This window comes from Lissotriton helveticus, chromosome 8 (assembly GCF_964261635.1).
Source record: "Lissotriton helveticus chromosome 8, aLisHel1.1, whole genome shotgun sequence".
NCBI classification, from domain to species: domain Eukaryota; kingdom Metazoa; phylum Chordata; class Amphibia; order Caudata; family Salamandridae; genus Lissotriton; species Lissotriton helveticus.
In genome coordinates, this window is record NC_136069.1 from 880,920,798 (window position 1) to 881,209,155 (window position 288,358).

The following is a 288,358-nucleotide window of genomic DNA, read 5'->3' on the forward strand; positions in this document are numbered from 1 at the left end:
CCCCCTCGGCCACCAACCGTAGTCATGGGGGGCTAGCGGGCCCTGCCAGATGCCCCCAAGTCACTTCCTGCCAGTTTTTCCATGTCAGAAAGGCCCGAGTGGAAAGGCTGTTGGAAACCGTCATCATAATCCCAACAACAGAAACACTGTCCATAGGGGTTAACAATGCAGTTCTGACCGACAGGAATATTCCGTGAGTCGGATGGAACTGAGTCGGAATGACCAGCTGGTTTAATTCCGACCACGAACATCGGGCTGTAAACCAACCTAGTTGGTCAGAAGGGCTCCGAGGCGGTCGGAAAAGCTTCAGAATGTCAGGCGGAGGATTTCCACCTTACATCGTAATGAGCTTCAAAATTTACAGCATCACTCTTGACGAGAAAGGCTTTTCATGCCGAAACGCGTCTAAAGCTCTACATTTTGTATCTGCCATTCTAAAATAAAATAAATAAGATTCATGGTACTACAATGAGTGCCGTTCTGTTCCTAAATGTAACTGAAGAGTGTGTTCTTTAGGCAAACACGACCAGGAGCGGGTGTTCAACGAGCACCTAGGGCACTTTGGCTGAACAACTCTTTTCGCACACATTGAAGGAGCTATATATATATATATAAATATATATATATATATATATATATATATATATATATATATATATATATATATATAATATACATATACTTTATATTTATATATATATTATTTATATGCACACACAGACATATAGATGAGTGTGTGCATATATATATATCTATATATAAATGCATACACTCCCAAATATACATAGAAACACTGAAATTCACCAGTTAATCCTCATGTAACTATAATTTATGTCCTAAAGTAAGTATAAATGCTGCCCCTAACATGCACAGTGTCATTTTTAATGTTGCAGTGATGTTATCAATTATATCATAGAACATATCATGGGTGGGTGCATGGGATTGGGCGCAGTGCTAGGCCACACAGTCGACTGTCATTAAACAATGTAAACGGTGTCAATAACCAATAAACAAATACATACCAAATATAAAACATAAAAAGAAAGAAGTCACAATAAATCTGATTGGTTGGTCTTAGTAGCTGGGCCACAAACATAGCCCAATAATACTAAACATCATCTCCAACCATAGCCACCATGGTGACTGCTGGAAAGCAAAACAGCTCTATTTGTTCTGACAAATTATACAAAAACTACTACAGATTACACATCATTAACTACAAATTGCATCATACAGCAAGTAAATGTTATTATGTCATACTCTGAGGTCAAATATACTTCAAGTTTATGTAGCCAAACCAGGGAAATGTCATGCTGTATACACTTGTTTACTTGTGAAATTAATACGTGTTATGTGTTTCAACCACCATAATTGCTCCAAATTATAAACATGCCTACAAAATCTTATCACAAGAGGCAAAACATGAAGCTATGCAGCAGACAAAGGAGACAAAAAATGCACAGATAGTACAAAGACCTGTAAAGACAAACAACTGTACTGTAAGACTACTAACAATATGAAGATTTTTTCTACGCGCCCTGGATGGTTAGTAATAACCTTGCTGTGAAACAATCCCTAACAGAACAAAATTAGCAAGTACACATTACAAGTCCAAAAATAATGAATATTCTAAAAACGTGTTCATTATGATAAGATAAAAACATTTTAAGAACATGACAGCAAAGCAGTAAAAACTTGTGTACTCAAAAATCTACTCCAAAAACTTGCTTTCATGAGGAAGAAAACTGACACACTCGTACAGAAACAATATGTTCCTGGTATTGTTGAAAAAAGCATTTCATGCGAAAAGGAAAATATTTTTTCTAATATTAATCAGATAAAAAGCATTATCATTTGATTTCAACTGATTAAATACATAAGCTATGCAAGAAAGAACAAGAATACATTCTGCACAATTTTCCAGGGAAATTGAAGACATACCTCCAGTACTGAACCATACTTTCATGGAGAGACTTCCCATCAACACTGTATTTGTGTACTTTGCGTCACAGATGAAGGATATTGTTATGAAGTGTTACATAGAAGTGTATTATGGATAGGGCAAGCAAATTGTAAAAAAACAAATATTTCTGCAGATGATGTACAAGAGTGAAAACAACTGTTTATGAATAGAATTGCACTTCCATTTTCAAAATTCTATTTAGTTCCATTCTGAAGCTAAGACATTTTGTAGTTACATGTAAAAAATCAACTATTCTTAAAAAAGCTATATTACAACAAACCATGGAACTGTGCCCAGTTCGTATAATTTGTAACCTACAAGGACATTCTTTAAATTGACTTAAACATTACGTATGTGACTTCACCTTCATCACATCAAGATGCTTTCCACACATCATTCATCTATACGAAAATGTATCCACAAATTATATTTTGGAAAACTGCGATCCTTGCAATTACAACACCCAGTAATGCTCTACTGCAATCAAATCCAGCTCAAGTGAACAGTCCTACACAGCACATCCAATGCAAATACTCTGGTGCAGTATGTGACAACAACAACTCTACACATGTTGACTTCACTAAGAATCCACTGGGAATCCATTATTGAACTTGGTCAATTTCAAAATGGCCATTCTTCAGTTTCAAGAAACCATTTCTGAAATACTAAATCAAATTTGCATTTTCTGCAGCAGAACACATTATTAAAAACAATGAAACCTACAGACCTTATTGACAAAACTGAGGATAAGAACAAAATTGCCTGACTACTTGTTTTTCTATATCTAATTGAGGAAGAAATATATGTTTTTATGACTATCAGCTAATATGCAACAACTGCTTAGGAAAACTAGATCATAACTTAATTCCTTCCCAGGATATTCATAACAATTTTGAAATGTATCTAATACCATCTGAGCTACTTCAATTTAATGTATATGAAAGTATTTGATTCAAACTCTACAACCTTTTCAAACAATTATCAGGATGCTACCAAATCAGAAAAATTCCACCCATGTGAATTAGTTCATGCACTGAAAATAAAAGTAGTTTTCCTTCCCTTAGATTTAAATTTGTTTTTACCACTTGTTACACACGGAGTTTAGAGAACTGGTTATAGTCAATGGAGACCTACAAAAGGTAAAAAGAATTGACATGAAATAATAAGTATTGACAAGGTTCACAAGGCTATATCTTACCTTCAAAAAACATTTACTATAAAGAAGAAAAAAGAGGGTAGGAACACACTGCCTCGCCTCCCAGCACTCACCCTGCCCCACTGCATCACAGTAAAGGCAGTGTATGATAACACTTACTTCAGTGACAGTCTTTAGTTGTTCACACTTGCTGATGCAGCGAGTGCTGTGTTTCTCTAGACACGTGTTTCGGGATATTTGTCTTTCTTCAGTAGAGAGCAACACATTTTGTAGGTTCTAAAATTCTGCCCATAGTCTTCTCACATCTCTGTACCACTTAATGGGTGCAGGTGCATCAGCCAGAGCTTGTCAGCTCATTAGCTCTAGGGAGACTTTTGAAACAACAAGAGGGTGGGGTCACATCACCTCACATCCGAGCACTCAGTTTGTGCCAATGCATCATGGTAAATGCAGTGCATGATAACACTTTCTTTAGTCACAGTAACATTTTCTGTTCCAATAGATAAATAAGAGAGTGAGATAAAGTGTTAAATGTCCAAATTCTTAAATTACATCACAAAAGGAGGAGGGAGCACAATGCCTGGCATACCAGCACACAATTAGTCCAGATGCAGTGTGGTAAATGCAGTGAATAATAACATTAACTTCAGTTGAAAGTCTTTAGTATTCACCATTGTTGGTGCTGTCAGTGCTGTGTATCTCTCAACAGTGTTTCAGGATAATTTTTCTTCTTCAGTAAGGAGAAACACATCATCTGGAATGCACCTGTGATCTGGGAGTGATACTAAACCTGAGAAAACTGTGAGCAGTATTGCCTGTACCCCCACATTTCACTTGTTACTCTCTACTTCAGAAGGTCAACAATCATTCATTCATGATAAGTTCCAAAAGCTTTTACTATCTTTTTGGTCCAAGGCCCTCCTGATCTCCAACTATCTTTCTGTCTCCCTCTCAGTCTTCGCATCTACAATTATTTTCTTATAGGGCGCACTTGCCTCCTTGATCCGGGTGCAATCTGTGCCCTTTAGGGCGGCCAACAAACTTAATTTCGCTGCCTTACACTTTTTCGAATACCACGATTTCCTCATGCCACCTGGTTTATGATTAGGAGTACCGCTCTTAAAAAAAAACCAGCCAGAACCAGATCAACTCTTGGTGTAGAACACCTGTTTCTCTATGAAAGCTGGGGTGTGTTGTGTTTGCCGCAACAGCTCTGGATCTCTCCAGAACAGGTATGATACTAGCGTAGAGATTTGCCATCGATTCCTCTGAGTGATTTAGCTTAGCCCATCTGACCCTTCTCCCCCCTTCTACAATAACCAATTTGTTTTGGTGCTTCTCAATATTATCTCCTCTCGGGCCACGCCACTGATATTGTAGCTCAATAGCTAGGGGGTTATGGTCACTTTCACATTGTTCTACTACCATAAAGTCCACAACAAGGTGCCATAACTCTATACTAATCAAAATATAATCTATAACCGTGGCCTGACCAACCCTTTTAAAGGTGGGCCGGCCAGGATTATCACCATAAAACCGGCCATTACAGGCCCTTAGTGAAAAACGCAGTGTTAGGGAAGTTAGTTGCATAATTAAGGGGGTTGATCGTTTAATTGGATACATATTTGGGGCAGGTATTGCCCAGATGGAATCCTCCTCGCTGGTGACTGGGTGTATGATACCATTCAGTGGTTCAAAGTGGCAATTAAAATCTCCACAAATTATGAGATTTGAATTGCCTACTAAATTATTCAAAAGGGTAACCAAACTATCTATAGTTGGTGAAGTCCCACCATTCTGTACCGGTCGGGAATAAATATTAATAATGACCAGTTTGAATAGATTCTTGCGTGTAAGGAGAATACACGTTAGGTCTGGGGAATTTGTCTCAATTCTTTTAACCTTACATCCTATGTGTGTAGCCACCCATAAACATAGGCCACCAGATGGTCTACCCTTGGGACCCTTTACAGCCCCCTCAGAATATGTTACAAAGCCAGCCCTGTATTGTGGCTCTACCGCCCAAGTTTCCTGGAACAGGCATATCTCATGGGAGTCAATGTATTCCCCCCAATCTGCGTGTTCCAGTTTAGAGGTGAGACCAGCAATATTCCACGATAGAATTCTAAGACCACCCATTCCCTGTGACCGAGTTCTATCAGTGGGCCCATGGTTGGTGTAGTCAGGAGCGATCCCAGGGTCGCCAACCTCTGGAGTAGTCCCTCGATTACTATGTTCTACTTCTGGCTGCTCAGTTTCTAAATTGTGAAGAACTGCTTCTCCGCTATCATAGGTGCTCAGCCTCAGAAAAATATCATCCGCGTCAACGCCCCCATTTTCCTCCAACTTCAGTGTTTCCGAATTATTGGGATCCTCTGTCCCCAGTAATCCAGGGGATTGCCATAAATCACCACACAATGTTACCCCTCCAGTAGTCAATTCAACCAGATGTTCAGGTTGTTTAGCGTCGACCAGAGTCAGTCAATCCCCTGAATCAACCCGAGCAAATCTGTTGTACAGAGGTAATGCGAACTGTTGGCCGCCATTTTCTCCATTTGAGTACATACTCCTCTTAGGTGGGTGGCCCCTCCTACCCCTCACAAGCTCAAAATACCCTATATTGTACATGAAGTCTGGGGGGCTATAAAAGAAACTCAAATCCCTAACTTGTATAAGTGTTTGTACATGTGCAATTGGCTGATCACTCCAACAAACATGTTCAACAGCCCTTGGATCATTAAAATTAACCACAATACAATTCCCTCGGGTATTTTTCTGGTTTGGTCCTACCCAGCCCACCCTTCTTACAAATAACATTTTTGACTGTACATCACGGGGGAGTGGTCTGTTAACATTTAACCAATGGATTGTCTTGTTCTTTAATTGCTCATAGGTTTCAATTTGCCCTTGCTTAAGTACTGGGATGCAAGTCAAAGCAGAGACATAAGGTGAGCACTCAGGGCGGAGATCTAAATGGTAATTCAAGTTTTCTGCCTCCTTTTCACTCTGGTCTCTACTCTGGGTTAGATCCTTTGACTGGAGCTGTTTCTGTGCTACTCCATTGGCAGTGCTAGGGCCACCCTGGGGCTCTATACCCAAAGTTGTTGCTGTGATAGGTTTTTCCAGCCTGGTGTTGTTTTGGGCATTTGGACGGAGACCCACACCAACAGTTGTTGCTACTTTAGGACCCGCCAATACCACTGACTGACTCCCCCCATCCCTCTGGGTGTCTCCACCCAAACCGTAACCCACTGCATTGCTTTCCAAAGAGCTCACAACAGAAGTCAATGAGGACTCGAGTTCCACAAGCCTTGCCTCTATGGACGACAATCTCCTTATTAACGGTTCCAATGCCGTATTCAATACAGTACCCACTTTTAGCCAATATTCGTCATTGGGCTTTGGCAAGCCAGTGCAACTTTCAGCTAAAATCCCTCATTTACTACTTCGGGGATTTGGAGTGGCACTTCAGCAGGTAGGTGGACCATCTTTTGGGTTTCCTCCGGTTTGCTCAGCGTGGGAACTTTCGGGTTCTTTCCCTTCTGCTGCGTTCCTCCTCACTTCCTCTTCGGAATTGCCCCCTGCGCATAATCCTTCGACTTGCTAGGCTGATTGTGGACAGGGGCAGTACATGATACATTATTATCAGGAGATTTTTGCAGTTCGACACCTGCTAACACTGAACGGTGCGGTGGGTGATCCTCCCTAGAACTTACTGAACTATTGTTCTGCTGCAACCCTGTACTCAGCATGCATGGGATTTGAGGTAAAGAAGACGGAGAGTTTCCCTGAGGGGAACGAACATTCATTATCTCCCCCAAGAACGACCTTTTAGCAAAAAGGGGATCCATGGACAGTCTCCGTTCAGTAATAGCGATCTCATGGGCCAAAACTGATGAGGCTCTTGTGATAAATTGATCTAATGTTCCTGCCACATAGCCCACTCCAGTGGCTTTTCTGGCGCCCCTCACGTGTTGCCATTTCTTGGCTCAACTTAATGATGCTAGCAGTTTGTCCATACAACAAAAAAGAAAAATATCTTCACTTACTGAGGAGTCGGATTGACCAATTTGGGTGAAGAGCTAGGAGGAAGGGCTCAGCCCAGCCTCTCTCGGCCTCGAACGGGCCCGCCCTTGGCCCTGCGCGCGTCCCGCAGGACAGGAATGAGAGGCTGGTTCAATCCACCTGTGGTGTGGGGGTGTAGCGGTCGGGCGGCTCTCAGCCGCGCTGTCTTCTGGGGATCGTGGTTCTCCCTTGATCGTGTGCCCCTCTGTTGCTGACAAAATTCAAAGTGACTCTGCGACAATCCTGAAACATGTGTCTAGAGATACAGAGCACTGGCAGCACCAACAATGGTGAATACTGAAGACTTTCAACTGAAGTGCGTGTTATCATGCACTACATTTACCACACTGCATCTAGGCTAATTGTGTACAGGTATGCCAGGCAGTGTGCTCCCTCCTGCTTTTGTGATCTACTCTAGGGATTTGGACATAGAACAGTTTATCTCACCCTCTTATTTATCTCTTAGACCATAAAATGTTACTGGACAACTTAAAAAGATCATTCCTGAACATGCTAAATACATAATGCACATTATAGTATAGTCCCACTTCATTAAAAAGATATGATGAGTGATGGATTAGAACTCTATTAGATGAGGGAGGCCAAAGAATAGTCAATTACTGCATGGGAAAAACCTTTGGAAGCAAGACATCATCCACATTTATTCCCCACTGGGAAAGGTGGATGCCGTGATGATCGTCCTTCACAAATGTGTGCATCAGAGTATCGAGCAACAAGATTATGCTCAGAAGATCCACTTTTTAATCAAGACATTACTTATACTGTCATGTTCTTTCATGAAAGTGAATTTGCAATCTCTTATTAAGCTATTAAACACATGATGTAGACTGGAACTGGCTTCAATATTTTAACAGCTCAAGATTATGTCCAAAAACCGCAGGAGAAAGATGACAACCTAGAATATAACTTGGTCAATGTTATGGCATGACAACGAGGGACAAATAAATATTGGTTTCGAAGACAAGGAGAATTGAAATGTGTGCTCATATACCTAGGGTCACTATCTTGGTTTCCTACGGTTAGCTGTGCTGAGTACTTTTTGGACAACTCCTATCAATTTTTACTTGAAGAAAATGCTAACATTTAAACATTAAGACCAAAACCTAGAGCTGAATTATGTTCTATGGATCATTTTAATGTTTGAAGATATTTCACCATAAATTTTCAAACCAGACTTCAATACTTGATCAACAAAAAGAATACTTCTCTTAGAGTGGTACTTGATTTCTTTTGGAGAAAAGAGTATCAATCAGGAGGAGCACCACACATCCATATACATCAGTGATATAAAGATGCACCTAATATTTGGGTAGTTCTTTAAAGAACCACTTTAATCTGAATTTGTACCTTTATTTCTTAATTTTCCTTAATTTCATAACAGAAAAACGGGACCAAAAAAATCATGAACCAATAAATCGTATGGAAGAAAGGCAAAACAAAAACAAGGATGTTGGGGTGGCATTGGTGAGCAATAACAATCAGCCTAATGATAATGGTGTCTCTCTCCGCATACTCATCCACTATGCCCGTACCTTGCCTCAACATGTCCACAGGCACTACAATCCCAGCAGGAGCTATAGATACTACAGTCGATATTCTGGCTGGTAGTGATGTTGCACTGGAGAATGAAAAGGAGAAAGGTCCTGTAGAGTTGACCTGCCTTTCCACTGATGAACTTCCTGCAGCTATCTCCTCAAGCTCTGTCTCCCGCCTCCTTTGTGCATGTGACCATCTTGTCTAGTACATATACAGGAGATGTTTTTCATGCCAGTGGTCCCAATAGAGTATGCTGCCTTGTGCTTCGGCCAATCATTTTCTGGAACAAGTTGCATGCTACCAGAAGAGCATTTAATTGTTTCTCCCCTGGTGGCAGCGTAAAAAACTGCCACATTACGGACGCTCAGAGTCTCCTTCTCCTCTTGCTCCCCTTCTTCCTGGACTTCCTCTTCTTCCCCTCTGTCCTCTCGCTGCCCTTCATGGTCAGGATCTTTTTTCTCTGTCACTTTAACCAGCTGATCTAACTGGGTTTCACAAAATCTCAGACCAACACAAGACACCACCTTCCACTTTGAAGTTCTGAAGAGAAATTACGAATAAGGGGCAACAACTTCCTGTTGTCTGTCATAGGCTGTGTTTCTGGCCAATTCGTCTTTTTTTTACACTGGATAAGTACCACAATACTATCTTGGTAGTTACTAGGTAGTACTGCAGCACCAACAAAATGTAAATAAATATATAATGGCTTTATTTTTTTACAAACATACATTCTAGAAGCTTTAGTGCACATCAATACTTTGAATATAACAATGTTTAAAGAAAATCTATACACATATTTCAAAATAAAACTAAAATTGTATTTGGGCTGCATCCATTGCCCAAAAAACCAAGTGTATAGCACACTACACAATCATGTTACTCCCTATTTCTTATAACATGTATCACTTTAATGAGATGTAAACTTAACATTATAAGATTATATACAGCAGATTCCTTAGACTTTCTACAAATTGAACAAATAAATTGTCATTTACTACGTTTTTTACATAAATTATAAAAATAGCTTCACAAAACTTTCATATCCATATCTACATATGTTTCTATATTACAGTGCTGTTGTAGTATGCCATTCTTTCTGAATTGTTAATAAATCATTACATTGTTCTATGTTTTCCACATACAAAAAATAATGAAATTCAATAGAAAAAAGGCAAGTTACAGCTTGGTTATAGTTAGGCAAACATGTGTTCAAACATATAATAAAACCAAAAAAGTTTACTACACAATCATTTTACATGTCTCTATTATACTTCTATTACACAATAGCAAATTATAACACTCACTGCAATTATTATAAGTTCTACAAAACAACACTCACTGTCTTTTGCTCATTAATCACACAAACATAACTATAACTCGCCAGAGTCACATAAAGTGCCATAAAGTGTGATATTGGTTATACAAGTATCTGTTAAATTATAAGTGTTACTAGATTTCAAATACTATGACTGGTGTACCAGCAGATGGTGTAAATAGTGTCTAGAAGAAAAGCGAGTTATCGTTGTAGTTGTGTGGATTGGGAGCAAAAGGTAGTGAGAGTTTTGCAGAACTTGTAGTAAATGTTTATCAATTGCGGTTGTGTAATAGAATTATAGGGTACGGGGTAGACTGGAAGGAGGAAAATGGAAATGGAAAAGGGAAGTATAAAAGAGAGAATCGGGGACTGTTTGAGCCAAGAAAAAATAGGAGTTTAGTGAATTTCATTCCCTGTGAAAAGCATCCATGGATAATACATCTTGGTAATGCCATTGGATTGTTAAAAATTGAAGAAATTGACTTGTACTAAAATATTTACCAGCTCAGATGTTCTTCCCTGCATTTTCTCCAGAATTATACACAAACATTTAATTCACATGGGTCTAGGTTGGTTGCGATGTCGTTTTTACCCATTTCACAAACATTGCTCCCAAATATATACTTTATGACCTCAAATATTGGCCAGCAGCCATTTGGTTTTTGCCTTCCCTTATATGAACAGAATAAGCATTTGAATGAAGCGAGCAGATGTCTCCTTTCATTTTATTGAAAAACAGGTGAAATTGTTGATCCAACTATTATAATGAGCTAAGCAATATTGTGTTCCTGTAACTAAGTTACTATTTTGAAGGGGAAAAATCTGAGCGTGTAATGGAGAATTCTATGTAGCGCCTGATATCTCTATCTCTTACCACATCCTCACTTAGGTCACAAACATGACAGACAATGGCCTTTAGTTGCTCGTTTATCTTCGGCAACACCATATTGTCAGAAGCTTTGAAGAATAATATCTATTGTACCAATGTTGTCACAAAGCGAGGAAGTAGATAGTGTTTGCTGAAGTCGACCACAGTTGCTTGTCTGTGTGTGCTCTTAGTAGCCATAGCAATCGCACTAAGAAAACGGCACGCATCCGTAGCAGCAGCATTTCTAAAAAAAAAATAGTCTGTTCAAAATAAATTACAATGATGGCGCACATGCTAAATATATTTTCGTTTCCTTTATGCCCTTTGCTGTTTTTGCTTTTTGATGAATGCGTGCTTCATTTGTAGTTATAGTTTACAAAACGATGTGGATTCATTACAAAGGTGTATGGCTAAATGTGCATTACGTTGTTTTGTTTGTTGAATATTCAGCGATGGAGAGGTTATTATACCCAAGTAAAATTAAATTAAGAAGAAAATATTAAAATCCCAGCGGCAGCACTATTTTATGCTCTGATGGTCTTTTTTTATTCGGTGCACTGAAATGAACCACATTATTTTCATAAAACATTCAGGGCTTATATTCATCATTTCTGCTTTTAGCGTAAGGGTTGGCACGATTGCTTTTCTTCGTGATTTCTGTGCCTCCTTCCAAAGCTTTCATAATGCATAATCCGTTAGGAGTATAGAGGGGAGATGAGCAAGCGTTCTGTGCCCTCATAAACTGGCATTCTAGCAGTTGTCTGTGCTCATGGGCGAGCACGCATTCAGCATTAACAAGCACAAATTGCCTCTGGTGTTAAATACTGCATGTTACCTTAATAGTCTACATTCAACGTAGAGGCTGTGACCTAAACATTCCATTCCGCACAGCAGTGACCTTAAATGTACCTCATCATATGCTTCTGTGGCTATTATAAGAAGGCCATGACTAACAACTAGCAGGTCTATGAGATGATAAATCAAATGCACGAACAGGCAGTCCATGGTTTACTCAAAATGGCGCTTCTCGTTATTCCCGGGCCATAGGAAAAGTCGACAACAGCAAACAAGCAGTGGCAAAGCTAATATATCTGGCATTTTGGTTGGGGAAGTCTTTAGTAATAAGTGAAAGGCATTGTGTGTGTTTCTCCTGATGCCTTAAGAAAAATACATAATGAAGGAATAGGTTTGTCTCAACCAAATGGAAGATGGGAGTAAGTTCCTTTTCTAAACAGATTGGAATAGAAGAGTTCATCGGTAACCTCAAGAAGAGTGTTATAAAAATGAGGCAGAAGATGACGCTTGCATTGTAGTTAGTGTACTTAAAAGCATACCCAGCAAAACACTGCATATTAGATACTTTTTACAAAGGGCCAATATTTTTGTTGCATCTGTAAGAAAGGTATGTGAACAAAAAGATTTGTAAATCCAGCAATGTATTATCGTGCCAGGAAATTTCAGCAAATGGACATGAAAGCGCATCAGTGAATATGACTATATCTTTCAGAAAGACTTCCTAAACAAAACCCCATAAATCGGCAATTAAATGCTATGCCAGCAATAAAGGGTGCACAAAGAGGACAATGTAAGAATCCATGAAATACTACTTCCTGGAAGGACAACCCACCTACCCAATCAATGGTAAACTGTGCTGCACCAGCGAGGGCATCTGCTATGATGGGGGGCAGTTCTTTGGGCAGCGTTTTGGGGGCAATTCAACTTAGAAAAGCCCAGTGGGGCTGAAGAGTCACAGATGTGCCAGGGCCCCTTTATTTTGTTGATCCTCAGCTGCACCGCACCAGTGCAGGTAGCTGCAGAGTTTTGCACATTGATTCAGAGGGCATCTTGAGTGCCCAGGCCTTTTCTTCATTCACAGCTGCGCAGCACTTACTGCCAGCTGCAACGTTTAGGCCACAGTTTTTTGGGGGCATGTCTGCTGTCAGAAGTGCGATGCACTCCTTTGCCCTATACTTTCCCAGCTGCCCAGCAATTAGTGGGCAGCTGCTACGTTTAGGTTTGCGTGGTTGCACCCATGGATTCTGCTGCACGGGCAGCAACCCTGGCATTCTTAACACAGGGCATTTGAGCCCCTTAGAGAAGGCCAGTTGGCCAGGGGACTGTGAGGTTAAAAGGGCACCAGGCCCTAATGTAATTTATGTGGTGCTAGGAAATGTTATTCATGTAGTATGATTTATGCACCCTGTTTGATGCCTCTAACTATGGTTCATGTATGAGGTTATTTGCATAATATGGTTTATGCTTGGGAGGTTATCCTCCACTGTGATTTATGCCCCTAATGTGAGTTATGCTTAGGAGGTTAGAGTATAATGTGTTGAGACTTATGAGATGAGTGCATAATGTGTTTATACTGGTAAGGTTGGTGCAGAATGTAATTCACGCCTAATGTTAAACTGTGCATGATGTGGTTTATGTTACAGGCTGATACTGAGTACAGTGGTTACCAGTGAGTAATGGTTGTACGTTTATGATATGTTTAACTTTTACTAAGTTCACTTTATATTGGTTCTGACAGTAGTGCAGTGGGCCCTGTCAGGTGTAAATAATCCCTTGTAAATATGACATGGTGCCTGGTGGCACCATGTACATTATGTGAGTACTATTCTAATGTGTTATGAGAATACAAAGGCTATTTTTGATATATTCTTGTGTGGAGTTCCTTTTGTAGTGTGCCTGGGACGTTGTTGCTGTGTGCGTGCGCAAATGCTTTACACATTGCCTCCGGGATAAGCCTGACTTCTCGTGCCAAGCTACCAAGGGGGTGAGCAGGGGTTATCTTTGGGGTATAACTCCCTTGTCCTGACCAGAGTGGTGGTCTCTGCCTAGCTTTGGCATAAGCCTTAGCCAACCAGAGATCCCATTTCAAACAACTACTAATGAGTGATACTACTTTCAATATATATCATGTGAGTGGCTATGTGACTGTTTGCATCCTTGTGCCTATGGGTGTGTGAGTGGTTGTATGGGTGTATATGTGGTTGTGTGGGGAAGTGTAATGCTGTGTGAGTGGCTGTATTGGTGAGTGAGTGGGTGTGTCATTGGCTGTATCGGTGGGTGTGTGACAGTGTAAGTTGGTCTATCAGTGGGTAGGTGGGTGTGTAGTGAATGTATGGGTGAGTGAATGGGTGGCCGAATGGCTATATGAGTGAGTTACTGGGTGTGTTAGTGGCTGTATGGGTGAGTGTTTGTTTGAGTAGGTCAGGATTACGACTGTGTAGGACTGACAGGAGGTACCAGGAGGGCTTCTTGGCCCACAAGGCCAGTTCGGAGTAAAGTGGACTTCATTCCCCAACCAGTAGTGAACACCAAGCAGTGTCGGCAGAGTGGTGGAGAAAGGGGGAGTGGCCTGTGAAGAGTTCTTAGCAATCCTGCTGATATCCTTGGGGGCCAACTACCCCTCCTGTTACCTCTAGTAAGTCCCAAAAAGCGGGATTGGTGTGACCTGATACGAGGCCATGCCCCCTTTCTCCACCACTCTGCAAATGCACCTCCTGGTGCACTACTAGTAGGGAGATGAGGTCCCCATGGCTATTGAGGGTCCTTGGGGGGCAACTACCCCTCCTGTTACCTTGCAGAAAGTCCCACAGAGTGGGTTTGCAGAGAGGTTTTCGGAGGCCATGCCCCTTTCTCTATGACTCTGCAAACATGCCTAATGGCGGACTACTAGTTAGGGGATAAAGTCCCCTTGGCTCTTGAGGATCTGTGGGGGCCAACTAGTTCTGTTACCTCCAGTAAGACCCACATAGCTGGACTGCTAAGAGGTAATTGGAGGCCGTGCCCCCTTTCTTCACCACTCTGCAAACGCACCTCCTAGTGCACTGCTGCTTTGGGGAAGACGTCTACTTTAGTCCTCAGGCCCTCGGGAGCAAGGCCTATAGCGTGGAATGTTGGGGAGAGTGGGGGGAGTGCCTCCTGCGGGAGTCGGCATTGCTTTGAGTGCTGGGGAGATGCTGACACACAGCTCCCTGGATCCCAAAGCAATGTGTCTTCTTGACAGCGGGCAGGGAAACAGCCACTGCTCTGCTTTCAGCAAGCAAGAGCATGTTGTGCTCTCTCTTGCTGAAACCAGAGCACTTGTTTGCTATGGCTTGGCGGGAGCAGCAATAGCAAACTGTAATGTCCTGGGGGTGGGTACCCCGGGACATTGCTGGAGCCGGCCCTAAGGTGTGGCCGTCCCCAGGCCTTCCTAGTACTAGAGTGGTGCCCCCAAAATGTTCTAAAAAATGTGGAAATACACTGTGAGACCCTATATTTTAGAAATATAGTGTGCTAAAGTGTATTTCCTATTTTTAATATATAGTTAAATATGCCTAAGAATATGTATGGATTAGCGCAAAAATGCCTTCAAATTACAGATCTACGTAAAAAAACCTGCAGTTCAAACTGGACTGTTATGAAATTTATAAATGTTAACCAGAGGAAATGTATTTTTGGTATCACTGCTGTAGAAAAAAATACATACAAACTGAAATATTTTTCCTTACCTATTACCACTTTACTAAAGTGGTAGTAGGTAAGGGAAAATTAACAAACCTAATAGTTACCTACCTCAGACACCATAACGCAGAACCTAGGAAACCTGTACCTAAAAACAACGTAGCTGCCTTTAACATTTGTAAAGGCAGTCATTAGCCAACCACCTGATCACTTGTCATTGCTATGTACCACAGTGCTATTCAAAATAAAGCAACATTTTGCAAAAACACTGCAGCGACAAATATCACTTGCACTTCCCTCAAACTTATAAAATACTTACCTAATGTACCCAAAATAATTATTTGTGCACCATAAATTGCAATCCAGACAAATGTAATCCAAATCCAACCAACAGTTTTCTCGCTACACAGAATACAAAAGTCTTTGAAAAAATATTTAGATTTCAAGCCCGTTTTGGGTCTGCCCATTTTTCTTTGCACCCCCTAGGCCAAACGGCACAATTCACAATATATAACTACGTTTTATACAACTTATAACTTTACTATTACTTGCACTATTTACATATACTCCTAAAAATGCACATATACATTTTATAATATATATTTTGGCCACATAACATTGACATCCTTTCACACAATTTCATGGCACGTGTGCTTAAATTTATACACTCCACTTTATGCCAATCTACTCTATAACAATTCACTTTACGTCACTCTAATCTACACTCTTCAGTCTATGCATTCCAGTTAACGACACTCCAGTATGCACCAATACCCTGTATGCTTCTGTACTCTTATTCACCATACCTCACTCCACTGTACTCCACGCTAGTCCACTGTATGCCACTCCAGTCTACACCACTGTACTCTATTCTGCCACTTTACTGTACTTCTCTATACTGTAGAGTTCACAGCTGTATGTTGTTCTACTGAACACAACTCCACTCTACCCTATTCTACATGATGTTATTCCACTCTGGCCCAGTTCATGGTACACTCCTGGAGTGTAAGCTATTTAACTGTATGCATCTCCACTCTACGGCCTTCCATTGTACTGAACAGCAGTATACGCCACTCTACTCTACCCCAATCCACTATATGCTAATACACTTTGCAACACTAAATTCTATGCCACTCTACTAAAAACCAGTCCACTGTACGTCATTACACTGTAAGCTTCTACAGTGTACTCTACACTACTCCACTATACGCCACTCCACTGTATGTTACTAGACTTGACCCTACTAAACTCATTGTTATTCCACTCAACCCTATTGCAGTGAATGCTACTCCATTGTATGTCAGTCCAGTGTATGATGCTCCACTGTACGCCACTGCACTGTATGCTATTATACTTTGCCCCACTCTTGTGTATGCAGAAATCAAATATTGCTATTGTTCAAATCAAAAGAAAATAACGAGATTCCATTTTCACCAATATGAAGAAAACTATGAGGCTTAAAGTATCAATACTTCGTAGAATTGACAGCTTTGTGTGTCGATTTTCTGTTTCAGACCATAGGCTTAATTCCTATTGCATAGCCCCTTCTTCTGTTTTAAAATGAAAAGCAATTGTGCTTTTCTTTTTAAGATTAGATTTGCTTTGTTATATATAAATTGTATTTTTCTCCAACCAGTTGGCCACATCTCATCTTTGCTGTACTCTACTCCACGGTATGCCACTATACTAAACACTATTTTACTTTAACCTACTACACTGTACCTCAGTCCACTTTATGCAAGTCCACTGTAGACCATTCAACTGTAGACCACTCTACTGTATGCCACTTCAGTCTACGGAACTCCAGTATACTCTATTCCAGTCTACGCTACTCCAGTCTATCACACTCCATTGCACGCAACTAAACTGTACTCTATTCAAGTATCAGATATTCCAATGAATTCCTGCACACTGTACAACACCCCAATCTATGGTACTCCACTGTATGCCACTACACTGTACACTAATCCACTGTGCATTATTCTACTGCAGGTAACTCCAGTTTACGCTGTTCCACTGTACAACACTCCACTCTACAGCCCTTCATTGTACTAAACTGCTCATTATGCCACTGCACTGTACCACAATCCACTGTATGCTATTATACTTTACAACACTACATTGTGTGCCACTCTGTTAAATGCCACTCTACTGTACGTCACTGCACATAATGCTTCCACAGTTAACCCTAGTTCACTGTTCTACACTACTCCAGTATATGGCACTAAACTCAACATTATTACACTCATCACTACTCCTAATTATGCCACCCCACTGTATGGCACTCCACTTTATGTCACTCCACGATACGCAATTGCACTGTACCCTATTACAAGGTACCCCACTCTAGTGTACGCTATTCCACTGTGCTCCTCTCCACTATCCGGCACTCCACGGTACACAATTTGACTTTATGACAGTGGAGAAGTGTGGCTCAATGGTTAGAGCGGCAGATCCTGATGCAGAGGTCTAGCCCAGGACCAGGGTTCAATTCCCCGCCTCTGCGGGTCTTGGGCTCAAAAAATCCACGGACCTGATAATTCTCGCCTCGGTGCCTATTCCAATCATGGGGTCCCACTCTGCAACTCTGGGCAATAGCTTGCTTAATCTCCACAATGGCCCCCACAACCCTAAGGATGCCTGGCTTTCACCTTGGGGGTGCCCAGGAATGGACACCTCACAGGGAAAACCAGGATGGGTTCCACAGCGGTATTCGTACAAGCGCCTTGAGACCCTTGCGGGTGAATAGTGCACTATACAAGTATCAATTTACATTTTACTGTACCACACTCCAATCACGTAAGTCCAGTGTACACCACTGAACAGTACACCACTCCACTGTATGTTACTCCACTCTACCCCACTCCAGCCTATGCTATTCCACTTTACACTACTGCACTGTACCACACTCCACTGTACACCGCTCCACTGTACGCTATTTTAGTATGAGATATTCCAATATATACCCCATTCACTGTGCAACTCTCCAGTCTATATAACTCCACTGTACATCATTATAGTGTAAAACAATACACTTTACAATATGCAGAGGATGTATTGCATGTGTGCTGTAGTGTAGAGTACACAAGCAATGCTCCAAAAAGTTTTAAGCATAGGATTTGATGCTGGAGGATACCTTTCAAGTACAAAACCTATGCACTGGCGTAACGAAAATTGAGGGGGCTGCCCTGCACGGTACGAAGATGGGTCCCCTCCAGGCTCAATTAGGAGTTCTCTGGCCAGAGTGCAGTGCCAAGGGGGCCCCCTGGACCTTGGGGCCACCCCGTTCCGCGGGGGCTGTGGGGGCCTGTGTTACGCCCCTGAACCTATGCTAGACGTAATGCACAAACCCTTGCATTATGGTGCAACAGTGTGTGAATGGCGCAAAGCAGGCTCAAAAGTGCACCAGTGCTGGAGAGAGAGAAACAGCACCACACCCTTTTAGATAATGGCTCTATTCTGCTCTCTCCCTCTCACAAAACACAGCGTAGCAACTTGGGTTGCTGTGTTGTGCTGTGTGACATATTTGTAAATCTGCCTGTAAGTGCTCTTCTATTTTGCTCCATTTTCTGCAGAGGTTAGTCTGTTCTGTGGCAGCAGAAATCTTTTTCCATAGTTTTCCTTGCAGAAAAAATACAAACATTGCTATTTGCTGCAGTATTAGGGCGAAATGTCAAAAAAATCCGCGAGTTTGTGGATTTTCCCGCGAACTCTTGGATTTTTTTGCCATTTGCACAAATAATGTGACCTCGTGTGTCTGTAACTTTGCCACCACGCCAAAAGGCGCCAAGGTCTCTCGAGTGAGCTGTCCATCATAGTGAGGAAAGGGCGGGAAGACGTTGCATACCCTAGTGTGTGTGGCGGGGCCAAACGGGCGGGGCTTCTATGCGAGTTCACATGCCTCTTGTTTATAAAGGGTCAGAGACCGATCAGAGCACCAGATGAGGACAAAGCATCCTCCTTGTCACTGGAAGTGCACGGGGATTGCGCTCGAGAAACTCGTGGATGCAAAGACCTCCATCAAGGATTACATCTAATTATAGGCGGTAGATATGGGAAGGAAGCACACCTGCCTAGCCTCGACCGTGCTCACTAGTTGTTTGGGCGCCGAGGTCCCTCGAGTGAGCTGTCCATCATAGTGAGGAAAGGGTGGGAAAATGTTGCATACCCTAGTGTGTGTGGGGCAGGGCTTCTATGCGAGTTCACATGCCTCTTGTTTATAAAGGGTCAGAGACCGATCAGAGCACCAGATGGGGAGAAAGCAGCCTCCTGGTCACTAAAAGTACACAGGGATTGTGCTCGAGAAACTTGTGGATGCAAAGACCTCCATCAAGGATTACATCTAATTGTAGGCGGTAGATATGGGAAGGAAGCACACCTGCCTAGCCTTGACCGTGCTCTCTAGTTGTTTGGGTGCCGAGGTCCCTCGAGTGAGCTGTCCGTCATAGTGAGGAAAGGGCGGGAAAACATTGCATACCCTAGTGTGTGTGGGGCGGGGCTTCAATGCGAGTTCACATGACTCTTGTTTATAAAGGGTCAGAGACCGATCAGAGCACCAGATGAGGAGAAAGCAGCCTCCTGGTCACTGGAAGTACACGGGGATTGCGCTCGAGAAACTCGTGGATGCAAAGACCTCCATCAAGGATTACATGTAATTGTAGGCGGTAGATATGGGGAGGAAGCACACCTGCCTAGCCTAGACCGTGCTCACTAGTTGTTTGGGCTAATTATTTGAGCTTCAACTCGGGCATGTGCAAAAAAATCCGCCCGCGAGCGAATTTGCGAATTTCTCGGCAATTTTGTGAGATTCGCGGATCGCAAAATTGCCAAAAATTCGCAAATTTTGCAAGCGGAACGGATTTTGCGCCCATATTTATTAATGAACGCCTATGTAGTACGAACGGGACTAAGGCAGCACAAGGGACGCAGCCTACAAGGATAATTGTTTTTTTAGCATCCAAACATTCTCCCTATTCTTTGAATTTGAAATGGAAAAGAGAGCTGCTGTTGCATCTTATCATCAGGTTACAAATAAAAACTAATATTAAGCAAAGTGGTACCTTCTGATGCGCTTCCACTTCAGAAATGTCAAGCTTTCCAGCCAGCATCAATTTGCATTCTGGGACTATTTTATCAGGATACCTATGGGGCTATAAATCCCAGCATAATAAATTATGTTGGTTAAAAAAAATGCAGTGACTGTGTAAAGGCGTCAGAAAAGGGCAAGTTAAGTGGAAGCTGTATGCAGTTTTGTCAAAATAACATTTGGGAAAAGAATGAATGGCCTTAAAAGGCAAAGGACCAGGTGCAGTCATCGCATATTGCTATTCTTCAAATCAAAAGACAATAATGAGATTTCATTTTGACCAATATGAAGAAAGCTACGAGGCTTAAAGAATCAATACTTTGTAGAATTGACAGCTTTGTGTGTGGCTTTTCTGTCTCGGACCATATGCCTAATTCCTATTACATAGCCCTTACTTCTCTTTAAAAAAAACCATTGTGTTCTTCTTTATAAGATTAGATTTGCTTTGTTAAATATGAATGGTATTTTTCTCTAAGCAGTTGGCCACATATCCTATTATGAGAGATATGTCCAATTCACTTTCACATCCAAATGTTTTGTGATGTAAATACAATGCCTCTAAGCCTATCTCTGTAGGTTTTGAGCCATCTGTGGTCAATCTGCCTCTTTGCCAATTCCACTGTTCCTTTTAACTGTGGTCGTCAAAATGTGTCAAATGTTATTGTCCCAAAACCTACTTTACTCATTCACATGTCTTAATATAGTTCATTAAAACTGGCTGCTATTTATTCTTTTAGTATTTTCCATGGCTACCTCATATATACTGTTCGCATCTCTTGTACGTGTGCATGGGAATGTGTGCGTTTGTGTGAGATAATTGAAATACCCAAACTTGACCGCCCCTTACGTATAGTAGCATAAATGCTTAATTCAGACTGAATCTGTGAGATTAAATCTTTGCACCAAAAGTGGCCTGCGGGAAAGAATTATTTGAGACTGTTAATGGGTATGGACAACTGATTTAATCAATAAATTGTCCGTTTGATCCTCTGCATCTGCAACTGTTCCTGGGGTGTACCTAGGTTCACAAGACAGGGTGTGGGGTGCAAGGATACAGCCTTAGAATATGATTCTTGATTTACAGAGATTTTGTTTGGACTTACTTTTGGATTATTACCGGCTTACTCCTTCCATTCAGCAGTAAACCAAGAGTACTACAGTTGTGTCAGAAAAGACTCACAGCAAAATGTTGGTGAATCAGGTCCAACACGTTTATTTGTTAATAATGAGAAAAATGGAATTTGGTGGCAAAAGCGTTTTTTCAGCAAAAATGTAATACTGATATTTTGTGGGAAATTATTTCAGTGCTGAAAATTGAAGCTGGCACAAGAAAAATACAACTTTGCAAGCTGATATTTGCAGTCAGAAGTGTATGCTCACAAAATCTGTATGTTTTTTTAATTGATCAAGATATATCAGAGTAGATGACATGCTTTACGCATTTACTCCCTGAGTGTGCTGGTCCTGGCATTTAGTGTCGTAGGCTGGTAGGGAGAGTGTTCCAGGTCTTGGTGGCGAGGTAGGAGAAGGATCTACTGCCGGCGGTGGTTTTCCGGAAGCGTGGAACCGTGGCAAGGGCGAGGTTGGCAGAGCGGAGGCTGCGGGGGGGTGTAGAAGCTGAGTCGGTCGTTGAGATATGCTTGTCCGGTGTAGGGCTTTGTGTGCGTGGATTAGGAGTTTGAAGGTGATCCTGTTGTTGACGGGGAGCCAATGCAGGCCTCTCAGGTGGGGTGTGATGTGGCTGCGTCGGGGGACATCGAGGATCAGTCGTGCCGAGGCGTTCTGGATGCGTTGCAGCCATCTCAGGAACATAATTATTGTGTAAGAAATAAACATGAATGGAAATTCAGCTGTTATTGTATCGAATCACTTGATCCCAGGAGATTTCATTGTTCATTCCATGTTTACATGTAACGAGGGTATAGATCTAAACCTCTCTTCATTTCCATATTTCAGTACATTGGGTTCCAGAGTGAATGTATATTTTTTCCAGAATAAGCCATTGTATTTCCTGAGTTGTATATTTAGCTTCCATTTAATGTTTGACTAACAGGGTAGCAATTTTCATAGTTCTAATTGCTGACTGATGTTCAGTTAAACGAGTGGCCATGAAATGGGAAGTTTCCCCAACATATATAAGATGACATGGACATACGATATATAATGTTAGTCGTCTTACTATTGGTTAATGATCTCACTTAATATTTGTTCCATTTATCGTGTATGTCATGGTTTCAGTGGCAAACTGACATGCAACACAGGACATGCATTTAAAATTCCCTATGGGGAAATCATTTCCAAGTAGAGATGTATGAGTCAAATGTCTGTGTGAGGTTTTCATATGTGAGTGTACTATCAAATCTTTGATATTTAAATTTTTTCAGTGGGCAAAAAGTGGTTTAGCTACCAAATTTTCACGTTCTCTGGCGGCATTGAGAATGTGCCAGTTACTATTTATGATGTAACAAATCTTTTCGTTCATTGTAGAGTGGCGTGTTACAAACACCAGTCTCGGATTAGGTGTTTTATTGTGCGGTGTAAACAGATGTTTTCTGTCGTCAAAACGAACCCATTTATACAAATCACTCATTGGCTCTCTCTTGTCAGCGTCCTGTAAGTTGGTGCAATTCCTGCACAAGCGCAGGAACTGCTCAAAGGGAATACTAGTCTTATGAGACTGGTATTGTCTCATATCAATTATTATGTCTCTAATGGTTGGCCTTTGATGTTTATAATAGTAAACTGATGGCACCAAAAAGGATATCAACCAAAATTACCTATGTACAGTGTGTTCACTAGACCCTAAAATCTGCATACTTTTCATTCTCAATGTGTAAAATATGAATACATGTGTTAACAAATACTGCAAGGCTATACCAATAACAGTATAAACTGAACGCAGGTTTCCCTTGTTTGGGCTTTTCACTATGGTAACACTTACTTCAAGTCACTAAAGTATATGTCAATTGGAAAACATTATGAAAGAATTCTGCATGGAAGTAGCTTAGCAATGTATCACATACTATGTAGATACCTACGCTGTTGAAGACAGTCAAAGACAAATATTTTGGTGGATTGACAATAGCAGCAAAACATACACCTTCAAGAACTCTTCTTGTGCATTGGACATGAGTCACCCTTAATTGTGATGTTAATAATCCTGGCTGCAAAACCTAGGGCTACTCACAATAGTTCATCTAAAGCATAAACAAACTTACACAAACATATGAGGGCAAAAATGTAATTATGAAAGCTAATGCATACATTTATTCAAATCATTCATAAAATCAGGACAGTAAAAAATGTATTACATTCTAATTCACATCCACCCGCCAATCGTATCTACATTCACACTCAGTTCAAGCACATCATAAAAACAAGGTACAAAAACAAGAATATGGACAAATATATCAAGGAAAGCACTATAGATAGTGCATAATGCTTATAATACACTTATGTTCCATAAGAACTGATGATAAAACAAATATATTCAGTCAAAAGAAAGGTGGATTGACAATGAAATTTCTTTTGTCATCAAAGAATTTGTCTTCTAACACATGAAACTCTAAGGAAAAATTAGCCCCTTGTTGCTGCTGTTGGGCCCTCAACAGCCCAGCAAGCTTGGGATATGCCACCACATGAATTAGGGGGTCGGGGTGCGTTGCACATGCCTCTCAAATTGGGAGGACTGCCCAAGCTGGCTTTCAGCTGACTTGGGTCCAGCGTCGTAGGTCCTCCCACCTCTTGCAGTAATGGAAGCTGCATTGCTTATAGAACTCCAGGGTCCACACCTTCCTGGTGATGGCCACCCACATGTCTCCCTTCTGATAGGCATTGACCTGTATGCATACAAGAAATTAAACTAAAACAATGGCTTTGTGACTTTTTGATTGTCTGTATTGATGTAATAAAATGTTTCTACATCTATTACAAGCATAACTCATAAGGTAGCACACAACATGTGCACTGTCACATGCCGAGCAAAATCAATATCTCAATACACACTTTTGTAGTGACCTGTTGCCTACCTCCATCCCATGTCTTGGTGTAAACTCGCCAATTCAAGCCTGTGACATCATCTGAACCAGGAGGCTCCTACATATTCTGTGATATGACCTACTTCTGTTCAGTGCAAAAGATTGTGAACTACTCAAGGCTAAACATATATGAGTATGGCACAATGAATAGTGGTCACTGTGAGTAAGGGGCATGGAGCTGACATGACACACGTGAAAATGAAGTGTTAGCTCAAGATGTTAGATAACTTTCCTTTTCAACTGTCATCCATTTAAAAGCACTCAGAGGACACCTCAAAATTTGACATGGCTAGGATATATGTTTATGACAAATGTGCCTCAGTGCTTCAGTTGTTTGTCCCTGTGACTCAGCCCCAGCCTGGACTATTATTCTGACTGAGCACTGCTAACTGTCAGGCCTTGTTAGCTGCTGCCTGATGACCATGACCATGACGTCACATGAACACAGCCTTCCCATAACTTCTGCATGCAAACACTATCTCGTGCCCATCTAATAAATTACCTCAATGATGTGTGCTACTATGAAGGGGTATGGGAGCTGCTGGAAGCTCCCATACAACTGTTTGGAGAGACTTGATATTAGCAGAGTGATTTGTGAGGCCATACACATAGCTAACTTCATTTTCTCTTTGTTAATACAGAAAACATTTTTATGTACAGTTGTAAAGAGTATATAATGTGTTTTCTAATGTCCATGATGTGAGTTTTGAACGGAGCACATATATTTCAAACATATATCTAGATACATCACTCCATACACACCTGTCTATTATGTTGCATTTGATTGGTAATATTTTTGTTTTGATCTGTTTTAGGTTCCTTCACCATGTCATTTTCATTTGGACATTTCAGAGTTGTGACATTTGCAGGTATATGGTGCTGTTTCAAAGGACAAAGGGAGCATGGGTTAATTCTGGGAAGGAGAGACATAGGCTTTGGGTATACACATCTTGTATCAAGGCAACTTGCACTGTGATTGAATGGAAGATTTGAAGATTACATTGGACTTGTAATCTGTCATGTATTGGCACTAAGGCAATATATGTGCCATTATTAGCTCAAACCACATGTGAAAGTAGAGCCAAATCATGCTACTCTCCCTTCACATGTGTAGAATCATCATTGTGAGTAAAGTGTATGTAGCTATTGATGTGTCTCATCATTGTAGGCTGTACCTCTTGTGGCACATCGCTGAAACGTGGATGTGACATTCCTCTGGATAATGGAAGAGTGAATTGGAATAATCCTGTGTCTATAAAATGTACTACTCACATGTTTTTGTCTATTGTTGTCATTGATGTAGGATTCCTTACGTGAGCCAGAAGATCTGGTACCAGCTGATAATGAGTCAATGATCGTTTGCCTATTCAATCTGATTGGTGTGGATATATCCCCTTCCTTCATGTTGGCAAGGTCTGGACCTGGAAATGTGAAAACTGTCACTGAGTATCAGTAACATGCATGGATTGTTATGTTAGTGCAAATGTTGACATAAAATTATTGCTTTAATGGAATAAGCATAGTAGTAGATGATGTGATGGTATGATTAACCATGACTTTTGGGAGTCATAGTTGGAAACTTGAGATAACTATTACCTACTTGCAAATCATCTATGTTTACAGAATCTTTTGATTTTTGTCATTATAAAGTTTTGATGGAAGAAAACAAATGCAATGATAGAGTTGAGATATACCACACCAATCTATCGGTTATTAAGTTGTGAATTTAATAAACTAAACGTGTAGCAATTAAACAGGGTGAAAATAAAAAAGCAAACCAGAAAGCAAAGAAGTCAATCATGGTGAATGAAACCATACTTGGAGAGCCAAAATTGTTTGAAGTCTCATATCTAAAATACCACTGGCATCAGAAAGGTAAATGTGTCAAAAAATAATCCAGAGAGTGAATGGTAGGCACACACTGGAAGAAAATATGTTTTTTTGTTGTTGCTGGTGGTGGCAGAGATCTTGTCATCCTCCCCTCCTGTCAATATGCGTGGATGACCCCTCTTGCGCATGAGGAGGATCCAGAGTTGCAGGGCATAGGGTGGCTGCAAGTGGTTCTTCTAGTGGCAGGGCCTCCCTTCCTGTGGCAGATGTTGATTGGCCGAATGTTGTAGGACCACAGGAAGAGGTAGATGGTGCTGGGAAAGCCCTGCACTTATCGATGTAAATGTCCTGCTGCACCCAAGTCAGGGAGCCCATATTGGAGTTGTGATCCTCCATTTGAAAATTGAGCTCCCTCTGCTACTGCTTCATCTCCCGGAGCTCAGTGAGTATCTGGCCCATTATATTTTGGGACTGATGATAGGTTCCCGAAGACTTGGTTGATGGTAGGCTGGGTGAGAGTGGTCTCACTATGGTGCCCCACAGAATCCCACGGCCCCACTACCCCGCCATCTGAATGGGTCCTGGGTGAGCTAGAGCTGGGTGTGCTATAGCCTCAATGTTACAGCTGGGTTGGGAGATGTCAGTGTGCGTCTGCCAAGGCAGTGCTGATGGACTAGGATCCCTATTGTCAACCAGATTACCAGGAGTGTTGTCCTCCTGGGCTGGACCTGAGGTCTCTTCAGTGGCAGATTACTGGCCACATGCTCTGGCAGTTGGACCAATTGAGAAAAAATGTTATTAGCAAAAATGTGCATTTTACTTCCAAATATTTTGAGAGAAAAAATGTAGATACCTAGAAGGAAAAAAAGGTAGAGATTATTATAATGATAGCTTTCAGTGGTTTGGAACATATTTCCCTACATTTTTGCTATTTTTTAAAGAGTCTAACTTCAAATAAGCAGGTGATAAGATGTCCTGAAATGTTCATGACGTGATTAGGAAGTATAGTTCACATCTCCCAACCATTCAATACAGCATAGTGTAGAGGTGAAATGTGTAATTAACAATTCCAAGACCTAGATGACTTCAAAACGGACATTTACACAACTGGGATGGATGTGTGGCATTAGTCATCATGTGAGCAGTGCTGAGTCACTTTGTGCAAGTACCACTTATATTCAGCATAGTAATTTTCATACCTTACAAATTTAAGTGTCAACGCAGTTTGATTTGTGAAATGCATGACATCAATTCAATTGGTTGAGAAGAACAGGACAACAGTCAGACAATAACACAAACCATTTTCAGAAGAGAGCATTGAATAAGTATTGATCAGTACATGCCACTTTACCATACGTAGAAATATGTTAGACAAGAGATAATGAGCAATATGACATAGCAATATGGTTTTGACAAAACAGAAACAGTGTCTCATGGCAATTGTAGTAATTTCAAAGACAACTTTCCAAAACTTGCAAAACAGTCAGTGGAACATATCTGTTGAAAATAGGCAGTTGAAATGGAACAGCCACTTACAATATGACACACATATGGGTAATGGGTTATTTGGTGTTCTAACACTTACAGGCACCATGCCATCAATTCTTCTTTTTACCATACCATCATGTGTCATGTAATGTAAGTTGACACCTTTGATGATAGGTGAAACAGACTGTAAAGGATAAAAATCAGGCCCTTAGTCTTGGATGAATAGATGATTGCATTATTAATGCTCCACAGAGATAGCTGAAACCACACCATAAAAAACTAAAACATGTTCTATTTTGAAAGCATACATTCCCTAACAAGTAATATATGTGTGAAGAAAGTTGCATAAGATCACAATTAATAACTTTACATTACATATTGCTTATGCTTGTAAACAGAATTACCGCAAAAAGAAATAAAAAATTGTGTTTACATTTTGACCCCTGTGAATGTTTTAATGGGCAACAATATAATCTGTTCTTCCCTCAGACATGTTCCATGTTTCCTTAATGTTTTCATATGAGGACTGACTCCTCATGCGTGTGCCTCACTAAAGGACTAATTTTAATCTTGGTGAGACTTCAGTCGTCTCTCCGTGGCAGAGGTTACAAGTACTCCATCGAGCTGATGGAGTCCCGCCCAACATACATAGATGTGGGCTGGCTTAACAGCTGTCTGCATCAACAGACTGTCTTCCATCACCTGAGCGGCGAACTTCCATTGAAGCAATGGACACCTCTGTTGGTTAACAGGATTCCATCGCCGTCCGGCCGTCAGGTTTGCACCAAGCCTATTTCCCCGTTATGCTTGCATTGTCCTAGGAGCTGATTTCTGTTGGAGTGAGTCCCTGGTGGAGTGGAGACTGGTAAGTATGAATTATTAATGTGACACTACAAATCTATACACACATATATGTTGTGTTTTCTTCAAAAATATATATTATACACTTTATACATAGCATAGTACATAAACAAAATACATACAGTATTGATAGTACACTCACATGCACCACAAGCACAACACCCACAACCACAAAAAAAATAGTTTTTTAACTGTCAATCCACGTGTGTTCATTTTACCTTGAAAAGTTGTAAAATAAACACTCCTGGATTACACATAGGAAAAAATTGCATATACAAGCAATTTAAAAAAAGCCTAAGCCAAAGCAAATTTTAATACATGATTCATAGTTAGACAAGTGCAAAAGAAGCTTAACTTAGATCTTGGCACCAAACGAGTTGATTAGCGTTGTGGTCAAGTAGTAGCAACAAAGGAAGGACCTAGACAATGGGGTTCAAGATGGACATGGGAGTGGAAAACAGAAAAAAAGGTATGGTTTTACAACATTTCCTTGGATTTCACAAACTCAAGTTTGGAGTTGTCCCTGCCACAGTTTGCACAATGGAAAAGCACAGGGCCTGAGCAGTAATCTTGGCTGGACTACCTCCAACAAACACTTTTGCCTATGACGCTGTTGACGTGGGAGAAAAATTCTGGTGCAGACAGTGGCACCGGGACAGACTATCATCTATAGGCCCACCAACATCTAAAAAGAGGGGGCAGACCAGCAAGTAGGTGGGCGGTGAAGCTATTGGAAAAGTGATGATAGTGGCACCAGATCCGCCAAGATCCAAATCAGACCCGAGGTTTTTTCTCCCACAGTCCCATATGAGGTATATCTTTTTCTTCTAGAAAACCCTCCCAAATTTTCAACAGAAATTAGGTAAGAAAGCGGTATGTCTTCTCCTTTCTTCCTCTTTGCCCTCTTGCCAGAAGATGATTATTCCCAGGAGTGATAAGGAACCAAGGTGACTCAGCACATTTCAGGTCACTGCATCCAATTTCAGTGACCTGAAGGTCACAAGTTCATTCCTAGCAAGGCTGCAACCCCCTCTTGTGGATGCATGCTATTAAATTGGGTGAAAACAGTATTTGATTTTCGCAGGGCTCAGAGACAGTAGAAGTGCAATATTAAATGTGAATTTGCATGCCACTAGGTCTTGCCTATATGATATCTATTGTCTTGGTCATAAATCTTCTTAAGTGATGTTGTACAACAGCACAGCTGCTGTGCAGAATGGCTAAAATGTTTAAAAGAAACGATCTGACACGGTCAAAGCTAACCGCTTTATAGCGCTATTTTTTTTACTTTCAACCATGCTGCACAGCAGCCTCTCAGCTGTACCACATGGGAAAGAAATTATTGATGAAGCCAAATAGCTCTACTGTTTGGCTTTGCAATGTTTTTTAAGTGGTGCAGAATGGTTGAAATTTAAGAAAAGTGCTGTGCCATCGCACATTTTTCTTTAATGTTAGACATGCCGCACTACATCTGTGCTGGAACCCAGCACAGTTTAAAACAAGCATTTACAATGCAACGGTCTCGGCATTGCAAAAGTTAGAGATATTAGCATTGTAAATGAACGCGAGTTTAAGGTCTTGACATTGTAAATGACAAGGTCTTTTATTTATGTTTTAAAAACCAAAACATCAATAAAAGTCATTGTCATTTACAATGCCAATTGCTCAAAGTCGCGTAATGTGTATGCCAAACTACAGTAGCCTCCTGACGAGTGCCCTTTCACTTAATTTTTTACAAATGAAAGCCCTGGCATTTCTTTTTTTACAAATTAGGCACGGGTGGTGTCCGTGTCTGCATGGCAGTGGTGGTGTTCGTGTGTGCATGGGAGTGGTGGTGTCCGTGTGTGCATGGGAGTGGTGGTGTCCGTGTGTGCATGGGAGTGGTGGTGTGCGTGTGTGCACGGCAGTGGTGGTGTGCGTGTGTGCACGGCAGTGGTGGTGTCCGTGTGTGCATGGCAGTGGTGGTATCCGTGTGTGTATGCCAGTGGTGGTGTCCGTGTGTGCATGGCAGTGGTGGTGTGCGTGTGTGCACGGCAGTGGTGGTGTCCCTGTGTGCACGGCAGTGGTGGTATCCGTGTGGTATGCCAGTGGTGGTATCCGTGTGTGTATGGCAGTGGTGGTGTCCGTGTGTGCATAGCAGTGGTGGTGTCTGTGTGTGCATGGCAGTGGTGGTGTCTGTGTATGCATGGCAGTGGTGGTGTCCGTGTGTGTATGGCAGTGGTGGTGTCTGTGTGTGTATGGCAGTGGTGGTGTCCATGTGTGCATGGCAGTGGTGGTGTCCGTGTGTGCATGGAAGTGGTGGTGTCCGTGTGTGCATGGAAGTGGTGGTGTCCGTGTGTGCATGGAAGTGGTGGTGTCCTTGTGTGCATGGAAGTGGTGGTGTCCGTGTGTGCATGGCAGTGGTGGTGTCCGTGTGTGCATGGCAGTGGTGGTGTCCGTGTGTGCATGGCAGTGGTGGTGTCCGTGTGTGCACGGCAGTGGTGGTGTGCGTGTGTGCACGGCAGGGGTGGTGTGCGTGTGTGCACGGCAGTGGTGGTGTGCGTGTGTGCACAGCAGTGGTGGTGTCTGCAGATCAAGCCTATCATTCAGGTTCAGGGACTTTAATTACTGTTATGGCCCTCAGCAGCAGATTGGCATGCTATTAGATAGCCTGGAATTGTGAGCTTTCCAAAACAATAGGTATTGAAGGGAATACAGATGGGTTCACTTGTATGTCTTATTTTTCCAGTAAAGTCTTGAAATGTACTGCATATTAGCATATGTGTTAATGACCGACGCTGCAAACCGCACTAGAACATGGCTACTGCATACCCACAATCCATTGCCCGCGTCATAGTTTGCCCTAAAAAGCCTTCAAATGATCAAATGCCACTAGATAACTTATATCCTATCTCCTTACTTCCGACACTTGCCAAAATAGCAGAGAAAGTGGTACACTACCAACTCACTGATTATATCACTACTAATGATCTTTACCATCCCACCCAGTTAGACTTTAGGACATCCTACTCGGCGGAATCTGCTCTTTTGCTACCCACTGAAACTTTAAGGAAATGCGCCGATGCCGGTCAAATGGCTGCACTGATCCTTTTGGACTTTCGGGTGGCCTTTGACACAGTCTCCGATAGTCTGCTCTCCCAAAGACTCAGCCATTGCGGGGTTGTGGACACTGCGCTCTGCTGGCTATGTTCCCATCTCCATCACCGCAGCTTTGCGGTGTCTCAGAAGCCTTTCCTATCAGAAAATATGCCTGTAGCGCAAGGTATCCATCAGGGTTCTATTTTAAGCCCAACTTTGTTCAACCTGTATATTGGCCCATTTGCAGATACTATGAAACGGCACAAGGTGCCTATTGTGTCATATGCAGATGACACCCAACTTATAGTCACTCTATCTCAAAATCCTGAAGCTGCAGCCTCCTGCTTCTCCTTATGCTTAGAAGAGCTAGCCACTTGGATGGCTAATCACTGCCTTAAATTGAAAGGCAATAAGATAGAGATGCTGATTGTAGGGAAATCACCCTCTATATGGTCATCGGCATGGTGGCCCACACCCCTGGGTCAGATCCCCACTGCCAGAAAAAACACAAAAAATCTTGGAATTTGGTTTGACTCGGATCTTTCCTCTGACCACCAAATCAGAATAGTTGCAGGCAAGTGCTTTGCCATTCTTAAAATACTAAGGAAACTGATTGACCTTCTACCTCTATCAGCTAAAAAGACCATTGTGCATGCACTGGTCACATCGCAACTGGAATATGGTAATGTCCAATATCTCGGTGCCAACAAAGGGAGTCTGCGGAGACTCCAGCGCATTCAGAACCCAGCAGCTCTCCTGCTATTAGGTCCCCCTAGAAGAGCGTCAGCCACGAAAGCACTCAATACCTTACACTGGCTACCAGTCGAAAAAAGAGTCACTTTTAAAGCAATGTGTTACTGCTACAAAATCTGGTGGAACAGCAGACCCAGCTACCTGCGTTCTCTAATCACGCCTTACCACCCCTCTCACACCCTCGGGTCATGCGGAAATTTGCAGACAAAGGTTCCCAGAATCTGGAAAGCTAGAATGGGTGCTTGTTCTTTCAGCTATTTGGCTTCTAAAGTTTGGAACTCCCTACTGACCCGCTGAAAGCATGCTCGGCCAAACAAGCTTTTTGCAAACAACTAAAAAATTGCCTATTTAGGTCTCTGTTTGAGGTCTTATTGTTGCATCTTGCCCTTCTGCTCTATCCCAGATGGTCTGAATCTAGCGTGGGGACACACCGTTGGTGTAACCAGGCGCTCTTTAAATGGCATTTCATTCATTCATTTCATTGTGATCAATTCTCCATCAAAACATTCTAAATCTACACCTCAACCAAATACTTGCAATTCGTCCCCAGAAAAATTGTGTGCCTGTGCCACAACTTTGTTCCTAGATAGAGCATCAGCTATATCATTTTTTGATCCCGGAATAAATTGCATCATAAAATTAAATTCTTCCAGATTGGCCAACCATCCTGCACTTCAAGGAGCCCAAACCCTTTGTTGAAAAAACATTTATCACCGGCTGATGGTTCGTTTTGATCACAAAAGCTATGCCCCATAAATAAGTTCTAAAGTGTCTGGCAGCCCAAAAAACAGATAATGCTTCTCTTTCGATCACTAAGTAGCGTTGTTCAGTTTCACATAATGTGCAAAGAAGCATAAGATACTACAATCGCCAGTGTTCTGTATTCCACAATCCTTTATAGAACATTGGCCCCACTTACATTAATACATGATACATTAATACATGAACTACTCTTGTAATGATTAAAAACAAAACGGAGAGCATTGGAATAATACAGCCTTATTAATGTATTTGTTCTTTTTCCTTACCATTCGTTTTTATGTGTACATTCTGTGCCTGTTTGTTTTGTATTTTAAAATACGCTCATATGCATTGTGTTATGGTTTTATTGACTAATAACAAACTATACTTATACCGTTAATAGGGCGGAGCTTGAGCAAAATTTACACCGAATACCCACAACAGGAAAGAACATGAATGGGATCCAGAGTAAAAAGCAGGACTCAGAGTGGGTGACTGAAGGTATTAACCACTCCCCTCCATCTGCTGTTACCTGGTCTCGTGTAGACTTCTAAGTATCTCCATAGCGAACAGGTCAGTACCAAAGAAGAGCACACGCCAAGGAGGACACCGCCGCGGGGATCCCATGCCACTCATGTACCGAGGAAGGATCCTCCTTAGCCCGCACATGTGCTGGGAAGAGCCCGCAGACGTGGACATAAAGCCACGAAGAAGACCCTCCCACCATCCTCCTGTTGCGCTCGGTAGCACGGTCACAACCCACGGCACGCGCCACAGCCCCCCTCTTGTGGTACCCATTGTACGGGGTCATAGAGCAAAGCCTAAAAAGTCGCGCTTGGGCGCAGCCATCTTGGTTTTCCTCTACGTAATCGTCCAGTGTTTTATAATGCCTGCTAACCCAAACAAATTAAGTGTGTGTGCCTTGCTTCTTTGGTCTACTCGTTTTGTGCCCAAAGTGGCTGTGGCCCTCTCAGTACTCCCTCCTCACGGAGAGCTCGAAGCCCTGCTGAATCTCTCATCCCAGTGCCTTTGGCTCGGCAGTCCCTCAGCGTGAAAAGGCAGAAGCAGTTGCGAATCGAGCTGCTCCGAAGTAATACCGCTGCCCCGCGATCACCACCTCCTGTCAGCGTGAAACAAGGAAGTGATTCGTTAGCATAACGATGACTGTATGGTATGGAACAAAGTACGAGTGACCCAACGGCTTCTCCTCATGGTTGTATGTGAAGAAAAATTTCTTCGAAGATTAATTTTTTAATGTTTTCAAATTTGGGTCAGCGCCTCGATCGTCAGGGGTAGTAAGCCAACACATTTACAGGGAGAGGCGAACCAAGTGTCTGCCTTGAACCAAAGTTTCATCACAAGTTTAAACAAGCATTAACAAGAAACAACAGCGCAAACAGGGGGGCAGAGGCTTACCTCATGGCCTCGGTAGACGCTGCTCGGAAAGCACAGCGTCCTGTAGGGATTCGGGGGCGTGCTCTCCCCTTCCCATTGGCTGGAAGGTAAAATTCCAGCCAATGGGAAGAGGAGAGGGCGGGACTTAAAAAAAGACCCAGAAACGCCCCCGAATCGCGTCAAGGCGGGCCCTGAACTGAGTGACGCTCCTCTCCTCCAAAGGCTGGCCAGCATTTACGAGGCCAGCCAATGGAGAAGAGGGGCGTGTTCAGGCACCCATACTACTAACAAAAGATTTCGGCTCCGCCCACTGCTTACGCAGTGGGACGGTAGCCGATACCTAAACACATTGACCGAGACAATGGATGTCACATAGGAGTAAACTATTGGCTTGCCAAAGCATGTTTCTCATTTAGAGCTGTGTTTACTACCCCTGTCTCTCAACGCATGACTAGAATATTTTAATAATTTTTATTATTGACTGATACTCTTACTGTGATACAGATTAAAGGAGAAGGCCACCGGATTACTGAGGTTTTCTAACATGTGTGCAAAGGTGCTTGCTTTACAAGTAAAATACAAATATCTGAGAATATTTATCAACAAATTGAAAGGATAATGAAGACACTTAAATCAGGAGATGTCGATGGCCAGCACCCACATTATAAAAATGGCTCCAGTACCAATGCCAATAAGTGGCACGAGTCTGAGGAAATTTAATATGTGAAATAAAAGGCTATTTCAGGCTAAGAGGGAGCGTGTTAAATCCACTTGTTATGGGTAGGTTTCATCACTGGGTATGGGTGTGAGTGGGATAGGGCGTTCTGTCAACCAGATCAGGGAAAGGACATGGCTTGATGAGTCTGGGCTATAATGTAATCTGCTATCTGTACAATAACAACTTATTTCTAGTTACTGCTGTATACTTTTGAGTTGAAAATAACTCCACGTGTCAGCTATTTATGCTGATTTTCCAGCCCTGCAGGCAAATCCATCATCTGCTACGGTACATAGTCACAGATGAATGGGATCGGGGCGAGCTAGGCGAAGCCTAGTCATTGATTAATGGGATCTTGGCCCAGAGACATGCCTATAAAAAATGAATTTGAACTTGTGTAATGTAACTGGTGAAAATTTAAACAGCTCCAATACCCTTGAGTCGGGTTGAATTTGCGCTATATTCAAATGTGAAAAAAAAGAAGAAATAATAACTCATTCACAATGCGAGCAACGGGATGGGCACTTATTAAAATAAATCAATCGCTCCACACAAATAACAGGAAGTGATCCAGGAAGTGAAGTAGTATGCACTACCGAATTAGAAGGCAGCAAAGAAGAGTGATAATGATGTCAATGAATAGTAAGTGATAGGCGTGCTAAAAGTCAATTTTTTTTAAACACAATTGATCGTTGCCTCAGTGACAGTGCATGCATGTTCCTGCAGGGAAGTCCTAAAGAAGTCACTAATATAAAATGTCTTGTTTGTGGCAAGTGATGAATAATGATGGAAAAAAAATCTGGTCAATCTCACATAATGACTAATAATTTTGCTATATATTACTCTGTCTATCATGTGGCCTTCCAATTTTACACTAGCTTAACTGCTGGTCAGTTACCAGTTCGGGATGGAGTTATCTTTGATCTTAATGACTAGGTTCATAGTTTAGTTGCTTTCACCACTGTTTGTTTCTTTATTGGAAACTGGATAACAGGCTCAGTGATCCATGCATTGCAACTTTTATACTCAACGCAACAGGGAAAAATGAATACTGCTTCTTAGAATAGATTCTACTATGCCATCAAAGATATTTGTTCATATAAATGTGCTAAATGTGGGATAAAACACACTGACCAGCCATTGTCCCTAGGCAGCTCCACTCAAAAGGAATATAACATTTCTTTGGTTTGCAGAGACAAGAGAGGGAGTACCTCCTATCCTGGTCTCCCCTATTGCTAAATCACCCTAAGTATCAGGGAGTTCAACATTATTATAAATATTCAGTAAGATTTAAGTCCTCCATTCCTTGGCTTTTCCCCCTAATGGTCGACCACCAGGTCTTATTTAAAACCCTGAAGAGCAGGATCAGGTAAGTGTCCTCAATCTTTCTGCTGGGTTTGGTACAGAAGCATCCCTCAATAGCAAGAACAACACTGGCATAAAATTTGTATACATGTGCGGGCAGTTTTTCTGGTTTAGGACTTCACTTCATGTGATTTTTCTACCGGCAATAAATAATCAGTGCTGCATGGGTCAAGATCAAGGTTTCCATCAAGGAGTATATTTTCCAAGGCAGAGATAAACCTTAGAAGGGTCTAGTGATGCAGCATTTTGTTAAAAAAAATCAGTAAACAAATGGGGTGCCCGCCACTCATAAATGCCCACCCATTTCTTATTACCTCCAAGAGGGTCTGTTCAGGGACAGCTGACCATTTGGCCCACATCCTTCACATCAAAGCCCATTGACCCCACTAAATTCTAAGCAGTATTGATACTCAAAATAGGAGAATTTGCGAAAGAGTATTTCCCTTAGCTTAGAGTTGAATTCTAATTCTTTCCCGGCTCAACTACCCTATACTCAAACCTTCTTGCACCGCTATTAAAGATTTGGCTTTACTGCCCTTCCTTCTTTTTCTGAAATACCCTATTATGATCCAATACTGTGGTTGTGAAATTTTGGACTATTAATTTGGGAGGAGGGATGCCACGATCTTAATATTATAATACTTTGGTGAGTCAAAACACTGTTTCACAGAGAGAACTCCTATCTGATGTGGATTATTACAGTAGGCTTTTCCACAGAAAAATTTGCAATCTGTATTTAAGAAGTACCAAAACTGCACTAAAATCAATAAACAACTTCATTCAATTGCCAAACCGATATAGCCAAATGGGGAAAAATTAACAAGAGAAATTACACAAAAAGTTTAAACTCAGTTTAAAGGAAAGAAACCTGAGATAAGATTTTTTTAAAACTTTTGAATATAAAAAGCACAAAGAAACTAAATAGCAGCTATGGATGTGGTTGACCTGGACCTTAGCACTATATGAGCTCAGCTGTGACGGAGCAGGTCAGGTAAGTCTCATGGGTTGCCCTGGTCAATATTTTTATCTTCAGCTATTGACTGGAAGTCCACCTCATCAGTGTGCAACACAGATGACTGTAGTCAGGGAAGTCAACTTTAAGACAGATACAACATTTTTGGGTAGGACTGAAGCCCTTGATTTTGGTGTGGAAACCTCACAGTGCAACATTCTTTTAAAGGTGTAGCAACTAAGGTCCTCTTGTTGCTGGGCTTCATTTGCTGCTTGGTTTGGCCTAAAGTAATACATTCAGATGTAAGGGCTTATTTAGAATTTGAGGGACAGGGTGCAAATGAGGTGGAGGGTCTGCCTGCTCTATTTAGAATTTGAATTTGGAATACTGTAATTCGTCACTATTGCCTCTGTTGGTAGAAATCTTACACCAAGAGCCCAACAGATACCGGGCTGTAGGTCTAAGTACCTCAGACCATCTTTCCAATTTAGAGCAGATAGTCTGACATACTTTTTAGCCGGCTCAGGATGCTAGGAATAGCCTGGTGCTCCAGAACAGAAAAAATACAAAATGACCCTCACATGCTGGAAGAAATCTCCCAGGGTGTCAGGGTTTTGATTATTTGTTTCACAAAATTAAATTAACATATCCCTTGAGAGTTTGTTTTTGTAAAACTTAAAAGATTGCTGAGCGTCCGTATGAAACATGGAGACCGGTCAACTTACTTGCAATGCCCTGGTTGGCAGTAATCAGCCAGAGAAGTACAGGTTACTATCTTCACCCCACAGGTTGGCGGTCAGACACTCACCAAACTTTAAATGATACCCCAAGGTTATTTTGCCAGAGCTCAAAGTCTATCAGAAGGACTAGGTAGTATGCTGTGACCAACGGAGCCTTCTCATTGTTGGATACATGGTTTTTGGGGTGCTTTTAGATTTCCCCTCCCAAAGATCTGAGTGGAGTGAACTAGAAAACTGTAGCCACTGAAATCATCTTTTTGCTGTCCCACTTTGCCATCATCAGCCAGTCTTGGCTTTGAGCAAAAACATATTCATTTTCTGGATTTAAATCTATTTTGCAATGACAGTTCTTCACAGATGAAGTTGTAGATAGCACTTTTTCTCTAAGGAAAACAACTCCAATAGCGTGCAGGACACACAATAAAGAAATATTTTTCTCCTTCCAGCCTCATTCTGTTACATCATCACATTAAATCAGACAATAAAATAGAATGAGAATAACACAGCATAGCTCCATTCTTAACAACAAATTCTAAGAATAGTTTTCACTAAATAACAAACTTAGAGCTAGTTATTGTTATGCAAAAAAACACCTACTCATTACAATATATTCATTAATGGCGAATGAAGAGAGAAAGAAAAGAAAAAAAAGAAATCCTATAATTAACAAGTAGTAATAGAAAACACTATATTCCATTTACTGAAGTATAAGAACATTACCCTACCACATAGTCCTGCCATTTGTGGGGAGTGCATACCAGAATACCTCCCTTGCTGGTACGCACAGGTTTTACTTCCCTGCTCACAGAAGTGTGGTTCTCATGCCTAAGCCTGAACAGGAAGTACCAGCTTTTTCCTCCTCAGACCTTTCCACCTCATTCCAATTTCTATCCTAAACATTTACATCAATCATCCAACGCTTGCATATTCTTTCCTCTATATTTTTGTCCATTTCTTCATCAGTTTTTCATATTATACATATTTTACCATTACTCAACTGAGCTGACTTATTGAATAGCTCCAACAGAAAACAAATATCGATCACAAAAATATCAACTTCCTATACTTAACTAGTAAAAGCACAAACATCCATAACAAAAATATTGCTGTTACAAATATTGATATTTAACAATGTCCAAAACAATATATATATCAGATAAAAAAGATTGCTACGTTTAAATAAAAATATATGTAAAAAATATCAAAAACACAATATCAATAACACTTATATCACCGAAATAACTAAATGCACTAATAATTGTATAGAAGAACACTGTTAACATAAGACAATTACTTAAAATTATAAAACAAATGTTTGTAGATTGCACCAAATACAGAACTGTGTCATAGGCTTTGTGTGATTACCCACTGATAGTCATTTGATGATCCATTAAAGGGTAAAATGCTGAGCGGTGCAAGCAAAGTGTCTGAACTATTACTTGCAGGTTATGATGTAAATCACTGCAGCATGTGCTCAGCTACTTTACTGAATGGAAGTAGCACCGTAGAATGTTTATGTCTGTATGATTAAATGGAAGCTAGAGTACTCACTGCATTCTTTTCTCAATTATGTTGCCTTTACTTATTTTACTCTTCTTTATATTTTGATGTTGATGCCTATCATTCTGTTGCCTTCCTTTGTGTGGATATATAAAGAAGACAGACTAACTTAAAGAATGATGTAAGGTAGTCTCTCCCACAAGGCATCGAGCATGTCCCACTAGCAAAAAGTGTGTAAAGGTCTGACGTACAAGGCATTTTTGCGATCACAAACACTGCTAATCATAAAATGTAATGCCTGTGTGGAGTAAGGGAGTTGTGAATATTAAAGATAATACGGATCAGTTACATCACTGTTTGCTGGGAGTGCAGTGGAGGAGAGAGAGCACGGGGAGGAAGGATATGCTGACGATACTCAGCTAGCGGTGACTATCAGCGGGGATGCGGACCGGGATGCCCCCAGGTTTCAGAGTGGACTTAGGGCGGTGGCAAGCTGGATGAAGAACAACTGTCTCCAGCTCAACGCGAAGAAAACCGAGATCATGATCGTTGGCAGGAGGGCGGAACTGTGGGGGGACAAGTGGTGGCCCATTGAACTGGGGCCGGTCCCTCTCCCGGTCACTGAACTTAGGAATCTGGGAGTGTGGATGGATCCCGCTCTCAGTTACGAGGGTCACTCGAAGAAAATCGCGGCCGGCTGTTTTGGCATCTTGCGGTCGCTGAGGCCCATTCTTAAGTTCTTTGACCGTGGTACCAGGCAGCTGATAGTCCAGGCCACGGTATTATCTCGCCTGGACTATGCCAGTTCGCTTTTGGTAGGGACCAACGTGGCGGAGACTACCCGCCTCCAACGAGTGCAGAATGCCGCGGCTAGAGCCATTGTTGGCTTACCCCGAAGGAGCTCTGTTTCAGGAGTCTTGAGATCCTTGCATTGGCTCCCCATTAAATCTCGCATCCAGTTCAAGGTGTTGTGCTTGGCGTTTAAGATCTTGAGGGGAGTAGGTCCGCCAATTCTTGCTGACCTCCTGTCGTGGTATGTTCCTTCCCGCGCTTTGAGATCGGGAAGCCAAGCGCTCGCGGTGGTCCCCCGATACAGGTTGTGTCGGGCTGGTGGTCGCTCTTTCCGGGTGAGGGCGGCTGAACTCTGGAATTCCCTCCCAGTGGACCTGCGGCTACTGGTTGACCTCTTGGCCTTTCGCAAAGCTCTGAAAACGTTTCTTTTTAAATAAATCTTTTATTTGTGTTGTGTTTCTGCTATCTGTTGCACATTGCCTGCCATGCGCCAGGACGCCCCTTAGCTGGGGCAGCTGTGCGCAATACAAAAGTGCATAACATAACATAACATAACATTGCAGGACTAAAGCACTGGAGTCGAAGGATACCACAGGAGGCTAATGGTCCAGAGAGGGAGAGAATCAGTAGCCGAGAGAATACACAGCCAATGTGAAGGCATGAAAAGATATCTTAGGAGACTTGTAGCACACAAACAGTGTGCTGGAACCGGGGGAATACAGGCAGCACAAGGGGTTGACTGCCTGGGAACTAGGTGGAGATAAGGGAGCGCACAAAAACAGTAGCGGCTGGCAGCAGAGTTAGAGGCTGGGGCTCGAGATGAGCCAGGCCAGAGAGAAAAGGGCAGCCATGTCAGATAAACTAACTGCTATGTACTTATCCTGAATAAGCAGGTCCCCACATCATTATCATATGAAATATTTTTATTGAAGTAATAACTACACTTTCACAATTGCTTTATTAACTTTCTTGCTTTCTAAAACATGCTTAAAAAAGCACAATTTGCCCACTCTTTTTTCAAAATTTCCTCGGGGGGACAAACCCCCCCGAACCCCATTTATGATAGTCAGGCTCACTTGGCATGCTCACTCACCACTAGGCACTCATCACAAACCTTTTACGCATCTCCAATTTCAAATGTTACCAGCCGCCACTGGTCCCCAAAAACATAATCACCAACTACCACCTATCCCCACTTTAAAATGTTTAATTGAATGTACTGAAAGAGCCTTCAGTGATACCCCACCTTCCCTAGAAGATACCAAGGCATACACAAACACTTAATAATGGAACATAATGAGGAATCTTTCCTTTTACATGTCAAACTAAATGACAGAAAACAAATCCTAATATCTCTTCAGCAGATAACTTGCTAAAACTAAGATAATGTGACACGTGGATGATGGATGGGACATCCAAAATGTGTCCCAAACCATTCACTCAGATACACACCATGCATAGTGAATATCAAAAGACAAATATCACTTTTGTATAGGCTCACTACCAATTAAACAAAGTACGACTTACTACTAGCTCCTAAACCATATCAATCGCAAAACAAATAATTACTACTTTGAAAAAGTAATCATAGACTTTGAGCAAGCCATGATTCAAACAATTCTAAATGGGTACACCCAAACAGCCATTAAAGGATGTTACTATCATTTCTTTCAAAGTATATTGCGACACCTCCAGAAATATGCACTAACCATAGAATATTCTAAAGACAGCCAATGTGCCTTTAAAATTTAAAATATTAACGCACTAGCATATGCCCTATCACAGAGGTAGCCACCACCACAGTCTACTAACAGAAAGCCTGTTCTACTGACAAAAGAATGGCACACTTTGCCCCCTAATGGACTATTGTGAAGACACTTGGGTTCGCAGACTGTAATGCTCAGAACACAGATGCCAATCCAAATCTCAAATACCATGTTGGAATGCTTATGACAGTACCTTGGCATAGGAAGTCAAAACAAACTATGTAGTGGAAGGATGGCACAATGCTTTCCAATCCACATTAGACAGAACCCAACCTACACTTTGTTGCCCAAATTGGCCCTAAACTTAGCAAACAAACCAAAAGAATTTACGATAAAGTCAAACTCCACATAAACTTTGATGAATTTTAAACCAACAAACCAAAGGTCTTTTACAAAAATAATAACTATAATATTATATTACAGTCAAAAAAACCTTTAAAAACAACTAACAATCACTAAATATTAACACAAACTTTTTAAAATTACATTTCCCAACCAAAAATATATAAAACAAATACATACTGTTATGTAGCTGCAGATTTTCTGTATCCAAGTATGAAAAAAGAGAAATCCACTAGTTCAGTTCAGTTTTATTGACAGTTTGATACCATCCCTAAAAGGCAATACAAACAGTTCAAGTACACACATAATACAAAAAGCACAGATTGTATTAAAACATATACTTTTACATTAAAAACATTGCTACTCACATAATTTATCCACTCACATAATATCATTTAAAATGAACAAATATTAATTTTGCCCTCTACTCGATCAATAACTAAAAAAACATAAAGTTTCCCCTATTTCCTATGGATAATAAATCAAAGGACCTTGACCCCTTGCCACAGGAATATTTCTTTAATCTTATTTCCAAACAGGGTTAACATTATCGTTGTGCAAAGTACAATCCACTAAGGTGCTAACTAAATCAATAGTATTACAGATGCAATTTTATTGAGCTCTTTGAGAAAGTGGGCAAGATATACAGTGGATAAACAGTTCACCATGTACAAACACCTTTTTCTACATTCATGAATAAACAATGCAGGAAGAATTATAATTCAACAATCATCTTAAAACCTGGGCAGTTAATTAAAACAGACACTAAACTTGTCTATACTAAAACGATCAATTATTAATGCGCAAGAGGGGGCGTGGCCTGTAAAATTGCTGGGTAGCTGCATTTCACAGTAGCTATGCTGACTCCATCCAAATTTTGCACTTCTCCTGGCCTACTACTGCATCCAGGCTACACATGTGGCCCCGCTGACATGAGGAGCCTGAATACTGCACCCCCTGTGACCCTCTGATCCTCCAATCTCATTTCGATGTGGATAAACACAGACGACCCTGTTATCCCCAAGAAACCCAATGTTCTTCTACTAAAAAAATAGTAAATAATAATTTACTAGTAACATGAGCGTAAAATCCATTCCGCTCGCGGATTTTCGGCAAATTCGCAATCCGCGAACTCTCGCGAACTTGCCGAAAATTCGTAAAATCCGTGCGAAGCGGATTTTTTGCTTGGTCGCACTTGCCAACTAGAATACTATACAATTTCGCGGGAGTAAACACTTGCGAACACGTAGATGCGGCGGGCAGCGACAATCTCGCAATTGCGAGATTGCAAAATTTGCAATTTCGCACAAGAAATCCACCAGCAGGCAGCATAAACCTTGAAAATTATGATTTTTATCAGAATAACTCCTCAGGTTGACATTTGCCTGCACTTTTTCTTTGCAAGGAGTCCATTTTGGGGTGGGGGGGTGGGAGGAAGGAAGTGCCCCACAGTCTCCAACTTCCTGTTCCTGTCCAGCAGGCTCCTCCCAGTGCTTTCTTCATGTGCTGGTCACTTTGATTTGGATCTTGACCTGGAAGGATTACTTTTTGTGGATGCTGCTGGATATTTGGATTTTTGCAAAACTGAAAGCACTCAGCAGGTGCAAAAGTTCAATCTTATCATTAGTAACCATTCCCTGTAGTGCTTCCTGAGGGGCCCCTTCAGAGTTCATTTGCCTACTCGCAACTATTCTATGACCCTGCTCTGACCCTCACAGCAGGCTCAGAGAATAGCTACAAGTATACAACAAAGGTCCTGTTAAAAAAATTACACTGCAACAGAAAGCAATTACAGACAAAACTGAAAGCACTCAGCAGGTGCAAAAGTTCAATCTTATCATTAGTAACCATTCCCTGTAGTGCTTCCTGAGGGGCCCCTTCAGAGTTCAGTTGCCTACTTCCAACTATAGGCCACAAAGGTCCTGTGAAAAAAAATTGTACTGCAACAGAAAGCAAATTAGAGATAAGGAAGCAGGTGCCAGCCAGACTGGAAGTTTAAATTCAGTGACACATTAATCAACCCCAAATTAATTCATGTCAGTTGAAGCAGGGCAGGTGTGCTTGCTTTTTTTCACCCCCATAATCTACAGTGATAAACCAACCAGAGGGTGGCAGTGATGTACCAGAGGGTGGCATGGGTGTACCAGAGGGTGGCAGTGGTGAAACAGAGGGTGCTGTGAACCTGTAATGATGAACCAGAAGTAGAAACAACATAGTCGCGGCCGTTGCGAGCCGACAAGTAAGTTCGCAATTGCGAACTGGTACACAACCCTCGCGAACTGGCAGAAACCCTTGCGAACACAAAAAAAAATAAAAAATCCGCAAATTCGCGAGAGTTCGCGGATTTTGCGGATTGCGAATCCGTAAATACGCAAGTTCGCGGATTGCCAATTCGCAAAATCCGCCCATGCTAACTTGAGAGAAGTATTCCTCCCCATTAATTAATAATACTTCTGCAGAACTATTTGGATCAAGTGTGATGCCTAATTGTCTTCGATCCAACCATCCCAACACAGAGAGACCTCATTTTAGGTATTTATTCATCAGTACTACTTTAAGGTGGGTGTCTGTAGGAATTACATTCTCTCCCAATGTATTTACAAACTTCTCCACCTACAAATGTGCTATTATGGTAATTGTGGCATACCCTAGCCTAATAGAACATATCTGTTTGGATCTTTTGTGTGAATTTAACCCAAGAAGATCAGAGTCTAAGTTCAAAAACACTTTTTCTCAGATTCCACTTCAGTATGTGAAGATAAATGAGAACAATTGGTAGCAATGTTGACCATATAATTAGGTTTACACCCATGGTGCACTGTGGCAAAATGCCCTACAATGCTGCATAACAGTGCATTTTTGTTTCGATTCTGAACAATGCTTATCATCCCTTTTATCTCATCTGTTACATCCCTTTGTTGCTGGTCAGGACACTTTTACCTGTGCTGCTAATAGACAACTTGACTTTCTGTTCTTTCAGTTTTACCATCCCAGTATTCCTAGGTATTGATACTTAGCAGATATGCTTAATCCTTCCCTTGTTAGATAATATAGCTTTCACACAAGTTTCGAAAGCTTGGCCTTTTATGTGATTAAAATAGCATCTTTCAAGGTGACTTCACCATTTGTCCACAATATACATTACAATCTTTAGTTTGCATAAAGATTTGATCTCTAATGAGATCATCATAAAGGTATCCAAAATAACAACAGATAAACAATTTTCTATGTTCAGCAATATAATCTTCAATGGATTCTTGAGAACCTTGCTTGCACAGAAAAACATTTTAAGAGTCAAAGGAGAAGCACAGAAGGTGCAAAATAAGTATCAAGATTGTTCATGGCACTGGAAAACATATTGTTCTCATTTTCGGATCTTGTTTGCTTTTGCATCTGCTCATAGACTCTTAACCCTTCTGGTCTCAATGTATGAAAAAAAAGAACATCTTTTTTTTTCTTCTAGGAGGGAGTTCTTCGCCAATGTTTTCTTCAATAGTGGCAATAGAATCAGGAAAATTAGGCTTACATTGAAGCCACTTCCTGACTGCCTAACCTGAGGCCATTAAAAATACCTGGTGAGGCGGTAATGTCAAATGTTTTAGCACACATCTTTGCATAAGTTACAATCCCTCTTAATAACAATAAATTAACATAGGGTCTGTATGTTCACTGAAAGGGATACACCAAGACTTTCCCAAAAGGTGTCAATATCAATGTAATGTGTGCAATGTTCACTAGAAACTCTGCAGTAACTAGATACAAAATGTCTACCTTTTCCAATATGGTGAAACATCAGGGAATTGTTTGTACATTGCGTCATTTTCAGGATTATGGGGCGCAGCTGAACAGATAAACTTCAGAAATGATGTGTTCATCAACACGTTCTGAGGTGGTCAATGGATACAGCAGAGCAACAAGCACATTCCAGGTCTGTGCATGGATTCAACAGCTTTAATTCAAATTTACTGTGTTTTTGTTGCATTGCAGTAAAAGTAATCTGTGGGGTGGGGTCGATTCGCTTTACTCATCCTATCTTTTTAAGGGCTTCCAGAAAAGTTGTAGTAAAATCTAGTTTTCAAACAGCCGAAGGAGTGGTGAGAATTCAGCTGTATCTCATGTCCATTCTATAATAATGGTTCTTCACATGAGTTGTAAGTTTTAAATTGTAGATAGTACTTTATTTTCAAGTAAAATATCCTCAGCTGTGCACAGAATACACAATTAGATTAAGTATTCTCCTTTCAGCTCCAGTCCCACTCTGTCATGTAATCACATTGCCATCAGAGAATGTGATCACATAAAATACAATGATAACAACACAATATCTGCCAGCTGGATAGGAAAATTATGAGGTCTCGTTTTTCCTAACTCCAAACTTTTTGAGGTTCTATGTTCTTCATTCTGACCACACTTACAGCATCCAGACTTCTGGTGGAGGGTCCTTTGGACCAGGACTCACTGCAACAAGGACTCCAGCGGGGGGTAGTCCATTTGTCTTTCAACTAGTCAGCTGGTGCTTCTATAGCAAAGCCATTCTCATTTTATCGAGTTTCTGGGGCTATAGGTCTGTGGTAAATAAATAAATAATACCTCTATTTTTGAATGAATATATGAATAACAGATAGCTCAATAAATAAGAGTCAAGATTCGAGGTAGTAGGAGTTTGCAGGTTTAATACAGCATAAAGGACAGGAACAGGACAACCTGCACGGACAAGATCTGGGATGGCTAGCTAGCACAACTTTAATAACAGTGCACAAGTATATATACTAAAACAATTGCATTACAGTGAATTACAGTAGGCGGAGCAGTGGGTGTGGTCAATAGCAGTCGCGAAAGATAAGGGTGAAAGTGGGTGTAACAAGAGGCGTATACATAGACATGTGATGTAAACGTAACAGAATATGTCATAAATGGGGCGGAAACATGGAGGGGGCTACCTAAGGAGCCGGGACCTCTAACCTAATGGTGCGCGCAAACTGACAATGACGTGTTACTAGGAGAAGCTGGGGGCTATGAACTCTGCGCTAGGAGTAGAGACTGAAGTCTGGAGAGTCAGGGCGACATGTACCTAAACCCTATCTAGTATCTGATGTTTTAGAGAACATGTTGATATAAACTAAAAGTCAGGAGGGGAGAGGCTAACAGACTCTTAGACTGGAGCATGCATTATTCTACATGTAGTGCGTTGAAGAATATTAAATGACCATTAAATGCAGTATTTCTCTTACATGGAGACGTAAAGGCTAGACAATGACGGAAACTATTGATGCGATTCAGTAGCTTAGGAATGCAGAGAAGGAGGGCTGGACTGATAACTAGAATCATAAAATACTCTTGGCAGACTCGTAGGCAGAGCCAGGCCGAGCCGGGCACTGTGAGGCAGGAAGTAAGTGAAGGGTCGAGGATACAGGTGGGGGCTGTATCGCTCCTCAGCGAGGGTTCAGGAGACAGGAGCTGAATCTGGTGTCCGGGCCCTTTTGAGGCCTAGAAACGGGGACTTGTCAATGAAATAACGTGTACACTGAGAAACGTGGCAACGTAACTTTACATAGGCCTAATACTCGTAGCTTTCACGAGAACTGGAAACTAGCATACTAGAGATGGACACAACTGTAATTGCGTCTTTAATCAAACATGGGGAATACATATGCATATTAATCATGCACACATAACATAAGATGGAGGACACGTAGGGACACAGAACATGGCAAAATTAACTTTTCCACATTCCCTCCTTGTCACTACGTTTCCATCAGGAAACATCAATATTCATGATACCATCTATCATTTCATACAGTATCATTTGCTCGTCTCGAATATTCTTGGAACGGGATTTAGAACGGGACTTGGGGCTAGGAATACAAGAGGTAGCACAAATGCCGCAAGTCGCAGGGCCACATTGTAAACAGAGGCAGCAACTGAATATGATCGCTACTGCAATACCCAGAAATGACAATACTTTCCATCCCCAGGCGGAAATTATATTCCAGAACCAACCGGACCATGTCCAGGTGCCTGGATTTTGGTGTAACATATGGGCAATATTATGGAGTCTGGTAATAGCTGAATAAACAGACGGTGCGTTATTAGGAATGAAAATGCAGCAACTAGATCCGATGACTCTACATGCCCCGCCCCTATCGGCCAGTATGACGTCAAGGACGAGACGATTCTGGAGCACGACAATTCTCATAAAGGATTGTTCTTCGGTTAAGTTACCTAGAGCAGAAGTAGTCTCAATCACTACTGCTTCAAGTGTTCTCGTTAATCTACGTATCAGTTTACTATTTACAACAGTACCTAAGTAGGGGAAGACACCTTTATTGATATCTATGTATTGTTCTAGAGCAGTTTCAGTATAATCGACAATCGGGAGGTCTCTCTTGTGTCTAGTATGTACTAGGTGGGAATTCCTATGATAGTCAGGTGGGGCTAGAAAAACTGGTGGCAGTAGGAAGGCAATGTAACAGGTTCCCTCCCAATCGAGGGGCAGACGAACATATGCGGTCTGACCACAAACAAAATAAGAATGGCGTGAAGCTTTGAAAATAGATTTCCTACTGTCACTATACTTGATAATAGTAGTACAATCACTATGTCCTACATGTACGGAACCATTCTTTCGGACACATAATTCACCTTTAACTGGTAGTACTGATATAGCAGGTAAGTCTGGAGTAGAATCAGACTGAACATTCAGGACCATGAAATTCGAAGAATAATTACCCAAATTATAAACTTCATTTTCTAGATCTAACCCTGTTCTGTGGGGAAGACCTTGCTTGTCTGGAAAACATGTACTGTTCAGAAAAGACATATCTGTTGAGGATGACGTTAACGTGGACCATGCTCCACACGAACCATTATGTGAAAATGGATAAGGAAAGAGTGGCAGAACTCCCTTCGGGGTCTGGAAAGGGGGGAGTCGACCACACACCCAACAATTAGTGGCATTGCTGGTCTGGTGTGAATAATGTAACATGCGGATGAAGGAATTATTACGCATAGCAAGACGATATGAGAGTTCATGAGGAGGTAGATCACTAAACGTGTGCTCTACCGTAACATTAGCAGACTTATTTACATGAGACACTGGAAAACACAAATAAAATGCATAACCTATGCAGGTAATCATAAGGCTGAGATATAGCAGAAAACATAAAATAATAGTGCAACTTTTAGAGTTCTCACTAACTCTCTCTCTGTGGGGGTCTATTATATACATGTCAGAAACCGGTCTAACCGTTTCACCTAGGGGAGGACTTAGACAATCAAACTGGCTGACTTATTTTACTAGACCTTAATTTTAGCTTATACTCCTGTTGCGGAGTTTTCTCTAACAGGGAGGGATTCGTATCATAGTCTTTTGCGTGACAGTCCTTAAGAATAGTACTTTGGCAATCCTTAAAATCCTCGGAAATGTTCTTGGTAACAGGTTTTAGTCCAAAAAATCTTTTCACATGTGACAGGTGGACCCAGCCCTTCCTGCCTTCCAACTTGACGGCAGTACGGGTGGCCAGGAGGACCTGTTTGGGTTCTTTCCAGCGGGGCTCCAGCGGACTTGAACGATCAAAGTTCCTCACAAGAACCATGCATCCGGGAACGATTTCATGCGGTGCCACCTCGGTATTGTCTGGAAATGCGGCGGCAACCTGTGAACGACAAGAGTGTAGGGCAGACATCAAGGAAGCTAGGTAATCTGTCAGCATATTACTTGAAACATCGGTAATACTTCCGGGTCTAGGTGTACCCCACATATTAGGGGGGCGGCCGAATACGACCTCGTACGGGGACAGACCTGATCTGGAATGTGCGACCATGCGCATATAAAACAGAGCAACTGGCAGAGCTACTAGCCAGTCCACACCTTTCTCTTTACATACTTTGGCGATGCGGATTTTCAGGGTCTGATTATGTCTCTCTACGAGACCGGCTGCTTCAGGATGGCGTACACAATGAAACTTCCACTGGTACCCTAACAGAAGGGAAACATGTTTCATAAGCTCAGATGAGAATGGCTGGCCGTTGTCAGAATATACGACTCTTGGGAGTCCGTAGCGGGGGAAAAATTCACGAACCAACTGCTTGGCAGTGGTCGTGGCTGTGTAATCTGGGACTGGATATGCTTCTGTCCACCTGGACAAAGCGCATACAACCACAAGGACATACTTGAAACCTCGACATCGCTCCATCTGAATATAATCCATTTGGAGGACTTCAAAAGGGTGGTCAGGAGGCTGGAATCCACCTTGTTCCACCGGGACACTTTTACCTGGATTAAACTGGCAACATATCATACAGGTACGGACCTTCTGCTTGGCTGCAGCTCGTAAATGCTTGTTGGACCAAATGTTCTGGATACTGTCTAACATAGCTTTTTCTCCTAAATGTGCTGGACTATGTGCGGTATTGATAATGACTTGAACCATAGAGTCGGGGAGAAACCATGTGGCTTTTCCCTTCGTTACCCATCCCTGATCTGTCTGGACCCCTCCTTGTTCGGACCATTTCTTGATTTCATCAGGAGTAGCATGTAACTGGATATCTATGACATCTTGAGTGGGGTCCTTAACTGTCATACAAGTAGTCGGATCTGGAGTATGTGTCTGTGTCGGATTAACTGGAATGTCTGGAGTCTGTGCTGTAAACTTGGCTGTGCGATCTGCTAGATCGTTACCTTGAGAAATAGTGTCAGTAACTTTCGTATGTGCTTTGCACTTCATGATAGCAATAGATGTCGGTAAGTGTATGGCATCTAACAGAGCTTGAATAAGGAGACCATGCTGAATCTTGGTTCCATGAGAAGTCATGAAACCTCTCTCCTGCCAGAGTACTCCAAAGTCGTGTACGACTCCAAATGCGTAGCGTGAATCTGTGTAAACATTAACTTTCAGGTTCTTGGCGTGTATGCAGGCTTGTGTCAGAGCAACTAGCTCTGCTGCTTGAGCAGACAGGGTGTCAATACGGTGTGTTTCTATAACTTCAGTGTCAGTAGTCACTGCATACGCGGCTACTAGTTCTCCTGTACTTGTTCTCATACATGAACCATCCACATAAAGTGTCAGGTCGGGATCTGGTAATGGAATATCTGTCAGATCTTGTCTTGGCTTTGTCATAGTGTTAACTACTTCCACACAGTCGTGTGTGGCAGGATTCGAATTAACTGACGGTAACAGTGTAGCAGGATTTAGAACGTTGCAGCGTCTGATTTCTATGTGTGGCTGGAACAGTGTCAGTTCATAACCTGTTAAACGTGCAATTGTCAAGTGCTGAGTCTGTGTTCGGTTTAAAAGAACTTCCACGGAGTGTGGAACTTGTACTGTCAAGGAGTGTCCTAATACTATGGAATCACTTTGTCTGATAGCTAGTGCTGTGGCTGCAACTGACTTGAGGCACGCAGGCAGAGCCTGGGCTACAGGATCTAGTGTGCTCGAAAAATAAGCACAGGGCTTGTATTGTCCTGCTTGATTTTGTGTAAGAACAGATAATGCTGTACCTTCACGTTCTGTGACGAAAAGTGTAAAAGGCTTACTGTAGTTCGGTGTAGCTAGAACTGGAGCTTGGCATAGAGCTTTCTTTAACTCATTAAAACTAAGTGTATGTTCAGATGTCCAAGGGAGGACAGTCGATACGGCTGCCTCCTGTGTCGTTAACTGTATCAGTGGCTTGGCTAGAAATGCATACTGAGGAATCCATTGTCTGCAGTAAGAAGTGAGGCCGATAAAAGCACGTACCTCCTTCTGGGTCTTGGGCTGAGGAAGACTCGCTATTAACTGGATACGGTCGGGTGTCAACTGCCTACCCCTCTTGGACAGTAAGTGGCCTAAATAGATCACTTGCTGGACACAGAATTGAAGCTTCGAAGGGGACACCTTGTGCCCCATCTCGGCAAGGAAATACAAGACTGTAAGTGATGCTCGCTCGCAAGCACGTTCAGAACGGGCTGTGATCAGTAGATCATCGACATACTGGAGCAGGGCAGTGTCAGTTGGCATGTGAATATTGTCTAGTTGTCTCTTAAGTGCTTGACTGTAAATACTTGGACTTTCTGTGAAACCTTGAGGAGCGCGTGTGAACATATAGCTCCTTCCATTTAAACAAAATCCGAAAAGAAACTGGCTGTCTGGATGAATGGGGACACTGAAAAACGCGTTCTTGAGGTCTATGACTGTAAGAAATGTGGCTTCAGAATCAATGGCTGTCAATAGGGAAGAGATATCTGGGACAACTGGGTACTGGGGAATAATACATTTATTGAGTTCTCGAAGATCAATCACTAATCGATATACTGGGGGTGCATTTGGATCAGTACGTTTCATGACTGGAATGATCGGAGAATTACATACATTGGAGTCAGTTTCTACAACTACTCCTTGAGCAATGAGCTCGTCAATAATTTTGGATAAGGCTGCTACAGCCTCAGGTGGCAATCTGTACTGTCTGATTCGTGGTAACACTACACCTGGTTTGAGAGTCACACGATGGGGTGTGATTTGCATATAACCTACATCAGTTGGACCTTGTGCCCATAGATGCTGCGGAACATTGGACAATCTTGGATCAAAATCTCGTAATACATAGTGACCCTTGAAGTCACGTAGGAACAGGCGTATTCCTTCTGGGGAGCAGCAAATAACTGCACCTAATTCTTTCAGTGTTTTAATACCTAACAGATTTTCTGGACATGACTTTGTAAGTAATAGATCAGTAGTGCGGGACAATGGACCTACTTCTAGAGTAACTGGCTTAGATATCTCGTTTACAATAGGCTTTCCTGAAAATCCAAGGGAAACATTTCTAGAGCCTGAAAGCGGAGCCCCTGGAACTTCGGCGTGACTGATGGTCGTCCTACTTGCCCCTGTATCAATCAGAAACTTTCTGTCTTTCCCTAGTACTTGACTACGAACATAGGGACCTTCTTGATCTACAGGAATCTCGATGAGAGGCAAGCCTACCTCCCTCTCTAGGCTGTTTCATGAATATGGCTGATACTCTGGATACTCGGACTGTGCATACTGGTACATCTGCTGTGTAACATGCTGTGTTGCAGCAATAGGCTGCGGTGCTGGAACTATCTGTTGTGCATTCTGTGGCTGAGAAGTCTGTGAAACTTGTTCTGGTCTAGGCGGACGTGGTCTTTCTTTAGTTTTACCGGTAGCTATGTTGTGTTTCAGAACTGCACACTCGTTTATAAAATGACCTGGCTGTTTACAATAATTGCAGGTCCCTTTAACGGGAACTGCAGGATGACTGGCTTGATTCGTACCCCTCTTCTGACTGTCTTGAGGAACAGATTGTGCAACTAGTACTTTCATTTTCGTGTCTTTCATACGTTTTCTTTCATGATCTTGCTCTTCTCTGATTCTATTCTGGTGATACTGAAGCATCTGTAACATCTGGGACGGGGTATTAGCTTGCCAGGTACTTTCGACTTTCAAAACTCGATTCTTAACTTGTGGACTTGAATTCTCGACTAGTTTAGTAACAAAAAGATGAGGGTATGACTCGCTACTTGTCTTGAGGCCACTGTTAATAATAAAGCATTTCTCAAATCTAGAATAAAAATCACTAGTGTCTTCATCTTGTTTCTGTTTACAGGCTGAGATTGCATCCCAGTCTTCCTTTTTAGTGGCTAATAATCTGGGCAAAACTTGTATTAACAGTTCAGGTAATTCTTTACATTTCTCTCCAAGACCGGTACCTGGTACTCGTATCTTATCTTCAGCTTCTAGAACTGCCCAATCGATCTTTTTCTCTCCCACCTCCCATTCTTTTTCCTTGAGTTTTTCATATACCCCTGCGGGCAACAGGACTTTTAACATTTTAATAATATCTGGATACGTGTATTCTCCCATACGGAGCATGTCTTTTAATTCTCGGTGGAACCCTGCTGGATCTTTGTCATGACAGGGAATTAATTTCTTCATCTCTAAGAGTTCCATCTTGGTAACTGGAGTGTAAACAAACACTCTTTGCATTTCACCATCCGTTGTCCTAACTGGGTGTACTTCTCGTAACGGATTCTGTCTGTCTATGTAAAAGGGTTTACTTTCTGGAGGTGAGACATGAACAAAATGCGGGTTCAGGAACGTTCTATATTTGTGGCGCTGTTCTAGAATGACACTAATTAAATCGGTACCTAGACCTTTCCATCTATACTGGAGTAACTCGTTCAGGACATCGTGTAACGGACCTGGATCAGAGTGTTGACCCTCATACAGAGTAATGAGGTGCTGGATCATATACATACCCACCAGTCGTTGCTCGGCTGGGGGCAGTTTCAGAAACATTTGTGCCACTATTTCGTCTGGAAAAGTGGTAGAATCAGTAGTCCATCGGACTGCTGATCGGGCTAGTTCTTGTTCATGCATAGTACTTAATTCACTATAACCGATTCGTGATTTCAGAATGTGATCGGTAGCTTGAAATACTTGTTCTAGAGAACCTTGTTCTGGTGCTGGATGAGGAACAGTTTTCTTGTGCTCTAGGCGTAAATGGCGGTCTGGAAATCTAGATTTTCCTACATACGCTATTCTGGCGGTATTCTCGTCCTCTACCTCTTCAGTAGAAGAGTCATTTTCTTTCTCGCTTACTTGTGCTTCTTTGCGTTTCTCGTGTAACCTTATTATTTCCTTACGAATTCTCTTGTACATACTCTCTATACTACTGATAGTTCTGTGTTTACCCTCGGCTATATTATCACTCCACCTTGTCAGGATTCTCATTTCGGCCGGATCTTTAGTCGGGTAATCTTGTTCTCTTATTAAACAATTAATCAGAAACTTTAATAACATGAGCTGGATCTCAGCTTTCCTTTGAGACATGGCTTCACCAATACTTTCTGGATCATCCCCTGTACGGATGAAACGATATATTCTGTCTAGATCTTCTTTCATATTCAGTAGGGTGTCCAAATACCCGGTCACCCGTCTTACACGGATGGAATATATAACTGTACTATCATCACCTGCAACTGGATCATAGCGGCATTCAGTAAGAGCTCGTCGGATATCTGCAACGGACTTATATTTGGGCGTACGCTGTAACGCACATTCATGTAACTCGGCCAACGTTCTACGTTGGTGTGGTGGCGGGGTACCAGGAGGACCTCCTCCTGCGGCCCCTAAACTAGAATCGTCGACTGATACTCTTCGTGCTGGCAGAGTGGGAAATTGTAATGTTGGCTGGACCGGGGGTACCGTAGCAGGTACTGCAAGAGGTGCCCCGGTGTCTGGAGGAGCTGGGTTTACATTATTTACAGGAGCTGGCGGATTTGCATATTCTGGGACTGTGTCGTCCAAATAGGACGAAATAAAAATATCAGCTGCGGTCAGTTTGTGACGCAGCTTGGTCGGAACTAAGGGTGGCGGAAAATTACTGGATGCCTCCGGGGTTGCTTTTGGCAAGCCCTCGGCAAGAAGAGGATACATACCCTTAATGAGGGCATGCCTCTGTCTGTCTGACTGTTCGGTTTTTACTCGTTCACCTATCTCGATTAATTCCCTTTCTTGGGCTCGTTCTAAGGATTCTCTACTTAGTTCTGACTTTCTGATTTCTTTTTCGGTTCTTTTATGAGATTCTTTGCGCCATAACTCGATGGCATCTTTCTGTGACTGTCGGGCTTTCTTTTTCCACAATACTTCTTCTACTCGCATGATGCACTCGGCATCCCATGTACCTGATACGGGCCATCTATACTTTTCTTCTAACTCTTTGGTGTACTCTACCCATAAATCTAGATATAATATGGCACTTATGCCATGCTTCTGATACATAAAATGACCTGGACTGTCCCTAGGCGGGACAGGAACTGCTGCTTCTAACAGACCTTTTCTAGTTTTCAACTGACGTAATTTAGAAAATAAGGGCATGACTGAACTGTAATCTAGACACAATACAATACACAATGAACACGATAATTACTCCACTCTCATACCACGACATTAAAAATACATGAAGAACATTTAAAATAAAAGTTCGAACAGAATACTACCTGGAATACGGAAAACAGAATACATGAATTTCTCGAGAACAGAACTGACTAGAACAGAAACTAGATGTACTGCTAAAACAGTACGAAACTTACCGGTCTCATAAAGAGACACGTCAGGACCCGCATCCACCGAAGTGGACACTTCGTTTTGGGTCTGTGTACCACCAAAACCCACGGACCAGAGTCAATTAGATTGACCCTGTCTAGATACTACCCCAGCAACGGTACTCACCGGGCAGCAAGAACGGAAGGCCTCGGACTGGACTGGACTGCTTCGACGCCGGACGGACGAACTTCGGACTTCTGTTACGGGTGGGCCTCCGGATACCTCGGACCTTGGACTCTCGGCTTGGGCTCTGGTCGGGACTCGCCGCGTTCCTCCACCGCCTCGTCTGGATGCTGGACCGCCACCTCCGTCTCCTCCGTGGGCCTGAGGGATACTTGAAGCAGAAATATCTGCACGTGCACGGTATGGTTCCGTCACGGCTGCAGAGGGTCAGGGGGCCGGCGTGGCTTCACCGGCGCGTGGGGAAAGGGCAAGTCCCTATTCGGGCGCCATTGTGTGGTAAATAAATAAATAATACCTCTATTTTTGAATGAATAATGAATAACAGATAGCTCAATAAATAAGAGTCAAGATTCGAGGTAGTAGGAGTTTGCAGGTTTAATACAGCATAAAGGACAGGAACAGGACAACCTGCACGGACAAGATCTGGGATGGCTAGCTAGCACAACTTTAATAACAGTGCACAAGTATATATACTAAAACAATTGCATTACAGTGAATTACAGTAGGCGGAGCAGTGGGTGTGGTCAATAGCAGTCGCGAAAGATAAGGGTGAAAGTGGGTGTAACAAGAGGCGTATACATAGACATGTGATGTAAACGTAACAGAATATGTCATAAATGGGGCGGAAACATGGAGGGGGCTACCTAAGGAGCCGGGACCTCTAACCTAATGGTACGCGCAAACTGACAATGACGTGTTACTAGGAGAAGCTGGGGGCTATGAACTCTGCGCTAGGAGTAGAGACTGAAGTCTGGAGAGTCAGGGCGACATGTACCTAAACCCTATCTAGTATCTGATGTTTTAGAGAACATGTTGATATAAACTAAAAGTCAGGAGGGGAGAGGCTAACAGACTCTTAGACTGGAGCATGCATTATTCTACATGTAGTGCGTTGAAGAATATTAAATGACCATTAAATGCAGTATTTCTCTTACATGGAGACGTAAAGGCTAGACAATGACGGAAACTATTGATGCGATTCAGTAGCTTAGGAATGCAGAGAAGGAGGGCTGGACTGATAACTAGAATCATAACATACTCTTGGCAGACTCGTAGGCAGAGCCAGGCCGAGCCGGGCACTGTGAGGCAGGAAGTAAGTGAAGGGTCGAGGATACAGGTGGGGGCTGTATCGCTCCTCAGCGAGGGTTCAGGAGACAGGAGCTGAATCTGGTGTCCGGGCCCTTTTGAGGCCTAGAAACGGGGACTTGTCAATGAAATAACGTGTACACTGAGAAACGTGGCAACGTAACTTTACATAGGCCTAATACTCGTAGCTTTCACGAGAACTGGAAACTAGCATACTAGAGATGGACACAACTGTAATTGCGTCTTTAATCAAACATGGGGAATACATATGCATATTAATCATGCACACATAACATAAGATGGAGGACACGTAGGGACACAGAACATGGCAAAATTTACTTTTCCACAGGTCCCACCTCAAACATCCATTCAGACATATTATCTTTTTTCTGTTTCTTTACCAGATCCGGTTATTTTCTGAAGGGCTGGTGGTGGGAAGCTAGTTTTAAAATGCAAACTAGCTAATGACAACTTGTAATCCAATTCTTAAACATTTCCAACAGATTGGCATGTCCAATTTTTCAGCAATCCCTTCCTGAAAAGTATGCTGAAGTATCTAGACCGAAAGTCATCCAAGATGCCTCATTGTCCAGAGCTCCCAATTCCTTCAAGTCAAGTCAAGTTAAAATTTGTATAGCGCACTACTCACCCAGAGGGTCTCAAGGCGCTTGAGGGAGGGGGGGTACGTTACTTATCAAACATCCAAGTTTTGAGTTGTTTTCTGAAGGAGAGGTGGTTCTGTGTAAGGCGGAGGTGGGTGGGGAGAGAATTCCAGGTTTTGGCCGCTAAGTAGGAGAAGGATCTTCCTCCCATGGTGGATCTTTGGATGCGTGGAATCGCGGCGAGGGCTTGATTGGACGATCGTAGTTGGCGGGTGGGGGTGTAAAAGGTCAGGCACGTGTTGAGGTATTTGGGTCCTAGGTCGTAGAGGGATTTGTGTGCGTGGGTGAGGAGACGGAACGTTATTCTCTTGTTGACGGGGAACCAGTGGAGGTCTCTTAGGTGACCGGATATGTGAATGTGGCGGGGGATGTCCAGGATGAGTCTGGCGGAGGCGTTCTGAATTTGTTGGAGTTTTTTCTGTAATTTGGCTGTGGTTCCGGCGTAGAGGGTGTTTCCGTAGTCCAGTCGGCTTGTGACAAGTGCATGGGTGACCGCCTTTCTTGTTTCCGTGGGGATGCAACGGAAGATCTTTTTGAGCATACGTAGGATGTTAAAGCATGATGATGAGACGGCGTTGACTTGTCTGGTCATCGAGAGGGAGGAGTCCAGGATGAAGCCCAGGTTGCGTCCGTGGTCCGTTGGTTTGGGTGCGCTGCCCAGGGCCGGTGGCCACCATGAGTCGTCCCAGGAGGGGGATGATCCTAGGATGAGGACTTCCGTCTTGTCTGAATTTAGTTTTAAACGGCTGTTCTTCTTCCACTCGGCTACATTTTTCATCCCTTCGTGTAGGTTGGTTTTGGCGGTGTTTGGGTCTTTGGTGAGGGAGAGGATCAGCTGTGTGTCGTCAGCGTAGGAGATAATGTTGAGGTTGTGTTGGCGCGCGATGGATGCGAGGGGGCTCATGTAGACGTTGAGGCTGAGCGATGATCCTTGTGGTACGCCGCAGATGACTTCAGTGGCCTCTGATTTGAAAGGGGGGAGGCGGACTCTCTGGGTTCTTCCGGTGAGGAACGAGATGATCCAGTCCAATGCTTTTCCTTGTATCCCGACGTTGCTGAGGCGTTTTATGAGGGTGCTATGGCAAACCGTGTTGAACGCTGCGGAGAGGTCCAGTAGGATGAGGGCACCTGTTTCTCCGTTGTCAAGTAGTGTTCGAATGTCGTCTGTAGCTGCGATAAGGGCGGTCTCGGTGCTGTGTTTGGCTCGGAAGCCGGACTGTGATGGGTCGAGGGAGCCGTTAGACTCGAGGAAGGCGGCGAGCTGACTGTTGACGGTTTTCTCAATGACTTTGGCAGGGAATAGGAGGAGTGAAATGGGGCGGTAGTTCTTAAGTTCGGTGGGGTCTGCTGTGGGTTTCTTCAGGAGGGCACTGAGTTCGGCATGTTTCCAGCTTTCCGGGAAGGTGGCGCTATTGAGGGAGCAGTTGATGATATCTCGGAGATGGGGTGCGATGATGGAGTCGGCTTTGTTGAAGATGTGGTGGGGGCATGGGTCGGTTGGCGATCCGGAGTGGATGGAGTTAATCAATTAGATGGTGTCCTCAGTGCTGATTGGGTTCCAGGCGCAAAGGTTGGTGGTGGGGGTTTCGGTTCGGAGGTAGGGGGGGTGGATTAGTCGCCGAAGCTGTTATGTATGTCAGTGATTTTGCTGTGGAAGAACGAGGCTAGAGAGTCGCAGAGGTCTTGAGAGGGAGTGATGTCATTGGTGCCGGCACTGGGATTGGTAAACTCTTTGACGATGTTGAAGAGTTCCTTGCTGTTGTGGGCGTTGTTGTCGAGTCGCTCCTTGAATGCTGATTTCTTGGTGGATCGGATCAGCTGATGGTGTTTGCGGGTGGCGTTCTTGAGGGTGGACATGTTGTCTGTGGTTGGGTTTTTTCGCCAGGCTTTCTCGAGGTTGCAGCAGATCTTTTTGGATTTCTTAAGTTCATCATTGAACCAGGGGGCTTTTTTGAGGCCTGGCTTGTTTTGTTTGTTTTTCAAGGGTGCTAATTCGTCAGCGCTGTGGGTGATCCATTGTGTGAGGTTGATGGCTGCTTGATTTGGGTCCAATGATTTGGCGGGAGGGTTATGGTAAAGCGATGCGGTGAGCTGGTCGGTGGTAATTTTGTTCCAGTTTCTACGGGGGATTTGTTGTGGGTGGTGGTGGGTCATGGTCTTTCTGTAATTGAAGTGGACGCAGCAGTGGTCTGTCCAATGGAGTCCTGTGGTGTGATTGAAGGAGATATGCTTGCTGGAGGAGAAGATTGGGTCGAGCGTGTGACCGGCGTAGTGGGTGGGGGTGTTTACGAGTTGTTTGAGTCCGAGATTGGCAAGGTTGTCCAGAAGGGTGGTGGTGTTGCTGTCGTTGTTCTTTTCCAGGTGGAAGTTGAGGTCCCCTAGTAGGATGTAGTCCTCGGAGGGGAGGGCGTGTGGGCTGATGAAGTCGGTGATGTCTTCGCTGAATTGTGTACGGGGTCCTGGTGGTCTGTAGATGAGGGTGCCTCTGAGTGTGGTCTTAGGGTCGGTGTGAATCTGGCAGTGAAGGTGTTCGGCAGCTGCGAGGCTGTCGTCGGAGCTGGTTGTGATGTGGATGGTGTTCTTATGGACGATGGCTATGCCTCCTCCTGTTTGGTTGATGCGGTCCTTTTGAATGATCTTGTAACCGTCCGGGATGGCTATGGCGATGTCGGGTGCTGATGAGGCGTTCATCCAGGTTTCTGTAAGAAAGGCGACGTCCGGCGTAGTGGAGTCTAGTAGGTTCCATATTTCAGTGGCGTGTTTGTGGACAGAGCGGGTGTTGAGCAGGATGCACTTCAGGTGGTTAGTGTCGGAGCTCTGTTTGGCGTTTGTGGATTTGGTGTGGGTCCTGATGCCGACGAACTTGCAGGAGTGACAGGTGAAGGGTCCATGGGTGTGTCCAGGGACGGCTAGGTGGCAGTCTGGGAGACGGCCGGAGTTGAGTGCAGAGAGTGTTGCGGCGTCGTACGTTATGCGGGTGGAGTGGACTTTGAGGGGGCCAGGGGGCCTGGCACTTGGCGCGGTCCAGGCGCGTACGGGCGTAGACGGGCTTACCTTTGGCGCGCCTTTGGCACGCATAGGGCGCGTTCGCTGCGCGTGGACGCTGCGCGCAAATGCATCTGTCATAAGTGGAGAGTGGAGGGGGGCGGAGCGAGGGAGGAGCAGCTGGGAGGCGGGAGCGGGGTGGAGAGATGGGCTAGGAGGCACAACAACAAGATGGCAGCAAAAACAAAAGCGAAACAGGACGAGATTGGGGCACAATCTGTAATATCGCTATAATATGGGCAGTGGCACCGGAACAATCAGGCACAGATGATTAATATAAGCAATGCGAGAAATGTGATTAATTAATGGCAGCAGTGAACAGTATAGCGCTACGGTACAGTCAATGCGAGCAATGCACAATTAATAATAAGCGGCAGTGAGCAGTATAGCGCTACGATATAGTCAATGCGAGCAATGCACAATTAATAATAAGCGTCAGTGAGCAGTGTAGCGCTACGATACCCAGATGACCAGATATTTTCAGATACCAGATACTTCCAGATATTTACCCTATTGAAATGAGGATGCACCCCTGGAACATCTTCCCTGGCTGGTTTTGGAGGCCGGTCCCCCCTAAGTGTGAGCAGAGACATGACTACTGGGAAGGTACCCTGCTCAAACGCACGCCTAACACTAGATCCGATTTAGTATCATCATGTTGACAGCCCAGGGAGTTGTCCGGTTGTTTGTGATATCACCTCCGTTCCTCTTCACTTCCCTCTACCCCATTGCCAGACAAGTGGGCAGAAAAGTTTTAAGTGATTTTCGGAATTTAAGATAGGATGATTCATTCCGGATATCCCTGGGGAGAGCGTTGCAGTTTTTTGCCGCATTTATAGAAAAGCGGCGGCCTCCTGTATGGGCCTTCCTCACTCTTGAGACTATGGCAAGATTATCCCCGTCCGATCGGAGGACCCGGGCGAGCCTGTAGGGACGAATCAGGCTTCTCATAACCGGAGGACCTTTGCCTTGAAGTGTCTTATGGGCGATGCAAGATGATTTGAAGGCGATTCGTTCATGAACTGGAAGCCAGTGGAGAGCTCTCAGCAATGGTTTGGCCGACGCTCTTCTTGGAGCCCCCAAAAGCAACCTAGCTGCAGCGTTCTGCACCCGCTGCAAGATATTAATCGTGGCTTTCGGTGCTGCCAGGAAAAGAGCATTGCTATAATCCAGTCTGGATAGGATTAATCCCTGGATTAATAGCTTCCTGGACTGAAAAGGCAGGAGGGGGAGAACTTTCCGTACTGCCCGAAGCAAGCCGAAGCACCCCCCTGCGACTTTCTGGGCATGTGTCCTAAAAGTTAGTTCGGGCTCAAACCAGACCCCTAAGCTTTTAACTTTCTCCTTTGGCTGGGGCAACTCGCCCATACAGGGCGGCCAAAAAGCTTTGGGCAAAGATGTAAATTGATGGCCCAGGATCATGATCTCGGTTTTAGCTCCGTTCAATTTGAGCTTTGATCCGGTCATCCAGGAGTAGATTGCAGTTAGGCAAGCCGAGAGGTTATCTGAGCATCCCACTTGCTGCGTCAGCGAGACGACTAGTTGAGTGTCATCTGCGTAGGTGATGGATTTAATCCCAAAAGGGGCTACTACCTCCTCCAGCGGGGCCATGTAAGCATTAAACAGGGTAGGGCTCAAGGACGAGCCCTGGGGAACTCCACACTGGAGGGGAGTAGATTTAGACATGACGCCATTTTCCCAAATCCTGAAAGATCGTTTGATCAAAAAGGATTCCAGCCATCTAAGGGCTGACCCTGCAATGCCCAGTCTAGCAAGACGGTGGACTAATATTTCATGGTCCACCGTATAAAATGCAGCGCTCAGATCCAGGAGGATCAGAGCCGCTGATCCTCCTGAATCTAAGATACACCTTGCCTCCTCAGCCACCACTATGAGGGCTGTGTCAGTGCCCTGTCCTGGGCGAAAACCCGTTTGAGAGTCGCTCAGTAGGCCATTACTTTCCAAGAATCCTGAGAGCTGTTGATTAACTATCTTTTCAGCGATTTTGCCCAGGCCAGGTAACAAAGAGATCGGGCGAAAATTAGCTAAATCGGCAGTGTCAAGCCCCGGTTTCTTTAGGAGTGTTTTAATTCTGGCCTGCTTCCAGCTAGGGGGCACTACCCCGTTGGTGAATGAGGAGTTTAACAACTCTGTAGCAAGGGGGGCAATGGTACCTGCAATTTGTTTGAGGATGTACATAGGCGCCGGGTCAGATGGGGAACCACTATTCAGGGAGGATAGCGTCTTACAAAAATCCTCCTTAGTAATGCATCTAAGAGCATCCAACCGGGGGCCAGTTGTCGGGAGCGGGGAAGTATCATCACCTAAGATAGTGATAGTCTGTGGTAGACTATCAAGAATTCCTTGTATTTTACCGTCAAAGAACTCCACTAGCTGGTTACACCTTGCTTCAGTATATTCTTGAACGATCATCGAAGCAGGGACTTTAGGAAGTTGCTTGACGATCTTAAACGTTTCCTTTGAGGAATTGACCGATAAGTTATTTTTTTTCTCAAAGAAGGTTGCCTTCGTTTTCTGCCGTGCAGCTTTATAAAGTCTCAAGGCAGACTGATAGGAGGCTTTGCTGGTAACTGCCCAGTCTCTCCTCCAGATGCGTTCCGACTTTTTACAGGCTTTTCTAAGGTCTCTGAGTTCTGTGGTGTACCATGGGGATTTAAAAGTACTGCTTTTTTTAGTAACCATTTTGAGAGGCAGAACCGCATTCAGGGAGCCATTGAGCCAGTTCTGAAAGCTTGAGTCTGCCAAGAGGGGTTCTAATTATACTACAGGGGCTGTGTGTTCTAAGGTACGTATCAGTTCTTCCACCGATAGCTTTGGCCAGGCTCTCTGTAATATACGAGAGCGAGGGGCACTTCTCTCTTCTGAGCAAATTTCCCAAGAAAATGGAACCACAAAATGGTCGGACCATGGTTGGGGCAATGGGGGGCTAACTATGAGCTGGTTGCTATTTGAAAAAATCGGATCAAGCAGATGTCCTTTGATATGAGTAGCTTCTTTGTTTAAAAGTTTTATTTCGAAAGCCTTAAGATCTAAACTGAGGTCTGAGGCCACCTTATCATTAGGATCATCGCAGTGCAGGTTCAGGTCTCCCAAAACCAGAAAATTGGGTGACCGGGCTGCTGTTGCTAATGTAGCTTCCAGCAGGGATTCTGCAAAATGTTTTATACAGCTTGGCGGGCGGTAAATAAGGAATCCTGAAAGGGAATTGGTAGGAGTTATTTGGATACTAAAACAGGCACTTTCTGTATCTGAGATGCCACCCTCCTCAAATCTACAGATAAAAGTGTCTTTATAGATTATAGCGAGACCACCTCATTTCCCTCGGTCCCTGTGCTGACTCTGAATGAGAAATCCACTTGGAAGAGCAGAAATGATATCAAACTCCGCATTTGGGGATAACCATGTCTCCGTTAAGAAGAGCAGATCAAGGTTGCTTTCTTCAATCAGTAGGTTGATCTCTACCGCGTGCTTTGGTAGCGATCTGCAATTCAGTAATGCCATCCTCAGATTCCTACAGACCTCCTTACCGTTTTTCCTTCCGGAGATTGAGTCGGGACAGAATTGACACTGACAGAATTGTTTGTCAGACCAGTCCAGCTGGCGGCACCACTGACCACTCTTATCTTGTAACAGCAAGAGTTCTTCCCTGGAGTATCCTATCTGTCGCGTAGGGTCCATGGGCATAGTAACAGGCCCTAGGCCCGGTCTGGCCCGGACGGGCCCAGACGGGCTTGCCTCTGGCGACCTTACCAGTATGGTTATGGAAAATCTAAGTTCAACACTCAATAATACTTTTTGACATATATTAATGCCATCCTCAGATTCCTACAGACCTCCTTACCGTTTTTCCTTCCGGAGATAGAGTAGGGACAGAATTGACACTGACAGAATTGTTTGTCAGACCAGTCCAGCTGGCGGCACCACTGACCACTCTTATCTTGTAACAGCAAGAGTTCTTCCCTGGAGTATCCTATCTGTCGCATAGGGTCCACGGGCATAGTAACAGGCCCTAGGCCCGGTCTGGCCCGGACGGGCCCAGACGGGCTTGCCTCTGGTGACCTTACCAGTATGGTTAGGGAAAATCTAAGTTCAACACTCAATAATACTTTTTGACATATATTAAAACGTTGCATGGGCAATTTCTGTATCATTTGTCTATCCTTGTCAATAGAAAAATGGACTTTGAATCATACCCAGACTTAAATATGGGTAATCCCATTAGTCTGAAAATTACACTTAATAGCTAGTCACTACAAGGAAATATTATTCTTAATACTCAACATACCTCCATTTTATAAATTAAGCACCCAGCCTTGTATGTGACAAGGCAACCCTAGGGTTGAACAAGCTAATGTTTAAAAGCAGGTTTTTCAATATTTCAAAATGGCTTCTTTAGAAATATGTCTTTTGACGTGATGAAGCAGTAATTTAAGCTGTAGCCGGTTAGTCTACATGCTTGATGTCATTCTTTTACTGCCCCCCTGGTGAATGGTGTAAAAGTGCACCCTAGCTCAGATGTATCAATTAACATTTATGCGTCTGGTGCATTTCTTTACCATGTTTCTGTGAATTTGATGAAAAGTTAAATCAGCCAATTACATTTTGACAACTTCTCTACATTGTTTAAGGGTCGATGCATATGCACTGGAAATTGGTTCATAATGGCAACAAAACTTTGCCAAATGTGTGGAACGACTCAAAAACATAAATCCTAATACAGAATTTAACAATCTCTGAATCCACTGCCGCAACAACATTTGTGCTGAATTCCCCAGCAAATTACCATGGGTTTCTGGACCCAGGAAACATCTGCAGTTTACTTTCGTCATAATCAGTGTGACCACTGCCCCCTGAAATGAGGCTCCTGTGAGACTGACAATTGGTAACATCTGATTCTATTTTTTTCGAAGGCTCAGGCCTTTTTACATTGGCACACAGTGTTTATCAGGTCTACTGTTCTATCATGTTAAACCTATCCTGTCCCTCATTAGGTGTGTCTTTTCTTCCAATGCATTGTGTGTACACTGTAAGACATATTGTATATGTCTTATGCAGATGTAAGAGAAGGTGTTGTTTGAATAGTATTCTCTTGAGGACATAGGTCCAAAGGTTGGCTCTCCTTCAACTTGTCCATGCCCATTGTGTGGTTGTGACGATTTGCATGCCACTGTCCCTGGGACCTGCACTTAGGAACCCCTATAGATGTATTTGTGGGTTGTGGAACACACATGCACACCATGCCAGGCACAGGCCAACTGTCCAGCAACAGTAGAATACTTCCTTTTACCTATAAGTTTTTCCAAGGCCTTCTAGAAACAAAGATACCTACTTTTCAGTGTTTGACTCGATTCTCCAATCACTAAAAAAATGGACTATTTGGTGTCTTCCCTTTTCCCTGTCCTACAAATTTCCAGGAATAAATGTCCACAGAGTAGTCATATACAGGTTCAGTGCCTAAGAGCCAGAAAGAGACAACAGATTCAGCACTGTTGAGAGAATCACCAGGCTGCTGGACTGTTGCAATGGACATAGCAGGCAAGAGGAGCAATCGGAAAGTCCAAGAATCCACAGGAGTGAAATTCAAAGTCCAGTCATCCACGGGAGTGAAATTCAATGTCCAAACATTCAGGGGAGTTAAATTCAAAGTCCAAGCATCCAAGGGAGTGAAATTCAAAGTCCAAGCATCCAAGGGAGTGAAATTCAAAGTCCAAGCATCCGGTGGAGTGAAATTAAAATTACAAGCATCCACTGGAGTGAAATCAAAGTCCAAGCATCCACAGGAGTGAAATTCAAAGTCCAAGCAGCATCCAGGGGAGTTAAATTCAAAGTCCAATCATCCACAGGAGTGAAGTTCAAAGTCCAAGCATCCACTGGAGTGAAATTAAAAGTCCAAGCATCTACAGGAGTGAAATTCAAAGTCCATTCATCCACTGGAGTGAAATTCAAAGTCCAAGCATTAAGGGGAGTGAAATTCAAAGTCCAAGTATCCAGGGGAATGAAATTCAAAGTCCAAGCATCTACGGGAGTGAAATCCAAAGTCCAATCATCCACGGGAGTGAAATTCTGACGAGTAGCTAATTGTTTCTGAAAAATGAACCCCACCTGTCACACATTTAAATGAAGTTTACATGTCACAAATAAATAAGTCCATGTAAATAAAGTTCTGCTCTTTTCTTAGTCTCCTAGTAAATTATCTAGTGAAGCCAACTCGCTAAATTTAGAAAGGCAATTGAAAACACCTACTGTGCGCTACTGAATTCCTTCTTGCACGTCTTTTGTATTATCCCTTCTGGATGCTTAAAGAATATTCATCTATACATGTTCTTGAATTCCCTGCACAGCGAGGTAATCCGCTGGTACTAAGGCTATGAAACAGAATATTCAGTCACAGAGAAACAAGGAAGTTTGCACAAAAAAACAAATGGTCAAATAATAGTCTCCGCATTTTATGCTGCCTGGAACTATATACTCACAAGACTGCCTTTTTGGCTTTGACTCTCCTCACATTGCTTTACTTTCCAAAGTTAAAAGAAAATCCATTGGCTATACAGTTGGGTGAAAGCTACCAGATCCGTGCATATTATTCTTCTGCCCACAGTATTTGGAGGCCAACACTTTTGTTTGTGAAAGTTTCTTTACCAAACTACAGGGCTTTATAAATACAAATGTTGTTGTAGGAAAGGAAGCGGTCCTCAAATGATGTGCCCAGAAGTAGGATTCACAGATATCTATACACTTGCTCTTAAAAGACTATTGACCCAGTGCTTCTCCTGTATTTCAAGAGCATTGTAAGCACAGGTATTTCACCAGAGAAGATAATGTGGCAGTGACGAGGATACATAACTGACAGGGTAGTGTTCCTTTTCATCCTGTCTTCCCTCTTTGTTTATAACAACAAGAAGGGTTTTTGGAGTAAAGGGAAAAGGGCGCTCAGCTACTGTAGACGCAAGATAAGTAAGATTGTCAATAATAGCTGTTGGTGTATGTAGGCGAGGGGATAAGCCCTATAACGCCTCCAAAACGTCTGTTCCAATAGCATACGTTATAAACATAAAAACAGGATGCCTATCGCACACAACAAGAGAGTAATTCCTTCTCTATTTCACTAGTCCGTGTCTCAATGGACACATTTCTAAATTATTACACAGTTACAGCTTTAATATCTTTTGCAGCCAGCCGACACGTGTTTCGTCACATAGTAGTGCGACTCCTCAGGGCTGTAGCGTTCAAACGAAAGGAGAATAGGTCGCTTGGCCAGTGATACTTCCAACCCGGCTGGGCTCTAGACCGTGATGCCGAGTGGTATCCCGTATCCGGAACACGGGGTACCGCTCTGCATCAAGGCAGTCCACGCAAAACCGGAGGAATACAATCCGGGAATCCATCGGAGGAAGCACACCCGCTCCTACGTTGTAACTTGCGTCTGCCAGCTGATCACACACAGCGGACAAATCTTTCACAAGCTTTGTTTAGCTTCATTCTCCCCGCTGCCACTTACCGCAATTCGCTCAAGCCTGCATTGGACTAAACCAGGAAATACTCGCACTCGAGTTTTTCACCGGAACCCGGAGTAGCCCACCTTTGACTGACATGCAACACACGGTCTAGAGCCCAGCCGGGTTGGAAGTATCACCGGCCAAGCGACCTTTTCTCCTTTCGTTTGAACGCTACAGCCTTGAGGAGTCGCACTATTATGTGACGAAACACGTGTCAGCTGGCTGCAAAAGATATTAAAGAAGACTTTCTTTGAGATATTCTTCAAAATATTGTGTTTTCTCTGACAGCTGTAACTGTGTATTCATTTAGAAATGTGTCCATTGAGACACGGACTAGTGAAATAGAGAAGGAATGAATCTCTTGTTGTGTGCAATAGGCATCCTGTTTTCCCTCTTTGTTTAGCCTGAGCATATTTAGAATGTTGTATGTGGGGTGATTCATGTTAGTCAGTTGACTTCAAGCTGAGCAGAAGTAAGCTTCTCCTGGTGGGGCCTTCATGCCAACTTACCTACTTGCCTATCTACCATCTTGGCTACTTACCTTATCACCTCTGTAACTACAACTTGAATAAAGTTACTTCCTGGAACCACTACCTGGCCTCTTGTGGACTTCATACTACCACAGTTCCCCTCACAATTTACCTCATCGATTAGGAAAAGACTACATGATAGTGGAAGTCACATTTTAATAATTATCTCACTCTAGACTTCACAGAGGTAATCAGAAAAGATAATCCTCTGCACAATGTATGGTTAATGTGTGGCCAATCCAACCATTCTAGACCTGGAAGATCCAGCACCAATAGTAAATTAACTCCAGGGATGTCAGATGTTTAAATTCTGAATCCATCCAGTCTTATCATTTCTTTTTAACTGCTTAATTTAAATGTACTTGAAGCCGAGTGACATAGGCAGAGGTATTATACCTGAAGTTATTACATGTATACATAATGTTATGAGCCACCCGCTCAGCAACAGGTACACAGAAAATGAGTGTTTGATGATGGATTAGTGGCCAAATTAGACTTAAATGCCAGAGATTTGGGAGCATTTCCATTCTGCACTGTTAAAGTATCTTTTTATAGCAACAATTTAGGGCCTGGTTTGGATGTTAGTCAGAAAGCCTGTGGCCGCTGGTCGGAGGCTTTCCAACCGACATCGTAGGTTTGAACTCCGACCGCCATATTACAATGATGCAGTCAGAGTCCAAACTGGCTGGGGAATCCAACTCAGGTCCGACAGGCTCAATGAACCCGGCTGACTTTCGGAATGGCCTCATAATCCCTATCGAACTTTGTTTTCACCATCAGGATTAAGATGGCACTTTTCAACAGCAGTTCCATGTTGGCATTTCCGACATGGAGCTGCTGTCGGAAAGTGTCTATGAGGGTCCGCAGCAGGGTCCCCATCCCTCCATGGCCTCCAGCATATGTGTCCATCTGAAAATCCCTGCACTGTTTGGCAGGTACTGTGAGGTGCCTGCCACACGCTGCAGGGATTTAGACAAGCTCCCATTTCTCGATGGGAGCTTGTGCTACGGGCACTTTCCGCCTGCCACAGAAGCTCCCATAGAAAAATGGGAGTTTTTAACTGCAACATGGGCGGTCGCATCGTAATGAGGTGTGCCGATCCACTGACCTATGGTCGGTCGGAGGCAACTCCGACTACATTGAACTCAGCCCTTTAGGCTCTTACCATACTTGTTTAAAGCATATATATAAAGATATTGACAACAATCATAGAAGTGTATATTGCTTGTTTGCAATAAAATGCTAGAAATCTCTTAATCAATGACCAGTGTTGCTGCCTGACAATTTCCTTCAAAAGAGCCCCTCTCCAGCATGACCTGAGCAGAGTGAGCTCTGAAAGTTTTGGTGTCAACTGCAGCTTCATCTTGACACAATGGCAAAGAGTGGATGCTACAGCAGGATTTCTCCACATGGATTCCTAAAATGAATGCAAAGTCTGGAAAAAGAGGACATTTCTACTTTCAAATTCTAGGTCTATGTTAACTAATGGCGCTTAGTTTTAGATGATTATAAAGAGCATACTATGCTTGTAAAAATGTATATTTGAAAGGGAGAATTTTTATTCTTGGCAAATATTTGATTTGCCAAGACTACTACTCTCAATTTTTATCATCCGAAACACGTAAAATATATTGAATGCAATAGAGTTCTGACATTTGCTGACAGGAGTTAAAGAGCAATATGAAATAAACAACACGTTCTCCACCCAAAACAGATGCCCAGATGCCTCAAACAACAGAGGGACAGCAGCATTGTCTGCTCAATCAAAAACAGTTTATGTGTTAGGGTAAGATGCAACATTAACATGTTTTTTGAAAAAAGGAGACTGTAATGTCTGGGATCCCTTTGATACACTGTTGTAAAGAGTACCCGCCTATCAGCAACTCACTATTAGGTATGTTATTCTCTGGATAGATTGCTAATCCTAACTGTTGTATGTTCAATACTGTCTGCTGACAGGTGGATTTGTATACTTTGATGATACTGTGGATCCCAAAGGTTTTTAAGGTAGCTGACAATAAAAGATGAAAGTCTGGAAGTCTGACTTCTTGTAATTTTCCATGTTACAAATCTTTGGCATCCAAGTTTCAGATGGGGTAGTTGGCCTTAAAGCTTTGGTGGAAAATAAGCTGAGGTATAATAATCAGTCAATCATCGGAACATCACTGAAATATTTGTAGGCATGATAATAGGGTTATAAGCACCAACTGTGCTTGGCAGACCTGGGACACACCTGTGAATTTCATGACAAAAAGAGAAGAATTATAATGTAGCCCAACACCATTTTGTCTGGAAAACGTTTGTGGAAGACACTGCCATATCTTAGCAAGTTGCATATTTCGATGTAAGTAGAATACAGCTATGGAAAAGTATGATCACAATTTTTCAAATAATGGAAAGCAGAGATAAGTAGTTTCCTGAAGTAGCAATCATAAAATCGTCCTGTATGCTAGTACACCATGATGTTGTTAATTTCCACAAGGTATTGTGTGAGTATCAATATTCTGTTTTTGAAATAAAATTTCCAAGATATGTTGGCTTCTTCTGCAAGGTGTTTTAGTGCCACTGAGGTGGCTAATGTAGTGAACCATTATTCGCCTATCCTTAGTAAATGAGCCTGTAAGCAGCTCAAAACAGTTGATATGATTTTTTAACTCTATGTCCTACCATGTATTGTCAGTCAAGAAGCGGACTCAGTTAATGTTCCAAACCTACTTTGACTGAATTGGATTCTAGGACAGATCTTGATATGAACCAAAGTGAATTGTGCCATTCCATGCATTTTTAAGATCCAGCCTCCAGCTTAAATCTGCTTGAGCCTCAACATAAAATGGAATTATGTATTTATAAGACATTTCTCTCGGGAGTTGGATAATTATTAGCTTTAGGAAACTCCAGATATGAAAAAGATCAGGATGGTAGCTTGGATGGTGACTACCAAGAGACCTATAATTATGACTAGACACCTAAAGTCCATATAAGACACATCTTTGTTGACCATTATCATCACTTATCATCACTAAAATTGTGGTATCCAGGAGCTGGAACATTATATTCCCCAAATCTTGTAGGACATTCAAAAACCTATGGCTGAAATTACAACTTTCACTCATTCATCACAAAGCTAAGAATATGGTGGAAGTCTATTGGAAACTTAATTTAATGTAGTGAGATCCTGAGCTATGATTAACTTCTTTATTTATATGAGCATGTGAACACATTTAGCAAAGATAACTGAAGTGAAATGTTTGAGTTGTTTGGAAAAGCAAATTATAGAGGAAATGGGCATATCTGCCCTTCCACTTAGAAATTGAACAATACTGTGTGAACCCTAAATATAGGAACAAAAAGCTGGGCTTCTTTGAAATCTAATTTGCCAAACCATTCCCTGGGAATTAAAGATTCCATGAGTTGCAGAATAATTTTCATCTTGAAGATTCAGTAGAGAATGATCAATCTGGTTTATAATTTCTTTGGGGTGTTGCCATGTATTTTTGAAGATTGTTATCAATTGTTGGTCAATTACTAGAGTGGCAAATGTGATGAGAAACACATGGATAGAGGTATTCCACATTTAGAGTGTTATTGACCATTTTATCTATAGGATTCATTAAATGGCTTTTGACATATTTAGTTACAGGCCCTGTAGAGGCCTGCTCACTAGAGGTTAGGGTCTGACTGACTGACTGACTGTTGGTATTTCTAAAGCGCACTAATGCAGAGGTGTCTTGGCGATAAGTAAAGTGACCAACCAGGTACTGACCGATGCATCATTGAGTAAAGAGCCATGCCTTAATTTCCTTCCTGAACAATCTACGGTGAGTGATCTGTCTGGGGTGAAGTGGAGCTGAGGTCCATAACCTTGAGGCCAGATGGGAGAAGCCCTTGCCTCCCCGACGTGATCTTTTGATCTTAGGAACCTTAACCACACACTGGTCTGAGTAAATTGCCATGATGAATGGGCTCCTCATTGTTATTTAATAAAGCTACACCAATATCTTTGTCCCATACGTTCTCCGTATTAAATCTTGAAACTCATTTGACTCAAATGGAGGGGTTGTTAGTCTTAATGGGTTGTATCAGCAATAAATATAGGTGACCCATTCTAAGAATCAGTGTCTCTATTTACATCAGCAAAAACATTGCTTGGTCTTTTAATAGGTTTTTTCAAGCTAACGATGATATGTGCATCAGAATACGCAGAAGCAACGCAATTCACGAAGCTAATGGAACAAGATGTCAAAATAGCAGAATGTCCTTCTGGTAAAAATTGTATATATGTCCTATATTTCCTTTCATAGGCCATTTGGGCAAACTGATTATGTGGTAGCTCATATAGATCTAGGCATCATAGGCTGCTGAAGGCTTTATCTTGGGAAGATTGTAACAGCCAGCCATCCCTACAGAAAAGGGCATCTGGGGTCGTATTACACAAAAGGTGCATGTTCCTTGTTTGCGCCAGGTGCACTTTTTAAAAGGTGAGCTCAGCGCAATACTGTCAAAATGCTTCATATTATGATGAACGCGTTGTAGCCACAAACTCGGTCTGCCCTGGAGGCAGGCTATTCAATTAAAAAACAAAGCAGCTGCTTTAAAGCCGCTCCATGTTTCTACTTGCAGGTGCAGTCAATGAGAGACTGCCCCCTGCCTTCAACGGGATGTCTGGGTGGCCCATTGGATCCACTTTACTCCTTGCCAGTGATTGCCTTCAGGGGGCGCACTGACCGAGCGCTTCCTGTGAGCTTCTTTGACGGTGCATCTGCGTCCGTAATACGGTGCGGGCGCAGAGGCAAAGGGATTACCTCATTTGCATGCAGCAAATTCCCATGTAAATGAGAGAACGGCCTCTGAAAATAACGCTGGCGCCATCTGTGCGCCAGCGCTATTGGTATTACAGAAGGGGCCACACAATCGTCTGCAGCCCCTTCTGTAATACCACAGTGCTCTGAGGTAGCGCAAAGTGGCGCAAATGCCGTTTCGTCCCCGGACCCCTTCTATTATACAGCCCCTGATGCACCGGGTACAGGCAATACAACTGTCTATCACTAACTTTTGTTACTACTTTCATAGGGTGAGATACACCTATTTAAAGCGACGAATCACATAACTACCTATAAATTAATGGAGGCTCACTCTGAAGAGTTTCCTATTATTATGCATGTTAACAGATTCAAGTGAATCCTGTGCTTGTAAATTATCCTGACCAGTGTCGGGCATATAGCAAAATTCTCCTTAAAGCCATGTTGTGGGATGCAAAATGTGGGCTCCTGTCACGGATTGGCTACAGTAATCTGCCTGTATGGGTTAAGCCAGTTAGCTCGCAATGATTTCCTTCTTTTTCTTTTTGTTCCTTTATTTGTTTCTTTTTATCTTGTGTATTTTTCTTTTTCATGAAGGAGGATGAGGCTCTATTGATAATGTATCGGGGGATTTGTAAAAACAAAGTCAAGCACTATTACAATATGCAGCTGGTTATGTCGGATAGTCAGCCCAAAGTTGGAACCGTATTTCCTTAATTTGTTTTTTTCTTTCTTTACTATCTTCTTTTTTGTGCTATCTTGATTGTGCCAACGCCATGCTTATTTGGTTAGTATTGTGTTAATTTAAAAAAGTGAAAACTTAAAAAAATATATATATATTTTTAAAAGGTATTTATTTCAAGCTTTTTAGCAGAGGAACTCTGAAAAGGCTCTGAGAAGGTCAATGCTGCAGTTCTGTGCCTTTGTGAGTTTCATGTCGCCATTGTGTGGTGCAGATTAAAACTACCATATCACAAAGGATGCTAAGAGTAGTCAGAAATGCTTGGGTCTTGAGAACACCATCAACAGAGTTGTTGCTTCCATGCTCAGAAAGGGCAAGTGGGCTGAACACTGATTGTGTGGCATATGTAAAAGAAGTAAGCAACTATTTTATATAAAAGAAAAAAGCATATATATTCAAAATACATAAATGTACGCTAAATTAACTGTACCATATTAACTAGAATAATATTCCACTATGGATACCATGAAAGTGAGAAAGAATATGTAATTAAGTGAATGTAAGCGCCAAGAAAATAGAACATTCTATCTTCGACCAGGGGGCGCCAAAGAGCAGACCGCTCTTATCAGTGGATCAAATGCTTTATTCAATGGTTATTTCTGTCTCCAAAAGCTGCTGTGAACGGTAGCTCTTATATATTAGAGATCTGAAATATATACATATCTAATCGCACCACACATTTAAAGAAGACTCCCTTCATTCTGTATAATGTAATGTCGTCCGGGTGGGCCGACCCACATGACCCGGAGAGTAAAGGGGTGTTCCCCAAATAGACCCAGTTACGTCAAGTAATGGGCTGGCCCAGCGTACGCTCGGCCAGCACGCGCAATTGTTAATAAATAGCCCGGACCTGCCGGGCGTGGTCAGGGAGTTACGGCCACCACCTAAAGTACGCTGTACGGCTCTTTGTGTGTCGTGTGCTAGGCCCCATACTGAGACACCACATATACTACTGGGCAACTGCGCACAGATTGTAAATCATTCAAGAGTTTCATATTGTATTTGAGTTGCTAGTTGTAATTGTAAGAGTGCCATAATCCTGAACGATTAAGTAAAACACATGGTAATAAACAGATTTGTACATGTCGATTGTGTTTGTATGCAATACATTGGGAACCAAACAATAATTTTGGATAATTCAGTACATTTTGAAGGCAGATCAATTTGTATTCAAATGTAGAGCTTCATCAATCTACATGTAGAAAATAACAAATAAAATATATTCAATGTGCATTATTGTCTGAATATCATTCTAACTTTAGTTTCATGATCGTACTACATTCTTCATATATTTATCTGGGTTAAAAATTATGAGAAAATAACACCATAAATGAAACATTACTCTCGATAACAATAAAGATCATTGAGACCAATTTGGTTGTAGTTAATAAATCCAATAGCTAATCTCTTTAAGTTGGATGAGCATCTATTTTAGAAGATCCCACCTCCTTCCCATTCAAATGATGAATTGCTAGCAGGGCCAGCTTTACGGCTGGTGGTGCCAGTGCAACAATATTTTTGGGTGGCCCCTCATGACCTCCTTCTACACAGATTCCCTCACTACCACCCTACAACAGTGCCCTTCATCTCACCATACTTCCCCTCTCACATGCATTTAATTTGTTTTACAGTGCTACTCTTACCAGTGAAGGGTGTCGGAGCACTTTACAGAACACACACATTATACAAAAACAATCCTTTCCAAAGTGCCCAAGAGCCGTGTGGGGGGAGAGCTGCATTTACCTACCCGAGGACTCAGCCACCAGACACCTGCTTGTTTCCCCGTCGCCTGCCTCCCGCCGCCTCGCTCCTTCTCCATCTCGGAGCGCGGCCGCCGAGCGGAGAGCGGGCCAGGGGACTCCAACCCCCAGAAGCCTTAGCGTTCCCACACCGCAAACACCCGCGCCAGGAGGCGCATAAGAACAGCGTCAGTGCGGCTGAGCGGGGAAATCCTTTCCAAAGTGCCCAAGAGCCGTGTGGGGGAGAGCTGCATTTACCTACCCGAGGACTCAGCCACCAGACACCTGCTTGTTTCCCCGTCGCCTGCCTCCCGCCGTCTCGCTCCTTCTCCATCTCGGAGCGCGGCCGCCGAGCGGAGAGCGGGCCAGGGGACTCCAACCCCCAGAAGCCTTAGCGTTCCCACACCGCAAACGCCCGCGCCAGGAGGCGCATAAGAACAGCGTCAGTGCGGCTGAGCGGGGGGAATCCTTTTCAAAGTGCCCAAGAGCCGTGTGGGGGGAGAGCTGCATTTACCTACCCGAGGACTCAGCCACCAGACACCTGCTTGTTTCCCCGTCGCCTGCCTCCCGCCGCCTCGCTCCTTCTCCATCTCGGAGCGCGGCCGCCGAGCGGAGAGCGGGCCAGGGGACTCCAACCCCCAGAAGCCTTAGCGTTCCCACACCGCAAACGCCCGCGCCAGGAGGCGCATAAGAACAGCGTCAGTGCGGCTGAGCGGGGGGAATCCTTTCCAAAGTGCCCAAGAGCCGTGTGGGGGGAGAGCTGCATTTACCTACCCGAGGACTCAGCCACCAGACACCTGCTTGTTTCCCCGTAGCCTGCCTCCCGCCGCCTCGCTCCTTCTCCATCTCGGAGCGCGGCCGCCGAGCGGAGAGCGGGCCAGGGGACTCCAATCCCCAGAAGCCTTAGCGTTCCCACACCGCAAACGCCCGCGCCAGGAGGCGCATAAGAACAGCGTCAGTCCAGCCTCGCGGGACGCGAGCGGGACGCCGGGCTAAGCCCGGGCACAGGGCGGACCCTCTACGGCCCTCAGAGGCCCAAGGAGGACGGGACGGGTGCCGCCCTCTAACATTTCCACTCCAAGGTATCTGGCAATGCTGACTTTGTGTTTGGGTAGCCGTACTGAGGACTAAGGACCCTATTGTTTATTTTCTGGATTGGGAAAATGAACATATTGACTATTAGCTATCTGTGGTGATTTGTTCTACAGATCGTGTGGCTACTTATATTCTGCCCTAGGTATTTGGGTATTAGTATATTTGTATACTGAAGTTCCTAATAGGTTACTATTTTTGATCCCACTTCGTGATAGGTTTTAGCTTATTACCATCTATTGTCAACATGTCTCCAAGGGGGAGTCGCAGTAAAACAGCAGCTGCTGGGGGTGGTTTAAAAACTGGCCTTATTGACAATTTTATAATCAAGGCCAATGATGCTATAAACCAGGGCATTTCACTTTTAGAACGTAGGGTTTCACAAGACCTTGCCCATGCCAAACGTTCATCCCTGGGACTTATTGCCTCCGCCACCACACCTATCCAGGTTTTGCCTACTAATATTAGACCCTTATTAAATGCATGTGCCGATATTCATACCATCCCAAACTAAGTAAATCTATCTGCCTCTATTCCCCTGATAGACTCCGATACAGATATTAGTATGGATTTAGAGAAGACCCCAGACTTGCATATGACTCCTACCCCTGAAATTATATTAGCAGAAAACACGAGGGAATTTAGGGGCAGACGCGAGGGTGCTATTCAAAAACTAAAACAAAAACAATATGCACCTAAGCCTCAACCTTCAAAGGTTAGAAAACATACTTTGCCCCAAGGTCAAACTGGGAAAGATGCAAATCCTAATTCCAATCTAAATATAAGCAGGTCTAAGGAGACTACTGAGGACGATGAGGATGATGAAAGAGAGGAGGAGCAGCAGGGTGGGATAGTAGCAAAGGATGGTAAAACAAATGACCACACTGAAACAGCAAATGACTCCATGCTGGTAAAATTGGGTGAACTTCTTAGCATTTATCTATCTCCTATCGAAAGTAGGCTCACCCGGATAGAAAAGCAAATAGCCGAACTAAGTATTCCTATCAAGAGTTTATCCAAAACAAATGTTTTAAATGTTGTAACTAAACCTACTTCCATCAAAACAGTAGGCTCTGAACCCAATACCTCTCAAGTACTAACTACAAACATAGTCACTGCACCTAAACCTCTCTTAGTTCCACCCAAGGGGATAAGTGTTAGCCAACCAACAGCTAATTGTAATAATGTAGCCTCTGTTATAAGGAAGGATCAGAATACCAAACAGACAAATGTGCCTATGGTGGGCCAACCCCCGAATCCCGCAAGTGGTTTCACCTTGGTCCAACCGCCACAAAAAACAACTAGACAGGCTCCCTCCCGTATTAATCTTTCACCAGAATGCGGGGCTTATGTACTTTTTCTAGTCAAAGTTTCAAAATTAAGGAAGGACCAAGAGGAAACTCCTACATCCCTTAAAAATAAAACCTTACATTGGTTGATTGCAAACTGCAATTTTCCTATAGAAGGTGCAAGGGAGATCATTAATACTCAGAGAGTGGGTTGGATAGGCCCACTTAGAAAAAAGTTTGAGGGTGACTGTGTTACAATTAATTTTAAGAACCCACAATGGGCAGAGAAAACACTAGCAAGTGCCCCATTACCCTCAACATGGGAATTCAACACCACACTCCTCCCACTAGGCTATTTTTATAGACACTTGATACCCTCAAAGCAAGTTGTGGTGAATCACCCCACCACTTCTTATCAAGATTCGAATTTTGGTGCAAGGATCAAATCACCACTTTTTTCACATAACCAGGATTTTGGTCATTTGAATGGCCGCGATTGGCGGAACCAGATCCCAATGTCAGTACCCCCTTCTTATTTCCCGCATTATCATCAATTCTCAAACACGCACCAATATAACTACAGAGATAGATCTTATCCTGCCCCCGACCTCCATCAATTTCAACCGAGAATTGAAGCAAGGTCAACATTTAACATTCCCACGCATAATCGATTTGAATATTTTTCTAACTTAGATGAGCAGGTTTGACTGGATACAATGTCTAACACAGACACTCATAGCCAAGCTACAGTCAGTATACAAGAGGGACATCCAGCATTAGCTGCAGACTGTCAGGTTCTGAATGGCTCATTGGAAATTATGGAATCGATGCCCGCTAACAATAATCTCCCTGATGTTGCTAATACGATTCTTAAGGAAGCAGGGAGTACTGGGGTAAGACCAGGTAAATGTTGTAATACTCATGGTCTATCAATTTTAAGCTGGAATGTTGCAGGACTGGAATCTAAGTTATTGGACCCTGCATGGATTGAGGTAATTAATGATGCGGATATTCTTATGTTCCAAGAAACATGGGCTGTTGGAAATTTATATATAGAGGGCTACCACTGTTTCAGCCTAACTTCACCCAAACCGAGTTTTGGCCGCGCAGTGGGTGGCCTCTTTGTTGGGATTAAGATTCTTGCAGGCGGTACAATTAGAAACCTGCAGAACGAGAGTCCTGTCAATTCCAATATCCAGATTCTCGAATACAAGTTGAAGTCAAAGACCACTGTTTATTTAATTAACTTTTACAATAATGATTTTTATCACGTACCGAATAAGAACTTCTTGGCACTATCCAAGGTTTTAAGTAAATTGAAATGTTCCCTTTCAGTAGACAATAAGTCAGATATTTTAATAGGGGGCGATTTTAATGCAAAATTATTAGAGAGTGTTGGATCTGACAATCAGACCTATTCTGATCCAGCGGAGCGCAAGGGTTCGGAATTGTCCGATTTACTAACCGAATTTGACCTAGCTGACGCTTTGAGAATAGGGCATAACCCTGATTCTCCTTATGCTCCAACGTTCATTGGCAGGGACAGTAGCTCTACTATTGATTATGTATTTACGTCACCACTGTTAAAAGATTGTATAGTAAAAACTGCTGTGGTACAAACACCCCTTAGTGATCATAACCCATTGGTTGTAATTTTGGATCTTGCTCCAAGTCCGATTTTTACGAATCTAAATGGTGCAAGGGACATTACTCCGTCAATTGATGGCCTTCGGCTAAAATGGAGTGGTGTGGATTGTGGGGCTATTTTAGACAGTGTACAAATGTCACATTCACATCTGATTGACTCTTGTTTGTCTCCAAGTGACAATTATGACAAACTAATTGCTGGTTTTGAAGTTTTGTGCTCAACCATTAAAACTCTTTTGTTAGTCCCATTACCCAAGGAAGGTAAAGAGCCAAGGTGGTTTGATTCACCATGCTCCTTGGCAAATAGAGAATTAAGAAAGGCTCTCCTCGCAAAACCAAGGTGTAAAGCTACCGTTCAATCAGCCAGGAAAAATTATAAAGCCAAAATATCTGAACGGAAGGCCAATTTACTTTCCGAACAGTGGGACTCTCTGGTAACCAGTGCAAATTTGGGCGGCAGTGGCCCATTTTGGTCCGCTGTCAGAAAAACAAGGGAAATGGGAAAGAAGCTTACCCAAATCAGTTGTAATATAACAAGCGCAGCATGGGAGACCCATTTTTCTAGAATTTATGCAGCCCCCTTAGAGGAGTATCCTCTCACTATTGGACAATCAGGTGGCTTATTAATTCTAGATCATGAAGTTAAAACAGCTATAAAAGAGAGTCTGGGAAATAAGGCGCCCGGACCCGATGGTCTTCCCATTGATATTATTAAACATGACGCTGACTTGTGGACACCCATACTTCTTAACATTCTTAATAGTCTCCCAAAAACAGCCATGCCGACCACATAGGCAACCAGCATTATTGTTCCGATCTATAAAAAGGGAGACAGGTCTGACCCTGCGAATTATCGCCCTATCTCCCTTTTGGACAATACTTTAAAAGTGTTGGGTCATATAATTTATCATAGAGTACTGGAATGGGCAACTGACACTGACTTTTTAGACCCTTGTCAGATGGGGTTCCGGAGTGGGGTAGGAACAGTGGAGCAATGCTTAAATTTAAAATTGATAATTGACAAATATAGTGTTGCCCGCTCCTCCCCCACCTATCTTGCGTTTATGGATCTTTCATCTGCCTTTGATCTTGTGAACAGATCGAAGCTTTGGTCCATTCTCTCAACCAACGGTCTTGATGATACTCTTGTAAATTTTTTAGCCTATCTCCATACTGACCTGAAAGCACGGGTACGTATTGGGATGGGTGGAGAGGTATCAGGAGCCATCGACATAGGGAGGGGGTGAGACAGGGGTGCGTTTTAGCACCCCTGTTGTTCATCATTTATATTAATGGCATATCCACCTGTCTGAAAAAAATCACTACAGATGTCCCAGTAATTTTAGGGAAACCACTCCCAGTGCTCCTATATGCAGACGATGCGGTGCTTATGGCCCGCACTCCTAATGCTCTTCGCCTGCTTGTACATAGTTTTGTTAATTTTATGGAGGACCTGGATTTGAGGGTATATTTAAAAAAATCTTTTATTATGTCCTGTGGCCCAGGCAAAAGGAAACTCAATACCATACAGTTAGGTACAGATAAATTGGAATCTGTTCCTAAATTTCCTTATCTAGGGTTGGTTTTCGCTGCGAACGGCTCGTGGAGTGGGCATTTGGCCCACGCCACGTGCAAGTTCTCGAAAGCCAACAATTCCGTTTTGAGTCTCCCCCGCCCAAAGAAAATAGGTGCCACTAGGGCTATTTTAAAGATTTTTAAATTACAGTGCTCACCTGTTGCCACGTATGGAGCAGAGGTATGGGGATCGGGAAACAGCCTTTGTATCCAAAGGGAGGAAAATCGCTTTTGCAGAAAAGTGTTGGGTGTACCGATCTCCTCACCTAATTTTATTTGTCATAGCGAATTAAATCTCCCACACATAAGTGATTTCATTAGAGCAAGACCAGCACTTTTCTGGATTAGAATCTGGAGGAATGAGGCTGCTGCTCTTACACAAAATATTATAAAGGATTGTTTGAGTTGTGACCACGGAATGAAGATCCCATGGTTCTCTGAAGTTTTTAAATCACTTAATGAAGTTGACAGCGGCACCTTGTTCACTGATCCCACGATAATAGAATCAAAGGATAAAGTTGAGGTGAAAAATGCACTATATGCACTTTACAATAGTGAAAGGCTAAGAAGTGAATCACAAAAATCGAGCATTATGAAATATATAGGAAATGGATTGTGTAGTCAAACTCTGCCGCCCTACCTCTCCCTGCCCATGACTAGCTGGGAGCGATCATTATTGTTTCGCCTAAGGGCAGGCACTGTAAAATATCTGTTGTCTTTTCCATTGGGGTATTGTCACAGTGCTGATTTCACTTTATGTCCTTGTGATGGTGTGAGTATACAGGATGATTTGCACTTTTTGTTTTTTTGTAAATTTTATCTCAAATTTATTAAATGGTTTTTAACTCCGTACTTTAAAAAAACCAGACCATTGACACTTAAAGAATCATATAGTATGTTGGTTGCTCTGGACAGTGATGAATTAACATTTCGCACCAGCACTTTCTTAAGATCGGCCATACGAGCACGTAAAACGATGGAAAATCCCTGAACATAGTAATCAGTTTTAACTGAGTCATAATGTAAATGTAGTATAATGATATGAAATGTATTGTATTGTCACTGTATGGAATTTAATGTCATATGTCATATTTCTTTATTATTATGTACATATATCAAAATGGTTTGTTGTTGTTATGATCGGTACTTTTATGAATTTTAAGAAATTCGAATAAAGGTCTTTTGAACTTTTTGAACTACAAAAACAATGAATCATATGTGTGAAAATCAGTTTATTGGGCATTTTACATATGACAACGAGGATTACAAAGTGCAGGATTCACGTCAGGAATACTACAAGGCAGTGTATTGTAAGAATGTTTGGTCTAGAGAAGAACGCGCTCAGGATTTGAAACGTACCACAGTGGCTGGGGTTGACTTTACTAATCAGAATGCATTTTTACGTAAACAAACCCTTTTTAACAACATTAGGCTAATGAAAGACTTTGCATAGAACATAACATTCTAACCTATACCATGCAACTATTCAAGGACTGTTCATAGAACACCATATATGCATTGTAATTTATGAACTGAAAGTAACAAAAGGAGCTTTGTGGCACAAATAGTAAGCCACTGAGCTATCCACATGCAGTACAGTTCTATGATCTGCATGGTACACGTTCTTTGCAACAGGTGTATTAACTCTCTGCACTACTTTATAATGAGTCGAAAATGCCACTAGACAATACTCCAATCTCTCCCAAGCAGCAACATTAATAACTAGAACTATCTTGACAATTTTATTGTTGCCTGAAAACAGGTGGACACATAAGGAACTCTGCAGCAGGTGTTGATAAAGTCATATGTTATTTATAGATTCAGCGCCTCCCCCTGAGCTCAGCGCCAGGTGCTTCTACACTGGTAGCACCACTCTAGAGCTGGACCTTGTTTTAAGCCACCAAGTGACAATGTGGTTTACAAAAAAGGCAACATGAATACACACTTTCATTGTTCAATATTGCTTTACCAATCACTAGATAATCTTTTTCTCAAGCTAAATGGAGTTTAAGCAGAGTGCATCTTTCTGTTTATATTTTCACTTGTAAACTTTATGGACTAAGGGCCTGACTTGGAGTTCGGCTGAGAGTGCACTCCATTGCAAAATAGGCAGCAGAGTACCCACTATGCAGAATTGAAGTCTGCTCGCCTGATTCACAGACGGACAGACCTTCAGTATTTAGACAGTAGAGATTCCTCCGCCTTTCCCACCTAAATACCTCTCCGATGACCCAACAGAGCATGGGCCGTCGGAGGTTGGGTCATGTGTCCGCCCGCTCAATTTAGAGTGGGCGGACACATGACCAGTTTTTACTTTTACAAAGAGCCACCCACAACATGGTGGTATGTAAAAGTGAAAACATGTTAATGCCTCCCCGCTCCAAGTGAGAAAACTCCCATGGCAAGGTGGTTATTGCTTGGGCTAATGGACATCTCTAAATTTGGCAGATGGAGTCCTGGTGCAATTGAGTTCTGCCCGTTCAGTATGCGTGGGTTTTCTTCCTTTTTGGATCACTGAATTTTGGAGTTTTTTCTGTGGGTGATATTACTAACTGTGTCTCACCCATGGTAATTGCACGGCAATTGGACTGCACGTGTTTACTGCTGGTGCCCGCCTTTTAAGATAAGTCTGCTGCGACGCAACTAGGGTAAGGGGCACTTGGATGGTTACATGTGAACATGTGTCCACATGTATGTGCGCACATGGGTGGGTTGGGCATGTGAGACTACCGCCATGCACAGCTTGGTAACATCGCACATTTAGCCAGGCTCAGAGGGGATCCTGTAGGATTACATATTGACCTAGGGTAAGCCTTATAATGTTAGTGCACACTAAAAGGGCAAAATCAGTGTCATTTAACATTTTGTATTCGGTGGCACTTTATTATTCACATATGGAGAAATCTGCCTTAGAGTGCTGTTTTGCTTCCCATTGGCCTAAAGAGACCAGCGAAGAATCGAAATGAGGTGTAGCCTGTGCAGGAAAATCAAATCTGCAAGTTCTAAAAAGAAATCTGTATAACTTATGTGTCATCCAGAACTCTCATATTTCTCTGACTCAGCTTAGGATCATACAGGCACATGCATCCTTGTTGGCTTTTGCGATTTCTTAATTTCGATTTTTAAGGAATCGCAATTATGAAATCGCAAAAGCCTATGCATGAAGAAATCGCTGAAAAATTAGCGATTTCTAAACATTCCTTATTTGCGACTCGCAAATTGCGACTAGCAATTAAGGAATACCTCCCCATTCATTGAATGAATGGGAAGACATTCTCAATTTGCGATTAGCAATTGGCGAATCGCACATTGAGAATGCGATTTCAAGGGTGCAGGGGTGTCCAAAGGACACCCTGTTGCACCCCTGAAATTAATATGTGCACATATGTTGTGCACACACATGCCCTAAGGGCATGTGTGTGCACAACATGAAACTTTTAAAAATGCACAAAAGTGCATTTTTAAAAGTTTTTGCAAATTACCATGAAGTTCAACCTCATGGTAATTTGCTCCCCCTAATTGCGAAATCGCTATTTTTAAAACTTTCATGCATTGCATTTAAGGAATCGCAAAATTCGATTCCTTAAATGCAATCGCAATTTGAGAACTCGCAAATATTTGCGAATTCTCAAATTGCGAGGGCCTTCACCCTTTCATGTATCCCAAAAGCTGATTTTGCGATTGCAAACGGCCAATTTTTGCGATTCACGCCGTTTGCGATCGCAAAAAGCTTTGATGCATGTGCCTGCAAGTCCAGGCCTTTTGTCATGCAGGTGTGCCTAGTTAATTACATTTCTCTCCAGCAGCAGGAACAAAGGCACCCTCCGGGAGCAATTAGCAATACTGCACTAAGCTCCTAAGGAGGAAAGGGATAGGGCTGAATCAGCTGTCACACTGTACCAGAGATGGGCCTGCCCAAGTCCACTGAGCAAAGGAGAGAACCCCGACCTCTGGAGCCAATACAGAGCTAGGCTCCCCGTCGAAAACCTACTGAGAAAGGCCCTGGCAATAATTTCAGGGAGTAGTAGAACTTAGTTCTCTAGAGGAGATGTGACTAGTGACTCCTGGATGACACAATTTCTGAGGTTCCGTGGCACCCAAGGATTGGTCAGGGCGCCCAGCTTCAGGAACCTTCCACTCCCCTTTAAAAACTCTTGTTCAATGAGGAAACTCTCTCTTGCTTGGTGATTTCCCACAAGGACCAGTTGAGGGACAAGGACCAGTTGAGGGAAAGACCTGGCCTTCTGCACCAACAGACAGAGACCAGGCAGAAGGGTTGCACAGGGAGCCATAAGAACTAGCTCTCCGTGGATTACACTACTTTGGAGGTGAGGAGGTCTTCTGCAACTGCCCCTGGAGCCTAGAGCTCACCGCCAGGAGCAAAATCAGCACAGGATCATACAATTCAGCCCACTGTGGCCCGAGTTATGGCATTTATGGCCAGGTCCTGGGGTTTGATTTTATGTATTTACACCGAGGAAGGGTGTGCTGTTGGGGCTCTCTCCCCAGTCTCATTCTCACCCTCAGGGCCCTCAACTGCCCAGGTGGCGAGGCTTAAAACATTTCTGGGGTGAGGGCATGCATGGGGCCCGATCCTCAGGCTCTTTCTAGGCCCGGGGACCCCATCACCAGGCCATAATTGTGAAAAAAGGGGTTGTGATGCCTTCCTGACCCTGCGCACCAGAGGACAGGGATAACACGGTCTTGCCCCCTCCCCAGCGATGGTGGGGATTTCCCACTTCTCGTGTCTGTGTCTGGGGGAGTGGCAGCAACCACAAACAGAGCAGATACTGCCCAGGGACAGAGAAGCTGTCGGCTCCTGAAGTTTCACACAGAGAAATGGACCATACAGAAGCCGGGGGCAGCAAGAGGTGGGCTCCCTCTGCTGCTCCAACGAATGGTTGGAGGCATGGGAGTGCACAGGTGGGACCAGGCACCCCAAAATAAATAAAAACTAGAAGGAGTGAGCACTTGGCAAAAGCGAGGGAGTGGTCCGCCCCGACGCAGTGAGAGAGCGGCTCATTGAGTGTTCACTTCTCCAGTCGGAGAGACTCATAATGCCTTGCAGGACTTTCTCATTTGCCCATATTTCTTCAGCTGTGGTGGCCCCAGGATGGAAGGCGCACCACCACCAAAATAAAGGAAGTGTTGGGGGGGGGGTTACAGGATCACAGCAGTTCCTCTCTAAATAACTTCTACAAAGTACTGATCCGATATTTACAGGGTCAAGGAATGCATGACCCTCTGGAATTTTCCTTAAAGTTTCAAAGCACTCACAAAGCTGGATCTTCTGCTCTACAGTTGGGAGTGCAGTGCCCTCTGAGAGCTTGTTTTATGGTCCTATTTATTGGAGCCAGAATGTGTTTATAGAAAGTACATGTGTACAGCGCCCTCTAGGGGCAAAGTATGTAATCAAAATGTGAAGTTGTCTAGGCGCTGTTCTATTGATTCAATTATCATGGTTGTAAAGTTTTTAAAAAGCACACAGATACATGTTTTGCTCATCTTTAATTGTTTGATTATTAGAATAATGTTGGCGGTGGCTATGGGTCGCGGTGAATTTGCTTTAACAGTAATAAGTGCATTTACACATGAATAATATTAATGACACTTGTATTTTCGTACAAAATGATGACTTTAACATGCAGTTTGCTCCTCCTGAACCTTTGACCAAGCCAATAATCTTCCATTTTATCTGTGTGACCCCTTTAAGGGGTCAAAGCTGATTTTTTTCTGTCATACATGGAATTTTCTGTCTGCCTATGTATATATTTGGAAGTTATTACATAGTATTTTTATTAGTGTGGGTGTAATAAATGCACTTTTTGTTTTTCTAAAGAGAAAGTACAGACGGGAAAATCATTCATTGATTGTTATCATTGCGTGCCAGTGAATGGTGAGTACTAGCCCCACCACCTCCTCTCACTAGACCTTGAACTGTTCTGCTACACTACCCTAAGAGAGTCAAGTGCTACCATGGGGAGCTTGGTTCCTATTATTGGAAAATTGTGAAGCCATTACTTGAGCAAGCTTCACAGCTAATACCAGTATCTTACAAGCATCCAAGCCATGTCAGGAGTAAAATACACTGTCTGCCAAAGTCAAAATCAGGTCCTCTGTTAGGTTCCCCTAGGCATGTCTAGTAAGCATATGATAAGACTTGCTTTTAAGTTATTCCAGTGGGACATAAACATAGTACTACTAATCTAAAAGTTGGATGGCATTTCACTAATCTAATGCTTAAATTGTTCAAAGAATTCAGTCATCACAGTAAAATATTGCTGGTGGATTCATGTGTTTCAGTAAAATCTTTGCCATATATGCTTCTTTCCCTGTGTTCATCTTTCCTTTTTGCCTAACATATGCACTACTTTAAGAAGTTGAGCTGTTTGGCTTCAGTTGCCAAGGGCTTCAGCACCACTTCTTCACAGTCTTGGTGGCATATTTACGAGCCCCCTGTATTGCTGGAGCATCACAAAAGCACTTTTAGTGATGCTCCGGCGGCACAAGTTACAAATTCATATCTATGAGGGAACACAAAGGCACTATACATTGCTTTGGATGGCTTCATTGATCTAAGGCAAGGCAGTGCAAATTGCTATGTCGCCTTACTCTGCGCTCTGGAGGCATTCCATGGGCATTGCAGTTGGTGTTCCCATGCTAAACCCATTGTTTTTGATGCTGCCTCAGATTTACAAGATCATGTCAAACTTGGAAAGCCTTAAATCCTTACCCATCCTGAGGTGAGATGTAATGAGGAGAAATATGGTTATTTCTCCTCATTATTTCCTCTTTCTAGGTGTGTTGCATTTTGCAGCACACATAGAAAGAGAACAATACCTCTTTGGATGGTTTCTCTGTATGAAAGTGCCCGTTCCTGCACAAAACCAATCCTGCTGACAACACAGGTACCCTTGCACCATGGAACATGGGTGTATGCATTGGCAATAAGCTACTGAAATGGCGCCAGTGCAGCGGGAAAGGACAGGAATGCACTATATTGTATAACTGCGGTGCATTCCCGCCCTTTTAATTTGGGATAGAGCAGCACAGCAAAAAGACATGCTGTCCTGCCCTATGCAAAATCCATGTAAATAAAGCACTGGCCTACACACCTAGTCCCTTAACATCTAACAAATACTAGATATTCCTCCTATATTCCAAAGTCATAGGAAATAGCGGAGCACATATCATTGCTCTAAACACACATGACCATTGGGTTAAACACCCTTCACTTATACTTGCATAAACCCTGAGCATACCCTGGCTCTATACACATATTGGCAGTGGGAAACACAGTACTGCTAGGAATGGCTATGAAAACTGTGACAGACACACCTTTGACACAAACATCTAAGAGCAGTGAACACTCACCTTTTGTAAAGTATATAAGAGCTTTGATGTGAGATAGGAGGTTTAATATATGGTGTGGTTGTGTGAACTAATCATGTAATAAACACACACAGACCCATCTTGGGTCCATCCAGGATTGTTTGCAAAACCATAGGTCTACCCTGGGTAGCTGTGGCTTCAAGCAGACAGGCTTTAACAAGGGAACATGTGGAAAGCATTTAGAAGTAAGAAAAAGAGCGGAATAAGCAAGAAACATAACACAAAGAAAATCTGGCATCAATTTATAAAAGTAGCTCTTATTTTTATGAATTTTTAGACATGAAAACAAACCAAATCCACTGGAGGTTTCCAAAAATATATATTGTTAAGCAAATATTAAATCACTGCATTTCAAATTAACAAGCTTTGCAACTACCTCAGTTAGCAGGCACTTGTAAAGTCTTTAAAAATGTGTTTGTACATATTAAAAAGCATAGGGCTTAAAGATGAGCCCTGCTGCACCCCATACACCAGTGTCTGATAAATAGATAGTGGCTCACTGCAAACCTCTAGGATCTATCCATGAGGGAAGTGGACAGGTGTTTAGTGCTCTCCCTGAGACACTAAATTGCTGAAGGTGAACAATCAGCAGATATGAGGAAATTGTGTCAAAGGCCGCAGAGAGATCCCTCAGTATCAGTGCCGCTCCTTATCATGCATTCATAAGCAGCCTAATACTGTCGTTCTCCACAACCAAAGCATTTTTGGTTCTGTTTTCTTTACCAAATCCAGACTGTGACACATCCAACCAGTTCTGCTCTTCCCCATGAGCCATCAAATGACTGTTGAAATGTTTTTATAAGATCTTAGCAGGAACTTGAAAAGAGAGATAGGTTGGACATTTTTAAGGTCGGTGGGATCCAGGTTAGGTTTCTTGAGAAGAGGCTTCACTACTGCCTCCTTCCACATCCAAGGGTATCATCTGGAAGCAATGGCTTTGTTCATTATGGATGAGAGGGGCTGCGATATCACCCTTGCCACTATATAAAAGAATTTTAGAAGCATGGAGCACAAGGGACAAGCCTGCCTTAGCAATATGTAGGTGCTTCTCCACTAGTTCGTTGTGAGGGTTGGAAAACTGTAAGCCTATTAGTGGTTATTTCTAAAGATTCGGAAAAAATTGAGGCTTTGGCTGTCCCTCTCTTCTTAAGTGCACAGGGTTGTCTACAGCTGTTATTTGAGATTCAAGCTCCATATAGATAATAACAATTCTTGGAAGAAATACACAAGCTGACTACATAGCTTTTGTCACCCTGTTGTTACTGCAGGGATCAAAGGTGTAGATCACTGCATGACAATTTTAGGAAGATCCTTAGAAGAATTTGTGGTCTAAATTACTTTGGTACAGTATTTTTCTCCATTAGGAGCTCTCTTATAATTATTTATCATAGACCTATAAGCAGTCCTTTTTGCTCCTCATAATTAATTCTTTAGACATGTTTCTGGCAACGGCAGGCCTGCCTAGGCAGCCTCAGTCTGTCTGCAAACCAGGGAGCAGAGGGAGTTTTTCTCTTCAGCTGGACTTCCCGGGCCGGGGCTACCTTATCTGCAGCATCACCCAGCCAGGCAGAGATAGCCTCTGCCCCTTTGTCCACATCCTTCTGAACAGCCAAGGGCAGGCTACCCAAAACATTCATGAGGGGTTCAGCTGATACCCCCGTCCAGTTCCTCCCCTTAATCTTGAAGTACACCAGAGTGTTGCTCATATGGGGGGTAGGCCGTTCAAAGGAAAAGGAGACTACTGAATGGTCAGACAAGCACAGGGGGAGCACAGATTGAAAAGCCAGCTGGGGATTATTAGTGAAGATACCATCAAGGGTGTGTCCAGGCACATGAGTGGGGTCCAAGGCTAGCTGTGGCAGTCCTAGACATGCCAGGGTCTCTTTAAAATCGATTGTATCTCTATTTGAACTATCCTCTAGATGGAAGCTACATTCTCCTAAAATGGAAAAGTTTCCCTTTGTCAAGTGGGGGCTCTATAAAATGTGCTATTTCAGATGGAAAATATGTCCTGGAACAGGGTGGTCTATATAATAATATACCAGATAAGTAACAAGAGAGAGAGCTTTTGATCTTAAAAGCTACATCTACTCACCTCAAGGTGGCATTGTGCTTTATAAATCATAGTCAAGCCTCCTACTGCCTTGCCTACTCTATTCAATCTGAGAATTAGGATGTTTGGGGGTAGCATCCACTATGCCGGGTTGGAGGCTTCGTTGGCCCAAGATTCCGTGATGGAGACACAGTCAGGGTTGTGTGCCGACAAGCAGACTCCTAGTTTTACTTTATGTTTTATCATGGACCTTGCAATAATTAGGAGCCCTTGATAAGTGGATTCCACCCTCCCTGTGTCTTAAGTTACCAAGGCAGTTTTTGTAGCCCTATGGAAGTTTTCCAGTGAGCCAATGGGAAGGAAGTAATGTCCTAAAACCACAGGTAATACACAGGCTGTGTCTCTGGTTGTACATTTCATCAAAGCATAATGCTCTACAATGGTTATGCTCACCCTCCAATTGTAGATTCAAGAGCTGTTCTCTGGAGTGCACAATAGATGGAGGCTTAATTAGACTGGCTGGACCAGTGGTTAATCACTGGGCGTGTTCCGGATGCGGACAGGCACAGACAAGCTTGCCTTAGGCGCACCAGTAGCACGCCTGCTGCACGTATCTTCTGCACGTCTGCGCTCTCATAGCCTTTAAGTAGCATCTCTTAGTCGAATGACTAGAGTTCTAACTCTTCAAAATGACCCCTTCCCATTCAACCAGGAAATGGGCAACAGCAAGCCCTTCCCCAATGGGCTCAGGATAACCACAGTGGACCGGGGAAAGGTGCTACTATTTGGTACAAAAATGAATGTACTTTTCAATGTTTATATGAAGACTAATGCTATTAATCCTTTTAAGTTGTTTAATTTTCAGAATATTACCCTCTAGGGCTTGAAATGGTTTCTTTCACATTTCACCTCTCTACTGTGTTGTGTTGAATGTTTTTCATATTTTATGAATACGTTCTAATTCTTTTTTCATTTCAGGACACCATTTTACCTGCTTTTTTTAGGTTGTTTTGTGTGTAATTTAAACTTGTTGTAATTTAATATAATACTACTGAGAGGTATACAATTATATTAATTTTCTTTTTCCTTTCAGTTTGCTTTATTTGTTGCTTCAAACTCACTTGATATATATTGAAGACTTTTAAAATTCTATTTTTTGTAATTTTTTATAGGTCCAACACCCAGAGTATGCAGACAACCACTGCTACTGATGCTGATGCTACCGCCACTCCAGATCAGGAACAAGCTTTCAGTGAGGAATCCACTACTGCAAGTCCGGATGATGAGGAGCAGGCTGGTGCATCTGGTTTGCCTGGGTAGACAGACCAGTGAGTGTTAATTGTCTCACACCTACACCTCCCACCCCAGTTGTTACTACACCTCAGCCTCTTGATACCTCCACTTCCTGTGTCCAAAGGAACACCACACCAATCTTATCTCCCCTAGTCCTGGCTGCTGTAGATCCAACACCACCACCACCACCTCCAGTTTAGCCAGGACCCTGTGGGATGGGGCACACTGGGTGAGACACAGGGACTTTGGAGGCAGGGATCATGGGAAGGGATCTATGGGCTATCAAAGTGAGGCCACTGGACTAATTGACACCCAGGCCACCATTGACTAAGTTTTGGGATCCCTTAATCAGTCCCAAGACATTTTGGGCCAGGTCCTTACAAAGCTGCGGGAGATGATGCAGTTGCAGAGGGAGCACATTTTTCAGATGGAAAATCTCAACTCGAATTTGGGGTCCCTAACTGGGGTGCTGCAGAATTGTTTCCAGCATTATATATTCCCATTTCTGTGGTACAACAACATCCGGGCCTACTACATCTACCTCAGCCATAGAAGGGAAGGCCCTGCCACAAGAGGAAACACCTGTCCCCACCTCAGTCCCCCTGCAACTGTGGATCCACCAGTCACCCTAAGGAGGGTACATTCACCTGGAGGGGATGGCAAGGCCTTCACCACCAAGTGACATAGAACCTCATTTCCTCCAGTGTGTGACTAGCATTTGCTCTGTGGACTATTTTCTGAACACATTTAACGTATTGATGTCAGTTTATTTTGTAAATTGGATTTAAAACAATTTTGGCTCTTCAATAATAGTTTCATTTACCAAGGATGACTTTTTTTTTTTTTTTTTTTTTTTTAAGTTTGTTGAATTCTATTCAAGTCAGTTGATTCTCTTGTGTTCTACTGCAAGCTCCCAGGGTGTTCTAAAGAACAACTAGAGTGCTACCAGTATGGCAAACCTGAAGACATCTTGTTGAATCGAACTGGTAAAACTTAAAACATTTAATTTAGAAAAGAACCAAATGAGTGGGATCATTTTGTCATAGAAATTCTGGTTAGTGCTGTAAAAATAAAAATTAGGTGACGTTCTAAGTGAGTTCTAAAATACCTTCCTCTTCTATTTCATTAAAACATTCTGACATACACACTTAAACATGCACTTTCAGCAGCAGACTGCCAGTTAACTCCCTGGTGATCAGCAACTCTACTACAGTGTTCTAATGAGCAACTAGCAGCAGCGGTCGGTAGTGGGATGACCTGCAGGGCGGTGACGTGGGGAGGGGGAGGGACAGGGTGGGGGGTGGTAATGTATGGATTACGGAGTTTTACAGGTAAGTAAACATATAAATAAATAAAACAAATTTCATTGCGTGCACTGCATCCCCAAACGCGATGCAGTGCGCGCAACGAAATACATTTTATTTATTTATATGTTTACTTACTTGTAAAACTCCATAATACATACATTACTACCCCCACCCTGCCCCTCCCCCTCCCCACGTCACTACCCTGCAGGTCATCCCACTAACGACCGCGGCTGGCAACTAGCGTCCTAACATTCACTATTTGTGCCAAAAGTGTGGCACATTTGAATTCCATCTTGATTGACTCAAAGTGGAAAACAGAAAGCATTTTCTGCTGAAAATACTGCACTAAATGAGAAAATGAGGGAGCTTCATAACAAATTAGTCTCCCAAGATGGCCACCAGAGAAAACAGAGCTGAAACTTAGAACAAATATCACCCAAATGTAGCCTAATGTAGCCTAATGACAGAAGTTGTCAAAACACTTAATTTCTTTTTTTTGCAGTTTTACATTACACAAGGACAAATCCATTTTGGTTTTAGGCATGTGGAGATTAAGTGATTTACCCAGAATCACAGGATGTCAAGCTGATGCTAAAACTTGAATCTGGTTCCCTAGTTGCAAAGTCTTCAGCTCTGGCCGTAAGGCCACATCCTCTGTGCAACATATAATCAAGTGATCAAATGGATAAAAAAACATAAAAATGGCAAATAATTTAAAAGTACTTTGTTTTTATTTGAGAACTTGGAAAATGTTCCCTTGTTATAGAGTTTGTAGAGCACTAACCATAAATTCTATGGAAATAAAACCCTCTAATGTTGTTAATACTTTAAGTATACTTTAATAATAATAAATAAAGAATGTTAGCATCTAGTTGTTTACACGAATACTGTGGGGAGAGAGAGGTCAGGGGCACAAACTCAGATAATTGAGGGCAGGGAGCTGGGTGCAGAGGCAACATGTTAACCACGCCGGGCAGATGGGACGGGCAGTGGCAGCACAATGGATCATGGAGGGAAGAGGAAGAGGGAACAGGGGCAACAAACTAACCATACAAGAGAAGGTGTGGCAAAATAACAGACCATTGAGGGCAGAAGGATGAGGCAGTTGCAGCTAAATCAAACATGCCAAAGGACCTGATCCAGGCAGGAGACGTCTGATCTTGTTAAGCTCAAAGGGGATTTATTGTAGCTGCCTCCTCCCTAGAATTTCCTCTTTCTTCAATTTAAGTCAATGAGGAAAATCTATTCCTCAGGTTTTTTCCCCTAAAATCTCCCTCTTACCAGTTTAAAACTGTTGTCACATATGGTACATTGGATCATGGAGGGGAGGAGGAATGGAGTGGGGATATGGACTTGAATAACAGAGGGAAGGAGCGTGATGGGCAGGGGTACCAAATTCACTCACAGGACAGGCATCAGGGGTTGCAGCAGCATGATGAACCACACAGGGCAAGCATGACAGAAGTGCTGCACAATGGACCATTGAAAGCAATAGGGAGGTGACAGGAACATGCATATGGACACCAGAGAGCAGATGGGAAAGAGGCAAGGGCAGCAATCTGACCATATCAGACAGACAGGAGAGACAGTTACAGCATACATGACCATGTAGGGCAAGAAAGAGGGGCCAGGGGCATGTCAAAGGACAAGACAAGACAGGAGGGAGTGGATAGGGGTCTGCACATGGAATACAAAGGCAAGAGGCAAGGGGACAAGGCAGGAGCAGCACACTGACCATGGAGGGCAGGTGGGGTGGGCACTGGAAGCACAGCACACAATGGAGGTCAACAGTGGAACTATAATGGCATGCACACAGGCAACAGAGGGAATGTGGGAGTGGGTCGGGGGCAACAAGCCGACCACACAGGGCAGGTCGGAGGGCTGTTGCAGCACAAAAGACCATACATGGCAAGCAGGAGGATTAGTGCCAGCACAATGGCCAGGGTGGGCAAACAGGAGTGGGCAGCGGCATGCTCAAAGGACCATGGAGGACTGAAGAGAATGGTATAGGCTGGACACAGACAAGAGAGGGCAGGGGAAGGGGCTTCACAATAAACCATGCATGGCAACAGAGCATGGAGAGCAGAGGCTAAGCAGGAAGTCAATGATGAAGTATAGAAATGGGAAATAGAGGGCAGAAAGAGTTGGCAGAGATATCAAGCTGAATGGAGGGCAGTGGCAGCACATCAGACCATGCAGGGCAAGAGGACTCAGACAACAGAGGGTAGGGAGTCACTAGATGGGGCAGCAAGCTAACTGTTCAAGGCAGGTAGGAAGGGCAGTGGCAGAACAGTGGCCACACAGGGGTGTAATGAGGGAGCAGAGGCATGGACTTGGACAATGGATGGCAAGGAGGAGGGGGGTAGGAGCAGCAAGATTGGGTTTGAAGCTGCACAATGCCAAGCCAGGCCCTGCATTCCCAAAAATTAACAAAGGTTATAGGGGCGTTATAGTTAGGGAATAGGATTTTTCAAAAACATACAGACTCACTAAAAAAAACAAAGGGAACAGAGACATTATAGTTAGGTTCAGATTTTAATCGCACACAATTATTGAAATTCGGCTGTTATAGTTAGAGTTATTTCAAGTAACTATAACTCGTGTCCTGAGATAACTATAACTTATTCCCCTGCCTTGCACAGCCAGTTGCCCAGATATTACATCAGTCGTGACATCTTCTATGACTTCATTTATAAAATCACTGTATTATTTGTAGTAAAAGTATTGATGAGAAAACTGTGCATGGCGAGGGCGGGAGTTATAGTTACCTTAGTACACAAGTTATAGCTACTTGAAATAACTCTAACTATAACAGGTGAATGTTTATGTACATATAAAATCTGAACCTAACTATAACATTCCTGTGATCTTTGGTTTATTAGTAAATGTATATTTATATTTTTACATACCAAAGACATTACATTTAATTTTTTTTTATAATCTGACAAATAACTCAGCCTAGATGAGTTCGCCGGCATGGATTAGTAAAATAAGCACATAACAAGGAATAAGGTTACATAACAGCTTACAAGAACATTGTTAATCTTTGGTTTTGTAAAAACAAAAAAAACGCTAAGCTGTTTGTTTTTTAAACATGCTTGTGATTGATTTGCCTTCAGACCCGCAAGAGATGGGAGGATCTATGACGCTGGACCACAAAGTCAGCAGAAGTGCAGCTCGTCTAGTCCTCCCAACATTCTAAGTGTGTCTGACACACCGTGTCACCCCTAATGGCCAGCATACTTGTGGAGGCCTATCTCCTGCTTGATGGGTAGCTGAAAGCAAGACAGCAGCATCAAGCGAGTTAGGTTTTTTGTGTTTTTCAGTGTAAATAACCATTTTTTCTCACAGCCACAAAATATGGTATCATCATAAAGTTTGACACATGACCAATGAACTAAAAGAGTTCTTGAAGGTGTAAGTTTTGTGCAAGGTGTATCATGATGTATTTTGTTCTAAAAAATTGGTAAAAATTATACCAGTATATTTTTGATCACTTACAAAGGGTTGTTTGAGCAGACATATGCCTGCCTAAAATAAATTAAACATGTATTTGCTAGATTTTATAAGGGACGGTTGAACCAAAACAGGCCAAAAGTTTTATTTGTTTCAGGTGTGATGCTCCATCACAATTGTGAAGGACGTTATGTTTCCCCTATTACAACTCACACAGCATAAAGTGTACTTATGATACAATTGATGGTCCTAAATTCACATATGTGAGTTAGTATTATAGACAAACAATACTAAACATGTGATCCAAAATGACTATTAAAATAAGAATAAATGGGTAAAAATTGTAATAATACAATATTACAATTATATTTTTAATAACAAAAACAATTTAATGTATCCTAAAAAATTTAATCTTGGCATGATGGCTTACTCATTCATAAATGTGCACGTAAGACAGCCTGTTTATTGAAAAAATGACTTCCAAAGGCATACATTTTTTTTTAAACAGACACGAATGTGAACACATACCAAAAAACATAATTGTTATGTTCTTTGTTATGTCCAGACAATAAATCAATAGTGATCAAAAATAGAATACTTAAAGGGCCTTTTGCAGATGGAATGTTCAGTCAAAAATGAAACAGATATTTTTGCCAATCTATTCCAAGAGCAATATTTTATAATGCACTTGGAATTTGACAGATGCAAATTCTGTCACTCATATGTTGGAGTATCCCATCTGCAAAACTCAAAATATGGCCCATAAATTACTCATTTGAAATGAATTAACCTTAAAAAAATCATAATATTTATAAATTGAATTTTGATTTTTAATTTTTAAAATATATATGAATCGATGTCTTCTGTTTACTGTAATGTTGTACCAATATGTGGCTAAACTGAAAGCCGTTTTGTATTTTTATTTTCACAATGGTAAAATAAACAGAAAATAGATTGAGATATTGTAGAGATTAGTTTTATATCTGTACTAAAGAGGATTACACATTTATCAAGCCCTTTGCATTTACTTATGCTGTAGAAATAATTGAAAACAAAAAAATATATTTTTGGATTTCTTCATTAGCATGAGTAAATACAAAGATAATGATACATTAATAAGCAACTTAAGTACTGAATCAAAAAAATGTAATTTTAACATTTAAGAAATATTTCAGTTAATTAAAGTAAGTTTACCATTGTGAAATGCTCAAACAAAAATAAAAAGTATTAGTGCAACATTACAGTAAACATTTGCATATATTAATTCATATTTTTATTTATAAAAACAAAAAATCAGCTTTTTTGCGTTGTGCACACAATGTACATATACATTTTTGTTTTATATTAAATGTTTGTAACATAATTTCACTATTGAAAACAACAAATCAGAACCATTCATAAGTGTAAAACAATTACTGGAGAGAATTTAAAATAGTTAAGAAATATGATCAAAAACTAATTAGTAGCAATAATAGAACATTACAAAACCGTGACCAAATGGCGTCTGAAGATGTTTCCTACATGCAGGAGATGAAAGATAAAAATAAACCGAAGATTAAAAGCTTTGAAACTGGTGAAATATAAACATTTTGAAAATGTTTTGAGAAAAAACTTCAGGAGCAGTTATATTTATAAAGACTCAATAAAACTATTTTATGTCTTTCAAGCATCTTCAAGAGCAGGCAAAGGAAATATTGGCCAAGAAGTGAGGGAAGCAGCTGGCCACTGTGTTCCAGATGGTGAACCATCAGACACAGATGGACATAGTGTCATGGAGGGATAGGAGACTGAAACAGAGGCTACCACATCGTCATCTTCATTGGAGGCCTCTACAAGTGACAAGCTGTGTTTTATGTTAGTTCTATGCTTGGGCAAGTTCATGTAAAGGTAGCTTAGCACCATGAGACTAGTGGAATATAGAATGTAGAACTATGTGAGTGGTTGAAGACTGTGCTGGCAGTTGCTGACTGGCATCTGCTAGGGTTGGTCGCACACTTGTACTTGATGTCATTAAAGCAGAAAAGAAGACGTTTGATGCAGTGTGTCTTTTCAAAAGGCAACAAGAATGGGATGCATCCCTTGGGGACCAACCCTAGGTGAAATTGGATGGGCAGGGGGCTGATCTTTGTTCATGGCAATGGGCCAGCACATCAGAGAAATTTTGAGGACTAGAAAGTTGACGTTGGCATTGTAAGAGTTGCGCTGTGAGTGTGAAGTCTGAGGGCAGTCCCTTTTAAGTAAGTATAAGGGGTGCGGAGCAACATTTAAAGACAGTGCTGAAGGAAAGGAGTTTTTTTTTAAAACGCTACTAGCAAGAAGTGTGAGAAGCACATGGAGCACGTATGCATAAGAGCTGCATGAGGTCGGTGCTGCATAAAAGCGGAGGGTGAGTGCAGAATGTGAAAGATCCTTTGATAACTGCAAGCATGGAGCGGTGACGTGTCATCTGTGATGTGCAAGAGGCATTATCTCGGCGTGTCTGCAGTGCAGGCCCCAATGAGTGTTCATTGTAAGCTTCAGCGGGTGTTTTGTGCAGAGCGTGCAAGACCAGGTGACAATCATGTGCTATTAAGGGAAGCTGTAATAAGGCGGTTCTGTGCGGAGCATGTCAGACCATGCAGTCTAAGACTACACTAAGGCACTAATGGCCAGATGTACGACCATGTCATTTAGCGACTTGCAAATAGCGCTCAAATGCCATGGGCATTCCTAATGGGGTCGCAAATTGCATGCCTCATGCATATTCATGAGGCTGTCGCAATTTGTTCCCCAATTAGATATGGCTGGCCCTACCAGGTATGGTTGCCTGCTAGGCTCAGCAGACCTCCATGACTGGGACTGCTTTTAAATAAAGCAGGTGTTTTTTTTAAATGCAGCCCATTTTCCTTAAAGGAAAACGGGATGCATTTAAAAATGAAAAATTAAACGTTTTTGTTTCATTTTATAAGGGCAGGTAGTGGTCCTTGGGTCCCCTGCCTGCTCCCCAAAAATATTTTCTCCTGCATTCACAAAGTGACAGGGGTCCCCTGGAATCCCTTCCCATTTGCAAGTGCTTTACCACACTCTTGAAAAGGGTGATAAATTGCGAGTGTTTTGCGACCGCAATTGCATTTGCAATACATTCTTACAGAAGCCTCTGGCTCTCTATTAGGAAGGGACGCCCTTGGAACACCCCTTCCCGATAGCGACTCGCAATTCCTATTTAGCGAGTTGCAAAAAAATTGTAACTCGCTAATTAGGGATTGTATATGGCCCTATTAGATTTTGGATTCGCAAAAGGTTTGCAAACCTATTTGGGCATGCAAAATAGGGTCGTACTTCTGGCCTCTAAGACTAGAACTAAGACTAGTGAGCACTGACTGCCAACCCATGACAAAGATTCTGATTTGGCATCCCTTTCGGGACAGACAATGGTGGCTACACTTGCTATGTTAATTTGTTATATTTCCCTGAGACTGCAGTGGCTATGTTTCTTGGTCTAGTTTGTGGTGTAATTTAAGCATACTTATAGTACTATTGTACTGGAGTGTTGAGTTAGGTAATGCAGTTTATTACATCTCTGCCTGTATTCCTAGCTGCCCCAGGAGATCCAGTTTTACTGTCGGAAGATTGGCAAGAAGCTTTTGAGATCTATTTGGAGGCGCTAGTTGGAGCCATCTGTGTGGCAAAGAGGAAATTGTCTCGATTGGAACATAGTTTGGGGCAGAGGGAAGGAAGGTGTCGAAGACTCTACCATGTGTGAATGTCAATACAGAGGAAAATGGAAAGTCTGATGAGGAAAGTGAAGAGGATGATGTATACACTGTGGCCATGACTGCATTATAAGTGAATTGTGGTGAGAAAGTTAGCAGTAATAAGCAATTTCCAAGACCTGCATGAGAAAATAATAAGCTACCAGTTAATCAATTGCACAAGACATATGAGGGTAAAGGAGAAATTGTTTAGTTTGAGAGATCCCTCTCTGGATGATGCTATCACAGTTTCTAAACGCATAGAAGATATGTGTCTCGCTATGTTAAAGAATTGGAAAGAAAGGGGCTGGGTGAGGCAATTGTACAGGTGATGAATAAAGAGGATAAGTACAGAAAATTGGGAAATATGTTGGGCAAGTGTGATGAAGGAGGAAAAGGGCCCGTTAAAGGTGTAGAAGCATAAAACATGTGACATCATCTGGAAACTGCCTGGCAATGAAATGTTTTAAGTGTATTAGACTTTAACATTTTGCAAGGGTGTGTATCCAAATGAAATTTTAAGGTAAAGATAGTGTGAATTTGTACATAGAAATATCAGTGATGTTAAAGAAAGTTCATCCGATGATGATATTGAACTCCTTATGCTGTATGATATTACAAAAGGAATCACAAGATCAGAAATGCTAAGTGGAGGAAACGTGTGGTAACAAAGTGAATATGTTAGACCATGAAATATATAGTCCTCCCAAGTGTATGGTGGGAATGAATGGAATTCAAGTACAAATGTGGGCAAATTCATGTTTTTTATATGCTCATTGATCAAGAAACTTGGGGTGGTTTGGGGGAGAAAGAACTATCTACCACCAAGGTAGAGTTGTTTGGGTACAGAGGTAGTAAGTCGCCTCTTGCAGCGTGTTTCCAAACCTATTTGCCTTTTAGGCAAACCAAAGAAAAACCACATAATGGGTCTACATGATAGAAAAGTAGCAATGTTTACAACACCATGGAACAAGTGTTTTCGGCAGCCCATGGGAATGCTGAAGAATGGAAATGTGAATGTCCAAAGTTGTTTGGTGATGGACTGGGATGTTTAACGAAATTTCCACATAAAATAGTTTTGTAAGAGAGTACAATTGCAAAGGTATATGCTTTTTGTATTGAAGGATGTGTTGAAAGGAGAATTGAAAAGGTTATTGGAGTTAGGTGTGATTAAACACGTTGAAGTGTCAGAATGGGTAAGTACGGTGATGATTGCATGAAAACTGAATGGAAATATTAGGATGTGTGTGGATTTAAGGGATTTAAATGGGAAAAGGTATATTCAATGCTCAACTTATCAAGTACATACCACCAGATTTTGCTGCACCCAAAGTCAAGACATTTTTCTGCATTCATAATACGGGAAGGGACATTCCAATTTGTATGTATGCCTCTTGGTCTTGCGTCTGCTTTGGCAGTGTTTCGAAGAATTATGCATAATTTATTGGGTGAGTTGGAGAATATGTTTTTTCCAACATGACCTCTTTGTGTGGGCGGAGAACAAAACAAGGCATGACAAGTTGTGGAGAAAGGTGTCTGGAAAATTGGTAATAGCAGGACTTACTGTTGAATTGAACAAGTGTAAACTTGCGTGTCATTGTGTGGAGTACCTCGGGCACACCATATCTTATGAGGGAATCAAAGCCAAGCATACATTGATTGAAGCTATAGAGAAAGTGCCATGTCCTACAATAAAGGTTATTTTTTAGGACTGCCAGAATATTATGCCAAATATGCAGATATGGCACAACTTTTGTGAATGTTAATGAGAAAGGGACAAAGATTTGAATGGACAAATGAATGTCAGCTGGCATTTGATGAGATTAGGAAAAGAATTATAAATTTTCTTGAGTTTCCATAAACGCTAGAGAAAGGTAAGAGAAGATATTTGGTGGACAGGGGTAGACCGTGATGCAGAGAGATATGTGATGAACTACATGAGTTGTGTTTGTAGGGATAAAACACGTGGTAAAGGAGACACCATGTGTGCCAGTTGCGTTGCCATGCAAGCCATTGCAGAAGGTAGCTATGTACATATGTGGACCATGTGAGTTTGAAGGATGTGGAACATAAATTGCTATAGTAATGGTAGATTATTATTTTAAGTGGTCCGAAGTGAGTGTAGTGGGTGAATTAAAGTCTCAAGTGGTAAGAGAGTTTTGAGAGGAAGTATGTTAAAGAGAAGGATATTCTGAGGAAGTGGTGACAGACAATAGGCCTCAGTTTGCATCAGATGAATGTGAAATGTACTTGGCATAGTGTGGTGTAAAGCATGTGAGAACAGCGGTTGGACACCCACATGAAAACGGACTGGTGGAAAGGTTCAACCGGGTTGTAAGTGAAAACATAAGTTAGTAGGTAAAAAACAGGTTGGTATGGAGAGAAGAGATAAAACATATTTTATGGAGCTACAGTACCACTCCACATTCTACGATGATGGAAGCACCATTTGTACTGCTTAAGGGAAGGAAACCATGTACCAAAGCTGTACCAGGATGGATGTGAAAGATGGAAAGAAAAGCAATAAATAAGAAAGAGTTATTAAACAGTGTTGGACCTGACATCATTGGCGTGAGTCTCCCTTCCATTTATGACAGATTGCCTCCTCTGTTTTGATATGTTTTTGCTGGTTATATGTTTTGGGGACTGTGCCACTGCTAATCAATGCCACAGTGCAAGTACTCTCTATGTTAAAGTGATATACTAATTGGTTATTCCATGATTGGATTATTTGATTTATCTGTCAGCCCCTAGTACAGTGCACCATGTGTGCCCAGGGCTTGTAAATTAAATGCTGCTGGTGGGCTTGCAGCACTGGTTGTGCCACCCACTGAAGCAGCTTGTAAAATATGTCTCCGGCCTACCATTGCAAGGCCTATGTACAGTCTAGCACTGCCCTTCGACTTGGCCAAGTGCACCCACTTGCCAGTCCCTAAACCTTCCCTTTGCTTCATGTTAGACACCCCTATGGTAGGCCCAAGGGCAGGGTGCATCTTAAGTATAAGGTAGGACATGCTCTGATGTGTGTAGCATGTTCTAATAGTGAATTACAGCCATTTTCGTTTTTCACTATTGAAGGCTACCTGTTCTCTATAGGCCAGAATGGGCAGTGAGATTATTACATTCTTATAATCATAACTGACTTAGGGAACATGGTAGAAATTCAAATTTAGTATGCCTGAACTCAGAATAATAAAATACATCTGTTAGTAAAGTTGGGTTTAATATTCTGTGTTTGAAAATACCACTTTTAGAAAGTAGGTATTTTCTTGCCTAACTATCCAGGCCTGCCTCTGCAGGGTTGTGTATTCCTTGTCTGGGTTTGTGAGTGACAAGGCTGGGGGATTCCAGGAGACAGGCTGGGGCAGCCCAGTGGTGAATAGGGAGATCTGCATCTAGATGGGAGGGAGGAGTTGCACCGGGGACCTGAATAGGCCTGGTCCTTCCCTCTACAATGCCGGCACCACCCTCTGTGGCTTGTCTGATGTATCTGCCCTGCACTGTGAAAGGAGAGGAGGAATCATGTCAAGAGAGTGCTCCAGAGCTGTATCTTCCCTCCCCTGTGCTGGCTCCACCTCCTGTGGGGCGGCTGATGTCTGTGCCCTGCAAAGTGAAAGGAAGGAGAGAGTCATGTAAACAAAGTGCTCAGGAACTGGTTTGGACTAAGCAGAGGCCTCTCTGCCTTCAGAGAACAAAGGATTTTGGGGTATAAATATTGGGACCCTGATCCCTAGAAATTAGATCACTTCTGGAACAAGAAACCTTTCTGCCAAGGAGAAGAACCAAGGAAGCTGCAGGAGTTTGGACTGCCCCTCTGCCAGTGTGCTGTTTGCTGGGTTGGCCTGCAGTGGTTGCTTCATTGCCAAGGGAAAGGAGAAGGAACTTTTTAAGAATGTTCATCATCTACAGAATATTCTCCAAGGGCTTGAACTGTGATTGCCTCATGCTGAAGCACCGGGGACCTGAATAGGCCTGGCCCTTCCCTCTACAATGCCGGCTCCACCCCCTGTGGCTTGTCTGATGTATCTGCCCTGCACTGTGAAAGGAGAGGAGGAATCATGTCAAGAGAGTGCTCCAGAGCTGTATCTTCCCTCCCCTGTGCTGGCTCCACCTCCTGTGGGGCGGCTGATGTCTGTGCCCTGCAAAGTGAAAGGAAGAAGAGAGTCATGTAAACAAAGTGCTCAGGAACTGGTTTGGACTAAGCAGAGGCCTCTCTGCCTTCAGAGAACAAAGGATTTTGGGATATAAATATTGGGACCCTGATCCCAAGAAATTAGATCACTTCTGGAACAAGAAACCTTTCTGCCAAGGAGAAGAACTAAGGAAGCTGTAGGAGTTTGGACTGCCCCTCTGCCAGTGTGCTGTTTGCTGGGTTGGCCTGCAGTGGTTGCTTCATTGCCAAGGGAAAGGAGAAGGAACTTTTTAAGAACGTTCATCATCTACAGAATATTCTCCAAGGGCTTGAACTGTGATTGCCTCCTGCTGAAATCTCAGGGACAAAAGACTTCACCTCCCTCTGAATTTCCTTGCTGGCAATTCTGACTCCAGACACTTGCGTGCCGCTGGGAGCTGGAAGCGCGATGCATCAAGAAGAAGTGTGTTGCTGCCGCAGTTGAAATCGTCGCAGCGCCGGAGAAGCGAGCCTTCGCTGCATCTCCCTGGAAATTGCAAAAAACACAGTTGATGGACAGAATGTAGAACAATGTCATACATTCACCCCAGTACAAGGATCTGGGCCTAAATCCATCGTTTTTTTGCACTCCACACCACCCTGGGTTAGACACTGGCTATATGCAAATCAGCTCTGACCCTGTGCCTCATGGGAACAGTCCAGTCCGAACTACCAAGCCATGTCTTTCCCAGACCGGAATCAAGCATCCAAGGACCGGTTTCTGGCTATCAGCCTTCATCAGCCTGGATAGCTTGACTCCAGTGGTGTGGAGAGCCTGGGACTCACGTCTGAGCATACCCAGCCCACTCGGGGTGAAAATTGCAAAAAACACAGTTGATGGACAGAATGTAGAACAATGTCATACATTCACCCCAGTACAAGGATCTGGGCCTAAATCCATCGTTTTTTTGCACTCCACACCACCCTGGGTTAGACACTGGCTATATGCAAATCAGCTCTGACCCTGTGCCTCATGGGAACAGTCCAGTCCGAACTACCAAGCCATGTCTTTCCCAGACCGGAATCAAGCATCCAAGGACCGGTTTCTGGCTATCAGCCTTCATCAGCCTGGATAGCTTGACTCCAGTGGTGTGGAGAGCCTGGGACTCACGTCTGAGCATACCCAGCCCACTCGGGGGGAAAATTGCAAAAAACACAGTTGATGGACAGACTGTAGAACAATGTCATACATTCACCCCAGTACAAGGATCTGGCCCTAAATCCATCGTTTTTTTGCACTCCACACCACCCTGGGTTAGACACTGGCTATATGCAAATCAGCTCTGACCCTGTGCCTCATGGGAACAGTCCAGTCCGAACTACCAAGCCATGTCTTTCCCAGACCGGAATCAAGCATCCAAGGACCGGTTTCTGGCTATCAGCCTTCATCAGCCTGGATAGCTTGACTCCAGTGGTGTGGAGAGCCTGGGACTCACGTCTGAGCATACCCAGCCCACTCGGGGTGAAAATTGCAAAAAACACAGTTGATGGACAGAATGTAGAACAATGTCATACATTCACCCCAGTACAAGGATCTCGGCCTAAATCCATCGTTATTTTGCACTCCACACCACCCTGGGTTAGACACTGGCTATATGCAAATCAGCTCTGACCCTGTGCCTCATGGGAACAGTCCAGTCCGAACTACCAAGCCATGTCTTTCCTAGACCGGAATCAAGCATCCAAGGACCGGTTTCTGGCTATCAGCCTTCATCCGCCTGGATAGCTTGACTCCAGTGGTGTGGAGAGCCTGGGACTCACGTCTGAGCATACCCAGCCCACTCGGGGTGAAAATTGCAAAAAACACAGTTGATGGACAGAATGTAGAACAATGTCATACATTCACCCCAGTACAAGGATCTGGGCCTAAATCCATCGTTTTTTTGCACTCCACACCACCCTGGGTTAGACACTGGCTATATGCAAATCAGCTCTGACCCTGTGCCTCATGGGAACAGTCCAGTCCGAACTACCAAGCCATGTCTTTCCCAGACCGGAATCAAGCATCCAAGGACCGGTTTCTGGCTATCAGCCTTCATCAGCCTGGATAGCTTGACTCCAGTGGTGTGGAGAGCCTGGGACTCACGTCTGAGCATACCCAGCCCACTCGGGGTGAAAATTGCAAAAAACACAGTTGATGGACAGAATGTAGAACAATGTCATACATTCACCCCAGTACAAGGATCTGGGCCTAAATCCATCGTTTTTTTGCACTCCACACCACCCTGGGTTAGACACTGGCTATATGCAAATCAGCTCTGACCCTGTGCCTCATGGGAACAGTCCAGTCCGAACTACCAAGCCATGTCTTTCCCAGACCGGAATCAAGCATCCAAGGACCGGTTTCTGGCTATCAGCCTTCATCAGCCTGGATAGCTTGACTCCAGTGGTGTGGAGAGCCTGGGACTCACGTCTGAGCATACCCAGCCCACTCGGGGTGAAAATTGCAAAAAACACAGTTGATGGACAGACTGTAGAACAATGTCATACATTCACCCCAGTACAAGGATCTGGGCCTAAATCCATCGTTTTTTTGCACTCCACACCACCCTGGGTTAGACACTGGCTATATGCAAATCAGCTCTGACCCTGTGCCTCATGGGAACAGTCCAGTCCGAACTACCAAGCCATGTCTTTCCCAGACCGGAATCAAGCATCCAAGGACCGGTTTCTGGCTATCAGCCTTCATCAGCCTGGATAGCTTGACTCCAGTGGTGTGGAGAGCCTGGGACTCACGTCTGAGCATACCCAGCCCACTCGGGGTGAAAATTGCAAAAAACACAGTTGATGGACAGAATGTAGAACAATGTCATACATTCACCCCAGTACAAGGATCTCGGCCTAAATCCATCGTTATTTTGCACTCCACACCACCCTGGGTTAGACACTGGCTATATGCAAATCAGCTCTGACCCTGTGCCTCATGGGAACAGTCCAGTCCGAACTACCAAGCCATGTCTTTCCTAGACCGGAATCAAGCATCCAAGGACCGGTTTCTGGCTATCAGCCTTCATCCGCCTGGATAGCTCGACTCCAGTGGTGTGGAGAGCCTGGGACTCACGTCTGAGCATACCCAGCCCACTCGGGGTGAAAATTGCAAAAAACACAGTTGATGGACAGAATGTAGAACAATGTCATACATTCACCCCAGTACAAGGATCTGGGCCTAAATCCATCGTTTTTTTGCACTCCACACCACCCTGGGTTAGACACTGGCTATATGCAAATCAGCTCTGACCCTGTGCCTCATGGGAACAGTCCAGTCCGAACTACCAAGCCATGTCTTTCCCAGACCGGAATCAAGCATCCAAGGACCGGTTTCTGGCTATCAGCCTTCATCAGCCTGGATAGCTTGACTCCAGTGGTGTGGAGAGCCTGGGACTCACGTCTGAGCATACCCAGCCCACTCGGGGTGAAAATTGCAAAAAACACAGTTGATGGACAGAATGTAGAACAATGTCATACATTCACCCCAGTACAAGGATCTGGGCCTAAATCCATCGTTTTTTTGCACTCCACACCACCCTGGGTTAGACACTGGCTATATGCAAATCAGCTCTGACCCTGTGCCTCATGGGAACAGTCCAGTCCGAACTACCAAGCCATGTCTTTCCCAGACCGGAATCAAGCATCCAAGGACCGGTTTCTGGCTATCAGCCTTCATCAGCCTGGATAGCTTGACTCCAGTGGTGTGGAGAGCCTGGGACTCACGTCTGAGCATACCCAGCCCACTCGGGGTGAAAATTGCAAAAAACACAGTTGATGGACAGACTGTAGAACAATGTCATACATTCACCCCAGTACAAGGATCTGGGCCTAAATCCATCGTTTTTTTGCACTCCACACCACCCTGGGTTAGACACTGGCTATATGCAAATCAGCTCTGACCCTGTGCCTCATGGGAACAGTCCAGTCCGAACTACCAAGCCATGTCTTTCCCAGACCGGAATCAAGCATCCAAGGACCGGTTTCTGGCTATCAGCCTTCATCAGCCTGGATAGCTTGACTCCAGTGGTGTGGAGAGCCTGGGACTCACGTCTGAGCATACCCAGCCCACTCGGGGTAAAAATTGCAAAAAACACAGTTGATGGACAGAATGTAGAACAATGTCATATATTCACCCCAGTACAAGGATCTCGGCCTAAATCCATCGTTATTTTGCACTCCACACCACCCTGGGTTAGACACTGGCTATATGCAAATCAGCTCTGACCCTGTGCCTCATGGGAACAGTCCAGTCCGAACTACCAAGCCATGTCTTTCCTAGACCGGAATCAAGCATCCAAGGACCGGTTTCTGGCTATCAGCCTTCATCAGCCTGGATAGCTTGACTCCAGTGGTGTGGAGAGCCTGGGACTCACGTCTGAGCATACCCAGCCCACTCGGGGTGAAAATTGCAAAAAACACAGTTGATGGACAGAATGTAGAACAATGTCATACATTCACCCCAGTACAAGGATCTGGGCCTAAATCCATCGTTTTTTTGCACTCCACACCACCCTGGGTTAGACACTGGCTATATGCAAATCAGCTCTGACCCTGTGCCTCATGGGAACAGTCCAGTCCGAACTACCAAGCCATGTTTTTCCCAGACCGGAATCAAGCATCCAAGGACCGGTTTCTGGCTATCAGCCTTCATCAGCCTGGATAGCTTGACTCCAGTGGTGTGGAGAGCCTGGGACTCACGTCTGAGCATACCCAGCCCACTCGAGGTGAAAATTGCAAAAAACACAGTTGATGGACAGAATGTAGAACAATTTCATACATTCACCCCAGTACAAGGATCTGGGCCTAAATCCATCGTTTTTTTGCACTCCACACCACCCTGGGTTAGACACTGGCTATATGCAAATCAGCTCTGACCCTGTGCCTCATGGGAACAGTCCAGTCCGAACTACCAAGCCATGTCTTTCCCAGACTGGAATCAAGCATCCAAGGACCGGTTTCTGGCTATCAGCCTTCATCAGCCTGGATAGCTTGACTCCAGTGGTGTGGAGAGCCTGGGACTCACGTCTGAGCATACCCAGCCCACTCTGGGTGAAAATTGCAAAAAACAGAGTTGATGGACAGAATGTAGAACAATGTCATACATTCACCCCAGTACAAGGATCTGTGCCTAAATCCATCGTTTTTTTGCACTCCACACCACCCTGGGTTAGACACTGGCTATATGCAAATCAGCTCTGACCCTGTGCCTCATGGGAACAGTCCAGTCCGAGCTACCAAGCCATGTCTTTCCCAGACCGGAATCAAGCATCCAAGGACCGGTTTCTGGCTATCAGCCTTCATCAGCCTGGATAGCTTGACTCCAGTGGTGTGGAGAGCCTGGGACTCACGTCTGAGCATACCCAGCCCACTCGGGGTGAAAATTGCAAAAAACACAGTTGATGGACAGAATGTAGAACAATGTCATACATTCACCCCAGTACAAGGATCTGGGCCTAAATCCATCGTTTTTTTGCACTCCACACCACCCTGGGTTAGACACTGGCTATATGCAAATCAGCTCTGACCCTGTGCCTCATGGGAACAGTCCAGTCCGAACTACCAAGCCATGTCTTTCCCAGACCGGAATCAAGCATCCAAGGACCGGTTTCTGGCTATCAGCCTTCATCAGCCTGGATAGCTTGACTCCAGTGGTGTGGAGAGCCAGGGACTCACGTCTGAGCATACCCAGCCCACTCGGGGTGAAAATTGCAAAAAACACAGTTGATGATACCCAGCCCCAAGTGGGCTGGGTATGCTCAGATGTGAGTCCCAGGCTCTCCACACCACTGGAGTCAAGCTATCCAGGCTGAATGAAGGCTGATAGCCAGAAACCGGTCCTTGGATGCTTGATTCCGGTCTGGGAAAGACATGGCTTGGTAGTTCGGACTGGACTGTTCCCATGAGGCACAGGGTCAGAGCTGATTTGCCTATAGCCAGTGTCTAACCCAGGGTGGTGTGGAGTGCAAAAAAACGATGGATTTAGGCCCAGATCCTTGTACTGGGGTGAATGTATGACAGAGTTCTACATTCTGTCCATCAACTGTTTTTTTTGCAATTTTCACCCCAAGTGGGCTGGGTATGCTCAGACGTGAGTCCCAGGCTCTCCACACCACTGGAGTCAAGCTATCCAGGCTGAATGAAGGCTGATAGCCAGAAACCGGTCCTTGGATGCTTGATTCCGGTCTGGGAAAGACATGGCTTGGTAGTTCGGACTGGACTGTTCCCATGAGGCACAGGGTCAGAGCTGATTTGCCTATAGCCAATGTCTAACCCAGGGTGGTGTGGAGTGCAAAAAAACGATGGATTTAGGCCCAGATCCTAGTACTGGGGTGAATGTATGACATTGTTCTACATTCTGTCCATCAACTGTGTTTTTTGCAATTTTCACCCCAAGTGGGCTGGGTATGCTCACACGTGAGTCCCAGGCTCTCCACAACACTGGAGTCAAGCTATCCAGGCTGAATGAAGGCTGATAGCCAGAAACCGGTCCTTGGATGCTTGATTCCGGTCTGGGAAAGACATGGCTTGGTAGTTCGGACTGGACTGTTCCTATGAGGCACAGGGTCAGAGCTGATTTGCCTGTAGCCAGTGTCTAACCCACGGTGGTGTGGAGTGCAAAAAAACGATGGATTTAGGCCCAGATCCTTGTACTGGGGTGAAAGTATGACATTGTTCTACATTCTGTCCATCAACTGTGTTTTTTGCATCTCCCTGGAAGCGTGTGTTCATCGAAGCTGCCTGCTGTCGCATCACCAGAGAAGCATGACGCCATAGAGAGAGTCGCCATCGCGTCACCGGATAAGCCTGTCGCAGGGCCTGTCGCAGGTCCAAAGTACAGAGTCGTCGCAAGGCTGCCAGAGCGTCATCGTCATCACATTGCCGCATCAAGGCCTCCATCTTCTCTCATCGCAACCAGATCATCGCATCGCATCAAGGCGCCATCTTACCCACCGCAACGGGCCCGCAGGCCGAGAATCTATGCATCTCCTCCACCGGTAAGGCTCACAACGAGTCCCCTACTCTGCGCAAGCATTGAGGCAGGACGCAACTGTTCCCCAGGATCACAGAACCGACACCCCTCCCCTTTTGCGAGCCTTCTGTTTACTTTGCATTATGCATCCAGGTACTTTGTTGAGAACTTTGTCACATTAACAGCAACTTGAACCAAGCAACTTTAATCATCTTTTAAGCAATCTTAAGTGTAGCATTGTGGATTTATGTCGTTTGTGGTCTTGTGTTAAGTCTATATAAAGAATACTTATTTTTATAAAACCTGTGTTGTGTCCATCTGTAGTGTTTTCACTGTATTACTGTGTATAGTCACAAATGCTTAATGTTGGACCTGGTCCTTTTCTGGCAGGTTCACCCCGAAACTGTTTGTTTTTTCCTAGCCTGTTTCTTGAACCTGGTGTTGGTGATTTTAGGCCTCTGCGCACTTTTTCACTGTGGTAAAGTGTACAGTGCGTGAGCTCTCTGTGTATGTGTGGTGAGTGACCTGCCCTCCCATAGGAATGAATGGGGAATATGTAGTGGTAGTTCCTGATGTGTGGGGAGTGCAGGGTCGAGTTTGGTATGTGCGAACTCGTGAGATTTAATGCTGCGCAATGATATATGCAGCATGATTCTGTCTAGTGTAGAAGTGCCACTTCTAGAAGTTGGCATATTTGTGTAATTTGTGCCTGGCGTGTGATTGGCTGGAGCCTGGCTCCAGGAGTGCCTGGGCCTGCTTGTGGATTGACTGTCTGGTTTGAGGGTGACAGGGGCTGAGGAGCCCCCAGGAGGTTGTCTGAGTCATCCCTTGGTTGAATGACTGCATCTGCAACTAGGGAAGTGGGAGGAGGTAGCACCTGGGAGTGAATAGGGCTGTGCCTGCCTGCCACAATGCTGGCTCCACCTCCAGCTGGGCGGCTGTCGCCTCTGCCCCTCACACTGAAAGAAGTTCCCTATAACCAGTTGTAGCTGGTTCTCACACTGCCTGCACCCTGCTAGAGAAAGGATTTTATAGTATAAAAAGGGGCTGTGTCCCCTTACAAAATGTTCTTGTTTCTGACATGAATCCTGCCAGGGGCGTGCTGCTGCTTGGGCCCAGGGTAAGGCTTGCTTCCCTGGGCCCTGCCCAGCCCCTGGATGCCTGGAGGATTTTCCTTGCTGGGAGCTCTGTTGCTCCATCCTTTGATCTCCAGGACTGCTGGTACCTTTTTGGATTGCCTTGATTTTGCCAAGGCTTAGTTGCAGCCTCCCTGCGCTCTATTTGTAGGCTGAGCGCTTTATTCTATTGAAATTTGCCTGGAAGCGCTTGTATTTTGATTCTAGCGCCTGGGAACGCTGTACTTTCCTTCCAAGCGCCTGTGAGCGCTTCATTTATGTCCTAGCGCTGGGAGCGCTTTATTTTCTCTTATTAGCGCCTGGAGGCGCTTCAATTGTGCTCATAGCGCCTAGGGGCACTTGATGGTCCATAGCGCTTGGGAGCGCTTTATTGATCTTTTCCGCCGGTGCCCACCCGGCATTGCCCCGTTAATTCCTGCCTCGAGGGTGCCCACACCTCAATTTATCGTAGCGCAGCCTGGGAGTGCTGGGGAGAGGGCCGCCGCGCTGCCCGCGGAGACCCGGAAGTAATGGGGAAAACAGGAAGTCCCGCCCTCGCAGGGCAGGACCAGAGAAGCAGAGGCGGTGGAAAGTGCAGGCGGGGCTCCGTTGTGGGAAGGAGAGCCCCGCGCTGCCCACACAAAGAAGAGGCGCCCCAGAGAAGAAGCGCCGGCGAGAGCAGTCCCCGCCGAGGAGTTCAGGACGTCCCGTCCCCACCGCTGCCCGGAGCCGAGAGAGAAAGCGCTGGCGAAGGAGAGCCCCGCAGAGGAAGCCTGCGAGCCGGTGAGTGGGGCCGGTACTGTTTGGGGCAGCAGGGGGCATCGGGGCACATTGCCGGTGCCCGCTCCCTCCTGCGAATTGCTCCTCTGGCATGGGGCCATGGTTCTGAGTCCCCCGAGCGGGACTCCACCGATATTAAAAGGCGGCATTTCATGATTTAGAGCCCGAGGCTCCTGGGGGCATATTTGTTGAGCCCTACGAGGCTCCCGCCCACAGTTGTAGCGCCATTTGTTCTCGAGTCCCCAGAAAGGGGGGACTCCACTAAAGGCGGCATTTCTTGAGAGCCCACGAGGGGCTCAGGCGCCACATTTGCTCTTTGTTGTCGAGCCCAGAGAGGCTCCCGGCGCCCCATGTGCTCTTCGAGCCCCGAGAGGCTCCAGGCGCCACAGTTATTTTGAAGAGCCCAAGAGGCTCAGGGGCACAGGTGTTTTGGTTGTGAGAGCCTGCGAGGCTCCCACCTTGCCCCACCAATTGCGTTTAGAACCCAGAGAGGCTCCCTGCCCACATTGTTGGGCTCTTAGGGGGCAAAGTTATTTACAGAGCCTGTGTGGCTCCAGCTTGGGGCAGCTTTTGTTCTAGGGCCAGTGAGGGCCCTGGCGCAGTTTTGTTGATTCACAGCTGCCCAGCAATTAGTGGGCAGCTGCCACGTTTAGGCCCCTGATATTGGGACACAGGGCGTCCTAGCCCCAATAAGGCCAGTTGGCCTAGGGACTGCCACAGGTGGTGGCTTATGTGTTTTTGCGCTATTGAGTTGTGTTCTGGCACCTCTGAATGTTTTGATGCATCATGTGTCTTCCTTGTCCTTACACCTCTGAATGTTTTATGCATCATGTGTTTTCTTTCCTTACACCTCTGAATGTGTTGTTTATACATCATGTGTTTTGTTCATGCTTATACCCCTACAGGTATTGTCATACTTAGGTGGTTGTTTTTCTCCTATGTAGGTTTATGCTAGTGAGAGTTTATTTCACTATGTGAGTTACGCCCCTAAATGTGAATTATGCTTAGGGGGAGAGTCTAATGTGTTTAGACTAGTGAGAGATTGCCTACTGTAGTTTTTACTGGTCAGGCCCAAATGTGAGTAATGCGTAATGTGCTATGCCATTATGCCTGTGACACCTCTGAATGTATTTTATGCATTGTGTCTTTCCTACACCTCTGAATGTTTTAGGCATCATGTGTTTTTCTTTCCTGCACCTCTGAATGTGTTTTTGATGCATCATGTGCCTTGTTCTCACACCGCTGAATGTTTGTTTATGCATCATGTGTTTTCCTTCCTTACACCTCTGAATGTGGTGATGCATCATGTGTAATGTGTTTTTACCTATAATTGTTCTTTTGTGCTACACTTATTCTAAATTCTACAAAGTGCTGATTCTGACAGTGGCCCATGTGGCCCTGTCTTGTACATAATCCCTTGTGAATATTGCCCGTGCCAGTTGGCACAATGTACATGTGTGATTTCTATCTGATGTGTTCTGACAATACAGAAGTTATTTTTATATAACCTTGTGTGGAGTTCCTTTTGTGGTGTGCCTAGGATGTTGTTGCTGTTGTGTGCTTGCGGAAATGCTTTACACATTGCCTCCGGGATAAGCCTGTCTGCTCATGCCAAGCTACCAAGGGGGTGAGCAGGGGTTATCTTGGCATGTGACTCCCTTGCCCTGACTAGAATGGTGGTTTCTGCCTGGCTTTGGCTTCCGCCTTAGCCTACGAGAACTCCCATTTCTAACACTTAACACACTGCCTCTGAGATAAGCCTGTCTGCTCGTGCAAAGCTACCAAGGGGTTGAGCAGGGGTTATTAAGGAGTGTAATCCCCACATCCTGACTTAGAAGTAAGGGTCCCTATTTGGAAAAAGGTGAATACCATTGCCAACTAGAGACCCCCAGATCTAACAAAGAGAGTACAGGGTAAACAGTTTCAGTATGCCAGGGATTACAATTGTGATAAAGGATATGATGAATTTAAATGTGGAGATTCGGTGCATACCAAGTTGTTGGGAAATGTAAGAAATGGTACTTCTAAATGGTCTCATCCAAAATGAATTGTGGATGTGAAAAGAATACACACAATGCCTGGCATACAGAGATTACTTGCCGACATACCAGCCTCCTCACTCACCCCAACTTCCCAACCAGCCCATCCTTCTGGTTGAACTCAGGTCCCCTCCTCAACCCAAATCCAAACTCCCATCCCAATCCTAATCCCAATCACTTCTTTGCAGGCACCCACTCCAACAGACACAAGCAGCACAATCACACACACACACACACACATAAAGACAAATATACGGGGAAACATGGAGGCCAGTTAACGAGCTGGCTGTGAGCGTCTCACCTCTCCAGAGCGCACGCCTTACCTGGACAAAGCTGTCTCAGAGGATTTCTTAGGATTGGGGGTTTGGTTTCATTATGACCGAGGGGTGTTCGGAGGTTAAACTGCATGGCTCGACCCCACAGGGAGCGCTGCCAGTTACTCATGATACTGCGTACTCTCTGGCCACTCTGCAGTTTCGCCAGGATTGGCAGGCAGCAGCGCCAATTCATTTCCAGGGCATATGCGGCTGTGTCAGCACAAGCGAACAGCTGCAGTCCGTGAAGCAGCAAAGGCAGACTGATTCATGTTCTATTTTCAAATATATGAGCCCTAAAAATACACCCGGGTTGGGAGCAAAATCCAAAATGCAGGGGAGAAGCCCCCTTACTACAAAAAATCAGAGAAAGAAAACAGATAGCACGGAAGCAGCATCAAACACAGAAGCAAGACCCCAAGGTAATAATAGATACATCCTAAGAAACACCAGAGTGGATCTAGGCTCTTTGCAGTTGAAGGGTGAGGAACTGGGAAGGGTCAGTGGGTCCCCTCCAATTATCATCTCCACAATACTCCCAATGCCCGCAACAAGCATGCTTACTAACGATCAAATTTCCGCTTGTTCCAGTAAAAAAAAGAGGGGGTAACCCAAGGAATGCAACAGACCCATTGGGTGGAAAAATTAAGATGACACCCTCACTAAGATCATCCTATAAAGTGTGGAAGATTGAAAAAACACCTAACGGTACAACTTCTGGTTCAGCCCCTCTAGAAAGTACCCATAGTATGGATCACCCTGAGTTTGGGACAATACAGGACCGCTAGCAAATAGGTTTCAGGCTTTGTCAGAAGAGGTAGTAAGCCCCAAAACTACATCTATAACAAAATCAGGGGTGGCTCCACTTAAGTGGAGGAGGGTACTTGCCACATCCCATACATCAGAAAGATACAGGGGGTCTCTTGCTCACACTCTCAGAAGAGATTAACAATACATTTGCAATTTCAGATGCAAACCAAGCAAAACTTTGTGAAGCTTGTGAGAGCTTTGAACTTAAATTAACGGATGTGACTGAAAGAATCAGTAACATGGAAACAGCTATAGAGGTTATAAAAGAGGAAGTAGTCAGCAATAGCAAAGAGATCCAAAACCTTAAGGTGAGAGAGAAAGCACTTAAAGAGAAGATAGAAGCCTTAGAGAACAATTGTAGAAGGAACAATCTAAGGGTTCTCAACATTCCAGATGAAAAAGAAAGAGGGAACCTGAAGGAGTTCAATGTAAATTTGATAAAAGAATACATACTGGCAGTTTTCACATTAGATCTCCAACAGGACATACAGCAAGTACATAGGGATCCCTTCAAAAGAAACCCCCACAGAGACAAGCCCAAAAAGATCCTCATAAATTTTAACACATATTCGATTAAATAATTGATAATTTCTGAAGCACTGAAAGTAGGCTTACACACAAAAGGTGTATGATCATTCCGCATTCTCTCAGACCTTATGAAAGAAACACAAAATCTACAATGGGAGTTAGGTAAATATATGCAAGAACTCAAGTCTTTAGGAACCACTGCCCAATTGCTATTTCCAGCCTCATTAAGATAAACGTGGACTAACAAAATGTACAACATAAAAGAGCCAGTGGAAGTTGAGGGTTTAAAAAAGCAAATAAAAACGCATCACTAGGTCAAATGTCCATAGATAAATTACGGACAAACATTTATTACGGAGGGACGAAAGCTGATGGATATGCCAAACTGCCCCATTTGGTTAAAGGGGGGGGTTCCACTGGGTGGGGAGGGTAATTTCAGGGGGGTAAGATGTATCACATTAGATGTAAATAGTAGGAAGGTGTGCACCGGGTGGGGAGCTAGTGGGAGAAAAAAGAATATACAGTCCTCATATGTGATGAACGAATGTAAAATGAAGGTGTTGGGAGTTGGATGGACCAGGAATAATAACAGTAGTAAATAAGACGCACAGCCTGAGGTTTTTAACCTGGAACAAAAATGGTCTAAGATACCAGGTAGAACAATGAGAGTTCTTCAATTTTTAAAACATTCAAATAATGACATCATAATGTTACAGGAAGAGTGGAAAGAAATAATAAAGGGTCATGGATGGATTAATTAATTTGCACAGACAAATCAAAACTGTAAGATGAAAGGAGTAGCAATTCTGCTAAAAAAATTCAGCCCAGGCTAAAATAGTAAAAGTGAGCATAAATCTTAAAGGGAGATGGTTAGTTGTTAGGGTTAGAATCAATAGCATAGAATATTCACTTACAAGTTAGTATGTTCCAAACATAGATGATCCAACCCAACTTCAAGAACTCCTCCAACACTTATTAGAGAACGAGAATTGTATCATACTGGGTGGAGATTTCAAAGCCCAAAGGTTAATACACCCAAAATGAGGGAATCTATCCATAATTTAATGAAGAATCTGGGTTTGATAGATCCCTGGCAATTTAAGGTGGGCAAGAATAAAGAGTATACATATCAAAATTAGAAATATTGTCACGGTTCACGTATAGACTATTTTTTGATAGACACTAGATTGAGAAACAGGATTAAGGAAGTTACCCACCAACCAAAGCATCTCTCGGACGACTCTGTGGTAAAACTGGGTCTATCTTTAGATAGCGGTGTAACACTGTCTAGATGGACGATGGATAGGTACCTACTAGAGTAGCAGGAGATCAAAATTAAGCTGAAATAGGATACCTTAGAAGTATTCGTGTTAAACAGGGACTCTGCTCCCTTAGGAATAATATTGAATGCTTACAAAGCCTTCATCCAAGGGAGGTTGATCAATTATGCAGCGCATAGGAGGAGAGAAAACAACAATAAAGTAATAAAGGTAGAAAGGAAAATGACCGTACTACATAAAGATCTGCATAAGGCAGATGATGTCTGGAGCCGCCCCCCTAGCCACGCTCACCTCCACCAGGCCACGCCCACTCGTTCATATAGGGAGGAGCTGACTACTAGCTCGGTTCACCTGACTCTCCCCTGCCTTCCGCGGGAGCCTAGCTTAACGAAGCCCTGTGTTTTTAAATTTTTTGTGCTTACTTTGCCCTCATTTTTTAAAACTTACCTTTATCCTCTTCAGGGACCTCTCTCTTGCCTCGTGGCCCCCCGCGCAGCCGAGGTCAACGCTGCAGCGGTTCAGGCTTCCCACGCTCGCCGCCACCAGCGAGCCGCCCCCTAGCCACGCCCACCTCCACCAGGCCACGCCCACTCGTTCATATAGGGAGGAGCTGACTACTAGCTCGGTTCACCTGACTCTCCCCTGCCTTCCGCGGGAGCCTAGCTTAACGAAGCCCTGTGTTTTTAAATTTTTTGTGCTTACTTTGCCCTCATTTTTTAAAACTTACCTTTATCCTCTTCAGGGACCTCTCTCTTGCCTCGTGGCCCCCCGTGCAGCCGAGGTCAACGCTGCAGCGGGTCAGGGCTTCCCTCGCTCGCCGCCACCAGCGAGCCGCCCCCCTAGCCACGCCCACCTCCACCAGGCCACGCCCTGAATGCCACTACAAATCATGTGTCTCCCCCGTACACGCAGCGGACCGGCGCAGCGTGCGCGCCGTTTGCGCGCCGAAGGCGTGCCTAAGGCAAGCCCGTCTGCGCCCGTCCGCGACCGGCCGGGACCAGGGGCCACAGACCCTGTCTGTCCCTCGGCCTATTCACCCGCTCAACTCTCTGCACTTATGGTCCCTAGTTCGCTTTCCCCTCCACTGGTGCAACGCCTCGACACTCTAGGTATTTTTGCGCCCCACCTTCCCTGGCCACCTTCCGCCTCTCACAGTCTCACTTCTTCCCCTCCCGCCCCTCCAGTAGTACCCTCACCCCCTGCAGCTTCAGCCTGCCTGCTCAACACTCGTTCGGCAGTCAAGCACCAAATTGAGCTTTTTAACCTCTTAAGCTCGGATTCTCCTGATTATCTATTCCTCACCGAAACCTGGTTCACCACCGATTCGCTTCCGGACCTCCTGGCTATTCTTCCCGACACCTATTATGCTCTTCGAACGGACCGCCCGGCCGGAAATACCGGTGGTGTTGTGGCGATGATTCTTCGTTCCACTCTAAAATTCCAGCTTCTCGACCACCCACCCATACTCAATGTGGATTACCTTGTGGCTCGGTCCCTCAACCTTCCAGATCCTCTTACCCTTGTCCTTATGTATCGCCCCCCCCTACCCATGCCCCAATTTGTAGCCTCCTTGCAGGATCTTCTGGCCACCCTTGCCGTCAATAATTTGTCAGTCATCCTACTCGGAGATTTTAATTATTGGCCTGACGACCCAAGGGAAAATTCCTCATCGAAAGATTTTTCTGCCACCCTCCAGTCCTTAAATTTCATGTCTCATATCGCAGCCCCCACCCACGTCAAGGGTCACATTTTAGACCAAATTTGGTCATTGCGCCGCGAGGTATCCCCTCCATCTATTTCGCCGTGTATTTGGTCTGATCATTTCACTATATCCTTTAGTATTTTTTCTGCCTCCTCCGCTAAACCCCCCCTATCTAAGAACGTGTTAGCCCGTAGTTGGAATCAGACGGACCTCACTCTTCTTTCGTCTTCTCTGTCCTCCTCAGCGCCTGACTTGACGGACCTCTCCCTCGAATCTCAAACTAATGCCATCAGCATCTGGCTCTCCTCTTCTTGTGATCAGGTCGCCCCTCTCAAGAAAGTCAAATCTGTCCGCCCACACGACGCACATAGATGGTTTACGAGTGAGCTCAAAGACCTCAAACTTAATCTCAGGCGCTCGGAACGACACTGGAGACAAAACTACTGCCCCATGCTTCGTGTTAAATACAAACTTCTGCTTAATAGCTATGAAAAGGCAATCCTGTTGGCCAAAACAAATTACTTCACGGAGAGAGTTGCTCTCTCAGCAAATAAATCTCGCGAAATTTTCTCTCTCGTTCAGCAACTTGCCACTTCCGACCGCACTAGCACTAGCCCTGCCCCCACTCAATCCCTCTGTGTTACACTTAGCGATTACTTCATCGACAAAATTTACAATATTAAAGCCAACATCCCCGCAGTCTGTCAACCTCGCCTCATTCTTCCCCCTCCTTTGCCCTCCTCTTCTCTGGACCACTTTCCTCCCATCTCCACCGACAGATTCCTTCACCTGCTTTCTAAAGTCAAGTCCGGTTCTCCGGCTGACTGTGCTCCGGCCCGGATTCTTAAAGCTCTCTTTACTAGCTGCCCTGTCCCCCCTCTTACTTTGCTCAACACTTCTTTGGCTCTCGGTTCTGTCCCCGTCTCTTTTAAAACCGCTATAGTTCTCCCTATTATTAAAAAACCTGGTTTGGACCCTTCCCTCCCTACTAATTTCAGGCCCATCTCTCTCCTCCCTTACTTGGGGAAGATATTGGAAAGCTACGTAACATCTTGCCTGTCCTCGTATATCGAGGAAAACTGCCTTTTGGCCCCCCATCAGGCAGGCTTCCGCCCGGGCCACTCTACGGAGACTGTGATTACTGCTGTTCTGGACGAACTTAAGGGGAAAGCGGACATCAATCTTCCCCAAGCCCTGGTGCTTCTCGACCTGTCAGCTGCGTTTGACACGGTCGACCATGCCATTCTTCTCGACCGTGTCAGCGCAGCGGGCATCAGGGGAACAGCACTCTCCTGGCTAGCGTCCTTCCTTCAAGGCAGGTCACAAGCCGTCCATCTTTCAGGCTTCTTCGCTTCCCCCCGCCCAGTCGTGTGCGGGGTCCCCCAAGGTTCTTCCCTTTCCCCCCTTCTTTTCAATCTCTACATCTATCCTCTTATTCTTTCTCTCCGCGAGCAGGGGGTCTCCGTGTACAACTACGCAGACGACCTCCAGCTTGTCTTTGATCTCTCTACCTCTTCGGATTCCCCTCATTTTCTTAGCTCCACTTTAGTCTTTATCTCTGAATGGATGAGCACCAACCACCTCAAGCTCAACCCGGATAAGACGGAGCTTGTCCTCACGGGTGGCCCCTCCAATCCTTGGTCCCCAATTCACTGGCCCCTTTCTTTCGGTCCCCCCCTTACCGGTTTCCTCTGTTCACACTTTGGGCATCATGGTCAGCAATGACCTTACCATGCATGCCCATGTCAGTTCCGTTGTATCCTCCTGTTTCCTATCCCTCCGTCTTATCTGGAAAGTATCCCGGTATTTCTCCACGGATGCCCTTAAATCCATAGTCATGGCACTTATCACCTCCCGCCTTGACTAAGGGAATGGCCTCTACGTGGGCATACCCACCTTTGAAATGCGACGGTTACAGGCCATTCAAAACCAGGCAGCCCGTCTCATTTTCCACCTTCCCAAATTCTCCCACATCACGCCTGTACTCAAGTCCCTTCATTGGCTCCCTGTGCACTTTAGATCTTTCTTTAAGTTGGCCTGCTTAGCTTTTCGGGCTTATACTCACTCCGCCCCCCTTTTTATTGTTTCCTTGATCACTCCCTACACTCCTGCTCGCACTCTCCGCTCCTCATCTCTCTCTCTTCTCCAAATCCCCCGTTTCCGCAAATCCAGAACAGGGGGCACCCGTTTTTCGGTTCTTGCCCCCCAGTTCTGGAACAGCCTTCCTCTCTTTATTCGTTCCATTCCCACCTACCCCTCTTTTCGTAAAGCCCTGAAAACGTTTCTATTCGCCCAGGCCTTCCCTTGTTAGCCCTTTCGGATGCTCTGTAGAGTCAGGCACTAGTTCTCAGCGCCAGGAAGCCGCTTGGCCACAGTGCGCTTTAGCAAGCTCCTTTTTTCATTTCATTTTCATGTCTCCACAATAACTAATATACAAACGCAGATTGATGAAGTTAAAAATGAGCTAACTGAACATTTGGAGGATATAGTACAAAAAAAATGGAATGCCAGAAAACTAGCACATTATGAATATGGCAAGGGTTGGGGAAATTGTTGGACTGGAAGACTAGGGGTGATATGGTTAGGAGCTAGAATTAAAGAAGTTATTTTGGAAGGAAATGGTGGATGATGCCAAGACGATCAATACATTGGGAAAGCGTATCCCCGTTTCTTTTAAGATTCATACAAGGAAGATTCTTTAGCAAAAGTTGAACAGATTAATGATTGGCTGCAAAAAGATCCTTTACCAAAGCTAGTGCTAGATAAAGAGGAATATCTTAATAAATAAATTAGCTCTGGGGAGATGTTTAATGAAATTAAAGGATTAATAAAGGGGAAAGATCCCGGGCCAGATGAAATACTGAACGAATTATACAAAGTTGGCTTATCTAACTTCTGCCCAACTCGTAGTGGTCCACTTTAAAAAATACACTTGGGCAGGGAACAAGGAGTCGACCCTAACAAAGTGGCTCAATAAACTAGACATCCAAAACATAATGGCAGAAACAGACACACTTAAGGATAGGGGTATCCGAATAGATAGTTGTCCAACTGAAAAGTACCCAAAAGTGCTACTTCAATGGTCAAAAAACCAAGAAGTGCCTCCCACACAGTGTAGTACATTAAGGGGCACCAAGACAAATTCAAGTCTATCATTCAACAATGACATCAAAATTGAGCTACATAAAGGTACCATCACCAGACATTGCAAGGAGGTGAGCATCTCCCAGGTCAACAAACAGGAAGATTGGGCATGGCTTTCTTCTGCATTGCATTCCAAGGACTGGGGAAATTCCTAGTACAAGGAAAACACCAAATTTGCATGGTTTACAACAACGTGGCCCGGTAGGGAGGTCTAAAATATACAATAACAGAGGCTCTAATACGGAGATACTAAACTATAAATTCAGACTAATCAGCTGGAACGTGGCAGGGTTTAAGTCAATCATGACCAATAATGAAGCCATGAAAACATTGATGACTAGAGACATATTATGCTTGCAGGAAACTTGGTTGGAAACAGCGAATTACATCAAAGGCTACCAGGCGATCCATAAAATGGCAAGTAAAAGAAACATCTTCGGAAGACCAAGTGGCGGGATCTCGATATTTGCAAAATTAAACCTGCAACTACAAAAATCGAGGACTGGCCCACGCATGCACCAGATGTCCAGATTATAACAATAAATGGGTTCAGAGTAGAGAGTACTCTGTTCAAACTTGGACTAATTAACCTATATGTTAACCCAAACAAAAAGGTCAAAAATATAAACATCAGAAGGATCATTAGGTTAATTAGAGCATACCTCCACGAGAACCCTGGACATGAATGCATCATTACTGGGGACTTTAACATAAGAGATCTATGTGGCCCGGAACAAAATCACGAGCACCGCAGGCGTATTCTTATGGAAGCCTGTATTAACAAATTCAACCTGGGGTCCGCAAATAACGCATGCCAGCTGACAACGACTCCACAACCTACGTTTAAAAACAGCTCCACGCTTGACTATATTTTCATGAGGTAGAACCTGTTAAGGAGATGTTCAGAGTATAAGGTACTGCCCACTCCTGGATCATCAACCAATCTCTGTCCTGGTCAACACTAGCAGCATGATGCATGAGGAACATCTAACTGCAGGCAACATTCTCAGTCTAGATAATGAAACTGCTTTAATTAAATGCATCAAATGGGGCCCTATAAGCTGGGCAAAGTATATCAAATGGAAGCAGAAAACATGCATAAATGGCCCACAGAGCAGTTGGGCTGCAATTATGACCTCGCTATTCAATGCTTTGACTCCAGGAAAGCAACCTACTTTTAACAATAAACACAGGCAAATGGGGCAACTTAATTACACGGACAACCAAATCTTCATTCAGAGTAAAAAGAGATGCTGCTTGGCAGAATCAAAGCATAGGAAGGAAAAGTCCATTCGGACAGAAAGACAATTGAAGGCAGCAAGGAAAACGCACAAAAAATTGCTTGACAACTGAAACAAACCAACATAGAGGAAAAATGGAGATACATCTACACATTACTAGCTCCCAATAAAACCAAGGAATTTTGGAGCTATGTCAATGGCCTAAATGGTGCCCATCACATCCATAATGCTGTCCCTGCTAATAAATGTGCTGCTCATGCCACCAACCTAAACGTCGATCAGAAAAAATTCATGGAAAGCACTGTCGAGGTCGAAGACCACCAACATGAAGAGAGCAACGTGGATGATCTCTACCAAACAGAAAAGGAAACACTAACCATCCTCCAGGGCATCAAGAAGTATGGGGCGCCAGGGCCCAATGGGCTGCCTGGGTATATCTTCAAGGAAGACTGTGAATTCTGGGCACCCCACATTCAAACTTTATTTAATCATTCCTATAATATTTCTGTGGTTCCGGATTCATGGAAAGGCTCCATCCTACATCCCATTCATAAAAAGGGGGATGTCTCTGACCCAGGGAATTATAGATTGATTGCACTATTGGACGTGGAAGGAAAGGCATTCGCAAAAATGCTCCTGAAAGAGCTAGAGTCATGGATCACAAAAAATCAATTAATCCCACATTATCAGACACGCTTTCGGACAAATTCGTCAACCATGGACAACGCCATCGCACTTTCATATCTGGCAACGAAGGCAACTGGGCCCACTGGAGAAGTGTGGCTCACCGGTTAGAGGCGGCAGACCCAGAAGCAAAGGTCGGCCCGGGACCAGGGTTTAATTCCCGACGCGGCAGGGTACGGAACCAATGTCAGCGGGCTCGATAAATCTCGCCTCGGTGCCTCTCTAACCATGGGTCCCACGCTGCAACTCTGGGCAATAGCTTGCTTAATCTCCACAACGGCCCCCTCGCTGCTGGGGATGCCTGGCTTCACCTTGGGGATGCCCAACAGGGACCATCTCACAGGGAAAGCCAGGACGGGTTCCCCAGCAGCACACAGCGCCAAGAAACCATGCGGTGAACGTGCGCTCTACAAATTCAGACTAACATAACACTTCCGCTCTATTAAATGCTTGTTTTGTGGACTACAGCGCCGCCTTGGATGGAGTTGATCGAAACATCCTGTGGGCAAAATTGGCTAAGTGGGGTATACCATGGAAACTGCTTGCGGCCATTTTATCACTCTACACCGGCACGTGGGTGCGAGTAAAGCTTACTAGTACATGCGCAACTGCCAAGATTTTCCCTAACGGGGAGCTAAAACAGGGATGTGTGATCACCCCCACCCTGTTGAACCTATACACTGATGACCTGGGAGAAGCACTGTTAAAAACTAACATCTTTCCTCCAAAATTGGACCACCTTAGACTGCCAATTACACAGTATGTGGACTGACTCGTTTTGTTGGATCACACAAGAATTGGCATTAAAAGGGAATTAGAGATGCTGCATAATCACAACACTGAAAAGCTGCATAATCACAACACTGAAAATAAGCTCGCAGCTAATGCATCTTAGACTAAAGTGCTGATCTTTGGCCACAAGCCAAAAAAACAAATACTGGCATGGCAGCTGGGCCCTCTAAGGATAAGCACGACCAACAAGTACACCTACATAGGAGTACAATTTATAGTTACCTGCAGACCAGCACTGCAGGTCAAAGCACTAGAGGCAAAAGCAGCTAAGCTAACACATGGCTTGTGCAAATCACACTACAAGCTTGTAAGCCACTCGACAGAGGGGATCCGATGAGTTATGCAAGCCAAGCTAATGCCTACACTCAGCTATGGCCACCTTGTCTTCCCTGGTCTGTTGACCAAAAAATTGGAGGGCCTATACACAATGGCGTACAGATAAGTCTTCAAGCTCCCTTACACCACCAGGTGTTCACTGATACGATTAGAGTTCAGCATCACAGCAATGGACATTGAATGTAAAAAAGACATAGTCAAGCTCCAACACAATGTGATCAATGCATGCACGGGCACAATCAGGGCAGTGCTACAGGTGGTCTTTACAGATAACAATAGTCGCTGGGCAAGGTATCTCTTGATTGCCAAACAAACATTGGGACTAACAATCGAACCTTCTACAGATATACCACTAACAAAGTGTAGCTTAAAGATTCTGCTAGAAAAAGTGTGGCAAGAACATTAGGAGGCAACAAGACCTTGAACGGATCAGATCAGTCCTGGGTGCAGAAGGCCTTGTTAACTCACATGAAAGCACTACATGTCAGCCCTACTTAAAAGCAGGTCTTGGAAGGCAAGCCCTACAAAATGTCATGAGATTGAGGCTCTTAACTTTGCCTATACAAGACTACAGAGCCCACTGGAAAAACTGGTAATCTGTTGTCTGTGTCAACATCACACAGAATCTGCGGAGCATGTTATTTGCTGCAGCCCAGCTTTGCTGCCCCCAAGGCACTTGTACCTAAGAACTATGCTCATACATCACGGCGTTAGATCATGTAAGGAGGCTTTAAGGCATATCTACACCACCACAGTCCCAAAGGAGCTTGCACTAATTGGAACGTTTTATGCTGCTGCTTGAATGCTCATACGATCAGCCAGAGAAGTGACAGTTGTATAAATTATGCTCCAAGCACCACTGGCACTCGTTATTATTTATAACCACATTTTCAATAAGATACATGCCTATACTCATTTTTGGTAGGAACAGGACGCCCAGCCCAGTTTTGCACATTCCCTGCTTGACAATCTCTGCATGCGTTGTTTTCTAAATGGACCGCTTTTTTCCCCTTTTCTCTGTTTGGTACTAAGTCATTTCCGTTCTGCAACCTTATAGTATCTCTGTATTTTGAACATGTTGTTTTATTTAGATTTTATTATTACTTTTTTTTTAAACTTGTACTTTCTGCCGTTTTTGTAAAGGATTTTAATTAATCATACAATAAAGATTTCATTTATGAATTATACAAAGTCCTGGCAGAGGAAATCACCCCGGTACTGACCACTCTATTTAACACAACATTCACAGATGAAGTTCCCATTCCAGAAACATAGAATGAAAGCATAATATCACTCATTTCAAAACCAAATAAAAATCCTAAACAGTTTGAATCATATAGGCCTATATCTTTACTTACAATGGCTACAAATTATATGCAAACATTTTGGCCAAAAGACTGGACAAAGTAATGGGAGAACTGATTAATATATCCAAAAAAGGGTTCATGAAAAACAGACGGTTACACAACCTAGTTCATGATCTGGTGTGTGCTATAGATTTAGCCATAGATAAAGATCCCCCCATAGCAATTATGACAGTTGACGCCACAAAGGCATTTGATAGGGTCAACTGGCCTTTTCTACATGCGGTCCCTTCAGTGAGAATTTTAGTTAATGGCTCCCTTACTTCTCAACTGAAAATGGGCAGAAGGACCTGTCAAGGTTGCGCTCTATCTTCCTTGTTGTTTAATTTATATATTTAGCACCTGGCAAGAAGAATTAAGGGTGAACAGAGAAAATTGCAATTCCAATATCATGATTGGCTTAAGAACGAGGCCCTCTATGCAGACGACTTGCTGATCTACACAAAAGATGTTAAAGGTGGCTTTCATTATGATCTTAAACATTCTGAGATACTTTGGGAATGGAGCTGGGTACCTGGTCTCTTTTAGGAAGAACAAAGTTAATCAAAAGGACGATCTTACCTAAGTTCACTGTCCTATTTAATGCATTACCTCTACACTTCGAGACTGAGTGGTTCAATAAAATACAAAGGGATTTCAGTAGTTTTATATAGGCTAATAAAGGCGTAAGATTAGCCTGGAAAAAGCTACATAAGAAAATAATGGATGGTGGGGTAGACTCTCCAGACTTTCAGCTGCACTGTTGGACCTTTTAATTGAAAAATATGAGAGTATTGCTAAGGAAGCATTACCAACAGGTCCATCACTGTTACGGTGCATTAACAAAAGACCTGGCAGAACAAGGAAACTACTTCCTCTTTAAATTTGGGCCCCCCAAATATTTCAAAAGGGTACATCTAAGAGTGCTAAGAGCAGCATGTAAGCTATGGATTCAGGTTTGGAAAATGCCAGGAGTACCATAATATAGCCAAATGGCCCAAATTGGGAAATCCCCCGGAACCCCACCGTGCCTCCTATACTCTCTAGCCATCCCACTAATGGATGAGAGAGCAGAGAAATGGGTTCGGCTTACGGAGAAGGATACCTGAATATCCTGGGACAACTAACAAGAAAATGAAATAATAGGCTCTCCAGGCTTAAATACCTGCAATTAGTGAGCAGGGTGCGAGACCAATCGAATATGGGACTAACAACGGACTGGGAGGAAGAAATCTGCAGCAGTAACCCACAAAAAAAAGAGGTGGCCAAGTGGTATTGGATTTGGTGCAAGAAGCAAATGGTCCAAACACACTGCCAGAAGAAAGGTGGAAAGACGTCATATCTGAAGCAGATTTATTATCCCTCTGGCAAGTATCAATGGCTACACTTTGGTCTTTCATTAGATATGCACCCCTAATGAGAAATCATCTGTTCACTTTACACAGGCCTTACTGGTCCCCCAAGTAATTATCTTAAATGGGAGACAAGAAAATTAAGTGTTGCCCGAAATACGATTTGGAGACAGCAGATGATGTACCCATGTTTTGGCAATGTCCAGGAATCCAAGCTTATTGGCAAGAAGGTTATGAAAAAGAGAATAGAGGTAAGCCTGTCTTTGATCATATTTGGGGTTTCATAGGATTTAAGGGGAATGGAAGGAAATTGCAAGAGCAATTACTACTTATTTTAATAATAATAGCACTTAGGTAAATCTGCATTACCTGAGTTTCTATGACTCTACCATCTTGTTTGGGCTGGCTAAAGTCAGTGAAGCATATGGGTAGATTGGACTGTGTAAATGGGTCCAAAATGAGGGTTAGCACCTGGGAGCCTTTTTTATCTGACTTTCCAAACCATGCTTGGGGACAGGGACTCTAATGGTTGAAGGATTAAGACATCTTCATCCAAGGAGAGGTAGGGTGGAGTGACCCCACAACCTCTAAAACTGGTTGACGGAAGGTGTATCAGGAGGAGTTAATTCCCACCAGGCTGTGGGTGTACGACTCCAGTACCTGATCATACAGCTCTTACTTATTTGTCACATATGAGGACCAAACAAAAAAGTAAACATTTTAAAAATACAAATACCTAAACAAACACACAAACAACATACACACACTGTTGAAACTACATCAACAAGCACAACACCCATAACCATCACCATAGCCACAACCAAAACTATCACCACACCCACAACCAGCACTACCACCACCACATCTACAAGCTTCACAACCAACCAAACCATCCACCACAACAACACACTCATCAAAACCAATACACTCACATAAAAGCACACCTCCAAACAAAACACCAACCAAAAGCAAATGCATACACTCACCAGAATATCAAACACAAGTCAAAGAACACACATCCAAACATACAAAACAAACACAGAACCCACATCCAAGTGCCAAATATACAGACACAAGCACCACAACCAAACCAACAACCACAAAAACGCATTCATCAAAAAAAACACACACACAAGCACACCTACACATAAAACACCAACCAAAAGCAAACACACACACTCACCAGAGTATCAAGGACCAGCCACAAAACACATTGAAACATACACAACAAACACCAGACCCACATACAACTGGCAAAAATACAGACACAAGCACATCACCAACTCCAGCTCCCTCTACCTCCAAAAGCCAATCCTCAACCACCATTCCTACCCTTAGTCCTACCCACCCCTCTCAAAACAAATCCTTGAGGTGCCTGCCCTGTGCCCAATAGATGCCCCTTCATGAGGAGGTTACCATTTAAACTATGTTTAGGAGGAAAGTTAGGGGCAACTATGCCACAAAGTGTTATTGTGGAAAACCCTTTTTTTTTTCTTTTTTTTAATGGAAAAAAAAATTCATGGGAGAATTACCACAAAGTTTGTCCTAACACCATCATTCATTTACAATTCATTGATTATTAAAAACATTAATGATGAAAATGTGACATACATATCATACTTATATTTATAACAGGATTGGCAACAGATTTTTTAATGACATATTTAAAAAGTCCAAAAATTAGAAAAACATTTTTTATGGTGCAAGCATTCATCATAATAATGGACACTTACACTAAAATAAGGAAATTTTTATTTTTAAGTGTTAATACAGGTGTGTTATTTTAACTTAATGAGTAAAAACATTAAACATATATGCATTACACCTTAAAAAAAGAAATACAATTGAAAAAAATACTGAAAATGCCCAAACTATAGCGAAGGCTTCCCTCTCAATGGCACTCCAATGCTGCTCTCTGGTGAGAAGTCGCCTACCAATAAAGGCAACTAGTTGATCCTGGTCCTCCTCATTTTCCTGTGCCAACACTGTCCTAATAAAATGTTCAGAAGCATCTGTCTGGACAATAACCTCTTCCATGAAATCAGGTCTTTAGGACAGCTGCTGAGCACTTTAGGGTCTCAAAAGCCATTTAACACTGCTCCTTTCGGGTACATTTGTGAACAATGGTTCCGCTATATTGACGACGTCTGGCTCCTGTGGCAGGGGAGCCAGGCGGAGTTATTAGTATTGCATGATTAGTTGAACGCTAGACATCAGAACATAAAATTTTCCATTGAATATAGCCAAACAAAGATGACATTTCTGGACCTAGAAGTTACATGCGTACAAGGAGAACTCAAAGCATCCCTGTATAGGAAAAAAACAGATAAAAACACTATTTTACATCATAAAAATGCACACCCTAGGAGTCTCAAAGCAAATTTGCCTTACGGGCAACTGCTACGTATAAGGAGAAATTGTACTGAAATAACTGAGTATGAACAACATGCACAGAAGTTTTGCGGGGAAATGGTCCAGAGAGGGTACCCTAAAAAACTTTTAAAACATTCATTTAAAAGAGTTCGATTCACTCCCCGGGAATGTCTTCTCCAGGTTAAAGAAAAGCGAGAACTGGACAGACTGGTCTGTGTTACCACGTTTGGGCCAGACACCCATAAAATGAGACAGTTGGTTCTCAAACATTGGCACTTACTAGAGGGACTTGAATGTCCGTTTCCACCCCCTATCTTTGCATATAAGAAGAACGAGAGCATAGGACAACAACTTGTGTGAGCTGATATTTCGTTACCAAAACCGAAAAATACCCTACTATCACAATGGAATATTAATCCAGTGGAAGGACACCACAAATGTGGTAATTGTATTGCTTGTCCCAATGCAATTGAAGGAAGTGAGTTTCTCCACGCTGGAATGAAATGGACACATCCAATCTTTACAAACTGCAAAACGAGAAATGTTGTTTACGTAATTAAATGTCCATGTAATAAAATCTACATTGGCAAAATAAATCAGCAAGTCAATACGAGAATTACCCAACATAGATCTAGGCTAAAGAAGAAAGTCATGACGGCCCCCATGGTGGAACACTTTGAGGAAAAGGGTCATGGCGAGAATGAGTTCAAATGGTCAATCCTTTTTTGTATGAATCAAACTAAGCGTCCGGCAGATGTCGATAAGGTATTACTGCAAAAAGAGGCGTACTTGATTCTAAAATTCAACAGTACCCAAACTGGCCTTAATAATTTATCAGAAATTTCTAGGATATAAAAATGGTGTGAGTATTCTCGTTAACTATGAACTTGTATTTTTTAATCAAAAAATTGTTTCTGTTAGGCATGATGAGCATAATAAGGAACTGACTTGGACTGAACATATTAACGATGCATACACATAGAGGGCTACCACTGACTCTTATGAGTATTGAGAGATGGAGGCGAGCACCCAATGGCAATCAGGCTTAGCAGAGGAACCACAAGTACCAGGATTCCTTTGGCCACATTGAAATATATAATGGAATATTCCAAGATGGCCGCCACTGTGGATACAACCGGGATAGGTACGGCTGTTGGTGGAAGAAAGCAGGTAATGTTTCTCCTTCCCCCGGTAATTATTTTATAAATTGTGCTCGCCGAAATCCCTAATGCGAGTATGTTTATGCCTCAGGATTCGCTTAAAAACGTGACCGGAGGTCTGAGTGGGTCCCGGAGATAATCGGTCTCAGCGCGACCAGCGAACTCGCAGAGATTTACAGGTACTTGCCGTTGACACAGGGTGCACGAAATAGGCATGTCCTCCTATGTAGACTAAATTCCTCCCTTTTTCTTTAACCGCCAGCCCAAGACATGAGATGCGGGGAAAAATGTAAAGGAATTAAGATAGAGCACACGAGGAAAGATACAATCTGCCTTGAACACATTGATATGCTCACCGTAGAAATAAGGTACGATCATTCCTGCCAGTCCGAGAGGACACCTTGTTCAGTTTAACAAAGTTAAAAATAATGCTCAGCCTGCTTAGAATAATAACCTCCTTGTCTATAGGAACAATTGATACAGCCAAGCAGCCAGTGGACAGATTCGATTGTAAATATTACCCAGTTATTCCGAATCACGCAGGTAAATATGCGGAATTTCTCAGTGTGGGAAGTTTGTCTGGGGATAAGAGAGGGTGAAATCTATCAATAAACAAAACGTTATTGTTGTTTACACCTATTGCAGATAAATGACAGAGCCCTGATGAGAACCCAAATACTTGTTTACATGGATTCGAAACGCGTCGGCAAAATCTAAGGAGCGAAAATTTTCATTTATTGAGTAAACCAGCGTTGGCTGGGTGCAAATTCGGTCACCTTTTGGTGAATTAGTCTCCTTTTTTGACTTTGTCTGAAAGCTATTCTTTTGAATATTGATTGTCGTATACTAATTTACTTAAGTACATACACTTTGAGATGTATTATTTGTTGTGTATGTAGGATGTTTATGTTATATTTATTTTCCCATTAATAGTTATGTCATGTATTATGTATATGTGTTGTAAATAGTATTGAATGTGTATATGTGTCTTTTGTATTCACAAAATTTGATAACAAACTTTTGTAAAAAGAATTGAAAAATCATACGGGTATAAATAAAGGTACCCGGACAAACTAAAATTAATTCTTTTGGTCCTGTTCTGAAAACAAACATTGGAAAACAAGTGGGATGTGGGCAGTTTGTGTATTTTTTCTGGTACCACAATGGCATCATACTCCTTCTCAAACCTCCTATAGTACAAAGTCAGGCCATGAAAGACTCTGACCTGGGTCTGTGTCTTAGGAGCTACCCAGGCCAAAAAGGTATTTGGTTGGTGAGATTGTAAAGAGCCTCCACCTACTTGGGGAACCAAGTACACAACTAGGCCTTGCCTTATAGGGCACTTACTTGCTTTGAAGTCAGGCCTGCCTGCTGCTGCAGGGCCTGAAGTACTTCCTTCAGGTGGACCAGGTACTCCTCCCAGGTGGAACTAAATACAGCAATATTATCTAGATATGCTGCACTGAAAATCTCTAATCTTGAAAGAACTCTGTTCACCAATATTTAAATGGTGGTAGGCGCATTTCTCAAACCAAAGGGCACCACAAATGACCTTCAGGAATTGAAACAACAGACTTCCCCTTAGCTGTTTGGGTGAGGGCTATCTGCTCTGTAGTTCACAGAGAGTCTCATCCCAGGTTTACCCTTTTTGGATTTGACTCAGGCACTAGCACCACTGGGCTGGCACATGGACTATTATATGACTCATTCACCCCAATCTCTAGCATCTTGGCAAAGTCAGCTTTGATGCTAGGCTTTACCTGATCTGAGTATAATTTTTACTCTTGACAGACAAGCTTTCACCAGTGTCCACAACATGGGTACACCAAGTTGTCAAACCTACAGTCATGGAAAACAGACCAGCAAGCTGTTTTAGCAAGTTGTAACAGTCCTTTTGCTGTTAGTCTGTCAAGTTGGAGGACGGGAACTACTCCATCCACTGAGACATTTTTTACACTGCTTGACAGTAGGTCAGAGAGAGGTTCAATTTATTTTTCTTTCCCTTCATTTGTCACCATGAGCAGAGGAAGGGGAGCGGTGTGTTGCAGTGGCCAGAGTGACTGACTCAGGAGCGCAGGCTCATGGTTCGTACCTCAGCGGCAGCTTAGCTCAGCACAATGTGGCTCTTGGTAATTACTCACTTAATCTCCCCAATGGCCTTCAACACCTTGATACCTTAAGGGGGTGATATGTTCACCCTTTACAAATATGGATTGTGGATTATTACCCAGTCTACTTGTCCTGGAGGGGTCTAGGAGCTAAAGACAATAAAACCCACACCAATTGTCCTGGTGGGTAATATACCAGTAAAGACTTCCGGTCATTCCAGGGCTTGACAAGCTCTTGGCTAGTCTTCACATTTTTGCTTTCATTCTTCATGTACTCTACCATCCTGGAATGACGGGTTAGCACATGATCTACTAAGTCTTGCTTAGGCTCTTTGATGGACCTCTTTCAATTTTCTCCCATAAACTCAGTGAACCTCTCACAGGGTGCCCAAGGAGGAGCTCAAGGGGGCAGAAGCCCACTCCTCTTTGGGGTACCTCCCTGTAGGCAAACAGGGGGCATGGTAGGAGAGCATTCCATCTCCTTCTTAATTTTTTCTGGCAAATCCACTATCATGCCTTTCATGGTCATGTTAAATCTCTCAACCAAACGATTACCTTGCGGAAGGTAGGGAGTGGTGAACTTATAAGACACATCACACTAATCCCACATTGTTTTCAGATAGGCAGACATAAAGTTAGTGGCTCTATCTGAAATTACTTCCTTAGGGAAACCTGCTCGGATGAATGTGACAAACAGGAGCAGTCAATGTCCTGAATGGAGCTGCTTCTGGATACCTGGTGGTATGGTTCATTACTATCAAGATGAACCTATTTCGAGATGCAGTTTGTGGATCTAGAGTACCAACAATGTTAAATACCACCCTTTTAAAGAGAGTCTCTACCACATGAAGTAGTATTAGTGAATCCTTTGGCTTGCCCCTTGTCTTGCCACTGGCTTGACAGGTGACATAGGAACAACATAACTTCTTCACTTGCTCTGTCATCTAGACCAATAAAAGTGATTGAGCAACCTCTCCTAGGTTTTTGTCTGTACTGCTGGGGTGTCACCTCTTCCGTGGCTGCCCCTGGTTTGGATCTCTTGTCTCACTGTACAGGTCTCCCTCCTCCCAGTATATCTTACATCACTGAACCACCCTTGTTGTTGTCTTTCAGCTCATGCCTCGGGCCTTCAGAGAGTGGACAAGTCTTCTGCCCATGGCTCAAGTCCTATGTCTGGAGGAACCACCTGCTCCCTGAATCTCTGCCAGGTCTGGTATGTTTGTCAAGGGCTCATCCTCTTTATCAGGTGTCAGACCCTTCCTCTCAGATTTAGGATGAATGTGGAAGTAAGGACTCTGGGAAGCTGGCTGACCAGATACCAACCTGCTTGCCCTTGTTCATGTTACTAGGGACCTGGGCCATTCTTACATACTCTAGCATCCTTTGACTTACCACCTGTAAGGCTGCTTGTACTCTAGTTGGTATACTCACACTCTGGGAGGCCGAGCACTGCTGCATGGGCCATCTTTTCAATCCCTGCCCAAGCAGAGGTTTCCAGGTCATATTTTCCCTGCAGGCACTCCACTTGGATGACAGGGGACATAGCTACCTTTTTTTAGGTAAGAACCCCATACCCACTCAAAGTCTACCATATCCATGGGATGTGACTTTGTATTATTGTCAGAGATTATACATTTGTCTGGAGCCAAAATGAATGACAACATTTGGAATTATTTAAATCTCCAATCTTTACTTATATAGTCATAAAATGTTTTATTCGCATACAAAAAGTAGCAAAAGTGTACATAATGTCAGTGATACACATTACAAGGTAGGTATTGATGTGTCAGTATGATATGGACACAGCAGATGTGGCATGAAAACAGCCTACACATGGTTCGATTTAGGCAAGACTTTTAGGGCTTCTAGAGTATAAATAGAACTCTATCAGTCAATAGTTTCCGGAAAGCACAATTAAAGTATAAAGTAGGGGTTCCTAACAACAGAATACCAAGTAGCTTAAAACTATCTTCATCAATATGATGAAAGGTAGCTATTGTCTAACTTTGTGAAAATGTATGTTTTTGTATGCACCACAAACCAGCACCAGTCAAAAGTTAGACAATAGCTGCTCCCTGATTAGAGAGTTCACATGAAGCATAGCTCTGCTACCAACGATTGACTGCAATTATTCAACCTTATCTGGTAACATCTTTGGTAGCACCAAGACGGACCGCCTGAAGACACTTACCCACAGGTAATAGGGAGTTTGATCACCCTCATAGACAGATTAACTCACCCTAGACACACTAGGTTAGGTAGCACTAGGGAGGAGTACCATATATTGTTATATGCAAGCATATCTTCTAAGCAACAGCAAAATAGTTGAACTGTTTATCTTTTTAACCATTCTAGTAATGCTAACCCTACTATTCTGTTTCCCCCTACCAGTTATTGCAGCGCACGTATTTTATTCACAAATAACAATACTTCAGTTTTTAAGCTAGGATCTGCCAAGCAATGCTTGTTCAACAGGAAATATTCAGCATTTTGCAAATACTTATTTTATTCTGTATGAAATTACATTTAAGTTGTGGAATCTAATGTGTTACACACTGTCAGGACACCTTCTGCGTGTACTACAATTATCTCAGTCAAGACATATTCGAAGGCGCCCATCAATAGTTGAAAACCCTTTTATGCCATCAAAAGCCTTGACTGTTTTACATTTAGTTGAGATGTCAAGAACGTTCCACCCCTGTGAAAAGTTACATTTCAGGTGCATTTGGAAGATAATCTACTAATTGAAAGCTGCAATATCGGATTCTATACTATTAGTTGATGTAATTTCATGAGTAGCCATGGAAGTTGTTTCAAGAGTCCAGTCCTAGAATTTACCAACATAAAATATTTTGAGCAGACTGGAAAAGAGTGTTTCTGGGTAACTGACGGGTTTTGCATGGAATGGTCACCAGACTTCCACTATATGCTTTGCAAAAATACTGAAACAAAGGAATAGCATTCATGAAAAGCACAGGAAGGGATGAAGTGTCACTGCATAAACTGAGCAGGTAGTTGCCTGTGAGGCCCATGTCATTGATTTTTGGACACCAGCAGTTATTTTCTTCAGCAGGTTTTTAAGCGAAGCAAGAGAGAGAAAACACCAAGTGGTATATTTACAAGGCCCCTGGGCCTCCCGAAGCGTCACTTTTATTGATGCTCTTTTGGCGCACAATGCTGAGCCATATATACAACGCCACGCAAAGTCACCCTGCTGTACTTTTCATGGCCTTCTGAATATGGTCTCCTTTCAAGCATTACTCTGCATGAACGGGGCATTCCATGGCATTTGTTGTGGGTGTTTGCACACAACGCTCATGGATTCTGAAGTAAATGCCTCAGATTCCAATGCCTCCCTAGGGGAGGCGTTAAAGAGGCGCAACGAGGAGAAATCCCTCTATTTCTCCTTGTTTTTTGTGCTTTCTATGTTTGCTGTATTCTGCAGCAAACATAGAAGGAAGAGAATGCCATCAGTGCAGATGTCTTGCAGCACTGCGGTGCATCATTTTCTAGTAAATATGCCTCAAAAGAGGAAAATAAGGACGAAGAGAAAGATAAGAGGACAGTGACAAAAAGAGATAATACAGATTTAAAAGAACTTGCAAGAGTGAGGAAAAGTAAAGTGTCTCTAGTGGTGGATTGAAGAGGCTTGACCTAGAATCAAGACTATGCAGCCTTGGTATTCGGCAGACCAATCTTTGATGATTCCGGCTGCAGGCTTACGAGCAGATCCTTGGGCTCTGGAACTCATTATTTTACAAAACAAGCACTTGTGTGAATATCAACTGCTTTGCTATGCCAGATTCATAAATGAGCAAGTTACATCAGTCTAGTCTCATTTTGCAGCCACGGGTTTTGTATGTGTGTGAACAGTGTCTAGCATATAGGGTGTTGAGTAAATCACCAGGTATGGATTAATAAAATTGCATGGATCTGTAGCCACCTTTACTATCCTAATGTATGTATGTATATATATAGGTGTGTATGTATGTATTGTTATTTTCACTGTGCCATCATTGCTGGGGAATAAGCAGGACTCATGTTTTACAATCTCCTTAGGTATTTTAGCATTGCATTTTTCTACCACTTTCATTGCTATTACTCTACTCCAAATAAAAGGGCGAATCACAAACATTCTTTTTTGTCATTTACTGAAAGATATTTATATTACGCTCAAAAAAATGTAAAAAATAGTTGAGCCCAAAGTAATTCATTACTTTAATCCCAGTGGTTAATAAAACCTTGCAATAGAATTTTGTCAGTAATTTTCAAAATGTCGACTAGTCTGATGTTACTGAACACAGTTTCAGAATTGTTTGAAATACATATCGCGGATCTATAATTATGTAATGAATAGATTTGATGGTTATATCTGATATGCAGTTTTTTCATTGCAACACCACTCCTCAAGAAAACATAGGGGCATATTTACAAGCACCTAACGCCATTGGAGTGTCACTTTTTCGGACACTACGGTGGCGTTGCTCTCTACCCCATATTCACAAGGTGGCATCAGGCCACTTAACGTGGCTTAATGCCAACTCGTAAATATGCCCCTTACCACAGCAGTCCACTGTGACAAAGGGCTGGGCAATGGATGTTGCTGTAGGGCATCGGCTGGGCAATGGATGTTGCTGTAGGGCATCCACCCCAACGCCCATTGCTTTTTTGCAGTGCCCCATATTTACAAGGATGGGGCAGTGCCAAATACGAAGACCATGTAAAACCTGATCTTAGGATGGCGATATGAGGAGAAATTATTAATTTCTGCTCGTATTTGGCTCTTTATATGTGTGCTAAAGAATGCAAGTAGGTTACTCTAATGTAAGATCTGAAGTACTTCCTTACAGAGATAGTAGGCTGATGTGCTTTTCCGAGCTTTCCTGAAGGCAAACAGGTATTAGCGAGTCAGTGCTAGAGCAACTGCTCAGCTGGATTTCCGACCCATCTACGCCTTTACCCTCTCCAATGGAGTAGTTGTACAAAGGGCCAAGAATTTTCATGTGGTTAGATTCAACCATATGATCATTTGGGGACTTGCATTAGGTACAAATAAGTCCTTTCTGGTTTAGATGAAAGATTCAACACAAGTAGATAATGGACAGAGCACTGACCAGAAATAAGCAACCTGGGAATGGTTTTGGGGTGACCCAGGATGCTTGTTTCTGGTCCAGGGAAGACCTGACTTGGCAGTTAGAACTGGCCTGTTCCCATGATGAACAAGGTCAAGACTGATTTGCATATGGCTGGGTCTGAACTGGGGTGGCAATGAGAGCTAAAGAACAATGATGGATTCAACCCAGATCTGTGACTAGGGCGAGTGCCTGAAAAGTTTCAGTGTTCTGTCCATCATCTCTTTGTGTTTGCTTTGTTCATTCTAAGTTGGCAAGATATGCCCAGAGGTAGGTCACTTGCTTACTTTGCCACTGAATTCAAGCTAGCCTGGCTGATAAGGGGTGTTACCCCAAAACCAGTCCCAGGATGCTTGTTTCAGGTCCAGGAAAAAACTGGCTTGGCAGATCTGTGAGTGGGGGTGAGTGGCTGAAAAGTTTCAGAGCTCTGTCTTTGTGTTTGCTTAGTTGACAGAGTCTGCATATCAAGACAAACAGTAAAGAACATAGAGATCTCGCTATGGATACGAAATCAAGCCATAGAGTAATCTTAAGATAAGGAAGAACCTAAAATCACAAAAGCAAGCATTACGGTAACATTGAAGATAAAATAAACATTGTTTATTTTCACTGGAAAATATCAAGAAAATACAGGAAGAAGTAGACATGGTCACACTCCTTTCAATAAACATGTTTGTGTTACATCAACACCTTTGCATTAGGAACATCTTCAAAATATTGCATGAGCATAAGAAAAAAAAAGTCTAGGTTAGTGTCTGTGCGACTCAGTGGTTAGCCATAATAATTCAGCAGAAGCAAGCCTTCCGAGTGCTGTACCCCAACTATGAGAGAAAGCAAGGGAGTAGATGGATGGCCAATTGCCCAGTAAGATTCATGTAATATTCAAACATTAAAAAAAGTATGAGATGCAGCAATGAATAAGTGATTGTGAGAAAACCATTAAGTAGTTTACATTGATGAAGAAAGCATCTTAACTGATATCAGGGGTTGTGTCATGAAGGGTGCCCTGGCTCTGTCTGTGGCTGTGTGCAGGTGTGCATGCAGCAGACAACCATATCGATTTCAACAATCACATCCTGCTTTCCGAAGCTCCTGTAATAATTTACCAGCGCCACAAGCTGGAACAGGTTCTATAGACAGAACATCATTGATACTCTAACCCTAGGCCAAACAAACCCCAAAGTTGGCCTCAGTTCTACCCCAACCATAACACTTAACCATAATCACAGACTTGGCCAAAATGTAAACATAACACTTACTCTAATTGTAAACATATCTCTGCGGGCCTAACCTCATTCCTACAGAAAATTCAAATTCTAACCCCATCCATAATACACTATAATCCGTTCCTAAAATTAACATTATAATTGATAACAACACACACATTTGCAATACCTACTGGAGTTTCTTGATTATTTCTCAAAACAGAACAAAGCTACAAACTGTATTTTTTATTATTGCAGTTGTGCTATTCATTTTCACATGGTCCTCTAAGATCAGCCTCCTTTGGCAGCACTGTGAAGTAGCACATAAATAGTAAATACATAAATCAGGTTTAAAGTCAAAAGTTAAGGCCAACCGTGATTGAATGTGGTTTGGATACGAGAAGTGGCTTGGGCATAGTCAATGCATGCCTTCGGGCTTAGAAAGAGTTCTGAAGAAACATGCCTGAGAAGGTAAAGTTCCGAGAGGCAACGTTGCAGGAAGTGTCCAAGGAGAGAGTGTCTTTGTCAGATGGCATTAGGTCAAAGCCACAGTGAAGATTTCTACTTTCTGACTTAGTTGCCGTAATGGAAGTCTGAAAACTCCAGCAGAACAAGGCATAAGTTTGTAGTGGAATTCAGTCCAATGAGGTCGGATACCCCTTTGGCTCAGGACTGCTGAAACAGATTTGCTGTGGAGGAGGAGAATGAAGCAAGAGAAGCTGTGAAGTCAATTTGACCGATGATGCACCTCAGGCTGACAGGCAAGCAAGTTGGCCCCGGTCTTCTTCTGGTTCTCAGAGCACTTTTGGTCAAATTTTGTTTAAGTCTTCTGTTTTGGAAAATGGCCGTCTGGGCACATTTAGCAATAAAACAAAGGGTCCAGGACTTGTGGGACACCTCTTGGAGGTTCAGGACTCATTAAGTCTGAGTCCAGGTCTAGGTGCAAGATATTAAATACCAAAATGGTGTATTAAACTAGAGGTTGAAGTACACCAGGTTTGGTACATCTGAAAGGGTCTACTTCCACTAAACAAACAACGTTTTCATGCATTTTCTCAAAGTAATAGTGCAAGCCATATGTCATTTTATTCAATCATATTTGTGTCTTCTTCTAGCTGGTTGAATGCTAAGGCAACAGACACCTTTTCAAGCACTTTCAGGCAAACAAGTAGCAACTGGCAATATTGAGAGAAGCTGGAGGTGAAAGGTGTTTGCAAAGGCGTTAGATGCATCAGTATATAGAAACAAAATACTTAACTAACTTAGCTGCTGCTTCCATTTTCCCCATTGTCTAAACCCATCAGTGTAGCTGTAAAGGAGGTGAGCCGCTCCCTTCTGCTCTGATTCTTTGACACTGGGATCCCTTATCTTGCTGGATTGCACATACCAAGAGGAAGCTTTATTTCACTATTCGGGTTGTTTTCAGGGTTTTTGCATGTAGATGCTGTTCTCAAACTATGAAAATTAAATTATTGCAATGCAACATTGTTTCTGTTTTATCTGTAGTTTTTGAAATTATGCTTTAGCACATAGTTGTGCAGTGCACCCTAATGCATCCCACTTCAATCTGCCCCACTCCTGTCCACGCCTCTCCACCCCACCTCACCCCAAACCAATCTGCCCCACTCAATCAAATCCACCCTGTCCAATCCAATCCAATCAACCAAACTTCAATCCAAACCACTCATCCCAATCTAATACACTCAACTCCATCACCCTCCAACACTCTCAACACACCCCACTCCAATCTGGGCAACTCAAATGTGCCCCACTCTAATACAGAAACATCTGCCCCAACTCCAATCCACAACAGCCTGCCCCATTTCATTCTTCTGCACCTCAATATGTCCCACTCCAATCTAAAACAATCTGCCCCATTGCAATCCAAAACAATCTGTCCCACTCCAATCCAAAACAAACTGCCCCACTCCAATCTAAAACAATCTGCCCCACTCCAAATCAAAACAGTCAGCCCAACTCCAATCTTCACCACTCCAATTCAAAACAATCTGACCCACTCCAGTCTGCCCCACGCAATGCAAACCAATCTGCCCCACTACAAACTACCCCATTCCAATCCAAAACGATCTGCCCTACTCCAGTCTAAAACAATCTGCTCCACTTCAATCTGCCCCACTGCAGTTCACTACAGTCCAATCCAAACTAATGTGCCCCACTCCAATCTGCCACTCTAATTCAGTCCACTCCAATCTGCCCCACACCAATCCAAAACAATGTTCCCACTCCCATCCACTCCACTCCAATCTGCCTCACTCCTATCCAAAACAATGTGCCCCATTCCAATCCATCCCACTCCAATCTGCCCCACTCCAATCCAGCCAACTCCAATAGAAAATAGTCTGCCTCACTCTAAATCACCCCACTCCAAACCAAAACAAACGGCCCCAATTCAGGATCCAATTCATCCCACTCCATTAAAAAAAATATGCACCCATCCAATTCGCCCCACTGAAGTCTGCCCCACTCCTATCCGTCACATTCCAATCCACCCCACTCCAATTCGCCTCATTCCAATCGAATCCACCTCACCCCAATACACATCACTCCAATCCATTGCAATTCACACCACCCACTTCAATCCAATCCACCCCATCCCACACCAATCCAATCAACCCCAATCCAGCTCAATCCAATCTAATCCACTCCAATCCACCTCACCCCAGTCCAATCCATCCCACTACCTCCCCATTCCGCCCCACTACAATCCAATCCAGTACATTCCCCCCCATTCCAGTACAAAATAGGCTGGTCCATTCCAATCTGCCTAACACCAACGTGACCCACTCCAATCCAAACCAATCTGCCCCACTCCAATCCAAAACAATCTTCCTCACTCCAATCAAAAACAATATGCCCTACTCCAATGGAAAACAATCCGCCCCATTGCAATCAGCATGGGGCGGATTGTTCACTTCACTCGTCAGTTATACAACAATGGGGTACCCGGAAAGGCCACTGGACCCGGGTAGTTTGCGGTACAGAAAGATAACGTCACAGTGGCAAGCAATTATATACAGAGCAAGAGAAAATCATTATTATTTCACTCAAAATTAGACACCACCATTAAGCCATTCCATAAATGATTATGGGTTTAATACATCACAATGTTCAATTGTATTAAATCTTATAAACAAAAATGTATTTCTCAACTAAACTTTTTGACAAACAGGTGCTCAAGGGAAGGGTAGTGAGTGCATGAAGGGGCTAGTGAAAATGATGTGAGAAAAGATAGTAGTGTGCATATATACATCAACATTCAATATTTACAATCTATCCAGCCAGATGCCTGGCAAATACACAAATAATAAATCATAACATAATATATTAGATGCAGATTATAAATATCTGTCATCTGATTTCTGAACATAAAAGGAAAAGTCAATGTTTCGACCCCTAAGCAGAACAGCAAACTTTACGCCTTGGGAGTGGGGTCTTCATCAGGACTGTGGTGGAGGAAGTGAGGCGTTACAGCAAACAAATAATGGACGGAATGCTGACAATGCAAACATTCCCCCCCAGTAAAAAGACTTGGGTTAAATCCATCGTTCTTTTGCCCAGTATGCCACCCCAGTTTGTATCAAGCCATATGCAAATCAGTCTTGACCCTGTGCCCCATGGGAACAGTCCAGACGGAACTGCCAGGCCAGGTCCTCCCTGGACCCGAAACAAGCATTCTGGGACCGGTTTCACGGTATGTCACTCTTCTTCAAACAGGCTAGCTTCAATCCAGTGGCACAGTGAGCAAGGGACCCATGCCTGGGCATACCCATCCCACTTAGGGCAAAAAGTGTTACAGCAAACAAATGATGGACAGAATGCTGACAATGCACACATTCTCCCCCAGTCAAAAGATCTGGGTTAATCCATTGTTCTTTTGCCCACTATGCCACCCCAGTTTGTATCAAGCCATATGCAAATCAGTCTTGACCATGTGCCCCATGGGAACAGTCCAGACCGAACTGCCAGGTCAGGTCCTCCCTGGACCCGAAACAAGCATCCTGGGACAGGTTCCAGGGTATGTCACCCTTCTTCAGCCAGGCTAACTTGAATCCAGTGGCACAGTGAGCAAGGGACCCACGTCTGGGCATACCCATCCCACTTAGGGCAAAAAGTGTTACAGCAAACAAATGATGGACGGAATGCTGACAATGCAAACATTCTCCAGTGAAGGCACCAGGAAAGACAGCAAGAGAACTTCAGGCTGAGGATTCGATAAGCTGGGTCTCGTTGGCTCTCAGAGTATTCACAGTTGTTTGTGAAAACAAAAGGATGCCAAGGTTGATCAGTAACCTCTGGCTGTTGGCTGCTGAAGAATTCCGCAACTCCACTCTACGACACTCTAAACCAAGAAATCCAGTCTACAACACTCTAATCCCCCCACTCCTCTCTAGGATACTCCACGCTGCTCACTTTTAGCCATGCTGAACAGCAGTCACACTGCTGTACAATATGGCAAAAACACATTGCAAAAGCCAATAGCTCTTGTATGGGCTAGACTTATTGGGTTTGTCAATGCTTGTTTTAATGAGCAGTTGGGGAAGCCTTTCTCTTGATTTGTACTGTTGGAGAAATCCTGAGGGCTGAGATAAAGGAATCTGAGTGAGCACACATGCTCACGCTTTACAGGGAACATAGCTTTGAACCTATTTTCTCTATGGCTTTCTTCCTTCTTTGCATTGTTTTTTTCTCTCTTTTCATTCTTTCATCCGATTTACCACTTAGACTTTAAGGTGATTTTAATTATTCCTCTTTCTTTCTTAATAATGTTTGGTTCTTTTCCCACCCTTTGGCCCCCATCCCACAACTGTGTCATGTTATCTATCCTGTTATTTATTAGTGTCTGCTTCTGCTTCTGTCGTGTAACTAGGGAGCCGCAGTTCAATGTAAAGAGCCATAAACAGATTTTAATCTGTCCATTTACACCCCCGCTCAAGCAGGCATGGCCAGTGCTTAACTGTGCCTACACTACACCTCCAAAATGTATGATTTTATTACTGGCGAAATGCTACTGTTACCTGTAAATCTTTAAATGAGATTAAACTTGAGGGCACTATAAAAACAGGATCTTTGTCTACTACTCGTTGAGTAGTAGTCTATTAAAGGAAACTCATATACATTAAACAAAAAGCTGCGTGACATTTGAAAGAACATTATGCATACAAACACGATATTAACATGAAAAAAGTGCTACATAATTTTCAATGCATACTGTTTTCTGTGAAAACTCAACAACCCACAGCTGCATTTGTTGAACTGCAGGAACTTAATTATGCATGGTTAAGTATGCAGTGTTCCTTAATTTAGCCAAATTATCTTCTTTATATACCTAACACATGCAGTATTAATTGAAGAACAGAATGCTTGCCAATTGCAAATCTTTTATCTACTGTTGCAAAAGAAACAGTGACTCAGACTAACTACTCCCGAATGTGTTATAATTGAGCACGAATAATAACAAAAAATAAATACATTTCAAAGTAATCTATGTGACGTTTCAGAACAAGATTTTTTTTAATGATATTGAGATCCAGATATGATGAAACATAAGCAGGAAACCAAAATATTTCAATCTAAAATGATCTAGCTGTCCCAGGGCAGCAAAGGAGGAAGGCACATCAGACTCATCAGAGAAACCATACACATTGGGACTATTCCAACACACACAAATATATCATGCTAAGACACCTGAAAATTACCTATAGCACATGCTATGCCAAAAAGTGCATGTGCTTGGTAGAAAGTTACAGTACCCTCTCCCCCCGTCAGGCTGCTTTTCAGTGTGACTACCCAAAGCAAATAAACTCTTAAAACGAACATCAGCAAGATGGATATTAGCAAGATGAAATAACATCATCTCCTCATCCATCTTCCCGTCCCATTCCTCATGCACGAGCAGCTCGTCTACTCCACAGAAGCCTATTACCTAGCTGAGGTCAAATACTTCCCCCAACGTGGCGCTGCCTTCTCAGCATGCATAAAGGAAGACGTACGTCACTAGGACTGCCTGTTCTTTCCTTTCTGAGGCTGCAGTTTTGTTGCCTAGCGGTCAGGTAAGTTTGATTTACTTTTATTTATTGTTTCTTTTGCGACTAATCTGTATTCCTCTGCATTCTGATGGGTCTTCCATGGCAGGGAGGAATAGGAGCGGCTGACACTTACACTTGAATAACTGCGTCTTGTCCACACCCAAAGCAAGCACTGCTTTACCCCCCACAGATAGCCTGGCAGACAGAACTGTGGTGCCAGGGATCATTGTGCACTTCAGAGAGCTGCTTTGAAGTCCCCCCCTACATCAAGGCACTTTTAGGTAGACATACTGGGTCTCTGATGCCTAAAAATCAGACACTTCTTGATCTTGAACCAAACCTCTGTCAGAAGGACTGCTGTGCTGCTTAAATGACTCAACTGGACTGCATTCTGGATGGATTGCGTTTCTGCTTGTTGCCTGCTGCCTGTTGCTCTCTGACTCTGCTGAAATAGAGCAGGACTCTTCCTTCCCCCCAAGTTATCTCCAAGGGCTTGCTGGCTTGTCTCCTCTTTTCTGAAGTCTCAGGGACACTGAAACCCTCCTACAATTCTGCTGGTGATGTTGGACTCTACCTTCTGTGAGTCCTACCTTTGCCTGAGCTGCCCTCTCCAAGTCATGGGCCTTAGAAGTGGGTTCTGAAACTGTTTGGCTACAAAACTGACACATCATCACTTTTGCGCCTATCTTTTTTTTTTTTTACCAAAGCACAACTTTTTATTAACTTCAAAGTAATTATCACACCAGAATACTGTAGTAGGATCTTAAGTTTCTAAACAGTATTCATCCAATTTCCCTGAAACGGTGAAGGCTATTAACTTGGAGCAGCATGCGACTTGTTCAACTCCAATAAACTTGAACTGGTTTCTATAAGTGACAGTACTAAAATCCAGAAAATTGGAAAATGTACCATAGTTATGCAGATTAAATTTTACCCACATCAGACCTAAGTGAAAGACTAACAGGTTGGCACTCCTCAATCAGTACTCAAAGGAACATCGAAATAACTTATAAAACATGACATCCCAAACATGTATTCAATCACAGACACATTTAGATCTGTTAAAAATGTGTGAAACGGATTTAACATTAAAAAGACATAAACATGTTTTATCCACCTCTCAAAACCTGAAAACACATTTTATTGGTCTTTTATGTTTTCTAATATATGTTGTATGTGGCTTAATGATGATGTATTGCCTTCACCCCTGTGAAGCTCGATGATGACGCAGCGACCTAAGTGCTTGGAATAGATTGGCGCATTGTGCCCTCAGAGTCAACGCTTTGCTCCATCCAAGGTTCTTTCTCAGCAGGCCCTTCGTGGGTCCTGTAGAAGGCCTGCCCTCCATTGCAGTTGGCCTCAACTTTGGATTTGTACCGGTCTCTTGTGACCCCAAGTAACCTTTCGACAGCTAGTGACTTTTAAGCACTGTTTTAATCTTTACAAATTAATTTCTTGACTTCTGATTGGATGTTTGTCATTTTGCTCTTATTTTGCTCCAATTAATATTCTCTATGTTTTTCTATAATATAATATTTTTCTAAACCTGTGTGGAGTCTTTTTGTGGTGTTTTCACCTTTTACCTTTAAGGCGCTCTGCATTGCTTACAAAGCACTTCATGATCTAGCCCCAGATTTCTTACAACACAGTTTCAAATGGTACACCCTAGGTAACACCTTACTCTCGGCCTCTGAGAAATTCACAGTTGTCCCCAGGTTAAAGTGGGCTGCCTTGGGGAGGTAGAACCTTTGTGCTGGGAACCACTGAGACTTGGAATGCGTTGTAGCTGCACATCCAGGAGCAACCCAACTTACTTGCATTCAGGAAAGCTCAGAAAATCTGGTTATTTAACACTGTGTAGCCTCCTTTGCTTTAGTGCCTGTCCTTCTGCTGTGCCGTTAAAGGTAGTGCCAAGACACCCCCAGGTAATCGAGTGCTCTAGAAAACTAATTAACATAACATTAACGTATTATGAAACAGCTTCCCCAGTGCTAGGATGATGTCAGAAAGCTGAGTAGGACCATGGGAGAGGACATCTGTTCAAACAGTGAATTGTGTGTTCATTTTAAGAAAAGCCTGTGTTTTGAGGTCTGCCTTGAGGTGCCGCTGAGCGTGCCTGATTGTAATTTTCACTTGGGACTGAGCCAGACTTTGAAGGCTGAATTGCACAATGTGAGATTGATTCAGCTACTACATGGGATGGCGTGAGGGTGCTCTTATTCATTTTGGAGGTGATGACAGACATCCCAAATAAGGATGGTGCGGTGGCTACTCAAGAGGGCTGGAGTGCACTTAAGCCAACTTTATCTTATATTTTGGTAATTGTGCATTTGAGGAATTGTACAGTTCTGCATGAACAAGGCAAAATCCATCTCTCAAGGAGTGAAGGTGTCGGCACTCCAATACCCCCAGCCACGTTTTGTGCTACAACTCTCCTGCTATCACCCTGCTTAGTAGCAGTACGTTTATGAATTAGCTGTGCAGATTGTAGAATCACAGTTAAGTGAAATTCTACAAAGTCTTGTAGACATTTCTTGTGAAGTGGTTACTAGTGAGGTTTCTTTTTCCTGATCCTGCAGGACCATATGAATGTTTTTATTTGGTTCCTGCCTTGCCAAGACCTTGTTGCTCCACCCTGTCATTTTAATGTTTCTTTCCCCATTCTGAAGCCTAGCATGACAACAGGTTGGGTGTTTTTAATATGGTTCCTTTTTAGGGGTCAATAAAGGTTTAAGCAAAAAAAGTACATGTATAGTTTAGAGGTGAGAAATGTCATATTTTAAAAATCAAATCAAAGTTATTCCTAGCTCTTTGAAAAAGAAACTAAAATATGTAGTCTTGGGAATCGTATGTGATAACATATTGGCTTCTTTTTGGAATTGAGGCAAAGAGACAGTGCTTAAGCCTCTGATGGCAAAGTGAGGCAGGTGTTGCTCCTTGTCAAATCTTGGTTTTCTGCTTCCCTTGAGAATGGAGGTTCCCAGAACTTCCCTGGAATCACTGTCCTAGCCTGGAGTGAGAGTTCATATATCTGTGTATTAGAGGTTCCAAGTAAAACAAGTAGAAAGTATGGGAACACAAGTAGTTAGTTTCAAATGATCAGTAAATAGCAGTTTATAAAGGGAACTCCAGTGAAAATGATCAATCAATAAAACAATCGTCCCTCTTTGTAGTGTCAAAACAATGTAATATATTTTCAATGCTGATCTTAGATATGGTGTGCGACCTGACATCCTTAGGTTGGTCTTCCAACAAACATTTTGCCTGCTTACCTCCTATTTTAGCTGGTTCTTTTTGTTGATCTTAGGACTCTGAGCACTTTAAACTGCCAACCAGTGCTAAAGTGCATGTGCTTCTCCCCTAAAACATGGTTTGATTGATGTATCCACAATTGTCCCAAATAATTTACTTGTAGGTCCCTAATACAGTATACTACAAGCCTGTAAATTAAATGCTACTAGTAGACCTGCAGCACTGATTGTGCCACTCACATTTGTAGCACTATAAACATGTCTCTGACCTGCCTCTGCAGAGCTTAGGTGTGCAGTGTACGCTGCCATTTTAAACCCCTTGCCAAGCCTTAAACTCCCCTTTTATTACATATAATTCACCCCTAAGGTGGGCCCTAGGTAGCCTATAGAGCAGGGTGTTGTGTAATCAAAAGGTAGGACATGTACTTTTAAATTTTGCACATCCTGGTAGTGAAAAACTCCCAAACTAGTTTTTCAGATACAGAGAGGCCTGAAATGCCTAATTGAGTGAAGGGAGCGTTGTCATGTTTAGTACCTCTGGACCTCTGGAATTGTATTGAGAAATCCTCTATAAGGGTAAAGTTTGATTTGAAGTTACCATTCTGAAAAAGCTACTTTTAGAAGTAGGACATTTCCCTGCTCTTGGTCGTTTGGTGTCTGCTGCCTCTCTCTGATCACTGGCTGGGCTGTGTGATAGTTTACTTTGTGTATTCCCTCTAGACAGTCCCACAGAAAGGAAGCCTGGATGTGACTTTATGCATCTTTCTGGGAGGAAGGGAGAGAGGGGGCGGGTGCATCCTCACACTTACACCTAAACAGGCTGGGCCCTGCCCACATACAACCGGCTGCATACCCTCTTATAGTGAGTCTGGAACCAGGGCAGGAAGAAATGACCACTGTCCACTTCAAAGCTCCTTCTTTGAAGTCACCCCCACATCAAAGAAACTGACCCTACTAACTAAGTACACTTCTGGACCTGAAACCAACTTGTCAAGAAGGACTTCTGTGTGGAGGACTGCTACACTGCTGGACAGGTGCTCTAGAAAACTGCTGCCTTGCAGTGTTCACTGCTGCCTGCTGCTCCCTCTGACTGAACCCACATCACCTTAACCAGAGAGAATCTAAAGGCTAGCTGAATAGCCTCCTGTTCTTCAAAGTGTCAGGATCCTCAAAGTCTTTATTCCGCTCCTATCCCTGGTTCATTGGAAGGGAACCCAGGTTTTGGCTCCAGTGAAAATGACAAGCAGAACTGATGCTTCATGGCTGTTGGGGAAACAGAGCCAGCGCATCACCATCGGAACCAGTGCATCTCTCCATCGGAACACCAGCATCGGAACCGCTGCATCATCACCACTGCTGAAGGGCGATTAACGCATTTCTTCATTTGCGTGGAGAAACACAACACATTGTCTTTGGAACCAAGGCATCTTGGAACTGGTGCTTTGTCTTCACAACCAAACATTGCCATCCTTGCATGAGTAAAATCAATGCATTTCCTGTTGTGACCAGGATTTAGGTACTTTGCTCAGCGGGCCTTGCATGGGTCTTGTAGCCGGCTCATGTTCCATCGCAGTCAGTATGAACTTGTACTTTGTCCTTGTCCAGGGTGACCAATCAACTCTTTGAGCACAATTTGCTTCCAATAGCAATGTTTGCATTTAATCTTTAATAACTAATTTCTCAACTTCTACTTACTGGATTTTTGTCGTTTTGGTCTTGCTTTTCTTTTTATAAAATCATAATCTATTGTTGCAATCTGGTCTGGAGTCTTTTTTCAGTTGTCTCACAGTCTTACTATTTGTTATATTGCACAAATACTTAACATATTGCCTCTTAAATGAATCCTGCCTGCTCTGTGCCAAGCTGCCACAGGGTGAGCACAGGTTAATTGATGGTGTGTATCTGACTTACCATTATTAGAATTGTGGTTCCTGCTTGGACAGGGTGCATACCTCTGACAACCAGAAACCCACTTTCTAACATATATGCTCAGTGCTCAAGTGATCACATGGAGAATATAAATTGGAACTGTACATGGTGTTTATAAAGGGAAGAAAAATTATAAAGGAAGATCACAATATTTCTTGTAGTAAGTACAATTGTTAAACACCCATTAGTCTTGGTACATGTAAACTAATATTCTTTTCTAATTGTTAGAAACGTCGAAATGTTTCTACCCAGGTAAACAAATGGGTCATTAGTAAGACAAAAGAGAGTTTCAGTAAGCAAGAGCATCAATCAGTGCATAGAATTGATAATGAAATTCAGAAAAGAAACGGGAGGTCTAAATGAATTGGGCCTTGTTGAACATGCGTAAGTTATTATCACCTGAGAGCTGTCAGAAACGAACTTCTAGTAGACATCAGCATTATCCGTATCAGTTGGAAGGTACCAGTACTGAGAAAATCAGGAACCTGACCTGAGTTTTATATGCCTGCGAAATCAAAACCACAAGACCATGTGATCGGACCCAACATACACCAAAAAGCACAAGACACATGCACAACGAACGTGCCATGGAAAGAAGGAAGTGCCCGCCCTGGATAGTAGCAGTAAGAAAGAGACGCCATTGAATAATGAATGGAAGCAAGACTGAATATAGTAATGAAGACGCCATCCGTGAATGACTGAAAATTGTACTGAGATACACTGCAATGGGACAACAGAAACCTGAAAACCAGGAGCAGGTACAAGTAAGGCTATGACATATGTACAGTCACAGGGATCTGATGTGTACCTTTGAAACATACACATCAGATAAAACTGACTCCAATTATTCTCTATTTTTAGCTCTCACAGCTGACTTAAGCAATATTCAGCAGGTGAGGCCACACTTGTGGAGCACAAGCAGTCATAGATGAAGCGCTAGCTTTTATATTAGGGAAGCTGACACAAATCACAATTCTATTTCTACTTTTTAATTCCACCGCCCCTTAGCAATATCTATTAAACAATAAAATCACTGGTAGGTAGGTATGCATATGTAAAGGCACGGACAGTCCACAAAGAATAAGTGTCTACAACAGGTAACTTTCTGACTTTTTGGTTCATTCCAGACTCCACAGGCTTTCAAGAAAGACTATGCAAGCCCCAAAGAAGATCTCGTAAACTTATGGTCCCCTTGAGATATAAAGATTTTAGCATTACTGTGGAGAGCTTTGATGCCTCATATTAAATTGACAGACATCATACATCAGACCCAAGAATACCAGAAAGCACACAAGCAGGGGGAAACACCAAAATGGACAATCTCTTTTAGAGCGACCCCTTGGAAAAAGAAGGTTTGGAATAAGACTCATTGGATTTGTACCCTTTTATAAAACACAGGAAGCACTCTCCTTAAATGTATATATAGTTCCATTGTCGTATGTTTTGTATGTATTAATGTTGTAAGGGAAGAACACCAATGTGATAGTCAACCACTAGCCTACATATCTTACATTAAAAAAGATTTTTGTTTATTGAAGAAATGAAGTGTGACATGATGGAAGTATGAATTTTACTAACCTACACATATGAAGCAACAATCAATCAGGTGTCTTGTAAAGAATGATTATTCACCTGTAAGGCTCTCAAGGTGCTGTGGAGGGACTGCTGATCCATCGAAGGCACTGTGTCCCATCGAAGAGTAAAGTTTTGAGGTCCTTTCTGAAATGAGGCAGTGACGATGATTGCCTGAGGTGGAGAGGCAGGGTGTTCCAGGTCTTTGCTGTGAGGTTGGAGAAGGATCTTCCTCGGCTCATTGTCTTGCGAATGCGTGGGACGGTATACTGGGCCAGTTGGGCGGAGTGGAGTTCTCTGGTGGGTGTGTGGAATGCGAGGCGTGGTTGAGGTACATAGGATCTGCGTCGTGTAGGACTTTGTAAGCGTGTGTGAGGAGTTTGAAGGTAATTCTTTTGTTCACTGGGAGCTGGTGGAGGTCTCTCAGGTGGCCGATCATGTGGCTGCGGCAGGGGATGTTGTGGATAACTCTGGCAGAGCAGTTCTCAATGTTCTGCAGTTTCTTGAGTAGTTTCTGGGTGATGCTGGCATAGAGTGCATTTCTGTAGTCGAGTCTACTGCTGATGAGTTTGTGGGTGAACTTCTTTCTGGACTCAGTGGGTGCCAATCCATGGTGAATGATGGTCTTCCTTTCTTCTTGTTTAGAAAAAGTACTCCACCCTCATTTTACCGAATACGGTCAAACCCCACACTTTTTGTAACAGTGACACTTTTGAAAAAATCACAATGATACTGCCAGTGGTGTTGATGCAGTTTTATTTACATGTAGATCTACACCAGAATTTTAACAATAATTTGTCCCATGATTGTCATTTGCATTTTAATGTGTCGGATAGCACTAAAAAGAACATCAACCAGAAGTGAGGTGGAACAATATAAACTCAGACCTGCCAAACTTGTGAATACTTTCAACTTTTGAGCCTAAGAGAGGACCAGGGAATGTATAGGGGGCTAGGCTCTGGAATGGGAGTAGAGTTGTGAGCCTGTCACTTCCTGAGCAGCCAAGTAGAGGTCCTGGACAGGCTACAGGGTGGGTCAGTGGCGTGGACGTATGGCTTTAAGCCCACCACTGCCTGAGCAGTTACTTGTACCTCCCAAAAATAAAACACAAAGGTACCCTATGTAATAGAGATGTTACGAAACCTGTAATGGGCTATAGCCCTGCAACGCCCCTACACAACAAAGGTTACTTTATGGTGACAATGGCGTGACAGTCACAGTGACACGCACATTGGCACTGTGTGAGTCAACAGGTCTGTAGAGGAAAAAGAAAAAAGGAGACAGAAAAGTTGAACAGGCGTAATCCTATGAAAAATAAATTTACCATAAATGACAATATAAATTATTAATGCTACATCAGACTATTATCCGTTATTTATATTCATACTCCATCGTATTGTAAAATGAAAGGAGATTGATTTTCATTTATATCTGTGTTTAAGTTTTATCCTAGTTGCTTATTGCTGCAAATTGCTCTGCTGTGGGTTCTGGTGCATTACTGTTCCCACTTTACGTTCATGAGGACACTCTTGTGCACCAAAGGCTGACCTAAGATTGCACGTTTAGTAAAAACGGAAAAGGGACTTTTTTGAGTGCGAATTTTTATTTTAAAAAATGCCCCCATCTTGTAAACGTCAACATTCTTATCTGAAATAAAATGGAAATTACTTTCGTATTAAATTAAAACTAACCAGAAGTTAAACGGTGAGCAGTGTAGGAGGAGAAACGGGAAGTGGACATGAACACCTCTTCTGATATTTTTCATGCTTTTTGAAAAATAATATGTACATTTTCTAAATTCTTATTGCGTGATCCAGACCATGTTCTCATCTTGCACATGCTTTACTGATCCCTTGATGTAACCTGTAAGGAGACTGGTACACTTATCAGTTTACAGCATGCCTTCAAGTCGGACTTGCTGTCTTCCCGTTTGACGCAATGGCGCCAGTTTATAGCGGTCTCCATGACATTACGGCCTAGATGTATCAAGCCGTTTGCGAATCGCAAAGGCCGAAATTCGCAGAATTTCGGCCTTTGTGAATCGTAAACGGTCTTTTTGCATGTTTTGGCATGCATCAAAAATGCGCAAATTAAGGAATCGCAAAAATTTGCGATTCCTTATTTTGCCATAGCATTTATGTATGTAGCATTTTTCATTTGCGAATTTTGGTTAAGAAATCGCAAATTACCACCAACTTGTAGTTGATGGTAATTTGCGAATTCTTTTAAAAATGCACAATTTGCATTTTTGAAGGTGGCATGTGACACACACACATGCACATAGGGCATGTATGTGCACCATATGCACACACATATACATTCCAGGGGTGCAGCAGGGTGTCCTTGAGACACCCCTGCACCCTTGAAATAATTCTCAATTTGCGATTAGCAAATTGCGAATCACAAATTAAGATTTATTTCACAATCATTCCTATGGGCCTCCTGGCCCATAGGAATGAATGGGAAATTATACCTTATTTGCGAATTCGCAAATTGCGAATTCGCAAATAAGGAAGATTAAGAAATCGCAAAAAAATAGCGATTTTCTACATACATGCCATTTTGCGATTTCTAAATAGCGATTCCTTAAAAATCGCTATTTAGAAATCGCAAAATGGAATCTTGATACATCCACCCCTACGTCTCCCTGCACATAACCCTTCTGACCTCACAGTGCTTGGCCATCGCTCTTCACAGCATCTTTTCGAATGATTTTGTCCCCTTGAAAACCTACATGCTATCATCGTGCCTGCCAACTCTTACTTCAACACAATTGGTATCAAGAGCCCCTGCTGTTTGGCACAGCTGAGTTCGTTTCCTCAGCGGACTAAATAAAAAAAAAAAAAACCTTTGTAGAGAGACTTATAGTTTTCTGATTTCCTGTCCATTTAACGCTAAGAAAACAACTACAATAATAGTGGTATAATTTAAATAGTGGTTTTAATTAAGGCCTACTTTATTAGCTGTGTTTTCTTAAGCAACGCAGTAGCAAATACAGGCCACTGAAAGCTGGCATTTTCTCTGAATTTGCGTTATCGGTGCTTTCTTGCTGTAAGACTTTTTTTTAAAAAAATATGTAGATACAGTTTACACTTTCAGTTATGAGAGCAATGGTGTAATACGAGACCGAAAGACAAACTAAGTAATGGCGTATGGAAGCATTATGTGATGTATAAGCTAACCCATCCTCCACCCACTACTATTTCATGATATTATATAACAATCCTCACATAACACTGATACTCTCTTATTTTTATCACAGGCAAGAATTGCTAACAGGCAAATATATTTTATAGGTGCACCCTATATACCTAAGACATTAATGGGCTTCTGAATTGCACTCTACTAATAAACAAGAATGTTATTTTAAAAGTTTAACATTCTACAATATCAGTGGTAACATAAACTCTTTACTACACTGTACAGGGGCTTGAATAAATGCTTTATCTGTTTTGTTACTAAAAGTACTACTTTCCTTCAAGTACTCCCTGGAAAGTCTCCGCTATCTTTAACATTTTAAACAGCCGCAGTCCGTGCAAGGAAGAGCAGTAGGGTAGTAGGGCAAGGTGGGGGGGGATTTCGACAGATGACAAGGGGAAATTATTTATTTAATTTTCCCTCGTGGTCGTCTGTCAAAACCCCCCGCCCACCCGTCCCTACCACGCCACCGCTCTTACCTACACGGGCCACTGCTGGGGCCTCATTTATGAGGCCTTGCGTCAGTTTTGTGCTGCTGATGCGTCACTTTTTGTGACGCATCGGCGGCGTAAAACATGCGCCTTGTTGCGCCATATTTAAAAAGTGACGCATCTAGGAAGATGCGTCACTTTTTAAACCCCTGCGCCACATTATACCTGCGTCAGGTATAATATGCAGAGGGGGCGTTCCCCCGCAAAAAGCCTCGTAATAGTGACGCAGTGAAATCTATGAGATTTCACTGCGTCACTTTTAGAACGCCGTTGCGTCAAAATCTTGCGCCTGCCTCACAGCAGGCGTAAGACTGACGCAAGCCCTTTCACATGGGGCTTATCCCATGTGAAAGGACACATTGCTGGAGTTGCGTCACTTTTGTGACACACTCCAGCAATGCGTCACTTTTGCGCTTACAGATACGTCAGAAATACTGATGTATCTGTAACTCCTTGCGACATGATGCGTCATACATTAAATATGACGCATCATTGGTGTCGCAAGGAGTGCGCAGTGAAAAGTGACGCATCGCTGTTTTCACGCAGCGATGCGTCACTTTTCATAAATAAGGCCCCTGGTTTTAAAACAAATCTCCTCGGCCCTCATTTTGAATAGCCTGGTAAGTTTCACGTAGTTCCGGCCACTGGTTGTACTGTTATCAAGTGGAACAGTATCTCCGAGTCCGATACGCAGGCCTTGCAAATCCATGCAGGAATGAGGATAACCAGGGGCCATCAGGTTAAATAGAACAGCTTCTCTTAGTTATATTGTTGCCTGGATTTTCACCTGAAGATTTTACCTGCTTTGAGCAGCCGGAATTGACATTACTCATAATCCCGATGGGCAGTAGATGGGAAACATGCTGGTGCACAGGACTAAATGTGTGTTTTGTGGCATAGCTAGAGGGGGGCGGTGGGTTGGTCCGGCCCAGACGGCACTGTTTTTGGGGGCAGTGGAGGTGAGAAAGTTGTGTCTGTCGACTACCACCATCTCCCCACCCCGAGAACAAGTCAACTATCCGCAACCAGACCCCCGCTTCCTGGAACAAGTCATCTGTCGGCCGCCACCCCCTCTTACCTGCACCGAGCGGCAAACTTAGAGTCCTCCCTGGGGGCCAGTGATCTTCTAGCGAATCTGGGCTTGTGCAAGGTTTGCAAAAATATGATGAATCGGAGGCAAGTTTAGAGTAATTTGGGCTCAAATGATTACTCCAATCTCTTTATTTTATGTGTGCATAAGGATGCTTCATTGGGAACAGTTGGACAACCCTAACTTCGGCTGAGCCACACATGCTAAATTGCCCTACACAACTTAATAAAATCTCATTACTAACTCATCACTTGCCCCTAGAAGTCCCTTCCCAACTCCTCGATTTCCACGAAACTATGGCAATCCTCAACGCTATGTCCTAAAATTTTCGTTCGTCCTTTTGTTCGTCTTTTGAAAATTCATTATCTAGTGTCTGCCGCCTGCATACCCTTGGACCAGCGTACCTCCCTGACTCCTTTTTCCTCCTCATAGGCAGATTTAAACTGCCATTTTCGCCCGGAATAATATATCTTTTGCCAGGCCCAAAGCTTAATTTTTAATACATATAAGTCCGCCCCAAGCTAGGCCCTACACAGCCCAAAGGGAAGGGTGCAGTGTATCTAAAAGTTGGACATATACTCACGTTTTACATATCTTGATATTGAAAAACTAAATCTGTTATTCACTACTGCAAGGCCTGTCCCATAGGATAACATTGAGTTACCTTATTACATATTAGTGGTCATTTTAAATTGGGAGTAGGTGGACAGATCAAATTTGGTGTTTATGGAATTTGGAAGTAACCCTCTCTTTTATGGTAAATTTGGATTTTAAGTCACAATTGTTTTAGAAAGTTGGATTTTCTTGTCCCAACCATTTGGTGACTGTAGCCTAAATCCTTGGTCACATGAATTGGTGTCGGTGGCAGTTGGTCTTTTTGTATTGCTCCCAGACAGTGAGACAAATGAAAGCTAGTTGTTGGAAGGATGGGCCAATTTACTTATTGAAGGGGAGAAGCTGTCACCTACCACACTTGCACATCTCAAAGGCCCTGCCTGAGCACTCTCACAAAGTGTTTTGACACTGGTCTTTTGTGACCTCAGACAAGCTGGGGTCAGGACAGGGAGACAGGAAATTTCAAGCAACCCTGGGGGATGGGGCACCTGTAGAAGCTTCTACCACTTTAAAGTGGTCACGAAGTATAAATATTGGACCCTTAGCCCCAACTCTTCAGTACATGTCTTGACTCAGAATGACTGCTCTGCTGTTTTGCTGCAAGAAGGACTGCCACTCTGCTGCCCTTCTGTTTTGCCCTGTGGCCTGGCTGCCCTCCTGCCTGAGTGAGAACGACTGGACCTGGATCTTGAATCTGGGACCACCATAGTGACTTCAAGGGCTATTTAGCTGGCCTCCTGATAAGTAGCCTCAGTGACAGAACACAGGTCTCCTCCATCTTCATCCTAGCACCTGGACTCTGTCAGCTCTTGCCATTCCAACTGGTGCCACCCCAGTCTTGGACCATTGGAAGTTGGCCTGAAGGTGCTCTGCTAGCCCAGCTGGGGTAGTCATCTGAACCAGCATGAAGTGACATGAAGCCCCACAAGGCCTCGCCCCACAGCTGCCAGCTCCATCTAAACCAATGCAAAGGCTTGCCAAGCTACACCGCACAGCTCACTGGAACTGATGCAGAGTTACGCAACGCCCCCCACAACGTCTTGCCACACAGTTTCATTAGAACTGACGCCAGATGACGATATTCCTTGCAAAGAAATGCTGCATAGACTGCACACCAGAATTTAAGGTAGTTTGTTCAGTAGCCCTAACTGGTTCCCTGTAGCCGGCCCATGCTAAATCACGGTCAGCCTGATTTGTGACTTTGTCCCAATTCAGCGTGACCAGATAACCACAGTTGCCGCTTTGTACTTCTATGTGCTACTTTCACTTAAATCTTTATTGCATATCTCCTATTTTACTAATTGAATTTTTGTTGTTTTGGTCTTAATGTATTAATTCTTACTCTAGTTATCTAAATTAATGTGGGATTTTTCTTGTGTGGTATTTCACTTATATCAAGTGGTGAAAAAGTAATTTACACATTGCAGTATACTCTCAGTATTGTGGCTCTCACCAAGTACTCTCTCAAGAACCACCCATTTGAGATCCTTGGGGTCGTGTCCCTTTTCACTAAAATGTTGTACCAAGCGTGTTGTCAATTTCTTGGCTCTTATGATACTGAGGTGCTCCTGTATGCGAACCTTCACTTTTCTCGATGTACGGCCTATGTAGTGTAGTCCACAGATACAGGTCAGTCTATAGATCACATTGACTGTGTTACAATTGCTAAATTTAGTGAAGTTCCAAATCCTCCCACCTCTTAAGGACACCACCTTCGTTGTTTGAGTCAGACAGCACACCGACAAGTGGTGCACGGGTGGTGACCCACAGGCAGGGTACTCACATATACTTTCTCACTGGGGTTTTCTTGGTGTAGGTTCCTACTCAATAGTAAGTGTTGTTTGTTTTGGCTTACTATTTCATGAGTAACCATATGTCTGTGGTATTCATGGAAGAAAAAGGGATGTATGACATTACAACGCATGCTTTTACCACGCATGCCTTTACAACGCGATTTTTACAACGCAAACCTTTACAACGCATAGCGCTTTGGGGTGCTGGATAGTGAATAGTTTAATTTACTATTCCAACTCCAGTCCCTGTGGACACTAGGGAAGGTGTTGGATAGTAAATTAAACGTATTCCCTATCCTAGAGTGCCCCCCAGCGCAATGCGTTGTAATGGTTTGCGTTGTAAAAGTTGCGTCGTAAAGGCACTGCGTGGTAAAAGTTGCGTTGTAAAGGATGTTTCCCAAGAAAAAGCACTGTTACTTGTTGTCCAGTCTTTTTCTTTTTCTCTTCTTCCTTTTCTTTTCCACTTCATGAGAGAGAGTTGCCTATGATGATAATTGAGTAAACTGGCAATTGTTAGCCAGCAACCCGACCGGTGGTTCTACCGTGAGGTACTCTCTCTCTTTTCCCACATATTTCTTTATTATATGTTTAGTGGGATTTTTGGATGGTAGTTGACATATTCCCTTTCTATTTTAGCAAATAAAGACACCATGACCTAAGCACATAGTTGTACTACACATGAGTCTGGGTACTGTTTAAAATTGTTCAGTCCCACATCTTAGGCCCAGTATAAATACATGTATGATTGTCTTGAGGGTGAGGCCATATTTTGTGTATTGCATGCTAATGCACTGTCAACGCTTTGTCCTCGAAACCCAGCTGGTTGCCAGAGAATTGTTTTCTGGCCTGTTACCCAGCGTCCTTCACAACAGAATGACCACAAATCCATTGTTCAGTTACTTTACCTGACTTCCCCACCACAACTGTGGGATGACAGCAGAACTATTAGGCTGTCACTCCCTTGCCGTATGTAAACCTACATGCAGTCACTTCTCCATCTCCCTAACTATTTCAGCCTGCTGCAGCTCATCCCCAACCCGGAGCCCTCCATTGCTGCTGCAATCCAAAACGAGTGCATGCCAAAGTCCAACTCTTTGTATCTCTTCTGACTCTTCTTTTCTCATGATCCCAAAAACTGACTGGCCAATGCTTGTGCCACATCCTAACACCAAAACACCGGCCCTACCTCCTAGTCTTGAATTCCCAAAAATGTGCTCAGCCTGTTACCCAGGCAAGCCCCTTCTTACTACCTGACATCCCCAGCCATAAATACACTCTTTACCTTTCTGACCCGTCTTAGCCCGCCGCAGCCAAAGGCCCAGCCCTTGGGCATTCCACATAAACTACTCTATCCCCCAAACACCCAACCCATCTCAATATCACCAGATCTACCTCCCAAAATGACCCCCAAAACATCGATGAGAATTTTGCCCCAAAACATCGCTGTTTCCCCAGTGGATGGGAACGTACTCTCAGCCAGGCCATGAGTCTCCTCAATACCTATACTATCACAAGTTGCATCCTCCTCCACATCTGACATATTTCCTTGGCCCATCTGTACTGTATTCTCTTAGCCAACCCACCCCCGCAAGGATGTACCCCCACTGTATCTTCCATGAATGTGATCGCAGCCAACCTTACCCCAATCGTAACCGCTTTCTGGTCTTTCTCTATTTGGCCCAGCAAAAAGTTAATCATAATGTTCTGCTTCTTTCCCTATTCCCTCTAACCATCTCTCCTTCTTATTATACCCCACTCCAAAAACTCTTTCCAGCTCTTCTTGTCAATTCAATCAAGAGTGTTGCACAAGGTGCCTTGCTCTCACAGCCAATCTCCTGTCTGGGACTCTCAGGCCTTTTACTGCAGCTCCTGGGACTAAGCCACAGAATCTCGCCCACGGCCTTAAGAGAATATAGCAATCCAGACACAACAAGACCAGCAATCTCAATAGTCTCAGAACATGCTCATGCTATGCTGTGTGTCTTTCCATACTAACGGTCCACCATTGACCTTCTCAATACACTCCAAATTCATCAGCACCAGATGCATCAAAAATATGTCATTTTTCCATGTCATTGGGTGGTCTTGGAGCCACAATATAACCTCATTGTAGGGCTCAAGAAGTTTTTTGACACTCTTCAAGTGAGGCATATCCAGTGGTGGGGTTTCGTTGCAAAAGCCACCTGGCTTCAAAATACCCCCCAAGGGTCACTACCTTACCGACAAAGTTTAAGTGCCCTAATACTTTTTGTATTTTTCTCAGTTTACATTTTTATTCCTGTAACCTCTCTTTGCAGGTGTCTCCGTTCAGTCAATTTATCTTCCTGTGTCTGTGACACCATTTCAATGGAGTCGATCTCTTTGCCCAGAAATGTCAATCGGGTGGCCTGCCACTTTGACTTTTCAGCTGCCAAAGAAGTGCCAAATGACCTTGCTATGGTCTCAAGTGTCTTGATCAGCCTGGCACATTCAACTTCTACTTCCTCTCTACCTACCATAAAAATGTCAGCAAGGTAATACATGACCCGAACAGAGCTTGCCACACACTTCACTACCCACTCAATGAAAGTCACGAATTTCTCAAATACAAACATCTCACAGGCATGCACTTGTCCACACTGTATCCCCCATAGTTGGAAATCAGAAGGGTGGATTTGCAGAAGAAGGAAATCAGATTTAATGTCTGCCTGTTTTTTCTCTCCTCTCACATTTCCTCATCTACTCTATTGCTATGTCAACTCTGGCATATGACAGAGAGCAGTCTGTTTGGTCAATAAAATCCTTCACTGAGTCCCCTTTAGGCCAAGTGAGGTGATGAATTAAACACAATTCCCACAATTTATTCTATGGTACAACTCTCAGTGGTGACACTATGAGGTTATGTATAGGAGGAAGCATATGGTCTTGCTGTCCTTGAATTATTACCTGCTTGTCCTATTTGTCCACCACCAGTTCAGAGTCTTCCCAGAAGGAATATAAATTATCTGCCAATCTGCCCTTGGGTGCCCCTTTTTATGGTATCCTGAACCCATGTCTAAACCTAGCCCACAATAACCTGGCATGCACCCCATATGGCTATTTTAACAGCCATGGGCGTATGCCCTCTGACTTAACCTGCTCTAGCTGTTCTTCTTCACCATCCCTCTTGTCTTTCCCCTCCGTCACCCCGCAGGGTGCCTGTGGATTGCAGCATTGCAAGTCGGCAAATGCATAGCATTTATGCCTTTACCTGCCTGGGTACCTAGAGTAGGCCCCTTTGTTAAAATTCCAGCATGCTCCAGTTGGGCCTTTTCTGGCTGTACCACCAACTCACTCCCGACTCCTTGGTGGAATGTCCATGAAAAGGTGTATAAGGTAGGGTCAGGCATCTTGATGTGTGGGTTTATGGCAATGGCTTGGTAGGAGTAATATATTGAAACCACTAATGATTATCCATCTCCCCCAAAGATTTTGTGAGCGACACACTCTTCCCGGCTTGAAAGTGCTTATCATAACAAGGCACAGCTGAATCTCCCAAACTAATGCTGGCCATTCTAATGATGTTGTATATTTTCAAAATGCCACATTGCATTCTGGGGTTTATTCACACCCAGTGTTCTCATACATTGTGAATGCCACAGTCCACCTATAAGTATTGTTCGGTACCTTGGGACACTTGAAGTAATGGCTGCTACTGATTCTCATAGATTGCAAATACCACCATCCACCTATAAATATTGATCGGTACCCTGGGGTACTTGCAGTAAGGGCTGCTAAAGATCGGAAGTGCTAGGACCAGTTTGGGGGGGAAGTCAAATTAAAAAAAAAAATACTTACCTGGGCCGACCAGCCAACACCTCTCTTTCTTCCTCTTCTTCTCGTCTCCGCCGGCAGCAGGAAGTAGCAGGAGGCTACTGTAGGAGAGTAGGGTCTGCTTCCTATGGTTACCCACACTTTTTGCTGTTGGTGGTTGTTTGAACAGGGTGGTCACTCCTTGACCACAAGGGAGATGTCTTCCGTGTTCCAGTTGAAATGGAATGTTGAAGGTCCAGGATTTATGTTTCAGAGTTTCGTCCAGGGTAATCTAAAGTCCTACGGACTGGGATCCTATACTTATACTAAGTTTAGGGGCTAGCCTACCTTTAAGGTCCCTCCTATGGGTGGACCTGGGAAGGGGGTGGTTACACCCTTTTCCCTTTGTCCAGTTTCGCGCCAGTTCTGGGGCAGAGTGCCCCAGCAACCAGTTTGAACTGGGAAATGCATGGAGCACCTAGTGTGCCCCAGGCAGTGTCTGGAAAGCATTCACTGAATGCAGCCCTCCCTGCCCCAATACACAAAAGCCTGTCTGGGGAGGTGCCAGCACCTCCCTGGACTGGAAACCTATTGTCCAGGCCTCCCCTGCCGGAGTTTCGTCCGGCAGCAGGAGGGCAGACTCGTGTCTGTGGCAGCAGCATCCATTTTGTGATGCTGAGGCTCTGTTTAACTTTAAACGGGTTTACCGGTCACTACATGTCTTCTCCCTCTAGAAGGGTGGAATGCTACCCCCGCCGCCAGGACTGACGGGGGGTAGTATTCCAAAGTGTTTGACACCTTACACGACATGTTTTGATAAAGCCAAACCAAAGTTAGCATTAACCGCGAGGATTATAATGCACTTAAGAGTATATGGTATGGCTATATCATGGAACAGCTGTAAGGTGATGGTTCCAAAAGCTGCAGAGGGGCTCAGCTCATACTAGGGAACCCTCTCACATAAAACTAAGCACTCTGCCTCCAGGATTGTCAAGGCCTGCCATAGAAGTGATTTATAGGTGTATATGTGTCTATATAGGTATATATATATATATAGGTATACTATATCTAAGTAAGGGGTGATTACATCACCTTACCCATGCTGTAAGAACAGACCTGTGGTGTCAGTTTGGAAGGCAAACCAGGGTGGCACAATACATGCTGCAGCCCCTGGTAGGCCTAGGGTGCACCTATGCCCTGGGTACTTAGGGTACACTATACAGGGGCTCACAAGGGGGACCCAGTAACCAATCTGGCATGTACCCAATGTACATGGTATCAATTTAGAGAGAGAAGAGCTAGGCTGTGGGCCTGATTAGCAGGGCCACAGCCAGACTAAAGTCGAAAAACCAGAGAATCACAGCAAAAAGTGGAGGTAACCATAGGAAGAAGACCATGCTCTCCTACACAATCCCCCCCCCCCCCAAACGCAGGGACATTAAACTAACCATGACCAGTTGAGTCTTCATGTTCTAATTGGAAATATCTGGAGAGTCCATCTGCATTGGCATGGTTACTCCCAGGTCTATGTTCCACTGTAAAGTCCATCCCCTGTGGGGAAATGGACCATCTGAGCAGTTTGAGATTTTCACCCTTCATCTGTTTTAGCCACAAGAGGGGCTTATGGTCTGTCTGAACTTTGAAGTGAGTACCAAACAAGTATGGCCTCAGCTTCTTCAGGGCTCAAACTACAGCAAAGGCCTCCCTCTCAATAGCTGACCAACGTTTCTCTCTAGGGGTCAGCCTTCTGCTAATAAAAGCTACTGGCTGGTCTTGAACGTCTTTATTCAATTGTGATAGCACAGCCCCTACCCCTAACTCAGAAGCATCTGTTTGAACAATGAATTCTTTGGAGTAGTCTGGACTTTGCAGAATTGGTGCAGTGCACATGGCCTGCTTCAGGTCATCAAATGCCTTTTGACAGCTGACTGTCCACTGAACTTTCTTAGGCATTTTCTTGGAAGTTAAGTCATTAAGGGGTGTCACAATGGAACCATACCCCTTGACAAATTTCCTGTAATACCCACTCAGGCCCAAGAAAGCTCTGACCTGAGTCTGGGTGGTTGGAGCAGTCCAGTCCATTATGGTCTGGATTTTGCTCTGCAATGGTTGAACCTGGCCTCCACCTACAAGGTGGCCCAGGTATACAACCTGACTCTGCCCTATCTGGCACTTGGTAGCCTTGATAGTTTTGGGATGCTTGAAGCCCCAGCCCGGAGCACCATTTGCACCGAAGCTCAGAGGCCCACACTCCACAAGTGTCCCATGGGCCCCGCTTTTGCATTTCAGTTAGAAGCGTCTTCCCGGTTCCTAGCCCGTTGGCTAGTGAGCCCCCCAAAGACTTACTTTTTAATCTAACTCGCTTTCCTGATTGCTCCAGGCTTGCTCCAGCTTCCCTACAAAGGAGAAGCGCCCCAGACCTTGCTGGTCTGCAACAAAGCCAATCTCGACATCCTGCGTGGATTGCGTTTGCCAAGGCTTGTTGGGTCCAATCTGGATACCGACACCGAAGTCAACTAGATCCTTTGTGGGACAGCTTGAATCCAGCTCCTGGTCATCGTCGATGCCTCCTGGACCTCGGAGCTGAAGAGACAAACTTCACCTTTTCACCTGAAATCACCTGACATTGGCTGGCAGCTTTCCATCGCCATCCTGGTCACTGGCAAGTGACCCAGACTCTGTCCCTTCTGCTTTCAGGTTTTCCAGATCTTCGATCCACCCTTGGATCCACCTGGACACTTTTCCTCTGGTCGCCTGCAGCACTTCTTTGCAGATCTCCATTGAAATCGACCACGTAGCCCGACACCAAAAGACACCTATGCGCCCGGTTTCCGTGGGTGAGGTAACACGAGTACTCTGGTAGTCTCAAGGGTATTGGCCCTCCTAGTGTCTAAGTCTAAAAGGGTACCATTGTAGTCCATCCGGAAGTATCCTTAAATTGTAAATTTGTAACTTGTTTGTTTCCCATAGAAAGTCAATAGTAACCCGCGGCTGTGTTTAGACACTGCACGCGTCTCCCGTGGGCCTCCTACTTCCTAACCCTTGGTTGTTCCTAAAAGCCCCAGTGATTCCACAGGCCCTAGGCCTGCTTTCTATCTCAAACGTGGTTCTTATACCACTATTTTAGTATATGGTTTGTGAGGCCCCTAGGGCAAAACGAATACTGTGCAATTTATCGTATGCTAATTAAGTTCCTTGTATTGTACTTTTACCTCTGACCTCATAAAGAGTGCAGAGGGGTTGTGTTTAGCATAAATACATATATATATTTGATATATACCTTGTGTGGTGTGCTTTCATTTGGTACTCAGGGGATTATAATTGGAAAAACATCTAGCCTAATTCGCTCTCTGAAGTCTTAGCCTGAAGACTGCTCGTCACAGCTACCCCTAGGATAGCTTTCTATAAGGTTGACCTTACCACCACCATCAATAAGGGTCGATTAGACTGGTGCAAGGTGCACACTAGAACTAGTGGACATCATATGCCAGGCTAACTTCTCACATTGGTGGCAGCTGTGGGATAAGAGCGTGCATTGTTTTACCAAATAATCTTGAGAATATCATTTGAAAAATCACATCAAGGTACCTGTAGGCACATATGAATCAAGTCTTATAATACATAAATTCTACTGAACTTAGCAGTTGTAGGTGGTAAGGGCTTAGCACACCCTGACTACAACTTCTAGAGAGGTTCTAGTAGGAAAACAAGTAGTGTAGGTAGGTGCACACACCACACCACAATAGTCATGTCTTTAAGGGCAGGAGGTAGTGCCTCTCTGCCAGATGTCAGTCATGTGCAGACAACTAAGTATGACACCTTCACTTTTCAAGATTTGAGAAGCTTGTGTGTTGTCAGAAAATTAAGACAAGGACAGAGTCCAACCACCCAGCACCTAGTACATCTTTTAGTGGCAGATGACTTCGAAAAAGCATCAGACCCAGAGGCACATGGTAGCAGGGAGGGGGGCCATCCTTCATCAGAGAAGGATCCTAGCGGGGCACCCAACCAGGATGAAGATGATGATGATGAGGATGCAGGCCAGGATGAGGTTAATGAACCTGACCTGGAAAACACAGGACTACCTGAGGGTGGAGAGGGCCTAAGAAGTCCCCCCTCTATCCCTCCATGTAGGTCTAATGGTGAGCACAGAAGACACAGATCTCTTTCAGATGAATCTGAACATTCTGACTCATCAGTAGGGTCCTCTGCCTCAGCTCAAAGGAGAATGACTTCCCTTCATAGAAGAGAGCACAAAGCTAGAATGAAAGAAGTCAAACTTAGGATCAAGACCTGGCCAAGGAGACCCTAGCTCTTGAAAGAGAGAAGAAATTGTGTGGGCTAAATCCCACTGGTGGCAGCAACAACCCTAGTGGTAGGGAAAGGTCTCAAGACTAGGGCTGGGCGTAGTTTGCAAAGTAGCGCTTCGCGAAGCTACGCAAAGTGCACTTCGCACTACACGAGCTACGCGTAGCACTACGCGAACTGCGTAGTAGCATGTTCGCACTGTGCAAGATGCCGTTTTCAATGATTGCACATTGCGGACAAGCATCCGGCACTGTGCAATCATTGAAAATGACATCTTGGACAGTGCGAGCTGTAGTTTTCTGCCTGTTGGACCTGGCCCTTTTTGGCAGGTTCACCCCGAAACTTTTTGCTTTTTCCTAGCCTGTTTCTGGAACCTGGTGTTGGTGATTTTAGGCCTTTGCGCACTTTTTCACTGTGGTACAATGTAAAGTGCGTGAGCTCTCTGTGTATGTGTGGTGAGTGACCTGCCCTCCCATAGGAATGCATGGGGAATATGTGTGACCATGGTAGTTCCTGATGTGTGGGGAGTGCAGGGTCGAGTTTGGTATGTGCGAACTCGTGAGATTGAATGCTGCGTAATGATGTATGTGGCATGAATGTGTCTAGTGTGGAAGTGCCACTTCTAGACAGGGGTGTGCATGTGTAGTGAGTCTGCTGGCATGTGATTGGCTGGAGCCTGGCTCCAGGAGTGTGCCTGGGCCTGCTTGTGGATTGACTGTCTGGTTTGAGGGTGACAGGGGTTGGGGAGCCCCCAGGAGGTTGTCTGAGTCAGCCCTTGGTTGAATGACTGCATCTGCAACTAGAGTGGTGGGAGGAGATGGCACCTGGGAGTGAATAGGGCTGGGCCTGCCTGCCACAATGCTGGCTCCACCCCCTGCGGTGCATCTGATGTCCCTAGCCTGGCCAGTGAAAGGAGTTCCCTATAACCAGTTGTAGCTCGTTCTCACATTGCCTGCACCCTGCGAGACAAAGGAATTCACTGTATAAAAAGGGGCTGTGTCCCCTTCCAAAATGTTCTTGTTTCTACTTGAATCCTGCCAGGGGCGTGCTGCTGCTTGGGCCCAGAGGAAGGCTTGCCTCCCTGGGCCCTGCCCAGCCCCTGGATGCCTGATGGATGTCCTGAAACCTTTGGGGCCTTATGTCCTTATTTAAGGACCTTGGAGACCTTTGTGTGCTATTCCTGGCCCCAGGACTTTGCTGCATTCCTGGAAGGACTTTTTGCTGGACTGGTGTTTCCCTAGCGCAGGGAGCGCTTTATTTTTCCCCTATAGCGATTGGGAGCGCTTTACCTGTCCTTATAGCTTGGAAGCGCTTTTCTTTGCCTCTAGCCCTGGGAGCGCGGTTTCATTGCCACAAGCGCCTGGAGGTGCTTTATTTTGTCTTTGGCGCTTTATTTGTTTTGGCCGGTGCCCACCCGGCATTTGTTACCCCGTGCCGCTCGAGGCGATCGCAGCGCTGCCCTCCACAGTGAGGTACTGGGTTTTTAAGAACCGGCACAGAACCGGTAACCCAGCGGTGCCAGGGAATCAACACCCAGAGACCTCGGGTTCTTCCTGATCCAGACCTACAGAAACTCGGAGTCTTCTAGGTGAAGTCAAAGATTAGTTTATTGGCTGCAACCAAGGTAACAAGTGTCCTAGAAGTACAACATGGGTATATTCTCAGGAGACTGCACACTTTTACAAAGTCGGGCTTCTCTTCTTATACACTGTTTTAGGCCTCGGGCAAAACATTCTTGGTTGTAAAGTAAATCGTTGACATATTTCCAATACAAAGAAAAAGCAGAGTCATGATGACATGTCCATATTTCACTTCGTGTTGCCTACAACAAATCATTTGGCAAGGCCCAACATTTCATCAGATATCGCTGGACCCCCAATAAAAACGGGCACCTCCCCATCATAAAGTAGGTGAAGCAAAGGAGCAGGGAAAGATGTGAGCGAGATATGGCAGGTGTGCGCGCTGAAATGGTTTTATGGTTTGTTGAGCCTAGATGCTATCTTGCTTGGCCACTGGGAGGGAACTGACCTTACGAGTTCGGCCTGGGGCAATGGTTCCAACTTGTACTGAGGTCATGGAAAAGTCGATTAAGGAGTATGTGTCCTTGTGGAATTGAAATCAACTGGATTAAGGCCTATGTAAAGGGCAACATATAAATGAAGCCAAGGGTTCAGAACGCAAATGACGATTTCGAGGTGAAACCGTCACCCAAATGTGCTGAAAATACATGTACATGTTGTGCTCGTCATTCTCGGTCTTTTGATACCAAATTCATGAAACTTCGATGAAGTTTTAATTCTCGAGTTTCAGAACGATTTATATGAATTCTGAATTTTAAGAACCACAGACCCTCCTTGTGCCCTTACATAGGCAATTAATCTATCCTCATGTTAGTCTGAGTCCAGATCTATATTCCTAAAGTCATTGAGATGTTGCTGTAACATCATTCTAGTACTTAGTTCATCTCTTGACACAGGCTTCCTTACACATGATGTAGCACAGAGGCCACATATTGCAGGAGCACACTGTATGCACAGAAAGAACAGGAAAAGAATGGCTAAGACCATCCCAATGACCATTAAAATTTTCCATCCCCAGGCAGATATCAGTTCCCAGAACCATCCCATTAACGACCAATCTCCTTTATCCACATGAATAGATTCGGAAATCTGATGTAGTTTGGAGATGGCCTGGTACACCGTTGGAGCGTTATCTGGGATGAAAATGCAACAGCTAGATTGGATCAATCTGCATACCCCACCTCGGTCTGCGAGTATAACATCTAAAGCGACCCGGTTCTGAAGGGTCATAAGTCGATCCGACTGGAGCTCAGCAGTCAGGTTACTAAGGGCACCAGCAGTTTCAGTCACGGTGGACTCAACTACCCTTGTTAATTGCCTTATGTTTCTACTGTTAGCCATGGATCCCCAGAACGGCAGAAAACCCTTTGCAAAGTCCCCAAATTCTTGACCTGCAGTGTCTTCTTCACTCAAAACACCTCTAACTATCCTTGTCCGGTGGTAGTCTGCCGCTGCTGTGTAGGTGGGAGGCAACAGGAATGAAACAAAACATGAGCCCGAGAAGTCAGGGGGCAACCATGTATAGGCTCTATCATGGCAGATGAAATAGGTACCCTTAGCTGCTAAAAATGCAGGGGAAGTCTGAGACCCAAAAACATACGTTTTTGTACAGACACTTTTCCCTAACTGTGCTCCGGGATTCTTGCCAATACCTTGCAGACACAGGTTACCCTGATGGGGTACAATCCAGATCGGGGAAGACCTCTTTGCTTGCTGTTTCTCACTTAAGGTAGCTCCATATCCGGTCACGTTCCAACCTACATATGCCCGTAACTCATCATCCGAAGTATCTTCATAAGAAATTACTTCCTTGATCATGTCGACTATACCTTTTACTAGGGCGCTAGTCTTGAGGTTGTCTTTTACAGAACGTAGGGGTTGGATTTCTCGTGCATATATGAACATTGTCCTATATGCCCATACTGAACCATTGTGACTAAATGGCAGGACCAAATAGGGGATACCTTTATCCGTTGTGTGAGGCATGAGACCGCACACCCAACAGTTCGTTGTGTTCATTACAAGCTGGTGTTGGTGTAATAATTGAACAAAGGAGTTATTAATGAATTCTAATCTCCTATTTGATTCGTGGTCAGGCAGAGGGTGGAAAGAATGAGAGGAAACAGTAGGAGGAGAGATGGGTGATGCAGTTGGGACATGTGTTACATGAAAAAAGAATAAAACATAACTTATCAAAAAGATCATTATGCTGAATAGCATGAAAATACACAATATTATAAAACTTTTCTTTGTCATCGTGTTACACAGTGTCTGCTTAAAGTTCATTGGTTTGGCAGGTCTCTCCACATCAGGAAACTCCATCCTCTCTAAAGTGCTGCCCGCGGTGGGAGGTTGCCTCTGCTAAAGGATGCTTCCGTCAGTCTAGGGCAACTCCCTTGGACTGACCAGAACTACCGACCTAACGTCGTCAGCTGCACCCAAAAGACTTTAATCAACCGCGGCCCTAGCAGCGGAACCCGGATGGCGGTTCGAAAAACAAAAATAAGCAAGTTACCTAGATGGGAGATCTGCACTTTCAAAAATAGGGCTTGGGAGGAAAAGAGATATTTTTACTTGTCTATGGGTCTTGGTCTTAAATCATAAAAAGGAATCACTTTATTAGTCTGTTTTTTTTCTCGGCCTCAGATTGTAGCGTCTTTTTCCTGGTATTGTCTGGTCCTGAAACAGCAGTTCAGGTTCAAAAGAGTTCAATTGTTCTGGTGGTGGCACAGTCTCTTGCAAAATGTTCTCTCTTTCACATCCAGGGTTAGTTCCTTTTACACGGTCATCGCTGACAGGTATGATACGTGGCACAGTTGTAAGCTCTGAATCAGTGACACCTTTCTGGACCCACTGGTCATGTGGCGGAGGTGAAGGGATTCTTTTGCAGTGGACCCCGTGGATCCAGTTGGCCTTCCCCTCCACTCGAACAGCTGACCTCGTGGAAAGAAGGACGAGGTGCGGCCCGGTCCACCTGGGCTGGTCGTTCTTTGTTCTTTGAAAGTTGCGGACGAGAACCCAGGAACCGGGGTCAATGGCGTGACCCGGAGTCTCAGAGACCGGAGGCAGGGTGTTGTGGACCTGTTGATGCAAAACACGCAATTTAGCCGTCAATTCATACAAGTAATCAAGCAAAATAGGGTGTTGCAGCTCGCTGAACTTCGTGGGCCTAGGCACTCCCCATATGTTGGCTGGCCGGCCAAAGACAATTTCGTAAGGGCTGAGTTTCACTCGCGAATGCACAGTCATTCTGGTGGACAGGAGTGCTAAGGGTAGAGCGTCAGGCCATTTAAGACCTGTGCTCGCTTCAATTTTGGCCAATTTAAGTTTTAAAGTGCCATTGTAACATTCTACTAATCCAGCTGATTGGGGGTGATTTGCAGCGTGGAACTTCGGCCTAATGCCTAGCCCTTCACACACTCTTTTCATCACATGACCCACAAATTCACTTCCATTATCATACCAGACCATTCTAGGCATTCCAAACCTGGGGAAGAACTATTTTACAAGGGTTTTTGCTGTGGACAAGGCAGTATTGTCTTTTAGGGGATAGGCTTCTACCCATCTTAAGAAAACACAAACAACCACGAGCACGTATTTCAAGTTGTTGCACCTCTCCATATGTATGAAATCTAGCTGCAAAACCTCGAACGGATACGTAGGAGGTGCAAAATGACCAGCTGGAGTTGGGGTTCCCCTACCAGGATTGTGCTTCAGACATACCATGCAATTCTTGACAACATTCTCTGCACACTTGGGAATCCCTGAATTCTTCCACACTGGGGCCAACAACTCGCAAATCCCTTTCACGCTGATATGAGCCATTCCATGAGCCATTGTAACCACTGCAAGCACATATGCATCGGGTAACAACCATCTCTGACGATCTGCCAATTCAATCCAACAACCATTTGCATCCATTCTTCCTGTACTCTCTCTCCACGTGTTCAACTCTTTCTCTGTGGCCTCAGCTTGGATGGACTTCACACTTTCTATCGTGTCCTCACATATTCCAACATCACCAGTCCATCTATCTGGGCCTGCAACATACATTCGGCTCATCACATTCTTTGCTGTTTCTTTAGCGATTTCATCAGCAAATGCATTTCCACGACCAACATCATCAGTCACCTTCTTGTGTGCACTACATTTCACAATCGCCATTTGCAGGGGCAAGGTCAGTGATTCAAGAAGCTCATTCACCAACTGACCATGCTGAATCTTAGCTCCATGCGAAGTCAGGAATCCACGTTCTCTCCACAATCGTCCAAAACTATGAGCCACTCCAAATGCATACTGGCTGTCGGTATAGACAGTCACTTTCATTCCTTTAGACAACGCACATGCTCTCGTGAGCGCAATTAGTTCTGCAGCTTGAGCTGAACCATGTGGTATTCGTGCAGTTTCAACAACTGTGTGCAAAGTCGTGACAGCATATGCTGCAGTCACGTTCCCATTTGGGAGCTTAAAACATGAACCATCCACCCATAATGTACCATCACATTCAGTAAGAGGAGTGTCAAGTAAATCTATTCTCCCTTTTCTTTCTTCCTCTGTTGTGAGAAAACAATCGTGCTGTTCTAAAGCATCTGATTCATCTGTAATTGGCAGCAATGTAGCTAAGTTTAAGGTACTGCACCTTTTTATGTGCACATGACTTGCTAATAGTGTCAATTCGTAGCTTGACAAACGAGCACTAGTTAAGTGCTGTGTCTTGGTTCTATTTAACAACGTGTCTACTGCATGTGGGACCATCACGACTAGTGTATTATTCATCACTAAACCAGCAGACTGTCGAATAGAAACAGCTGCTGCTGCTGTGGCCCTCAAACAACTTGGCAATGCCTTAGCTACCGGATCCAAAGTCGACGAAAAATAGGCGCATGGCCGCTGTCTACCTCCAAATAATTGAGTCAGCACAGACAATGCACAGCCCTCCTTCTCGTGGACATATAATGTGAAAGGTTTACTGTAGTTGGGGGTACCTAACACCGGAGCTGAACATAATGCTGTGCGTAATTCGAGAAAACTTTTCTGACATTCTTCAGACCAAGGAATGGGATTGGGTGTATTTTTACACGTTAATGCCACCAAGGGTTTGGCCAATAACGAAAAATTTGGAATCCACTGTCTACAGTACGATGTAATGCCCAAGAAAGCACGCACTTCTCTCTGTGTTCTTGGCACATTCAATTTCGCTATTGCCTGGATTCTTTCTGGGGTCAGTTTCCTTCCCTCCTTCGATAAGAGGTGACCTAAGTAGGTCACTTCTTGTCGGCAATATTGGAGCTTGGAAAGTGACACCTTGTGATGCAGATCACACAGATGACGCAGTAATGTCAATGTGGCCTCTTTACATATTTTCTCAGTATCTGCAGCAATGAGCAAATCGTCCACGTACTGTACAAGAGTGGCACCTTTTGGCAAAACAATCGTGTCAAGTTGTGTTTTCAGAGCTTGACTGTATATTGAGGGGCTTTCACAGTAGCCTTGAGGAGCGCGTTTAAAGCGGAAGCTTCGACCTCCTAAACTGAAGGAAAAAATGTCCCTGCTCTCCTCAGCAATTGGAATGCTGAAGAAAGCATTCTTTAGGTCGATTACCGAAAACCACGAAGCAGAAGCTGGAATCATGGTTAATAATGTGGTAATGTCGGGGACAACTGGGAATTGTGGCACAACTATCTTATTTACTTCTCGAAGATCAATCACGAATCTGTACACAGGTGGCTGAGAAGGGTCAGTTCGTTTTAAAATAGGCAGAACAGGACTATTGCAAACATTGCCTCGTGTTTCTTCAATCACATCCTTTTCAATCAATTCGTAAACAATCGCTAGTAAAGCTTTTTCGCCCTCATTAGATATTCTGTATTGGGGAATTCGTGGCATTTTGACATTCGACTTCAATGTTACAACATAGGGTGGAATTTCTAAAAGACCTACATCATTAGGTCCAGTGGCCCAAAGAATATCTGGGAGGAGTGACAATTCAGCTGGAAGTGCATCTCTCGACAAATACATTGGAGAAACCACTTTCCTACCTAAAGTGAGTTGTACTCCTGAAGGAGAACAGTACAAAGTCGCATACAATCTTTTTAACAAATCCAATCCTAGCAAATTTTCACCACAACCTGTTGTCAGAATAAGGGGTGCTTCGAATTTACAAGGACCAACAGAAAGAGATAAAGGGTCAGAAATTGGATTCCTAACTGGGGCGCCAGAAAACCCTACAGAAACGTTCATTTCGCCAGACAAAGGTGCGCCAGGGAGTTTGGAATGCCTAATAGAACTCTTTGTAGCACCAGTATCCAACAGAAAAGGTTCTGACACACCTGATGTAATCCCCTCAACGTAAGGTCCACTCTGATCTACTGGAACTGAAACAACTCCCTCTCTTTGTCTATGGCTGTCCTAGCAATCATTATTCTCCCACTGTTCATTTTCTGTGTAATACTCATCAACGTAGTATTGAGCTGTCCTGTCGGATACATTATTCTGCTGATCAAACCTGTTCATAGAGTTTTGTGGTGGAAGGGGACGTGTGTCCTGAGGGGCGTTTCCACGCCCCCTACCTCTAGGTGCGTGCTGACTACCACGACCTCTAACACCAGAAACTCCATTTGCACGTTGTGATAAGACAGGACAATTATACTTGTAATGACCCTCTTGTTTGCAATATAAACACTGGTTGGGGCCTACACGGGGTTGAGTATACTCGAATCTTTGCGGGTTTCTCTGATACTGTTGAGGCTGCTGAAAAGTATTTTGGTAGTGATTCTGACCATTATTATTTTGATTAGGCTTGTTGTAGCAAAACCTTCGTTTTTAGTTCTCTAGTTTTCTTTACTACTCTATCTTTCTCATCTTTGTCTCTATTTTCGTAATATTGTGCAGTATCCAATATCTGCGCTGAAGATGAGACTGCCCAGGAACTTTCTGAATCTTTTAATTTTTTACACAATTCTGGAAGCAGATTGTGCACGAATTTATCAACAAACAATCTCTGACCACCTTCTGTGGTCATATCTTGACCGCTGTGGTCAACGAATGTTTCTTCAAATCTGGTGAAGAAATCTGAGACTGTTTCTTCTTTCTTCTGCTTGCATGCAGACAACTTATCCCAATTTACACGTACTGCGGGCATTATCGTTTTCATGTAATCTACTATTTTACCAGGGAGTTCTGCTATCAAAGGCTCAGGCTTGGCACCACCAACTTGTCGGGCATCTGCGGTAGCAATATTAGCCCATGAGTCACCTAATTCTTGTTCGTGATCTGTATGGCGAATTTTACTCCATAAAGGCTGTGGAACAACATTCCCAAATAACATATCGATATCGGCTAGATTCATTATACATGAACCAGCAGTTTGTGACAACTCCTTATAATACCCTGCAGGATTTTTACGTGGGTCAGGTAATGTTTGTTTAAGTGCTAAAACTTCAGCTCGCTTCCATGGGACATGTACCCATACACGCTGGAAGTGTGGCAGAATAGGTGGGACAGCAGTCGTGTCACCCTCTCTCCATTGTGGGGGAACTTCTCTCATAGGGTATTGTCGCGCCTTTTTCCTACTGGATGTATTACATTCAGATGGTGACCCAGAACTGCTTCCCTTACTTCGATATGATAACAACATTTCAACTGCTTTCTCCACATCTGGACCTACAATCATACCCTCTCCGAACCTAAACCGTACACAACACATTTCTCGTGGGATGCATTCCTGATCATTGTCTTCTAAATCCTCGCAAAGGAAAACACACATCTGTTCGAAAACATATCTCTGTGTCGCTGCTTCCCATTGATGGAAGACTTCCATGACAGACTGTACATCATATTTTACGGTATCCATGACCCATTTCCGTGCTAAACTATTCAGTGAATCTCTCTCTTGATAATCAGGTACTTGACTTCGCAACTGTCTTCTTCCCATGTTAGGGGTCGTAGTAGGCGACCCGAAAAGAGGTAAAAGAAGGTTAGTAACAGTGCTGGCCATTTTCTGCCGAATGGAAGGTGAAACTGAAGGACAAACAGATGGAAAAACGGGGTGAGATAAGGCAGGGGCAGAGATAGCAGAAGAGGTATCCGGGGAAATAGAGGGGGCACTAGGCAAAATCGTAGAGGGAGCATTAGGAGACGTAAAAAGTACAGTAGGCAAAATCGTAGAAAACACAGGTGAAACAGAGGAGGTCGGTGGGCCTGGAGAAGGCTGCACCGAAGAAGTAGGAGTCAGCTGAAGAACAGCTGATGGGTGCTGTGGAGGAACAGGATGCGTATTTTGCGCAACTAAAGGTTGCGGGGGTGCTGTGGCATTCTGCGCATAGGGGGGTGGTGAATTTAGTAAATGCGACATTAATGGGTCTTTTTCACTCTCTTTTGCTGCCTCTTGCTGAAGAGACGGCAAAACTGGATAACACTTATCTATTGCCATTTTACGTTGCCTGTGCAACTGCTCATTCATCTGCTCTTCTTCATTATCTTTAAACTGCACTGCAGCTTGCATTACTGAAAGTCCCCCTTCTCTCTTATTTTTCTTAGCTAATTTAATTTCTTTTTGTTTGGCTTCTTTACGCCATAAGCGAAAAGAGTCAAACATCGCCGGCCGGGCTTTCTTTTTAAAGAGTTTTACTTCAAGGTTGTCTAAGATTTCTGAATCAAAGCTACCATATTGGGGCCATTTTAGAACACCATCTTTCCTGGTGTATTTAATCCATACTTCGTTGTAAGTGATGGGGCCTACCCCATGTTTCACATATAGCTCGTAAGTCGGAGTTCCAACTGGAGGAACCGGACATGAGTCCTCCAATCGGGAGTCCCTATTATTACCACCAAGACAAAACAAATTCCCAAGTCTAAGACTAGGCATCCTCGCTCTCTAGTCTAGTTCCAAACTTCAAAGGATTATCGATTACGATATTTCTCGTGAATACACGAGTCCTTCGGTTTTGGTGCTTGCAAGTACCAACACAAACCTTTGTATCCCAAGGATACCCAAAACTAAGTCCAACTAAGGACTGGGAGACGCTCCACTTATACTTAACTGAAATATCGATGACGTCACCAGAAGACTCGTCTCAGTGTTTCGCTCTACCAAAAACTTCAAGGGTCCAAATCAGGGCGATAGCCAGGGCAGCAGTCCTTGTAGCCGTCGGGAAGCGGGGAACCTCGCAGCAAAGACCTTCGGACCACGTCGACATGCAGGGGTCGATGAGGTGGTTGGCCGTCCTCCGGAATTTCCACACGAAGCTCCTCACGATCTTCTGGCTGACTGGTACCACTGGAATCACCCTACGTTGGGCGCCAACTGAGGTACTGGGTTTTTAAGAACCGGCACAGAACCGGTAACCCAGCGGTGCCAGAGAATCAACACCCAGAGACCTCGGGTTCTTCCTGATCCAGACCTACAGAAACTCGGAGTCTTCTAGGTGAAGTCAAAGATTAGTTTATTGGCTGCAACCAAGGTAACAAGTGTCCTAGAAGTATAACACGGGTATATTCTCAGGAGACTGCACACTTTTACAAAGTCGGGCTTCTCTTCTTATACACTGTTTTAGGCCTCGGGCAAAACATTCTTGGTTGTAAAGTAAATCGTTGACATATTTCCAATACAAAGAAAAAGCAGAGTCATGATGACATGTCCATATTTCACTTTGTGTTGCCTACAACAAATCATTTGGCAAGGCCCAACATTTCATCAGATATCGCTGGACCCCCAATAAAAACGGGCACCTCCCCATCATAAAGTAGGTGAAGCAACGGAGCAGGGAAAGATGTGAGCGAGATATGGCAGGTGTGCGCGCTGAAATGGTTTTATGGTTTGTTGAGCCTAGATGCTATCTTGCTTGGCCACTGGGAGGGAACTGACCTAACGAGTTCGGCCTGGGGCAATGGTTCCAACTTGTACTGAGGTCATGGAAAAGTCGATTAAGGAGTATGTGTCCTTGTGGAATTGAAATCAACTGGATTAAGGCCTATGTAAAGGGCAACATATAAATGAAGCCAAGGGTTCAGAACGCAAATGACGATTTCGAGGTGAAACCGTCACCCAAATGTGCTGAAAATACATGTACATGTTGTGCTCGTCATTCTCGGTCTTTTGATACCAAATTCGTGAAACTTCGATGAAGTTTTAATTCTCGAGTTTCAGAACGATATATATGAATTCTGAATTTTAAGAACCACAACAGGGCGACCGGAGCCTGGAGGCTCGTCCAGGGGCCGCATTGCCATTGGCTGCCCGCAGCCCAACGACCCGGAAGTCAGGCACTCCCGGCCGTGACGGGGGCGGGGCCTGAGGCCAGGTCGGAAGGGCGCCCGAGGACTGTGTGGTGCGCGGGGCTCCCGTGTGGGGAAAGGAAGCCCCGCGCCTTGCGAAGCGCCGCTAGCTGAAGAGGCAGATCTGCGGGGCTCCCGAGGTGGAGGGAGAGCCCCGCTGGTGCCGCACTGCTGCCTTGCCGCACAGACAGAGGGAGACCGCGTCCAGCTACTCCGGTGAGTGGGGCCCGGTATTGGTTGTGGGAGAGGGGGCGTCGGGGCACATTGCCGGTGCCCGCCCCCTCCTGCGGCTGTCCACTTCGTCTCGGGGGCAGCCTAGTCCTTTAAAGGCCCCGTGGAGGTCCCGGCAGATTCTTTGAGCGGCCCCACTTGATAGCGGGCCGCTCCGACGAAAGGTGGCATTTGGTGTTTGAGCCTAAAGGGCTCCGGTGGCATTTACCGGATCTCGAGCCCCCAGAGGGGGGGCTCGAACGACGGGCCATATTTGTTTTAAGAGCCTGAGAGGCTCAAGGCGCCCCAAGTGTTTGCGGCTCCCCCGTGAGGGACCCCACCGCTCCCCTGCCACAGTTGTTCCTAGAGCCACGAGGGCTCCATGCCGCATTTCTCTGTTTTACGAGCCCTGAGAGGCTCGGGAGGGCCATTCTGTTTGTTTCGAACCATGAGGCTCTTGGGGGACACAAGTGCTTTGTGCAGAGCCTGGAAGGCTCCAACGTTGGCATCATCAGTGTTTTTCAACTGCCCAGCACTTCGTGGGATTGTGTTCTTGGCTGCCTGCGCAGCATGCCTGACATTTGGACTACGGGCATTTGAGCCCTTGCGAGGCCAGTTGGCCTAGGGACTGCCGCAAGTGGTGGCTTATGTAGTTTTGCTCAATTGTGTGGTTTTTCCTGCACCTCTGAATGTTTTTAGGCATCATGTGTTTTTGCGCTATTGAGTTGTGTTCTGGCACCTCTGAATGTTTTATGCATCATGTGTCTTCCTGGTTCTTACACCTCTGAATGTGTTGGTTATACATCATGTGTTTTTGGCTGTGTGCTTACCTATGTGTGTTTAGATTAGTGAGGAGATTTCCTACTGTAGTTTTACTGGTTAGGCCTAGATATGATTTCTGCGCTAATATGCTTTATGTGCTGTTATGATTTATGCTACTATGCATCATGTGTTTTCCTTCCCTACACCTCTGAATGTTGTGATGCATCATGTGTAATATGTTCATGCTTATACCCCTACAGGTATTGTGTTACTTAGGTGGTTGTTTTCTCCTAGTACAGGTGGTGCTAGTGAAGCTCAGGTTCCCTGCACAATATTCTCCTAAGGTGGTTAGGGTTGCGTAGGTGGTACTTACCTGTTACTAGTAGTTACTGGTTGTGTGCTAAAGTGATTATTATTCTATGATCTACAAAGTGCTATTTCTAACAGTATTTCTAGTTCTAAAAGCGTTGATTCTGACGGTGGCCCAAGTGGCCCTGTCCTGTAAATAATCCCTTGTGAATATTGCCCGTGCCAGTTGGCACAATGTTTATTGTGTGATTACTATCTGATGTGTTTTGACAATACAAAAGTTATTTTTATATAACCTTGTGTGGAGTTCCTTTTGTGGTGTGCCTAGGATGTTGTTGCTGTTGTGTGCGTGCGCAGATGCTTTACACATTGCCTCCGGGATAAGCCTGTCTGCTCGTTCCAAGCTACCAAGGGGGTGAGCAGGGGTTATCTTGGCGTGTGACTCCCTTGCCCTGACTAGAATGGTGGTTTCTGCCTGGCTTTGGCGTCAGCCTTAGCTAACCAGAAATCCCAGTTCTAACACTGCCGCTCAAGGAGATTTTTCCTAGGGCTGCAGCTTTCTCAACACGGACTGGTAGTTTCTCATCGCGAGCGGTCGCAAGCATAAGCGACCACTCGCAATGAGAAAACAGTCCTCCCCGCGTTGAGAATCTCGCAGGGAGGTTTATTTTCCACGCTCGCGATCGGCAACTTGATGTTGCTGATTGCGAACGAGGAAAAAGTCTCACCAGGATGTCATTTTGCTTGCTCGCGTCGCCAACTTGATGTTGAGGACCGCGAGCAAGCAAAAAATGACCGCTGCACTGTTTGGCACTGTGCTACGTGCAGCTCGCTTAGTGCAAAGTTGCACAAACTACGCGAGCGTAGTGCTTCGCCCAGGCCTACTCATGACCATAGAAACCTGAACAAAATTGGCCCTCCCTATCAGATTGGGGATGACATCCACAAGTGGATAACTGCTTTGGAGAGGGCCTGCAAAGTACAGCAGGTACCCCAAAGTCAGTGGGCATCAATTTTGTGGCTTTCCTTTGCAGACAAAGGCAGAGACAAGCTCCAAACTGTTAGAGAAGAGGATGCTGACAACTACAATGTCCTGAAGAGTACTCTGATAGATGGGTTTGGCCTAACCACTGAGCTGTACAGGTTGCTGTTCAGAGACACGCAAAAGACACAGACTCAGGACTGGGCAGATTTTGTAGATTGTGCTACTAAGGCTCTGGAAGGCTGGTTACTGGGCAGTAAAGTAAGTGACTATACAGGATTGTATAACCTTATAATGAGAGAACAGATTCTTAATAATTGTCAGAACCAGTTATTGCATCAACACCTGATTGACTCTGATTTGACCTCTCCCCAAGAATTTGGTAAGAAGGCAGACAAATGGGTCTGAACCAGGGTGAAGCAGAAGGTACAAAACCAAGGTGGTGACCAGAATAAGCAAGACCAAAAGGGTGGGGAGAAAGCAAAAGACCAGAAGTCTTCTCAAGGTCCCCAAAAACTTCTAATTGTGGGGGTTCCCAACAATCCAAAAAGAACGAAGGTCCAAAGAAACCTCGGTGCAAAGTGTTAAAAGTAAATACTCACTGGATCAGTGATTGTGCCAAGAAGGAGACAGCTCCAGCCACCATTGCCCCTAAGGCAACTGTTCCCCCTAGTTCAGCTCCAAGTGGTGGTTCTCAACAGAAGGGTGTAGTAGGGTAACCCTGGGAACTGAGATGGATTCTGGCCTAGTCAGAATACCAACTCAAGCTGTTTTGATCTGTGATGGGGATATAGCCATGTCCTCTACTGTGAGTCCCAATAACTTGGGCAAGTACAGACAAACTCCTTTAGTCAATGATAAAGTGGCTCAAGCCTATAGGGACACATGTGCTAGTGTCACAATGGTGACACCCAGCTTTGTGAATCATGGACAGATCACACTAGGTGAAAATCACCTAGTGACCAATGCTAGCAATGTCACTACCACACACAGTATGGCAGTTGTTAATTTCTCTTGGGGAGGGGTAAACTGGCTTTAAGAAGGTTGTTGTTAGCTCAGACCTCCCTGTAGAATGTTTGCTTGGCAATGACCTAGATACTTCAGCCTAGTCTAAAGTGGAGTATAGGACACATGCAGAAATGTTAGGCATCTCAGCACATGTGCTTGCTGTGACTAGGTCACAGGTCAAAAATTGCAACCATGAACAGGCACTGGATTCTGGAATAATGGACCAGTTGCCTACCAGGAAAAGGAGCAGTAGGGTTAAGGCCTTGCCTTCCCCCTGCCTCAGGATGAGGATCAGCCTTCTGAGGAAGCTGATTGTGAGCCTGAAGAAGGAACTGTCCTAGATGAGCTTGAGTCTGATCAGGTTGAGTTTCTTGGGACAGGGGGACCTTCCAGGGCAGATCTGAGGCAGGCGCAGTTGGACTGCCCTTCTCTTGAACTCCTCAGACAGCAAGCTGCTTCTGAGGCTGCAGGGAATGCTAGTGGAACCCATAGAGTCTATTGGGATGAAGGGCTCCTGTATTCAGAGGCTAGAGACCCCAAGCCTGAAGCTTCCAGGAGGTTGGTCATACCTTTAGCACTCTTCCTTTCGACACTAGCCCATGATATTCCCCTTGCAGGACATCTTGGCCAGAACAAGACTTGAGACAGGCTTGTCCCTCACTTTCACTGGCCTCACATGTCACAAGACACCAAGGAATTCTGTCGCTCCTGTGTCACCTGCCAAGCCAGTGGCAAATCAGGGGGCACTGCAAAGGCCCCCCTTATACCACTGCCTGTGGTGGTGGTTCACTTTGAACGTGTAGGGATTGACATTGTTGGACCAATGAATCCCCAAACAGCCTCTGGGCACAGGTTTATTCTGGTGGTAGTGGAACATGCCACCAGATACCCAGAAGCAATTCCACTTAGGACCACTACAGCACCTGTTGTGGCAAGAGCCCTCTTGGGAGTTTTCTCAAGAGTGGGTTTCCCTAAAGAGGTTGTATCAGACAGCGGTGCAAACTTCATGTCTAGTTACCTGACTGCAATGTGGAAGGAGTGTGGAGTGAACTATAAGTTCACCACACCCTATCCCCCACAATGCAATGGTCTAGTTGAAAGATTCAACAAGACCTTAAAGGGCATGATTAAGGGTCTCCCTGAAAAGCTCAGGCGGAGATGGGACATCCTACTGCCCTGCCTTTTATTTGCTTACAGAGAGGTCCCACAAAAGGGGGTTGGCTATAGCCCTTTTGAACTTTTGTTTGGGCATCCTATAAGAGGATCCCTTTGTCTGGTGAAGGAAGGATGGGAGTAACCTCTCAAACTTCCCAAACAAGACATTGTGGACTGTGTACTTGGTCTCCGCTCCTAGATGGCAGAGTACATGAAAAAGGCATCCAACAACCTTGAGGCTAGTCAGGAATTGCAAAAGGCCTGGCATGACCAAAAGGCTGTGCTGACTGTTTACCAGCCAGGACAGAAAGTGTGGGTGTTGGAGCCTGTGGCCCCAGCAGCTCTCCAAGACAAGTGGAGTGGACCCCACACTATTTTTGAACAGAAGGGAGAAGTCACCTATCTGGTTTACCTTGGAACTCACACAGGGTGCATCATGTCAACAGACTGAAACCATATGTTGGCGGGGCAGACATGGGCTTGCTCATGGCTACTGATGAAGGACGGGAGGAAGAGAGTGACCCTCTCCCAGACCTGCTCTCTCAGAACCCTGACAATTGGTCAGTTGATGGTATAGCTTTAGCAGGCAGCCTCACTGAACAGTAGCAGAGTGACTGTAGACAAGTTCTGCAGGCCTACAGACATATGTTTTCACTGACTCCAAGTCAGACTACCTGGTGCACTCATGAAGTGGACACTGGGGACAGTGTGCCTGTTAAAAGTAAGATTTACAGGCAACCTGATCATGTCAGGGACTGTATCAGGACAGAAGTCCAGAAGATGTTGTATTTAGGAGTCATTGAACCCTCAGAGAGCCCTTGGGCCAGTCCAGTAGTCCTTGTGCCTAAACCTCACACCCAAGATGGTAAGAGAGAGGAGGTTTTGTGTGGACTACAGAGGTCTCAATGCTGTCACTAGGACAGATGCCCACCCAATACCCGGGGCAGATGAGCTCATAGACAGGTTGGAATCTGCCAAATTTCTGAGCACATTTGACCTGGCAGCTGGCTACTGGCAGATCAGACTAGCTGATGATGCAAAGCCAAAGACAGCATTTTCAACTCTTGGTGGACATTATCAATTTGTGGTAATGTCCTTTGGTCTGAAAAATGCACCTGCCACATTTCAAAGGTTGGTGAACCAAGTCCTCTCAGGCCTGGATGACTACTGTGCAGCTTATCTAGATGATATTGCTGTCTTTAGCTCCACCTGGGAAGATCACCTGATCCACCTGAAAAATGTTTTGGTGGCCCTGCAAAAGGTATACTGTGCAACTTATCGTATGCTAATTAAGTTCCTTGTATTGTACTTTTACCTCTGACCTCATAAAGAGTGCAGAGGGGTTGTGTTTAGAATAAATACATATATATTTGATATATACCTTGTGTGGTGTGCTTTCATTTGGTACTCAAGGGATTATAATTGGTAAAACAACTAGTTTAATTTGCTCTCTGAAGTCTTAGCCTGAAGACTGCTCATCACAGCTACCCCTAGGATAGCTTTCTATAAGGTTGACGTTACAACCACCATCAATAAGGGTCGATTAGACTGGTGCAAGGTGCCCACTAGAACTAGTGGACATCATATGCCAGGCTAACTTCTCACAGGTACCAGGCTCCCCACAGCCAATCACAAAGCTGCAATGCAGTGTTGTGATTGGTCTGATCATCATGTTTCAGGTCTCAGACAGGGACTCGGAGGCTTTGCATGTTCCTCACCAGACTGTGTAAAGCAAGCCTGGTGGGGAAGATGCAAAGTGCGCAGGATAGTTTGGCCGGCCCGAGAGGACCGGGCAAGCAGTCAGGCACACTTAAGGAGAACAAGCCACTCCTCTTCCTGCTCTGTGCAGCTCACCCCCGCCCGAGAGCCACTGACTTCAATAGGAAAAATAAAATGATAATAACAATACATTATTATAATTTTATTTTTCCTTTTAAGCAGTGGGGCGTTCGCTCCTCTGCCTTATTGGAGGAGCCGACACTGGCCAACACTCTCTCTCCACTGCGTTGAACCCCTCCTTGCACTTTGTCTCAAAATGCAAGACTTTGAAAACAGACACGTATTCAGGCACCCAAATTCTTTCTTGGTACTCCGCAACAGGTGTCCTCCCAGTGAATCTATTACGCCAATGTATGGGATTTTCCTCTGTTGTTCTACGCTGTTTGTATGCTGTTTTGTAGACCTCTCACTCCCTCCCTGTGTCTCCATGCCTGCAGTGTTCTTGTACCCTGTCGGTTTGCTCTCCTCTGTCATATTTTCCCCTCCTCCAACCTCTTCTGTACTTAGAACTACCCCATTTGTGTCAACCCCTCCCCAGTGGCTGGCACTCTGTGATCTCCAACCCCTGTGTTGGTACTGCCGCCACCCTCCTGCAGTGCAGCTGTGCTAGAACTTTGTCACCATTCTCTTTTTATGCTCTAAAACTTACTTGCACCCCTTCCCCACCTGCATTCATATCATCTCCCATATCTCATCCTCTTACCATCTCACCATTTTTTTCTCCCTACACATTGACCCAGTCCTTCTCATGCTTATGTCCAAACTCCTCATCTCCACATCACAAACTCTCCTCTCTCTTTGTGAGCTTTTCACAGTCACTCCTCCCATCAGAAGACCTGTGCGACTTCGTTGTCTGCATAGCTCTCCCTCTCAGACCTAGGCTGCCACTGTCAATGGAATCCTTGTTCTGACATTTCTTCACTGTGGCCTGATCTTAGGCCGGCAGAAACTGTTCCTCCGCCACCTCACTTCCCTTCGAGGCAACCAGCCCTCCATGCTCCCCCCTCACATTCTTAACCACTTGAACTCTGTTTCTAGATGTCCATGCCACTTTACTATGCCACACATCCTTTACTTGTCCCCGCTCCTACGCTTTTACCAGTGCCAATCACCCTCCCCACCACTGATCTGGGAGCAGCCTAATGCTTTACCGCCACATTGGTACACCCCCGCTAACCCTCCTACCTTTAGCTGCTCCCCATATCCTGGCCCATTTCATCAGTCTCCTCAACAAAGTCTAATGTCATGCTAGTGGTCCAAATCAGACCTTGGTCCTCTGATCATTGCCATCCTGCCACTGAGCTTGTGTCTGGTTGGTCGCCCAAGGCCGCCAACCCCTTAAGGATCCTGCACCATGCATCTTGTAGTAGGTGCCTCCCTTCACTGCCTCTGGAACCAGACTCCTCATATTCTGGTATGGGCTGCTACCATTCCATTGCAATGCATCCTGTCCTGCAGCTTCTGGCTGCCCCTGGTTGCTCCATCCAATTGCCCAGACGCCTTCTGCACCCCATGTCCCAGAATATTCCTTTTAGAGGGCCAGAAAGGGAGGTCTGCCTCCACCACCACCTTCTTGGAATTTGCCTGCTTCACTGCCCCAGTGCTCCACTGACCATCAGACTGGCCAGCACCATCTACTTTCCTGGTATTTGCTGTGTCCACCATCTAGTCAGCCCCAGCTTTCCTCGGAAGCCCCCCACTCCAATTAGGAGTGCCCGTCGATGTAGTCTTACCTTCTCCTCTCCTTGTTGCATCTCCTGAATTGCTTTCTGCGACCTCCATGCTGGCAGGTCTAGCAGTTGATATGTGATAGAGGGGGCTGCTGCTGCTCCTTACTTTCATGGCTTTGGCTCCATGCAGGCCTGGTTTTCAGCAGCCTCTCTTTTTTTTTCCCAGGTGGAGTCTGCCCATTCTGCCCAGTCCCACGTTCGGTGGTAGGCCACTTTCCCTCTGCCCTACTTTGCTCCTCCCCCACCTTCGGATGCAGCCACATACCAAAACCAAAGCTGTAACTCGAAATGATGCAGCCCTGCACTTTTTTCCCACCTAGAGGGGAGAGCAGCGGTGGTAAGTGGCCTGCAGCTTACAGGTCTGCCATTTCCTGCTCTATCACTTTTTCTGAAGGTGTCCTACTCACCTGCATCCTGTCATCATGGGGACGTGAGGAAAGTGATTTCCCTGTGATCCCAATTCAGTGGCACCATTCTGCAGATCTCCCTGCTCCTTCCAAATCGCCAAGACAGGGAGCGAGATGCACGCTCCCCCATCTAGAGCTCTCCTTTGACCATGTGTTTGATATTCTGAAATGTACATTAGCAGTAGGTGCTTCATAGGCAGGTGGTTTTCCTTGAAACCATTCTATGATCTAAATTTACATCTATGGGTCATATGGAAAAGTGAGGATACTCAAATTTCTCATGACTGTCTGCATTTTGTGTGGACATGTGTCTGTGTGTGGTATTGGACTGGCTGGGTGGTGAGCTCTCTTGTTCTTTTCTGTATATACGGTTACTCATATATTTTGCACATTGCTTTCATGAGGAGGCTGATGTGGTGCCGCTGTTGTGTGGCCATGAGGCATGTTGTGAGATCTAAAACTGTGTAATGTAAAGTGAGCACTGGAAGCACTCAGGAAAGACCTATGGGTAGATTTACTAAGATTTTGCGCTGTGTTTGTGTGACAAAAGTGGCGCAAATTGGCGCAAAATCTTTTTTTCCCTATTTACTTTCCAGCGCTATACTTGTTTAGTGCTGGAAATAATTACTTAGCGCCATGGGGGCATGCCAAGTTGAAGCATGAACGTTCCCATGAACCACCCAAGGGTTCTCACGCCAAACTCAATTTACTAATACAGTAGATTATGTTTAGGGTGAGAAAACTGCACCCTTTTCATGAAGGCACACAGAAGGAGAAATGCTTTAATTTATCCTTCCTTTTCCTACTTTGCATGCGTGCTGCACTGTGTAGCATGCATACAAAATGGTACAAACGTTGCATTGTGTCTGGGCATCATATTTTGTACAGGAAGGGTACCCGTCCTGTACAAACACGTATGCTAGACTCCTGCACACACCCTAGAGCTATGGCGCTAAGGTGTGGGCTTGGCGCATGGCTTCTGTAATCACCACCGGCACAAGTGAAATGGGAGGAGATAACCATATCGCTGAAGATGTGGAGCTCCCCTGCTCCCTACCAGTCGTGCAACACAGCGCAGGCTGGCCGGGGTGGCGCAGCATGATTTTTTTGTAAATCTCTCCCTTTGTCTCTGCCACAATTGTGAGTTGAGTGGTGTTCTTAAATAAGTTGAAGGGCTGTAGCAGTGCAATTTCACCACCTTTACTGAGGTAAAATGTTGCTTGTCAAAGAAGCTTTCAAGGCATATGCCAATTTTAGCTGGAAATATAGCAGCATAGATTGGCATATCTAAGTAAGAATCAGAATATAACAATAAAATGCTCACAGTAACATAACACAATTAAACATAACATAGCGTATCATAATCAAAACAGAAAGCTACACAACAACTGCAGTATAATACAACAAACTAACAATGCATTAATGCAGACAAAAGGACAACAGACCAAAAAAACCTGAACGCATCACCACTACAACAAAATTCCACACATTAATTGTACATAGATATTCTTACCTGCAGTTTCCTGTTTTTATAATACATTGGTTTATGAGTTTGGAATAAGCATGCCTTAACTTACCACCACTAGTAACCAACACAAAATGCCCAAACCACAGTTACTCAATACAATTTTTTGATATAGGGTAAGAAACACTTTATTATCGCTTCCCTGGACACCATTATTTTGTGTCAATCATTTTGTATTTTCTATAATTTGAAAAAATTGCTGACAGAAAAAAGACATTGATTGCAAATATTTACAAATATTTACAAAGCTGGACTAATGTTAGCAAACATTAAGGGCAAAGACTATTTACACATTTAGAAATCATTAGAACACACAATAGAAAATATTCTCACATCAGACATTATTGAAAAAATAATAATACAATGAATTAGAGAAACTAGGGGTTGGGAAGATAAATGGTTAAATATCTTGTATATTTTAGTGCTGGACCAGCCGGTCCTAGCTTTAGTGCAACAGTAATACTTTATATCTCCCAACCAATACTGCCGACGCGTTTCTAGACCAGACTGGAGTCACTGGTCTGTCATCAGGGCTGTATGTATCTTGTATCTGTGGGATACAAAATCAATGTTTTGCTTAATCTAGTGTGTGGGCTCCTTTTTATCATACAGTAGCTGCGATGTCGGTGTGCGCTACATACCAAGGCTGCTCAGTGTTGAATTTCAGATCGGGTCTTTTAGGGGTCCATTTAAATGAAATAACGTGGCCAAGCAGAGAAGCCTAAAAGAATTTAAGGGATGTTTTTAATTTTTATCATTACGAGATTGGTACAATATATTCACTAGCTAAAACAAGTTGGGGAGTGGAAGCATACCTTTTACTTTCAGTAGTGCCGAGTGCTGGCAGGGTCCATTAAAAGCGGCGTGACCATCAGTTTGGGTTCTGAGATATGGGAAAGATTAATATTCAGACGCTTAGCGGTGTGCACGTTATGTTAAACACTCGCTTGGAGAATTTGAGAAGGGATTGCCTACCTTGATTTAATCTCTCATTTGCGCATAAATGGAATTGTTGATTTCAGCATTCTACAAAGAAAAACAAAGCGCACCCTTAGTAGAATATTTTAACTGATTCAGCGCTCAGCAAGCGCGTATTAGTGCAAGTGGGACAAATACCTGTGGCTGGAGCTGCTTCTCTGTACTGTGGGATTCGAATTTCTCTCAGTAAAGATGGCCGCCGCTATTTCCTGTTTGTTATATGCAAAAGCTATACTGATGCATTGTGGGGCATGTAGTCCCATGAGTCACATTTGCTTGAAAATAAAGGCTAGACGTGCTGTCTACAGCACCTTATCTTAGTCTAAAGGTAATGGGTACGTCCTTCCAATTGTTTATTGTATCATGTATTTTAAAACAAAAAATGAGTACGCTAGATTGTACTAGAATTTTGGGTGGCTTCTCTAGGTCAGTGACCAGTTCTCATGCAATAGAGGACCAAGACCAGCGGGCAAGCCAGGGATGTCTAACCGATGCAAATCAGGACAGATGTGGTCAAATATGCGCTATCTCAGACAGGTTATTTAAACCAGTCTGTGCACTATTGAATTTTAAAATTAGATACGCTTCTTTTTGTAACAGAACGCGTTCGACGTCATGGCATTTTGACCTGGAGTTTACAGTGTATAGGACAGACCATTTGAATTCTTGCTCATTGTGAGACTTCTCGCAGAAATGCTCCACCATTGGAGCAGACATGACCTTACCACCACGACATGAAATAGTGTCAGTCAAAAATGTTTTGTGATCTGGCCCGCTGTGTTGAGCTGCAGGGTTTTATGTAGTGGAGGTTTTTGTTGTAAGTGGAGGAGTATGGATTTATTTGGAGAAGGCATTGTGCATGCAGGCCCGAGTGGGGTTTGATGAAGTGCATAAAGTTATTTGGGAAGAGTGTGGTGTGCTGTGGTATGTGGTAGAGGAGTGGAATCTGAGACTCATCATGATTAGGTGCAGTATGTCTGGTATGATAAGGAACATGATGATGCATGGAGTGCTGTGGAATGATGTGTTAGGTGTAGTGGGTCAGTGGTGTTGTGCTCCGGCCGGTAGGCCGGATATTAAGTGCACGTCTTCTGCAGGCCAGGCATGGCCTGTGGGGTTAAATAAAAGGGGAGGAACCGCATGTGGTTCATCTCCCGATCCATACCATCAGTGTGTGCCTGCCTCAGTTATTACCCCCAATAAGGTATATAGATTTATAATTTAGGCCTACCTCATCTGACCCCATAGTACTAATCATGGATCACAACACTGGTGACAAAGGGAGCCGAGATCCACGATCCGCGACACTGGCTCTGCGTCTATTCGGCTGCCGGCACTGCTCCAGTTGCTGCAAGTGACGTCGGAAGGCCCGCCGCTGCAACCGCAGTGCCACAGGAGTGGTGTGCGCATCGGCTGCCCGGGTGAGTGCTGCCTCAGTCTAGGCACTCCTGCCACCACACGACGCCACCCTGCACACCCCTGCACCCTCTCCTTCCCCAGGCAAGAAAAGGCCCTTCACACGCACATAGGTGCCCCACCATCCAGACATCTCTGTCACTGCGTAAGAGGGGCAGCCCAGCAGTGGGCACCTCCCAAGAAGGGATGTATGACGTTACAACGCATACTTTTACCACGCATGCCTTTACAACGCGGTATTTACAACGAATACCTTTACAACGCATAGTGCTTTGGGGCGCTGGATAGTGAATAGTTTAATTTACTATTCCAACTCCAGTCCCCGTGGATAGTAGGGAAGGTGTTGGATAGTAAATGAAATCTATTCCCTATCCTAGAGCGCCCCCAGCGCAATGCGTTGTAATGGTTTGCGTAGTAAAAGTTGCATCGTAAAGGCACTGCGAGGTAAAAGTTGCGTTGTAAAGGATGTTTCCCCCCAAGAAGAGTGAAGGGAGTCACACGCTTGTGCCCTGCTCCAGCGCGAGTGAGCAGAGGTGTGTGTGTGTGTGCGCTGGATAACGGGGAAAAGAGGGTCAGTGCAAGCGGCAAAGCGCATCTTGGGCAGGTGTTCTGGACGCCCCCCAGAGAGAACTAGACAGCTAACGCAAGGAAAAAAAAACATAGTGACACAGACAAGAAGAAGGAAAGGTGCAAGTGGAGAGGGAAGAGACACCACAACAAAGGAATAACAAAGAGGACACCCGAGAAAAGAGGGAAAAGATAGACGAAAGAGAAAAAAAACAACAAAATAAAAGGGCAGTGACACCTTACAGAAAACAAACGCAGCAGAAGAAATAAAAGGGCAAGGACAACAAGCAGAGACTACCACAATCAAAGATGCTGGTGGTGCAGCTGCCTCACGTAATGTTTACACACATCAGGAACATGGCTGATGAAGATCAGGCCCAACTACAGCACAGAGGCCCAGTGCAGCACGCTCTCACCGGGGTACTACCACCCTTCTGTGAGCATTAAGACGAGGCAACAGCATCCCGAGGTGGAAGATCTGGATAGAACGCCTAAAGAGGAAGACCAACGGAGCTGTGAAAAGTTTGCTACTCCTCTACTATGCAGGAGATGAGATATTCAAGCCGTTCAAACACCTGCCGAACACAGGTATCGCCACGGATTACGACGCCGCAGTAGCAGCCTTAAAGGCTCATTTTGACCCCCAACTCAACCCCAGTTTCGAACGATTCAAGTTGCGGCAAGCACACCCACGAGAAGGGGAGTGGATCACTGCATTCTACACCTGACTGCGGGAGCTGGCCAGTACGTGCACGGCAGATGACCAGCAGAAGGAAATAAGGGCCCAGATTATTCAAGGGTGCAAGAACAACACCCTGGGAGGCCTCATCTTGCGCCAGCCACGGATCACCTTGGAAGACATACTCAAATTGGCGCAGACCCACGACCTGTCTGCTGTGAGGGCAACTAAGAAGGACCAGGCCCTTACGAAGACACAGGAAAAATCATACTACGGAGCAACTAGGATTAGTATTATTCGCAGGGAGTGTCCAAGCACGTCAAGTGGACGAGATACTGGACCAGTTTCCGGAGCTCTTCTAAGGGCTAGGGCACATCAAGTGTACCCCCATCAAACTGTACATCGACAAGACCACCAACCAAGTGCCACCACGACATCGGCAAGTCCCCTTCTACCTGAGGCTCGTGGTAGAAATGGAACTTGAAAAAAACACACGACAGGGGGTAATCGAGATGGTCTCGGGACCAACGCTCTGGGTGTCCCTGATGGTGATCGTGGAAAAGCCCAAGCCACCGGGGGCCATTCGCCTTTGCATTGACATGCGGCTACCCAATCGGGCTATTAAGAGAGAACGCCACATCACACCCACCAAGGATGACATATTTGCAGATGTCAATGGGTGGAGGTGGTTTTCCAAATTAGACCTCAATGCCGGGTACCACCAACTGCCCTTGGTGGAAGAGAGCTGATACATTACAACTTTCAGCACCCACCTGGGGTTGCGATGTTACAAACACCTACATTTTGGAATCTCCTCAGCTGCAGAGGTGTTCCAAAGCACCATCCGCTAACTTCTGTCTGGATTGCCTGGAGTTCTCAATGTCAGAGATGACATTTTGATCCACTCTGCCACTGCCGCTGACCATCACAGACACCAGAAGAACACCCTAAGGTGCCTCAGCGAACATGGCGCAATGCCCCACCGGGAAAAGTGTTTGTTCTTCTAATGCTCTCTGGAGTTCTTCGGATACGTCTTCAACCAAAAATGCGTCCAAGTGGATCCGTGGAAGTCCAGGCCATCCGAAATGCCCCAGCTACTACCACACCGACCGAAGTAAGGAGTTTTCTTGGCATGGCCACTTACTGCGGGAGATTCATTCTAGACCTTGCAACCTGAGCTGAGCTGCTGAGGATTCTAACGAAAGCAGAAGGCGAAGAGAAGGTGTTTCAGAGCATCAAGGATGCATTGTTGGGAGAAGACACGCTCGCCTATTTTGATCCGGTGAAGCACACAGAACTACTGGTAGATGCTAGTGCGGGAGGGCTAGGAGCGGTGCTCGCTCAAAAATAGGAGCCAGGGCAGTGGGCGGCTCTCTCATTTGCCAGCAAATCTCTGACCCCCACCAAAGCAAGGTATGCCCAGATTGAGCAGGAGGCGCTTGCGCATAAATGGGCCTGCAACCATTTCCACCTGTACCTGACGGGCCAGCGGTTCACCGTGGTGACTGATCATCAACCACTGGTTCCTCTCTTCAAAGGGTTGGCTCCTCACCCACCTCCCTGAATCAAACGATGGGCCATACAACTGCAACCCTACCAAATGGAGGTAGTCTACCGACCCAGGGCAAAGAATCCAGCTGATTTCCTGTCCTGACACCCGTTCGCGGGAGAAGAGGCTGGCTATACAGAGGGATCAGAACAGTACATCAAGATAATCTCTGTTGTTGCATGCCCTCATGCGATGACACTCGAAGACATCAAGAAAGCTGCTAGCAAGACTCAATATACACCCAGGCTCTCCAAGTGGTCCAAAAAGGGTCCTGGAAGGTGTCCCTTCAGCAGGCCAATGCGTGGGCGCCAGAAGACCGGGATGAGCTGACAAAGATATGGAGGATGAGGAGCGAGCTGAGTGCCACATCAGACGGAGTACTCCTGCGAGGCCAGAGGTTGGTAATACCTCAAACATTGAGACAACAAGCAACCCAACTAGCCCATGAGGGTCACCAAGGCGTTACCAAAATGAAGGTGAGAATGAGGGAAAAGGTCTTGTTCCCAGAACTCGAGGCGATGGTGGAAGACCTAGTGCAGCGTTGCCATGTCTGTCAGATGACATGCACACCCGAGCAACCGGCCCTGGTAATCACAGAAGAGGCCTGCAGTGTTCCTTGGTCAAAAGTAAGCATACACTTTGGGAGTTTCCCTGGAGGGAAGAACACGCTTGTCCTGGTAGACGCACATTCCAAGTACCCCATAGTGGAACCGGTCCCCTCGATGGCATTCGCTCACGGAGCACCCGTCCTGGAGAAAATGTTTGCAACATTTGGGTTTCCTACTGAGATTCAGAGCGACAATGGCCTACTGTTCCAGGGGGCTGAATTTGTTGCATTCCTCAATCAGTGTGGGATCCATCACTGGTGGATCACCCCCCCAACAGGAATCTGGAACAGTTCATGAGGACATTGAATAAAGTGCTACGCATTGCAAGTATGGAGCAGGCGGACCCCGAACAACACCTCCATGAATTCCTCAGGGAATGCAGGAGTACACCACACTGCACAACACTCCAAACTCCCTGGGCCCTCTTGCTCAGAGGGCAGCGAAGAGACCTGATCCCTATGCCCGGGGTGGTATGCCTCCACCTCACAACATCAAAGAAACCCAGGCCAGGCAGCAACGGCAGAACCACCGAGCGAGCATCTGATGCCGTGCCCCGCCCCAGTCCCTTTGCCCAGGAGCGACAGTCATACTAAAAGTAAGTGTGAGCGGTAAATCCGTTACGTCCGCGGATTTTTCGGATTTTTAGTGAATACGCAATCCGCGTATTTTACGTATTTTTCACAAAATCCGATGTAACGGGTTCAAAAGTTGAACCCCCACTCATGTAACTATTTTACAATGGCGCCAGCAAGCTGCCAGCGCCGTTGTAAAATAGTTACAAAGTTAGCTTGCACAGGAACCACTAGATAAAACAAAGCAGGTGCTGCTTTATTTTATCTAAGTGCTTCCTGTGCAAGCTAACTTTGTAACTATTTTACAACGGCGCTGGCAGCTTGCTGGCGCCATTGTAAAATACACTCAAGAGACCCCTGCGCCCTTCGGCGCGATTGCAAAGTAACACACACATGGTCGCTGGAACTAGTTGAAGCTCAAATGCAGTGACTCATTCATCAGCCCAGAAACAATCGAGAGCGTCGTCGAGGCTGGGCAATGTGCCTTCTTTACCAAATCTACCGTCGAAAGTCAGCTGTGATGCTGGATAGAGGCCTTTGCATCCTTGACTTTCATGAGCACATTTCCTGTGCTGTTCCTGTGACCAGGAGTCTCTGTATCTTCATCTGCTGCTCTGATCGGCCTCTGACCTTTTATACACACAAGAGGCATGTGCACTCGCATGGAAGCCCCGTCCGTTTGGCCATGAGTAGGCACATTGTGTTCGCACGGGTTTCTGCACGTTCGCGAGCGTTTTGTACAATAAAACCCTCGCGAACTTGCAGAAACCCGTGCGAACACACAAAAAAAAATACGCTAGGATCCGCGGATTTTGCGTATTTTCGAAATACGCAAATACGCGGATTGCCATTACGCAAAATCCGCTCATGCTTAACTAAAAGATTGTCGACCCGGGGGGAAGTTCCGAGCTGCCCATGAGTCAGGTACCTGGACGGTAGTAACCAGCAACTGCACCATGGTAACTGCCTGGGAAGGGGGTGAGGAAATATCCTGAAACATCTCATGGTTCAAAGAGGTTCCCCCAGCATCCTCCCAATTAGACTCTCAGAACTCACCAAAGCCCGCCAGGGATACCCCGTGCCAAGGGGAGGAAGATGCCAGTACCTCGGACCTCGCTCCATCAAGGATGGCACCTCTAGATCCTCCACCAACTCCACCTCAGCAAGGGTCACCATCCATCAGAGGTCAGCAACATCGCTACAGTCTCTGACCCAAACCCTGACCCAACCAGCACCTTCAAGACTTCGCCTGTTGAACTCTTAAGGACTGATATCTGGGCATCACTGGTGTTTGTCGAACTTTATGAACTGAGTTCAAAGATCCAAGTTGGGGTGGGATGTAGTGGGTCAGTGGACCTGTGCTCCGGCTGGTAGGCCGGGTATTCAGTGCACGTTAATCACAGGCCAGGCATGGCCTGCAGGGTTAAATAAAAGGGGAGGAACTGCACGTGGTTCATCTCCCGAACCATACCACCAGTGTGTGCCTGCGTCAGTTATTACCCCCAATAAGGTATATAGATTTATCATTTAAACCTACCTCATCTGACCCCACAGTACTAACCGTGGGTCACGACATTAGGGACAGGTGACTGACAGATTGATGGATGAGGTTGTGCAAAATGGAAAAGCCTTTTTGGTAGAGTAAAATCAGTGTGTATTTAGAATTCATATATTTGTGGAGGAGAGATGGCAAGGAGTGTTCATTGTTAGTGTTGTATGAAGATGCAGTGAACATGCAATTTAGTGCAGGGAGTGTGGAGTGGTGGGCAATATTGTGGTGCATTGTGGTGATCGCCTAGAGCATTATTTTAGATAAAGTCATGTTGAGGTGTGTGCTACATATGTAGTTTGCACAAATACAGTGAGACAAAAGTTTGAACGCTTGGAAAAGTGTAAAGAGAGAGGATGGAAAGGAGCAGAAGAAAAATAATACAGAGAAAAAGTTGATGATTGTGAGGACAGAGGAGAGGAAAATGAAAAGAGCTGAAGAGCAAAAGAGATTTTTAGAACAGAGAGAAGAGAAGAGAAGAGAAGAGAAGAGAAGAGAAGCGAAGAGAAGAGAAGAGAAGACACAAGAGCGGGGATGAAGAGACAGGAAACAACATGTGGCTATGGTGGTGGTGTTGGTGGGGAACAGTGGATTTCTGTGGTGTGATCGAGTAGGTAGCATTGTTAATAGAAAATGTGCCAGTCAATGGGTTTGTCATTTATACAGTTCATTAGCATGCAGGACCAGCAGAGAGGAAAAACAATCTCTTTTCCCAGCAATCTCTTTTTCATAACCTAATCCGTGGCATATGTTTACTTTAATACACTGGCGCTGTGAGCCAGCTCATGTGGTTAGGATGGATTTAGCAATGTTTGCAAAGAGATACCCAGATATATAGGAAGTAAGGCTTATTATGAATACAGGTCACTGACGATTGTTTAGGTTTGACTGTTCAATAATGCAATTAATAGTGCACTGTGTAATAAAAAAAATGCATAAAATATAAATAAACTGCTCTTTGCCTCGTTATGCATGCATGAGAATATAGTATATTAGACAGCCTATTATATTTTCTATTAAAATAATCTAGGCCATGTTTAATCAAATTAAAACCTCTCCACACATACACCTACACACAAATTAACATTTCACTTGTAAAGAACGAGGCAGGTATTTAGAGACATTAGAATCATATGGCCTAATTCAGAAAACATTGGCTTTGAAAATTCGAAATACAATCAGCAATAGTTCTACATTTGGAATAAATGTATGAATTTGATTGGATTTACAGAAGATCCCTTTACTATCCAAGCAATTTAGCTACAATTATGGATTTCGCTCATGATTCAAAAGACTGAAATTTGCACATGTAAACGTTCTGCCAAGAGGACAGTTGGGAGTGCACAAATCAAATGAAAATGTGCATGTACACGATTTCGGCCTGAATTACATTTTGGCTGATGGGTTACTGTTAGGAATTGGGGTCACCGGGGTGTAAGACATGTTCAAGTAGCTATCACACTCTGAGGGTAAGGTACAAACAACCCCCAAATGAACTTGTGTTCACCTTCTGGTAGTGTGGCACAGGGCAGTCAGGCTTAACTTCAGAGGCAGTGTGTAAAGTATTTGTGCAACACTTTAAACAGTAAAACAGTGGAAACACCACAAAAAAAGATTGCACACCAGGCTTGAAAATATAACTTAATTTAATGAATAAAACAAGATCAAAACGACACAAAAACCAGTTAGTAGAAACTGAGATATCGAATTTTAAAGTTTACTCTGAAAAATATTGTCAAAAAGCGATATTGGGGATATTTGATTGCGCCAGAGCAGGACAAAGTCATATATTCAGGCTGACCACGATGGAGCACAGAAAGGATACAGGGACGCAGCTAGGCCCACTGAATAGAGAACCTTAAATCCTGGTTGTGGAGCGTTATGTGGATCTGTGTCAAAGATGAGTAAGTTCTGAGATGTGGCGAAGCTACGGTGCGAGGTCCTGTTGTGTCGACGTCCGAGGATCCCATCAACAGGGCTTGTGATATGAAGTCTGGTGTCAGCGGGCACCAATGCAATGAGCAGTTGAGGTAATGTGTCAGTTCCAATGAGCGGTGAAGCTGCGATACAGAGTTTTGCTGTCATCGTCAAGGCTGCTGTCGACAAGAGCATGGGGCCAGGGCATGCGTCACGCAGTGGAAGTTTTGTAGGCAATGTGTTGGTCCCAAGAAGGAAATTGAAGGGGAAACATCCTTTACAACGAAACTTTTACCACGCAGTGCTGTTACAACGCAAGTATTACAACGAAAACCTTTACAACGCATTACACTGGGGGGCGCTCTAGGATAGGGAATAGTTTTAATTTACTATCCAACACCTTCCCTAGTGTCCACGGGGACTGCAGTTGGAATAATAAATTAAACTATTCACTATCCAGCACCCCCAAGTGTAATGCGTTGTAAAGGTTTGCGTTGTAATACTTGAGTTGTAACAGCATGCGTGGTAAAAGCATGCGTTGTAACGTCATACATCCAAATTGTAGTGGTCATGCATGTCTTTTGTGACAGGTCCAATTTTACCTGTACTCATACTCAGTGGTGCCTTTGAAGTGGGGGAGGCTGCATAGACATGCCTTTGAAGTACAAATATGCCCTCTCTTCCTGCCCTGGCTCCAGGCTCCTTACAGTGGGATATGCAGCCCTTTGTGTGTGGAGGCAGGACACAGCCTATTCAGGTGTAAGTGTGGCTGTGACCTGCTCCTTCCTCCCATCCTGCCAGAGATGGCCCATTGAGACATTCACAGGCTCCCATTGTGTGTGGCTGTCTAAGAGGAACACACAAAGCCCAACTGCCAACTACACCCAGTCATGTGATCAGAGACAGGCTACAGTCACCAAATATCTAAAGCGAGAAAATTCCACCTTTCTAAAAGTGGCGTTTTCAGAATTACAATTTAAAATCCGACTTAAATTTGGATTTTAAATTGTAGTTCCAGAGATACCAGACTTGAAGAGTTTATCTCTTCCCAAGTGGGAATTACTCTCATAAATTGTAATAAGGTAATCCAACTGTCATCCTATGGGAGAGTAGTGAAAAATGAATTTGAGAGTTTTTCACTACCTGGACATATAAAACGAAAAAGAACATGCCCAGCCTTTTAACGACATTGTATCTGTAAGGATCCAGGTGGTGTTTCTGCAGGAGTGACCTGAACTTATGACAAGCCCAAGCCCGTCCCCCCTACACCTCTTGTGTCTATCAAACTCTAGAACACAAGGGTGAGATAGAGGGAAAGGAGGGAACCTAACAAGGAAAGGAGGGGAGAGACTCCTTGGACTGGAAGGACGTTTTCTGGCTGGCAGGACACTGTTACTGAAAAGAGGAATATTACAGTCATAAACACATTAAGCATGAAATGAGTCAACACACACACTGTTCTACTTTGTTGTACCTAGGAGGATACTTGTGGTCTCTCAGCATGTAGATATAACCTTCTTCTTCTGTAGTTCTCCCTACATCTGAGTGAGCATAACTGTGCCGCCTGTGAATGTAAGGGGCTATCAATAATTACTCTAATTAGCAGTGGTTATGACAAGTATTTTCATGTGGCTTACCCTAATAAACGAGCAGGTGTAGATGGAGTCCTGATATCCTTCAAATGGCCTGCAAGAGATGTAATATCAAATAGCCTGCAAGAGCTGTAATATATGAGGGATGTTATTCCTATACTAATATATAGCAATTTACGAATACAGAAAAAAAGCGCTGAGCGCCTGTACCTGCTCTTCTTAATGTACACAACTCCCACTCGCGGTCAGGCTGTGTTGCTGTTAACACCCGCGCAGATGCTGAACTGAGGATACCTTTCATCTGGAGGAGCGGAAACCAAGCCCGGATGCCCTAATTAATGGCTACGACTGAGGAACCGATTTAGGTCCACCCATAAGAGGCCACTGGACGGCCCGTTTTTAAGCGCTCCTTGTACTCACGTCCTGAAGAAGACCCCAACATGAGGCTTCAATCAACCCTTAATCCATAGGGGTCGAAACGTAGACCGGATTGTTTTTACTTTCTTAACATAGGAAGCAACCCGTTGATACATACAAACCCTATGTTAAAGTTTTCCTTGGAACTAATGAACAAAATTAGTCTGTAAAGGTTGCATTCATCACTGTGATTGTAATATGGTCACAACATCCTTTACCCAGTCCCCACCACCACCCAATCACACCCATCCCTCTCAAACTGTCTCCTCTCTCCTTCACTTTGAGCGCATTTCTTAATGTATTATCACGTGTGAATTTCCAATACTGGCGAATGAATCCACAAGGATTGTTTTGAAACAACTGTGTTGAGACTTTTGTCCGGTTGACTCTGCTTGATTCAATGAAGAAATTGTTTACTTGCATGAGGCATAACTTGTGGCATTCCTGTAAATATATTATCATGTATATTAATCTTTGAAAATGTTGGAATAAATTCCTTGTACTACACGAAAGTAATTTCTAAATAATTTTTTCATATAAAGGTTTTCTATGATGAATTCTTGATCTTAACTAAATAGACACTGACCAACATATACATACCTATCTTCTTAATGTACACAGCTGCAACGACTGCCAGTAAACCAAAGTGTCCAATGAGTCCAAACATGGGATAAACAAGCAACCATAAAAGGGAACAGGGTCAAGTAAGGGGTGAAGACCACAATTCCCACAATGCCTCAAGCGGGCCAACGGAGCGGGCCAACGGGCCAACGGAGCCCAAGTCCGGCTGGCCAGCGGTACAACAAGTCCGGCTGGCAAGGGGAACCGAGTGAGGACAGCCCAGCCAGCCCACAGGCACACCCAGAGGGATAGCGGGTCTTAGGTAAGGGATAGAGCGGGAAACAAACCAAAAACGAATCCACAGCGGGGAAATGCCGCCAAGTACGAGCAAAAGCAAGGCTCCACAAGGTTGGAGGGAGCTCGTGAGCGGCCAGAAGGGTCACGGGGAAAGCAGAACCCCGACAGGTCCGAGGAGCAAGAATTCGGGACTCGAGGTCTCCCGGAAGCAATAGAAAAGGGTGACGCGGCGAAGCGGCAGTGACGCGGAAGACGCAGACACTAGAACGCGAAGCGCCTCGCCTAAGGGAAGTCAGGCCTATATGGCTGCCTGACCTCCTCGCGCATGTGCGGTGAGGGGCTGCCATCTTGGATGGAACATCGGAGCTGGCAATCGTGACAGTATCCTGTCCTCTTGGTTTTCCCAGGCCTACCTTAGAGGTGACATCAGTTTAAAAAAGGAATATTTTGCCCTGTTTTAGATGCATTCTGTAGAGATTAAGATACTTCTGTCTTCTTCTTCTTGCATCTAGAAACCAGTTTTTCTATTCCTCTCCTTTTTCTATTCCTTTTCATCAGAATGGGGTTAGTCATGTATAATGATGTCTTGGAAATCTGGAAGCGCCTGGTGATGATCTAACTGTGGGTTGCAATGAATCGTTGTTTACAAATCCCATGTCCTCCCTATGTCCCACTTTGGTCCTCATTATGTAAATTACCAGATTTTCCCCCTGCCCTGAAGTTACCCAAACAGGGGCAGAGATATTACTGGTTTCTCCAGGAGTGCAGAAAATTTTGCCAATTACAAGTTGGACCCTGGAAAACCACTAAGAAATGAGGAATTTCTGCGGCAATTGGTAATTCCTTGTCTAATTCCCCTGGGAAGCCTTAATGTTGGGCCATGCTTTCACCCTAAGATTTCGACTGCTCTTCGCTGCCGACCTCCCTGAGGAAAGTTTAAACAGTCTGCAGTCTTTCTGCAGCCCTCATAATCCTGATAGGATTGGTAACTGCTGGTTGGAGTTAAGAGGCTCTTCGAAATAAGGTCCATTTTGTTGGCTGTGTTTAAATGAATAGCGCCCTCGTTGCCCTTGCCCTCCGCCCTTTTCCCTAATTGTCCCATAAGGGAAAGAATGGACCATAATAGAAAGTGTAGATTAAACTCATTTTTCTAGTTTACAAGGCTATGCATTTATTTTAAATAACTTGGGAGCCATGAATCAGCTGTGGAATTTCCATTTTTCTCTTCCCTTCTGCCATGGTTACAGCCCCACTTTTCATGTCTGTTGAACGCCTCAAAGTTTATAACATGAATGGGGATTTTTCTGCACATATCCTCCTACTTCTACAACTGTTTACATCATGGTGAATTTGATGATGAATATATGGAATAATAGTGTTGTTTATGGATCCTTCATTTGTTCTGTGGCATTTAAGATCCTCATTGTTTTTTATGAACATGGCCCCAGATCTACAGGCATTATAACAGCATAATTTTCTTGTTTCAATGTCTACCCTTTGTTATATGGTTTCTACAAATGTAGCAGGACTGTGTATTAGGCCAACACAAACTTCACAATATAAAGACTCAGTCCACATATAACATCAGTAAATGTTAGTGTGTTTTCAGCTAGCTCACAGTATCACATCTAACCCCTAAACAGACAAGGATAAGGGATGTTATTGGCAACCTCGAACATGACACTCCGATTTCTAAGGAATCCGTGGAAATGGATCTAAACCTTTAGTTTGATTACTTTTGTATTCCCAACGTAAACACAAGAAAGATACGACAAAGCTTTTTGAAACATTCTTTGAAAAGATCGTATTCTTGCAAAGAAAGAATGAGCTGCGATTATTAGAAAGATGAGACATGTTACTGTAGTCAGAATTATTAGAATCGCAAACAATATGAACAATTCAAATCATGTTAATTGTTACTAATGCATGCTTACTCCTATCTGTATCTATTGCTATGCTAAAGAGAGCATAGAGCCCTTCTGCCAGATCAGTTGGGTTAATCTAATCCCTATACCTTGGTACTAGGTGTCAGGAATCTAGTTGCAGTGCACAGGCTATCTTCCTTTGCAGAATGGAGTTCAGAGTCAGCAGGACTGCATCTCATTCACAGTCCACAGTGGTTCTTTAATAATCTCAGAAGGGAAGTACTTCTCTCCCCGAGCTTTAACACCAAGTTTATGTTGCAAAGCACTGTTCTTATCCAACTGTGGCAGAGGCGCAAAGAAGCTTATTTGATTTCATCTAGCTAAAATGAAGTGCCTCCTAACAAGCACAGCAAGAAAGGGAAACAATGGCATTGTATTCTGAATGTACAACCCTGGAACTAACTGTACAGACTACAGGGAGTCACTGCCTACAAGAGATGCACATACAGCACATTCACACAATTAGCAGTAAAGTATCACCATGAGTAAGAGATGTCAACCTAAAGAGTTGAATCTACATTGGATGCTACCCGTGAGCCATGCAACACCCTCCCCTTGGTCGGACGGAAACTCCCCAAATAAAAGCTAGCCACTCTAAAAATACTTTAAAAGGCATAACAATATATACTATAACATTTTAACAATATAAGCGCAATAGAAAGCTAATAAAATTCAAATACAAAAACTGGCAGAAGACTAAAAAAGCAGTAAAATCATTTTAAAAACAGAATGGCGCATTAAAGGGGTTTATGAGGCAACACCTTTTACCAAGCAGTGTAAACCACATAGTGCCTTTACAGCACAGGCACTACATCAAATGCTTCCTTACCACACGTTCCTTCAGCACAGAAGTCGTTTCCACAACTTGCTCTAGGGAACGCAGTGTTGCACTGGTGTTGGGTTTAAAGTCCAATACCTTTCCTACTGATACACTGACTGGAAATGGAATAGTAAACTGTAGTAACATCCAGCACCCCCCCTAAGGCAAGTCATTGTAATGACTCATGTGCTAAAGGAATGTGTGGTAGCAACGCAGTCATCGTACTGACTGTGTTGTTAATCCACACACGGTCTAGGCGTGCATGACCCTGTCATACAATTGTCTTTGAGACATCTGTACTTCAGGACGGTAGCCTGGAAAAGTCCCCCAAGTCCAGAATGTCCTTCCGGTCCTGGAGAGAACCTGCATCTGCAGATGACAGATCCACAGTAGCCTGAAGAGCAAATTCAAGCAAACAAGCTTAACCAGTACCAGTCCCATCAGCATAAGCGGAGGGCAGAGGTGTTAGAAGTGTAGCCTCAGACAAGGAGCCAGACACCATAGATCAAGGAGTAGAAGCATACATCCAATCTGGCACTGGCAACTCATAATATGCATCCTGCAGCAATGGTAACAACATAGGACAACACTGAAGATACTGCCTCAACAGAAACACTGTTAATGTTAATGTTAATGTTATTGCAATGATAGAGCGCAACTGATACCCAAAGGTGTCCTGGCGCTGTGTGAAGTCCTATAGAGGCCTAAAGACAGAGAGTCTATTGACGGAGTTTAAGCAGAGAATAGCCAAGTTTTTAAAGCCTTCCTAAAAGTAAGTACATTTGTCATGTGTCTAAGATGTAGTGGAAGGCCATTCAAGGCCTTCGCTGCACAGGCCACAAAACTTCTGCCCCCCAGCCAGCTTTTCGTACCCTGGGTACCAATATCAGTTTTGCCTCTGCTGAGCGTAAAGATCTTTTTGGTACATACCAATGAAATAGTTGTTTGAGTAACTCGAGGCCAGCTCCTTGGATGGTTTTATAGACCATACACAGGGCTTTGAACTGAACCCTTTTTCTTATCGGCAACCAATGAAGCCTTATGATCTCAGCCGAGATAGAGGCATATTTTGGTATACTGGTAAGCAGTCTAGCCGCTGCTTTCTGTAGGAGTTACAGTTTATTCATAAGCCCCTCCTGCAGGCTGATGTAGAGACCATTACAATAATCCAGCCTAGACATGTATAGGGCAGTGATAACTGCTTGTATACTGTCTTTGGGCAGGTGTGGCACTATTTTTTTAGATGATCTAAGGATGTAAGAGGTAGAAGAAACCACCACGTTCACCTGGTCTTTAAAGCTGAGTTTGTTATCTATCCATACCCCAAGGTTTTTTGCCTTCTTATTGGGGGTGGGAAGGGGACCCAGTTTGTCCGACCACCAGGCAGGAGTCAAAAAGCTGGGGTCATTGCCAAAAAACACAAATTCCGTTTTACCGGAGTTAAGTTTAAGGCAATTTTGCACCACTCAAACTCCCACGGCTGACATGCAGTCATGAAGCCGTGACACTGTTCCCAGCACGGACCCTGGCATCAGCAATACCGCAATTTGGGTGTTGTCTGCCTAGGAAGTCAGACTAAAAACATATGATTTATTCAGTGGAGCCAGCGATGAAATATAAGTGTTAATAAGTGTTGGGCTCAAGGAAGAACCCTGGGGGACTCCACAGGGCCAGGAGAATGGTTTGGAAAAGAATTCCCCCGCAGCCTGTCCATCAGTAAGTACGGTCCTGATCTCTTCTGTGTACTTAATGAGGGCTGACTCAGAGTTGTGCCCTCCTCTGAAGCCATATTGGGAAGGGTCCAGCGCTTCGATTCTAGCAGGAACATACTAAGTGGTGTTTTTATGAAATTCTCTGCCACTTTCGCAGGGAGAGGGAGCCTAGAGATTGATCTAAAGTTATTTGGATATTTAGGATTCAGATTAGATTTCTTGAGCGGAGGCAATATTGAGGCGCTATTCCAGACTTTAGGAAAGTATCCTTCAGAAAACATAGTATTTATGACGGAGGTCAGTGCCAGTATAACTGGCTCCAATGCCGGTTTCAGTATAGAAACGGGGCATGGGTCGTAGGGGGAGCCTGATTTGGCTGACATAATGAGATTTAGAGTTTCTATGGGTGTTACTGGGACAAAGTTATCAAAATGTGCCTTAGAGCCCTGTCCTGACTTACAGACATCAGTCTGGGCAGAGATAGATTTGGTCGTTACATTTGTAAACATGGAAAAGATTGACTCAACTTTGACCGGGAAAACTTCAGAAATTTTGTCACATAGTTCCTGACTAGCCGTGAAAGTCGGCGTGACCGGGTGTGCCAAGGATGTTACCGTTTTAAACAGTTCTTTAGTTGAGTTTTTTGCAAGGTTAATTCATTTAGCTAAGAACTCTTGTTTACTTTTTTTTAAGCAACTGTTTGTAGTAGGCTAAGCTGAGTTTATATTCGTTCTTATCTCTATCACTGTATTCCTTCCTCCAATTTCTTTCTAAGTGCTTGCAGACCAATTTTTGGTCTATCAGTTCTTGGGAGTACCAAGAGGAGGATGGACGTGCCCTATTGGGGTGGAGGAAGTTTTTGGGAGTAAGCTTAATACCAGCTGCCTCTAACCAATTAGTATATGATAAAGTAGCCTCATCCAGATCTCTAGGGAAGGACGGAGATGTCACATTTAATAGCTCCCGAAGTTCTTCGGCGTTTACCTTGTTCCAGGCTCTGCTCACCAGTTGTTTTTTTGCTGTTTCAGAGTATGTTGGTCAGGAGCGGTGAGCTCAAATAGCACCGCCTTGTGGTCTGACTAAACTACCTGGAGATATCTGTAGTCTGTGACAGTTGTGTAGAAAGGCATATGTCTAGTACACACTCAAAAGAGCACCAGAGGCAGCTAAACACAGGCTGTACACTCTGAAACCACAGGGGCCAGAAAGAAAAAAAACACGTTCTTGTTCAATTCCACTAGTAAAGGCAATCCAAAATACTGCACCATATGTTTACAGCACAAAAGGACAAGCGGCAATTCCGTTCACCATTTCGCCTTGTTGTGGAACATCCATTGTGGAGCAACAACAATAGGACCAAAACAGCAATCACCAGCACTAATACTAATGGAATGCCTACAAAACACTCAAAAATAGAGATGTAGAAAGGACAGAATAACTCAAAGTACAGTCTGAAAGGCGGAAACAAATCCTGAACCAAGCACTTTAAAAAGGTGTACTACTCTAGCAGTGTTTGAAGCCTTAAAAATGCGGTGCACCAGTTCACCAAAGTGTAGCGGCAAATTAGTGCACAAGCGCAATTGTACTTCTGAGGAATACCGGGAAACCTAGAGATCAATACTTTCTCATGAAGGTTTTAGTGCCTTGTATTTTTGAAACAGTAAGGCTTTCAGTCATCTTAACTTATCAAAGTTAATGTTAGAAATAGGGACTGTTGGGCGCAAAGTAATTTCCCTAGCCATTGGTGTGGGAGAATGTAAGACATTCATACAGCAATAAAGGATACGGGAACTCCCTTCAAATAACACGACAAGTTGGCCATGGACACACTGAATGCTCCATGCATTATTATTACTTTACAGAATAATGAATGTCCCAAGGAAACACTGCATTCATTCCCACTAAGAAAAACCTCTTGTTCACCACTTACAATCTTATAATCAAAGGAACCATGATTCCTGCAATAAATTTCCAGCCATCAGTTCATATTTGCCTACTTAAACAGTGTTTCAGACAAGACATGAATTGAAATTTAAAGATAGGTAAGGAAATGAAATCCTATATTAACCATATATCTGAAGGTGTTTCAGCTATAGAAAAGGGCACTTTCTCAAACTGCTCTATATTAAGCTTAGTGTCTGTTGCATCTTTCCTTGCTATGACCTGTTAAATACGTGACAAGGTGTAAGGCAAAAACAATTCTATTGAATTCAAATATTTACATGGCACTCTGTTTGATTAAAAAATGTTCAATGTCGTACTCAAATGCAAAATCGATCTTATTTGACTTTGAGCATGCAAAACTACAGGCATGTCATATTGTATGATATTAAATGCAGATGACAGCATATTATTCAATGAATAAATACAAGTAGATAATGTGGTCATGGCATTATTGATAGCAGCTAATGTGTTTTCTAAATTTTCCTTATCAAATTTGCAGCACCCTTTGAGCAGCTTCTTGATGTGAAATCTTCCAAATCTCATCATAAGTTGCATATATTAAACGTTTAGAACAGGGAGATCTGCAACCTAATAAAAAATCTTGCAAATCAATGTTGTCAAAAAGAAGATATAAAAGTTGCTTAACAGCGGACAAAGTGGATTGGTTTAGCCATTGCTAGTTTAACCTACCTGTACTATAGGTAGTTACTACACCCAAGTGTTGTGACAGGACATATCTGGGGTCTGGTCTGCCAGCGCTAAAACCCTTAGAGCAGTCCAGAAAAATGTGAATTGCATCCATTAGTGTCAAGGGCCATACCAGCCACCCATCTGAAACCTCAAGGGAAGAGTTGTATGTTCTATTCTGCACTATTTCATTGAGCTGTTCTTTTGTAATATCAATATACTGTTGCCATTTGTCAAATTGTGCAACAGAGGGAATGCTAGATGTATTTAAGTTCCTATATTAACATTAACTAGTACAGGACACGCAGGCTGTTGTACCGTATTGTTTAAAGATATAATTTATCGAGGTATCAAACAAGCGCTAAATAAAACATTAATGGCCTGGACCTGCCAGTGTGTTTACCCCAAATAGATTTTAAATCAATGTTATTTTTCCAATAATCATAATCCTACATGGTCAATTTAGAAAAAAAGGAATGAAAATAAATTAATTTAGTTTGTGTCTGCATATTTTTCTGTGCTGGGGAAGGCGTAAGAATATAATAAAACTAAAAGTCCGATTCCAATGCGGTTTGGAAATCTTCCAGACTGAATGGGTTTGGGAATGGTTCGGACTCGGATTGGGAGAGTCCGACGACTGAGTACGATGCATCCGGATGGTTCCAGATACGATTCGGTCACACTCCCATTGGCTACTATGGAAGCCTATGTTCCGACCAAATGCATAGGCTTCCATTGATAAAGGGGTGGCTTGGGCAAATCGGGCACCCTGTGGTGGCCACCCCCTGGTGCCTGCTGCACTATGCATGGCTGGTAGAGGAGGACCCATGGGTACCCCTATGGGCCTGATTGGAAAGGCTCCGAGTGCAGGGGTGCTCGCTACTGGCCCCCAAAGTCTGATTCTGACTGCCGATTCGAGTCAGACGGCACGATTTGGAAAGGCTGTCCGAATCCAGCATCGTAGTTGGTCTTTGGGATACGCGGTCCATAGAGACGTATAATACTGCTCCGTACAATTCGGTCATTCCAAATGCCATCGGGTTCGGATCGGGATATTCCTAACTGCTAACTCACATCTTACTCAGTCCTTCGGAAACCTTTCTGAGTCGTTTGGAAAGACACGCTTCTGATCCGATTCGGACGGAGCATATACTTTTAGGAGGCCTTCCAAACCGCATCAAAATCGGGCCCTATGCCAGATCTGTGGGGACATGACCAGAAAAGAAAAGAAACATTTTCAAATTTGTTAGGGACTCCCTAAAGGTGGTGTTAGGCAATGTTCCCACCATGTATAGTTAAAAACAGCATGTGGTATACTTGCTCTATGTAAATAATGATGAGCATAATCAAGGTAACAAACAGTTCACCATAGGTTAAAGAATTTAAATACAAATCCTCATTTTCCAATAATGTATAGGATTACAATTCAGGTAACATATTTTAAACAGTCGCAACATCCCATTCATCAGAGATGGAACCTGAGGTAATGACATTGTCCATTGCAATATTAAAAACATACAGAATTTGTAAAGTTTCTGTGGGACAAAAAATGCCATATGGGATCTTATACCAAACAGTACCATCATGGTCGGAAATGCAGTAATGTTCACAAGGGGCAAGTCTCAATGGACCTTATTTGAGAAGAAATGGGGCATAAGCACCTTAGATACCAGTTCTGGAGAAGAATGTTCTGGGAGATAGTGCCCATTCAACAGCAGAAAAAGCACTGTAAAAAATCCAATCCAGATGAAAAGAAAAAAAAGGAAGGAAAATCTAAAGGTAATACCACGGTGAAACCAGATTTGTTTTTTATAACAAAAAAAATACCGCACGTACACCATGCAATGAAGAATGTGGAGAATCTGAAAAAACGTCTTCAATGTTGGAAAAGTAACCAAAGGCATTCTGTGCAAAAACAGGCTCATTATGAGACAAAGGAGAACTAATAGATACCACTAAAGGTGGTTGATAATATACAATTTTATTGCCAAAGGCAGTAGTAGAACTCCGTAAGCTGACATCAGAAATGTATCCTGTGTTGACCGTGGAGACAGGCACAAGTGCATGTTCAGCATCAGAAGACCCCATCTGGGGACAAGAAATATTATTACTGCTTAACGCATGTAGAGGGATCTCTTGCAGTGTAGAGAGAGCAGATAAGGAACTAACCCGATACCCTCGTGGCTTACTGTGTAGGACTGGCCACATGATGGGGATATATTCAACTAATGGAAACTTGCCATTTCTGTTTACAACCAGCAAGCAGTGGCAACATCACAGTTTTTAGTAGCTTGAACAGCAAGAACAGGCACCTGGACATGGTAGGATAGGCCAAATTAGTTTTTGTCTGTAATCTTCTCCCGGACCATATCCTCAACTTCAGGAATCCAGCCAGAAGTTGATGGTTGCTCCTTCACTTCATCAGTGGCAAAACATTTAGGGGAAGATGTACAAGAAAGTAACGCATCTCTAGAGATGCGTCATTTTCTGTGCCCCACCCTGAGAAACCCTTGTGCCACCATGGATGCCATGGTGCAAGGATTGCAAAAAACACAGTTGATGGACAGAATGTAGAACAATGTCATACATTCACCCCAAATTCTGATGCATCTGTTGGTGCAAAAGTCACGCGTTGCTGAAGTTGTGTCGTAAGCATGACGCAACTCCAGCAATGCATGGGATAGCCTATCCTCATTGTGCTGCATCACTCCATACGCCTGCTCCAAGCAAGCATAAGTATGTTTCATAGTTGAATCCTGGAAGTGGCACACTAAGAAGCTTTTGTGCCCTGCATACATTATACCAAACGCAGATATAATGTGACAACTGGCTTTACAACCTGACACATCTCCCTAGATGCGTCACATTGTAAATGGGCTGCACAAAAAGTGACGCAACGTCAGTGCAAAAATTATGCAGGGGCTTTTAAATCTGCCCCTTAGAATTCACATACGAGCACTCATCGCAGAAGTCGTGCAATTCCTGTAAGACAGCGAAATTTTCATTGATGTTGAAGTGTGCCTCAGCCACCACTTTGCCAGGGCTATCAAGATCTGGAACATACATCTGGACCCCGAACACGACCTCATATGGGGTCCAACCACCCAAAGGATGTCTAGGCAGATTTTTAAAAGCTCTCTGGACTCCATACAGGTGATGGATCCAACTAGGACCTGAACCTAATATTCTAGCTGTTAAAAACTGCTTTAAATCACAGTTCTTCCTTTCCACTATCAAATTTCTCTCAGGATGATAGGGGAAGGAATAATGCACAGCAACGCCAAGGGTTCCAATCGTGTCAGGGTAAGCCTTAGAGGCAAAGGCTAGTCCCTAGTCAGAGTGGGATGCCACTAATGCATGTGTACCAATAAAAACATGCAAATCTTTAATAACAGTTCAAGCAGCAGCCCATCGCTGTGACCAAATCCATAAAAATCGAGAACATGAATCAACAACCAATAAAATAAATGTAGAAACCCCATGCAAATGGAGTGGTCCACAATGATCCAAATAGATGATTTGTTAGAAACTATAATGGGTGTCTGCAGTGGGTGGGCAACATTTAAACTTCTGATTTGTTGGAAAACATAACAAAGGACATGTTGTTTAGTCTGTTTATAGAAACCCTGCCACCAGTAGCATTTCTGTAATAAGGAAACTGTAGCTGCAACACCAGCATGGGCAGATACAAATTCTTAATGTGTAGCAATTTTTATCTCTAACCTGCGGTCCTGGTCGGGTATTACTCGATCACCCACCCCAGGAATGCGGGCAAAAGGAATTTTTTGGGCACTCAACAGATAGGAGTATTTTGCTGGGTAGCTTTTAGGTAGGGGAGTGCCACCAGCCAAATCAGTGGCTGTAGCCATAATATCACCTATTTTCATATGAGAATGAGTAATCGCAGCTACTACAGCTGTTTGAACTGCCGCTTCGGCAGCTTCGTCAGCCAATGAATTTCCTACAACATGTATTCCAACACATTGATGGCTCAATGTGCGGATGACATGAGCCTGTGGCAGAGTATGTTTAAGAGCTGCCACTTTTCCCCAAGGCAACTTAGGCTTGATACTATTTCCTTTAGAGTGTCAGAATCCATTCAAGCACAATAATGTAGATTATTAATATAGGACTGGACTCAGTAATAGGAATCACACACAATAAGAGACAGGAATTCTGGTTCTGTATTCTGCAGTGCCAGAACCAACATTTTCAGTTCAGCCAGAAGAGTAGTACAGCCACCCAAAGTTTATGTGGATGTTTTTGTACCTGAAATTCGCCATCTTTCATGACACCCTTCACTGCAGCACATGCTGCAGAGAACGTATGCTTAGTACAAACCACGGTCTGGGCTTAACAACCAGTACATATTATGAAATCATACTGATTGAGAGGCAAAATTTCATTTGCCATGCGGTATTCATATTCATACCGGAGAAATTCCTGTGTTCTAAGTGGAGGGTCAAAAACATAATCTACTTCAGTAGCTGTCAAGGAAGTGGCCCACAGGATCCATTGTGGATGTAAGGCTTTGGCATCAGAAATGCTTGCCTTTATAACAAACTTTAAGGTTGCAATGGGAGATCCAACAGTTATGCATTTTACCTTGAGCCAATGAACTTTCCTTTAGTACAGCTATTAGGACTGCAGTCAGATTTTTTTTATCAAAGAAAAATGCATGTCTGCACTACAATATAAATGCACTTTATATGATATCAGTACTGCTTCACCTTCATTAAAGGTAACGTCTGTTTAGCCAGTAGAACCCACAATTATGTGGATAACTAAATTAGTGGCATTAACACAAATGTGTAAATGTTTGAATGCAAGAATGTCCATTTGCATTGTTCTGAGAACCACAGTATGTTCTGTACTCCAATGTTTGTCTGAAACAGCAGGACAAATTAAATTGTACAACAACTTAACCCATAGTGCATAATATGGTATGTATGTAAGTAGAATTGAAAGCCTAAAAAGTGATTTTTTAATATGTTTGGTGGTTGTAGAAGTGTACACTTCCCTAAGAAGTGAGGGGCAAGGCTTCTGCCTTCATTTTGATAATTCATATCCATAAACAGCGAATCCCAAAATTATGCGATCCACTTGGGTCAAGTGTGTGTTTAAATCATCATCTGTGAGGCAAATGTCATCAATGCATCAGAGTCAATTTCTTGTAACATTGACTTTACTCGGGCAGCAAACAGACCTGGACCATTCTTATACCCTTGTGGTAGTCTACAAAATCTTCCCTGGGTCTCTAAAGTGGTAAACACTGTCAAATCGCTTTCAAGCACTATCTTTTGACAGAAAAAGCTATTGGTATCGGAAATGCCCAACGTGGTTTTATATTTTTTACAAACAATGATGTTCAATAAAGCAGTGCTATTGAAATTTTGTACAGCGAAAGTGTGTGCATGGCTCTTTCAATGTATATAGTCTAAGATTATACAATAGGAATTAAGCATGGGCGTAAAATCCGTTCCGCTCGTGGATTTTGCGGATTTTCGGCAAATTCGCAATCCGCGAACTCTCGCAAATTTGCCGAAAATTCGCAAATCCGCGCGAAGCGGATTTTTTGCTTGGTCGCACTTGCCAAATAGAATACTATACAATTTTGCGGCGCGCAGCGTTCACTTACCGTCATTCAGCGTTTGAAGAGTTGTTTTTCTCCATGTTTGCGTGTGCTGCGCCATTTAGGATCCTGCTGCGGGATCCCGCGGGAGTTTGTCGACCGCTATTACGTCATCGCGGCTTGCCACCTTGCACAGCGAGAGTTTGGCAACGCGAGTACGTCATAAAGGCCCATGATCACGCATCGCGGGAGTAAACACTTGCGAACACGTAGATGCGGCGGGCAGCGACAATCTCGCAATTGCGAAATTGCAAAATTTGCAATTTCGCACAAGAAATCCACCAGCAGTCAGCATAAACGTTCTGAAAATTATTTTTTATCAGAATAACTCCTCAGGTTGACATTTGCCTGCACTTTTTTTTGCAAGGAGTCCATTTTGGGGGGGTGGGAGGAAGGAAGTGCCCCATAGTCTCCAACTTCATGTTTCTGTCCCGCAGGCTCCTCCCAGTGCTTTGTTCATGTTCTGGTCACTTTGATTTCGATCTTGACCTGGAAGTATTATTTTTTGTGGATGCTGCTGGATATTTGGATTTGAGGCCTTTTTGACTTTCTTTGGATCACTTTTGGATTAGAAATTTCACAAGTAAGTTTGTTTGGGGCATTACAGTTGCTGCAATTACAATTTTGGAACTTTTTCAGAACATTAAATAAAATATATTGTGCAGAAAAACGATTTTTGCAAAACTGAAAGCACTCAGCAGGTGCAAAAGTTCAATCTTATCATTAGTAACCATTCCCTGTAGTGCTTCCTGAGGGGCCCCTCCAGAGTTCAGTTGCCTACTTGCAACTATTCTATGACTCTGCTCTGACCCTCACAGCAGGCTCAGAGAATAGCTACAAGTATGCCACAAAGGTCCTGTTAACAAAAATCACACTGCAACAGAAAGCAATTACAGATAAGGAAGCAGGTGCCAGACTGGAAGTTCAAATTCAGTGACACATTAATCAGCCCCAAATTAATTCATGTCAGTTGAGGCAGGGCAGGTGTGCTTTTCCACCCATAATCTACAGTGATAAACCAGAGGGTGGCATGGGTGAGCCAGAGGGTGGCAGTGGTGAAATCGAGGGTGGCAGTGGTGAAACAGAGGGTGCTGTGATGAACCAGACGTAGAAACAACATGGTCACGACCGTTGCTACCCGACAAGTAAGTTCGCGTTTGCGAACTGGTAAAAAACCCTTGCGAAATGGCAGAAACACTTGCGAACACACAAAAAAAAAGAATCCGCAAAATTCACGAGAGTTCGTGGATTTTGCGGATTGCGAATCCGTAAATACGTAATTTCGCGGATTGCCAATTCCCAAAATCCGCCCATGCTTAATAGGAATGATCAGGCTAGTCTACAGGAAATAAAGGGTTAGTCCTAGGAGAAATACAATGCACAATGAACTTGGTGGCAGCTGGTTCGCGGCTGCGGCGGTGCTTGTGGGCTCCCTTATCATTTTTATTGCGCCTTATTTTAAAACTGCTATTTTGTTCCTTTCCTACCTGGCTGCTGCTTCCTTACTCCAACCGCTGCTCCCCTAGCCCCGGTCCGGCACGGCTGAGTGCCGCTTGATCCGGAGGGCTGACGGGGTTGCGGCCGCCATCTTGGAGAGGCAGACCATTCCCTAGGGTAGCGCTCTAGTTACCGTGCACCTAGGCCACAAAAGCGACGCCCCATGCGCACGCGCAGCGGACGCACCTGAACTTGGTGGCAGCTGGTTCGCGGCTGCGGCGGTGCTTGTGGGCTCGCTTATCATTTTTATTGCGCTGTATTTTAAAACTGCTATTTTGTTCCTTTCCTACCTGGCTGCTGCTTCCTTACTCCAACCGCTGCTCCCCTAGCCCCGGTCCGGCACGGCTGAGTGCCGCTTGATCCGGAGGGCTGATGGGGTTGCGGCCGCCATCTTGGAGGGGCAGACCATTCCCTAGGGTAGCGCTCTAGTTACCGCGCACCTAGGCAACAAAAGCGACGCCCCATGCGCACGCACACCGGACGCGCGCAGCGGGCGCGCCGGCGGCGCGCCAAAGTTAAGCCCGTCTGCACCCATCCGCGGCCGGCCGGGGCAAGGGGCACCTTACTATGCCCAATTTTTATCGTACTCTTCAGACGAACTCCACGATTACCAAAGCCATGGTACCCTTAGTGCTGCCTCAGTGTCCACCCTTTCCAGCCTCGGCCTCGCTCGGCCCCAGTCCATCCCTCCCATTGCTCCCACCTGTCCCCTCCCTTTACCCTTGTCCCACCCTTTATTAGAATCTGGCCAGTCTTTAAGGCCAGTGGGCGCTATTTCGGGTTACCTTTTAAATACTAGATCAGCTGTGAAACACCAATTAGAACTCTTTGACATTTTGGATTGCCACAAACCGGATCTGTTATTTTTGACAGAAACCTGGTTCTGTCCTGATTCCCTTCCTAACATTCTTGCATCACTACCCTCCACTTACTATGCCTTACGGGCTGACCGATTGCCGGGTAGGGCAGGTGGAGGCGTTGCTTTGATTGTCCGGTCGGAGTTCCACTTCCAAATTCTCTCCTGCCCAGCCATCAAGGGAACTCAGTGCTTGGTGATGCGATCCGCCTCTTTTCAAACTCCTATCACTTGTGTCCTCATTTATCGTCCCCCTAACTCTGCTCCCCACTTTTTAACTGAGTTCGAGGAACTACTGGCCACATTAACAGTAAACAACTCTTCTGTTATAGTCCTTGGTGAATTTAACTATTGGCCTTCTGATCCTGCGGAAGACGCAGCATCTAGGAATTTCACAGATTCCCTCCTTAGTCTAAATTTTATATCCCACGTGTCCACTCCTACTCACATAAAGGGTCACGTCCTAGATCAAATCTGGTCATTGAATATTTCGGTCTCCCTTCCTACTATTACACCATGTTTGTGGTCTGACCACTTTCTGATCTCGTTCACCTTAGACCTTCATCGGCCCAAACGCCCAGCCCTCCCTAGGAACATCTGGGCCCGCAACTGGAATAAGGCAGATATTCCTGCACTCTGCCTTTCCCTTCAGAGTTCCTACCCGGCCCTGGAGGAACTTTCTCCGTCTTCCCAGGCCACCGCCATTAATGACTGGCTGTCCAGGTCCTGCAATCAGGTAGCCCCTCTGAAATGCGTTGCTGTGAAACATGCTCACAATGTTAATAAATGGTTCACTGATGAACTCAAGGGAAAGAAGCTGGCTGCCCGCCAGGCTGAACGCGCATGGAGGCGTTCTTACTGCCCAACTTTAAAAGCTCACTACTCGCTTTTGCTCAACGCATATAAAAAGGCAATTCTTTCAGCCAAGACTGATTACTTCTCTGATAAAATACTCTCATCAGGAAACCAGTCTAGAGAAATTTTCTCTACCGTCCATGAGCTGGCCCTGTCAGACAGGACCTCCCTAAAACCTTCCCCTTCCCAAGCCCTCTGCGACTCCCTAAATAATTATTTTGTGGAGAAAATCGAAGCCATTAAGGCCAACATACCCCCCTCCCCCACTTCCCCCGGCCCCTGAACCCCCCCAATAGGTTTCATCTAGACCAGATCCCTCAACTGACTAGAGAGACGTTATCTTCCCTAGCGGTGAGAGTCAAATCAGGCTCCCCTTCAGATGTTTGCCCAGCGCCCATCCTGAGAGAAATCTTTCGGGCTTGCCCTTCTCCTCCCTTGGCATTCCTGAATGATTCACTCGGGAATGGTACAGTTCCAAAGCTTCACAAATCAGCCATAATCATCCCCCTTCTGAAAAAACCTGGTGCTGACCCTGCTTCCCTGACTAACTATCGTACCATTTCCCTTCTTCCTTACTTGGGGAAAATTCTGGAATGCCACGTCGCCTCTGTCCTCAGTTCCTTTGTGGAGGACAGTGGCTACCTGGCCTCCTGTCAGGCTGGATTTTGCCCCCGCCACTCTATCGAGAAGGTCGTGGTCTCGGTCCTGGACAGCCTCAGGGAGGGAATGGATGGGGGCTGTCCTCAGGCTTTGGTCCTCCTAGATTTGTCCGCTGCATTTGACACGGTTGATCATTCCATCCTTCTCACCCGTGTCAGGGCAGCGGGCATTAGGGGGCCTCCCCTGGCTTGGCTCACCTCCTTCCTGAGGGACCATACCCAGCCCGTCCATCTAGAAGGGTTCTCTTCTCCCCCACGCAAGGTGCAGTGCGGTGTCCCCCAAGGTTCTTCCCTCTCTCCTCTTCTGTTTAATCTTTATATTTTCCCCCTCATTTCTGCTCTACAACAACTGGAGGTCACTGTCTTCAATTATGCAGATGACCTCCAGTTGATCTTCAATCTCTCACACTCTCTTGAATCTATCTCTAATTTCCAATCAACCATGATTTTCATCAGGGACTGGATGAACTTCAACCACCTCAAACTCAACCCAGATAAAACTGAGCTGGTTTTGACTGGTGGTGCATCCAGTCCCTGGACCTCTATGTTTTGGCCCCTTTCACTTGGTTCCTCTCCCTCACCTTCTCATTCTGTTAAAACACTCGGGATCACGTTAAACCCAAATCTTACTCTGCACTCTCAGATTAGTATGGTGGTGTCTTCTTGCTTCTTCACTCTTCGTACTATCAGGAAAATCTCTAGATTCTTCTCCCTTCCCGCCCTTAAACTTATCATGATGGCAATGGTTTTATCACGGCTGGACTACGGTAACATCCTATACAACGGCGTCCCGGCTTATTCCCTTGGACGCCTACAGCTGGTTCAGAATCAAGCGGCCCGCCTCATTTATGGCCTCCCTAAATTCCATCATGCCACCTCTGTATTGAAGAACTTGCACTGGTTGCCCATTAGGGAGAGGGCCCTTTTCAAACTCGGCTGTACTGCGTTCCAGGCCCGAGCTGGAACTGCCCCAGCCTTCATAAACTCGGCAATCTCCAGCTATACACCAGCCAGAGAGCTTCGTTCCTCCTCCCAGTCCCTTCTTTCCGTCCCTCGTTTCAGGAAGAGGAGGATGGGGGGTGAAGTTTGCGGTTCTCGGCCCCATTTTTTGGAAGTCCCTCCCTCCCAATATCCGATCCATCCCACTTTACCCTGATTTCCGTAAGGCATTGAAAACTCATCTCTTTCTGCAAGCATTCCCAGCCTAGTTCTCTCACAGCTGCTATCCGGGTTTTAAAGTCCTCAGCGCCAAGAAACCGCTAGGTAGAAGCGCGCTCTATAAGTGTTTTTAAATTCAAATTCAAATACAATCATGCTTTGATGTTCTAATTGTGATAGAATTTCCCTAACAGGGAGTTTAGCTTCATGTTTAATGGGTATTGTGGTTGCACTTTATAGGCTGTACCTTATTGGTATAATGTGCTAAGGAGAGCCCTTATCCCAGTCTGCTTGATTGCTATACAATGCAGGGGCTTGTGAAAGAGCCGATTCTGTGGCATACTCTTCTTTAAATTCCTCAGGAACAAGAACCGAGAAGAAAGGAAATATTACATCCTCCACCAGTGGGACTTTAGTAACAAACTCAGGCAGTCAAGATACCTCAACCAAGAGAATGTCATAAGCATTAAACAAGTTCTGCAAGAATATTACTTTAATAGTACGAGGTGCATCACCCTCACTTTGGATGTCCAAGTCATAAAGTGAATCAGGAGGGCTGAGCCGCTGATCTTGACTTTCAACTTAAATATAGTCATTAGGCGGTCTCACCACCAGAAACTCTTGCAGAGTTTGCTGAACTATCGTGACCTCTGCTGAGCTGTCAAACAGTGTTTTCGTCCATGTCTTATTCAGAAGAAGCGTCCTGAGTATTTGTGGCATATTTAGCAGAAATTCCGTGAACCTTTTTTTTTTTTAAATGTGTTGTTGTTGTGGAAGTTTCTCTTCCTTTTCTACGATGAGATCGGAAGAGCATTGTGAGTCCTTTTTTGGTTTCACATACTCTTGCTGTTTGTGGTTGCCTATTACCACTCTCTGTGACGTTATGCCCGAGGAGTCCTGAAAGGAACAAGAGGACATGTATCAGAATATTGATAATTATCAGGCTGTTTAATTGGATAATGGATACATAAATTATACCATTTTTTAGTGGACTCCTATTGTGGAGATCCACTCCATGTTTACTGGTTATATTTTTTGTTGTTTTTATCCCAGCATTTTTTAGAAGACTCCGGTATCTGCTTGGTGGTATTTGAATCGCACTTTGTTTTAAGTTGTGCCTTTCCAGGACTCGTTCCCAAATTATCATGACCTATAGGAGCATAGGTCTCAGGAATAATTTTAGGTAGCTGGTCTTCCTAATCTGCAGTGGGAATCGACATAAGCAGTTGGCAAATTGCCAATGATGCTGCCTCCCCTTTAATGTTACTTAAACTCATTGAGGATACTATAGAAAATTGACTATTAATTTCATCCACAAATCTAGGGCAGGGCCTCCCCATGTGCTTTTTGACTTTGCTTTAGCACTTCAGGCAAAACAGAAATTGATGAGCTACCATGCAGTACCCCATGCCACACAATATGAAACTGGGGGACCCAGTGTAGTAAGAATTTTAACTTTATCTTGGGGTCCTATATGGGGAAACACTGCTTCAAGCTGATTTGCTTTTGTGCTATCCAAAATGGAATTTCCTCCTGTTTGGTGGGTGTGTTACTGGAGTAATGGCAGGCATGGCTAACTGTGGCTGCTCAGCTTGAACAGACCTTTCTGGGGCAGTTGTTATTGTATGCATAATAAAATGCATTAGATTTCATTACAGTCTAACTAGGTGTGTATGTAAACCATGACTGCCAAAATTGCCCTGTAATTACCGAGGCAACTCAGTCTTACATGTTGCAATGTGTGTGGGAGGGTGCATTGGAAGCACTGTTGATGTTCCTGGTATGTTAATGGTATTTCTAAAAATACATATGGTCTATGTGGAGCTAGAATTGCTACCTCAGTGTATGTATGAAATGTTTGTGTGTAAGCATCAACTGCAGGAGTCCTAACCCAGGAATAGTAAACTTTGCACCTAAAAGTTTTGTGTGCCTCAATCACAAAGGTAACTTCACCCATGTTATTGAAGAACCATGTGCAGTTTAATGTGCAGTTATTGTCTGTCTACAGTTCACAGGAATAAACGCTGGTTGTGACATGTTTAAAGAAGGAAATTTAAAGTAAGGTAACACTACAGTTGGGTGACCCTTTTTAAAGGTTCAAGCTTGAGCAGACTACAGACATAAATAGGTGTTCCCTATTAAGCTGTGCAGGATGAATCCTTTCCACCACATACGTCTCCATGTACAGGAGCCTTGGGCACATGCTAAAAAACTACTCAGAAGACACACTAAATGAGTACCTGACCAAATAATGTTAGTGGTGCCATGTTATAAGGTTCCTACAAATACAGCAGGACTGTGTATTTGACAGACACAAACTTCACAATATAGAGACTCCGTCCACATATACCGTCAGTAAGCATTGGTGTGTTTTCGGCTAACTCACAGTACCACATCCAACCCCTAAATAGAACAGGGTACAGGATGTTGTTGCAGCCTTGAACATAGCACTTTGATGCCCAAGGAATCAGTGGAAGCAGCTCTAACCCTTTTGTTTGGCTACTCTTGCAAGCCCAAGCTAAACACAAGAACAATACAACAGTGCATTTTCAAACATTTGTTAAAATGCTACAGTAATCACCTTTATTAGAATGGTAAAAAATACAATCAATTGAATCATGTTAACTGTTACTAATTTTTGATTTCTCTAATCTAGTACTGCACTAAAGAGAGCATAGTGGGAGTGCCTTTCTGCCAGATCAGTTGGGACAGTCGAACCCCCATGCCTTAGTCTTAGGTGTCAGGAAGCCAGTGATAGTATAGGGGTTATCTCCCTTAGAATGATGGAGCTTGGAGTCAGCAGGCCTGCATCTCAGTTGCAGTGGTTCCATGATATCTCGGCAGGTAAGTGCTCCTCTCCCCAAGCTTTAGCATGCAGGCTGTTTACATAGCAAAGCACTGTTCTCAGACTGTGGCAGAGGTGCATAGCTACTCATTTGGTTTCGTCTAGCTAAAATGAAGTGTCTCCTAATGAGCATAGTATGAAAGGAAAACAACGGCATTGTGTTCTGAAGGTATGACCCTGGAACTAACTGTACAAACTACAGAGTTTCAGTGTCTATCAGAGATGCGCAAACAGCATATTCACGTGTTAGCAGAAAAGTATGGAAAAGTCACCACAAGAAAGAGATGTCAACTTAAAGAATTTAATCTTGAATGGATACTACTCGCAGGCCATGCAATAACTTGTTTAGAAAGTACAGGCAGCCCAAATAGTTACTTGTTTTATGGTCTAAAATCTTCATGGGTTAGATGCAAAGAGTTTGGTGTCTTGCTAATGCTGCTGCACTTGTCTGATGTGAGTACCCTCCCTTTTGTGGTTTGCTTGTGGTTTGGCCAAAATCTTCTGCACCAAGCTACATGATCATTTAGTTTTTAGGTAAACAAAGACTGCTTGTGCCCAGCTGACACAGCTACATTTACAGGTGACATGGGATACTAACCAGATTCCATCACTCCAACACAGTGGGCCAGTCCTCGTTGTTTACTTGATTATACCTCAGGGGTAGGGACTCGCCCCTTAAAACCCTTGCTCTCCATCTTGTTTAGTCTACTCATTTAGTTTTTAGAGCAACATAGAAAAGTTGCAACAAGCTCTGCATCTGCTGGTTGGCTTTATTTAGTCTGGTGCCAAAATGTTCTTGAGGGAGGCAAATGGCCAATTGTTGGTACTGCAACACCCTCTTGTGGAAAATAATGGGGAGAAGAATCAACAAAAAAAAACATATATTTGAATAGTTAAAATATAATTAAATATAAATTAGCATTAATATATATACAAAACAGTATGTATTTTTTATTTAAATATAAAATATTTAATTACCCTAATTAAAAACTAATGTAACAATATTTGGTAATAAAATGTGGCTAAATAATTGTAATTAATCTTATACATCACATTTTATAAGTGTTACTGCAAAATAAAAAATATTGAATTCTATTTTTAAAATTCAACTTCCCAAAAAATAATTTTACTTTCATTCAATATATTTCCATTGATTAAATATTTATTTCAAAAGTAAGTTAATTGTGCTGTAGAATTCTCTTTTTGTTACGCTTTTAAAATAAATGCATGACATTAATATACATTAGCATTTAATATAAAAATATTTGACTATTATTTTTCAAATTAAATTTAAAAAATGAAATGGCATTATTCTTTACTTAAGGGAGACTTTACAGTGGGGGTGGAGATCTGCACATGGTAAAGTGCAGAGAAAAATACACAAGTTTATTTAACTCGAAAATAAATATAAAAACACCCCATTCATATTTTATTCTTTGTGTGTTTATCTGGCCTACAAATCACAGATTATAAATGTGTCATTAGCAAGATCATTGAATTTATTGTTTTAATAATTTATATATTCAGATGAAACTTCAAAAGAATGTGAAAATAATGCATTTGTGAGATTTGTGTGTTGAGAATGTATATGAATATGTGCAAAGCTCTAAAAGCACGTCACATTTTTATATAGTTTTTCAACTTTTGAAAGTCCATTATTATTCTATTTTAAGGAAGACATCTTGGCAATTCCTATCTTAATGAGCCTAGCAAGGATCCTATCCGAGATATGTGAGGGGAAACAAAATGATGCATGATTATTCGTGTGATACATCAAGGGCCACGCCAAAACTCCAAAACTAGGCGCCACACATGATCTATTGAACGAATGGTAAAAACGTGTGAACAGGGTATCCTCGGACCCCGCAACCTTAATAAAACCTTTGGGGTCTATTTACAAGCCCATTGCACTGCTGGTGCATCACTTTTTCTGATGCACCGGCGGCGCAATGGGCTTACCCATATTTACACGGCCACTTAAAGTCACCCGAATTACTTTTCTTGGCCTTGTAATTATGGGCCCCTTTCACACATAACGTGAAAGGGGCGTTCCATGGGTGTTGCTGTGGGTGTTCCATGCAACATCCAAGGAACTTGACGCATTCCCAGATTTACAACATTTTGTAAAACTGGGAATGCGTCAGAATCGGGGAGGCATAGGAATGGCTTGAATAAATGCTTTTATTTCCTCTTTCCAAAAACAATCAACCCTGCAGTGCAGGCACCCTTAAAAAATGATGCAAGGGTGCCTGCGCTGGCAGGGCTGGACTGGGAACAGAAACCGGCCCTGGCACACTGCTCGGCGGGCCCCCCTGGGTTGAGGGGGAGTGCAGCCGAGCAGTTTGCGAGGGCCGGTTTTAGCCGATTTTGTTACTAGGGGCCGATATTGCCGACCCCCGGTAACAAAAACGGCCCCTCACCCTAGCGGCCTACCGGGGAAACGCCCGGTGCCCGCTATGGCCAGTCCGACCCTGTACGCTGGCGCATGGCGACCAATTGTGCGCCAGTGCAGGGGAAATCACAGGGATGTGTCATATTGGTGTTAATACGACGCATTTTTGCTTTTAAAATGATGCAGCGTCATTTTTTTGTGGGTGAAGCTCTTTGAGTCTTAGCTGCAACACATTTCAGAGGAAGCTCTAAATTTTGGTATTCTTGTGTTTTTTACATTTCGTGAGGCATTAGTTCACATCTGGGTCCACAATTTTGTCCAATTCCTCCGTGCACATTTCGGAATGATGATAGCTGGCTAATGCTGTATGTTGTCTCCCATTTTCTGGTGTGGAAACCGAGCGTGTGTGCTATTTGCCGTCACAATTTGCAAGGTCTTACCTGACAAAAAACAACAGGGCTAAACACCCAGAAATGAGCAATTGGTGCTGAGGTCGTATGCAATTACTACATCGGCCAGGACCAGGAACAACATAGCTCTTTTTTGATATGCGTGTGGACATTGTGTTATCTTTAATCTTGGATGAACAAAAATGTTGTTTTACATTACATATATTTTACAAGTAGATCATTTTTAGAAATGTGTAAAAAAAAACAATTGATAATAGCCTTCCTGCTCAGTATTTAAATAAATAGATAAGGAAATGTATATAAACTAGATGTTCTAAAGAAAATTATATTCCAAGAATTGGGTTGGAAACGAAGGAAGAGAATGCACACACGCAGTAGACTAGTGCTGCAAGGCTGCCATCAGCACGTGAACAAATAAATGGTCAGTTTAATTTCAAGTAGTAGACAAGAGAAATCACCAATCACGCCAAGGCCTTTCAGCACAGTTTTAAGACAAAACAACAGCGTTTTGTAAAATACGAGCTCTTAAACCTGTCCATCTATAAAGCCACGCTTAATTGTACTTACGTTTCAGCAGGTTCGTTCAGCTAAAAAAAAATCGGTGACATTCATCAGCTGAAGCTAACGCCAGGCCATAGAAACGCCCCATTAGGCCAGTAAATCACGGTACACGTAGATTGAAGACTGAACTCGAGGCCAAAAGCACACTGGGTACCTCAGTGATGTGGACGGTAAAGCTCCCAGAATAAATGTATTGCTGGAAGTGGGGGAGTATGTGAAGAAGCCAAGGCAAGAACACACCGAGAGGCATATTACCAATGGCCCTTATCGCCGCTTTAGCGGAACTTTTTCCCGCTAAAGCGGCGATAATTTGATCGCCCTATTACCAAGCTGTCGCTAACACCAGTTAGCGACAGCTAATAGGCGATAGCGAGCATCTTGGGGCCCGCTTTGCATGTCAGCGATATTTATCGCTAATGACATGCAAAGTGGGCGTGCAAAGATGTTAGCGACTGAAAACAGTCGCTAACATTGCTATCTCCTATTACCTACAAAGGCGTAGTTTTGGAAATATTCGCGCTAAGCGCGAATATCTCCAAAAGCTAACACCTGCCCAGAGCAGGTCTTAGCCATGTTATCCAATGGGAGGTGGATAACATGGCTAAGAGCATTGTCACGATAATGTGTGAATATCGCTGTATTTCCAGCGATATTCACGCATTTCGAATGATTTTTATCGTTTCTGAGATAAACCTTGATGATAGCAAGGTATCTCAGCGATAAAAATCGTCGTGGCGCGGCGATAAAATTATTCCCGCTAACCCTGCTTAGCGATAAATATCGCTATTGCTAGGTAATATGCCCCCTAGTTTATACAGTATTATAAGTTACTCCAATCCAAGAAAACAATATTGAAGATTGTTGTCTTAAGGTCCAAATTCACTATGATTTGAGGGACTCTCTCCTCATTTATGCCCACCTGCAAATTTACTACAAAAAATGTTATTGACCCGGCTTTCCACAAACTGTGTAATGTTACTCATCCTGACTGAAGCATGACATATTATGGACATGTTGCACACCATGAACCACCAACAAATAACATTGATTTGCACGGTTATCCTTAAAGTTTACCGTATATTCTGTTTATTAATTCAGCATGTAATTTCTCTTTTGTGCTCGTACACTTATGTTTGCCGTTTGCTCCGCTCAACGTCGATAGCTGCTAAATAACGTGTTCGGCCTTGAGGCATCTGAATAAAATAAACCGGAAACAGACATTTCACTCCAGTCTTGTCCCTAAACATATAACATTACCAAAAGGCACAAAGAGACATATGGTTGAAAACGAGTGAATACGTCAGGAGCTACGCCATGGAATTAGGTCCCCTGGTCTTGCAGTGTACCTCCAAATTAATCACCTTCAATATGTCACTGAAAAAACACATCCCACTTGTTCAATGTGAGCTGGCTGCATCACCACATCATAACTTGTCTCGGGATAAACTGATCAGCACCACAGACGCACTGGGATAGAAAATTGCCCCGGTCATCAAAATAAAAGTAGCTCTGATTAGCGGATTGGATATATAAAAAAGTGTCCCGCATTGTGCAAGTTTTGAACTTATAAACACATGCTCAATAGGTGTTTTTAAAGATATGGGAGGCTGCATGCATTTGTTTTTTATTTCAACATGTTTTATTAAAATGTTTACAAGAACACATTTGCAATTCTGTTACAGGGTTTGCATCGATTAATCCACTAATTCATTGCATGCCCTACCTGTCGTAACAGTGAAGAAAGGAAACCTGAAATGTGCATGAAAGCAATGGGTGAAAGAAGAGATAGAGGGTAGGCACCAGGGCCTGACTGGCTACCAGGCGTTTTGGCATGCTGCCGAGCGGGGGGCTGATTTCGTTGATTGGGACCTGCGTGTGCTGAACAAAGTTTGTTTTGCTTTGTTTATTTTGAAGCACAAGCAGGTCTCCGTCAACGAAATTAGCCCCCACCGCAGTGACATCAACCCCCAGCTCGGCAGCATGCCAAAACGCCTGGTAGCCAGTCCGGCCCTTGTAGGCATCTAAGATTTACATTGCTTATGTGTTTTCTGCGGACAATGGCCTGATTAACTTCTGGTTATCTTCATTACTCTTAGCCCTGCATGTCCATGACCCAATCACCACTAATGAGAATTGCAACCAATCACAGGAAACACTAACTAACCCCACCCACCTTCCGGCAGGGCTATAAACACATAGCCTTACCTAAGCATGTCCCGAAATACCAAGCTAATAAGTAGTGTACGCATAAAAAACCCCACAAAGGCCTGATACCTGTGAATAATGACTGGGTCGAGGAAGAGTAGGACTAGAAGAAATGAAGATTAATGAAGTAACCAGGGCATTATCTCCACATCCCTCGTCCTCAGCCTAGTCATCACTAATGAGGTATACTAAAGCAGACATAAATCAGATGAAGGCCTTTGACATAACCCGCACCTGAAAAATAAATACACAACTGACGTAACATTTTATGCTCATCCAAGTGATTTAATGCCATACCAGGAAAGTCAAAATAAAGAAATCATGACACAGATGGTTCTGGATCCACAGCCTGTAAAACACTAGAACCAAAATTCTTACACACAGACTGGCCACAATTCAGTCTGTAAAAGTGAATGAACGTGTGTTTAGCAGCCCATGAGCTGGCCCCGTGTATCTGCTGCAAGGGAACACCATCAAGTTCAGCCGAAGAAGCAGACATTCCTCTTGTGGACAGCGCTCAAGCTGCAACAGGAATAAGGATATCAGAAGACTAATCGGCCAACTTAATGGTCTCCTTTATCTATCAGCTTAGGGTAACTTTAGGTGCCTTCTTGCCATGGCCATGCAAAGTAAAAGTCACTGAAGTCCTGAAGACAGCAGACCTGTCAATGTAAATAGATAAAGCATGCTTAAACACATGCAATAACTTATCCTCAGCAGGAGGAGCAGTATAGAAAAAAAGGAGTATTAATTCCTGAGAGGAATGACATTTATACCGTACTTTAGGAAGGAAACCACGATTCACCATTAACACCATAGCATCATCTAGAAAACAAAGAAAAGCAGGAAAGCAGCGTAAATAAGAAAGTTCCCTTAAATATCTAGTTGAGGTAATGGCAACCAAGAAAGTTACTTTAAAAGTAAGACAACTCAAAACAACACTTTATAAATTGGCTCAAAAAGTGGGGCTTGAGAGCTCTGAAAATCAAAGGAAGGTCCCAGGAAGGAACCAAAGGAGGTGCTGGAGAAATAGACAGGGACAGACTCCAAACCAAATAAGAAACAAGTAGATGAGTATCAGCAGAGACATTGACAGAGTCTCTAAAAGCTCTAATTGCCGCCCATTGCCCCTTCAAGGTGTAAAGAGAATACACCTTCTCAGAACCACCCAAGAAAAATTGAAGAAACACAGAAGTAGAACATGTAACAGAAGATAGGTCGTGGAAAACACACCACTTGACAAAATGTACCCAGTGCTTTGAATAGGACAGTAAGGTGGAAACTTTTCTTGACCCCTGGACCACAGCAACTACATGGAATGGCAACCTTGCCTCTTCTAATGTTCTCCGCTCAACCTCCTAACCGCTAGGGTTAGCAGAAATGGAAAAGGAAGCTGCTGAGACTCCAAAGGAGACAGCATCTTCTGCATTATCCATCGAGGATGGACAACCAATTTCTTAAAAAGAGGAAACCATGAGCTCCATATCCTAAATGGAATGACTGCCTCCACTTGTGCCTTCTTCTGTTGAACCTTCCTGAGAAAACCTTGAATTAGTGAAAATGGAGAGAAGGCATACAGAAGCCGTGGCGGCCAAGACAGGGTCAATTCCTTCATTCCCCAGACACCCACTTAGCTCACTCGTGAGCAGAACAGCGGGATAAGGGCATCCTCCCTGGATGCAAAGAGGTCTGTGGCAGGAAGACTGAACCTCCTGCTGATTAAAAGAAAGGTTCTCCTGGACAGATGACGAGAAGAAGATGAGGGTAAATTGCAGCTGAGCAAATCAGAAATGAGACAAACTTGTGTATGTGCCATAGCAAGGGACATATGTGGAGTCTCGCCCTAGGCCCTGTACACACTGTGGCCACCATCAACTGAGTCAGGCTGGCAGAAGACTGGTCCCGTAAGAGACAGAGAAGGTTATGAAGGTGAAAGATTCTGTCCGGTGCAAGAAAAATCATACCCTGAACTGAGTATAACAGGACTGCGATGAATTGAATTCAGCTGAAAGGAAACAGCTGACACTTTGGAAAAGTGAGAATAAATCTGTTGTCATTTAGCATAGATATGGTTAGACACAGATGCTGTTCCGTGACCTGGAACAATGGGGCATGCACAAACCAATCATCCAGGTATGAAAACAGGGACACACTTAGAAGATGGAAATAAACCACCAAAAGTGCCACAAATTTAGTAAATAATCATAGTGAGGAGCGGAGGCCAAAGGGGAGAACATAGTACTGCTAGTGATGACCCTCCACACAAAACAAGAGATACTGCTGTGACCTAGATGCTATGGGGATGATGAGATCCAACATATTTATCACAGACGTATCCTGTATCAGTGGAACAATGTGCTGCAATGTCTCCATCTTGAATGGGATCTTGCATACATGCTTGTTCAAGGTTTGCAACTTTATTACAATCCAAAATTCCACAGTCAGGTTTGGCACCTGGAAGATGATGGAGTACACTCCCTTCCCCAGTTGGTCAAGGTACCAGAATAATTGCCTTCGTCAAGAAGATGAAATGAATGCCTTACAGCCATGTCATCTTCTTGAATGGATTTTTGGGAGCAGGAGTGGAGATGATCTCTGAACTCAATGGAATCATTGAGAACTCGATCTGGTACCCGTTGACAACAATCCACACGAGCCATTGGTCGGTTGTTGTGCATTGCCAAGATGTCTGAAACCGTGTCAATTTGCCACCAACATCCGGTAGCACTCCATATCCCTCCTGGAATCTGGCAGTCTGGATCGCGGATTCAAAGTATTAGACAACTGTATCTGCCTCCTCTGGAATCTAGACTGAAATGGTTTCCCCTGAAATTTCTGACACCCTTCCGTGATCTACTTGCATCCTGAGGGTTGACGAAAAGGCTTGGATGGGAAGAAGGAAGTCTTATTTTGATGTTGATGTGGTTTCTGAAAAGAAAAAGAGTGCTTCCTTTCTTTATATATCTTAAGCAATCCATCCCATAGCTCTTTACTAAGAGACAGGGTCCCACAAATGGCATTTTGAGAGCAGCTGAATGTTGGGCCAAATCAGTATTCCATCTTTTCAAATACATATTACAGGAAGCTGTAACAGAAGCACCACATCACAAGCTTGAAGCTCGCAAAACAAATTTGTTATAAAAACTCTGCTTGTTTTTCCACAGACTCCAGAAGGTCGGGCATTGACCCCCATCTTGCATGGTACAAAATAGCTCCTTAAAATCCATGGGTGGGGATTGAGCTGCATTTGTTCTGTAGATATCAGATCTCAAAGCCAAATGTGACCCGGAATATACCTTTTTCAAAGACATATCAATATTTTTGTCAGCCGCATCCTTCAGGATATTGTCCTTGGACATAGATAAACGGCCTAGCAGACTCACGACCACCGAATCAACGTAAACAGACTCAGGCATCAATTTCTACATATTTCCCAGCATGTATAACTTGGCTATAAAAGGTGGAATAGAAATCCTTTCCAGATCTTTCCATTCACTCAGAATTACTTTCTGAACAAACTGATGAATGGGTTACGAAGCGCAAGAAGGGCACATAGACTGAGGCAAAATTGTGTCTTTGGAAGATGAAGGAACCTCCTCCTGAGGGAATCCCATATTCTCCCTTACATGGGACAAACCTTCAGGCAACACATCTTTAACAATATATTTTGCTTTATGTTCCAGCTCACCGTACACCAAAACATCTGAATCTGAAATATCGGAGTGAAGGCTCTTCTGGTCAGCAGCAGGATGTGAGCTGGCTTTCTTCTTCTTTAATGAACTCTAAGTTTCACCCCCTGAATGTGCCTTCTAAAGAGAGGGATGGGATAAAAAGACCGACTTGTAGGAGAAGAAGGCAACCATTGGTTGATCACTGACAGAATATCGACTCCAATGAGTGCAACAGTGAGTGCAACAGTAGGGAAAGTCTTGGATAGCGTAGGTTTAAAAATTACTATTCCCACTACAGAGAATACAACAGTAGTAAAAGTGTTGGATAGCGTAGTGGTCAAAATTACTATTCCCACTCCAGTGAGTGCAACTGTAGGGAAAGTGTTAGATAGGGGAGCGTTAAAATTACTATTCCCACTCCAGTGTGTGCAACAGTAGTGAAAGTGTTGGATAGCGTAAGGGTCAATATTACTATTCCCACTCCAGAGAGTGCAACAGTAGGGAAAGTGTTGGATAGCAAAAGGGTAAACATTACTATTCCCACTCCAGTGAGTGCAACAGGAGGAAAAGTGTTGGATAGCGTGGGGGTCAAAATGACTATTACCACTCCAGAGAGTGCAACAGTAGGGAAAGTGTTGGATAGCGGAGGGTAAAATATTACTATGCCCACGCCAGTGAGTGCAACAGTAGGGAAAGTATTGAATAGTGGAGATGTACAAATTACTATTCTCACTCCTGAGAGTGCAATAGTAGGGAAAGAGTTGGATAGCGTAGGGGTAAAAATTGTTATTCCCACTCTAGAGAGTGCAACAGCAGGGAAAGTGTTGGAAAGCGGAGGGGTAAAAATTACTATTCCCACTCCAGTGAATGTAACAGTAGGAAAAGTGTTGTATTTCGGAGGGGTAAAAATTAACAAATGTATCAATTAATTATTATATTATTAAAATTAAATAACCTATTCATAATTAATTAATGATAAATTAATAATACATTATTTATAAATACTAATAAATAAATATATATAATTACTTTATTATACTTAAATTACTTCCCACCCTAGTCCCCTATAAACCCACAACCTGCTCTTAAAAAACACAATTAATATAATGATCAATGAATTAATTAATAATAACCAATTAATAAGTAATTATTAATACATTAATTATAAATACTAATACATAGCAATTTATATTTACGTTTTTCATAATTAAATTACTTCCCACGCTATTCCACTATAAACTAACAACACGCTCTTTAAAAATAACACAATTAATATAAATATCTATTGATTAATTTAAATAAAATAATTACCAATTGTTTAATTAATTTTATACAAAATTAAATATAAATAATAATAAATAAAAATTAATAATTTGTTTTTATAATTAAATGACTTCCCACCCTATTTCTCTATAAACCCACAACCCGTAACTAAACAAATAACACAATTATTATAATTATCTATTAATTAATTAATTAATTAATATAAATTAATAACCAATTAATCATTAATAAATAATAAACTATTATCAATAATGATAAATACAAATTAATAATCACTTTTTTATAATTAAATTACTTCCCAACCTATTCCCCTATAAACCCACAACCGGCTACAGAACTAAAGTAAACAAAAATAAATTTTCAGAAAAATAATTACTGCTAAAAATGTAACATATACATAAAAAAAATACACTTATACCAAAAAATTACGTCACATACTTTTAATAAACATACTAAAATATAGAACACTAATATAAATATTGACATTATTACCAACAATATTTTTACAAACGATAATATTGTCTTTGATATAAAAAAAAACAATATTTCTTCCCTTACTGTCGATATTCTGTACAACGATATACTTGCGGTCAATATTCTTGTACCTTGATATTTCAAACTCGATATTATTGTAGATCGAAATAAAAAAGTTGATATTCTGTCTGTACACCAACAGTGCCTCCACCCTGCAGAATCTTCCCCATCGTAATCACCACACCGTACTCCTCACTAATAAAACAGTAAACGCAGCCAATCTCCTTAAACACCCAGATATCAAAAACTCCTGAACAAACCCCATCAAACTTGTTTGAAGCTGGCCTGACTCTCCCGATATTAGGATCGGCTAAAATTCCATGCATGCCTTAGAGACATCCTCGGAATGCATGCTTAAGAAATGCCAAATATGGAAGCTGAGTGTAAGCACTCCATACCGCCTTGCTTGGCGACAGCAAACAGAACAGGACCTACTGTGCTGGCTCTCAATAAGCCGGCCACCAGCACAGTTGAAGCACCATGTTGCACATATTACTGAAATACTGCTCAGCAGGATTCAAGCACATCCAAAGGTAAAAAAAAGATTTGGGGAGTCGTAACGGCCCTATCCTTTATCTTAAACAGGGCTCCTCAGAAGTAAGTCCTTCCTATTGGAGGTTAGTCTTTGAACACCTGTTTCTTAACAAATTGTCCCACTACAACCCTGCCTTTACAATAATAATAATATAAGACCCAGCCATTGAGATGACTTTTCCATTCACATATTTGTACTGACAGAAACAGTTGCCCGCCTGTTGGCCAATATATGATTGAAAACTGGCCTTAAATATTTGGCAACAACAGCAAACAGTTAAACAGTTTAGAAATGGTAAATAATAGTATAATGATTAAAGCCATTGATACAAATAGGGCAGGGAGCCAAACAGACTTGCCCCCATATTAGGAGGACACACAGATTATTTCTATATAATTGGTGTGATAAGTTAACAGACTATTGGTGTATGCAAATACTTTAAGGCTTACAGATAGACTAGATGGAACATGAATCCCAAATTTCTACATTGAGTCTCAAGCTAGCTATGGGTTAAATCACTCTTTTTAAGGTTTCCAATGTACATTGTTGATGCTGGACTTAAAGGAATAGGTAGAAACATGAATTCACCAGATATCAGTGATTTTGTGCAATGGCAATTTGCAACATTGAAACTCTGTTATAATACTCTAAAAATGCAGATCAACACAACCAGTAATCATTGGGTTAATTGTTCACCATGTCCATACAAATGTGCATGAAATCTATTTTAGATTTCTCCTTTGTAGTGATTGTATCAATGAGAACATAGAAGAGTGCACATATAAAATTGGCAATACAAAGTGCCTGGTTTACAGTTTGGCGGACATGGTACTCTGTACCATGTTCAGCAAGTTCTCAAACTGCCTGCCCAACTGTAAATTTTGCGGATTCTGTTGGCGGTGCCACCATTGCCTCTGTCAACAGAAAGCTTACTCCAACAGCCTGCTAGAGTGCTGGCGGTTAGAGTAAGGACATCATACTGCCTGCCTTATTTAGGGCGGATGATTTGATGTCCTTTTTTCCATCTGTCATCTTCAGGGAAAACCCGTTAGTGACAAATAAAATGTTTAAAACAATGATTGCCACACCCAGGGAAAATGTTTCCTGAGTGGAGGGGGGTTATTTCTTGGGAGTTTGTTTTTTAAAACAAAAATGTTGATGGACAGTGGTGAAAATCAATGGTGGGCATCCACCAAATTTTTATACTTTCGGTGGAGGAACCGCCATGATAGTGGTTCCTCTGAACATATAAAGATCACAGCGGACCGGCAGTCATCACCAAATATAGCTGCCTTCTGACCATATGACCTGAGAGGTGAGTAAAATGCCACCTCCACCCTGGTGGGCAGAGTAGGAACTACCAATGCTTAAATCAGGCTCAAAGTACTTTATGTGACAAAATAGACAAAGCGAACACCTTTAAGTTCTGATTGCTTCTCATTTTCATGATGCAGTGGCCAAAGAATATTCATGAGTATTGTTTGTGGCAAATCGATTAGGAATAAGTAGGCCAGCAGTTCCCGATTTTGCATGAAAACTCTTCTTTTTAACCGAAACAGGTTTACCAGTGGGACAGTATTTCTAGGCACATACCGCCCTGCAAAAAGCAGGTAGAAATTTGCCTGGAATAAGACTGGAATTGGTGGAAAATATGTCAAAAGCCATGGTCTAATACAGATTTCAACTTAATTTGCCCTTTGGATATTTTTAAATGACTAACATGTTTGAAGAATGTTATTTTATGCGGATGACTATTTAATTTTATGTGTATGATTATATAATGTTATTTTTTTTTAAAAGAATAAATACATGGACGTCTGTGTGTTTCTCTAAATTCATTCAGAGTCTCTCTCGCCGCTGGTGTATATTCAGTCAATTAATTTGCACTAGGACTCCTGTTATTCTCTTGTAACAGTGCTGGTGACAAGTATGCCTTCCCTGGGTCCCTGTAGATGGCTACACGTTCAGACACCTCTCTAATGGGCTGTCTGTCGCTGTTGAGTAGACAGCAGAAAGAACTGTTGTTTTCCATATCATATACAGATGCAATTTTGTAGTTCAGTCCCAAAGGGAGAAACCAAAGCCCCAACTTATTTACGGCTTTCAGCACTGAATTGCTTTACACATCCACGAGGGAACATAGATGGAATAAGCCTACATTGCAGTGGATATCCACTGTACCTATTACCTATTCAGTCAAAACTAGTACTTCAACGCTTCACCGATGCATTACCTTCAGATTAGATGGTATATGTATAGTGTAGTGTTAATGTATCTGTATCATACACATATTATATTTATTTATTTTTATTTTGAAGCTTATAAAGCGCACGGCTACCCCCAACGGGGGTGTCCCGGCGCTGCAGACAACCGACACCAGAGGGATTCAGTGTGAGGCTAGATCATGGAGAAGAACCAAGTCTTGAGTTTCCTCCGAAATAAGGAGTCGGTAGGGATAGATCTAAGATCCAACGGGATTGCTGTTCTATCCTTGTGCTGGTGCACTATGTGTTGCCTACTGCCATTGTAGGCACCCTTGCACTATGGTGCAAGGGTGCCTGCATTGCAGACAAGATTGTTTTTGTGCAGGAAGGGCCACCTTCCTGCATAAAACAAATCATTGGAGGCTTTTTTCTTTTTCTATGTGTGCTGCAGAATGCAGCACAAGTAGAAAGAGGACAAAAACGAAAAGAAATAAAGACATTTCTCCTCATTATGACTCCCCTGGGTAGGCCTAGCATTTCGACACATCCCCAGGTCTACCACTCATGATAAATCTAGGAATGAACCTAAATTCATCAGTGGATGCTTCAGTACACACATGCGCACCATGGAACACCTTCCTGGGGCAGAGTAATACAAGTGCGTCACTCCAGATTTACCAAGCACTGTAGGGCCACGCAAGGTGACCTTGCGCAGCTTGTTAGTTCCCATCTAGGTGTTGCGTCGCCCTTTCGTTACATTGTATGGGGCAAGGGCGATTCAAAATTTTGAGAAATATGGCCCTGTATATAATAGTCATAACTGCTGACAACACAACGTTGAGCATGCATGTGGAAGTCACTATTTACCTTCTAACATCATCTGACCTCTGTTCAGTCCTTGTTGGATAAAGGTATACTGACATAGTGTAATACTTCAGGTTTATTGAAATAAGTGGATTCATGCCATACTAATAGGAGATTGTGCAATGTACAAGCGCTAATATGAAAAATGAGTCAGACAGATTTATCTTGTAAAATTCAAATCTTCAAATCATGTTTTTCTCATAGTAAAATTATGGAAATAAATGAAATAAACATTGCTCAATCTTCTGAAAGAGCTGTCATTTACAAGCAACCTAATTGAAACCGGTGCCTAATAAAGAATAATTTACTGTTTGCTATTAAGATAACGGAATGCAAAAAACAGCTCCTTCCAAATTGCTCATCACCTGATCACCCTCCAAACACTGCCCTCCTTTTCATTTGAAAAACAAAAAAACTGAACGCCAGAATACACATTTGCTTCAAACATGTCAACCAACACAGGGCTTCATGAATCACTGGGTAGGTCGCAAACCATGATGTGCAAAATGCACACGGATTTGTTGCAACAAGCATTTTGCGTTGAGGCTGATGCAGTAATCAGTCACATCAAAAAACGTACTTTCATAGGGACTCACACAACCTCCTGCCTCGTGACTAATAATGAGAAAAGGAGCGTTTTTTGTCCTTCTACGGATGGCTGCCTTGGCAGCGATGGGGAGATGTGAGGAGGCCTCAATCTCCATGCTTGCATTGCCTGGAGTATTGCTAGTTAACTAATGGCCCTCAACCCCACTTCTAGTCACAAACTATTGGTACATACAATGGTGATTCTAGAACAGGAGTAGGCCTTCCTTTCTTTCCCCCTCCTGTTTGCAATTCGCAATGTATGGCAAGGGGCCTTTTATTAGTCATAAGGATTTTTTCAACTGACAAAAGGGCTTTTGTATGTTGCACAAAGCTGGTTTGCACTTGCAAAGCCCAAAAATTTGCGAGTTGCAGGCTTTGCAACCGTGAACACCTTTCTTAATCAGACCCACAAAGTTCTTGACAATTAAATGAGCATCCCCCCTGGAAGAAAGAGACACCAAGCTCACCATATGCAAGGAAAACAGTAATATTATTTAGGTGACAAACAAGCCCTACACAACTCAACTGGTCCATACCCAGCAGTAAAATATTCACACCAGAAAACTAAAACAGAATGCTAAAGGAAATTTGAAATCCATAAAAAATAAACAAAAGGCCATACCTATCAGACAATCATCCCGTCAAGTATAACGTGGAATAAAAGAAGCGGTCCAGCCACCATGCTAAAAAAAGTGAAAGCATGACACATGCAAAAAGCTATAGCCACTGAGAAGAGTACAAAACAAATTTACGTAACAACCTCATCTTTCCCACAATATATTCACCATCAAGATACGTGGATGTAAAGTCAAGAATAGTAAGTCTATACACGTACCTTCACAATATGTTGTTGTGTGATATTTAAGCTACAATATTTCTATATAGCAATATGTTTACCCATGATATTCTAACATACAACCATATTCAGTGTTTCCCTACATGACCAACATTTCTAAGCAATCACTTTCAACTCCTTGTCTCCCCTGCCCAATAATGTCTCTAAATTCCCAGCCCTATGCATGACTTGGAGATAGCTAAGCACATAGACATCAAATAACCCACATTTAACCACTCCGATTCCCAGCGATCACTATCCAGTTAGTCACACGATTATTGCACCAGTGTTCTTTGAAAACTTCCATAGTGGAAAACACTTTCCTGTTTTTGTCACTGATCTATGAATATAGATGTGGATTTGAATATATGTACATTTCAGCTTGTTGCCAAACCTTCTTTGAAGCCAAGGTCTATCTGTGCGAACTAATATGGGTCTAGTGGCATGTGTTTGCATACATATGTTAATCTTCTATCATAATACTATAGCTATTCTGTATAACACATGATTATGCTTTGTAATTTTGTGGTATGCACACAATACACAACTCAATGGTTTCTAGGCATTCTCTCACTCAAGAAAGAGATGAAGAAGGCAGAAGCTTGATAGAAAGCACACCAGGGTAGATACTATTAAGCTGCCTGCGGTCCAGAATACATGGTGGTCTATGGATGAATAGGTTTCAGTTTTTTATTATGGATTAATAGGTATTGTTTCTAACATAGGTGGCCTATGATTGCTTACGTAGGGTGTAAATATTACATCCTCTCATATTCCACATGAAATATCAGTTCACTCCCTTTCGGATTGCTGTCTATGTGTGTATGTCATCCCCATCATCATCATCATCATCAAGGTCTGCCATCGTAACAAGCCCCTAAGTTTTAACTTATGGACGGTCTTCTTGGAAATGCCTAAAAACAGTGAGTACAATAATCTTTTTTAGTTCTAACAATTGTCCTGGCAATTGAGGCTCTGTGGGAGTCAGACAAGAGTGGATGGATACCAAAAGGACAAATAATTTTGTGAGGAGGCCACCACGGGATGCAAATACATTGATAAATTGGTGTCCATGGTAGCTCCAATAGTCTTAACCTTTTTGAAGGTTTGTTCGAAGAAAAACCTACTTGGATAGTCTGATATTTATCCTTTATTAATTCATACTTGGCTTTGGAGGGAATGGAAACTCACTCTTACTTTTTGCTGAATGTCAGCCAATTTGCATTCATCTAGTCTTGGATGGAAATGTATGCATTTCAAGCCACCTGAGGGTTATTTGAAAGATGAAACTCTATTTACACACCATCTGCCTAATTCAGGAAGTTATTTTCCAGATAAAGTAGCCATCTGTGGAGAGGCTGACCATATAAGTTAAATAATGATGACTGAAATGACATCTTCTCAAACACTATCCTAGAGTGTCTTCTGGACCAGAAAGAAGTAAGCAATCTCAGAAACCCAACCATTTCCCTAAGGCAGAAGAATAGGATGGTCCAGAGCATTAAAGGCTGTGGAGAAATCCAGCAATGCGAGAAAGGCAGGATTGTGTTCATTCAAGACATTTTAAATAGGTTATTGATTGTCTACAAATGCTGTGTCTACCTTGATGAAATTCTGGCTGCTGGGTGCTGAGATTCTTATGCTCCTCTCAATAGGCCTAAAGGTAGAAACCTTAGCCTTTCCCCTATTATCAGCAGCAGTGTCACCCACAAGATTATTAGAGACTCCTTAATTACACAGATACTAAAGTATCTGCTATGAATGTGGTAATCATTGCCAGAAGTCGATCACTTCTGTTATGTGTACATGTTAGAGAGACACAAGTTATCATTGCTTTGCATCCTATTCAGTGTCTAGTTAATAGATATCTTTTTAGCGTCTCATAACTATCGTGGGCGTCTACAAATTTTACACACATGAACTGTTACCCCAATTTCATTTAATAATAAAATTATTATTTAATGAACAAACATGTTATTATTTTATTAGGTATGTATAGTTTGCAAATACATTTTATTTTTTACAATATAGGTACTTAATATGTAGATGTCCTTTGGTAAGTGATTAGATGTTGTAAATATATACGTGCACTTTCACCAATTTTAGTTGAACCAAAATGGTATTACTAAATCTGCCCACCCCAACAAATGCACTTTTTCCAATGTTTGCTCAATTGGAATTAGAGTAATATATATGCCACCCAAAAATGTGAATTTATTCCACAGTGTTATTTGGATTGGAGTTAGAGTAGGAAATCTGGCCCCTTAAATAGGCAAACGTTTGCCAAAGTTTGTTGGATTGGAGTTCAAATAGTAAACATCCCTACTCTCTCCAAATATATGTTCTTTCTTCAGTGTTTCTTGGCCTCTGGCTAGAAAAGTAAAACTGTCAGCAATCCTCCAAATAATCGCAATTTCCTCAATGTTAGTAGATCTAGATTTAGATTAGTAATTTGACCCTTTACCCCCATATATATTTCCTTTCAGCAGTGTTTGTTTGACTGCCGTTATAATAGTAAATATATCCAATCCCCTCATATATATGCACTTTCTCCAATGTTGGATTGCAATTAGAAAAATATATATGCACGCCACATAAATGCACTTTCCCAAACAGTGTTGGAATGGAATATGTGCAATAACCTCAATGTCTGATGGAATAGTTAGGATAGTAAATCTGACTCCCTAAACCGTAGTACTTTGCCCAATGTTTTTGGAATGTAGCAGGAGTAGCAATGCCCTCCACCTAATGCATACATTTTGAATATTTGTTAAATTTTAGTTGGACAAGTGGATTGGCAATCTTTTTAATAATACAGTTTTTAATCTAAATATTTTACATTGAGCTTACATTGAAAGTGTTTCGAATTAGACTTTATGTTAAGATATTTTTCATATATTTTTACCATGTAACATTTAAATGGACATTTGTTATTCGTTAATTTTGATATAATTTTGTTTCTTTAAAACAATGTCTTATAGTTTGTAATATTTTGATTATCTTTATAAATTTTCAAACAATATACATGGTTTATTACATTATGAATTTGTGCATCTATTGTGTTAATAAAATGGTTACTTATTATACATGTATATATTAATGTTTGTTTTTAGAAATAATTTTGAAATGTGTTCATATTATATGAAAAACTAATTTAATTAGCATATTAAGATTTTCTTTTCAATATTTCATTATAGAAAATTGAGTTATATGTACTTTTAGCAATACTATTTTAAAATATTTAAGTTGTTAACTATGTTTTAAAATGCATTTACTTTAAAACATAATTAACATTTATTTTAAACTCACATAATTTTATTTCCAAGTAAATATATTTACTAATGCACTTCTGATATTTTAGGCTTCAATATTTTGGGCCTCAATATTTTAGTATTTTACATTATATGTTTAGTTTAAAAGGAAAGTTTATTAAAAAATACATCATACATAATATCTATAAGTGGAGCAAATAACATAGAATTAAATATATATATGTATGCATATAATATATAATTAAATAGAATACAGATACTGTAATATGTCAGTAATAAATATGTCACAACAAATAGAAAAGAGAAGAGAAGAAAAGGAGAGGGGAGAGAAGGATAAGTGAAAGAGCAAGACAGTAAGAGAATGATGTGGTATGTTTGGTCAGTAGAAGAGGAAACACGAAAGAACCTAAAGTAATACATTAGGATTTAAAAGGAGAAGAATATTCATTATAATTTCCACTTTTCTATAAAGATGTGCAGAATATTTGCAAGTGAAATAGTTGTAAAGAAAATATAATGATATAACAATATTAACAAGTGTAAAATGTTCAAAGAGGTTTGGGAATTTCTTAAAAAATTGGCTGGTGAGCTTTGGAAAGCTAGAGTTTATATGATGCCACACTCACAACAAAAATGCATGAGTATAAGGACAGATTAATAAAATAGGTTTCAAATCAGGAATATTAGCATTTCAACACCAGCAGGAAGAGTGAAATTTGAGATTAATTGTGTTCAGGGATTATGGAGTAATCATAAATCTATCATATTTAAAGAGTAAACTTTGAGTTTTATTAGCTGTTAGAGGAGATTTGCTAAGCTTGAGCCATAACTTATTCCTCAAATCAATGGGCCATGAAATATTTAAATCATATTTCCATTGTGATGCAATAGTTGTTTTAGGTCTAGGACTAGAAGAAGCCTGGAGGGTTTTGCAGATGTAAGACTCTTCCAGAAAATGATAAAGTATATAAAAGAGCAGAGTTTTGCACAGTCATGATATTATTAGGCTGTAATGAGTTGAAAGTTCAAAAAATAGTTTAAAAAATTGAAAAACAGAGTCACATTTCTTAAAATATGAGAAACGTAGATAGTCCTGGGGTTTCTGAACTGTAAATGGCCTGTCATTTTGTATGAGTTAATGTACCCACATTAAACCTCTTTTCCTCCATAGAGCCCAGTACATTGCTCTATTGATTAGTTTAATAAGAATGTTATGCCATATTGAGGGATTAAAACAATTGTTCCTTTTCATAAAAGTGAGAAAAAAGTTAAAGCCAGAGTAAACTAGAGGAATATTTGAAAATTGGAAGAGATAAAAAAGACTGTTATTTGTGTGAAAACAACATTTTTTTAAAGGTATTTTACATTGATGTTTTTGATGTCTATATTTTGACATCAATTCTTTGGCATCACAAAATGTTTGTGCTCAATATTCTAACATACAACCTGTGGAATATATTTCCACTTCCCATTTTTCAGCTACTGAATGATTTTTTTTTTTAGGAAGTAAGTTATGACATTTTTATTTCAATAGGGTACACTCTGCACAATTCTGTGTGAGTGCTCATGTTCCCTTTGTATACCTGGCTAATAGAAATCAGTGTTCATGATGATAGTCCGCAAGTTGCATTTAAACCTTGCATAAAAATATAGAAAAAGAGATCAATTGCAGCTACATATGAAATTGAAACATAATTTATAAAGCTCCACTTATGCCCCAGACAGAGACTTTATGGTGCTAAAAATGCAAGATGGCCAAGAAATATGAGTGATTTAGAAAAATTAGCTTCTCGCAAACAGCCAGGTTTTATGATTCTTGAACAACAAATCCTTATTGGCTTGAGAGAGAAAGCGCACAAGGACAGAATTCCAGAGTTTAGCTCCTACAACTGTTGCAGAACAACGTCCAAGTGGCAAGGAATAGAATCTAGGGGGAAGGATCAGGAAAGCATTAGAAGATATGAGAGATCTTGATATAACCTTCGTTGTAAACAACTTTTGTGGACTGAGGGGACCGTATTTAATAATGGCCTTATGCATAGGAGTTAAAAGTTTAAATTGGATCCTCTTATGACTGGAAAGCCAATGGAGGTTACTTGATGCAGAAGACATAGAGCACTGTCTAGGAAGATGAGGAAGGAGCCTGGTGGCAGCGTTTTCAGCCTGTTGAACTTTTCTGAGTTGTTTGGTAAGACCCAAATATAATACTTTCTCTCTCTTGCTCTTAAGAAATGCCTTCTCAGGAAAAATATATGTTGGACCCCAAAAAATGAATGCCGGTAGCTCCCTGTGGCAACCACAGGCTCAAAGTAAATACTCTGTTATCCAATCAGTGTCCCATCCTCTCAATGATGTTAGCTCAAGGTAATACCGGCAGTATACACAAAGCAAATGTTTAAGTACCGTTTTTTCATGCTGGTAAAATCAGATTATACAGCAAATAAAAACTAACGGCATCATTAGGAGGGCGGGACTTAGAATGGCACTGCCCGCCATTAGTGAGCAGTCCCGTGGGGGTCATTAGGATACGCCCGCCACACTGGTGGGCGCATCCTGCCCTCGTGACATTGCGGCGGGCGGTGCTTTCAGCACTGCCCTCCACAATGCCAAAAAGGCATGTCGTTCATTTTCATGCACAACGTGGCAGGCACCGCGAGGTGCCTGCCATGTTGTGCATAAAACTGCAGGGAGGTGCCATAGGTACCCCCATGTGCACCCGCATGAATACCCTGGGGGCCTGCAACAGGCCCCCAGAGACAAAACTGCCTGCCTTTCCATAGCGGAGTCTCCGCCATGGAATGGCATTCCACCGCCATGATGATAATATGGATGGCACCGCCACCATATTCCTGGGCTTTTATGCCCCGTAGGCAATCAGGCGGATTGCCTACCGGCGGAAAACCGACGGATGGTCTTCCCGTCCGCCGGGGTCCCCCCTGCCATTATAATGTGGCGGGGGAAAGTCATGAGTGCGGTGTATTTTGGCAGGTGGATCGCCACTGCCATACGGGCGGTGGCAATCCGCCCGCTATCATAATGACCCTCTAAGTATTTCAAAAAAATATGAGACTCTTTAAAATATCATAGCAATTACTCCATGTGGTTGTGTGATTGGAACATGCTGATTTTTTTTTTAAACTATGGAAACACAGAGAACAAGAGTAGCCGGACGGGGACACTTTCTTTAAAATGGATCCCCATTTACAAAGCCTTGGAAACTCTCCTGTGGCATTTTCTAGGGGTCAAAAACCCTGAGATACAAAACCTGTCATGTGCTATTCTTTGCAGACACATTCTCATTGCTAAGGGCCTGATTATGAGTCTGCGGTCCGCAAACCACCAGACTTGTGTGGGCGTGGTGGTCTTCCGACAGTCCTTTTACAATCAGGGCGGTTGGACTGCCATTGCCACGCTGCAGCTGCCGGGGAACCGCAATAACTGGTGGTGTTGTGGAAGTCAGGAGGCAGCAAACTCTGAATCAGGCGCTTAGTGTTCTTGCCATAGAGAAGTGGCAAAACATCTTAGCTGGACGGCTTAACATTTCACGAGAAGATTGTGTTGTACTGGAAGTTGATGACAGCATTGAATTGAAAAATGAATATTAAAATCATCCAAAGGTCTCTCTACCATTGATAAATATGTGTACAAGACACGGAAAGGGCTAGCTACTCAGTAAATATGTTAATGGCAATCATTGTTCAATGTGTAAAAACCTTAGAAAGGTGGTTTTTGGACCTGAATATATGATATTAGTGAAAATTCCATTAATTATGCCAGTCAGGCGATTCCAAACAAAATCCTGGTTGACATGACTGGTAAGAGTACTGGACATTTATTTGACAAGAGAGCTGAAAATGTACAGTAGTAAATTTCACATGAGGATCAGAAGTGAGATTTTTGGGTAAACCACAAACTGAAATATGAGTCTGGAAATGGTCTGATATCTACTCCAGCAATTCCCCTGCCAGGATGGACTAGAGATGTGATCACCTCTAATTTGGTGTTAAGAAATTCTTTCTCCACGTGGAAGTGTTTTCCCTTCAGGGGAAAATATGTGTTTTTGCACATTTGGCTGCCATTCCTGCTGTGCAGATCTGTACGCTGCATAGAATTACACACAACGGAAATAAGGATCCTTCAAAAAGTCACATGACAAGTGCAACAGCTCATCTGCAGTGACTTTCAGGCATTAGTACTTCTGTTTCATGAATTGTAAAAAAGTTTTAAAGTACGTTCAGGCGGATTTGTAGAATTTCACCCATACTCAATTCTTAACGTGTCAACCCTAAGTGTAGGGGACCAATATTTCAATTAGAAGCCCGCTGCTGGTGCTGTCGAAAGCTGGCATTGTCAAATATACTAAGGCTGCCCAGCTTTGATACCACTTCAAGACGCTTTCCCCCCCACGCTCACATATTTTTTTCCTCTCTTTATTTCACTCTTGGAGATTCATGTTCAGGTTCTCTTTTTAAACCTTCTCATATTTATTATCCAGCAGGAGGAGATAAAGGGATTTTTCCTACACTCTGAATGTCACAGTTGTGGGGACAGCCCTCTCTAGAATCTTATGTATTTCATGCTTTAGCTGCTTGAGTTGCTCAAGTGCAGCAACAGTAAAGTGCCTGTCCATGGCAGCTAGGACTCTGGCCCTTAGAGTGTGGTGCCCTATTTCTTTTTTATACGCATTATTCTACCACTTGCTAAAGCTGAAAGATTAATAAAACAGGTGATATTTTTGGATATGTACAATTCCTTGATGTTGACAGATGAGCTACTTTGCCAGCTTTGTGGTGCTGTTTATATTTGGTGTGTATTTCTCTACTGCTAAAGTGCTCATGTGTAGCCTCTAATTGGAATGCTTCTAATGTCGTGGCATTCACCAGCTGGAGAAGAGTGAAACCATTGAGCAACCTGACTGCATCATCCAAAACTGCTCAAACACCCAAGAGCTGACCCTTGGAGTCTTTAAGTGGAAAGAGCCAGGCCCATCCTGATATTATCCTGAGTGGATTTCTGTGCAAAACATTCTTGGACCCCTAAGGAATTCTGATCTGACACCAGACTGGGAAAGGTACCCAGTTGTGATCATCAGGCTGCCTATCAGAAATTCCAAGAAATGCCTAAACTGCTCATTGCACCATCAGGATTCAAGCAAGCTGGGCCGACGACAGCTGAAATACCAGAAACCGGTCCCCGGAAGCTTGTTTCCTTCCCAGTGTAAGAATTGGCTTGGTAGTTTGGTTTGCCCTGTTCCCATCATGCACTGGGACAGGAACAGACTAATTTGCATATAGCCAGGTTCTGAACTGGGATGGTGCAGTGAGCTAAAAAACGGTGATGGATCTAGCCCTGATCTCTTGACTGGGTGAGAGTATTCTGCTTAATTCAGAGGACTCTGTCCATCACCACCCCTTGTTGTTAAATATTTTGTCCACCCTAAGCGTGGAACGGTATACTCAGATGTGAGTCCCTTGCTCATTGCACCATCAGGATTCAAGCAAGCCGGGCCGACGACGGCTGAAATACCAGAAACCGGTCCCCGGAAGCTTGTTTCCTTCCCAGTGTAAGAATTGGCTTGGTAGTTTGGTTTGCCCTGTTCCCATCATGCACTGGGACAGGAACAGACTAATTTGCATATAGCCAGGTTCTGAACTGGGATGGTGCAGTGAGCTAAAAAACGGTGTTAGATCTAGCCCTGATCTCTTGACTGGGTGAGAGTATTCTGCTTAATTCAGAGGACTCTGTCCATCACCACCCCTTGTTGTTAAATATTTTGTCCACCCTAAGCGTGGAAGGGTATACTCAGATGTGAGTCCCTTGCTCATTGCACCATCAGGATTCAAGCAAGCCGGGCCGACGACGGCTGAAATCCCAGAAACCGGTCCCCAGAAGCTTGTCTCCTTCCCAGTGTAAGAATTGGCTTGGTAGTTTGGTTTGCCCTGTTCCCATCATGCACTGGGACAGGAACAGACTAATTTGCTTATAGCCAGGTTCTGAACTGGGATGGTGCAGTGAGCTAAAAAACGGTGTTGGATCTAGCCCTGATCTCTTGACTGGGTGAGAGTATTCTGCTTAATTCAGAGGACTCTGTCCATCACCACCCCTTGTTGTTAAATATTTTGTCCACCCTAAGCGTGGAAGGGTATACTCAGATGTGAGTCCCTTGCTCATTGCACCATCAGGATTCAAGCAAGCCGGGCCGACGACGGCTGAAATGCCAGAAACCGGTCCCCGGAAGCTTGTTTCCTTCCCAGTGTAAGAATTGGCTTGGTAGTTTGGTTTGCCCTGTTCCCATCATGCACTGGGACAGGAACAGACTAATTTGCATATAGCCAGGTTCTGAACTGGGATGGTGCAGTGAGCTAAAAAACGGTGTTGGATCTAGCCCTGATCTCTTGACTGGGTGAGAGTATTCTGCTTAATTCAGAGGACTCTGTCCATCACCACCCCTTGTTGTTAAATATTTTGTCCACCCTAAGCGTGGAAGGGTATACTCAGATGTGAGTCCCTTGCTCATTGCACCATCAGGATTCAAGCAACCCGGCCGACGACGGCTGAAATGCCAGAAACCTGTCCCCGGAAGCTTGTTTCCTTCCCAGTGTAAGAATTGGCTTGGTAGTTTGGTTTTCCCTGTTCCCATCATGCACTGGACAGGAACAGACTAATTTTCATATAGCCAGGTTCTGAACTGGGATGGTGCAGTGAGCTAAAAAACGGTGTTGGATCTAGCCCTGATCTCTTGACTGGGTGAAAGTATTCTGCTTAATTCAGAGGACTCTGTCCATCACCACCCCTTGTTGTTAAATAAACTGCCAAGGCACTTTTTCCGTAGTGAGCCGTCCTCTGTAGGACAATATCTGACTTTCCATGCTTCCAACCTGGGAGCTCCTAACCACCTGTTTCTACAACTAGGAAAATGTGATTGAAAGGTCACAGATCAACTCCAAAGCAACTCCTAACTGTCAGGGGACGACAACTGCTCATTGTCCTTCTCAAAAAGGATATCACCACCATCTAGACCTCTCTTCCTAAAATGTGCTATAACCAGGTAAGGTAACAAATTATAAGAAAAGCATAGAGGATTCCAGATAGCTCAGAGCACAGAATAGGTTCTAATGCATAACCCCCTCTGATTAAAAACCTGAAAGCAGTGCATCCTCCTAGAACATGTAGGATTCTTGAATTGATGACCAGAAAGTCTTACATATTTCTGAACGAAATTCTGGAAATAGAAAGAAACCAAGTGATAAGGGGCCTGCCGTGCTTAGTTTTTCTTCTGCTGCCATTATGCCCTCACCCTGGTGTGGGTAGGCCACAGGTTTGAAGGCTGCCTCCTCATACATAATGTGACTTACAAGTCCTAGGATGAGTCACAATTATTGCCTATTTAGATATTCATTTGTTCTTATGCTGTAGGTATGCACCCCACATCTCTAACCTGATACCTTGAGTCAAGCCATTATCCGAGTGCACAAACTCCAGACCACTGCATTTGTAATCTGATCTTGCCCTTAGATGTGTATATGTTGTTCAGACAGCTATGGCTCAGGTTTCCAACACTGATAAATAAAATCTATTATTTATTTATTTGAACTTTTACCGCGCACAGCTACCCGCAGTGGGTTTCCCGGCGCTAGGGATAGACTAGAGAAGAAGATGTCAAATAAAGCCAGCATATAGGTACCAACTACTTATGTGAACAACAGCGTTTTCAGTGCTCTGCGAAAGCGAAGAAGACTAGTCTCTAGTTTGAGAGCTGTGGGCAGGGAATTCCAATATTTGGGACCAAGATAGGAAAAGGATCGTCCCCCCGTCCTTACCAGCTTAAATCTTGGTACAATGAAATTCCCAATTTCCGAAGATCGTAAAGTGCGCTTGGGCCTGTAAGGTTGCACCAGCTTTTGTAAGTATGTAGGTGCAGTGCCTTGCTTGATTCTAAACATGTAGCACAATGTCTTAAACTTTATGCGACTAGAGACCTTAAGCCAATGAAGATCCTGCAAGGCAAATGATGCTGAAGTTCTTCTAGGAACATTCTTCAAAAGTCTCGCGGCTGCATTTTGTACAACCTGCAGTACTCTAATAGTGGCTGCGTCCGCACCCAAATAGAGTATATTACCATAGTCCAGGCGAGATGTTATCAATGCCTGGACAACCGTTCTACGGGAGGGAGTAGGAAGCATCCATAGGATCTTTTGTAGCCACCTGAGAATGGAAAAACAGGTTGCTGCGACCTTAGTGGCCTGCTGCTTCATTGTTAACTTGTCGTCAATTAGGATGCCCAAATTGCGTACAGCATGTGTGGGCACAGGAAGTGAACCCATCTCATTTGGCCAGTGCTGAGGGCCCCATAAGTTCTTATTTCTGCCCAGAATGACCACCTCTGTCTTCTCCCCATTCAGTTTGAGACAATTCCTCTGCATCCAGTCGGCCACAAGAGTGAGGCCAGACTTTAGTGCAGAGGGGTTATTCTCGTCTTGCCCTGATAGGGAGAAGACAATCTGGGTGTCGTCTGCGTAAGAGAACAAAGTCAGCCCCGCCTGCTCTACGATGTTAGCCAAGGGTTTTACATAAAGATTGAACAATAGGGGGCTGAGTATTGACCCTTGGGGGACACCCCGCGCTGATGGACAGACCGCTGATGCCGCCTTAGAGGAGAACACTTGAAAGGTTCGCTCACCAAGAAAGGAGGCCACCCAGGCTAAGGCCATACCAGTCACACCAAGAGACCGCAGAGAGTCAAGGAGGATGGAATGTGACACGGTGTTGAAAGCTGCGCTCAAATCCAACAGGATGAGCGCCATAGTTTCACCCTGATCTACACCGTGTCGGAGACTCTCCGTCACCCCAAGAAGGGCTGTCTCGGTCGAGTGGCGGGCCCGAAAACCCGACTGGGAAGAATGTAAAAAACCAGAGCTTTCCACCAGTTCAGTAAGCTGGGTGTTAATGTGTCTCTCTAACACTTTAGAAAAGATGGGGAGCAGGGATATAGGACGAAAATTAACAGGATTCAAAATATCAGCACCAGTCTTTTTTAACAAGGGCACTACCATAGCGTGTTTCCATGGCTGGGGGACATATGCCTCAGTAAGTGAGGCATTTAACAACTTAACAAAGATTTGATGGGTGGAAGAATCTAGTTGTTTCAATATTTTGACCGGAAGTGCATCGCACGGGGAACCAGAGCGCACACTATTTAAACAAGAAGAAAAAGAAACATTGTCTAGTGGCTGCCATACAGAGAGTTTTACGACATCATCGGCACTAGCAAGTGACTGAACAGAGCCAGATGCAGAAGGTGTCACCACCGGTAACGGAGTAAAAATATCATAAATCGTCTCCACTTTCTTTTTTTTTTTTTTTTTTTCTTTTTTTATTATATCCTCATTTGCCGTCTTGCCGCCCCTGCTTCTCTCTAATCCACCTCTGGGCTGTTATTATCTCTTGTGCTGGAATTAGAGTAATAGGGCATAGACACCACATATTCTGGGCCTGGCATTCCTCTAAGCTATCCTTCTTCCCAGCCTGACCCAAGATGTGTGTCCTCCACCAACTCTCTTTATCGTACTGGGGTAATTACAAGTTCCAGCGAGACAGGCACGGGCTTAATCATTGGACTTTAACATGAAATTAATTTTAACCAAACTTTTGCAGGAAGGGTAACCAGAATCCTCTGTTTCTTTTAGAGGGATCTAGCATATCAAGCTTTGCCGTGTACCTCATGGCTAAAACCCAATCTAATAACGTGGGACTAAGTGGTGAGACCCACAATTTACATAACTCTCGGCGTGCTAACAACATAGCGTAAAAAATAAGTCTGACATTATTATTCAAAAAATTATTTTGTAAATCCATTCTCCCAGTGATAATTAGTTCAGGGCTTACCTCAATGGGTTGATTCAAAGTTTTGGAGAGGGAATTACTCACGTCTAACCAGAAATTCTTGATAATTGGGCAAGATACGAACATGTGTAAGTCGTCAACATTTGGAGCTTTGCATTTTGGACATCCAACAATCCCTCCATCCTTAAATTTAGAAAGCCTGTATGGAGACCAGTATGCCCTGTGGATAGTAAACAAGAGATTTCGCCTCAGATTTGCCGGTTTAACAATTTTATATAGCATGCACATAGTTACTTGCCATTGGTCTTCTGTGGCGATCCTTGGCAAGCTTTCCTTCCACAGGGTCTCTGGCAAATCAAATGTTCCATCCTCCAAGTCTAGTATTCGCCAATACCAGAAAGCTACTTCCTTCTCAAATGCCCCCGTCTCCAGCTTTGACTCAAACTCATTTTCCACTCCAATCTTTGCTTCCAAGTGGCTCGCCCAGCTTTGGATCTGTAAGTACTTATATTTAGAAAAAACTGAGCCCCACTTTTGTCGGCAACTATCCCAAGGAATTAAATTGCCATCTTGAAACAAGTCCTTCCACCTTTGCAAATCAGGTTCCTTTTTCAAACTTAAAGCAAGCAGATCTCGTGTCCAAGAGGGGGCTCCAGGAGAATCCCATATCGGAGCGCTATGGCTAAAATACAAGAGATTAGATACTTTTCTAATCTTATACCATGTCTCCGCAAGGTCTCTCAGCGTCTTGAGTTTCACCTTTTTAAAAAACTTAGGGTCTCCAAACTTATACAAAAAACCAAACTCATGATAACCTGATCTCTTCAGCATCATCGCAAAAAGGCCTCCAATCTGAGAGTTAACAGGGGTACCCAACAGCATCCTGCAATTTTTTAAACAGAAAGCCCATGCATACATTCGTATGTCTGAAGCCGCCAGTCCTCCTTTTTCAACTTTCCTCCTGATTTTCCTCCACGAAATTCGAGAGGATTTTGATGCCCATATAAATGATGTTATCATACTTTGTAACTTCGCCAGCCATTCCTTTTTGAAGCCCAGCGGAATAGTCTCGAATAAAAAGGTAATCTTAGGTACAATCACCATCTTAACAAGATTAGATCTTCCATATATTGACAGGGGTAAATTCATCCAACCTTTTAACGTCTCGCCAACCTCTTTCCTCACCCTATCGTAATTAGTTTTGGCCATATCTTCGACTTTCTGAGTAATCCTAACTCCCAAGTACCTCATCTCTTTTGTTGTTTTAACATCTTCAGTATCAAGGTTCCAAGTCATTATTTCAGTTTTGTCTTGATTTAACTGATATCCAGAAATCCTACCAAACTCCTTTGTCGTATTCACTAAATTTTCCAAGGTTCCAACTAAATCAGTAGAATAAACAATAATGTCGTCCGCATAAAGTCCAAGTTTCTTGGACCAATCCATCACAACAAAGGGAGGTATCTCTGCTGAAGCTCTAATTTTGCATGCAAGAGGCTCTATATATATATTAAAAAGCAACGGTGACAAGGGGCATCCTTGTCGGGTGCCCCGCATTACTCTGATAGGAAGTGTGAGGGTTCCATTTACTAGTACTCTTGATGTAGGTGCATGATACAGAGAAAAAATAGATTGTGTGAACTTATCCCCTAAATTAAGATGGTGCAAAAGGGATTTTAAATATACAAAATTGACTCGATCAAAAGCCTTGGCAGCATCTAGCGCAATGACTGCCAAGGGATAATCATATTTAGAGGCTACATCAATCATACCTATCAGTGAAAAAGTAAGATCTTTTAAGTACCTCTTCTTAATAAAACCTCTTTGATCTTCATGAATCAATTTATGAATGACTTTGCCTAGCCTATCAGCTAAGATTTTGGAAAAAAATTTGTAGTCGCAATTCAAAAGTGAAATCGGCCTATATGCATCCATACCTTTTGGAGATTTCCCTGGTTTTAATATTAAAACAATAGTAGCTTCGTTCCATGAACTTGGGATTGCCACTTCCCCTCTGAAGATTTTATTATACAAAAGACACAAAGTGGGTGCCACCGTATCTCCCAAAGCTTTATAAACCTCCACAGGTAGACCGTCTGGTCCAGGTGCTTTCCCTCTTTTGCCTTCCTTGATAACTTTCACCAACTCTTCCTGAGTTATTTCCCTATTTAATTCCAACATATCCTCATTTGCAAGCGGTGGGATTAGGGGCAGCCAGGAATCAATCTCAAGCTGATCTGGACAAAGATCCTCTGTATATACATCTGCAAAGTATTGCTGAAATGCTTCTACAATCTGTTTATTTTCTACAATAACTTGATCTGTCCCTGGTTTCTTGATCTCCTTAATTTGATTCCGTATAGCATCTTTCTTGGCTTTCCACGCTAGTAGCTTACCACACCCCTCTCCATATGAAAAGTGTGCCAACTGACTGGCCTCCCATCTCTCCTTAACTCTTTGAGTGAGTGTTGCAGTAAGTTGAATTCTTAAATCTAAAAGTTTTTTCTCGCATGACCCATCTAGGTTTCTAATAAGTTCAGCCTCTCGGATCTCTTTTTCTAGATTAGAAACTTGACTGTAATATACTCTACGTTTCTTTGCACCTAGAGCTCCCATTCTGCCTCTCATAAAAGCTTTGCATGTTTCCCACACTATGTCTTCCCTAGCCGATCCCAGGTTAATCTCCAAAAAAGTTTGTGTCTCTTCTTTAAGAGTCTCTAAGATTTCAGAATCCGCTAAAATTGTGCGATCTAATCTCCAAACCGGGGTCATGTCTTCTGGTTTCATGCTTAAATTTAGACCTACAGCAGAATGATCTGATAAGTGTGCCCCTATATGTTCTACACTAATAACTTGGTCTTTGATCCTAATATCTGTCAGGAAAAAATCAATCCTTGAACTATGTTTATATTTCTTATTATAGAACGTGTATCCTGGCTGATTTGCTGCTTTAAGTCGCCAAATATCACACAGCCCTAACTGAGCCATAAGTGACTTCACTTTAGCAGTCATTTTACAGTTCACTATTGCCCTAGGATTACCAGTTCTATCCAGCTTAGCATCTAATACTGTGTTAAAATCTCCTGCCATGACAATTTTACCTGAGAAGTCCAATAGTTCAACTTCTATTTTCTCTAGGATTGTAGGATCGTCAATATTTGGGCCATAGTAACCGACTACTACTAGTATTTCTCCCGGCAATCGTAACTTGCATATCACCCATCTCCCTCTACTATCTACTAAACTGTTTTCAACTACTATATCAGAACCTCTTCTAATTAGAATAGCCACTCCCTTTGTAACCAAGTCTTGCGATGTGTAGATAGCCTTCCCAATCCATTTTTGAGTAGTGAATATATCCTTACATTCCTTTTGTGTTAAGTGTGTTTCCTGCAAGATAATGATCTGTGCTGGCGAATCTTCTAAGTATTTCAAAATTAGTATTCTCCTTGATTTGACTCGGAGCCCGTTAACATTCCAAGTGAGGAACTTTAGCTCCTTTTTATTAGCCCTGCTCATGATATTTGTCATATAGTGACAAGATTTCCCTACTGATTAGGACGCAGCAAGATAGCTCATGAGGAATATTTTCTTTTTTTCTCCCTGACCCTGTTCCCTCCCCTCCCCTCCCCACACTCTCAATTCCCTCCCCGGAAAACACAACCATTACTCCCATGGCCCAGGCCAGTGGACGTCTCAGTGGTGATGTCACTTATTGAATATATATATATTTTTTTTTCTTTCTTTTTTTTTTTTTTTTTTGGTCAGGTTTCTGTTTCTAAGCTATTTACTATGCTACTTGGGTAACATCCAAAAAAAGCATCAACTTCCTCGACTGTACGAAATGTATACATTTTGTTGTGCCACATAACTTTTAAGAAGGCGGGAAATTTTAACTGAGCTGTGGCTCCTACCTCCCTTAAGGGTGTCAGACGTTTTCCCATCTCCCATTGCCTATTAGCTGTTGCTGGAGATAGATCCGACCTAATATCCACTGCTACTCCATCTATCAAGATAGACTTTTTCTTTAAAGCAAGTTGCTAAATTTTTTCCTTCAATGAGTATGTTGCAAAGTTAATTAGAATTTTTCTTGGCTTAACCCGATCTGGATTTAGCCTGAAGGGGTCGCGATGTACTCGTTGAATGTCTCGGGCCAACCACTCCTCAGTTTCATCTAATGACAACTCTTTCTTTAACATTTGCACAACAAAAGTCTTTATGTCTGTTCCCTCTTTCCCTTCTGGAAGTTTAAGAATTTTTAGGTTGTTTCGCCTTTGCATGTTTTCCAATCTTTCTACCCTGTCATCTAATTCTCTATCCTGAGAATATAATGTCTCTATCTCCTTACGGTTGTCCAACACTCTTCCGTGCACCATTTTTATCTCAGATTCCATCTGGCTTGTACGTATGGTCAATTTATCGATCTTGTCCTCTAACAAAGTGCATGTAGCGCTAATACGCTCTTGATTTTTTTTAGAGGCTTCAAACCCTAAATGAATGTCTTGCTCCAGTTTTCTTAAAAGTTCTATTACGGACAGATCTGCTGAGGCATACTTCTCATGCTGTATGGGACTGATTTCCTCCGGAGGACTTTTTTCCCCGTTTACTGACAATTCATCTCTTTTTATAGATATATCAATTGCTTCATTCTCTTGGAATTCAGTAGGAACCACAGTTGGACACCCCACTGCTGATTCTGATGTGTTGGTTCGAAGTATCTGTTTAGTGAGGGACTGTGCTGAGTCTGTATCAAGGCTAACAGCCATTTCTACCTCCATCTCTGTGTTTAGAACCTGAAAAGGATTAGGGGATAAGAGGGTTGACCAATCCTGATCAGCCGTCTCTACTGCCTCTTCAACCCTAAGATGGGGTTGGAGCTGGGGGGAGGAACCCGGTTTCAAAACCAAAACCTTAGGGACAGGTTTAAAGTAAGAACTAAGTGAGGGGGTTATAGAGGGGGTTATAGAGGTCTTTAATCCAGCCTTTTCTTTTTTTTGTCTCTTTCTTCTCTCTTTCCTTGAGGGTGAAAACGTAGGGTTAGACAAAATCTCTGTTTTTGCCGCCTCGTTTTTATGACCCTTCTTACACTCGACTGAAGAAGAGAATGGGCCACCTTGTAAATTATCAGAATTATTTGAATTGCTCCCTTCCAACAGACCACCCTGCCTCCCTGGTCTGTTACTCCTCAACTGGTATCTAGTTATTTTCCTTCCCACTTTCAGTCCCCCGCTTACTTGCTCCACGCTTAATTGCTCCAGTCAGCCCCGCCTGCTCTACGATGTTAGCCAAGGGTTTTACATAAAGATTGAACAATAGGGGGCTGAGTATTGACCCTTGGGGGACACCCCGCGCTGATGGACAGACCGCTGATGCCGCCTTAGAGGAGAACACTTGAAAGGTTCGCTCACCAAGAAAGGAGGCCACCCAGGCTAAGGCCATACCAGTCACACCAAGAGACCGCAGAGAGTCAAGGAGGATGGAATGTGACACGGTGTTGAAAGCTGCGCTCAAATCCAACAGGATGAGCGCCATAGTTTCACCCTGATCTACACCGTGTCGGAGACTCTCCGTCACCCCAAGAAGGGCTGTCTCGGTCGAGTGGCGGGCCCGAAAACCCGACTGGGAAGAATGTAAAAAACCAGAGCTTTCCACCAGTTCAGTAAGCTGGGTGTTAATGTGTCTCTCTAACACTTTAGAAAAGATGGGGAGCAGGGATATAGGACGAAAATTAACAGGATTCAAAATATCAGCACCAGTCTTTTTTAACAAGGGCACTACCATAGCGTGTTTCCATGGCTGGGGGACATATGCCTCAGTAAGTGAGGCATTTAACAACTTAACAAAGATTTGATGGGTGGAAGAATCTAGTTGTTTCAATATTTTGACCGGAAGTGCATCGCACGGGGAACCAGAGCGCACACTATTTAAACAAGAAGAAAAAGAAACATTGTCTAGTGGCTGCCATACAGAGAGTTTTACGACATCATCGGCACTAGCAAGTGACTGAACAGAGCCAGATGCAGAAGGTGTCACCACCGGTAACGGAGTAAAAATATCATAAATCGTCTCCACTTTCTTGACGAAAAAGTCAGCTAAGGATTGACATTGAACCGCGTCAAGCGCGGGGGGCGTAGGAATGGAGTCTGATCCTGTCAGTTTTTTTACAACTGAAAAAAGCACCTTGGGGCAATTTTGTGCATCTGAAACTATTTTTTTTGTAAAGTCTGCTCTGGCTGTTTTACAGCTTTTATGATAGCCCTTCAGGGCTTCTTTATATGCTACTTTGCGAGTAGGGGAATAGTTATGCCTCCACTTTCTTTCTAGGGTCTTACATTGGGTGCGAAGGCACTTAAGCTTGTCAGAAAACCATGGTGCAGGGGGGTGATGAGGCATAGATTTCTTGGATGTCAAAGGAAGCATAGAATCAACAGCATTATTTAACCACTGACCAACTGCGCAATTTAGTGCAGAGATAGGTAGGTCAGTGTTAGGAAGTGTCCTTAATAATTGTTTATTGAGTACTGGCATGTTCATTTTCCCCCAACTACGTGTCAGTTTGTCTATTCCCTTTCCGATCCATGATGCTGTCCTGGTAGTATCTAATGAAAAAGGAACAGCAAAGTGGTCGGACCATTCTATTGGGCGTGCTTTTTGAGAGCAGTCCAACTGCAGATTTGACAAGATAGGATCTAATAAATGACCAGCATGGTGTGTAGGGGCAGAATTCAGTAGCTGAATATTAAAGACTTCAAGAATAGAAATAAGCTGTTTACTAGACGTGCAATCAGAGTCTTCGAGATGAATATTTAAATCCCCAAGAATCGTGAAGTTGGCTGCTCTAAGCAGCAAGGGGGCTAGGAAATCCGGCAAAGAAGAAACCCAGGAATTAGCATTCCCAGGGTGGCGGTAAATTAATAAACCTGTCATTGTAAACTGGGGGCTAGTAGTCAACTTAAACAGGGCTGCCTCGCAACCTTTAAGAGGAATGTCTTCAAATTTACAGGTGTACTTAGTTTTAAAAATCATGGCTATCCCCCCCCCTTTACCTGAACCTCTATCCTTTCTTGCGATGACATAATTAGGGGGAATTGCAGCAGCAATATTGGGCCAGAACTGTCATGTAGCCAGGTTTCCGTAAGAAACACTGCATCCGGTTGCTCATCAGTAATAAAATCAAAGATGTTATACTTATGTTGTGGGAGAGATCTACAATTGATACTCCAGAACTGTAAAGAGGAGTGTAAAGAAACAGTTTTGAATGAAACAGGCCTGCTGCGTCTGCAATGGCGTTTCAGCGAGCTGCAGCTCGCCGACATTCCCAGTGCAAATCCGCAGTGGTGACATTTAAAATTGGGGAAGGGCAGTGTGCATACAGAGCAGTTCTTACTGAAAGTACGGCGCCATAAATATAGTTCCTCAGCAGAATACGAGAGAAACATAGTGTGTAAAAAAGGAACAAAGAACACAAAGTTACTCACGGAAAAATAGGGGTCTCGCCGGTGCCCTGAGCCCGTCTGAGCGCGGACGGGCGCAGACGGGCTGACTCAGGCGAGACGAGGGTGCTTCCACAAGTGCGACCGCTAGCGCGTTAGAACAACCGTTTCCTTTTATGTGTTCCACTAGAGCGCTCACACCGCTCTGGGCCACACTCAAGATGGCGGCCGTGGGATGATTTCCCTAACCCCAAATTAAAGCCCAAAACGGCTGCTAGAGCCGTAAAGTGATAGCGAAAATGCGTGCAGGTGGCCTAGGGGTATGCTGTCTGCACCACAGAGTGAAAATACACACTTTTAAAATTACGAATAAAACGATTAAAATGACTCGAACAGCTGACAGATACTGAAATAAATGTTAGCACTTCACAGGTAGCGTTTCCAGGTGGTAGCTGGCTATTAGAGATTCTTGCTGAAGTTTCACTGAGGGATCAGGAATACCATCATCAAAAGCAAGGGAATGAAAAGATAGAATTAACAATTATATCAATTGCCTGCTAAGTGCAAAAATATCTCAGAATTTCCCACCACAGACACCAAAATATATGCACATCAATTTATGTTATCCCCTTGGACTTGAAATCAGACATTTGCATGGGTCATTCAATCATTTGGAGTTCGTGATGGAGATGATTGAAATTTTCCACATTCATTTCTGAGTACTCCAGAGGTTATTCTTGAATCTGGCAGTAAGGAAGTAGTGATCTTGCCAAGGTTATATTTTTGAATTTACTTAGTTGATCAGAACTACACAGAACAAAGGCGTGACACATCAAAAGCCCCTAATGCTAATCTCAGATGTCTTCCCGGACCAGCTAATTCACCAGATGTTGGTGGAGTATAATATTCTCATCACGGATACAGCTAACCACAACTTTTATTATCTTGAAAAATTGCTAGGGAGCATAAGGAATTCTTTAGACTGGAAATGAAAATGAACGGAAAAGTACTGCAATAGCTGGTGTTCATGCGGAAGGGCGACATATAGCAGTGTACAAAGTCCATGATAAGGGATGATATATCTCCAAAACAGTATGGTGATAATTAATTGAAAAGCCTGAATCTTGAAATAGATTGTCTCTCCAAAGATTTACATACTTCAGACCAATGAGGTCGTAGGTCTGTAACAATTTTCTCCGAGAATTAGTTTTCAGTAAATACCTTACTCCAGATCCTTCGTTAAAATCTAGACGCTAGCTTTCCTGATTACCCTCCTAAAGGGTTAGTTTCTCTACCAATTGAAAATGAAAGGAATAACTAAAAAATCAGACGGTACTGAAAAGTACAATTTTGTAGTCCAGATATACCCATAGGTCCAGCTTCCATTTGTTAGAAATGTTCTCCATCCAAGTCAGGAGAGAGGCAAAGCATACTTTCAATTATTAGACCTGCATGATCTATGGCATTGTCTGTATCTGTATGAAAATACTTGAAGGAAGTGGGCTTTATTTTTGTGGCAATGCCTCCTAACTTGAATACCTTTTTTTTTTTATATATTGTTATTTTCCGTTTTGCACACATTGTACATTTTTGTATCATTTAACATAGTACGTCAGAACATAAACGTTGTACATATACAGTACAGATTCATAACAAATCATATTCACTACAATGTATTATAGCGCCCGAACCTTCTGGGCCTATAATACAGCAAAACCGATAACCACCACCACCAAAAAATAATGTATACTGACAATGCAAACGTGTGGTGATTTAGCAAGCTCAATGTAGACCCAGTCCGTCCTTCCAGCTAGTTACGGGCTCCCATATTCTCAGACCTAACATCCTCCCTCTCCTGCCTTTCCGTGCATATATGTTTTTCTCTAAATTATATGCTGCCAACAGATTAGCCAACCATATTTGCATTGCCGGAGGATTTTTATCCAGCCAAGCCCTAGCTATGGTTAACCTATACACTGCCATTGCGATAAACATAAATTCCCTCTGCGTGTTATCAACTTCTGGACAGATCCCCAGCAGAATCCAAGTGGGAGTGAGTGTTGTTTGTATACCCAATGATCTACCCAGAAATCCCTCTATATCTCTGATCAGTGTATGTAATTGAGGACAGGTAGCAAAAATATGAACGCTATCTGCTTCAAGAGAATTGCAACGAGGACAGGAGATACCCGTAGTGCCACCCCACATTACTATCCTTGCTGGGGGTAAAGTACAGTGAATATAGGGTTTTATAGTGTTGAGACTGTATTTGGGATGAACAAAGGATTGTACGGCCCAGATACAATGATTCTCGAAACCAATCTGGTTCACCGCCCAATTTCTCAGCCCATTTGTTACAGTATTTTTCCATGTCATCAGATTTCCCTTTTACCAAATTTGCATAGAAGGATTGGATCGTGCGATCCCCAGAAAGCTTTATTTCCTCCAGAATCTTATTCCTACCAAATCCAGCTGGACCACCCCGCTTATTACTTAAAAAACTCCTGAGCTGGAGGTATTTAAAGAAACCCCTTCTGTCAATGCCATATTTATTAGTTAATTCTACAAACTCTACCACCCCCTCTGAGTCCATCAAATCACCAATCTGTACAATCCCCTTGTCCGCCCACCCTGCCATTGTTGAATCTGCAAAAACTGCCGGAGGGAATGACCTGTTCTTATACAACCTAGTGTATCTGTTGTATCTCCCTAATCCTGATTTTTTTAAAAAGGCATTCCAAATCGTGACGGCTGCGCTGACCGTCTTGAACCTTGTCCTCTTAAAGTATACAAAATCAATGCAATTTAAAAAAATAATTTTCTGCTTCTGCCCCTAAGACTGCTGTATAAACTTCCGTGGAGAAGCTTGTAACTTTTTGATCAAGACCACCACCTCCAATCAGTCCCTGCATATACTGTATGGCTGCTGCCCAATAGTAAAGTCTAAAATCAGGGGCACCCCACCCTCCCCTCTCTCTCGGGAGGGAGATAAACCTATAGGCCCTTTGTGTCTTACCATGCACCCAAATAAATTTATTCAAAATTACCTCTAATGCGTTGAACCGTCTAGCTTCAAAATATAAAGGGATGGTCCTAAAAAAATAAAGAAACTTGGGCAGGATCAGCATCTTTATAACATTAGTGCAGCCCACAAGCGATTGATGCAAATTATTCATCCTCTCCAGATCTGTTTTTACCTTGGACATTAGTGGGGCCATATTATTTTCTACCATAATATCAAGATTTGCCGAGATTGCCACTCCCAGATATACTGCCGAACCAACAACCCTTGTATCGTTGCACCTAGAATATCTATTTTCCACTATCTGTTTCTTAGATCTATTCAGACTGTATCCAGAGACCTGCCCAAACAACTGAGCCTCAGTTTCCACCTCCTATTAGCCAGTGTCGGGTTGGGTGTCAAAATGGCCACATCATGAGCGTAAGCCATAGTTTTTACCATGCAGCCATTTACCCTCATTGACAGGATCTCGGGATTCCTTTGTAACCTACGCAGGAGCGGATCTAGATAAAGCGCTAACAGCAGGGGGGATGAAGGGCAACCTTGCCTAGTCCCCCTACTGATCTTAACTGCTGCAGAATGCCCCCTGTTGACATTGATCTTAGCTGTTGGTTCTTTATATAAAGTCTGTATAGCCTTTATATAGCCTTCACCTATGCCACTCCACCTCATAGCTAGCCATAAGTAGTCCTAGGAGACCCTATTGAACGCCTTCTCCGCGTCTAGGAACAACGCTGCCATAGGGTCTCCCAGGATACCTGCTGCATCGAACATTGTAACCACCTGCCTAACATGCTGCGTGGTGCCTTTACCGGGTATAAACCCATGTTGTGAGGGGCTTACCAAACACTCAATGACCCCCGATAATCTCTTTGCCAACATTTTTTAATATATTTTTGCATCGGCATTCATTAATATCATCAGTTCCATGAGTAGGACTTGCATATCCGCATCCAGATTCGAATTAGCGAGTTCATGGAACTGATGATATTTTCTTTATATCACAGTTACTTCACGGTGTTTGACAAGTGGTTTCACCAATTATGTGGGACGGCCATGGGAAATTGTGCCGCGCCGTCATACGCAAATATTTTCATGAAATCATTTGAGGAAACTCACGTATTGAATCAACCATCTTGGCTAGCTCATGGGAAGCTGTACTTGAGATTCATTGACGATTGACGATATTTTAATTTTGTGGGCAGGAACTGAGAATGCCCTTACCAACCTTTTGCAATCTTGGAATGAGGTCAACGATCGTGTTCAGTTCACTTGGACACTTGACAGGAATCACATACATTTCTTGGATGTGGAGATTTTGAGACAATCGGGCCATGTGGCTACGACCATTTTTCGAAAAACTACTGACAGAAATTCAATTCTACACTATCGTAGTTTTAACCGACCTGGGTTGAAACAAAACTTACCTTTTTCCCAGTTGTTACGTGTCAAACACATTGTATCATCAGACAATGATTGCAAACAAGAAATGTCCAAAATGCTGGAGAAATTCAAGGCAAGGGGTTATCCCCAGCAAACACTTGAGAAGGCCGCTGCCCGCTGTGTGAATATCAAGAGAGATGATCTTTTGCGAGTCAAATCCAAAACGGAGAATTCTCGGATGGTGGTAGTCTCTATGTATTCAGTTACCAGCAATCAATTCAGAAATATCATTACCAAACATTGGTCCCTACTCAGTTTGGAGCCTGATTTTAAGGGAGCCTTTCAACAGCCACCCATGTTTGCCTATACAAGGGGACGCAATCTCAAAGAAATCTTGACTAAACCCAGAGAGCAGCCCAAACCCGAAGTGTTCAAAGGCCTCAGACCATGCTATAACTGCAGCAATTGCAACAACTGTATCCCAGGGAACGTTACCAACCACCCCATGAAGGGTCACCCTATCAGACTACGAGTAAATGCCACTTGCAATTCAACCAACGTAATTTACATGCTGAAGTGTCCTTGTGGTAAATGTTATGTTGGTCACACTGAGAGAAAAATACGTGTGCGGTTGCTGGAACACAAAAGCAATATACGAACGAAGAGCTGCTCATTTCCTTGAATACAATCATACAGTCGCCCAATTGAAATATTTGATATTGGAGCAAGTGAAACCAACTCACAACAACAAAAACACTTTATTGAAAAGAGAAAATTTCTGGATCCGCTTTCTGGCGATGATGCAGCCGCACGGACTAAATGACAGGATGGAATTCCTGTGTTACCTATAAACTCTGTGTTAACTGTACTTGTTTGTTTGACACCTGTGATATTACTGCCATATATTTACCGATTTACCATTCCACTCTTTTGTCTATATCATGTTCTTCTACAGTTTGTTATTGCTTTAGTTAGTATGCCACTGTTGAGGATTTTTTGAGTATTGTTCAGTTTCATGTTTTTTACATTCATGTTTTTTACATTCCGTTATTTGAACTTGTACACTGAGATATTCCCTTTCCAAGATGGCGCTTGTTTTACACTTTCTTTAGTCCTTTGTTTATGTTTATCCCGCACGCTGTACGTTCACTAATCACACCGACACACTGGCGGCTGTTCTCTCCCTACCGGTCACGGAATGAGGGTTTCCATCCAGTTGGACTAACGTAAGTACCTCCACCGAGGACTGAGTCCACACACCAGCGTTTAGTCAGGTTTAAGTCCTGCGGTTTACTAACGCGCGCTCATGTTGTTGTAGGTTCTCGCCATCCGGCCGTGATTGCTATGTGATCATCCACGTGAGTGAGGCTGACTTTGGTTTTGCACTTGTTTCGTTCAGTTGCACACTGCCTTATTAATTTGTGAGCACATGGGTCTGGGCGGCTTCAGTTTTACCATTTTGGCAGCGTTAAAGTGTTTTTATTCAATTTTCTTTGCACCACTAACTCACTTACACTACTTCAGCTTGTGAAAAAATCACATGTCCCCAGGTTGATGCACATGGTGTGCCTGATGAGCATGATGGCATGTTTTCACCTATATCGGTATTTCTAACTGCGCTTTATGGCTTCCTCACGAACTGTCCAGTGACAGATTGCTTTCTTTATTTTGTAGAGCATTCCCCAGAAGAAGGGCTGTTTTTCAGCCCGAAATGCATTGGGATCGTTTATTTTGGATGACTCATGTTGATAAATCATTGTGAAATTATATATCAAACAACCATGAAGCACTCATGAAACTAATGAGTTTGATTAAAACCGTGGAACCTTTGAAGTTTGCAGACTTTACTGTGTGATGAACTGTGTATAAAATGTAAGACTTTTCAGTCACTTCAGTGCTGTGCACCGGGGAGATTCCCTCCAAGTTGGGGAATCCTTGTAATAGTCTTCTGTTATTCCCGCTGGATGGTTCAGACAGCGTTCATCTCTGGGAGCACGCCACAGACCATAACTACTGCTATCATTTGAATTTACCAAGCTGTGCAAGTCCCTTCTAACCCTTTGTCAGTTCATTATATCTTGAAACCCCATATACAATATATCCTGAAGATTCTTGTTCAGTAACAGAACTCTCATTACACAATTTTTCTGAATATAGTTCTTGTTGCTTCCCCTTGTCCATGTATGCTACCCCTTCACTACAGAAATCCCTGCAGTTGACCCCGGCACCAATGATGGTCCCAGGGACCATTGCCCACTAATAAAAACATTTTTATCAACATTCTCAAAGAGCAAGTAGTGCCCTTGGGATATTTTCACATTTGTGAATGGCTTGAAATCTATTTTGAATTGGTGGTAAAATATTAATGTTTTGAAACTGGAATTTGAGAGCAAAATATTAGTGCATACTTAAGGAATCAGTAATTGAAAGGTGCACCCTTAACAAGCCCTTTTCAAATAGAGATTCCTTAATGTTTATTTAACCTATTTACCAATTCAGAAAACCTTTTCTGAACAGTTAATTGTGCATAGTACATTACAAAAAGTGACCCTCAGGCCTGACCACTAAAGAACATATCAAGGTTCTTGTGGTGGAATTTTGCAAGGACATGACAGCCTGGCACCAGGTTATTAATAACACCATCAAAGGCCTGGATCACTCCCTACAGGAGACAGAATCACACTTACACCATGTAGAAAATAAAGTTGTCATAACCTCTCACAAGCACAACGAGCGGGCCCAAAGGGTGAATAGGATAGAAACTCAGCAGAAGGATATAATCAACACAGTGACCAGTGTAACAACATTCAAATCCATGGAGTGTCCAAAGAGATCCCCAATAAAGACCAGTGGAAATAAATATTGGTCCTCTTTCAGCACCTCTTACAGAACCAAATGACGGATCTGCCTCACCACAACTGCATGCATAGAGTGTTATACAATTGCCAGCGGAAAAAGAATCTCACGCCACATATACTCACAGGAGTTTACTTCTTCACAGACAAAAAGGCTCTTGTACAGGTCGCCAGGCAACAAAAAACAGTTTGTTTCTGAAACACCACACTATTGCTCTTACCGGGTGACTCACCGCTCTCACTAGCGAGATGCAAAGAATTCACAGCGATCACTACTCATCTGTGCAGCGAGAACATCTCTCACAGATGGAGGTTTCCTACTACTCTTCATCCACAAAGGCACACAACACAGTGTCTTGGAGACTGCGTAGGTAAAAAATATCCTGGACTATAAAGCTGCACCCCCCAGACAAGACAATTGAGGAGCCTGGCGTACACCTAACACCAATAAAGCCCACAGGGAATGGAGAAGACTATGACCCCTGAGGGGCAAAGAGACCAGACTAGCCACCTCTGAGAGGATTGAGGACAGTCACCATGTTGGGCTATTACATTGCAGGGGGGCTAGACCTTATTGAACCCTAAACCGAACCATGCCTGCAGATACAGACATCCCTGTTGCATCCCTTGGCCTGTTGCAAGTCTCTCTGGACCTGAACTCATTCACCACACCACACTTGCTTGCTTCAGAGACAGGCATGGGCTCCCAAACTTGACCCTATAGCTAGATACACAACTTTGTGGGCTGCACTCAAAGTGGTGGCCTACGGACATGTTTGTATGCTTATTTTCAATATTTTGACATATCTACATTCACAGCCATGTGTTGGTTATTATCTGTTTTCATGTTTTTGTTTTAGTCACTGTACCCACTGCTAGAGTGCAAACAGTGTTACACAAATAACAGCATAAGAAGCATTACATACATTGTCACTCCCCACTGAGACCCTTTCTCGGAAAGACATGGGTTTCACTATTAGAAGGGGGCCGACCCGCGACACACTGTTATCTACAGGAGAATCATCTGTCCATTCCATGACGGAGCTGTTGATCGTCACACAATGTCTCAATTCCCCAGTTGAAAGGAGAGCTCTCTTACAATGGATTCATGCCAAAGAGGTGGATATAGCCCTCCTCCAAAAGACCAGCTCCTCCAAAAAGACATTCTCAGACTACGGTCCTACTGGTTCCCCACCCAATATCTTGCAGTTGGCACTTCTAAAACTAGAGGGGTAGCCATATTGTTGTAACATGGCCTGATTTCAAGCTTGGCTCTAAATAGCAAGACAAGGGGGGCAGCTGGTTGGGTATCCAGGATAAACTGGGTGGCTTCACACTCACCATTTTCTTAATGTACCCAATGATGAAAAAGAACAGTTCTATACAAACATGATGCAGTTCACACACTCATCCAAAGGAAACATTATTGTGTCACCACTCTTCATGCAAAACAGGACAGATCCCCTACACGAGCAGGCCAAACAAGAGCACCACCCTCACTGCTCCAGAGTGTAAGGGACTTGAATCTAAAGGATATCTGGAGAATAGAGCACCCCCAGGACAGGGACTTCACTTTTCACTGCAACTTTTATAGATTATGTACATGCATTGGCTTTTTTTCTGACATCCACAGCCCTCTGACCTAAGATAGTGGCCACATACATAGATCGCAAAGTGCTTTCAGACCACACAACAGTGTGGTTGAAACTAGCCACAACACTACCATATCTCCACCTACGTCACCTGTGACTCCTCAATTAATAAATACCATGAATGCAAAAGTACCATTAAACACTTGATAAAAAAATTATTAACATGAAAAGTATATATATGTATTAAAAAAAGAAATACAATCAATTTACATAATTACTATTCAATAAAATAATAATGAATGAATAATTATTAATTAATTAACTTCCCACCCTGTACCCCAATAAATCTAGCAGACCACATCTAAAATAAAATTCAAAAGAAAATATTTTCCTAATAGTTAATTAATTGATACATAATTGTTATTTAATGAATACTTAATTAACTTCCCACCCTATACCCCTACAAACATAGCATCCTGCTACTAAAATATAAGTTAAAAAATCAATATTTCATGTTTTATACAATTAAAATCAATTAAATCATTAAATATTAATAAATTGTTAATTGATGATTACGTAACTAACTTCCCACATTAGACTCCTACAAACCTAGCAGCCCAAAACTAAAATATGAGTAAAATAAAAAGTAACCATTAAATCACAGAATTAAAAAACAATTACATAGATAATTTTTTGATTAATAATGAATTGTTAGTTATCATCCCACCCTATACCCCTACAAACCTAATCTGCGAATAATATAAAACGTAAAGAAATCAGTGTTAAATAATTTACATAATAAATATCAATCATATAATTAAATAAAATGTATTAAATAATTCATAAATACTTATTACGTAATTAACTTCCCACCCTATCCTTCCACAAAGCCAACACCCCACTACAACACTGTAAATTAATATTAAGAGTTCCCAAAAAAATTCTATATCACTTAAAACGACAAGCTATATTTAAAAGAAATAATAACATTTATAATAAGCAACAGTAACATATAACATTAATATAGCAACTAAAACATATTTATATAATTAACAACCAATATTTTTAACCATTATCACATTGAAAATGATATAAAAAAATAAATATAATTTAAACAATATTACTTACCTCCTTCTTGTCAATCATGTTTGAGCATCGTGATATTTGTGTGTCACAATACTCAATTTCTCACTTCCAATATTTTTAAGTCGATATTTTGCACAAACACTGCAACAAACAGGGTCCATGTTCAATGGACATGCTAGAGACAACACCAGGTTAGCTACCACCCTTATTGAAGTGGCTGAAAGAGTGAAGACACCGATGGTCGTTCTCTCATTGGATGCAGAGAAGGCCTTTGATAGGGTCAATTGAAGTTATATATCTAAGCTGCTAGATAAAACTGCATGGGCCCAAGGCTGAAACAAATAATAAATACTAACTATCAAAACCCAACGGCAAAAACAAAGGTGAATGGTGAGCTCTTATCATCGATAAACATAACAAGGGGCACAAGGTAAGGATGTCCACTTTCACCATTAATATTTGCCTTGTTGATGGAACCCTATGTTCAGAGAGTGCAGAACAATCCCAGCATTAAAAGCCCCTGAGTGGGTGCCAAAGAGGTTGGCACTTTATGTAGACGATGGGCTTTGCTTTCCCCCGGCCCGCCAACTCAATCCATATGCACAGCAGGAATTGGCAGGAATTACAGACGTCTTGCTATTCTCTGTTAACTATTCCAAATCCAGTGACTGAAAAGTCCATCCCGTGCAGGAACTGGTAGGCATGCGCACAGGTGGGCACATGTTGCGCCCCCCTGTGTGCATACACATGTAGTGGAGGCACAGGTGTCCCTGCGACCCACTTTGTTTCCTCTCTGACACGATGTTCCTGGAGTAAGAATCTCCATGACACCATCAGCGGAGAGGAAACTTATAATATGCTTGGTGGGACCACAGCGGTCCCGCCAAGCATATTGTGGCCTCCTGACCGCCGCAACACCGCCAGGTTCCCTGGCAGCGGGCTGTGGCAGTCCGACCGCCCGAATTGTAATAGGGCGGTTGGGATACCACCACAGCCACGCCCCCACAGGTCTGGCGGTCCCTGGACCACCAGATTTGGAATCGTGCCCCAAGTGTCAAGCAAATATAAAATGGAGGGATGGACGTCACTCATTAGGCAGGCAAACCTAGCAGAAGCTTGCTCTTTTGTACTCTTGGCACTGTCATTATTTTACCCCTTAGCTCAGGCGTAAAAAAACATGTGGCTGCAACAGATAGTGAAGAGGAATCTAACGCCCTCATTATGAGTAGCCTAGAAAATGGGCCACCTTACCCCACCCCTGCTGTAACCAATACCAGGGGTACCAGTAACTCCAGAGGTGGGCAAAATTCAGCTCATTCGTTGTTGCACCATGAGGGTCCAATAAAAATTAGACATTGAAGTAAAATTCAAGTCAGATTCCTGCCAGTAATTCCTCATTGCTCCACAGAATTTCACGTGCAGATATTGGCTGTTTCGAACAACCAACATCTCTGGGTGAAGTAAAAATGTGTAATTCCAGTCGGGTGGGGTAACAGTTGTAACCTTTCCCAGCCCTATAGTAACGTAACAGGACACTCGTAATGAGGGTCCAGGAGGCATGTTTACTTTCTGTAGTTCCCACGTATTGCCCTTTCCCCTAAACTCTCAGTAGCCAAATATATTAATAAGCGAATTTTCTAATGCAACATACAGGGAACTATTTTCTTTCAGGTGTTAAACAGCATATCTGCTTGGTAAGTGTGGGAGAGCTTTCTGTCAAGTGCAATTACAGATACCTAGCAAAGATTTATTTGGAGGCTTTGCCGGTAGAGATTAATGTATTTATATTGTGCTTGGCTGGTTTCTCCGACATATGAGCTCCTAACCAAGCATTATATACATAATAAAGTGCAGCCATTGCTACAGGCACAGTGGAAGTTTATTTTTCTTTTGTAGCCTATCCCCGTGTGTGTTATCTTGTTTGTAGTGACTTTTTATTCTTGCACAACAGAGTTGCATTCTCCATAATATGAGCATGCAATTTACTTCTTATCCTAATCCTTTAGAGATTTTAAGATTGTCAAAAGTAGGGTCATATCTGTGAAGATTTCTCACAGTTATTATTTTTGCTGTAGAAAATCTCGGAATTCCCTGACAATTTTATTTATGGTTTTAACCCCTCCCACGCTTATGACGGAACCGCTCCGTCATGGCCCTCGGGTGGGCTTTGCTGGTGACGGAGAGGTTCCGTCATGGCCCGCTCGCCGCGCCTGCGCTGCACTGATTTCGCGCCTGCGCTGATGTTCTAAAGAACGGGCGGGCCATGACGTAACCGCTCCGTCACAAGCACAGCCCACCCGAGGGCCATGACGGAGCGGTTCCGTCATAAGCGTCGGAACGCCGCGCGGCAACCCCACCCCCTTAGCGCTGCGGCGGAATAGCCGCCGCAGCGAAAGGGTTAAACTGTGGGTGGTGACAAGGAGTGAAGTGCTGAATAACTTCCCGACACTAGTAATCACCTGACTACAGAAGTCCTGGTGCACATTGTATTATGGGATTCACTTCTGGCAGTGCCCACCTTATTTAGGGCATTTAACCTACAAAATCTTATAAGTGATGGGTGGAATACTTGAATTAATCTCAGCCACTAAAAATTACTCTGTGTGACATCCCAGTCCAACATTTTGTCCATATCTTGCCACTACAAACAGGGGCAGTCATAAGCAAATCAGGTTTATTCCTTCTCTCTTAGCCAGGTGCCTACTTCAAGCAGTCCAAGACGATTCCGTCCTCCAGCCACGGCACCAATCATTTTTTTGTTTTTCCTTGTTGTACATTGGAGCTTGTATTACGTGTAGGCCCTGATTATGAGTGGGTCCTGTTTTCCGACCCCTGCACAACTCCTGCTTGTGCAGGGGTCTGAATTGTGGGTAGACTGGTATTTAGCTACCCAGAAAATCAATCGATGTGTTTAACCACATGGGTGCTTCTGACGAGCTGAGCTCGTCACGGCCATTGGAACATTCGCACGCGGGGCTAATTTCCCCGCTGTGCTGAACGTTCTAAAAACGGGTGTGGCCGTGACGAGCTCAGCTCGTCATGATGGCAGCTCCGCTGCGCCTCATGACGAGCTGAGCTTGTCACCAGCACAGCGGGGGGAAAACACCCCGCAGCGAAGGGGTTAATACCTCATCATTTGTTACATGTTGACAGGTCAAGTCTGTCGAAATTTAACAGGTTAAGAGTGTAAAGGATTTATCATGCCCAGTGGCGTAAAATAGGCCCCAGCAACCCCCGCGATGCCAGGAGCCCACGAACTACAGGGGGTCCCCTCAGCACAGTATTCTGGCCTGAGAGCTACGGTTTGAATCTGGGGCTCCATGTAACTTGCGAGGGGAGGCCCTCAAATTTCGTTACACCACTGACCATATCATGTGGATTTTGGGTCATTGAGCACCAAAATCCTCATGTTATTCTCCAAAAGCTTAAAAAGGCACCATTTATCACACTCGACAAATAAGGTACCATGGGGTCTCGTCATTTATTTATTTATTTATTTATGAGATGCGAAAAACAGCACCTTGATTCCAGCGAACTCGGAGTCAGGGCCAGAGTGTACGTTATGGAAAACCTTGTAACACGTCTCTTTGTAAAACACTCCAGTGCCCTGTTTTATGAAGGATCACTCATTGAAAACAGGAATTCCATCCCCACTTGACTCACTCTGTACTTGTACAACAGCATGTTGCAGGCGGCCAGCTCTTTCCACAGAACTTAATCAACTAATGGTATCTTGTTGACCTTCCGGGCAGCACCAACTGTATTATCTGGCTGTGTACCCACTGTACGATCAAGAAAGCTGGTAAAACATGTCTTTAAGGAAGTGAGTACAAATATGCTGGTATAATATCTCTTCTGTATCCAAAAGAATAGCTGTGCCACACTAAATACAAACTGTGTATTACAATGACTAAATAACACTATTTTACACAGGTCTAATGTGCCAACCAGGTGTGAAGCATTCATTCAAGAAGCCAAGTACAGCACCTTCATTCTTGTTCTTTACAAAATTCTAAAACTAAACGCCTGCTTTTCTGTTTTCTAACAGAGTGCGCTACCTCACATTCCTATTACTAGTCGTGCAGACTGTCTTTAACTTGATGTGGACATCCATCTCATTGGCCCGTGTCACACGGATGTCCTTCTTCAAACTGCCAACAGAGCATCCTTGGGTGCACGTGGGAGTGACGCCTGCTGGCTTACTTGTCATTGACTAACTCCAATGTAAATTGACTTTTACACAATAATATCAGCGGTTTAGAGTATGGACATGCCCTTAAAAAAATGTGCATGAGACACATCCTGTGATGGAGACAAAACAATGTAATGGAGTCATTAACCATCCCTTTTTCTTGGGTCTGGCAGGGAAAGTTATTATAATTAAAATTGTAATCTTCAAAGGATTATGGAATATAATAGCCTTATTGGTTCAGCTCAAAATACTGGAATAACTTGTGCATCCTAATTTATAACCTCAGTTTGCAAAGACTTATAGAGATGTATGTTTTAACATTGCCTAAAACTAGGAAACATGCCCTCTTGTTTTCTAGTTGCAGCAACGGACAAGGGAGCAGTAGGCTAATAGATAGATAGATAGATAGATAGATAGATAGATAGATAGATAGATAGATAGATAGATAGATAGATAGATAGATAGATAGATAGATAGATATATAGATAGATAGATAGATAGATAGATAGATATATAGATAGATAGATAGATAGATAGATAGATAGATAGATAGTTAAATAGATAGACAGAATGGCAGTACTTTGAACCATATGCAGAGAATGAGCGATTAAAGTGATTATTCGCTGATTTTCCCAAGAAGGTCCACTGGAATCCTTCACTCGGGAAAAGTTTGACAAACTAGTAGTGCAACATGATACGTTTTTCTAGTTTACAAAGACATTGGCTAAAAGAGCTACACGCCTACCAGACACTTATTAAAGGACACTACTGAAATAAATAATCCACAATATCAAGGACTTCATGAAGTGTCTTGGGAGGATACCTGAGAAATGTGTGAAAACATGAGGCCGAATTGTAGGTTTTACACCTCGAAGTTCAGATAAATTGGTCACAAAACTCATACGTTTTACAGTCAGGTCTGAGGAGGGAGATATTTATGAAATAGTCCTACATTTAATTGTGTTCCAAACAAAGCTGGCCCTCCCAGGTTCATCAGGTGTTAACTTCTCACCCCTGACTCCCAGAAAATACTTTAAAGTTGTGACAACACAGATCATTTTCCTCTCCAGGATTCCTAAACAATAGCCAACAACTCATAGTTAACCCAAAATTCACATAATCTGGGTATGCAATTTGACATGGCCTCCTGTCATTTTTAGGCCTGGCATAAGCCGAAGACCTCTTGTACAGAGAAAGGCTCTGGGTCAGGCTCATTCAATCATTTCCTTGCTTGAGTCAGTCCCCTACCGGCAGTGCTTCTCTAACGTGTCCATCTCGTCCACAGCACTACATATGCATTGGTAATAAAGTAGTACCTTTCTCTGCTGTTTTACAGTGACTGTCGGCCAGCTGCATTCCTGCTGAGGCTCATTCTAATCTGCCTGGGTCCACATGCTCGTCCATTGTAACCGGTGGGAAAATTGCACAGTAGGGGGCTTGTGTTTATTACAGGGAAGTACAGTTTATCAATCATTAGCCCTATGTGTGCGCACTATGGAAATCATAAATAGCTGCTGATGCTCTTGTTGGCACTGCAGGAGGTGACGTAGGGGTAAGTAGTTCTCCGCTGCCAAGGAGAAGTATGACGTAATATGACATTATATATCATGCAATCCTGGGTGTGTTGCATATCAAAAGCTGCTCTTAGGTGAGCATTCACAGCGATTAGCAACTATCTTTACTGCTAAGTTACAGGCCGTGCTTAATTTGAGCAGGTGGTTGCAGTTGGGGCCCACCAGCATTTATTGCTGGTGACTGGTCCTTATTTTTCATCAGTAGACTTTGACCCAGAGCAAGAGAGGGACAAACACACAAAGTTGAAAGGAAGAGAAAGATGTAAACAAATAAGACAAAGAGGGAAAGCTAGATCCTGCCATAGTGAGATAAAGTGGCAGGGAGTGTCTGGTGTGGAATGAATAGGTGAAAGGTAGCATCAAGACTATGCAGCCTTAGTATTTGGCACGCCAACATTAAATAGCGCAAGCAGCGGGTTTTGGAGTAAAACTTTGAGGCCCGATACTTTTACAAATTATCCCCGCAAACCGTACCCCACTACCATCCCTTGATCAGCATGCAGTGTTTCCTTGCATGTTCTATCACTGCAGGCACTCCATCTTCTCTTGAACGGCATGCTTCCCCTTTAATTCTCTGGGCCATATATACAATAAAATGTCAGAGCATGGAGCTGCGTGAAATTTGGCAGAGCCGCACTCTCACATTTCCAAAATGCAGGGCTGCACCATATTTACAACAATACACAGCACCCCTGTGTTTTACATAGCACTGGTGCTAAAATTAGCTGCCTAGCGCCAACGCAGGCACCCTTGCAGTATAGTGCAAGGGTGCCTCTGTTGCAAGGAATGAATGTTTATGTGTAGGAATGCATCCCATAACAATCATTAATTGCGATTTGCTCTTTCAATACATGCGCTGCAGAATGCAGCACACATTGGAAAAGCAAAAATGAGGAGAAATAAAGGTATTTCTCCTCGTTGTGCCATTTGAACACCTGCTCTTGCATGTCATTAGTTTTTGTCGCTGCCACAGATTCACACCTCCATGTAAATCTGGGGCAGCGTTGAGAGAGCGGCATGTTACTTTGATAAGTTTGTAGGGGTGCACTATAATCCCGAGTAGTCAGCGCCCACATATTTAGAGGGTTTTATTATCATAGTTAGAAATGTAACATTAGATTAGGAATCAGTGCAATATTAGTGATGTGTTTATTAATCATAGACTAATGTAAGGCCTTAATCGAAGTGTAATGTTGCATAACGTAGAAATGTAATCATAAGTGAAATGTCGCATTAACAATAATGTGCCTTAATGAATTAACACATGGGCTTATAACGAATGAATTAACATAGGTTTTAATGTGAAAAATATTGCTTGCTTTGAAAATTGAATTAGTGTTTTACAGTGATGAAATGTAAAGTCCTATCATGTTAGAAATGCATGTAAACATGTAAGGGCCTGGGACATGCTGAAGCCAGTAGAGGCCTAACTGTATTTTTCTTTGGTTAGCCTTAGTCGGAAAAGAATGATTTTCTCTCGCCTGCGAAAGGCTGTCCTCAGCGAATATTAAATTGTAACTTCAAATGTTGCAAGGATGCTCTCATGTATTTTAGCTTGCAGGTGCAAGGCCACAAGGCTCGTTAGGTAGAAGGGACTATTGTTTAGAAGTTAGGATAGTAGGCACGAGTGCAGAGAAGCTGTCAAGGAATTTGGGAGTGCAACATACAGCGGAGAAAGTGCCTGGGACCCAAGGACACACCAACGGACGCCTGATGGAGAGGTGCCATACTGCGAAGATCCGCACCTGCCAGATGGGAGTATCTCTGGGCGTGTCGACTGTTTTTGGGAATTTGTATTAGGGACAGCACCCGAGGGTGGAGAGTCAGTCCGGAGCAGAGAGCAGAGAGCAGACGAGGAGTTAGAAAGTGGGCTTGGGGAAGGCAAAATGTAGGGAATTGTGGACTCAAGGCAGAGTAAGGTGTAAGAAGGAGCATCTTAGAACGAGCTTGGTAGCTCAAGCTACTATTAGAAAGTCAGTGTACTTCTTAGGAAGTCTTCACAACTGACACCTTTATTCTTGCTCGGTAATACGTTAAGTAGGGAGGTCACCTTAGAGTTAGTGTAGGGACAGTCTAACCAAATTATTTTCCTTTTTGTAAATGCAGTCTCGACTTTCTACATTGTCGGTAATGGTATGTCTAATGCTTCTCGAGCTAACTTTGATTTTTATTCTGAGTCGTCTGAGACTCTTGCGTCGAATTACTTTTGTATTAGTGGCAGTCTATTTCCTGAATCTTTTGCTGAGATGTTTGTATGCGGTACAAAAGGGGGGTGGTGATGGACGGAGCATCTGAACCAATCAAACACTCACACCCAGTCAACAGATCTGGGTTTGATCCATCACCGTTCTTTAGCCCACTCTGCCACCCCAGTTCAGACATGGCCATATGCAAATCAGTCTGACCCTGTGTCTCATGGGAACAGTCCAGCCCGAACTGCCAGGCCATGCCTTCCCTGGACAGGAAACAAGCTCCCTTGGACCGGTTTCTGGCATTTCAGCCGTCTTCAGCCAGGCTTGCTTGAATCCAGTGGCAAAGTGAGCAAGGGACTCACGTCTGAACATACCCTGCCAACTTATGGCGAATAAAGCGGTACAAAGCCGGGCTGTAGACAGCTGAAATGCCAGAAACCGGTCCTCGGAAGCTTGTTTCCGGTCCAGGGAAGGCATGGCTTGGCAGTTCGGGCTGGACTGTTCCCATGAGGCACAGGGTCAGACTGATTTGCATATGGCCATGTCTGAACTGGTGAGGTGTGAGTGTTTGATTGGTTCAGATGCTCCGTCCATCACCACCCCCTTTTGTACCGAGATGTTTGTATGTTCAATTATTTTTGGCTTTCTAATAAATCTTCACATTTTCAGTTTGTAGTCAGTGGTCCTTTGAGTCTAATTTGGATTAGGATTGTAAAGTTGTTATGAGCTATGATTGTGAAAATCTTCCCTTTACGCTTCTAAGACAGCGAAAAAGTTTCAGTCGACCTGACCTGGGATTTTAGAGATTGGTAAAATAATCTAGATGAGAATCCCAGCTTCCCCAGTGTCAAAAAGCAATGGGTGTTGCGGAGGAGCGCCCACAACAACACCCATTGTATGCCCCTTTCACGCAGATACGTGTGTGAAAGGGTACCATAATTAGAAAGCGGCGTTAAGCCTCAAAAAGTGGCTTAACGCCACTTTGTAAATATGGAGCAGAGCATTGTGCCACAGGAACGTCATCAAAAGTGCCATTCTTGTGGCACAATGCCCTTTATAATACGCCCCTCTGTATCTATTTTTAATTGCAGCTACAGGGGACGACATCAAATGCCAATTTTTGCCTGTCTCGTTTTTCAGGGCCCTAGCTTATGGGATAACCTTCCGAATAGTTTGAAAGGCATTCTGTTGCATTCTAGCTTTAAGAAAGCTGCTGAAACCTTTATATTTTGTTCATGTATTGGGCATCTTTATCCAGAACACACCCCTCTGTTAAAATTGTTTAGTACCAACCTTCCCTGGAGGATGTATGTTTACGCTTTTAAGTGTCATTCATTCAATCTCATGTGGGGGTGTTGTCTGAGTTCTGTCGGTACAGTAACCATTCCACCATCAGTTCACCTCTGCTCTGATACAAAGCAACCGGCCTGATATCCACAAACTCAGTTTTCCATGTAGTTCATGCTTATGGTATTTCCACACACCTCTACTTTCTAAAAACATTAATATCACTGACTGTAGAACATTTTGCAACATCAGTGTGGTTGCCCGTCATTTTTGGCTGTCAGTATATGCCCATCTGTTTACTTTTTTGTAGTTTTATATAAAGAGAACGTAGAGTACTTGACATGACCATCAGTTGCATTACACACTGTCTTAATCATTTTTGTTGTAGTTGGTTCTTAGGCACTGGGAGATTAAGTGAATTGGACAGAATGACAGGATGTTGAGCCGACGCGGAGACTTGAACCTGGTTCCCAGTTCCAAAGTCGGCAGCTTTCATCCTAATGCTACATTCTCTCCTATGGTGCCAACATATTGATGATCTGGTTGACACATCTATCTATCTATCTATCTATCTATCTATCTATCTATCTATCTATCTATCTATCTATCTATCTATCTATCTATCTATCTATCTATCTATCTATCTATCTATCTATCTATCTATCTGTCTGTCTGTCTGTCTGTCTGTCTGTCTGTCTGTCTGTCTGTCTGTCTGTCTGTCTGTCTGTTTGTCCGTCTGTCTGTCTGTCTGTCTATCTATCTATCTATCTATCTATCTATGTATCTATCTAACTGTTCATTATTAAAATGGTGGTGCATAGGATATTACCCTCTTAAGGCAATCGATTTCACTGGCAGCCAAGTACCTCTCAGTTAAAATGAAAAACCAATTAATTTTAAAGTGCAAGTCTTGAAGGAAACAGACCAGCAGAAGACACTGGTCAGTGGTGCATGGTTGACTGGAAATGTTCTTGATTGGCCAATCCTATGTCAACAACTAACTTCAGAAATCGTAGAACTGTTGCTGTGTAGAGACACTCACAGTGAGCAGAGAGGCCAGCTCAGTAGTGGGCTCAAAAGTGGGGTGGAAGGGAGTATTCCATATAATGCCGTAGAGCTGGAAAGAGTGCATTTGTCAGCTGCTGGGCTAGATGCTATGAATACCTGAACGTTCTCCTTTTAAGGGCAGGTTTTGATTCTCTGGATGGCTGTAGTGTACATCCATCAAAGGAACTCTAGTAGAGTGTGGATGGTTTTGGTGTTTGATGTAAATTCTTCTTTCTGAAGGGCAGGAGAAATTCCCATTTATGGCCTGCTATTGTGGGCTCCACACACAGGCTCACAATGTATCCTCCTTGAGAATGCAAGTTATGTTATGTTATGTTAAATTAATTTCTAGAGCGCACAAATACCCAGGTGTGTTCTGGAGATAGCTCATACTGAAACCATAATAACTTCATGCTCATAGACTCAAAAAAGATACGTTTTAAGAGCTTTCCTGAAAAGGAGAAGATTGCTCATGGAATTTAGGTGCAGAGGTAATGCATTCCAAGCTTTGGAGGCACTGTTCACAAAACTTCTTCCTCCTCGGGAGGCAATTTTGATTCTTGAGATCAAACCCCTTTTGGCTCCTGAAGAGTGTTAGGTCCTACAGGGAGAATACCACTTAAATTTCTTCTTCAAGTAGTCAGGCCCTATACCATGTAGAGCTTCGAACATGACACAGAGACCCTTGAAAATTACTCTTTGTCGAACCAGCAGCCAATGCAGCTGTTTGAGTTACAAAGAGACAGACTGAAACTTGGGGTACCCAGGAGCAATCCTGCTGCAGCATTTTAAAGGCTCTGTAGCTTATTTATGTGTTGCTGTTGCATGATCATATATAAGGTGTTGCAATAGTCGATTTTGGTGAGGACCATGGTTGTGACTACTGTTTCTGCAGCTCAGGGGGGATAAAAGGCAGGATTTTCAAGTCACCCCAGGCTGATAGTGACTAGGAGTGGTATATTAGCTGTAGGTATCAAAACAAACTGGATCTAATGGAAACTGAGAATGGCTACATTCATTTATACTTGACTAACGCTCCCATATTTTTCAAACTATTATTCCTTTTACAGTGAAAGGAAGATATCCTTTGGTGCTAATCGTAGGCATTGTTTCCCGTGAACTCAGAAATCTAAACTGTAATTTGACCACGTCTCAGCACATTGTTCTCCCTTCCATGTCATCATTCCTATAGTCTTCATTTGGTTTAGGGGTAGGAGAACTGGGGAAAAGGTGACCCATAATCCAGGGGGTTATTTGCTACCACCGACCGGTCCTACTCTGGTACTAACCTTGATTGCTGCGGGACCTTATAGCGCAGGTAAACAAATATTTTAAAAACATTAGTGGCAATGTATTAGACCCTGGAAGCCAACTTGCACTTTCCTCTGCTGTACCTCTTTTCATAGGCATATGAGAACATTCATTGGTAAGGCAATATGTGTGATTTTAGTATTCCAGCACAAGTAGACTATGTGCATGCTTTAGCAAATTAAAAACTAACCCTATTCTCTATGTTAATTTTTGTTTACATTTATATTGTAATGCTATTCCTTGTTACCTTCTACCTTCTTCCATGATTCCATCAAGTCTCTTCCAAATAGAGTTGAAGTCATATATCATAACTGGGACTTTCATTTGAAGGTTTAACCAGATCTCACAGTCTTAGGGAGTAGACAGGAGAGCTATTACTCTGGTTAGACAGATCACACAGACTCAGACATTAGTGCATTTTCAGACAGCAAATATGTCCATATGGTTATATGAGTAATAAGGACTCTGGCCTCAGACACGTAGTGAGGATGTCATAAAACAGTTTCATCAATATAGTTTTTTAATAAAGTTGTTAATCCATCATCATCTCAATATAGGTATTAACATATTGTTGGAAATGGCCCTTTTTGCAGGGTTATCCCCAAACCTTTTGCTTCTTCCTCCTATTTTTTCCTGACTTGTCTGTGTTGGTTTTAGGACTCTGGGCACTTTACCACTGCTAATCAGTGCTAAAGTGCATATGCTCTCTGTGTAAATTGTGTTATTGAGTGGTGTTTCCATGATTGGATGTTTGATTTACTTGTTAGTCCCTAGTAAAGTGCACTGAGTGTTCCAGGACCTGTAAATCAAATCCTACTAGTGGGCCTGCAGCACTGATTGTGCCACCCACGTGAGTAGCCCAGAAAAGGTAACTCAGAGCTGCCATTGCAGAGTCTGCACACAGTTTGTAACTGCCTTGTCGACTTGGCCAGTGCACTCACCAGCTACACCTGCTGATGCCGCCACTGAGCCACTGCTCGCACCACAACCTGTGGGCAACGCAATCCGCACCGCCTTGCTTCACGATGACGCCTTGGCCCTGCAGAGGGCACAGCCGCAACGCCGTGCCGCACAGTGACCCTGATCTCACCGCCGACGCCTGCTGACGCCGCCACTGAACCGCTGCTCGCACCACGACCTGTGGACACTGCACTCTGCACTGCCGCGCTTCCCGACAATGTTATGTTAATAGGCATTTGTTGAGCGCACTGTCACCATGAGTTTCCTGGCGCTGATAGAACACTGAGACTGTACAAGAGGGATTTTATTGGGAATGTGAGAAAAGCAGAGTTTTTAAAGATTTCCTAAATGATAAGAGGGAAAATGAGGTCTTGAGTAAGAGTGGAAAAGAATTCCATAATTTGGGAGCTAGATGAGAGAAGCTGCGGCCGCCTAATTTGATAAGTTTAAACCGGGGAGTGACTAGAAGCTGAAGGTGAGTGGACCTCAGAGTACGGGAAGGGCAGTAGGGGGTAACCAAGGACTTCAGAAAACCAGGAGAGGGGCCAGTCAAGGCTTTAAAGACCAGGCAGCCAGCCTTGAAGGCTATTCTTTCACTGACTGGAAGCCAATGAAGTTGATGTAATAAAGGTTTGGCCGACTGCCATCTGGGGATTTTGAATGCCAGTCTGGCAGCCTGGTTTTGAATGATCTGTAGCCTAGACAGCAGGGATTTAGAGAGGCCGAGATACAAGGAATTGGAAAAATCCAGGCGGGACATCACCAATGCTATTAGAACTTGTAGCAAAGCTTCAGGGGTCAAGAGGTGGGCCGCTTTCTGTATCCTGTGTAGCTGGAACACACAGGAAGATGTTACGGCGCTCACCTGGGCCTTAAGAGTGAGCTCAGAGTCAATAATGACACCGAGGCTCTTTACACAGCCAGCAGGAGAAGGAGACGGACCAAGCTCAGATGGCCAATACTGGGGGCCCCAGTGGAAAGCGCTTCTCCCAGGGAGGAGGAGCTCAGTTTTCCCAGGATTGAGCTTTAATTGATTTTGGTTCATCCAATGCTGGATGTGTATCATGACCGCCTTAAAGTTGGTGACGGCGTCAGGGGAAAAGAGGGGAAAAATAATTTGTAAATCGTCAGCGTAATTGAATACGGTGGCGTCCCAGCTACCCAGGGAGTGAATAAGAGGCTGAAGATACAAATTAAAAAGGAGGGGGGACAGAGAAGAACCCTGGGGGACCCCACAGGAAGATGGTGCACTGGTGGCAATGCCTTTGTATCCCCAACGACGCTGCTCCACACTGAATTCGACGGTGCTGCTTGCACCGTGGTGCGAGGGCACCGCTTGTAAAGTTACACAACGCATTGCCCTCATCCCACACCGCAACCTTGGCCTACTGACGCCAGCGCCATCGACTCCTGTTCGTCAGCCGAACACAGTGCTTCAGCAATGACGCCGCCGCTGCTTGCACCGTGACCTGCCAGCACCATGACGAGCTCCGGCTTCACCTCGCTCCACGAGCCTGGTCTCACCAACAATGCCATCTGAAGCCACCACCGAGCCGCTGCTCGCACCGCGACCTGAGGGCACAACATGCAGCACCGTTGCACTTCACACTGCAGCACTCGACACCTGCTGACGTCAGCGCTCCTGATCCCAAGAGAAAAGAGCTTGACCTCCAACGCGAGTGACTTCAAGGACCTCGGTGCCCTGCATCTCTAACAGGTACTATTTGCGGGTCTTCCCTACACCATAGCTTGTCCGCGACGCCGCGACCAGCTTGAACTGTTTGGATTTGTTTGCTCACGATGCTGTGATAGCCCTGGACGGAGCTATAGAGATTACTGTGGATTTTTAAGTACTGTACGGTGGATTTTTATCATTTTTGGCCTTGTCTTAAGTATATAAAAATATTGGATATTTTTCTAAATTGGTATGGTGTCCGTTTGTAGTGCTTACATTGTATTACTGTTGGTTATGTGCAAATTCTTTACACACTGCCAAGATAAGCCTGACTGCTCATGCCAAGCTTCCAAGGGGGTGTGCAGGTGTTATTTTAGTAGTGTAACTCCCTTATCCTGACTAGAGTGGTGGTTTCTGCCTGGCTTTGGCACCTGCCCTAGCCTGCCAAAAATCCCATTTCTAACATATATCAATATAGTTTTATCACTATAGCTTGAAAAATGAGTCGACAAGAGTTACCTGCATAGCATTAAACTTACCATAAATACCCACTATATATATATATATATATGTAATAGGTAAATGCAATAGTATGGTCTCTGACGCTGTGATCTGCATTTAGAGACTTAGCAGTGAAGATATCAAAGAGCTTTAAACACACTTAAAGGCATTTGCCATGTTTGCAATGGCTATATTTTCATGGAAGCTAAGTAAAAAAAATATGACTGCAGAGTTGAAGTGTACTAAATTATTTTATTTACCATAGATATATCTGTTTTTGTGCTTGAATGTGGTACAGTACATAGAAACATGTGACCATTGTATAGTGCACTTTGAAAGCTGTCGTATCTCTTAGCACCAACATTTAGACTTATTGGTACTCTTTCCATGAGACCTTTCAGGTAGGCACCGCGTGGTGCCTGCCGCTTCGTGCATGCAAAGGCAGGGGGGTACCACAGGTACCCCCCCATGTGCACCCCCACCCCCCAACACCCATGGGGGCCCACAACGGGCCCCCATACTCAAACTCCACATGCTTTTCTACGGCGGAAAATCCGCCGTGGAAAAGCATGTCTCCGCCGGCATTCTTATATGGATAGCGGTGTCTGATAGACACCGCCACCATATTAGAGCTTTTCTGCCGCGGTCGGAAGGCGACCGCGGCGGAAAAGCGGCGGACGGAAAAATGACCCCCCAGCCATCCTAATCTGAGGGGGGTCTTTTCTGTGTCCGCCGCGGTGAATCCACATCCTCCGGGCCGGCGGTGGCTTCCGCCGGCCCGGAGGATGCGGATTGTCCGCGATCCTACTCGGGCCCTTAGTTTGGAACTAAGGGTTTTTAAATTCCCAAATGTTCCCTTTGCATGCAACGTCTATCTGGGAACGTACTTTTAACTGAGGATGACTCCAGAAGTCAAAATTGCTGCATCCTGTGGGTGTGTTCGCTACTGAGATTACTTCATCTTCTCTTCCAGTCTGGTAAAGAGCATACAAATATACCAACAGGGGTTTGTCCCTTGAAAATAGATTATATACCACAGGCATACTGTCGTTACTACATGAAAAGTAAAAGTCTGTCACTGCTAGATTCCAAACAGAAATCAGTGTGGCAAGAGAATCACGCTGTTATTGTTCCACACCCTATCTTTGTCGGCATGCAACTGTGAGTGTGGCATTCCTAAGGGTTCTTCTGCTTTATTCACAGATGCAGGCTTGTTAGTATTCCACGTTGATGATAAGAGGAGATGTAGCAGGAATCATGAAGCGAAAAGGGTCCAGCCAGATGTTTAGGAGTGAAGCTCATGCAGGTTAGGGAGAAGCACTCAACAGATTGGATGTCTGG